The sequence below is a fragment of the Chiloscyllium plagiosum genome, unplaced genomic scaffold (assembly GCF_037043375.1).
Source record: "Chiloscyllium plagiosum isolate Xiang-an unplaced genomic scaffold, Cpla_swu_hap1 HiC_scaffold_35, whole genome shotgun sequence".
Classification (NCBI taxonomy): domain Eukaryota; kingdom Metazoa; phylum Chordata; class Chondrichthyes; order Orectolobiformes; family Hemiscylliidae; genus Chiloscyllium; species Chiloscyllium plagiosum.
Window position 1 is genome coordinate 33,440,596 of NW_028270173.1, and position 288,358 is coordinate 33,728,953.

At 43.1% G+C, this 288,358-nt stretch overlaps 3 protein-coding genes and 1 pseudogene across 4 annotated transcripts; 2 read left to right on the plus strand and 2 right to left on the minus strand.

Annotated features, from left to right (window-relative positions):
* Positions 1-3,113: 3,113 nt before the first annotated feature.
* On the minus strand, positions 3,114-161,140 carry LOC122541325 (complement C4-like). The gene is made up of 41 exons (XM_087979485.1): positions 161,003-161,140; positions 158,941-159,133; positions 158,138-158,318; positions 153,233-153,303; positions 150,536-150,621; positions 148,428-148,510; positions 146,790-146,877; positions 143,513-143,618; positions 140,425-140,554; positions 136,014-136,129; positions 134,762-134,908; positions 122,702-122,890; positions 122,238-122,432; positions 119,077-119,226; positions 117,954-118,080; positions 111,164-111,235; positions 105,720-105,911; positions 103,705-103,819; positions 99,819-99,889; positions 97,694-97,833; positions 85,488-85,700; positions 81,998-82,049; positions 81,822-81,905; positions 77,518-77,721; positions 69,363-69,438; positions 67,244-67,397; positions 63,370-63,480; positions 57,310-57,478; positions 54,241-54,443; positions 48,015-48,173; positions 45,034-45,093; positions 42,417-42,510; positions 38,112-38,262; positions 34,168-34,270; positions 30,841-30,915; positions 26,446-26,548; positions 24,562-24,651; positions 20,376-20,468; positions 9,086-9,169; positions 4,360-4,492; positions 3,114-3,415 (listed from the first exon to the last, which is right to left on the minus strand). The coding sequence occupies exons 1-41, from the start codon at positions 161,065-161,067 to the stop codon at positions 3,274-3,276; spliced, it is 5,070 nt and encodes a 1,689-aa protein (XP_087835611.1). The 5' UTR covers positions 161,068-161,140; the 3' UTR covers positions 3,114-3,273.
* A 47,078-nt stretch (positions 161,141-208,218) lies between these two features.
* LOC122541165 (uncharacterized) lies at positions 208,219-220,477 on the minus strand. Of its 2 annotated transcripts, none has more exons than XM_043677781.2 (7): positions 220,229-220,477; positions 217,187-217,528; positions 214,333-214,458; positions 211,872-211,893; positions 211,744-211,778; positions 211,012-211,052; positions 208,219-208,674 (listed from the first exon to the last, which is right to left on the minus strand). In XM_043677781.2, exons 1-7 carry the CDS (start codon positions 220,269-220,271, stop codon positions 208,507-208,509), a joined length of 777 nt encoding a protein of 258 aa, XP_043533716.1. In that variant the 5' UTR covers positions 220,272-220,477; the 3' UTR covers positions 208,219-208,506. The 2 variants fall into 2 exon arrangements, with proteins under 2 accessions (XP_043533716.1, XP_087835619.1); XM_087979493.1 differs by lacking the exon at positions 208,219-208,674 and adding an exon at positions 209,565-209,687.
* Positions 220,478-230,979: 10,502 nt separating this feature from the next.
* LOC148140624 (uncharacterized) lies at positions 230,980-234,105 on the plus strand. The gene is made up of 2 exons (XM_087978972.1): positions 230,980-231,347; positions 233,201-234,105. The coding sequence occupies exons 1-2, from the start codon at positions 231,224-231,226 to the stop codon at positions 234,103-234,105; spliced, it is 1,029 nt and encodes a 342-aa protein (XP_087835098.1). The 5' UTR covers positions 230,980-231,223.
* A 14,117-nt stretch (positions 234,106-248,222) lies between these two features.
* Positions 248,223-250,954, plus strand: LOC148140625 (uncharacterized; annotated as a pseudogene).
* Positions 250,955-288,358: the final 37,404 nt, after the last annotated feature.

A 288,358-nucleotide genomic window follows, 5' to 3' on the forward strand; every position in this document is an offset into this window, starting at 1 on the left:
AGGAATTGGGAATACGGGATGGCATTTTTGCAAGAGGTAGGGTGGGAAGAGGTGTAATCCAGGTAGCTGTGGGAGTTGGTGGGTTTGTAAAAAATGTCAGTGTCAAGTTGGTCGTCATTAATGGAGATGGAGGGGTCCAGGAAGGAGAGGGAGGTGTTAGAGCTGGTCCAGGTGAATTTAAGGTCAGGGTGGAATGTGTTGGTGAAGTTGATGAATTACTCAACCTCCGCGCGGAACACAAGGTGGTGCCAATGCTGCCATCAATGTAGCAGAGGAAGAGGTGGGGAGTGGTGCCGGTATAATTACGGAAGATCAAATGTTCTACGTAGCCAACAAAGAGACCGGCATAGCTGGGGCCCATACGTGTGCCCATGGCTACCCCTTTGGTCTGGAGGAAGTGGGAGGATTCAAGGAGAAATTGTTAAGGGTGTGGACCAGTTCGGCCAAACGAACTTCAATACAAATTCTGGGCGGCTGTGCCAAGACTGGGGAGTTCCACTTATGGAGAGATTACATTTATGAATAATTACAAAACGCTACATCGGAACTCACTCATTTTTCTTGTTTGGAAGTCAGTGAGAGAGGTTACAGACAGCAGGATATGGGAGGCCAGTCTGGAGATTGACGAAACACTTCAGCACGGTATAAGCACAAGCATGGATAAGGGCTCCAGCTGAAGGCACAGTGAGGCAGGGAAACGGTCAGGTAATGTTACCAAGGTGGAAATAGGTGGTCATGCATTACCAGAATCCCATTTCTGTACAACACAGAGATTGCAATCAGTCAGGTTTAGCCTCCTAGCGCTGACAAGACAAGATACATGTCAATTAGTAAGAAATAAAATTTGTCTCGGCTACTCAAGAGAGTGGCTTTTTGTCTTCCCAATATTACACCAAAGGAAATTGCTGCATATCCAGTGTTGGATGTTGGAGATGCTATCTGGAAACCTGAGGGATGGAGGGAGATGATGATGAAGTAAGGAGACATAAAATTACAAGAAATCAGAATAGGAATAGGCCATTCGCCCCCGTGGGCCTGCTCCACCACTACGAGGATGATGGCCCCTCCAACATACCTCATGTCCACTTTCCTGCCTTTTAAGTCATTGTGCACTATTGTGTGGTATTGTGTGTGTGCTTTTGAGTGGATTGACATTGAATAGACCTTGGAAAGGAAAGCTTTCAATGCAAATCCTGCGTGGCTATGCCAGGACTGAGGAGTTCCACTTATGGGCAGAGATACAAGATTACATTCATGAATAACTACAGAACATTACACCAAGAATCGATCTCAGCCTTCAATATACACAAAGACCCTGCTCCCACAGCTCTCTCTGTGGTAAGGGCTTCTAAAGAACTCACAGGCCTTGGAGAGAAGAAATCCCCCCTCAGCTCAGTCTTAAAGAGACAAGGCCTTTACTCTGAGACCATGCCCTCTCTTCCTCAACAAGGGGAAACATCCTCTCAGCAGTTACCCTGTCAAGCCCTTGAAGAGTCACATATGCTTCAATGAGATCACCTCTCGTTTTTCTAAACTCCAATGAGTCGGTATATCTAGATGTCTTGAGTGTATGTGGGGGGAGGAGGGGGGCACAGAGTTTTTAGGTGATAATGTCCAGGGAGTGGTGTGTAGATACCCACCACTTTCTGCACTTCTCTCTATCTCTTCACTTTTGGCATTTCTCTCCCTCTGGCCTCATTGAGCTTCCAGTTCTGGTCGCCCTGTTATATGAAGAATATTATTAATTTGGTGAAGCTTCAGAAGAGATTTCCCACGACGTTGCTGGAAGTGGAAGGTTTCAGTTCTAAAGAACGGCTGGGACTTTTTTTTTGCTGGGGCGTAGAAAGTCAAGAGATGAGCTGTTGAGGATTCTGGGATTGTATTAGATTAGATTACATTACAGTGTGGAAACAGGCCCTTTGGCCCAACAAGTCCACACCGACCCTCCGAAGAGCAACCCAACCAGACCCATTCCCCAACATTTACCCCTTCACCTAAAACTACAGGCAATTTAGCCTGGCCGATTCACCTAACCTGCACATCTTTGGACTGTGGGAGGAAACCGGAGCACCCGGAGGAAACCCACGCAGACACGGGGAGAACATGCAAACTCTACACAGACAGTTGCCTGAGGCGGACAACTATTCATCAGAGTTTAGAAGGTTGAAGGGAGGTCTAATAGAAACTTACAAGGTAATGCATGGCTTAGAAAGGGTGAATGCTGGGAAATTGTTTCTGTCAGGTGGGAATACTAGGACCCATGGGCACAGCCTTAGATTTAGAGGGGGTCAATTTTAAATGGAAATGAGAAGACATTTCTTCAGCCAGAGAGTGGTGGGCCTGTGGAATTCATTGCCACGGAGTGCAGTGGAGGCCGGGATGTTAAATGTCTTCAAGGCAAAAATTGATAAATTCTTAATCTCGCAAGGAATTAAGGGCTACAGGGAGAGTGCGGGTAAATGGAGTTGAAATGCCCACCAGCCATGATTGAATGGCGGAGTGGACTTGATGGGCCGAATGGCCTTACTTCCACTCCTATGTCTTATGGTCTTATGAACCTTGTAGAAATGTATAAAATAATGACATGGCATGGATAGAGTTAACAGCAGGTGTCTTTTCCCTCAGACATGCGATTTCAAGACTTGGTGAACATTTTTAAGATGAGAGGAGAGAGATTTAAAAAAGACATGAGGGTTTTTTTTCCACATAAGTTGGTTCATGTGTGGATTGGACGTCCTGAGGAAGCGGAGGAAATGGGCACAGTTACAATGTTTAAAAGACATTTGGATAAGTACATCAATAGGAAAGGGACATGGGCCAGGAGCAGGCAGTTGGAACTAGTGTAGTTTAGGGTTACGATCGGCATGGATGAGTTGGGCCGAAGGGTTTTATTCCGTGCTGTTGTCTCTATGATTCCACCTCCCCAGCACCTTTAATAACCTCCTCCCATTGGATGGTGCTTGCATGTCACTCAGTGTTCACTCATTTTAGCAACCTCCGTGCACGGTTGGCATTCTCTGTGCGCAACAGAAACCCCTTCCCAGTATCCCAAGTGATCCGTTGACAATCTCCCTCTGCTGGTTTCTCTTGGTAACACAGATAAGAGGAAGAAGGAATCGCAATCAAGTTTAAGAATTATAACAGGGACATTATTGGTGGAAGCAAGACAGTTCTGTGCCACAAATCATTCGATACACAGGCGAAGCATTTTTTTCCAGAGATAATAAAGCAGTTCAACAGGCTGCATGGTGGACAAGTCCATAACGCTTTTCCTTACAACTGGCATCCGTGTTTTTGAAGATCATCCATGAACTGAACCAATTTCTCACAGATACTTCTGAAATTCGTGCTGTCGCATTTTACTTGCGGCGGCATCTCTTCAACCCAAGACTCTGAATCCAGGATGTACTGGGTGCTGCGTTGTGATTGGTTGGCAGAGCGGAGTGGGGCCAGTGCAATTGGGGGTGGGGGGGAGGGGGTGAACAACAAAGAGAGAGGCAACATTAATTTCAAAGCACCTTGTCTCATCCCAACCCACAGCAAGAACACTTTGCATCAGTTGTACAAGTGTTGGAGGTGGGCACCCAATCAGTGCACAGCAAGATCCCACAAGCAATAAGGTCGGGATACCAGATAATCTGGCTTTCAGCTAACTTGGGGCCACGGTCAAAATGCGCAGCTCTTAGTGGTGTCACCCCTTAGAGAGTTTTGAGAAGTTTTGGAGCTCAGGTTGTGGTTCTGGATGTAGGTTCATTTTCAGACGTTTCGCCACCATACCAGGTAACATCTTCAGTGAGCTTCTGAATGAAGCTTCATTCGTTGGTTCACTGATGATGTTACCTAGTATGGTGGCGAAACATTCAAAAGTGAACCTTCCAGCTCAGTGAGCAAACCTACATCCAGGTGTCACCCAATTTCAGATGCTCGGATCTATTGCAGAGACTCATTGAGCTGTACAGTCAGACACAGACCCTTCGGTCCAGCTCGCCCATGCCGACCCGATATTCTAAGTAAATCTGGTCCAATTATTTTTAAAAGGTATTCATTTGTGGGATGTCACTGGCTGGGCCAGCATTTATTGCCTGTCCCTGGTTGGTGGGGCGAGCTGCCTTCTTGAAGCGCTGCAGTCTATCTGCTGTGGGTTGACCCACCATGCCCTTAGGGAGGGTGTTTCCAGGATTTTGACCCAGTGACAGTGATGGAATGGCGACACATTTCCAAGTCAGGGTGGTGACTGGCTTGGAAGGTGGCATTCCCGTGTACCTGCTGCCCTCGTGCTTCTAGACGGAAGTGGCCGTGGGTTCGGAAGGTGTTTGTTTTGCCTTACGACTCAGTTGAGGCCATCAAAATCTCACGTACTTCTGTTTTTCATCTTTGGTCTTGCCGTCCTTTCCCATGAGGAGGTAGGACCTGTGAGGCACCAGGTTCATGGGGCAGGCCATCTGTTTGAGGAAGTGCCGGACATCGTTCACCTGAATGCTCTCGTCGCTGGCTGTTTGAAAGAGGGGGAAAGAATGCATAATCTTAGTTACCTCAGCCTGGTGGGGTAGGCCCGTGAAATGGAGCCCAATCAGACTGCGGTTTATTGAATGCCTTATTCAAGCTGGGCCGGTTTCAGAATGCAATTGACCAATGCTGATCGCTCTGAAGTCTTCGGCCTACGCAGCTGCTGCCTGTCATTGTGGCTCTCCAGCATTCTCTTTTAAAGCACACACTGTTTTCGCTCAAAGCTGGAGACTTGCAATGGATGCTGGAGAAACGCATCAGGTCTGGCAGCATCTTTGAAGAGAGGGAGAGAGACAGAGAGCGCGATGAGAGAGAGAAAGAGAGGGAGAGAGAGAGAGAGAAAGAAACAGAGGCAATGTTCCAAGTCCAGACCTACTCATCTGCAAATGAGTTCCAAAGAAGAGTTATAGAGAGCTTTATAGCAGAGAAAATGGTACTTCAGCCCACTGATTCTGTGCTGGTCAAAATAAAGCACCGAAGTATTCTAATTCCAGAAACCCAGGTAATGCTCGGGGGACCTGAGTTTGAGTCCCATCATGGCAGTTGGTAGAATTTGAATTCAATGAGAAAAAAACATGGAATTAAGAGTCTAATGAAGCCAAGAATCGATTGCTGGAAAAACCCATCTGGTTCACTAATGTCCTTTAGGGGAGGAAGTTGCCATCCTTATTTAGTCTGGCCTACATCTAACTCCAGACCCACAACAATGTGGTTGACTCTTAACTGCCCCTCTGGTTAATAAGGGATGAGCAATAAATGCTGGGCCTTGGTAGTGACACCCTCATCCTGTGAATGAGTTTTCAAAATTTCCAGTTTCCAGCACTTGGCGTATAGACCTGGCATTGCAAGTGCACATGTAAAGGCTTCTTCAATGAGTTCTCCGTCTCTATTAGACTTACAGGCAGGTGTTCCAGAATCCCACCAGCCCCTGGGTGAAAATGAATTCCTCACATCCCCTTCTGCCTCTTATCTTAAATCTATGGCCCCCGGTCATTGATTCCCACACCAAGGGGAGAGGTTCTTTCCCCATCTACCCTTGACAATTCCCCTAACCATTTTACACACCTCAATTAGGTTCCTTCTCAGTCTCCTCTGCTTTAAGTTGCTGTGGGTCTAGAGTCACATGTAGGCCAGTCCAGGTAAGGATGGCACTTTCCTTCCCTAAAGGACATCCATGATCCAAATGGGTTTTTCCCACAATGGATTCATAGTTTTGTTCGGCTCTCAATTCCAGTTCTTTTTCATTGAATTCAAATTCCACCATCTGCCATGGCGGGATTTGAACCCAGGTCCCTCAAACATGGGTACAGACCCTTCAGCCGATCTCGTCCATGCCGACCAGATATCCTAACCCAATCTAGCCCCACTTGCCAGCACCCGGTCCATATCCCTCCAAACCCTTCCTATTCATATACCCATCCAGATGCCTTTTAAATGCTGTAATTGTACCAGCCTCCACCACTTCCTCTGGCAGCTCATGCCACACACGCATCACCCTCTCCGTGAAAAAGTTGCCCCTTAGGTCTCTTTTATATCTTTCCCCTCTCACCCTAAACCTATACCCTCTAGTTTTGGACTCCCCACCCAAGGGAAAAGACTTTGTCTACTTATCCTATCCATACCCCTCATAATTTTGTAAACCTCTGTAAGGTCACCCCTCAGCTCCAGGGAAAACAGCCCCAGCCTATTCAGCCTCTCCCTATAGTTAAAATCCTGCAATCCCAGCAACATCCTTGTCAATCATTGCTGAACCCTTTCAAGTTTCAAAACATCCTTCCGATAGGAAGGAGGCTAGAAATAGTTAGGTGCTTTATGTTGACCAGCACAGATTCAGTCAGGCTGAAGGGCCTTTTTCTATGCTGTCAAACTCTCTGTGACAGTCTGTCTAATCTCCCTTCATATATAAAACTCTCCAGGCCAGGCAACACCCTGGTCAATCACCTCTGCGCCCTTTCCAGTGCAATCACATCCCTCCTACAATGTGGGTTCAAGAAGCGTACACAATACTGTAGCCTATCCAGCACCTTATCTAGTTGTCACTGGACTCGGAATGTGAACTGTGGTTTTCTGTCTCCACAGGTGCTGCCTGACCTGCTGAGTTTCTCCAGCAATTTCTGCTTCTGTGTTCGGGTGAGCTGGTCTCACATTACATTTTGATGCCACATTAGATTGTAGCTTATGTTTTCCTCCTTCAAAGTAATTCAGAATATATTGTTTATAGTTCTCTATAACCATCATGTATAGACACATCAAGTTGCAAATATTATTGATTTCTTTACAATTTTTCAAATGAGATCTCACATGCAGACTTTATATCGTGCGAGATGGAAGCTTGACCACGAGGGTAAAATGTCCTTGAATAGGACGTACTTTGTGAGTGCCAGCAATATTATAGTCATGTCACTGGATTGTGGTCAATGCTCTGGAAACGCAAGTTCAAATCCCTCCTCCTCCTCAGATGCTGCCTGACCGGTTGTGCTTTTCCAGCACCACACTCTCGACTCTGATATCCAGCATCTGCAGTCTTCACTTTCTCCTAGGTTAGGTGGATTGGTCATGCTAATTACCCATTGTCCTCAGGGATGTGTGTATGTTAGGTGCATTAGTCAGGGGTAAATGTAGAATGATAGGGCAGGGGAATGGGTCTGGGTGGGTTACTTTTCAGGCGGTCGGTGTGGACTTGTTGGGCTGTAGGAGTTTCCAAGCTGTAGGAGTTCTATGAAGAGTCGTGCTGGACTCGAAATGTTAACCCTGGTTCCCTCTCTCCACAGAGGCTGCCAGACATGCTGAGTTCCTCCAGCAGCACCCTGCGTTGTCTCAGATTTCCAGCGTCTGCAGTGTTTTCCATCTTGCAGCCTCTGACCGGGTGGGGGAAGTCCCTCCTGTTTGCAATTTTGTTCTGTCTAATGTTGACCTGCCGCGTTCACGGAATTCAAGTGAGGCTAAGCACGGAGCGTTGGGAGGCAACATCGAATCTGCTGGTGCTAGGCCGGTGTTGGTTCCTTTCTGTTACTTACCGAGTTTAATCCTCTTTGTGATGGAAGCTGTGTAAACTTGGAAACTCCGTACTGTATCGATTCCCAAAAGGTTGCCAACAAATCCTGGAATATGATGGAAGCTCTATAATGGTTACCGTGGTAACCATTACTGCTTGTTGCAAAAGCCCACGTGGTTCACTTTAGGGGAAAGAGATCCACAGGGCCTCCCCAAGTCTGGTGCAGGCAGCACGGTGGTTCAACGGTTAGCACGGCTGCCTCACAGCATCCAGGTTCGATTCCAGCCTCGGGAGACTGTCTGTGTGGAGTTTGCATGTTGTCCGGAGGTGTGCGGGCTACATGGATGGTCTAGGGAAATGCAGGGTTGTGGGGATGGTGTAAGGGTGTTGGTCAGGGTGGACTCAATGGGCTAAATGGCCTGCTTCCGCACTACAGGAATTCTGTGATGCCGCCGCATTGTGACTGTATTTGTGCAGAAATACAGTCAACCCGAGAGCAGTCGCAAACACTGGCATCGCCAATTTGCGCAAAAGAGAAACGCAAACAAGATGAGGTTAACATATCCTCTTGGGTGTTTGAAAATGCGCTGAATGAGATAAGCAGCAAAAGGCAGTGGTTGCTGGGAATCTGAAACAAAATCAGCAAACGATGAGAGGACACAAATATTGAGAATACTGGAGAAACACAGCATCTGTGAAGAGAACGAAACAGAGTTCACATTTCAACTCCAGTATAACCCTTCTTCAGTATTTCAGAGTTATTCTGACTCACATGCCTGAGTGGCATTGGTGGCTCAGTGGTCAGCATCGCCGCCGCACAGCACCAGGGACCTGGGTTCAATTCCAGCATTGAGCGACTGTCTGTACAGAGTTTGTACATTCTCCCCACATCTGTGTGGGTTTCCTCACACAATCCCAAATATGTTCAGGTTAGGTGGATTGGAGCTGCAAGTGTGGTGCTGGAAAAGTGCAGGAGAATTGATGTTTTGGATTTCCTGATGGAGGGTTCATGACCGAAATATCGATTCTCCTGCTCCTCGGATGCTGCCTGACCTGCTGTGCTTTTTCAGCACCACATTCTCGTCTCTGATATCCAGTATCTGCAGTCCTCACTTTCTCCTAGGTTATTGCATATAGTCTTCAACGGTGTGTGTAGATTAGGTGCTTTATCAGGGATAAACGTAAAATAATAGGACAGGGGAATGGGTCTGGGTGTGTTACTCTTCAGAGGGTTGGTGTGGACTTGTTGGGCCGAATGGCCTGTTTCCACACTGTAGGGATTCTATGAAGAGTCGTGCTGGGCTCGAAACGTTACCTCTGTTTCCCTTTCTCCACAGAGGCTGTCAGACCTGCTGAGTTTCTCCAGCAATTCCTTGCATTGTCTCAGATTTCCAGCGTCTGCAGTGTTTTTTATCTCGCAACCTCTGACCATGTGGGGGAAGCCCCTCCTGTTTGCAATTTTGTTCTGTTTTAATGTTGACCTGCCGCTTCCACGGAATTCAAGTGAGGCTAAGCACGGAGCGTTGGAAGGCAACATCGAATCTGCTGGTGCTAGGCCGGTGTTGGTTTCTTTCTGTTACTTACCGAGTTTAATCCTCTTTGTGATGGAAACTTTGTAAACTTGGAAACTCCCTACTGTATCGATTCCCAACAGGTTGACAACAAATGCTGGGACAAATGGAAGAAAAGGATGGTTAGAAAAATGGAAACTTTGAGCGTTTAACCCTAACGTATAGGATAGGATATAGAAGAAAGTGTAACTACTTCTCCTGGAATAAAATACATACAATGTGCTCTGCAGGATAGCAAAATATAAACTAAGATGTAAACAAGGCACTCAATCTCTTCAAGACTGTTCAACCACTCAATATAACTACGGTTGATCTGATAACTCAACATCCCACCTACCTTGATCAACTTCCTCCTCCCCTTTTCGCTGATTAAGAATCTATCTATCTACCATAAATTGAGTCCGATCACATCTCGTGTTCCACCATTGCTTGAGGAGCAGAATTTCAATAGCTTACTGCCCTCTCTATAAGAGAAGTAAACGTCATGCTGTCCTACATGGACAGATCCCCGAATTTGAGCCCGGGACCTCTCGTTCGCGACTCTCCCGTGACAGAAAAGGGTCTTTTCCACAATCCGCCCTGCCGACAGCCTTCAGGATCTTAAACAATTCAATCGAGTCAGCTAAAACTCCAGTGGGTGTAAGCGTTTCAATAAAGGACATTTTTAAGGGCCTAGTTTAGCCACAGACCCAAGGTTGTTATGAGTAAGAAGTAGGAGAACTCTGACCTGACCGTGTTCTGACCTGTTTCAGCAATTGCAGAATTAGAAAGGCAAATGACAAGTTAGTATGAAAAGGTTAGATACTTTCTGTTTTTAGGTAGTAAGGAGGCCCATTGCATTATTAGGGAAGAAAAAAACAACAAATGATGAAACCAGCCAACCTCCATGTGAGCAAAACAGGATGTAAAACATTAAAACAGATTGCAGTTTAAGTGCAGATTCTTACATCCAGGGGAAGAGTGACAGAAACCAATTACAGAGTGAAGATGTGACCAGCGGCTGAGTGGTTAGCACTGCCGCCTCATAGCACCAGGGTTCAATTCCAGCCTCAGGTGACTGTCTGTGGGGAGTTCGCACGTTTGCCCAGTGTCTGCATGGGTTTCCTTCGGGTGCTCCGGTTTTGTCCCACAATCCAAAGATGTGCAGGTTTGGGTGGATTGGCCACGCTAAACTGCCCAAAGTGTTCAGGGATGTGTAGGTTAGGTGCATTGGTCAGGGGTAAATATAGAGTAATGGGTTTGAGTGGATACTCGTCGGAGGGTCGGTGTGGACTAGTTGGGCTGAAGTGCCTGTTTCCACACTGTAGGGTTTCCATGTGGCCATGTCCCCCCAGTTATTTCTGGAATCTAAACAATTTGTCAGTCGTATCACAGAAATGTAGTAACTTCACATTAGAGTTGATTTTAAAGACCTTATAACAATTGGCAGGAATTAATATCTTTCCTAATCCTTCAGAATATTTTCCTCAATTCCAGTGGATACAAGGTTAGCCATCCAAACCTATCCCCATCGGACGATCATTTCACTCTGGGAGAAGGTGTTCCTTTAGGATGGCAGGCTTAATATGCTGGAATTGCTCTCTCAATCAGCACTGCGAGTCTAACTACACCACACAAACTGAGTCAAGAAGGTATCTCATCGTTATCTTCTCATGGACTGTGAACGCTAGTCTTGTGAGCTCGTTCATATGTTTAAATTAAGAAAAGCTCTTAATTTTCCTCTGAATAAATGCTGCTGGAGACATTAGAGAAGATTTCAAATGTTTACGAGGGATATATTCAGAGCAATTCATGTCCAGTTGCCTTATGGCTAAATGGCCACTTACCTTTCCTGCAGCTGTGGGCAAAATATATTAGATTCGATTCAGAAACTGAAAGCTGACTGAGCAAGGTATTAGTGCATCGATGAAAGGCGACAGGCATTTGCCAAAGGAAGTTGGCTTTTCGCTAACTTGATGTTTTGCAATTGAGGAGGCGACAAGACTTGGGTAGTGTGGTGGATGTGGTCTGTATGGCCTTTTAGACAGGGGTAGAGGAAATCGGAGCACCCGGAGAGGTTAAGGCTGCTGCCTCACAGCTCCAGGGACCCGGGTTTGATTCCTACTTGGTAAACCGTTCCAAAAATGCACAGGTTCTTAAATTCCAAGGAAGGGTGACAAACTGGATCCCAAGTTGAGTTAGCGATAGGGAGCAACGGGTAATGGTTCCCAGACATTTTATGCAACTGGAAGGCTGTTTCCAGTAGCGGGCTCAATCCCTTTAGCTTGTCGCATACATTAGCAATTTCAGGGGCCGGTTAGTTTTGTTGGTTCGATGCCTGTCTTGTATTGCAGAATGAACTCAAGAGCCCAGGTTCAATTTCCATTCCAGCTGAGGAAGACTGGAACCTGCCTCCTCACACTGCTGCTTCCACAGGCAAATCACTGCTGACACAAACATCAGCCACAAAGGTGGCTCAGTATGGTGTATTGCCAGACAAGGGGCTAAATACTTGGGCAGAGCACACAAGAATATCTTCATGATTTAGATTCAAATGTCGGCAAGTGTGGTAACAGAGTTAGGAGATACCATAAATATTTACCGCATGGTTGACAATGAGGAGGAAACTTTGGACTGCAGGATACACATGGTTTGATGAGTTGGGCGGCAAAGTGGAAAATGGAATCCAAACTTGGGAAGTTTTGGGAAACTCGACAAGGAGTACGCAATAAAGGGAAGGATAATTAACAGAGTGGAGGATCAGACGGACCTTGAACCCTACAGCCTCATGGGTAATAAGGTAGATCGATAAAGGTGATTAAGAAGGCACAGTATATGCTTTCCTTCATTAGCCAAGATCATTGATATTATGGTACAGCATTAGTCAGCTTGCATACTGTTTGAATCTTTCATTTGTAAGGAAGATGGGACTGCACTGGAGAGGGTGGAGAATAGCTCGTCATGATCATAGAATCCCTTTAGTGTGGAAGCAGGCCATTCGGTCCATCGAGTCCACACCACTCCGGCGAGCATCCCACCCAGACCCACACCATCCTTATAACCCTGCATCCCCATGGCTAATCCATCAACCCTGCACAACCAATGCACATTATGGGCAATTTAGCATGGCCAATTCATCTAACCTGCACATCTTTGGACTGTGGGAAGAAACCAGAACACCCGATGGAAACCCACACAGACACGGGGAGAATGTGAAAACTCCACACAGACAGTCGTGGAATCGAACCCTGGGTCCCTGGCGCTGTGAGGCAGCGGCATTAACCCCTCCGGGTGCTCCGGTTTCCTCCTACAATTTAAAGATGTGCTGGTTAGGTGAACTGGCCATGCTAAATTGCCATAGTGTTCAGGGATGTGCAGGTTAGGTGCATTAGTCAGGGGCAAATGTAGAGTAATGGGGAATAGGTTTGGGTGGGTTACTTTTCGGAGGGTCAGTATGGACTGTTGGGCCAAAGGGACTGTTTCCACACCGTAAGAATTCTGTAACTGTATAATCACCCAGTATTGAACAATGACCTTTGGATGAGAGATCAGATCAATTGTTGCTGCTGCATCTTGAACTGGACAAACTGAGCAATGATTCAATTTAAGTTATTTCAAAGTAGGAGGGGAAGTGTATGCAATGGCACGTTGACCTCAGAAGAGAGGTCAAAAACCAGGGGACGTTAAATTTAAAGTTTTTGCAGATAGGACCAGTGGGGAAACAAGGGAGTATTTTCAGTCAGACGCTGGCCAGGACCTGGAAATCAGTGACTGAAAGGGTGGAAGAGGCGGAAACTGGTACCATGCCTGAAAAAAAAGACTTTTTTTGCTTCGACTTGAGGACATTTGATCCTATCCAGATTCTTCATGTTCTGCTCTGCCCTGGACTGTAAGAAACTACAGAGAGTTGTGAACGCAGCCCAGTCCATCACCCAAACCAACCTTCCATCCACTGGCTCCATCTACACTTCTCACCTAACCCCCCCCCCACCAGATTATAATCTCTTCCAACCTCTTCTCTCGGGCAGAAGATAAAAAAAACTTAAACACACATACCAACAGGTTCAACACCAGCTTCTGCCTTGTTGTTATTAGACTCAGATTTAAAATTTAATGTTGACCTCATTCACTGTGCACCTTCTCTGTTGCCGTAACACTGTATTCCTTGCTCTGTTCTATTTCCCTCACACACTCTGTATGGTATGATCTGCCTGTACTGCATGCAAAACAAAACTTTTCACTGTACGTGTGACGAAAATCAATCAAATTAAAAAAACAACTTTGTATGACCTCTCTGATTTCTAAACAAAGAAATAACCCACCGTGGCCCTTGTGTCTTAGCATATTGTGAAATAAATTCTTTGAAAGTTTCCATCGATTTGGTTTAAGCTACTTCAAGCCCATTAGCCAGGGCAGTTAAAATGTATTCAGATGAGCAATGTAATGTTCCCATACTGCACCTCTGGAAGGTTAAGGCTCCAGGGCACTTGACATAGTTTGTCAGTCATCAGGTTACTGAGCAGTTGTCAGCTTGTCCGCAAAATCAGTCAATTTAACAAGATTTGCTTTGCTGACTAATTTTTTATGCTTTTGCGAAGACAAGTTAGAACTGCAGTGATACAAATACACAGATCATTGAAGGTAGCAGGACAGGCAGAGAATGTGGGTCATAAAATAACTGGGAGGCAATGGCCTAGTGGTATTATCACTAGATTATTAATCCAGAAACTCAGCTAATGTTCTGGGGTCTAGGGTTCAGATCGCCATGGCAGATGGTGGAATTTAAAGTCAATTAAAGAATCTGGAATCAAAAGTCATCATTAGGCAATCCTTTACGGGTGGCTCAGTGGTTAGCACTACTGCCTCACAGCGCCACGGACCAGCGTTCGATTCTTGCCTCAGGCGACTGTCTATGTGGAGTTTGCACATTTTCCCTGTGTCTGCGTGGGTTTCCTCTGGGTGCTCCAGTTTCCTCCCACAGTCCAAAGATGTGCAGACCAGGTGACTGGGCCATGCTAAATTGCCCCATAGTGTTAGATGCATTCGTCAGGGATAAATATAGGTTAGGGGAATGGGTCTGGGTGGGTTACTCTTCGGAGGGTCGGTGTGGATTTGTTCGGCCGAAGGGCCTGTTTCTACACTGAAGGAAACCTAATCTAATCTAAAACCTGCAGTGCTCTTGGCTTTATCAACAGGGGCATAGAAAACAAGAGGAAGGAGGTGATATTAAACTTGGCCAGAAGTCAGACGACACCAGGTTATGGTCTGGCAGGTTTATCTGAAATCATGAGCCTTTGTCGGGTGAAACATTGAATGCTGGAGTACAGTTCTGGCTGCTGCGTTAGATGTGAACGTACTGGAGTGAGTGCAGAAGCGATTTACAGGAACGGTTCCAGGAAAGAGAAACTTCAGTCAGGACGACGGGCTGAAGAAAATGGGCCTGTTCCCCTTGGAGAGAAGGCGGTGACTCGAGATTTAATATGGGTCTTCAAAATCATGATCGGGTGGGTTGGAACAGACCGAGAGAAAGTGCCCCCACTTGTAAAAGATAAAAAAGAGCGATACAGCATAGATTATAATAAACGAAGCAAGGGTGATGTGAGAGGAAACCTTTTCACACAGCCAGTGGTTAGGTTATGGAAAGTACTGCCTGGTAGATTGTGGCAGAGACAGTGCGTAAGATATTCAGGAGAGACATTGGATGCTTACTTGAATAGAAATCGTGTACAGAGGAACCTCGATTAACTGAAAATCAATTATCTGCATTTCAGATTATCTGAAGAAGATCTCAAGGTCTCGAGAGAAACATTACATCAAAGAGGTGTTTTCAACACTGATTGTGCCTTTTGCTTACAGTGATTAAAAATGAACTCGGCTTACTGAAGTGTTGCTGAGTGTTGTACTGGACATTGATGGGAGCTCATTTACAATCTCCAAATGACTAACTGCCAGCCCCTCTCTCTCTCCCCACACTTTTTCAGGAGGACTACACGGAGGTGTACCCTAAACCCTCTTCCCCAGATAATCTCTCCAACATTGTAGTGTACAGGGCAGAGGTGGAACCTGTCAAAAAGTTGCAGTAAAAAGTTGTGTGTGTGGCTGTGTGTGTGTGTGTTTGTGTCTGTCTGTCTGTCTGTCTGTGTGTGTGCTTGAGTCTGTGTGTGTGTGAGAGTGTGTGTGTCTGGGTGTGTGTGTCAGTATGTGTGTGTGAGTATGTATGCCTGTGTGTGTGCTTGTGTGCGAGCGTGTCTATGTGTCTGTGTCTCTGTGTGTTTGTGTGTGTGGGGCTGCGTGCCTGTGTGTGTCTGTGGCTGCGTGTGTATCTATGTGTGTCTGTGTGTGTGGGTGTGGCTGTGTGTGGGCATGTGTCTGCATGTGTGCATGTGAGAGTATGTGTGTATGTCGCTGTGTGTCTGTGTGTGCGTGTGTGTTTACGTGCATGTGTGTGTGTGGGCGTGTGTCTGCATGTGTGCTTGTGCGTGTGAGAGTATGTGTGTGTGTGTGGCTGCGTGTCTGCGTGTGCGTGCATGCGTGTGACTGTGTGTAGGCATGTTTCTGCATGTGTGCATGTGAGAGAATGTGTGTGTGGCTGCGTGTGTGCATGGCTGCGTGTTTTACAAGTGGGGGCACTTTCTCTCGGTCTGTTCCAACCGACCCGTGTGTGCATACTTGTGGCTGTGTTTGGGCATGTGACTGCATGTGTGGGTGTGAGAGTATGTGTGTGCGTGTTTGCGTGGCTGCGTGTGTGTGTGGCTACATATGTGCGTACGTGTGTGTGTGTGTGTATGTGTGTGCGCTATTTTGAGCCTAACCCCCCAACTCTCATCCCCCAAAAGCAGTAGCAGTCATACTATTGGTGTTCAGTCCGGCTGCCTCGGAGAGGGGTCGCGGAATGGGAAGGGCATGGGGGGCAGGCGGAGGGTGGGGCCAGATGGGGGGTGGGGGTGGACGATGTTGGATGGGGTAGGGGAGCAGGCAGGAGGGAGGTGTTAGACAGCGGTGAGATGGGGTCAGACGGGAGGGCGGTGTTAGACAGCGGTGAGGTGGGGTCAGACGGGAGGGCGTATTAGACAGCGGTGAGGTGGGGTCAGACGGGAGGGTGGTGTTAGATAGCAGTGAGGTGGGGTCAGACGGGAGGGCGGTGTTAGACAGCGGTGAGGTGGGGTCAGACGGGGGTATGGTGTTAGACAGCGGTGAGGTGGGGTCAGACGGGGGGATGGTGTTAGACAGCAGTGAGGTGGGGTCAGACTGGAGGGCGGTGTTAGACAGCGGTGAGGTGGGGTCAGACAGGGGGATGGTGTTAGACAGCGGTGAGGTGGGGTCAGACGGGGGGATGGTGTTAGACAGCAGTGAGGTGGGGTCAGACGGGGGGATGGTGTTAGACAGCAGTGAGGTGGGGTCAGACGGGGGTATGGTGTTAGACAGCGGTGAGGTGGGGTCAGACGGGGGGATGGTGTTAGACAGCAGTGAGGTGGGGTCAGACTGGAGGGCGGTGTTAGACAGCGGTGAGGTGGGGTCAGACGGGGGGATGGTGTTAGACAGCGGTGAGGTGGGCTCAGACGGGAGGGCGGTGTTAGACAGCGGTGAGGTGGGGTCAGACGGGGGATGGTGTTAGACAGCGGTGAGGTGGGGTCAGACAGGGGTATGGTGTTAGACAGTGGTGAGGTGGGGTCAGACGGGGGGATGGTGTTAGACAGCGGTGAGGTGGGGTCAGACGGGGGGATGGTATTAGACAGCGGTGAGGTGGGGTCAGACAGGGGGATGGTGTTAGGCAGCGGTGAGGTGGGGTCAGACGGGGGTATGGTGTTAGACAGCGGTGAGGTGGGGTCAGACGGGGGGATGGTGTTAGACAGCGGTGAGGTGGGGTCAGACGGGAGGGTGGTGTTAGACAGCGGTGAGGTGGGGTCAGACGGGGGTATGGTGTTAGACAGCGGTGAGGTGGGGTCAGACGGGGGATGGTGTTAGACAGCAGTGAGGTAGGGTCAGACGGGGGTATGGTGTTAGACAGCGGTGAGGTGGGGTCAGACGGGGGGATGGTGTTAGACAGCAGTGAGGTGGGGTCAGACGGGGGGATGGTGTTAGACAGCAGTGAGGTGGGGTCAGACGGGGGGATAGTGTTAGACAGCGGTGAGGTGGGCTCAGACGGGGGGATGGTGTTAGACAGCGGTGAGGTGGGGTCAGACGGGGGGATAGTGTTAGACAGCGGTGAGGTGGGCTCAGACGGGAGGGCGGTGTTAGACAGCGGTGAGGTGGGGTCAGACGGGGGGATGGTGTTAGACAGCGGTGAGGTGGGCTCAGACGGGAGGGCGGTGTTAGACAGCGGTGAGGTGGGGTCAGACAGGGGGATGGTGTTAGACAGCGGTGAGGTGGGCTCAGACGGGAGGGCGGTGTTAGACAGCGGTGAGGTGGGGTCAGACGGGGGGATGGTGTTAGACAGCGGTGAGGTGGGCTCAGACGGGAGGGCGGTGTTAGACAGCGGTGAGGTGGGGTCAGACAGGGGGATGGTGTTAGACAGCGGTGAGGTGGGGTCAGACGGGGGTATGGTGTTAGACAGTGGTGAGGTGGGGTCAGACGGGGGGATGGTGTTAGACAGCGGTGAGGTGGGGTCAGACGGGGGTATGGTGTTAGACAGTGGTGAGGTGGGGTCAGACGGGGGGATGGTGTTAGACAGCGGTGAGGTGGGGTCAGACGGGGGGATGGTGTTAGACAGCAGTGAGGTGGGGTCAGATGGGAGGGTGGTATTAGACAGCGGTGAGGTGTGGTCAGACGGGAGGGCGGTGTTAGACAGCGGTGAGGTGGGGTCAGACGGGGGGATGGTATTAGACAGTGGTGAGGTGGGGTCAGACGGGGGGATGGTGTTAGACAGCGGTGAGGTGGGGTCAGACGGGAGGATGGTATTAGACAGTGGTGAGGTGGGGTCAGACGGGGGGATGGTGTTAGACAGCGGTGAGGTCGGGTCAGACGGGGGATGGTGTTAGACAGCAGTGAGGTGGGGTCAGACGGGAGGGCGGTGTTAGACAGCGGTGAGGTGGGCTCAGACGGGTGGGAGGTGTTAGACAGCGGTGAGGTGGGGTCAGACGGGGGGATGATGTTAGACAGCGGTGAGGTGGGGTCAGACGGGAGGGCGGTGTTAGACAGCGGTGAGGTGGGCTCAGACGGGAGGGCAGTGAGGTGGGGTCAGACGGGAGGGTGGTGTTAGACAGCGGTGAGGTGGGGTCAGACGGGAGGGCGGTGTTAGACAGCGGTGAGGTGGGGTCAGACGGGAGGGTGGTGTTAGACAGCGGTGAGGTGGGGTCAGACGGGGGGATGGTGTTAGACAGCGGTGAGGTGGGGTCAGACGGGGGATGGTGTTAGACAGCGGTGAGGTGGGGTCAGACGGGAGGGTGGTGTTAGACAGTGCTGAGGTGGGGTAAGACGGGGGGATGGTGTTAGACAGCGGTGAGGTGGGGTCAGACGGGAGGGCGGTGTTAGACAGCGGTGAGGTGGGGTCAGACGGGGGGATGGTGTTAGACAGCGGTGAGGTGGGGTCAGACGGGAGGGTGGTGTTAGACAGTGCTGAGGTGGGGTCAGACGGGGGGATGGTGTTAGACAGCGGTGAGGTGGGGTCAGACGGGAGGGTGGTGTTAGACAGCGGTGAGGTGGGGTCAGACGGGAGGGCGGTGTTAGACAGCGGTGAGGTGGGGTCAGACGGGAGGGTGGTGTTAGACAGCGGTGAGGTGGGGTCAGACGGGGGGATGGTGTTAGACAGCGGTGAGGTGGGGTCAGACGGGGGATGGTGTTAGACAGCGGTGAGGTGGGGTCAGACGGGAGGGTGGTGTTAGACAGTGCTGAGGTGGGGTAAGACGGGGGGATGGTGTTAGACAGCGGTGAGGTGGGGTCAGACGGGAGGGCGGTGTTAGACAGCGGTGAGGTGGGGTCAGACGGGGGGATGGTGTTAGACAGCGGTGAGGTGGGGTCAGACGGGGGATGGTGTTAGACAGCAGTGAGGTGGGGTCAGACGGGGGGATGGTGTTAGACAGCAGTGAGGTGGGGTCAGACAGGGGGATGGTGTTGGACGGGGTTGGGGTTGGGTCAGATGGAGGGATGGTGCTAGATAGCGGTGAGATGGGTTCACACATGGGGATGGTGTTAGACAGCAGTGAGGTCGGGTCAGACGGGGGGATGGTGTTAGACAGCGGTGAGGTGGGGTCAGACGGGAGGGGTGGTATTAGACAGTGGTGAGGTGGGGTCAGACGGGGGGATGGTGTTAGACAGCGGTGAGGTGGGGTCAGACAGGGGGATGGTGTTGGATGGGGGTGGGGTTGGGTCAGATGGAGGGATGGTGCTAGATAGCGGTGAGATGGGTTCACACATGGGGATGGTGTTAGACAGCAGTGAGGTCGGGTCAGACGGGGGGATGGTGTTAGACAGCGGTGAGGTGGGGTCAGACGGGGGGAAGGTGTTAGACAGTGGTGAGGTGGGGTCAGACAGGGGGATGGTGTTAGACAGCGGTGAGGTGGGGTCAGATGGGGGGATAGTGTTAGACAGCGGTGAGGTGGGGTCAGACGGGGGGATGGTGTTAGACAGCGGTGAGGTGGGGTCAGACGGGTGGATGGTGTTAGACAGCGGTGAGGTGGGGTCAGACGGGTGGATGGTGTTGGCCGGGGGTTGAGTTAGGGCAGGTGGGGGGGGGGGGCAGTGTTTGGTGGGGGTGTTGGAGAGATGCGGGGGGCTCACACGGTGTGCTGCTGCCTTGTCTCCTGAACGGCGAGCAGACTTCGCAAATGCTGCCTGTATCAATCCCATTGAACTGATGGGGTGGGGGAGGGGTGGGTACGGGAGGCTTCAGCAATGTAGCAGGTCCCTTCCACACAAGTGTGCGTGTGCTCAGAAACAAATCCTGAGACAGAGAGAGTGGGAGGCAGAACGTGGCAAATAAACAATTTCAGAAAACTCCGATACCCAGAGGAGGGACATTGAATCAATTAATCGAATAATCAATTCTCCGAACGAAATAGTCCCCTCCCATCTCTTTTGGATAATTGAGGTTTCTCTGTATAGGGATATGTGGAAAAAGCAAGGGATAGAACCGGGGTGGGGCATGTTGGGCTGAATGGCTACCCCCTGCAACATAACAGTTGTATGAGCCCGTGTGATTCCGTTTTCACTGAGGATTGCGCGAATGTTCCTCAGTTTACTGAAATGTCTCCACTGGAATCAGTCGTTGCGTGGGTACCTACATTGTTACTGGTGCTTTACAGCAAGGTCTACCTGAGAGGTAATGCAAACACTCACTCAAAAGCCAAGCATTACAAATGGAGCAATCGGCCGCGGTCTTTTTTTACCGTAGTCCACAATGGGTTTGTAACAAGCGAATTGTATCCGGGCATCATCTTCCAATTGTGGAGAAAATGTTTTCTTCATGCGTGGGCAACGGCCTGAAAGTGAGAGAGAGTGTGAGAAATACAGTGAGGGAGTGAGAGAGAGAAATACAGTGTATGATTGTGTGAGAGAGAGAGAGAGACAGAGAGAGAAAGAGAGAGAGACAGTGAGATAGTGGGAGTGAGAGACAGTGAGAGAGAGAAGCAGTGAGAAAGGGAGAATGACAGTGAGAGAGAATGACAGAGAGAGAGTGTGAGCACGTGAAAGAGAGAGAGACATTGAGAAGGAGAAAATCAGAGAGAGATAGTGAAAAAGAGAGAGAAGGGAAGACAATATGAGAGTGTGCGTGTGAGAGAGAGAGACAGTGAGATAGTGATTGTGAGAGATAGTGAGAGAGGTTGAAAGACAGTGAGAGAGACTGAGAGAGAGAGACAGTGAGAAGGAGAAAGACAGTGAGAGAAAGAGAGAGAGAGAGGGAGAGACAGTGAGAGAGACAGTGAGTAAACGAGAGAGACAATGTGTGTGAGAGAGAGACAGTGAGTGTGAGAGAGAGAGACAGTGAGAGAGAGAGAGACAATGAGAGAAAGTGAGAGAGTGTGAGAGACAGTGAGAGAGAGAGAGAGACAGTGAGAGTTAGAGACAGTGAGAGAGTGAGAGAGAGAGACAGTGAGAGAAAGAGAGAGAGAGAGAGATCGTGGAAGAGAGAGAGAGACAATGAGAGAAAGTGAGAGAGTGTGAGAGACAGTGAGAGAGAGAGAGAGAGAGAGAGTAAGAGAAAGAGAGTGAGAGAAAGAGAGTGACCGTGAGATAGTGGAAGCGAGAGAGAGAGACAATGAGAGAAAGTGAGAGAGTGTGAGAGACAGTAAGAGGGAGAGTCAGTGAGAGTTAGAGAGAGAGAGTCAGAGAAAGAGAGAGAGAGGTGGTGAGAGTGAGAGACAGAAAGAGACAGAGAGAGAGAGAGAGAGAGCATCAGAGCAAACAGACTCATGAACACAACCCATAGTGTGTTTTGCAATGAATAAAGAGGCAAAGGTCACTCCACTGCTTTCAAATTCTGCTTGAGTTCATGAAAAGTTTGGGACAGAAATAAATTGGTCGCTGCTCTGAAACAGAAAAGTAAATCAGTCTCGTGGCTGTTGCATGCTGCAGTATTTAGGGAGGTGGGCAGCTAGTCAGCAATGCAGGGTGATACCAACAGAGTGAGCTCGATTCCTGGATTAGCTGAGGTTACCATAACTACCCTGTATTCTGTACCTTTGCTGTTGCCTGAGGTGCAGTGACTCTCAGGTTAATGCAGCACCAATTGTCTCTGTCTAATGAGAAAGCAGCTCTCAGGGATTATGGCAGAATTACTTATTCTTGGTTCATTTCGAACATTCAAGGATGATTGAAGAGTTTCCACACACAACAGCGAAAAGGATTCCACAGCAGCAATGAGACAGCTTCGACTGCGAAGGGGGGACAGAGGTTTTAGAGGTAGTGACAGTTTCTCAAATAGCATGTTCTTTATTTCAATAAACAGAGATGTAGAGCAAATTAATAACATTATACGGGCACAATGTCTAGGAGAATCTGCTCCCATCAGGAAATGGGTTTTACTTTATAGTTAGTTCTGCAGGTCTGCAAGCTGTTCTTTTAAGCTGCATGTTCTAAATGGAAGGTGACAAAGCTTCCTTTCCCATTTGGCAGTGCACGGAATGTAGTAGTTTATGCAGGTTCATGCAACGAGGATGACAATAAAAAAAAATAAAATAAATGCCTGCGTTCTCAACTCTAGCTGAAATGTCGAACAAAGCCAGAGCCCACAGGTAAAGTACAACACCTAGAAACAGGAAAGCCCACCCTTATCATTAGTCTAGACTAGGGTGGTGCTGGAAAAGGTAGCATCCGAGGACCAGGAAAATCGACGTTTTGGGCAGGAACACTTAATCAGGAATAGAGGCAGGGAGCCTCTGGGGTGAAGAGATAAATGGGAGGGGGGGGGGGTGGGGCTGGGGAGAAAGTAGCAAAGAGTACAATAGGTGAATGGGGGTGGTGACGGAGGTGATAGGTCAGAGAGGAGGGTGGGGGAAGGTAGCAAAGAGTACAATAGGTGGATGGGGGTGGGGATGGGAGTGATAGGTCAGAGAAGAGGGTGGAATGGATAGGTGGGAAGGGAGATTGGCAGGTAGGACAGGTCATGGGGATGGTGCTGAGCTGGAAGGTTGGAACTGGGGTGAGGTGGAGGAAGGGGAAATGAGGAAACTGGTGAAATCCACATTGATGCCCTGGGGTTGAAGTGTTCTGAGGCGGAAGATGAGGCGTTCTTCCTCCAGGCATCGGGTGGTGAGGGAGCGATGGTGGAGGAGCTCCAGGACCTGCATGTCCTCGGCAGAGTGGGAGGGGGATTTGAAATGTTGGGCCACAGGGCGGTGTGGTTGATTGGTGCGGGTGTCTCAGAGATGTTCCCTAAAGCGCTCTGCTAGGAGGCACCCAGTCTCCCCAATGTAGAGGAGACCGCATCGGGAGCAACGGATACAATAAATGATATTGATGGATGTGCAAGTAAAACTTTGATGGATGTGGAAGGCTCCTTTAGGGCCTTGGATGGAGGTGAGGGAGGTGGTGTGGGCGCAGGTTTCACAATTCCTGCGGTGGCAGGGGAAGGTGTCAGGATGGAAGGGTGGGTTGTAGGGGGGGTGTGGGCCTGACCAGGTAGTCACGGAGGGAACGGTCTTTGCGGAAGGCGGAAAGGGGTGGGGAGGGAAATATATCCCTGATGGTGGGGTCTGTTTGGAGGTGGCGGAAATGTCGGCGGATGATTTGGTTTATGCGAAGGTTGGGGGGGTGGAAGGTGAGCACCAGGGGAGTTCTGTCCTTGTTGCGGTTGGAGGGGTAAGGTCTGAGGGTGAAGGTGCAGGATGTGGATGAAATGCATTAGAGGGCAGCTTCAACCACGTGGGAAGGGAAATTGCGGCCTCTAAAGAAGGAGGCCATCTGGTGTGTTCTGTGGTGGAACTGGTCCTCCTGGGAGCAGATACAGCGGAGGCGGAGGAATTGGGAATATGGGATGGCATTTTTGCAGGAGGTAGGGTGGGAAGAGGTGTAATCCAGGTAGCTGTGGGAGTCAGTGGGTTTGTAAAAAATGTCGGTGTTAAGTTGGTCGTCATTAATGGAGATGGAGAGGTCCAGGAAGGGGAGGGAGGTGTCAGAGATGGTCCAGGTGAATTTAAGGTCAGGGTGGAATGTGTTAGTGAAGTTGATGAATTGCTCAACCTCTTCACGGGAGCACGAGGTGGCGCCGATGCAGTCATCCATGTAGGAAGAGGTGGGGAGTGGTGCCGGTGTAACTATGGAAGATGGACTGTTCCACATAGCCGACAAAGAGACAGGCATAGCTGGGGCCCATACGGGTGCCCCTTTGGTCTGGAGGTAGTGGGAGGATTCGAAGGAGAAATTGTTAAGGGTGAGGACCAGTTCAGCCAAATGAATGAGAGTGTCAGTGGAAAGTACTGTTGGGGACATCGGGAGAGGAAAAAACGGAGGGCTTGGCAGATGGAGGTGTAGAGGGATTGGATATCCATGGTGAAAATGAGGCGTTGGGGGCCAGGGAAACAGAACTCTTGGAGGAGGTGGAGGGCATTGGTGGTGTCTTGAACGTATGTGGGGAGTTCCTGGACTAGTGGGGATTGGACAATATCGAGGTAGGTAGAGATGAGTTCAGTGGGCAGGAGCAGGCTGAGACAATGGGTCGGCCAGGGTGGTCAGGCTTGTGGATCTTGGGAAGGAGGTAGAACCGGGCAGTGCGGGGTTCCCGGACTAGAAGTTTGGAAGCTGTGGATGGGAGATCTCCTGAGGTGATGAGGTTTTATATGGTCTGGGAGATGATGGTTTGGTGATGGGGGTGGTGGGGTTATAGTTGAGGGGGCGGTAGGGGGAGTGCCTTCGAGTTGGCGTCTGGCTTCAGCGGTGTAGAGGTCAGTGTGCCGAACTACCACTGCACCCACCCTCATCGTTAGTCCAAGTAAGAGCTCAGATGAATGGATAAGCCCCTGTCCTTCCGTCCACAATGCAGGAGCTACAAAAACTTCTGATGAAATAGGCAAGGCTGAGTTAGAAGGCCAGAGAGTGTATGTTTGGACTTTCTCGCACATGTTGCTGTGGACTTACCTTCAGCACATTGGCACACATCATGTTGACAGAACTTCGATACAATGGTGCTTCTTTCTGGAGCGTTATAAAATATATTGCATTTCAAACCTGCAAACCAAGCATTTAATCGTGAGTGGGGCATGCTATGGACAAATGCTAGAGTAAAATTAACTAGACATTGTGGGCTTTCATCTCTGCCTGTATTATACAGATATGCATGCACAGAAAGAGAGAAAGACTGGCATAGATGCTACTGGAGAGAGAGAGAGACGGAGAGACGGAGACACAGAGAGAAAGAGTGAGACACAAGAGACAAAGACAGAAGAAGGAAAGAGAGAAAAGGAAAAGAAAGAGAGATGAGCGAGCGAGAGAAAAAGTAAGAGAGACAAAGGGATATAGGAGAGAAAGGTGGAGAGAACGAAGGAGTGAATTAGAGAGGAGAGAGAGATAAGAACGAGAAAAAGAGGGAGAGAGACATGAGAAGAGAAAGAGAGAAAGATAGATGAGAGAGAGGAAGAAAGAGAGAGAGAGAGAGACAGAGTCACAGCACCAGGGTCCCAGGTTCGACTCCAGTCTCGGGTGACTGACTGTGTGGAGTTTGCACGTTCTCGCCATGTCTGTGTGGGTTTCCTCCGGGTGCTCCGGTTTCCTCCCACAGTCCAAAGATGTGCAGGCCAGGGTGGATTGGCTGTGGATGGGAAATGTGGGGTTACCGAGAAGGGTGGGATGTTGTTTGGAGGGTTGGTTTGGACGTGATGGGTCACACTGTAGAGATTCCATGAAATTTGGCCTCTCAATCAAGGAACTAATCATACTGAAAGTAAAATACTTCTTTATTTAATATTGAGGTGACCTGGCTCCCTGTGTCTTGGTGTTAGCACCTGTAATGAATAACATACGGTTGGGTAATAATATTCACTCTCAGCCACTATCCATGTGCATTTCATGTGAGCTCCTGTAACAACAGTGTGCAAAAGGGATATAGGATACTCCCTGAACCACTGCTTCAGCAAACTGAGCCAATGGTAAAGGTAAGTTTTGACAAATGGTCAGTTAGACTTGAAATGTCAACTCTTTTCTCTCCTTTCAGATGCTGCCAGACCTGCTGAGATTTTCCAGCATTTTCTCTTTTGGTAATGGTAAGATTCTTGATACTCTAAATGAACATGTCCATGTACATAGATCCCTGAAAGTTGCCACTCAGGTTGATAGGGTTGTTAAGAGGGCATACGGTCTGTTAGCTTATATTAGTCGAGGGATTGAGTTTCGGAGTCACGAGGTCATGTTGCAGCTGTACAGCTAGTGCAGCTACACTTGAAGTATTGTGTACAGTTCTAGTCACTGCATTATAGGAAGGATGTGGAAGCGATGAAAAGGGTTCAGAGGAGATTTACTAGGATGTTGCCTGGTATGGAGGGAAGGTCTTACAAGGAAAAGTTGAGGGACTTGAGGCTGTTTTTGTTAGAGAGAAGAAGGTTGAGAGGTGACTTAATTCTTTCACACAAGATAATCCGAGGGTTAGATTGGGTGCACAGTGAGAGCCTTTTTCCTTGGATGGTGACGGTTAGCACGAGGGGACATAGCTTTAAATTGAGGGGCAATAGATATAGGAGGTAGTCTCTTTACTCAGTGAGTAGTAGGGGCATGGAACACACTGCCTGCAAAAGTAGTAGACACGCCAACGTTATGGGAATTGAAATGGTCACTGGATAGACATATGGATGAGAATGGAATAGTGTAGGTTAGATGGGCTTCAGATTGGTTCCACAGGTTGGCGCAACATCGAAGGCCAAAGGGCCTGTACTGTGCTGTAATTGTTCTATGTTCTATGCCCTATGAAACCTGCAACCCATCTGGATTAAAACCCAGCAGCCACTGCTTTGCAGCAGAGTCTCTACTCACTTGGATTGTAATAGTCGTAGAGTGTCGCGCTTGCTGGCTGTATTAATCCAATGGGGATGGTTTGTTTGGCAGCAAATATGACACATTCTCTGTAGTCAGTAACCTACAGGGTGGAGCAGTCACCATTAGCAGTGGTCGCAAACAGATAACGCGTAAAATGCCCAGCGAACAAATAGTGCAAGCACACCACGGAATAATGCAGGACCTGTATTGCAGTGCTGGTGTCATGCTAGGAATGTAGCGTGTTCATCTCAAAGTTCATACCCATTCAGCTGTTTACAGCGGGCAAGGCACTGACGACACCCAGCTACCCTGTACACAATACTCACAGCAGCGTTCAACACGGTTCTGGGATTGGGAAGCAATTGCTGAATAATTCTGAATGTGCCCAGAATTGTGTTCACATGCAACGTCGGATTGTCTGTTGGGCTCACAGTGAGCAGCACTTCCATGTACTGGACGTTACATGTATTAACATCTTGATGCGATCACTTTATTTGGCCCTGGTGTTTTGTTTCAAAGAGAGGTTGTAAGGCAGAAGTACCAAGCTGGCTAGTTAAGATCCCTGGAGTGAACAGCCTGGGAGGCCTTGGGTTCTTGTTAAACAGCCTGAATGGCTGTGGCCAGCTCTCTCATATTAGGATTTCTGGGTTTTGGTTTCTCAGTAACATCAGAAGCTAGTGGAGTCTTAACAGAGTTGGAAGGTTCAGTGAAAGTCTTCTCGCTGCTGTTCTCTCCAAATTTCATCTTGGTGTCTTTTCCTCCTGGATTGGAAAACTGCGTGTGAGAATCTGTGTCTGAATTTGCTTTTTCTGCCAAGCAATATGCTTATGGGACATCACTATATTCGAACAGTTATAGAGTCATAGAGCTTTGAGATGTACAGCATGGAAACAGACCCTTTGGTCCAACCTGTCCATGCCGTCCAGATATCCCAATCTAATCTAGTCCCACCTGCCAGCACCTGGCCCATATCCTTCCAAACCCTTCCTATTCACTGCTCACTGTGAGCCCAACAGACAATCCGACGTTGCATGTGAACACAATTCTGGGCACATTCAGAATTATTCAGCAATTGCTTCCCAATCCCAGAACCGTGTTGATTCCTGAAGAAGGGCTTATGCCCGAAACGTCGATTCTCCTGTTCCCTGGATGCTGCCTGACCTGCTGCGCTTTTCCAGCAACACATTTTCAGCTCTGATCTCCAGCATCTGCAGACCTCACTTTCTCCTTCCTATTCATATACCCATCCAAATGCCTCTTAAATGTTACAATTGTGCCAGTTTCCACCACTTCCTCTGGCAGCTCATTTCATATACATACCACCCTCTGTGTGAAAAAGTTGACCGTGAGGTCTCTTTTATATCTTTCCCCTCTCACCCTAAACCTATGCCCTCTAGTTCTTGACTCCCCAACCCCAGGGAAAAGACTTTGTCTATTTACTCTATCCATGTCCCTCATAATTTTGTAAACCTCTATAATGTCACCCCTCAGCCTCTGACGCTCCAGGGAAAACAGCTCCAGTCAGTTCAGCCTCTCCCTGTAGCTCAGATCCTCCAACCCTGGCAACATCCTTGTAAATCTTTTCCGAACCCTTTCAAGTTTCACAACATCTTTCCGATAGGAAGGAGACCAGAATTACACGCAATATTCCTACAGTGGCCTAATCAACATCTTATACAGCCACAACATGACCTCCTAATCCCCGTACTCAATACTCTGACCAATAAACAAAAGCATACCAAACGCCCACTTCACTATCCTATCTACTTGCGACTCCACTTTCAAGGAGTTACGAACCTGCACTCCAAGGTCTCTTTGTTCAGCAACACTCCCTAGGACCTTACCATTAAGTGTATAAGTCCTACTAAGATTTGCTTTCCCAAAATGCAGCACCTCCCATTTATCTCAATTAAACTCCAAATGCCACAACTCTGCCCGTTGGCCCATCTGATCAAGATCCTGTTGTAATCTGAGGTAACCCTCTTCGCTGTCCACTACACCTCCAATTTTGGTGTCATCTGCAAACTTACCAACTGTACCTCTTATGCTCGCATCCAAATCATTTATGTAAATGACAAAAAGTAGAGGACCCAGCACCAATCCTTGTGGCACTCCACTGGTCACAGGCCTCCAGTCTGAGAAACTATCCGCCGCCACCACCACCCTCTGTCTTCTACCTTTGAGCCAGTTCAGGGCTTATGCCCGAAACGTCGATTCTCCTGTTCCCTGGATGCTGCCTGACCTGCTGCGCTTTTCCAGCAACACATTTTCAGCCCAGTTCAATATCAAAATGGCTCGTATTCCCTGTATCCCATAAGATATAACCTTGCTAATCAGTCTCCCTTGGGGAACTTTGTCGAATGCCTTACTGAAATCCATATAGATCGCATCTACCGCTCTGCCCTCATCCATCCTCTTTGTTACTTCCTCAAAAAACTCAGTCAAGTTTGTGAGACATGATTTCCCACGAACAAAGCCATGTTGACTATCCCTAATCAATTTCCAAATACATGTACATTCTGTCCCTCAGGATTCCCTCCAACAACGTGCCCACCATTGACGTCAGGCTCACTGGTCTATATTTCCCTGGCTTGTCCTTACCACCCTTCTTAAACAGTGGCACCACGTTAGCCAACCTCCAGTCTTCCGCAGCCTCACCTGTGACTATTAATGATACAAATTAATAATGTTAATTAATAGTGTATCTGTACTGTGTCTATAATTCAGTTAAGTTTTCCAATAGTGTTAATTTGATCAAAATTCCCCTTTCTTTGGTTATATTTTAACTACAGTGTTTAAATAAATTGTGTTTTGATTAACATCGAGTAGTTTGACCAGGCACATTGCCTCTGGAACAGACATTTTCCATTTCCATTTAAAATAAGAAAATGCTGGGTCTTAGCTACCATCTTAAAATATTTTGAGGGGGTTCTGCCCTGTATATAATAAGACACAATGCCCTATTATTGCAAACATCCACATGCATGCACACACAATGCACTCCCCCCCCCCCCACACACACACACATACACACACAGACACACACACACACACACATACACATGCACACACAGACAATGCTGCAGTTTCTATTCAACACAAGAGGTGATGACCATTCACTGGGTCATTTTGCAGGGCAATGCATTGATCAAGCACAGTCAACCTGCCTGGCTTAAAATGTAAATGATGTGTGGCAGTTATCTGTCAGACATCATTATCTGGTGAATTCTACATGGCATCACCTCTATGAATCAGAATCCACTTGCTGACCAATCAGCACCCTCCTCTCATAGTGTCTAAATAATGTTTTCCGTTCAATTGATATTTCTTGTGAAGTGTTTTGAAGAGTGCAAAATAGACCGTTTGATGAAATGACTTTTCCAGGAATACTCAAATAAATCAATTCGTAACATGAAATTATGAATTTCGCTGTGAAAATAGAGAATAGTTCCTGAACAGTGCAATCTGCTGTTTATTATTCGATCGCTAACATATAAAATGTTTTGGATTTGAGACTGCCTCTACAGAGTCAATATTTCACCCAGCTGAAACCTGGTGTTAGAAGGAGGCACAGAGTGGTTTCAGGGAACTGCAATCACCTCTTCGTTTTCAGAGTATTGAATAGACGAGAGGGATTTTGTTTTTCCACAGTGACCATTTGGCAAATCCCTACAGTGAAGGAGCAGGCCATTCAGCCCATTGGGTCTGCATCAACTCTCTGAAGGACATCTCACCCAGACCCAGCCCGCATCTCCCATGGCCAATCCACCCTAACCTGCACATCTTTGGACTGCGGGAGGAAACCGGAGCACCCCCACACAGACAATGTGCAAACTCCACACAGACAGTCACCTGAGGCTGGAATCGAACCCGGGTCCCCGGCACTGGGAGGCAGCAGCGCTAACCACTGAGCCACCGTGCCACCCCATGGAGCTTGGTGAGCATATCCAGCCCATGTCTGAGCACAGGGCAGGAGGTGGCAAGGAAATGTCAGGAAAGCCTTACCCCACCTTCTCAAGCCCAGTGCTTTGACAGGATTTGATCTTGGCTTTGATTATTCCTTTATTCAGGACTTGTGATGCTATGTCAGCAAAAAAGGTGGCATTGCAGCTCAGTGGTTAGCATTGCTGCCTCACAGTGCCAGCGACCCTGGTTTGAACCCACTGTCCGCGGCAAAGTTTGCAGGTTTCCCCTGTTTCCTCTGGGTACTCCAATTTCCTCCCACAGTCCAAAGATGTGCAGGTTAGGCGGATTATACACATTAAATGGGAGAATGGTTAAGGTGCCCTTTGGACAGACTCGGTGGGCCAAATGGCCTCTATGCGCTGTAGGGTATCTATGATATGCAAAATAAAATCCAAAAGCAAACACACATGCATACAGTGCCATTACCTTATCAAGATAGAGCAGCACTCTCCCATCCTTGAACTCGTATTTATCGATGTATCTATCGGCTAGGTTTTTTAACTGGAAAGGAAACATTTTTAATTAGCATCATATTGATCTCACCCACTCTTTCCTGAAAGAGGCTGAAATATATGCTCGAGGTGCCCTGGTTCAATAATAATAATCCAGAGTGTTACACTCTTCCTTATCGAAGACCATACAACACAGGAGCAAACGTAGATAAAGGTTATGGCAGTGAATTGTGAATGGGCTCATTATGACCACAGATGTAGGAGCAACAGTAGGCCGTTCATCTCATCGACTCTGCTGCACTATTCAATGAGATCAAGATTGATCTGATAGCCCTCAACTCCATTTTCCTGTGTTTTTCTTCTCCTGCCATAGCCCTTGATTCCTTCACTGACCAAAGGTCTGTCTAAGCCAACCGTGAACATATTTAGGGCAGCACAGTGGCTCAGTGGTTAGCACTGTTGCCTCGCAGTGCCAGGGATTTGGGTTCAATTCCACTCTTGGGGCGACTGCCTATGTGAAGTTTGCACAGTCTCCTTGTGCTTGTGTGTGCGTATTTCCTTTGGGTGCCCCAGTTTCTTCCCACAGTCCAAAAATGCACAGGTTAGGGTGGATTAGCCATAGAAAATGTAGTGGGGTAGGTTTAGGTGGGATGCTCGTTGGAGGGTTGTTGTGGAGCTGAGAGACCAAATGGTCTATTTCCACATTGTGGGGATTCTATGATTTACCAATCCAGTCCTGACAACCCGTTATGGTAAAGAATTCCACAGATTAGCCACCCTCAGAGAGAATTAATTCTGTCTAATCTCTGTCTTAAATGGGTGACTTCTTATGCTGAGAATATGTCCCCTGGCTCTACACTCTGCGACCAAGCTACTCACCAAGTTAAACTCCATAAGAATCACACATATTTCAATAAGGTCACCTCTCACTCTTTGGAACTCCAATCAGTACTGAATCAGTCTACTCAATCTCTCCTCGTAAGAAAATCCTTCTAGAACACAGAACATCTAGAAGATTTGGCCCAACAAGTCCACACTGACTCTCCAAAGAGTCACTCACCCAAATCCATCTCCTTAATCTATAACCCTACATTTTCCATTGCTATTGCACCTAACCTACACATCCCTGAACACTATGGGGCAACTTAGCATGGCCAATCCACCCTAACCTACACATCCTTGAACACTATGGTGCAACTTAGCATGGCCAATCCACCCTAACCTACACATCCTTGAACACTATGGTGCAACTTAGCATGGCCAATCCACCCTAACCTGCACAACTGTGGGAGGAAACCGGAGCACCCGGAGGAAACGCACGCAGACACGGGGAGAATGTGCAAACACCACACAGACAGTCGCCCGAGGATGGAATTGAACCGGGGTCAATGGCGCTGTGAGCCTACAGTGCTAACCTGGTCTGCTTCCAACACCAGTATATATTCCCTTAGAGAAGGAAAACAGCTTATAGTATTCTAGCTGGGGTCTGGTCTATATAGTTTTAGCAAGATCTCCTGATTTTTACACTTTTTAAATAAAAGCTATCATTCCATTGTCCTTCTCTATTAGCTACTGAAACTAATTGCTTATATTTTATGATTTATTCAAGAGCACTCCCAACTCCCAGTTTTTGGCAGTCTGTCCCAGTTTAAATAATATTCCGATCTTCTATTCTTCTGGCCAAATGCCTCCAAATGCATTATTCATGGGCTGGAAGGATATTGATCTGAATCCATAATATCACAAGGTCATGTTACTACAAGCCACTCAGTTTAAGATATGATGGTGGGGAAATACATGGAAGCAATATTTAGGGATAAAATCAAAATTCATCTAGACAAATGTAGATTAATTATAAAAACATCAGCATGCACTCCTCAAGGCAAAATCAAAACTAATGAACTTGCTGCAGATTTTTCAATAGATGATGGAAGCAGTTCCAATCAAATTTATTGACATGTGAATTCAGTGCAGAATTACACTTTTCAACCCCCTTGAGCCTGATTAATCTGTGTTCCTGTCTAGCCCTGATAACCGTTCACTCCTTTACTTATCAATAATACATTCCTCACTGCTTTAAACAAATTGAAGGACTCTGTTCTTGGCACATTTCGGGGAAGAGAGGTTCAAAGGCTCTCAATACTCCAAGCGGAAAAGAAACATTTCCCTCCACTTTAAATGTGTGAACCCCGATTTTGAAAGAATGATTCTTCATCCTGGCTTCTCCCAGGAAGGAAAACATCCTCTCCACATCTACACTGTCAAGATCCATCAGGATATCATGTCATTAAATCAAGCCAGATCTTCCAGCAGACAGAAGCTTTGTCTGTACAATCTTTCCCCATAAGACAAGCCTCTTAATTTCTTTCCCATTCTTTCATGGGATGAGGGCTTCGCTGGCTAGGCCCAGCATTTATTGCCCATCCCTAATTGCCCAGAGGGCAGTTAAGAGTCAAACGCATCACTGTGGGCCTGGAGTCACATGTAGGCCAGTCCAGGTAAGGGTGCCAGTTTCCTTCCCTAAAGGACGTTAGTGAACCAGATGGATTTTTCCCGACAATTAACAATGGTCATCATTAGATTCTTAATTCCAGATTTTGTTTTTTATCGAATTCAAACTCCATCAGGGGAGGGTTCGAACCTGGGTCCCCATAACATTATCTGGGTCTCCAGATTAACAGTCCGGCAATAATACCACTAATCCATTGCCTCCCCACCAGGGAGATTCAATTTTGATTCAATCTAGGTAAATTGCTTCCAGTGAGTAATGTGGAGTACATGGGCTTTGAAATAATTTTTAACAAGGTCAAAATCAAGAACAGATTTTCAGACACTGCAGGAAACAAAGTCATTCTCTCTGGTCTTTCGCCTCAAATACCTGGAGCAAATGTACCCTGCGCTTGCACAGAAACCTGTTCTGGTTTTGTTCAATGTACTTCTCACGGAAGAGTGTTGGGGCTATTAGGCCTCGCAAAGTATTTGTTGTTTTAACCTGGTGTGTGCTAATGATGGTATGCAGAGCAGAAACTTTACCTTTCAGGACTCTGAACCCTGGTTGTTCACACTGACTGATTAAAGTAAATCAGGTAGCAACCTGATGAAGGAGCAGCACTCTGAAAGCTCGTGCTTACGAATAAACATGTTGGACTATAATTTGGTGTTGCATGACTTTTAACTTTGTCCATTCCAGTCCAGCGGCAGCTCCTCCGCAGGATGGGTGCTTGCGTTTTTTTTGCAGGAAGCAAGCGAGGATGCAGGAAATCTCAAAATAGCACAGCCCGGCCAGGCAAGTTGGTCTGACCTTATTCAAATCGGCGGTTTCGGGCTCGAATCCACTGAGCAGCGAGATGTCCACGATGGCCATTCCAGAGGCTTTTCGGGTCTTGTTGCCGTCCGGCTCATGCCTTTGTGAAATAAAGGACCACATTCTGAATCAGTTTGGGTGCTGGTTGCTGCACTGTGAAATCCGCGTGCCCCCCCAGGTGTCACAGGCACGAGGAGAACAACATACACAAAGGTTACCTTAGGAAAGGCAGCCATAGCCATTCAGTCATAGAGTCAGAAAGATGGACAGCATGGAAACAGACCCTTCAGTCCAACCCGTCCATGCTGACCAGATATCCCAACCCAATCTCATCCCACCTGCAGGGACCTGGCCCATATCCCTCTGAACCCTTCGTATTCATATACCCATCCAAATGCCTTTTAAATGTTGGAATTGTCCCAGCCTCCACCACTTCCTCTGGCAGTTCATTCCACACACATACCACCCTCTGTGTGAAAAAGTTGCCCCGTAGATCCCTTTTAAATCTTTCCCCTCTCACCCTAAACCTATGCCCTCTAGTTCTGGACTCCCCCACCACAGGGAAAAGATCTTGTCTATTTACCCTATCCATGCCCCTCATGATTTTATAAACCTCCATAAGGTCACCCCTCAGCCTCGACACTCCAGGGAAAACAGCCCCAGCCTGTTCAGCCTCTCCCTGTAGCTCAAACCCTCCAACCCCGGCAATATCCTTGTACATCTCTTCTGAACCCTTTCAAGTTTCACAACATCTTTCCGATAGGAAGGAGACGTTTTATATCTTCCCCCTCTCACCCTAAACCAATGCCCTCTCGTTCTGGACTTCCCCACCACAGGGAAAAAGACCTTATCTATTTTTGGATGCGAACATAAGAGGTACAGTTAGTAAGTTTGCAGATGACACCAAAATTGGAGGTGTAGTGGACAGCGAAGAGGGTTACCTCAGATTACAACAGGATCTAGACCAGATGGGCCAATGGGTTGAGAAGTGGCAGGAGGAGTTTAATTCAGATAAATGCGAGGTCTGTATTTTGGGAAAACAAATCTTAGCAGGACTTATACACTTAATGGTAAGGTCCGAGGGAGTGTTGCTGAACAAAGAGACCTTGGAGTGCAGGTTCATAGCTCCTTGAAAGTGGAGTCGCAGGTAGATAGGATAGTGAAGAAGGCATTTGGTATGCTTTCCTTTATTGGTCAGAGTATTGAGTACAGGAGTTGGGAGGTCATGTTGTGGCTGTACAGGACGTTGGTTAGGCCACTGTGGGAATATTGCGTGCAATTCTGGTCTCCTTCCCATCGGAAAGATGTTGTGAAATTGAAAGGGTTTGGAAAAGATTTACAAGGATGTTGCCAGGGTTGGAGGATCTGAGCTACAGGGAGAGGCTGAACAGCTTGGGGCTGTTTTCCCTGGAGCATCGGAGGCTGAAGGGTGACCTTATAAAGGTTTACAGAATTATGAGGGGCATGGATAGGATAAATAGGCAAAGTCTTTTCCCTGGGGTGGGGAGTCCAGAATTAGAGGGCATAGGTATAGGGTGAGAGGGGAAAGATATAAAAGAGACCAAAGGGGCAACCTTTTCACATAGAGGCTGGTGTGTGTGTATATGGAATGAGCTGCTAGAGGATGTGGTGGAGGCTGGTAGAATTGCAACATTTAAGAGGCATTGGATGGGTATATGAATAGGAAGGGTTTGGAGGGATATGGGCCGGGTTCTGGCAGGCGGGACTAGATTGCATTGGGATATCTGGTCGGCATGGACGGGTTGGATCGAAGGGTCTGTTTCCATGCTGTACATCTCTATAACTCTATGATTCTATTTATCCTATGCATGCCCCTCATAATATTATAAGCCTCTACAAGGTCGACCCCTCAGCCTCCGACGTTCCAGGGAAAACAGCTGCAGCCAGTTCAGCCTCTCCCTATAGCTCAGATCCTCCAAGGAGAAAGTGAGGACTGCAGATGCTGGAGACCAGAGTTGAAAAGTGTGGTGCTGGAAAAACACAGCAGGCCAGGCAGCATCTGAGGAGAAGGAGAATAGACATTTCAGGCATAAGTCCTTCTTCAGGATTCTCCTGATCCTCGGAAGCTGCCTGGCCTGCTGCGTTTTTCCAGCACCACACTTTTCAACGCAAATCCTCCAACCCTGGCAACATCCTTGGAAATCTTTTCTGAACCCTTTCCGGTTTCACAACATCTTTCCGATAGGAAGGAGACCAGAATTGCACCACTCAGTTATCACTTTCTAAACCGAGGTCCAGCACAGTGCGAGGGGAGTGGGTCCTGAAGCAGCAAGCAGGCAGCGAGTTCCTAGGCAGGGGGAGACAGTCCTGGACCTTACCCTTAGAGCAGCTGAGTGCTGGGACCAAGCTGACTGGAACTTCGGAGTGGAGCGGGGATGGCTGTTGGACTGGGGTCTAGCCCGGGTGGTCAGACCAGGTGTGGAGACCCCGTGTTGAGCTGCTACATTGCAAAGGTTCTTTGAAATTTTTTAACCTGACTGTAATGACAATCCTTTAATGTTGTCATATTTCTAACTTTTTTTTTAAACTCTGCAAAGTAATGCAGCTACCTCTCATTCCTCTGTTGTATCCAAGATTTGAATTTAGGACCTTGTACCTGAGATGATACCACAAAAGAAGCTCAATAGACAAATTTCCCGACAACACAAAAATAGGCAAATTACAATGAGGAAATAATAACGTTACATAGGGATATAGATAAATTAGGAGAGTCGGCCAGAATGTGGCAGATGGAGTTTAACGTGGATAAGTGTGAAGTCATGCATTTTGATCAGAAAAATGGGATGGAGACCTATTACCTAAATGGGAAGAGGCTTTGGGATTCTCCTATACAGGGGAATCTGGGTAACCTTGTTCATGAGTCACGGAAAACTAGCATGCAGATACAGCAGATAATAAAGCAAGTGAATGGGATGTTGGCTTTTATAGCGAAAGGAATAGAATATAAAGGTAGGGAAGTATTGTTGCAACTATACAAGACAGTGGTCTGCACCTGGAGTATTGGTGCACTTCTTGGTCTCCTTATTTGAGGAAAGATGAATAGAAGGCAGTTCAGAGGAGGTTCGTGATATCAATCCCAGAGATGAGGGGTTTGTTTTGTGTGAATACAGACTGTACAGTATAGGCTTTACTCTCTGGAGTTTAGAAGAATGAGGGGAGATCAAATTGAGGTATTCAAGATGTTAAAGTATGTGGATAAGATACATGTGGAGCAGATGTTTCCACTTGTGGGGCATTCTGGGATGAGAGGTCACAGGATAAAGGTACAACAAATTTAAAACAGAGTTGAGGAGAAACTATTTCTCCCAAAAGGTTGTGAATTTGTGGAATTTGCTACCCCAAAGTGAAGTGGATGTTGGGGCAGTGAATAGATTTAAGGAGGAGTTAGACAGATTTTGAATTAATAATGTGTTGAAACATTATGAGGAGCAGGCAGGAAAATGAGGGTGAAGAACATATCAGCCATGATCGAATGGCTGCGCAGACTCGATGGACCGAATGGCCTAATTCTGTCCCTATACCTGATGAACTTATTGCAAAAGCTTTTCACTGCACTCCTACAATGGATTACATGTGACAATAAAGGCTATTCCGTTTTAAACCCTGGGCAGATAGGATTGGCACCGAGCTGTCCATCTAAGTGACACGTGTATCACTATTTGTTGATTCTGCAGTTTATTTCAATGAACAAAGATCAAAATACTATTAACAATCATTTATTAGCTCCATTGTCAACGCAACAATTAAATGGATTGACAAAATATATAGCGGGATTCTGCAGAATACATGACAGCTCATTGCTCATATCATATTGTTGAAATTCAGTTTTTTAACCACCCTGTTTCAATTTAATGTCAGAGCGAGTATGATTTTTATTTCAAATGGTACACATTATGCTCTGCGTTGTATGAGTCACTCACCATGCACACACTTCATAATATATTGTTGTGTCTTTCTCAGGATCTAGGACCTGTCTTCTTGCCCGGGATCGAAGATCAAACCAGTCAATTTCGCTCAGGGGTTGATCGGCTGGGACAAGTTCTTCATAGTCTTCATAGTTGTAATCTGGAGCTTTGGTGACAATAGTAAAATAATTCTAAAATTGGAGAATGATTCAACAGAGAAGAATTGCTTTTGTAAATCTATCTGCTCTGCTGCTCTTTCTAATAATTCCTTTCATGATCTTTCTGTCAAGTATTAATGAGTTCCCTTTGAAATTTGCTTCACATACTCTTCCAGGCAGTGCACACCAGATCACAATAAAGTACCAAAAATACAATAAATTCTTGCTCCACTTTGATTTCTTTTCTGAAAATTGCCTGAAAACTATCTCCGTTCGACATCAATCCCTTTTACACTGCCAAAGAAACATTTCTTCTAACGTACAGTACAGGTAATTCTTCTATAACATAATGGTTGCGTTCTTGTGCAATCCCGCGTTGTAGAAAAATCTTACTTTCGAAACAGTGCTTAAAGTGTTGGTGATGTAATCGTGTTTCAGTCAAGACACGTTTTAAACATTCCTGCTTTAGAAAGTGTCCTCAATTTGTCCATCGTGTTACAGCGGATTCACGTGAATGAAAAGCACATTATAGCAGAATGACCTGTACAGTAACCATTCATAGTGCTGAGCAACACAATATGACTTCCCTCTAGTCACTGCCATTCTCAAGAGATTTGACCTCCATTTTTACAGTCTATGCAAACATCCCTCTACTGTGCGAACATTTCAGTTGTTCTGTCCTGCACTTCCTGTATGGCCTGTGAATATTCCTAAAACATGGTGCTCATATTGGATAAAATATTTCAACTAAGGCCTAACCAATGCTTAACCAAAGGTTTGATGGAAGATCCTTGCCTTGTGCTCACTTCCTCTTTCACTACTTGTTCTGCCACTGTCAAACAATTGCAATGCCTGAGCTCCCTTGTTTTGCATCTATTTAGATTAGATTCCCTACGGTATGGAAACAGGCCCTTTGGCCCAACAAGTCCACACCAACCCTCCGAAGAATAACCTACCCAGACCCATTACCCTACCTCATATTTAGCCTTGTCTTGGCAAATTAGCATGGCCACTTCACCTGACCCTACACATCTTTGGATTGTGGGAGGAAACCCACGCAGACACAGGGAGAATGTGCAAACTCCACAAAGACAGTTGCCCGAGGTGGGAATTGAACCAGGTCCTTGGCCTATGATGCAGCAGTGCTAACCATTGTGCCCAATTTCAACTCTATTGTCTTCCTTAATTCTATCCAGTAAATGTCGCACCTCTCTTGGCATATTTCATTTCCATTCTGCTACTCAGTCTGCCATGATGTCTATGTCTTGCTGAGGTCTGTTACTGCCCCCCCTCACTATTTCGTGCCCTCCTGAATATCCATCTATTCATTCAATGCTTGTAAGCCAGGAAAACATTACATTTCCTGTGACCAGTTTGTGAATTCCTGGCCTGACTCTTCCAGCTTCCCAGCCAAATTCAACCCTACAGCTGTGATGTGAAACTATAGGTGTTGTTTCAACGATATTGAATCCAACCTTAGTTACAGCAATGAGCACTTGGGAAATCTGCAAGATCCGATGGGTAAAATCACATGAGAAAATGAACATCAGAGATGGTTTTGTCTAATTGCTCTACTGTTATTATTTAAGGTAGGCACAGATATGATGGGCCAAATGATCACTTTCTATATGGGTGGCATGGTGGCTCAGTGGTTAGCACTACTGCCTCACAGCACCAGGGTCCCAGGTTCAATTCCAGCCTTGAGCGACGTCTGTATGGAGGTTGCACATTCTCCCTGTGTCTGCATGAGTTTCCTCTGGGTGATCTGGTTTCCACTCACAGTCCAAAGATGTGCAGTTCAGGGGAACTGGCCATGCTCATTTGCCCACAGTGTTAGGTGCATTAGCAGAGGGAAATGGGTCTGAGTGGTGACTCTTCAGAGGCTCAGTGTGGATTTGTTGGGCTGAAGGGCTTGTTTCCACACTGTAGAGAATCTAATCATACTGTAGCCTTTTCTCGATACATGCCTTACTATCGTGCTTTAGTATTTGAATCCATTGTGATAAATATAATTTCTTTTCAGCATTAAAGTTTCTAACTGTGTTTTTTAATTGCTGAGAAAGGAAAGGACATTAGCCAGTTAGAAAATTCACTGGAAATTAAAAATTTAGAAGTGTAAGGTTAGAAATGCTCACTGAAACATTTACTACAAATAGATATTTGACTGACTTATGCTTCTCTGTGTGAGATTAAAACTGTCCAGATCGTGTGTGTAGATCTGAACTGATGGTCACTTCCCACAAACTGACTGTGAACAGAAATGATCAGCTCCCTCTGAAACAATGTAGCACCTTTCAAAACCAAATGGAAAAGGATGAAATCTATAATTGCATTGATCAATGGTTATTATTATTTAGGACAAATGATGACACATGTGATTCAGGAGTTGGAAAAAGGAAGCTTGAAGTAATTTTATGAAGAGCAAGGCATGTGCTAACAATGAGTAAATTCAAACTTGCTAACAGGAATAGAACATAGAACATTACAGCGCAGTACAGGCTCTTCAGTGCTGACCTGTCATACCAATCTGAAGCCCATCTAACCTACACTATTCCATGTACGTCCATATGCTTACCCACTCATCATACATTTGCTCCATTTCATTGTATACCTAAGTATGGGCAGAGAGGAAAGATCTATGGAAGAAAATAGAAATGTGGATCCTAAGACGCATGCTAAAAACAATCCAAATGCAGTAAGACAAATGAAGAGGTCTTCGTAGGAGAAGAGGCAAAATTAACTCTTAAAACGTGATACAGTGTTGTGTCTATTTGATTAGAGCTGAAAAGCTGTAGATAATTCTTTCTAAAGAACAACATGGAAGTCAGCAGAAAGAGACGTTATAGAGTCATGGAGTCAGAAATCGTGGAAACAGACCTTTCAATCCGTGCTGATTATAATCCCAAACTAAACTAGTCCCTGCTGCCTGCACTTGGCCCATATCCCTCCAAACATTTCTTCTTTACTCATTGTTAGCACATGCCTTGCTCTTCATAAAATTACTTCAAGCTTCCTTTTTCCAACTCCTGAATCACGTGTCATCATTTGTCCTAAGTAATAATAACCATTGATCAATGCAATTTTGGATTTCATCCTTTTCAATTTGGTTTTGAAAGGTGCTACATTGTTTCAGAGGGAGCTGATCATTTCTGTTCACAGTCAGTTTGTGGGAAGTGACCATCAGTTCAGATCTACACACACGATCTGGACAGTTTTAATCTCACACAGAGAAGCATAAGTCAGTCAAATATCTATTTGTAGTAAATGCTTCAGTGAGCATTTCTAACCTTGCACTTCTAAATGTTTAATTTCCAGTGAATTTTCTAACTGGCTAATGTCCTTTCCTATCTCAGCAATTATTTATGTACTTATCGAAATGTCTTTGAAATGTTGTAACTGTATCCATATTCACCACTTCCTCTGAATGTTCATTCCACCTACGAATCACTCTTTGTAAAAAAATTGACCAGGCCTTCTTGAAATCTTTCTCCCCCCACCTTAAAAATACCCCTCAAGTCTTGAAATCCCCCACCCTTGGGAAAAGACACCAGCCATTCACCTTATCTACACCCTTCATGATTTTATAAACCTCTATAAGGTCATCCCTCAACCTCCTACACTCCAGTGAAAAAGGTCCCAGCCTATCCAGCCTCTCCTTAGAACTCAAACCTTTCATTCCCGGACAATCCTGGTAAATCTCTTCTAAATCCTCTCCAGCTTGATAATATCCTTCCCATAACAGGGCGACCTGAACCGGACCCAATACTCCAGAAGGGACCTCACAATCTCAGCATGACGTTCCAACTCCTGTACTCAAAGGTCTGAGCCATAGAGGCAAGTGTGCTAAATGCTGTCTTAACCACTCTGTCAATGTGATGCGAATTTCAAAGAATTATGTACTTAAACCCCGAGGTCTCTCTGTCAGATGTGGGATGTCACAGATGAGCTACCGTAGACGCGTGAAGATGGAGAAAGACAGATGATAGTGACACTCTGTAACAGCAGATCTCTGGGAAGCAGCAGCTACACATGACAGCAGTACAGCAAACAACCATAAAAATGCAAACATGTATCTCCAATAACTGGTCCATGCCTCCTCAACATTGTAAGATCCCAGCGCATTTGATGCAGTGAGAACAATGTGGGGTGAACCAATACTCACCCTCGTATTCCACCTTCCCTTTCACTGTAACCTCAAGCCTGAAATAATCACATGTATTCTTGGGCTCGGAGATCAGCAGGTAGGATTTCAGAAACTGCAAGTCACAGAAAGAAACACGGGAGTTGTTAATTATCGCATTTTGCAAAAGGAAGTGGGCAATAGTGATGTGTACAGGACCTTGGCTGCCATTTTCAGTCTGTGTACTCAATTTTCAATGGGTTAAAATTTTCCCCACGGTGTGTGTGTGTGCGCGTGTGTGATTGTGTGTGCGTGTGTCTATGTGTGTGTATGTATGTGTGTGTGCATGACTGTGAGAGTGTGTGTGTGTCTATGTGTGTATGTATGTGTGTGTGTGTCTGTGAGAGTGTGTGTATGTGTGATTGTGTGTGTGTCTATGTGTGTGTATGTATGTGTGTGTCTGTGAGAGTGTGTGTATGGTGTGGTTGTGTGTGTCTATGTGTGTGTATGTATGCGTGTGTGTGTGTCTGTGAGAGTGTGTGTATGTGTGATTGTGTGTGTGTCTATGTGTGTGTATGTATGTGTGTGTCTGTGAGAGTGTGTGTATGGTGTGGTTGTATGTGTCTATGTGTGTGCATGTATATGTGTGTGTGTGTCTGTGAGAGTGTGTGTGTATGTGTGTGTGCGCTTCTAAGGGAAGATTTTTTTCTGATTGCAATGTGTCGGGGTATTGTTAAACTGGGACGGAAATTGGCCTGATTAATAAAACAAAATACATCCTTAATCAAACAACAACAAAAAAACCTATGAGGTGATGGAAACTCCTTTCAAAGTTTTATTCCTTGTTGGAATGTCAAATTTGTCTTTTTTTAACCAGCTTATGTTTAAGGTGAGTCAAAAAGTGTGATGCTGGAAAAGCACAGCCGGTCAGGCAGCATTGGAGAGCAGGAGAGTCGACGTTTCGAGCACAAGCTCTTCATCTGGAATGATAAAGGGCTTATGCTCGAAATGTCGATACACCTGCTCCTCAGATGCTGCCTGACCGGCTGTGCTATTCCAGCATCACACTTTTTGACTCTGCTCTCCAGCATCCACAGTCCTCACTTTCTCCTTATGATTAAGGTGATACCTTTTTCCTCCTTTATTCAATCATGGGATGAGGGTGTCACTGGCTAGGTAGCATTTATTGCCCATCCCTAATAACCCAGAGGGCAGTTAAAAGTCTACCACATTGCTGCGGGTTTGGAGTCACAGGCCAGATTCCCTCCCTCAAGATAATTAGTGAACTAAATCAGCTTTTCCGACAATGGACTCATTGTCATCATTAAACTCTTAATTCCAGATTATTTAAAAATCTAATTCAAATTCCACCATCTGCAACGATGGGATTCTAACCTGGGACCCCAGAACCTGGGTCACTGGATTAACAGTGGCCATTTCCTCCCCTTCTTTGTGAATGTTTTGAGCCAAGTGTTCCTGATTTTTCCCTCCCTAACATAATTACGGATTAAAAGAAACGGAAAATACATTCTGAGAAAATGAGAAGCAGAAAGGAAATAGACAATAGTCAAATGCAGCTCCTGTGAGTAGAGAGGAATATTGAGCGATGTCCCATAGGTCTCTGTACTGGATACTCTCCAGAATAAATGATTTAAAAATTAATATCAGTCTTTGTTGCATCCAGTTCATCACTAAGGAGGAGGCAGCGAGGAAGCTGAAAGGTCTGAAGATGGATAAATCACCCAGACCAGATGGACTATACCCGAGGGCTCTGACAGAGATTGCTGAGGAGATTATTGAAGCATTGTCGGTGATCTTTCAGGAATCACTGGAGTCAGGGAGGGTGCCAGAGGGCTGGAAAATGGTGAAAGTAACATCCCTGTTTAAGAAGGGAGGGAGGCAGAAGATGGGAAATTATAGGCTGGTTAGCCTGACCACAGCCGTTGGTAAGATGTTAGAGCCCATTATTAAGGATGAGATTGCAGAGTGCTTGGAAGTGTGCGGTAAAGTAGGGCTGAGTCAGCACAGCTTTGAGTCAGCACAGCTTTGTCAAGGGGAGATTATGCCTGACAAATCTGTTAGAATTCTTTGAGGACGTAACAAACAAGTTAGACAAAGGAGAGTAATGGATGTGATCTATTTGGATTTCAGAATGAAAGGACAACCTTTGGAACTGAGATGAGGAGGACTTTCTTTAGCCAGGGGGTGGTGAATCTGTGGAACTCATTGCCGCAGAAGGTTGTGGCAGCCAAGTCACTGAGTGTCTTTAAGACGAAGATAGATAGGTTCTTGATATGTGAGGGGATCAAGGGTTACAGGGAGAAGGCAGGAGAATGGCATTCAGAAATGCATCAGCCATGACCAAAAGGCAGAACAGATTCAATGGGCCGAATGGCCTAATTCCACTTCTATACCTTATGGTCTTATGGAATAGATTGTAATGTAGTGAACGGGGAGCTGATTGCTTACTTATATCATGCCTTATGTTTTGTGCTATCCTGTATTATATTGGGCATGCAAAATCAAAATGCTCCTGGCCAAGCTGAAAACCCCATTGTTTGATCATGATATTTGGCAATAAATCAAATGATGGCCAGTGTGTCAGAACACCCTGAGACAAGACAGAGGTGCCATTGACAGACTAAACACATTTACTCACACTCAGCGTTCCAGTTCCTCTACCCTTAACTTCGATGGTGATGTTGTACCCAAGTGGGAACTAATGAGACAAAATACGTTACATCTTCTGTTAGATCATTTATCATTCAAAAGACATTGTCTTCGACTTGGTGTTATTATGAGCGCAATACACATGAAATAAACTATGCTACCATTCAGTATCTGCACTGTTTTAAACACTTGTTGAATGGCCTTTGCTAAAATTTAACCATAGCCAGACTCTTTTTCACACAGACAGTGGCTCATGTGTGGAACGAACTGCCAGAGAATTCGAATTAGAATTAACTTTATTGTCACAGATACTCAAATGAGTATGTGCTGCCTCTTACAGTGATACCTTCGGTAGAAAGGTACCCAGGTATAACTTCTTCAGTTACAAAATCTTAGAAAATAGAGAAATAAGATGCAGAAATAAAAGTTCAAAACAGCGGTCTTCCAACCCATACTAAACTGGCCCCTAGCTTCACTGTGGGTGCAGGTACAGTTGCAGCATTTAAGTGATGCGGAATGAATCATAGAATCCCTATAGTGTGGAAAAAGGTTCTATAGCCCAACAAGTCCACACCGACCCTCCAAAGAGTAACCCACCCAGACCCATTCCCCTCCCCTATTACTCTACATTTACCCCTAACTAGTGCACCTGACCTACAGATCCCTGAACACTATGGGCAATTTAGCACAGCCAATCCACCCTAACCTGCATAACTTTGGACTGTTGGAGGAAACCCACACAGACACGGGGAGAATGTGCAAACTCCACACAGACAGTCGCCCGGGGCTGAAATTGAACCCTGATGCCTAGCGCTGTGAGGTAACAGTGCTAACTGCTGAGCCACCACGTGTATAGGAAAGGTTTGGAGGAATATGAGGAATACAGGAAAGTGGGATTAGTTTGGTTTGGAAACATGGTCGACGTTGATTAGTTAAACCGATGGGTTTGTTTCCTTGCTGTTTGATCCTGTGACTCTATTTCATTCATTGCTTGAATCGATTTTTTTTTAACTGTGCATTAATTTCTCATATAGTACAATATTGACTACATTTCAAAAACGTCCTGGCTGTGGAGAGCCTATGGATGACTTGAGGATGTAAAGTATGTTATATGAATGCAGGCAAAAGTGAGGACTGCAGATGCTGGAGATTGGAGTCAAGAGTGTGGTGCTGGAAAAGCACAGCAAGTCAGACAGCATCTGAGGGACAGGAAAATCAACGTTTCGGGCTAAAGCCCTTCATCAGGCCCTTCCATATGAATACAGGCCAGAGGTGGTAGTTGAGTCACTGAGGTGTGTGGTCTGGAAGTATGGTGGGTATTCATGGAGTGGGGTGTTGTGGTTAGGGGTGTGTGGTCCCAGTGCCAGGGACCCGGTTTCAATTCCAGCCTCGGGCGACTGACTGGTGTGGAGTTTGCACGTTCTCCTGTGTCTGCCTCAGGTGCTCCGGCTTTCTCCCACAATCCAAAGATGTGCAGGTCAGGTGGATTGGCCGTGTGAAATGCAGGGTCACAGTGATAGGGTAGGGATGTTGGTCTGGGTGGGACATTCTTCAGAGGATCGGTGTGGACTCAATTGACTGAATGGCCTGCTTCCACACTGTAGGGATTCTGTGGTTGAGAGGGTGGCAGGGTTGGTTTCTGCTGTTAGTCTCTGAGCCGCACCAGAAATTAACAGCAAGACAATACTACAAGTACTCGAAGAGAGTGGTGCTGGGAAAGCACAGCAGGTCAGTGGAATGCCACAAGGATCAATGCAGATCCTTTTGTCATTTACATAAATGATTTGACATAAGAATAAGAGGTGTAGTTGGTAAGTTTGAAGATGACACCAAAATTGGAGGTGTAGTGAACAGCAAAGAAGGTTACCTCAAGATTACAATGGGATCTCGATTAGACGGGCCAATGGGCTGAGAAGTGACAGATGGAGTTTAATTCAGATAAATGCGAGGTGCTGCATTTTAGGAAAGCAAATCTTAGCAGGACTTATACACTTAATGGTAAGGTCCCAGGGAGTGTTGCTAAACAAAGAGACCTTGGAGTGCAGGTTCATAGCTCCTTGAAAGTGGAGTCACAGGTAGATAGGATAGTGAAGAAGGTGTTTGGTATGCTTTCCTTTATTGGTCAGAGTATTGAGTACAGGAGTTGGGAGGTCATGTTGCGGTTGTACAGGATATTGGTTAGGCCATTGTTGGAATATTGTGTGCAATTCTGGTCTCCTTCCCATTGGAAATATGTTGTGAAACTTGAAAGGGTTCAGAAAAGATTTACAAGGATGTTGCCAGGGTTGGAAGATCTGAGCTATAGGGAGAGGCTGAACAGGCTGGGGCTGTTTTCCCTGGAGTGTTGGAGGCTGAGGGGTGACCTTATAGAGGTTTACAAAATTATGAGGGGCATGGATAGGATAAATAGGCAAAGTCTTTTTCCTGGGGTGGGGAGTCCAGAACTAGAGGACATAGGTTTAGGGTGAGAGGGGAAAGATATAAAAGAGACCAAAGGAGCAACTTTTTCACACAGAGGGTGGTACATGTATGGTATGAGCTGCCAGAGGAAGTGGTGGAGGCTAGTACAATTGCAACATTTAAGAGGCATTTGGATGTGTATATGAATAGGAAGGGTTTGGAGGGATATGGGCTGGGTGCTGGCAGGTGGGTGTGGATTGGGTTGGGATATCTGGTCAGCATGGATGACTTGGACCGAAGGGTCTGTTTCCGTGCTGTACATCTCTATGACTCGACGAGGTCAGGCAGCATCTAAGGAGTAGGAGAGTCGACGTTTCGATTATAAGCCCTTCATCAGGAATGGAGCTCGCGCTCGAAACGTCAACTGTCCTGCTCTTCGGAGTGCTTCTCCAGCGACGCACTCATCAACTCCGATCTCCAGCATCTGCAGTCCTTACATTCTCCTAATACTACAAGTATTGTCCACAGGTCCAACTCTCTGAAGCTGAGGTCTTTTGATTGAATCTTCACCTTTAACTCGTCCTGTAGCAACGCGTTGTCCTGCTGTATGTTGAGAACTTGTTTCGTCATCTGAATTGGATGGCTGAATGTGAAATGCAGGTTCAACGGCTCTGGCTGAAAAGTAACGATACTGTACTCGGACAGAGCTTCCAGGGCGACCACTGTATCCTTCCGGGAGAGCAGAGACAAATGCATCAATTATTTGTAATCGACCTGTTCATTTAGATACAGTCTACACTTCATTTCGATGCAGTCCCTTGGCTTCACACCCTGACATGGACCCAGACTTGCTGTCTCAGAGATAGGGACATTGCCACTGCATCATGAGACCCTTAAAAAGAGAACATCTGACATCATCTGTCCAGCATTAAGCAATGGATAATTTATCCTGTTCCAGATATGAGTAGCATTCTCTAAACTCCGTGCAGGAAGCACTCATTAGACAGGGTCCACAGAATGCCTGTAATTACCCACGTGTTAGTGAATCCTTATTGGTATGAACAACCACGGGCTCAGTGGTTAGCACTGCTGCCTCATGGCACCAGGGACCCAGGTTCGATTCCAGCCTCAGGTGACTGTCTGTGTGGAGTTTGCACATTCTCCCCATGTCCAGGTGCTCTCGTTTCCTCCCACAGTCCAAAGGTGTGTCAGTTCGGGTGAAATGGCCATGCTAGGTTGCCCATAGTGTCTAGGGGTGCATTAGTCAAGGGTAAATATAGAGTAATAGGGGAATGGCTCTGGGTGGGATACTCTTCGGAGGATCAGTGTGGACTTGTTGGGCCAAAGGGCCTGTCCCCACACTGTAGGGATTCGATGGATTCCAGTTGAAAGCTAATTTGGTGTTTTTAAATTCATTCACAGGGTGTGGATGTTATGAGCCAGGGTGGCATTTATTTATTAACCAAGGGTGACCCAAAGGGCATTGAAACATTGCTGTGGGTCTGTAGTCACATGTAGGCCAGACCAGGTAACAACTGCAGTTTCCTTCCCTCAAGGATATGAGTGAACCAGATGGGGTTTTTCCTGACATCATAGTCATCATTCAAATTTCAATTCCAAATTTTTTATTGAATTCAAATTCCACCACCTACCAGGGTGGGGTTTGAATACTGGAGCCCCCTGGAACTTTACTTGGATGTCTTTCTCTCTCTCTGTCTGGATTGATAGTCAAAACAGAATACCATGGGACCATTCCTTCCCTGTAACCATGTTGTTTATTTTCCGAATTCTTAGGTTTTTCTCTGCCAGCACTGAAAAAGCTGCATTGAGGTTTTGGGCAAGTGTAAAGCTCTAGTGTATCAGATATCACTGTGACTTCAGTGTCCCCCGTGTTCTTCATTTGTGGTTGTAACTGCAATGATTAAGCCGAAAGTTCCAATTGGTGAGGCTGGTCAACATTAGTGCATCCTAGGGGGTACAGAGAAGGTACCAAAACCGACATGTGAATTGTAGAGGGGGACCCACACTAAATGGGCTGCAGTATTTACAAGAAGGTAGCTCACCACCACCTTTCGCAAGGCATCTTGAGAAGGGCAATAAATGGTAACCCAGTCAGCACACACAGAGGAGCATGGACAGGATAAATAGACAAAGTCTTTTCCCTGGGGTCGGGGAGTCCAGAACTAGAGGGCATAGGTTTAGGGTGAGAGGGGAAAGATATAAATGAAACCTAAGAGGCAACTTTTTTTTACACAAAGGGTAGTGTGTGTATGGAATAAACTGCCAGAAGGAGTGGTGGAGGCTGGTACAATTGTAACATTTAAAAGGCATTTGGATGGGTATATCAATAGGAAGGGTTTGGAGGGATATGGGCCAGGTGCTGGCAGGTGGAACTAGATTGTTAAAAATCACACAACACCAGGTTATAGTCCAACAGGTTTAATTGGAAGCACACTAGTTTTCGGAGCGACGCTCCTTCATCGATCGTAACACAGAACTTATAGCAAAAATTTGCAGTGTGATGTAACTGAAATTACACATTGAAGAATTGATTGTCTGTTAAGCCTTTCATCTGTTAGAATACAGTGATAGTTTCACTTTCATGTGTAAATCACAAAACCCTTTTTTTAAAGTTGCATTCTCGGGTTGGCTATTAACAATGGTGATAGCTAGACAATGTGTTGAAGGTGTTAGCCCCTTGTGTTCTCTGTCTATGACCTGATGTTTAGATTGATTCTAATCTAAAAAGTGAGATAACAGAGATTTACATAAATTCATGCAGTTTTTGAGCTCAGAGTTCTACATGAATGTATGCAGTTTTTGAGCAAAGTGCAATGTAACTCTGCAAGTACAAAGAAATTCACCACACAAAATAGATGTGTGCATGTGGGTCTTTGTCTGTCTGTGTGTGTGTCTGTCTGGGGTGGGGGTTGTGAGTGTGAGAAAGTGTGTGTGTGTATGTGTATGTGTGTAGTGAGTGCAGAGTGTCTTAACTCTGTGAGGGGGTGCATGTGTGGGAGTGTGCGCGTCTATAATGGTGTGTGTGGGTGTCTGTGTGTGCATATGTGTGTACCTGTGACCGTGTGTATGTGAGAGTGTGTGTGTGTGTAGGAATATCTGTGTGTGTGTGTGTGTAGTGCAATGGTGATCACCTGTAATGTGACATGAACCCAAGGTCCCGGTTGAGGCCCTCCCTATGGGTACCGAACTTAGCTATCAGCCTCTGCTCGGCCACTTTCCTATGCTGCCTGTCCCGAAGTCCACCTTGAAGGATGGTGACCCGAAGGTCCGAGGCTGAATGTCCTGGACCACTGAATTGTTCCCTAAGTGGGCGGCATGGTGGCACAGTGGTTAGCACTGCTGCCTCACAGCGCCTGAGACCCGGGTTCAGTTCCCGCCTCAGGCGACTGACTGTGTGGAGTTTGCACGTTCTCCCCGTGTCTGCGTGGGTTTCCTCCGGGTGCTCCGGTTTCCTCCCACAGTCCAAAGATGTGCAGGTTAGGTGAATTGGCCATGCTAAATTGTCCGTAGCCTTAGGTAAGGGGTGAATGCAGGGGTATGGGTGGGTTGCGCTTTGGCGGGTCGGTGTGGACCTGTTTCCACACTGTAATGTAATCTAAAAAAAAACTAAACTGGGAGGGAACCCTCCTGTCTGTTGATTGTTGTGCGGTGCCCATTCATCCGTTGTCGTAGCCTTTGCTCGGTTTCCCCAATGTACCATGCCTCCGGGCATCCTTGCCTGCAACGTATAAGGTAGACAACGTTGGCTGAGTCACATGAGTACCTGCCATGTACAAGGTGGGAGGTGTCCTCATGTGTAATGGTGGTATCTCTGTCCACACTCTGACACGTCTTGCAGCGTCCACCGTGACAGGGTTGTATGGAGTTGTCCTGAGAGCCGGGCAGCTTGCTACACACAATGATCTGTTTGAGGTTTGGCGGTTGGTTAAAGGCAAGTAGTGGAGGTGTGGGGAAGGTCTTGGTGAGGTGCTCATCCTCATTGATAATGTGTTGCAGGTCACGAAGAACATGGCATGATTTTTCAGCCCCTGGGAAGTACTGAACAACAAAGGGTACCCTGTCAGTTGCAGCCTGTGTCTGTCTCCTGAGGAGGTCATTACAGTTCCTTGCTGTGGCACGTCGGAACCGGCGGTCGATGTTCCGACGTGCCACAGCAAGGAACTGTAATGACCTCCTCAGGAGACAGACACGGGCTGTAACTGACAGGGTACCCTTTGTTGTTCAGTACTTCCCAGGGGCTGAAAAATCACGCCATGTTCTTCGTGACCTGCAACACATTATCAATGAGGATGAGCACCTCACCAAGACCTTTCCCACACCTCCACTACTTGCCTTTAACCAACCGCCAAACCTCAAACAGATCATTGTGCGTAGCAAGCTGCTCTCAGGACAACTCCATACAACCCTGTCACGGTGGACGCTGCAAGACGTGTCAGATTGTGGACATAGATACCACTATTACGTGTGGGAACACCTCCCAACTTGTACATGGCAGGTACTCATGTGACTCAGCCAACGTTGTCTATCTTATACGTTGCAGGCAAGGATGCCCGGAGGCATGGTACATTGGGGAAACTGAGCAAAGGCTACGGCAACGGATGAATGGGCACCGCACAACAATCAACAGACAGGAGGGTTCCCTCCCAGTTAGGGAACACTTCAGTGGTCCAGGACATTCAGCCTCGGACCTTCGGGTGACCATCCTCCAAGGTGGACTTCGGGACAGGCAGCAGAGGAAAGTGGCTGAGCAGAGGCTGATAGCTAAGTTTGGTACCCATAGGGAGGGCCTCAACCGGGACCTTGGGTTCATGTCACATTACAGGTGATCACCATTGCACTACACACACACACACAGATATTCCTACACACACACACACTCACATATACACGGACACAGGTACACACATATGCGCACACAGACACCCACACACACCCTTATAGACACACACACTCCCACACATGCACCCCCTCACAGACTTCAGACACTCTGCACTCACTACACACACACACACTCTCACACTCACAACCCCCTCCCCAGACAGACATACACACACAGACAGACAAAGACCCACATGTACACATATATTTTGTGTGGTGAATTTTTTTGTATTTACAGAGTTACATTGCACTTTGCTCAAAAACCACACACATTCATGTAGAACTCTGAGCTCAAAAACTGCATGAATTTATGTAAAACTCTGTTATCTCACTTTTTAGATTAGAATCAATCTAAACATCAGGTCATAGACAGAGAACACAGCGGGCTAACAGCTTCAACATATTGTCTAGCTATCATCATTGTTAACAGCTAACCTGAGAATGCAACTTTAAAAAAAGGGTTTTGTGATTTACACATGAAAGAAGTGAAACTATCACTGTATTCTAACAGATGAAAGACTTAACAGACAATCAATTCTTCAATGTATAATTTCAGTTACATCACACTGTAAATTTTTGCTATAAATTCTGTGTTACGATCGAGCCCTCCACAATCACCTGATGAAGGAGCGTCGCTCCAAAAGCTAGTGTGCTTCCAATTAAACCTGTTGGACTATAACCTGGTGTTGTGTGATTTTTAACTTTGTACACCCCAGTCCAACACTGGCATCTCCGAATCGGGACTAGATTGGGTTGAGATATCTAGTCGGCATGGATGAGTTGGACTGAAGGGTCTGTTTCTATGTTGTACATCTCTATGACTCTGTGACTCTATGACTCTATAACTCTAAGGGAGAATGAATGAAGACTTCCCCCACAATATTTGTTATTTGTTCCATTCAAGAATATTCAACATGTAATATGATGTAAAAGATCAAGTGCTGTCTAAATTACATGCTTAACACAACTATTGGAAAGTGTGAAATGGCAGGAGAATGCCTGATTTCAATGAAGTCAAGTTACAGATTGTGCTTCTGTGGAAAGTATTCTGGAGTAAAAGCAAACCATCTAATTCCAGTGCTCTTAACTTAAACGTAACATCAACCCCTGTTGCAATGGTATCTAAAACAAAAATCCACGATTTTGCCTGGTTTGCATGTCTCATCCCCAAATTACTTTCACCGCAAGTTGAGGTGAAACAAAATAAGTAAACCAATGGCCCAAAATCCCCATGACATACAGCTGATCGACAGTGATGAATTAAGAGAAAGGAAATGACAAGGAGAAACTGGCAACTTCATAAAAACCCTACAGGGTTGGAAGCAGGCCATTCAGTCCATATTGACCCGCTAAGGAATGTCCCACCCAGACCCTCCTCACCCTATAACCCTGCATTTCGCATGGCCAATCCAATTAACCTGCACATCCTTGGGCTGTGGGAGGAAACCAGAGCACCTGGGGGAAATCCACACAGACACAGGAATAATGTACAAATTTCACACAGACAGTCACCTGAGGGTGGAATCGAACCCGGGTCCCCATGAAGCAGCAGTGCTAACCACGGAGCCACCAATCTGCCCTAATTCCAAGGGAGCTGAGGGCCAACCTTTTCATGCAGAGAGTGGTGCGTGTATGTAACGAGCTGCCAGAGGAAGTGGTAGAGACGGGTACAGTTAGAAAATTCAATAGACATTTGGACAGGTATCTTGGAGAGGGCAGGGTAGAGGGATATGGGCTAAGTGTAGGCAAATGGGATTAGTTCAGATTACGAAATCTGGCCAGCACAGACGAGTTGGAGCGAAGGGCCTGTTTCCGTGCTGTGAGACTCTATCAGTTCCTCCTGCTCTGGCCTCAATGTGAAATAAATCACCACAATTAGTGACAATACTCAACATACCTGAGTTGAACGGTATCCTCCACCATAGCTCCGTTGCTCCGTTAGCCATTTGACGATGGGCTTGGCGTACTGGAGATCTTTCATAGCCAGCGTCTGAAGCAAGGCGTAAGCGGTGGTCTCCACGTTCCCAGCTGAAGCTTGCCCTCCTCCGGCTCCTCCACCGCGTGAGGTTCCATCATCATCCCAAAAGCGGACATCGTCCTCTATTTCCATGCGGAAAACGTGAGAGAGATCATGTGACTCAACGTTACCGCGCAAAAGCAGGTTGTCTCCCGCTGCTTTTGGACGACGAGAGTTAAACTTCGAAAGTAACTGGCCACGCGGCAAAGTTTCTGTCCTGGGTCTTTGCAATAGGTTCGCGGACTCATGGTTTTTGCTAAGTCTGGGTCACAATGCTACACAGAATCGACAGTTTCTCGTTAAACCTTTATGGGGACGGGAGCGACACAGGACAAGGGTAGCTTTGCCTACCCCATGCTCAACTGCCTTTGAATTGAGTGGATTGCTAGGCCTTTCCCATATGGGTAGCCACTTCCCAGATGGAGTCAAATGTAGGCCAGACCAGGTTAAAAATGGAAGATTTCCCTCACTGGAGGGACCTCCTGCAATCCGGCTGAACTGTGACTGACAACTTGAATTTATATAGCGCCGTGCTAAGGTATCACTTGGAAGTGAACTCGCTGGAGGGGAAGGGAAATGAAATCTCAGGAGGCTACATGGTACACCATTGATGGGTGGAGGTGGGGAGGAGGTGTGCGATGGGGATTGTGGTTGGGGCTGGTCATTTAGAGGCAGCAGTCGTCTGAGGGAGGGCTCTCTGCATTGCCTGTCCTGAACGAAATGGCTTGACTAATCCCAGTGCTCCGGGACTCCACTTTTCCAAGTTAAAGTTACACATGTCTCAGTAAGACCTTCTCCTCCAGTACAGCCCCGGCAGCAGCGGGTCCAGTCTGCCCCACGCTGTTGCTAAGGGTATTGCACTGCCAGCCCTCACGATAGGCTTGACCAGCTCCTGAGGGAGAGGAGAAGGGCGGCCAATCTGCAAGGTGATAGCAGCCTCAGCCATCGCCAATGACTGGACATGGTGCTGAGCACTTATCCTCAATCCAGCTCACCATCACACCCCACACTCTTCTTTCCCCCAGGTACCCACTTGGAAATGGGGCCTTGGTCAAGATCATCAACTCCTTAGGCACTCACCTTGTGCGATACCACAGCAAGTGTAGTATCCACTGGCCAAAACTCAATTCTATTGCCGGTGATGGAGTGTAAGGGGTGGCCTATTTTATCATGGTCATTTTACGCTTGCAGCCGGAAATCACTCTCTGTCTCATCAATGTTGAGCAATCATGGTCAAACATTATGTTTCATAATGCCAATGTGCTTCAATAAAGTCTTCTAAACATGCTTCTCTGTCTGCGTCCTCACTCAAGCTCACACTTATTGACACATTGGAGGTGAGTGGTCTGCACAGTGATACAAGAACATTCAACCACACTGGCGAGCGTGAGGACTGTAGATGCTGGAGAGTATAGTCTAGATTAGGGTGGTGCTGGAAAAGCACAGCAGGTCAGGCAGCATCCGAGGAGCAGGAAGATCGATGTTTCAGGCAGGAGCCCTTCATCAGGAGATCTTCTTGCCTGAATCGTCGATGTTCCTGCTCCTCGGATGTTGCCTGCCCTGCTGTGCTTTTCCAGCACCACTCTAATCTTGACGTTCAACCACACCCTGAGCTCTGAAGAGAATACACATTTCATGCTCTCCTCTGCTGACAATTAGCAGCAGTCAACTGTGTGGCCTCTTCCTGACAAGCTGTAAGCTTTTACCTCTGCTATGGTCTTTTTACCTCACAGTGAGCCAATGACAGGTAGAAATCTACAATGTAAGTGAAATACTGCACTATGCCACCAAATCAATGAGCTGAAAGTGTGGTGCTGGAAAAGCACAGCAGATCAGGCAGCATCCGAGGAGCAGGAGAATCCATGTTCGGGCATAAGCACTTCACCGCCAAATCAATGTGCCTCATAAATGAGCATCCATCCTTCAATACTGTACTCCACCCGTGCCCTGTATAACTGGAGCATAACCTCCCTCCTTCCATGCAGGTAGACAGGATTGTGAAGAAAGCATTTAGTAGGCTTGTCTTTATTGGTCAGTGCATTGAGTTTAGGAGTTGGGAGGTCATTTTGAGGCGGTACAGGACATTGGTTAGGCTGCTTTTGGAATACGACATCCAATTCTGGTCTCCCTGCCGTAGAAAGGATGTTGTGAAACTTGAAAGGGTTCAGAAAAGATTTATAAGGATGTTGCCAGGATTGGAGGGCTTGAGCTATAGGGAGCGGCTGAATAGGCTGGGGCTGTTTTCCCTGGAGGCTGGGGGTGACCTTTTAAGAAGTTTATAAATTCATGAGGGGCACAGATAGGATAAATAGTCAAGGTCTTTTCCCCAGGGTAAGGTAGTCCAAAACTAGACGGCACAGGTTTAGGGTGAGAGGGGAAAGATATAAGAGGGATCTAAGGGAAACCTTTTCACATAGAGGGTGGTGCGTGTATGGAATGAGCTGCCAGAGGAAGTGGTGGAAGCTGGTACAATTACAACTTTTAAAAGGCATCTGAATGGGTACATGAATAAGAAGGGTTTGGAGGGATATGGGCCAAGTGTTGGCAAATTGGACAAGATTAATTTAGGATACCTGGTTGGTACGGATGAGTTGGACCAAAAGGTCTGTCTCTGTGCTGTACATTTCTTTGACTCACAAATTTTAAATATTTAAGGAAAACCTGGTAGTGTCATAGCCATCATTTCTGACCCTGTTTTAAAGGTTTCTGAAATTCCCAGCTGCCATGTTGGGAACTGAACTCACGTCAATGAAAAGTGAACAAAATTGATTCATTGCTAGCGTCACCAAGGATGCCAGTGTCCTCTGTATCCTAGAATATTTTGCATTATCCCATGCGCCAGCCAAAAAAACTAAATTGCATAAAGTGCTTGAGACATTGTTTAGACGCTGTTAGCCGTGAATCCAAGCATACCTTATTTACGACACTCTCTGCTAGTTCTGCCATTACCTTGAATGTAAATGGCCATCTCTTTCAATTTTTCATCAGCCAGACGAGCAGCTGAGCTTTCAGGGTCATACAATGCAAGTGCGTAGGCGGTGATCATTAATGAGTATGGGCGCTTGATATTGTCAAGCTCCTTAGAAAGGTAGCTAATTGCTTTTGAAATGCTTGTGTTCTGTAAGAGATTGAGACACAAGAATAGGAGAAATTCACAGAAAAGTAACGGGAAATGATTTTCTTCTGACTGAAAATCAGCACTGTTGAAAAAAAATACATTCACGTAACACTCCCCCTCATGTGTAGATTTTCGTTTTTGCTTTGATCTGACCTGTCAAGACTTTTGACTCGGAAACTTGCCCTAACTCAGTTTAACGCTGAAAATGTGTTGCTGGAAAAGCGCAGCAGGTCAGGCAGCATCCAAGGAACAGGAGAATCGACGTTTCGGGCATAACCCCTTCTTCAGGAACTCAGTTTAACTCCAATACTTTATACAACCAGTAGTATGTAGCTTAAAAATACAGGCTTTGGGAGCTGAAGTGAAGGTGCCTCTACCTCAGTGCATTAATTCAATGCTGCTCGTTTGTTGACCCGTGTGTTCCTGTGCTGAGGGAACAGTGCACTCTCACTGTTGCAATGGGCAATGTACAGTGAATCTTCTCATTTACATCAATGGGTGGCACACATAGGAGGGCACTCAAGTCACATTGCAGCAAGGCTGCTATAGTTCTGGGGGAGTGAATAGCTGCTCCCTCATTAGAGAGATTGTGGTTTTACCTGAGGGTCAGGCGAGGTTGGGAAGATGGGAGCTTCACGGTGATGTTAGCCAATGTGGGAACTGGAACCCACCTTGCTGGCAGTCACAACTGAGCCAACTGAGTGAAATGAGAGCAGTGCCCACTTTCGTTCGGAATGTGAGACAAGTGGCAGAGCCTGTGAAGGGTGAGGCGTGCTAACAGTTCAGCGCAACAACCTTCAGCTGTCACATCCTGTTGACCTCATGTCTTGCAGTGACAGCGCCAATGATAGGAACCGAGGGAATTATTCCCTTCCCCCAGGTCTGGAAGGATATAGTTGGCACTTTGTTGAAGAATATCAAGAAAAGAATGGACCACCAACCTGGCAGAGATCCCACATCCCACCCCACCCCAATAAGGGATGAGTCAATCTCATTTGTGCTTGAATGAGAGGAATCAGCATTAATTGCCAGGCCATTGCCCGGTCCTGGCAGTGGGCTGCACAGATGAAAAGACGAAAAGACCAAGGAACTGGAGAATGGATTCTTTTCCTTCCAAATCTCCTTGGGATACATAGATGCAATAAGAATGACTTGAGTATAGGAGTTGGGATTCATGTTGCGGCTGCACAGGACAAAGGTGCGGCCATTTTTGGAATATTGTGTGCAGTTCTGGCCTCCTTCCTATCGGAAAGATGTTGTGAAACTTAGAAGGGTTCAGAAAAGAATTATGAGGATGTTGCCAGGGTTGGAGGATTGGAGTTACAGGAAGAGGTTGAATAGGCTGGGGCTGTTTTCCCTGGAGCGTCGGAGGCTAAGGGGTGAACTTACAGAGGTTTATAAAATCATGAGGAGCAATGGATAGGGTAAATAGACAAGGTCTTTACCTTGGAGTGGGTGTGTCCAGACTAGCGAGCATAGGTTTAGGGTGAGAGGGGAATGATCTAAGGAGCAACTTTTTCATGCAGAACATGGTGCATTTATGGAATAAGCTGCCAATGGAAGTGGTGGAGGCTGGTATAATTACAACATTTAATAGGCATCTGGGTATGTATATGAATAGGAAGGGTTTAAAGAGATATGGGCCAGTGCTGGCAAAAAGGGACTAGATTAGGTTAGGATATCTGGTCAGCATGGACGAGTTGGACCCTGAAGGGTCCGTTTCCATGCTGTACATCTCTACAATTCTTTGACTGACATGAGGGACTGCAATATGGATAAAACATTGGCTGAGGGATAGGAAACTGCGGGTGATAGTGAATGGATTTTTTTTCAAGCTGGAAGATGGTTTGTAGCAGATTTCTCTCAGCGTCAGTATTGGGATCTCAGCTTTACCCCTGATGTATATTAATGATGAAGGCGTTCATGGGATGGGTAATTCCAATGATTGCAGATGACACAAAACTTGGGAAGGATTGTAAACTGTGAGCTCGACAGTGTAGAACTTCAGTGGTGCATGTCAGTGGAGTGGCCAGACATGTGGCAGATGTAGTTTAACGTGGTGAAATGAGGAGATGCATGCTGACATTTGAGAGACATTTCAAAATAGGGGGTACTATTCCAATGGAAACCTGGTGTTTAATAAGCAAAGGTCATTAAAGAGTGCAGGACAGGACAAGAGAGTTGTTGATCAAGCTGAGAGTGTTCTGGGCATAGAGTGCAAGAGCATGGAGGTTATGCTGAACTTGACAAAGACACTGGCAAGTCCTGAGCTGGACTATACAGTGCTGGCCGCAATATGAGAAGGATGTAAATGCATTGGAGAGGATGCAGGAGTCGTTCAGGAGAATGAGATACACCAGTTATGAGGAAAGGCTAAACAGGTTGGGAACTGCTTTCTTCAGAGAGGTGAGGCTAAAAGGAGATTTGATGGTAGCTTTCGAAATCGTGAAAAATTTGCACAAAGAGGATTAGAATAAACCATTCCCACTCATAAATGGATTGAGAATCAGAGGGCGTAATAAAGTGTTTTGCAAAAGAGGTGAACACATGGTGAAAGAAACAAAGCCGTACAGCGAGTCGTTAGGATCTGGAATATACTCTCTGGAAGTGTGCTCCAGGGATGTTCAACTGAGGCACCTTACATGCATTGTCTGAGCTGAGATGTCACCATTCGTTCATAAAACCTTAAATTATCTCATGACTGTGACTTGAAAGCAGTTCTGGGATTTACATATTAATCACTAGAAACCGACATCCCCATTCTAAGTGATTGAAGACTTAACAGCAATCTAGGTTTGTTCGATACTCTGCATCAGTTGTTTGGCACTTTGACCTTTTACTTTTGTATTCTGTGTCCTATGATCCCACTTCACCAGCTACCTGACAAAGGAGCGACGCTCTAAAGCTCGTGCTTCCAAATAAACCTGTTGGACTATAACCTGGTGTCGTGTGATTTTTGACTTTGTCCGCCCCAGTCCAACACTGGCACCTCCACATCATCTAAAAAAGATGTTGATTGATTATTTAAATAGAAGCAATGTGTGGGGTTATAGAGAAAAGGCAGGAGATTGGCACCAAATTAATATGTTTAGAGAGGCAGGGCCAATTGGAATCTTACAGCATTATAACAATTCCGTGATTCTTGTGTCAAGTATCACTGTTCAATAAAAACATATGAACATTTATTGTATACAAGTCCCACAAAGAAATCATCATTTGTGACAAGGTGCGGCATACAAATTATATACGCTTCTATTGCAGTAATTGGGAAATGTTCAGATAATGCAATAATGTGGAGATTTCCTCTCCAGTCCTTTATATTTCTACATAGCTCCCAGGTGGACAATGAGAAACAAGATGCGTTGTGACTTCTGTAGGAAGTTTCATTTCATTTCTACCCTTTTCTAATTGCTATTTAGAAGGAGACTTCATATTCAGATTTGGATTAATACCTGTTATTGTGGAGAATTAGCTGCTGAGAATTGATGTAATTAATAAAGGGGTTACATGAGTTTCTGTAAAAATATTGATGTATCTTTGTATAAGACCATAAGATGACAGGAGCACAAATTAGGCCACTCAGCCCATCCAGTCTGCTCTGCCATTTAATCATGGCTTATAGATTTTTCAACCTCATTTTCCCGCTTTCTCCCTGTAACCATTGATCCCCTTGGCAATCAAGAACTTCTCTATCTCTGTTTTAAATGTACTCAGTGACCTGGCTTCTACAGCCTTCTGTGGCAATGAATCCCACAGATTCATCACTTTCAGGTCCTAATCTCTCCTACTCATGGAAACATCTTCCCAACATCCACTCCGTCCAGGCCACCCTGTATTCTGTAAATGCCAATCAGATCCCAGCCCAGCCTTCTAAATTTCGTCGAGTATCATCCCAGAGTCTTCAAATGTTCCTCATATGTTAAGCCTGTCATTCCTGGAATCATTCTCGTGAACCTTCTTTGGACCTGCTCTTGAGATACGGGACACAAAATTGCCCACAATATTCTAAATATGGTCTGACCAGTGCCTTATAAAGCCTCAGAAATCCATCACCACTTTTATATTCTAGTCCTCTAGAGATGAATGACAACATTGTATTTACCTTCCTAACTACCAACTCAACTTGCAAGTTTACCTTAAGAGGATCCTGGACTTGGACTCCCAAGTCCCTTTGCACTTCAGATTTTTGAATTTTCTCCCCATTTTAAAAAATAGTCCATGACTTTATTCTTCCTACCAAAGTGCATAACCTCACACGTTGTATTTCATCCGCCACTTCTTTGCCTGATCTCCTAACCTCTCTCAATTTTTCTCCAGACTCCCCACCTTCTCAATATCTGCTCCACCTATCTTTGTATCATCTGCATATCTAGCCAGAATTCCCTCATTTCCTTCATCCAGTTCATGTACAAAGTGAAAAGTTGTGGTTCCAATTCTGACCCTTGTGGAACACCACTTGTCCCCGGCTGCCATTCTGAGAAGGACCCTTTTATCCCCACTCTCTGCTTTCTGCCAGACAGCCAAGCTTCTATTCATGCTAGCACCTTGCCTCTAACACCATGGGCTCTTATCTTACTCAGTAGCCTCCTGTGCAGTATCTTGTCAAAGGCCTTTTGGAAGTCGAGATAGATAATATCCATTGGCTTTTCCTGGTCTAACCTGCTTGTTACCTCCTCAAAGAATTTTAACAGATTTGTCAGGCATGACCTCCCTTTGATGAAACCATGCCGACTTTGCCCTATTTTACTGTGCGCTTCCAAGTATTCAGAAATCTCATCTTGCACAATTGACTCCAAAACTTTACCAAAAACTGAAGTCAGGCTAATCGGCCTCAAATTTCCCATCTTTTGTGTTGCTCTGTTGTCAAATGGTGGGGTAATGTTAGTGATTTTCCAGTTCTCTGGACCCTCCATGACTAGAGTGATACCTGAAAGATCACCACTAAAGCCTCCACTATCTCTTCAGCTGTCTCCTTCAGAGTTCTGGGATGTACTCCATCTGGTCCAAATTATTTATCAATTTCCAGACCTCTCCGTTCTTCTAGCACCTTCTCCTCAGCTCTGCACCCCTCCTCTCCACTGACTCTGTTGAATTTTTGGGATATTACTCATGTCTTCCATCGTGAAGACTGATGCAAAGTATTGCATTCCAAATAGCAGTGTTTATACTGAATCCAAATTCCCCAATGCATTGGGTGCAAGTTCCTTAAATATCAAGATGTTTCACTGAGATTGTTTGAACATAAGAACTGGAAGCAGGAGTAGGTCATTAAGGCCCTCCAGCCCACTCTGCCATTTAATATAATAATGGATGATCTCACCTTGACCTCACTTCCACTTTCCCGCCTACTCCCCATAACCCTTCAACCCATCACCTATTAAAAATCTGCCCATCTCCTCCCTAAGTGTACTCAACATCCAGCACACTCTGGGACAGGGTAATCCATAGCTTCACGCGCTTTTGAGAGAAGTGATTCCTCCTCATCTCTGTTTTCAATCTGCCACCTCTTCACCTAAAACTGTGCCCTCTCGTTCTAGATTGTCACATGTGAGGAAACATCCTTTCTCAATCTACTTTGTCAATCCCCTTTGAGCATCTTATGCTTCTCAGTCAGATCTCCTCTTGAATTGAAGATCTGAAGTCAATGCACAGAGAACAATGGGAGATGATTCCGTCAGACTGCAGTGCCACTCCCACACGTTATGGACCAGTCAGGGATGAAGTTAGTTCTTTATCTCTGAAGTTTCTTAATACTTTTGGTGGTTGGTGCAAAACCGGTGGTGGTGAGTCCATCAATGATTTTGAGCCTGTCTTTCCAGTTTGTTATGTACGTTCACTTCATTGGCACAAAGCCACAAACTCTCGGGTGAATAGTTAACACTGAGCCTTACCACTCGTTGTTGGGTTGCAAGATCTTCGTGAAAGAAAGTCCAGGATCTCATCAGTGCTATTGTGACAAAGGCTGTGGTCGGAATTTTTGCGTCTCCTTTTATAATTCCACCCTTCAAAAAAAATGAAAACACCAGCAGGCACTTTATTTTTAAAAAGTCACAGATTAGGCTCAGATTCACGTTGTCACTAATTTGAGTTATTCATAGAATCCCGACCATGTGGGAGTAAGCCATTCGGCCCATCGATTCCACTCGATCACAACCAAGTTCACCCTACCCCTGTTTTGAAGGTAGAGTGGAGTGGCAGATTATCCATTGGAAAGGCTGAATGAAGTTAGAGTGTGAAATGTTCTCTACTGTTCTGAAATTAATATCAATGCCAGCGATTGTGCATAAATATCAACAATATCTCCATTAATCAAAGAACCCCTACAGTGTGGAAGCAGGCCATTCAGCCCATCGAGTCCACACTGACCCACTTAAGTACATCCCACCCAGACCCTCCCCTTTTCCCTGTATGGTTGCACTTTCCCCATGGCTAATCCATCAAACCTGCACATGCCCTGGACACAATAAAGCAATTTAGCAAGGCCAATCCATCCTAACCTGTACATCTTTGGACCGTGGAAGGAAACCTGCACAGACACGTGGAGAAGATGCAAGCTGTACACAGACAGTCACTCAAGGCTAGAATCGCACCCAGATCCCTGACGCTGTGAGGCAGCAGTGCTAACCACTCAGCCACTGTGGTACTTTGTTGTTGGCACTTTCTTATGATGAGCAATACCTGGCGACTGAACATTTAAAAAAAATCTTTTTTCATATTCAATGCGATATTCTGTTTCAGGAAGGTTACAGTTGTCTAAGGAAGTATCCATTGAGTGAACATGATAAAAGATTCAACCAAGTTATTCTTACAATTAAGAACCTGAGCTAGATTTGTGAGAACATTCCTGTAGAGAGATTTAGGATGCGTTGTTAGAGTGGCTAATAATTTGAAACGTGAATGGGAGGGGGAGGCAGCCAGAAATAGCATTATTCAAATGTCAGAGACTCAGGGAAGCACTGGCTGCGCAGGAAGTGGAAAACCAAGTGGAGGGAAATAGCCAATCTACCTGTCATCAGCATTCTGTCCTTCTGTTAATAACTTTTAATCAGAACTTTTGGTGCTATTGGAACGCTATCCATCAGTCAGGGAAATTGCCAGTGTTAAGCAAAAAGCTATTTTCGCACATCTTCCAACTGAAGTCAATAGACAGGAGTTGTATTGATACAACTATCATTGCATCTAACCGAGTGTTAATCTTATGTAGGGTGTTAGATCATAATTAAGAGTTATTGCATGGGAAACCACACACCACCTGAATTGGAAATATATTGCCGTTCCTTCAATGTCGCTGGAGTGAAGTGTTTTAGCTCTCTTCCTGACAGTATTATTGATGAACCTAGTCAAAACTGAATGCTACAGTTCAAAAAGGCATGTCACCAGCATCTTCTCAAAGGTAAACAGCATTGGGCAAAAAAGTGCTGGCCCAGCCTGCAGTGCCCACATTTCATGAATGAATGAGAAACAAAAGGCCCTCTGAAATGGCCTGGTAAGCCATTCAGTTGTCTGGCCTTAGCCACCTGCTGTTCACTATGAAGGTACAACCTCTCTGTGTACATCTGGATAGTCTGACAGTACTCCACTACTTTAGTGAAAAGACACCTGCACAGACTCCACCCTCCTTCGTCTGGCCGAGCTTGCCCTCACTTTCATGAGCTTCTCCTTTAACCTTCTTCATGTTGAAGATGTGGATATGGGAACCCACATGGGTTCTAGCTCTACCTGTCTTTTTGCGGCAGTGTTAAACATTCCTTCTTCCAGTCCTCATCAGGCCTCCCTCACCCATAACCCTTTCCCTGTTCCATCCATCTACTTATCAGTGCCGCTTCCCTCTCTCATCCGGAATTGGGAACACCATCAGTTTCCATCCTACTCCAAGTCTGATTCTTCCCTTTCCTTTCCTGACTTCTCTGTTTCTACCGAGAGTGTAGTGCTCGAAAAGCACAACAGGTCAGGCAGTATCCGAGGCGAGGAAAAATCGACGTTTCGGGAAAAAGCCCTTCATCAGGAATGAGGACTATGTTTTTATGTCTGGGGATGGGCTGTCCGCCAATATCCATGATAAGCCTCACCCATTCCCCCAGTTACCTCAACCATACGTCCTCACTCACTGCTTCCTGCAAAGATTCCCTTCCATTCTCCCAGTCTCTTGTTCCCCCTGTCGCATCTGCTCTGATGATACCACCGTCCAATGGGATGCCTCTGACATGATCCCTCTCTTTTCCTCATTCCAGGATTCCCAGCACCCATGGTTGACAGACCCCTCAGCCTCAGCCTTGTCCAATCCATCTTCTAACGTTACCCCTGCCTCCCAGAACCACATGATAGGGACCCACCCCCTTCTCCTCAATTTCCACTCCTATTAAGTTCCACAAGCAAAGGATGACCATTCCATTCCCTCCAGGAAGATGGCGCCACCACCATTCCCATTCCTTCACTGTCAGCATTCCATGGGGATCATTCCTTTCCCCCCCACCATTATGACACTCCCACTCCACTCCTGATACTTCCTCACCGACACCTTCCCATGCAATCATGGATGGTGTAACACTTGTCTGTTCACCTCAACCTCTCCCCACATTCCACTCCTTTCAAAAATGGCAACTTCCTTCCCTAAAGAGAATAAGTGAACCAGTTGAGGAATTCCCTCTTCCCCCCAATAATCATTAGATTGTCAATTCCAGATTCCAAATTCAAAGATCAGCCATGACGTGATTTGAACTCAGGGCCCCAGAGCATTACCTGGGTCTCTCTTGATTAACAGTCCAGCGATAATACCACTAGGCCATCAACCCTCCCCACCTGGGTTTACCCAGCATACTTTTGTGTGTTTCTGTATATAAATGGAATACATTCCTTGAATCAAAGGAATCAAACTACTTTTTGGGCAGTATCTGACTTGTGGTTCATTTTATGGTCTACCTGACATTCAGTTCCCTTGACTTCAGGTGATCTATACATCGTAAATATCAAAAAGTAAATAACCATGGACTTATCATACCATAAGACTGGTCTCTCATTAAAGAAGCTGGTGGTGGTTTAACCTGAAGACCAACACGCCTCAGATGGGGGGAGAGGTTGAGTAGATTAGATTCCCTACACTACGGAAACAGGCCCTTCAGCCCAGCAAGTCCAAACAAACCCTCTGAAGAGTAACCCACCCAGACTCATTCCCCTACCCTATATTTACCCCTCACGAATGCAGCTAACACTGTGGGCAATTTAGCATGGCCAATTCACCTAACCTGCACATCATTTGGATTGTGGGAGGAAACCGGAGCAAATCAGGGCAGATGTGGGGAAAACGTACAAACTCCACAGAGACAGTTGCCCGAGGCTGGAATCAAGCCCAGGTCCCTGGCACTGTGAGGCAGCAGTGTTAACGACTGAGTTACCATGCTGCCTAAGTAGAGAGCGTGGGCATCAATCACACTATCTCTCACATGCAAAGCGAGCGCTCTACTAGTTGAGCTAATTCCCCAAAGGCTAATTCCACAAGGTTGAGAAGGAGAGTCTTTCACAGTAATAGTGTGGGAACTGAACCTGTGCTGTTAGCGGTCACCCTGCATTGCAGGCCAGCAACCCAATCAAACGCACTAACCAACCCTCCTGGTGCCATTAGTCTAACAGAAGCTAAGGTGACTTTGCTCATTTTAATTCACAATCCACGACAGGTCCCTCTCTCCTAGTGGAAAGGCTAATTGTGTCAACAAGGACAGCAGTGCATGTAATAAAAGGCATGTGAGATATGAAGGAATGAGAAACAACCTGTAAATTTGGAAACATGGGATAGGGATCGTAAAACTCTCCAGCTGCAGTCTGATGCTCCAGCAAATACAAGACGGATTGTTGAACTTGGTCATCGTCAACCTGGACCTGAGTATTAGCTATTGACAGTATCTTAACAATAAATGCGGTTAACCTGAAATGAAAAGCAGATATTAAAATCACAGAATCCCTACAATGTGGAAAGAATCCATTCGGCCCATTCACTCCTTAGATTGTCAGAAATGATTTGAAATGTCAGTGCACCCTGCACACCCCACATGGGCATTGAAAGAAAACTTGGAAATGTTCCTTCAGTGTCGCTGGGTCAAAATTCTGGAATTCCTTCGCTGAAGGTCAATCTGGACCGCAGCAGTTCAAGGAGGCAGCTTTTAGAGGGGGGCAGTTAGGGATGGGCAATAAAATGCTGGAGTCAGCCAGAAACGCCCACGTCTCACGAGAGAATAAATAAATGAGGTCTTGACTTAGCATCACTCAAAGGGTGCTAACTTTGTAAGTGCAGCACCCCTCAGTGTCCTCAGTACTGTCCCATGCTTTGAAGCAGTGTCTCCAACACAGCCACATGGCCTTTTTTCTGCTTCTTACCTTCTTGGCATTTTGACTTTTAAACTGACCTTAGTGACGTTGGCCACGCCATTATGCCCAGCAGCGGGCTCTGTCGAACTCAGTGAAAGCAGATATCAGGCAGAGTGAAGGTTGGGTGATTGAGTCTCGTTTAAGCCCAGGCCTAAATTCAGTTGCACCCGCCCAAGACCTTCCATTGAATATTGCAAACATTTTCAATTTGATCTCCGATACTGTTTGAATTGCATTATTAAAGAACCAGTGCTCGTGAAACAGCCTCTGAACAGATATGCACTGAAACAAAGAGAATAAGAGCAGCAAAAGCCCATTCGGCCCATCAAGTCTGGACTACCATTCAACGAGCTCATAGCTGATCTCGTGCTATGGCCCTGCTCCCTTCCCATGCCACTCAACATCTTTAGCTTCCAGAAAGCTATCTATTTCTTTCTGATGAATTCACCTCCATGTTCTTCTGTAGTGCAGAATTCCATGGGTCATAAAGTCACAGGGCAATGCAGCATGGCACAGTTGGTGGGCCTTTGAATTATTAACTTAATGTTAACTCAATTCAGTTATTTTCTCAATTCTGTGACCAGCCACCCATGTAATTTAAGTAACTGTGTAAATTGGATTTGAAATGGCATTAATTCTGGTCACTTGGACTGTGATGGATACAGTCATAGAGTCAAACAGCACGGAAACAGACTCTTCCGTCCAATTCGTCCATGCTGACCAAACTTCCTAAAATGAACTGATGCCATTTGTCTGTGCTTTTCCCTGTTTCCCACTCAATCTTTTCTATTTATGTACTTGTCCAAACGCCTTTTAAATGTTGCAACTGGACCTTCATGTACTACTTCCTCTGGCAGCATATTTCACATGTGAACCACCCTCTGTGCAAAAACATAGCCTCTCAACTCCCTTTTCAATCTTTCTCCTCTCACTTCAAACCTATGCCCTCTAGTTTTGAACTCCCCTATCCTGAAGAAAAGACCTTGGCTATTCTCCTTTTGTACACCCCTCATGATTTTATAAACCACAATAAGGGTACCCCTCCGCCTCCTACATTTCATAGAAAAAAGGTCCCAGTCTATCCAGCCTCTCCTTATGAGTCGAATATTGCAGTCCTTGGAGCCCTCTAAGTGAAGATGCCTCCAATGTCTCCTCAATGCACTATTTACCCTGAGACTCTGAGCCGTTGTTCTGTGCTCTCTGGCCAATGAAACATTATCGCTATGACTAGTCTGCCCTGACAGAAATATAAACTTTTCAATGAGATCCTCTCACATTCTTCTAAATTCCAACGAAGATAGGCCCAATTGATCAAATCTCTGGCCATATGACAAACCTGCCAAACCAGGAGTCAAATGCATTGTCTCTATGCCTTTGTTAAGAAAGAGACCAAATCTGTACGCAAAGAGTCTACATGGCTAAGACCCAATATCTAAAATGGAACATATTTAATTCTGAACCACGAGTGAATGGAGAGAATACAAACCGAAAGGAGTGAGAAGAGGAAAAGACTTCACCAACTCACCATGTACTGCCAGGGTAGTTGCTGAATTTTCCATATGCTCCATTGGCATTTTTATGTTCCAGTATCCTTTTGTACCCTGCGAAGTACAGCAGTTAATTGGTTGCTCAGTCATGAAGGGGGGAGGGGGGAGGGGAGCAGCCCTAAGTTGTAATCCACATAGGCACCAACGATATAGGTAGGAAGAGAGATGGGGATTTAAAGCAGAAATTCGTGGAGCTAGGGTGGAAGCTTAGAGCTAGAACAAACAGAGTTGCTCGTGAAGCGAGGAATGTAGAGCGAGAGAAGCTGAACATGTGGCTACAGGGATGGTGCAGGAGGGAGGGTTTTGGATTGCTGGATAATTGGGGCTCTTTCTGGGATAGGTGGGACCTCTACAGACACAATGGTCTACATCTGAACCAGTGGGGTACCAATATCCTGGGGAGAAATTTGTTAATGCTCTTTGGGTGGATTTAAACGAATTCAGCAGGGGGATGGGGACCAAAGTTGTAGTTCGAGTATATGGAAGGATAAAAGTAATGAAGTCAGAATTAAGGTTTCAAGATTGCAAGAAGGCACTGGCAGGCAAGAAGTTGGCTTGAAGTGTGTCTACTTCAACACCATGAGAATCCAGAATAAGGTGGGTGAACTTGCAGCATGGGTTGGTACCTGGGATATCCATGTTGTGACCATTTCAGAAACATGGGTAGAGCAGGGACAGGAATGGTTGTTGCAGATTCTGGAATTTAGATGTTTCAGTAAGAACAGAGAAAATGGTAAAAGAGGGGGTGGTGTGGCACTGTTAGTCAAGGACAGTAGTACAGTTGCAGAAAGGACATTTAAGGACTCCTCTATTGAGGTAGAATGCGCTGAGATTAGAACCACGAAAGGAGAGGTTACACTGTTGGGAGTTTTCTATCAACCTCTGAATAGTTCCAGAGATGTAGAGGAAAGCATAGCAAAGATGATCCTCGATAGGAGCGAGAGTGACAGGGGAGTTGTTTTGGGGGCTTTAACTTTCCAAATATTGACTGGGAATACGATAGTTCAAGTACTTTAGATGGGTCAGTTTTTGTCCAATGTGTGCAGGAAGGTTTCCTGACACAATATGTAGACAGCCCAAGAAGGGGCAGGGTCACATTTGATTTGGTACTGTGGAATGAACACAGCCAGGTGTTAGATTTGGAGGTAGGTGAGCACATTGGTGATTGTGACTACAATTGGGTTATTTTTACCTTGGTGATAGAAATGGATAGGTATATATGGCAGGGCAAGAGTTATAGCTGGGGAAAGGCAATTACGATGCAATTAGGCATGATTACGATGCATAGGATGGGGGAGGAAACTGCAGGGGATGGGCACAACTGAAATGTGGAGTTTATTCGAGGAACAGCTACTACTGATCCTTGATAAGTATGTACCGGTCAGGCAGGAAGGAAGTTGTTAAGCGCAGGAGCTGTGGTTTACTAGGGAAGTTGAATCTCTTGCCAAGAGGAAGAGGAGGCTTATGTTAAGATGGGATTTGATGGCTCAGTTAGGGAGCTTGAGAGTTAGAAGTCATCCAGGAAAGACCTAAAGAGAAAGCTAAGAAGAGCCAGGAGGGGGTCATGAGAAGTCATTGGCAGATAGAATCAAGGAAAGTCTTAAGGCTTTCTATAGGTATATCAGGAATGATAGAATGAGAGTAAGATTAGGGCCAATCAAGCACAGTAGTGGGAAGTTGTGCGTGGAGTCTGAGGAGATAAGGGAAGCACTAAATGAGTACTTTTCTTCAGTATTCATACTAGAAAAAGACAATATGGTCAAAGAGAATCCTGAGAAACAGGCTACGAGACTGGATGGGATTGAGGTGCATAAAGAGGACATGTTAGCAATTCTGGAAAATGTAAAAATAGATAAGTTCCCTGGACCAGATGGGATTTATTCTAGGATCATCTGGGAAGCCAGGGAGGAGATTGCCGAGCCTTAGGTGTTGATCTTTATGTCATCATTGTCTACAGGAATAGTGCCAGAAGACTGGAGGATAGTAAATGTTGTTCCCTTGTTCAACAAGGAGGGTAGAGACAACCCTGGAAATTATAGACCCGTGAGCTTTACTTCTTGTGGGTAAAGTGTTGGAAAGGGTTATAAGAGATAGGATTTATAATCATTTAGGGATGAATAAGTTGATTAGGGATAGTCAACATGGTTTTGTGAAGAGTAGGTCGTGCCTCACAAATCTTCTTGAGTCCTTTTAGAAGGTGACTAAACAGGTGGATGATGTGGTGTATATGGATTTCAGTAAGGCATTTGATAAGGTTCCTCACAGTAGGCTATTGAGCAAAATACAGAGGCATGGGATTGAGGGTGATTTAGTGGCTTGAATCAGAAATTGGCTAGCTGAAGGAAGACAGAGGGTGGTGGTTGATGGGAAATAGTCATCCTCGAGTTCAATTACTAGTGGAGTATGGCAAGGATCTGCTTTGGGTCCACTGTTGTTTGTAATTTATATCAATGACCTGGATGAAGGGATAGAAGGATGGGTTAGTAAATTTGCAGATGACATTATGGTTGGTAGAATTGTGGATAATGTTACAGTTTACAGAGAGAAATAGATAAGCTGCAGAGCTGGGCTGGGAGGTGGCAAATGGGGTTTACTGTGGAAAAATGTGAGGTGATTCAGTTTGGAAGGAGGAACAAGAATGCAGATTACTGGGCTCATGCTAAGATTCTTGGTGTAGATGAGCAGAGAGATCTTAGTGTCCAGGTATATAGATCCTTGAAAGTTGCCACCCAGGTTGATAGGGCTGCTAAGAATGCATATGGTGTGTTAGCTTTTATTGGTTGAGGGATTGAGTTTCGGAGCCATGAGATCATGCTGCAGCTGTACAAAATGCTGGTGCGGCCACATTTGGAGTATTGCATACAGTTCTGGTCGCCAATTTATAGGATGGGTGTGGAAGCTTTGGAATAGGTTCAGAGGAGACTTAGTAGGATGTTGCCTGGTATGAAGGGAAGGTCTTACAAGGAAAGGCTGAGGGACTTGTGGCTGTTTTCGTTAGAGATAAGAAGATTGAGAGGTGACTTAATTAAGACTTATAAGATAATCAGAGAGTTAGAGGGGTTGGACAGGGAGAGCCTTTTACCTCAGATGCTGATGGCTAGCAGCAGGGGACATAACTTTAAATTGAGGGGTGATAGATACAGGACAGATGTTAGAGGTAGTTTCTTTACTCAGAGAGTAGTAGAGGTGTGGAATGCACTGCCTGCAACAGTAGTAGTCTCGCCAACTTTCAGGGCATTTAAATGGTCATTGGATAGACATATGGATGAGAATGGAATAGTGTAGGTTAGATGGGCTTCAGATTGGTTTCACAGGTCAGCGCAACATCGAGGGACAAGGGGCCTGTACTGCGCTGGAATGTTCTATGTTCCATGTTCTATGTTCCATGTTACTTCTGCCATGAACTCTCAATATTATTGATCACCAAACTGGCCATCATTTACACACATGCTCACCATTAGGGGCAAGTAGGGATGGTGTGAGAGGGCAAATGCAGTCCCCAGCCAGTCATGCTCCACGTCGCATGACCAAATCGAAAATTGTGTGAATGAAGGTTAGAAGGACGTGTTGGGGCGACTGAACCAACTTTGGGGTTGACCTTTAAAGGCACTGACTGGGTTCACGTGCACATTCACCTTCATCACTTGGAGGTAAGATTCTGTCTGGGAGATTATATGGTACAATAAGGTAAGTGGTAACTATAAGGAAATGCCCCAAGATGTCACAAAGGATCTGTGGAGAGGAAAGCAGATTTGGCAACATATGACGTTGTCCTGAAATGCTAATTTATTATTTTTTCCCCGACCCACTAACGTTTCCTGACCTGCTGAGTGTTCCCAGACTGCTTTGCTTTCTAGCATCCTCACTATCTGGTAGCAGGCCATTCAGCCCAGACCAGCCCATCCCTCTATCCTATCACTGCATTTACCACACTAATCAGTACATTGCTGGATGCTCTGGGGCAATTTAATATGGCCAATCCACCTAACCTACACATCATTGGACTGTGGGAGGAAACACATGCAGAATATGCGAACTCCACACAGACAGTCACCCAAGGGTGGAATCAAACCCAGGTCCCGCACACTGTGAGGTAGCAGTGTTAACCATTGAGCCACTGTTGCATTGGTGTGCTAGGTTGTTTTCAATTAAAACTGGTGGAAGACAACTTGAGCATGAACTAAAAATGACAGACATGAGAAACAGAAAAACTTAAGCACAGCTTAAAAACAATTAGAAAAGTGAGGAGAAGAATGAGGTGCCCCATAAATTGGAGGAGGGATTGAGCAGTGCATCACAGCAACGGGTGCGGAGTTTCTAAATAAACTAGAAACATTATAATCTGTAATTTTCAAGAATTGAGGCTGTGTGAAGAAGCTGAGTGCAAAGGAGTGTGCAAAATCTGATGTAAGATATTGGGAGTATTAGTAGACAGGTACGGAGTGGAGCAGTGCTGCAGGTAAAGGAGGTTGGAAGAGCCCAAGATTGGCTTAGAGTCAAACAAGCCTGTGGTCTTGGGTCACAGAGAAACAAAGAGAAATGGGGGAAATGAGGCTGTGCAGGTGGAGTCTGGGGAGCAAAGAAAGAGTTTAGCAAGCAGAACCTCGAATATATCAATCTCTAAACTTAGCATAAAACGTCACAGTTCAAACAGATGAATCCCAACTTTTGCTATTCATATCTGGCCTGGCCAAACGTGACTCTAGAGCCACAGCAATGTCGTTGACTCTCAACTGCCCTCTGAGCCATTAGGGATGGGCAATAGATATTGGCCTAGGTAACAATGCCCACACCCCGTGAATATGTTTTTAAAAACTCCAACAAAATGGTGACGAGCTGAGTTGTTCTTGTGGTGAGATGGATTGGGAGGTTCTGCTGCCGTGTCGGTACTTGCACATGCTTCTGTTACGATCCGGGGTAAACCATTCTGCTAATTTAAACCAGCAACAAAGAATGGATTCACTCCGTGCTGTAATCTCTTAAAATTCGAGAGGCAAAGAACTATCCCTGAGGTTACTATTTAAAGTAAAAATTAACAATTTTACTCTTTAGGTCTAACAGAGAACATTAAAACCGGCAACTACTTACAACTCCTTCCTCTTAAACCTATCTTTTACCTCCCAATCTCCAACATTAGTCTGATAAAAAAAATCCCAATTAAGATTTACAAAAAAAAACTAATAATGCTTCAAAACCAGTCAGCTTTGCCAATTTCCCTTTGTAGATTTTCCTCTGTAGATTCTCTCCACGTCAGCTTTGATGTTCTCCTGCGTGCACTCCCCACAGACGGGTACCTTTCAGAGAGCTCTTCAGCTAGAAATATACATTTGCTGATCTTTGGCAGTTCTCCTCCTAACTTCAAAATGTCTAATTTTATACCCCAAAACATTGGGTCATTTCATCAGCTTTAATATTATCAAAATATTAAATAAAAATTTGATTGGGTTTTGGTATTTTGCAGCATCATTTAAACTGATTGGCCAGATTTGAATTTGTTTGTGTTTCATGGCAACCCAGTCGCTGCTATTTGTTTTGACCAAGTTTTACGCTGTTATCTTGTTCAGGACTCTCTGTGCTTTGTCGGTCCTTGTGAGCTTTTTAACTCTCTTAAAGGTACAGCACACCTCTACACCTTCATAACACTTACACAATTAGTGATTCTGAAGCGATTGATCATACCAACCCAAAACACCCTGAGGCTCACTTCCCAGTTTTTAATGTTGTTGGATGCTATAAAGACACCACGCATTACTGAGGGATGGTTTCACCAAGCAAACTGAGTACTAGGAAAATTGTGGAATGATGCTAATTGGGAAATGACAGCCTGATTGGAATGGTGGACAGAGATTGGTCTTTCTGCAACTGTGCTGGCCGGTCAACTGCCAGTCTGAATTCAAGAAATACTAAGAGGTGACTTTTTTTTTATTCATTCACAGGAATGAAGGCTGTGCCAGCATTAACTGCCCATCCCTAGTTGCCCAGAAGGCAGTTAAGAGTCAACCCCATTGCTGTGGGTCTGGAGTCATGTATAGGTCAGACCAGGTAAGGACAGCAGTTTTTATCCTTGAAGGACATCAGAGAACCAGATGGGGTTTTCTAACCATTAACAATAGATTTGTGGTCATTGTCAAACTCTTAGTTTCAGTTTTTCTTCCAATTGAATTTTATTGACTATTTTCACAGGGTTGCGAGATAGAAGTAAATCAAAGGGAACACAACTTATGTGGTCTCTTAAAGGGATAAAAATAACCATCAGCAAATGCTTTGGTATGTTGCAGTCCATGTCTAAGGATCGCTCTTGCATCAATGCTTTTCATAAAAATATTTTCTAAACAACCTGTTATTACACACTTCTGGAGCAGGTGGGCTTGAACCCAAATTGAATCATAGAATCCCTACATTGTGGAAGCAGGCCATTCAGCCCATCAAGTCCACACAAAGTCTCTGAAGAGCATTCCACTCAAACTTATCCCCCGACCCTATCCCATATTTCCCATGGCTAACCCACCCAGCTGACATGTCCCTGAACATTATGGGATAATTTAGCATGGCCAATCCTTTCAACTTGCACACCTTTGGACAAATTCCACACAGACGGTTGCCCAAGGGTGGAATCAAACCCTGGTCTCTGCTGTTATGAGGCACTGTGCTAACCACTGAACCACTATGCCACCCTGTAAGTACTCCTGGCTTAGAGGCAGGGATGGTATAACTGTGCCAGAAAAGCACCAACTCTAGTTATTCATATTTTCCCAGTCAATCTGCTCAAGTACGTTATTTCACAGTGTCATTGTAGGTGGAACTTGAGACTGGGTCTAGTGGTAGGGACACTACCATTGCAACCACAAGAACATAAGGGCCTAAGAATTGGGAGCAGGAGTAGGTCAATCAGTCCTTCGTGCATGCTCTGCTATTTAACATGATCATGGTTGATCTTATCCTGGCCTCAACCCGACTCTCCTGCCTGCTCTTCATAGCTCTATATCATGCTTTTCATCAGAAACATATCTGTTGCATTCTTGAATCTGCTAATGGATTCTACCTCCACTCTGGGGCGGTGAGTTCCACAGAATCCCAACCCTCCGAGAGGAATCGGTTCTCCCCATCTCAGTTTTGAACGTATCTTCCCTCACTCTACACCTACGAACTCTTGCTCGAGACTGTTCAACAAGGAGGAGCATTTGTGCAACGTCCGCCTAACAATCCCTTTTCGTATTTTACATACTGTACCACAGTGAGATCTCCCCTCATCCCTCTGAACTCCAGCAAGTACAAGCCCAAGCTGTTCAGCACCCCCTCATACGACTGCCCCTTCATCCCTGGAATTGACCTGGTGAACCTCCTCTGAACTACCTATGAGGACACCACATCCTTCCTCCAAGGACGGTGGCCAGAACTGGACTCAATACTCCAGGTGTGGCCTCACCAATGCCTGATGAGACTGTAACAACACTTCTTGACTTTTAAAATCTAGTCCCTTTTGCAATAAGCAATCCAATCTGTAGTAATATTTAAGAAACGTTTGAAAACGATTTGCAGCTCAACTTGATGATATGGATGTAGGTTAGCTTGCTGAGCTAGAAGGTTTGCTTTCAGACATTTTGTCACCATGACTAGGTAACATCATCAATGAGAATCTCCGCTGAAGCATTGGTGATATGTCCCACCTCTCTACTTTTTGGTCTTGATTTCTTAAGGTGGGTAATGTCATTTCCGGTTCTTTTTTTCACGGGTAGGTAAAGGGGATCTAAATTGATGTGTTTATTGATGGAGTTCCGGTTAGAATGCCATGCTTCAAGGAATCTCATACGTGCTTTTGTTTCACTTGTCCTAGGATGTGTGTGTGTTGTCCCAGTCAAAGTGGTGCCCTTCTTTCTCTCTATGTATGGAAAAGTCTACCTTCCCTTGAATAAAGGAACTGGAAATATCATCACCCACCTTCAGAAACCAAAACCTATAACTAGAGAGGCGGGACATACCACCAGCGCTTCACTGAAGACTCTCACTGATGATGTTACCTCATCATGGTGATGAAACGTCTGAAAACAAGCCTTCCAGCTCAGCGAGCTAACTTCCGTATATATTTAAGAAATGTTTCAGTGTGTTTTAAATGATTTCCAGGCAGATCCCTACCTGCTCTAATGTGACTGAGTGCTTCGTCCTTCAGCTCTGCCTTTAGATGCAACCATTGGTCACTTTTGTCGAGGTAATTGGCAGCAAAGACTGTTGGGGCCAATGCGGTCGTCGTTTGCTCAGTGCACCCTGTCGGTAATCGAATGAGCTTCTCGATCCCCTCAGGCGACAGGCTGTTTTCCACAATTTCTCCCATCACGTGACCTAAAAAAAAAGGGCACCAAAAAGGAGTCACTGAATGGGATGCAGCTCGGGGGGAGATGGGAACACTCAAATAAATCTGAAGCGCCTAAAAACCGAATGGAACAGAAATGACCAAAATAGTTTAAAAAAAACAAAGAACTGCAGATGCTGGAGACCGGAAATGATCAAAAGTGGAAATCGCTGGAGAAATTCAGCAGATCCCGGCAGTGCATGTGGAGCGAAACAAGCGACTGTCTGTGTGGAGTTTGCACATTCTCCCCATATCTGCGTGGATTTCCTTCGGGTGCTCCGGTTTCCTCCCACAGGATCGATTTGGGTGCGAGCATAAGAGGTACAGTTTGTAAGTTTGCAGATGACACCAAAATTGGAGGTGTAGTGGACAGCGAAGAGGGTTACCTCAGATTACAACAGGATCTGGACCAGATGGGCCAATGGGCTGAGAAGTGGCAGATGGAGTTTAATTCAGATAAATGTGAGGTGCTGCTTTTTGGGAAAGCAAATCTTAGCAGGACTTATACACTTAATGGTAAGGGCCAAGGGAGTGTTGCTGAACAAAAGACCTTGGAGTGCAGGTTCATAGCTCTTTGAAAGTGGAGTCGCAGGTAGATAGGATAGTGAAGAGGGCGTTTGGTATGCTTTCCTTTATTGGTCAGAGTATTGAGTACGGGAGTTGGGAGGTCATGTTGCGGCTGTACACAACATTGGTTAGGCCACTGTGGGAATATTGCATGCAATTCTGGTCTTCTTCCTATCGGAAAGATGTTGTGAAACTTGAAAGGTTCGGAAAAGATTTACAAGGATGTTGCCAGGGTTGGAGGATCTGAGCTACAGAGAGAGTCTGAACAGGCTGGGGCTGTTTTCTCTGGAGCATCGGAGGCTGGGGGGGGTGACCTTATAGAGGTTTACAAAATTATGAGGGGCATGGATAGCATAAATAGAGAAAGTCTTCTCCCTGGGGTTGGGGAGTCCAGAACTAGAGGACATAGGTTTAGGGTGAGAGGGGAAAGATATAAAAGAGACTTAAGGGGCAACTTTTTCAGGCAGAGGGTAGCACATGTATGGAATGAGCTGCCAGAGGATGTGGTGAAGGCTGGTACAATTGCAACATTTAAAAGGCATTTGGATGTGTATATGAATAGGAAGGGTTTGGAGGGATATGGGCTGGGTGCTGGCAGGTGGGACTAGATTGGGTTGTGATATCTGATCGGCATGGACGGGTTGGACCGAAGGGTCTGTTTCCATGCTGTACATCTCTACGACTCTATAACTCTATGTGCAGGTCAGGTCACAGTGTTCAGGGATGTGGTTAGGTGCATTAGTCAGGGGTAAATGTAGAGTAATAGATAGGGGAATAGGTCTGGGTGGGTTACTCTGCAGAGGGTTGGTGTGGACTTGTTGGGCCGAAGGGTCTGTTTCCTCGCTGTCGGGATTCTATGAAGAAAGTAAGCGTTTCAGGTCCTGTGACCCTTTCTCGTATTTTGTTTGTGGTCTTTAGTACGTGCGTATGCATCTGCAGATCATGCTTGACAGTCCATTCTTGGCTGACACAGGGATTTTTGAAGTAAGGACCACAGCCGGCTGACAAGATGTAAAGTGTGTGACCTTGTGACTGCTGGGCAAAGTTTCGAAATGCGTTGCTTCTGTTTTTGCTTAACGAAAAGGTGGTCTATCTGAACTTGTGTGCAAGGGAGGAACTGGGTGTCCGGGCCTGACCAGATATAAACTGAATGAAACTGAGGACTGCAGGTGTTGGAGAGTCAGAGTCAAAAAGGTGTGGCGCTGGTAAAGCACAGCAGATCAGGCCGCATCTGAGGAGCAGGAGAGCCAACGTGGCGCTTACGTTCGAAATGTCGACTCTCCTGCTTCTTGGATGCTGCCTGACCTGCTGTGCTTTTCCAGTGCCACACTTTTTGACTCAAATAAGAACTGACACAGTGTGCCTTTCAGAAAGCCTTGGATAGTAAGTTGAAGCTCCAGTTGCAGGTGGACTTTGCACATACTGCCTTTAGGCTGGGGGAAAGCCACAGGGAGAGAGTTGGGGACTCAGGCAGATGAAACTGGAAGGCAACAACCCCAACTGAGAGTTTTCCCCCTCGCGTGTGAGTGTTAGCATGAATGACATACTTCACCATAGAAACATTAAGAGTTCAATAGGGTTAGGCCAATCGCCGGATGTGAAGTGGTCTGGCCAACCACTTGAGTGGTCAAAAAGCCTTATTCAGTCACCTCACTATGGAGTCTTGCACGTGGAAAAACCACTTGCTGGTCTCAGGAGTATACTTGTAATGAATATATACTCACAATACAGAAGATGCATGATAGGAAAGATTTCTCATATAATAAAACTAAAGAACTGCAGATGCTGAAGATCTGAAAACAAGACCCTGGTTTCTCCAGCCGTATCGTAAAAGACGTGTCAAGTTTACTTGGAATCCAATTACCAATTGTCTGAAGTTGGTGTTCTGTATTTGTTCTGCTTCTGTACTCATTTCTCTCTGTTTAGATTTCTCATGAGTGTGCGAACACCTCTATCAAATAACCTCTCTACTGTCCTTATAAACCAGAAAATTGAAGTCTCTCATCTTCGGAAACATTCTCATGAATCCTTTCTGAAACCTCACAAGGGCTAGTTTCTCATTGATCTATTTGCCCAGGGAAGACTAGCAATTCCAAGTGGGCGTGTGGAAAAACTCTCCTCACTCTATACTGGAATCACCAGCTCTCTTCAAAGCAGGGTAAGAGGCACAGTTCGATTTGATTAGATTCCCTACTGTATGGAAACAGGCCATTTCCCCCCCAACAAGTCCATATCGAAGAGTAACCCACCCAGACCTATTCCCCTACATTTACCCCTGACTCATGTACCTTACCCTATGGGCAATTTAGTCTGGCCAATTCACCTGACCTGCACACCTTTGGATTGTGGGAGGAAACTGGAGCACCCGGAGGAAACCCACGCAGACACGGGGAGAATGTGCAAACTGCACACAGACTGTCACCCAAGGCTGGAATCGAACCGGGTCCCTGGTGCTGTGTGGCAGCGTTGCTAACCACTGAGCCATCCTGCCACCCCCATTGTATATTGTGTATGTTTGGTAATGCAAGTAGTCAATGGACATCCTGAGCATCTCTGTGATATCGAGCAAGCTTGGTTTACTGAGGTGATATCTTATATTCCTACACCAGGCTGTATTTTCTCTGAAATATTCTCCACTGTCTGGAGCTGGTCATTGCCTTGGCTCTTGTGTGGTCCAAGTAACTTAACAGCCCAAGCCTTGCCCTGACCTCTCCATACACAGACATAGACAGCTTCAGCATCTAAAGAGATGTGGAAAGGATTGAAAACTTAATCGGTAAACCTCCATCCTTCTCATGTTAGGATCAGGAAGTAAGTCATACGAACATAAGAACGTAAGAAATAGGAGCAGGAGTAGGCCAACTGGCCCCTTAAGCCCGGTCAGCCATTCAGTAAGATCATGGCTGGTCTTTTTGTGGACTCTGCTCCACTTACCCACCCACTCATCATAATCCTTAATCCCTTTACTGTTTAAAAATCTAACTTTGCCTTAAAAAGTTCAATGAGGCAGCTTAAACTGCTTCACAGGGCAGGGAATTCCACAGATTCGCAACGTCCCTCCTGTAGCAGGGAGACCAGACTTACCTGCAATATTTCAAAAGTGGCCTGTACAGCTGCAACAGGACCTCCCAACTCTTATACTCTATGCACTGACCAATAAAGGCAAGTGTACCAAACACCTTCTCTACTGTCCTACCTACCTTAATGAACAGTAAGTCCAATGAAGATATCTGACACAGGACGTTACAATGACGCACTGCCAGTCATCTCCTGGGCCTGACTTACGACAGCATCAACACTTTGTGTCTGGCCTGACACTGAAGGCCCTTTCTCCTCTCATTTCCAATGAGTTTGTGTCAGCTCCTCAACGGCTCAGCTCCCTGTGCAGTTTCTCGAATCTCAACTACAATTACGAACCAAAATTTAAGGAAAGACAGTCCCATTTTTCCTGGTGATACAAGGTTAACCTCCCAATTGATAACTGAACTCAGAATCCCTCTTCCAGCTGTGAAGTTTTGTTTACCTCTTGCGCGGATGTACAGGTAGGACTTGGTGTCTGGAACCATGTTGGAAGGTTTTGGTTCATACACCTGATAGGAACTCTTCACTAATAACAAAACAGAGAAAAGAAAATGATCATGAAGAAGTTCTGTTGCCTTTTGACATGAAATTGATTTCTAAATGGAATGCAATACTTGCCACGTGGATCAATGGGAATACTTTGTTCTTCTGTCTTCAAGACACCCTCCCCCTGGAACAAAAGTCAAGACATTCACAATTCCAGTGAGGAAAACTAGACTAGATTCCCTACAGAGTGGAAACAGGCCCTTCAGCCCAACATGTCCACACTGACCCTCCAAAGAGTAACCCACCCAGACCCATTTCCCTCTTACTAATGCACCTAGCACTATAGGCAATTTAGCACGACCAATTCACCTCACCTGCACATCTTTGGGCTGTGGGAGGAAATCAGAGCACCTGGAGGAAACCCACACAGACACAGGGAGAATGTGCAAACTCCACACAGACAGTCTCCCAAGGTTGGAATCGAACCTGGGACTCTGGTGCTGTGAGGCAGCAGTGCTAACCACTGAGCCACCTACTTGTGGGACAGACAGTTCTGACTCAGAGAGGTCTCACTGCACTGAGGGAAGCAATTTGGATCACCATTGTGCTATTTCCTGTTAAATCAATGGGTGGCACGGTGGCTCAGTGGTTAGTACTGCTGCCTCACAGCGTCAGAGACCTAGGTTCAATTCCTGCCTCAGGTAACTGTCTGTGCGTAGTTTGCACATTCTCCCCGTGTCTGCGTGGGTTTCCTCCGGGTGCTCTGGTTTCCTCCCACAGTCCAAAAATGTGCAGGTTAGGTGAATTGGCTATGCTAAATTGCCTGTAGTGTTAGGTGAAGGGGTAAATATAGAGGAATGGATCTGGGTGGGTTGCCCTTCGGAGAGTCGGTGTGGACTTGTTGGGCCGAAGGGCCTGTTTGCACACTGTAAGTAATCTAATCACCCATAAAAGAGTAGTACTGCAGTCTTTGAGAATGAAGTGTACTGCAAACTGGATGCTCAATTAGTCACATCAATGATTTATAATCCACTTGATCCTTGTGTTGACAGTCACCTACTTTGCAAACGTTAAGAGGTAAGGTTGTACGTGGTCACTTGAAGGAGAGGCAGCTCACTCATTTCGTGCACCAGCTCACAATTATTTCCACCAAATGTAACAGAGCTGAGCAATGGTTGTTTTTTTATGCATTCACAGGATGATGGCATTGCTGGCCAGTCCTGTATTTATTGCCCATCCCAAATTGTTAAGAGTCAACACTTTGCAGTGGGTCTGGAGTCACATGTAGGCCAGACCAGGTAAGGTTGGCAATTTCCTGCCTTAAAGGACATTAGTATCAATGCATTAGGACAAAGTGCCATCATGTGTCCGATTTCACCCATTTTGAATTTAATGAAACAGATATTTTTCGAACTTATATTCTCAGAAAAAAAAATAATGTAAGGTTTTTGCTCCATTAATTTCAACATTTTCCAGTTACCTTTAACTTGAGATGATGTCTGCAGTAAGTAAATGGGGAGATGATGGCCTAGTGGTAAGATCACTGGACTGTTCATCCAGAGACCCAAGTAATGGCGTAGGGACCTTGGTTGTAATCCTGTCACAATAGATGGAGTAATTTGAATTCTATTAAAAAAAACTCTGGAAAAAAACCCACCTGGTTCAGTAATGTCCTTTAGGGAAGGAAACTGCCAACCTTACCTAGTCTGGCCTACATGTGATTCCAGACCCACAACAATGTGGTTAACTCTTAACTATCCCTCTGGGCAATTTGGGATGGGTAATAAATGCTGGGCCTAGCCACAGGATGTTGCCTCATCCTGTGAGTGAATAAAGGAAACAAAACTCAGGTTGTAAGTTTGCTTGCTGAGCTGGTAGGTTTGTTCTCAGACATTTCATCACCATGCTAGGGAACATCATCAGTGAGCTTCCCTTGAAGCTAAGTGTTCTGTCCTAGCGCACAGGACATGCACGGAAATTCCTAGAGGCCTGGCGTTCAAACCGGAACTCAATAAACACATCGATTTGGATGCCACTTACCAAACTCTGAGGAAAAGAACTGGAAATAACATCACTCACCCTTAACAGACAAAGAGACACAAATAGAAAGCAGGACAGAACACCAGCACTTCACCAGAGGCTCACTAATGATGTTACCTAACATGGTGACGAAACGTCTGAGAACAAACGTACCAGATCAGTGAGCAAACCACCAACCTGAACCTCAACCTGAGCTGCAAATCTTCTCAAAAATCACAGGGAAAAAACTTCAAAAAAGAAAACATGCATATTAGGAAAACATTATTTAAATAGAGATGACAAACAGGTAATATTAGCCCTGTTTCTTTTATGAGTGGAGTAGGTGGTGACAGATAGGGATAGGAAAGGCATGGAGGGGGTGGCTCAGGGCATGATTGGTGGGTACTCAGTGGGTCCAGAAAAAAACACGGTGGCTCAGTGGTTAGATCTGCTGCCTCAGAGGGACCCAGGTTTGATTCCAGCCTCGGGTGACCGACTGTGCGGATTTTGCACATTCTTCCCTGTCTGCATGGATTTTGTCCGGGTGCTCCGGTTTCCTCCCACAGTCCGAAGATGTGCAGGGTAGGGTGGATTGGCTGTGGGAAATTACCCACAGTGTTTAGGGATGTGCATTAGTCAGGGTTAAATGTAGGGTAGGGGAATGGGTTTGGGTGGGATACTGTCCCGTGTGGACCTGTTGGGCTGAAGTGCCTGTTTCCACTCTGTAGGGATTCTATGATACCAGACCTTCCATCACTTTTTCTGATTTCGGATTTCCAACAAGAGTAGCATTTTGCTCTGTCATGTTTTTTTTAACTTGCTAACATTTTTTGACAGTTAAGACCTGCTTAAGTGCATCACAAACTAAAGCTGGAGTGCATTGTAAGTACTGTAAATGTTCAGCTATCGAGAATCTGAATTGGGTTTTTATTCACAGTAATCGTGCATTCCAGCATACTCCGACAAAAAGGTAGGGTGAGTCCAATTCTTAAGTCCAAGTATTTCAGAAGACAGTTCAGACACTTGCTGGTTTAGCTGCCAGATGGTGGTACAGTGGCTCAGTGGTTAGCACTGCTGCCTCACAGCACCAGGGACCTGTGTTCGATTCCAGCCTCGGCCAACTGTCTGTGTGGGTTTCCTCCGGGTGCTCCGGTTTCCTCCTGCAATCTAAACGATGTGCAGGCCAGGTGAATTGGCCAAGCTCAATTGCCCCATAGTGTTAGGTACATTAGTCAGGGGTAAATGTAGGGGAATGGGTCTGGGTGGGTTACTCTTCAGAGGGTCAGTTTGGGCTGAAGGGCCTGCTTCCATACTGTAGGGAATCTAGTCTACAGATCAGGACAGTCAACAGAAGCAAGCACATTATTTTTACACCAGTCTGGGAATTCAATGTTAACTTCACTGATGCCAGTAAAACGTGATTTCAAATATCATTTAGTTAATCCAAATTATATTCCTTGGCCATTGAAAGGAGATTTGACTCCATAGTCCAACATCATTAAGATACACCTACTATTTCAGTAACACTGCATAAATTGCACTCATGCCAAAGAACTCTTATTGGTAAGTATTTATAATATAGAGCAAAGAAACATTCACTCACCAGCACTTTCAGTTTCTTCATAACAGCGTCACTTATTTGGATATCACCCACGCTGTATACGATTACTGTGATGGGCATATCGCCAATGGTTAGAGGAACCACAGAGAAATATACGGGAACGGCTGAGTATGCTTGAACTGTCACAGTTCTTTCATGATTCCCGCCTGTGGCAGGACTGCAAAGGTTATCCACGGGCTTCATATATACCTTCACCTGGTTGCATTGCAAAAGGTGTGAGGTTAACACAAATGACATTGAAACAAAATAGAGCATTGTTGAACAAAAGATACATTTTACTGAATGTTTACATGTTGCATACATCAGGACAATTCTCAAGACTACCAGTTCGTCTGGGAAATTGACTTTTATATCTTCTGAGAAGACAGTGCAGGCTGGTTAGTTAGTGGATTTCTTAATGTTGAAATAGGGCACATCTAGCCATCCTGAGGGATAATGACCATCATGAGAAGATTGATTCTTGCTGTATGCCACACAGGGACTCTTGTTCCTGAGGAGTACCCAGTTTACCTCAGATTACCCTATAAAGATACAGTACCTCAATGATTTAAGCTGCAACTAAAGCTAACTAGAAACTCAAATGGTGCTCATCACTAACATGATGCTGTTGCAAAGCTGAAAAGGTAATTTGCCTTTAACACTAAAGCCAGACTAATGTGGTATGCGAATTTCAGTGCCAGTGTGATGCCAGGTAGGAAGGCTGGACATTCCAAATATCGCTGTATTGAATCAAACAGTAAATCCCTTTGGTTGTTTGCACCAAACAAGTTATTGGCCATTCCCAAACTACTCACGATTGCATAGCTCGCAGCGCAGAGTCCAACTTTAGACATGATTCTGCAATTGGACAGCATTTGCTTAATAATTCTGAGTGTGTGGGGGATTACACTGATAGCCAATTTAGAATTGGCAGTCAGGCTTGCAGTGCACACAATGCACACGTGCACATACTGGAAGCTACATATAGCACCACACAAGGCCCTATCTTTACAAGCAGAAAAAACATTTGCATGCACTGCGTCCATTTCAATGCAACAAAGTAGGTCATAGCCATTCAAAATAGGTCATAATTGGCTCATTTCTCAAAAATAATTACAGGGCATGCGTATTAATGATGGAAAAGAAACAAAGAAATTCATGGTGAAATATCTATCACACCAGTCTGACCTACAGGAGGTGATGTCTTATTTCTTTCAGTCTCTTCCAATTCCTTCCAGTTTTCATTTTGCTGTTGTTAACATGTTGTTTGCACATCTCTTTCCTTCCCTAGTTGAGAATTTGCCCTTTTACTGTCTTTGTTTTCTTCCTTCTTTCATGGGGATTCACAGGAAAATGTGAGAGGTGACAACTAGTTACTGGAGAATTTCTGATTTCACCATCCAGGTAACAGAAACACACAGAGAGAGAGAGAGAGAGAGATGGTTTGATTCAATTTCTTGCAGTGTGGGGGCTTTTCCACTGCACTAAACCCACAATTTGATGGCATAAATTTACATATCCTTAAATATATATTTTGTCAGTGAGCTGTTTCACCGACTGAAGTGGAAGGTGGTATTTTCCCTATAATGGGGGAGATGTGGTAGAGTCCTTTCCTACCAGATAAGGAAGGAATGACTAAAATTTACATTGCACCTTTATTCACCTTGCTTCGCCTCGATGCACATTTCAGCCAACAAAGTACTTTTAAAGTGTAGATGACATTGCAATTTGGGTAGCAACACTCAGTTGTGATCAATGATCTCCCACAAACCTAGACAATTGCTTTTAGCGATATTCCCTGGACACATTATCTCTACTCTTCTTAGCAATATTCATTCACCTGGGAGGGCAAATAGCTTATCCATTTCATTTATGTATTAACATAAGCATATCTGACTGGGTGGAATGGTGGCTCAGTGTGTAGCATGGTTGCCTCCCAGCACCAGGGACACAGATACGATTCTAGCCTCTGGCGACTGTCTGTGTGGTGCTTGCATGTTCACCCTGTGTCTGTGTGGAGTTCCTCCTGCAGTTCAAAGTTGTGGAGGTTAAGTATTTTGGTCATGCTAAATTGCCCCATAGTTTTCCAGGGATGTCAAGGATAGGTGCGTTAGCCATGGTAAGGGAGGGAGTGGTCTGGGTAGGATATTCTTCAGAGGGTCATTGAAGAATTAATGGGCTGAATAGCCTCTTTCTGCACTATCTATCTGCAGCGCCCCCAATATACTATTCCCTTCCAAGGTACATTTAACAAACTGATCAATAGCTGAGAGGATCGGTTTGGCAATCAGCTTCAGACCCTCCCACATGACATGAATTATATCAGGTCAGATGTAAAATAAATGGCCAACTTTTCCTGCATCCTGATTAATCTCCAACTGAGGTAAATAACAATATAAAGGATGAAAATTTCGAAAGGGGAATTTTGCACAAAAAAAAGTCTTTTAATCTAATTGAAATAAATAACTCTGACAGGAGCCAAAGAATGATTTGCTTTCCTGGTCATGACATCATTTCTTGGAAGTGCACATGTGACCCATCTCCCTATGTAGATGACAGCTTGAGCCTGAGGTGAGAATTAAAGCCAACTGAGTTGTCAAGTTTTTAGAATCTTGCAAGCCTATATACGCCTATCAACAGATTCAAGAACAGCTCCTTCCCCGCTGTTATTAGATTTCTGAATGGACCTCTCAAATTTCAAATTGAAGTGTTGATCTCGCTGTTTGTGCACCTTCTCTACAACCATAACATTGCATTCCTTGCTCTGTTCTATTACCCTGAGAACTTTGTATGTATGATCTGCCTGTACTGCATACAAAACAAAGCCTTTCACTGTATCGAGGTACGTGTGACAATAATAAGTCAAGCCAAATTAAAAATCAGAGACTTGTGATGGTCCGAGGAAAACATTTTGCTTTTTAGGAAGAGGTTGGTGCCTGCTAATGCGCAACGGATGTGTAAAGGGGTGCTGCAAAAAGAAAATCTGAGACCTGGAAGTTTTTGTCAACAGTTTAGAGTGAAATGGTCCTGACCAGAAGCAATGAGGCCTGGGGGCTCTTAGCTGGTTGGGTGAAAAAGGAACACTGACATGACCCAAAGAAGAGAAGGTTCGCAGAAATGTCCCTTTCTGATGACAGCAAAACTCATGTGCGCAAGGGCAAAGACAGTGACAGTGGTAATGTCACTGTGCCAGCAAAAGTTGGCCAAATTTCTGGGATTTGAGTTTGAATCCCGCCTTGGTGAAATTTGAATTCAGGCTTGAAATCTGGAATCAAGAGCTGGCCTAAAGGTAACCAGTGTTGATTGCCACAAAAGCCCATCTGGTCCACTTGAGAGAGGGAAATCTGCCATCCTTACCTCGCCAGGCCTGTAGGTGAATCCAGGCCCATGATCCTGTAGTTGACACTTAAAAGCCCTCCGGGCAATCAGGGATGGGTATTAAATGCTAGCCTAGCCAGTGACGCTCACATTTCCATGATTAAATTAAAACAAAATGATTTTGTAGAATTTGACTCATGTCTCACGCAACGTGACAAAGGAATCAAGAGACTATTTGGAAAAGAATATCTTGGACTTTGCAGACTTTTAGACCATATCTGATGGAAGGTTTGTGGGATCTATTGTGTTGTACTGTCTACTTAATGTGAAGTCTATCATTGCTTTTGAAGCAGCATTTCCCCTGTTAATCAATTGAATTATGTCGATTTCAGTTTGAGGAGCAATTCTTGTTCCCCTTGATTCTTCCCATTCCAACTAATATCTTCTGCCACACCAGCCTTTATTTCTTTTGCAACGTAAGGTTACATTTGATTTACACCTCCAAAGGATTCTAACTGGTTTGAAAGTTGATGCAAAGTTGTCATTTTTTGTTTGCATGGGAATTTCTTCCCTCAGAGGGTGTGAGTCCATGGAATTCTCTGTTGCAGAGGGCTGTTGAGGTTGGGTCATGATTATTTTCATAGCTGAGAGAGGCAGATTCTAAAAGACGGGAAAGTAGGGTTGAGGATTATCAGATCGGCCATGATCTCATTGAATGGTGGAGCTGGCTCAATGGGCTGAATAGCCTTCAACTGCTCCTATGTCTAAGGTCTTCAGGGCTTTGGGCTCAAGTTTGTTTGTTTATTTACCGACTGCAGACCTTCAATACATTGCTTGCACATGTCTCATGAGAGACATAATACAGAATCATAACTTTAGTGATTGGAACAAAGTGGATCCTGTTGACTAGGAGATCCTTGATTGGGGTTATTAACTTGGGCCAATCAGGAGGCATTAGCTGACCCAATATAAACAGGGGAACTGCCCTTTGATGTGAAGGGCAGTGTTTGTCACTGGCCACCTGGGTGTTTTCCTATCTTTCTGGTGGTGGAAATTGAATACAGATTGGTGCACTTTGTGTCTTTCACTGTGTCTCACACCTGCACACACACACCATGGGTGCTGGGGATAAAATAAGCACTACCGCACTTAGGTGGTAGTAAGTAAAAAAAAATTATAAACAGGGGAACTGCCCTTTGATGTGAAGGGCAGTGTTTGTCACTGGCCACTCGGGTGTTTTCCTATCTTCCTGGTGGTGGAATTTGAATAAAGATTCGTGCACTTTGTGTCTTCCACTGTGTCTCACACCTGCACACACACACACACCATGGGTGCTGGGGATAAAATAAGCACAACCGCAGTTAGGTGGTAGTGTGGGGAAAGAAAAAAAAAGAAAAAAATATATAAACAGGGGATCACCGCAGGGAGTGGAGTGCATCATTTCTCCCTCCAATTCTATTTTGATTTAGTCCCTAGCCTCCCCTTCACTGTTTTGATCACATAGCACTGCCCTTTGATGTGAAGGGCAGTGCTTGTCACTGGCCACCCGGGTGTTTTCCTATCTTCCTGGTGGTGGAAATTGAATAAAGGTTCGTGCACTTTGTCTTTCACTGTGTCTCACACCTGCACACACACACACCATGGGTGCTGGGGATAAAATAAGCACAACCGCAGTTAGGTGGTAGTGTGGGGAAAGAAAAAAAAAGAAAAAAATATATAAACAGGGGATCACCGCAGGGAGTGGAGTGCATCATTTCTCCCTCCAATTCTATTTTGATTTAGTCCCTAGCCTCCCCTTCACTGTTTTGATCACACAGCACTGTCCCTTGATGTGAAGGGCAGTGCTTGTCACTGGCCACCCGGGTGTTTTCCTATCTTCCTGGTGGTGGAAATTGAATAAAGGTTCGTGCACTTTGTCTTTCACTGTGTCTCACACCTGCACACACACACCATGGGTTCTGGGGATAAAATAAGCACTACCGCACTTAGGTGGTAGTGTGGGGGTTAAAATAAAAAAAAAGAAAAAAAATATATAAACAGGGGATCGCCGCAGGGAGTGGAGTGCATCATTTCTCCCTCCAATTCTATTTTGATTTAGCCCTACCCTCCCCTTCACTGTTTTGATCACATAGCACTGCCCTTTGATGTGAAGGGCAGTGTTTGTCACTGGCCACCCGGGTGTTTTCCTATCTTCCTGGTGGTGGAAATTGAATAAAGATTCGTGCACTTTGTCTTCCACTGTGTCTCACACCTGCACACACACACCATGGGTGCTGGGGATAAAATAAGCACTACCGCACTTAGGTGGTAGTGTGGGGGTTAAAATAAAAAAAAAAGAAAAAGAAAAAAGATAGAAAAAGACAGGGGATCATCCGCAGAAAAAAACTATATAAACAGGGGATCGCCGCAGGGAGTGGAGTGCATCATTTCTCCCTCCAATTCTATTTTGATTTAGTCCCTACCCTCCCCTTCACTGTTTTGATCACATAGCACTGCGCTTTGATGTGAAGGGCAGTGTTTGTCACTGGCCACTCGGGTGTTTTCCTATCTTCCTGGTGGTGGAATTTGAATAAAGATTCGTGCACTTTGTGTCTTCCACTGTGTCTCACACCTGCACACACACACACCATGGGTGCTGGGGATAAAATAAGCACAACCGCAGTTAGGTGGTAGTGTGGGGAAAGAAAAAAAAAGAAAAAAAAATATAAACAGGGGATCGCCGCAGGGAGTGGAGTGCATCATTTCTCCCTCCAATTCTATTTTGATTTAGTCCCTAGCCTCCCCTTCACTGTTTTGATCACATAGCACTGCGCTTTGATGTGAAGGGCAGTGCTTGTCACTGGCCACCCGGGTGTTTTCCTATCTTCCTGGTGGTGGAAATTGAATAAAGGTTCGTGCACTTTGTCTTTCACTGTGTCTCACACCTGCACACACACACCATGGGCTCTGGGGATAAAATAAGCACTACCGCACTTAGGTGGTAGTGTGGGGGTTAAAATAAAAAAAAAAGAAAAAAAAATATATAAACAGGGGATCGCCGCAGGGAGTGGAGTGCATCATTTCTCCCTCCAATTCTATTTTGATTTAGCCCTACCCTCCCCTTCACTGTTTTGATCACATAGCACTGCCCTTTGATGTGAAGGGCAGTGTTTGTCACTGGCCACCCGGGTGTTTTCCTATCTTCCTGGTGGTGGAAATTGAATAAAGATTCGTGCACTTTGTCTTCCACTGTGTCTCACACCTGCACACACACACCATGGGTGCTGGGGATAAAATAAGCACTACCGCACTTAGGTGGTAGTGTGGGGGTTAAAATAAAAAAAAAAGAAAAAGAAAAAAGATAGAAAAAGACAGGGGATCATCCGCAGAAAAAAACTATATAAACAGGGGATCGCCGCAGGGAGTGGAGTGCATCATTTCTCCCTCCAATTCTATTTTGATTTAGTCCCTACCCTCCCCTTCACTGTTTTGATCACATAGCACTGCGCTTTGATGTGAAGGGCAGTGTTTGTCACTGGCCACCCGGGTGTTTTCCTATCTTCCTGGTGGTGGAAATTGAATAAAGATTGGTGCACTTTGTGTCTTTCACTGTGTCTTTCACTGTGTCTCACACCTGCGCACACACACACACCATGGGTGCTAAAAAAAAAAATATAAACAGGGGATCGCCGCAGGGAGTGGAGTGCATCATTTCTCCCTCCAACTCTATTTTGATTTAGTCCCTACCCTCCCCTTCACTGTTTTGATCACACAGCACTGCCCTTTGATGTGAAGGGCACTGCTTGTCACTGGTCACTTGGGTGTTTCTTTTCTTCCTGGTGGTGGAATTTGAATAAAGATTCGTGCACTTTGTGTCTTTCACTGTGTCTCACACGTATACACACACACCATGGGTGTTGGGGATAAAATAAGCACTACCGCACTTAGGTGGTAGTGCGGGAAAAAAGAAAGAAAAATAAGAAATAAAAACACTAAGAGCACACACACCATGGGTGCTGGGAAAAAAAAGCAGTACCGCACTTAGGCGGTAGTGTGGGGGTTAAAAAAATATATATAAACAGGGGATGCACTCCCTTTTTGACTTTCTTAAAAACCTCCTCTGTTTTTGGTTGCACTTCAGTCCCACGCTCCTGATCTTTGGGCACCCGGTATGGAGGAGGGAGGGCAGGTGTGAAGACCTCCTCGTGGGTCTGCTCCTGGGCCTGGCCAAACTGGCCATCAACAGGTCCAGGCAGCGGGCCGTGGAGGGGGTCGTTAGGGCCGACTGCCTGCCCCTCTTCCGGGGTTACGTTAGAGCCCGGGTGTCCTTGGAGAAGGAGCACGCGGTCTCCACCAACCCCCTGGAGTTGTTCAGGGAGAGGTGGGCGCCGCAGGGAGTGGAGTGCATCATTTCTCCCTCCAACTCTATTTTGATTTAGTCCCTCCCCTCCCCTTCACTGTTTGATCACACAGCATTGCCCTTTGATGTGAAGGGCACTGCTTGTCACTGGCCACTTGGGTATTTCTTTTCTTCCTGGTGGTGGAAACGGAATAAAGATTTGTACACCTTGTGTCTTTCACTGTGTCTCACACTTGCACACACACAGCATGGATGCTGGGGAATAAAGAAGCACTACCGCAGTTAGGCGGTAGTGTGGGGGTAAATAGAAGAAAAAGGAAAAAAGAAGAAGAAAAAAAACAAAAAATATATAAACAGGGGATGTCAGTACACACAGGGCAGCTGGAGAATGGAAGACTGACAACCAGCTTGCAGGAAAGTGTCCTGTCAGTACGCGAGGTGACTGGGAGCTGGGTGGCCAATGACCAGCCTGGAGGAAAGCCGGCCTGGGGAGAGTCAGTCAGTATGCCGGGCGACCTGAGACCAGAAGGTCGATGATTGTCCTGCAGGAAGGTTAGCCAAGGGCAGTCTGGTTAGTATGTCTTGTGGATGGGTATCAGGTCTCTTTTTAATAGCTATATTGGGTCTGGGTTCTATGCACTGTTTCTTATTTGATTGGATTGTCTTGTTTGTGATTGTTTGACTGAAAGTGGGATTTGGGGATTGTCCTAATCTCCCTGGTAACTGGTTGAACGGTGGGATTTTGGGTTTGGCTTTACTGCCCCTTCCCCTATATATTGTGTTTTTATTTGTGAACTGCTGCTTTCGGTTTATTGTTAACTGTATTTTGTACTGTTTCATAAAATAAAAAAAATATAAACAGAGGATTTAAAATCTCATTAAAAAAATCATAAACGAGGATTAGAGGTGGGCACCTTCTTGATAGAGCGTTTGGAAAACAAAAAATAAACAGTGGATTAAGAATCTCCTCAGTTCTGGGGACTGACTCCAGTGCAGTGTGCACAAGTAAATAAATGGTGACTTGGTGACAGCCTCTGTGCAGTTATTTCAGGAACTATTCCACGTGATTCAATTGCAAATATTATATCATTGGAGAATGTATTTTGGTTTCTGCAAACTATTTTTCTCTCTCATTGTCCGTCATGTATATACCAGTAGGAATGGCTTGTGAGGCTACCATTTTTATGGCTGACCAGCAGAGAGGCTGTGGACATGATCTCTTTGGATTTCCAGAAGGCCTTTGGCAAGGTGCTACACAGGAGGCTGCTCAATAGAATAAGAGCCCCTGATGTGAGGGACAAGGTGCTGGCATAGATTCTGGATTAGTGGTGCTGGAACAGCACAGCAGTTCAGGCAGCATCCGAGGAGCAGTAAAATCGACGTTTCGGACAAAAGCCCTTCATCAGGAATACAGGCAGAGAGCCTGAAGGGTGGAGAGATAAATGAGAGGAGGGTGGGGGTAGGGAAGAAGTAGCATAGAGTACAATGGGGAGGGGATGAAGGTGATAGGTCGGGGGGGGGGGAGGATGGAGTGGATAGGTGGAAAAGAAGATAGGCAGTTAGGACAAGTCATGGGGACAGTGCTGAGCTGGAAGTTTGGAACTGGGGTGAGGTGGGGGAAGGGGAAATAAGGAAACTGTTGAAGTCCACATTGATGCCCTGGGGTTGAAGTGTTCCGAGGCGGAAGATGAGGCGTTCTTCCTCCAGGCTTCTGGTGGTGAGGGAGCGGCGGTGAAGGAGGCCCAGGACCTCCATGTCCTCGGCAGAGTGGGAGGGAGAGTTGAAATGTTGGGCCACGGGGCGGTGTGGTTGATTGGTGCGGGTGTCCCAGAGATGTTCCCTAAAGCGCTCTGCTAGGAGACGTCCAGTCTCCCCAGTGTAGAGGAGACCATTGGGAGCAATGGATACAAGAAATTATATTGGTGGATGTGCAGGTAAAACTTTGATGGATGTGGAAAGCTCCTTTAGGGCCTTGGATGGAGGTGAGGGAGGAGGTGTGGGCGCAGGTTTTGCAATTCCTGCGGTGGCAGGGGAGGGTGCCAGGATGGGAGGGTGGGTTGAAGGGGAGCGTGGACCTGACCAGGTAGTCACGGAGGGAACGGTCTTTGCGGAAGGCGGAAAGGGGTGGGGAGGGAAATATATCCCTGATGGTGGGGTCTGTTTGGAGGTGGTGGAAATGTCGGCGGATGATTTGGTTTATGCGAAGGTTGGTAGGGTGGAAGGTGAGCACCAGAGTCGTTCTGTCCTTGTTACGGTTGAAGGGGTGGGTTTTGAGGGCGGAGGGGTGGGATGTGGACGAGATGCGTTGGAGGGCATCTTCAACCACGTGGGAAGGGAAATTGCAGTCTCTAAAGAAGGAGGCCATCTGGTGTGTTCTGTGGTGGAACCGCTCCTCCTGGGAGCAGATACGGCGGAGGCAGAGGAATTGGAAATGTGGGATGGCATTTTTGCAGGAGGTAGGGTGGGGAGAGGTGTAATCCAGGTAGCTGTGGGAGTCGGTGGGTTTGTAAAAAATGTCGGTATCAAGTCGGTCGTCATTAATGGAGATGGAGAAGTCCAGGAAGAGGAGGGAGGTGTCAGAGATGGTCCAGGTAAATTTAAGGTCAGGGTGGAATGTGTTGGTGAAGTTTATGAATTGCTCAACCTCCTCGCGGGAGCACGAGGTGGCGCCAATGCAGTCATCGATGTAGCGGAGGAAGAGGTGGGGAGTGGTGCCGGTGCAACTACGGAAGATGGACTGCTCTACGTAGCCAACAAAGAGACAGGCATAGCTGGGGCCCTTACGGGTGCCCATGGCTACCCCTTTGGTCTTGAGGAAGTGGGAGAATTCGAAGAAGAAATTATTAAGGGTAAGGACCAGTTCGGCCAAACGAATGAGAGTGTCGGTGGAAGGGTCCTGTTGGGGACGTCGGGAGAGGAAGAAATGGAGGGCTTGGAGTCCCTGGTCATGGCGGTTGGAGGTGTAGAGGGATTGAATATCACCACCGCTCCCTCACCATCAGACACCTGGAGGAAGAACGCCTCATCTTCCACCTCGGAACACTTCAACCCCAGGGCATCCCCTTCCCTCACCTCACTCCAGTTCCAAACTTCCAGCTCAGCACTGTCCCCATGACTTGTCCTACCTGCCTATCTTCTTTTCCACCTATCCACTCCACCCTCCCCCCTGACCTATCACCTTCATCCCCTCCCTCACTCACCTATTGTACTCTATGCTACTTTCTCCCCACCCCCACCCTCCTCTCACTTATCTCTCCACCCTTCAGGCTCTCTGCCTGTATTCCTGATGAAGGGCTTTTGCCCGAAACGTCGATTTTACTGCTCCTCGGATGCTGCCTGAACTGCTGTGCTCTTCCAGCACCACTAATCCAGAATCTGGTTTCCAGCATCTGCAGACATTTTTTTTACCTTGCTGGCATAGATTGGCTGACTGGCCGAAGGCAGAGAATAGGGTTGAATGGATCTTTTTCAGGATGGCAGCTGGTGATTTGCGTGGGGGTCAGTGCGGGGACCACAACTATTCACATTATACATGCAGAAGGACTTGGACAGGCTAGGAGAGTGGGCAAAGCAGTGGCAGATGGAATACAATTAGGGAAAGTGTGAGATTATTCACTTTGGTCAGCAGAGTAGAGGTGCATGCTATTTTCAAAATGGGGAAAGGCTTAGGAAATCAAAAGCACAAAGGGACCTGGGAGTCCTCGTTCTTAATTCTCTTCAGGTTAACATGCAGGTTCAGTTGGCACGTAGGAAATGTAATATTAACATTCATTTCAAAAGAACTGGAATATAAGAGCAGGGATGTACTGCTGAGGCTGTATAAGGCTCTGGTCAGAGTGCATTTGGAATATTGTGAGCAGTTTTGGGTGCTGTATCTTAGGAACAATGCTCTGACCTTGGAGGGGGCTGAGAGGAAGTTTACAAGAATAATCCCAGGGATGAAGGGCTTGTCAAATGAGGAGTGGTTGAAGAATCTGGATCTGTAATCAGTAGGATGAGGGGGGAATCTAATTGAAACTTACAAAATACTGAGAAATAGGAAAAAGTAGGAATGCATGTGCTAGAGCTCTGACTCAAGACTGTAGTGCTGGAAAAGCACAGCAAGTCAGGCAGCATCCAAGGAACAGAAGACTTGACGTTTCTGGACATTTCCTGATAAAGGGCTATGCCCGAAACGTCAATTCTCCTGTTCCTCAGATGTTGCCTGACCTGCCGTGCTTTTCCAGCACCACTCGGATAGAGTGGATGTGGAGAAGATGTTTCCACCTGTAGAAGAGACTATAACCCAAGGGCACAGCCTCAGAGTAAAGGGATGAGATGAGGAAGATATTCTTCAACAGAGAGTGGTGAATCTGTGGAAATCATTGCTGCCGTGCACTGCAGAGGTCAAGTCATTGAGTTTAAGTCAGAGATAGATAAGTTCTTGATCATCAAGGGCATCAAGGGTAACAGGGAGAAGGCAGGAAAATGGGGTTGAGAAACATATCAGCTGTGATTGAATGGTCTAATTCTGCTCCTATATCTTAGAGTCTTAATTAGTTTAAAATGGTACCTTAATTTTTTCATAGTGGTAATTGTACAATACCGCCCTCACTTCCAGTTGCTCATTTCTTTTGACTGAATACGGTAGCCGCAAAGATATGAAGAAAGGTTTGAAAACCTTTATTGTCTTCGGCTCCGCAACACAAAAACCTGAAGGTAACAATAAGAAGTTACATGAATTATTGAATATGCATGTATGTCTCATGGCCTCAAAACCACAAGTTCCTAAAATAACATTACTAGAATTACATTGTTCTTAACCAAACACCATTTGAAATTTTTGCTTTGCAAGGAGTAAGAATCTCTCAATGCATTTAATTGATGTTTAAATTTTGCAGCACCTTAATTTTGTCTATCAATATTTTGTGCATTCCAAAAAACAGAGGATTGATATCATGCTCCTTTTGTATCAAGGATGGGGCTGCAAACACATAATCTAGAGGTGAGAGCATTCAGCCTCAGTATAAACTAACTGCAGATAGACTGAAGAGAAGGTAAAAGGAAGATAAAATCCCTACAGTGTGGAACCAGGCCATTCAGCCTATCAAGCCCACACCCACCCCTCCAAACAGCATCTCACTCAGAGCCTATCCCTGTAACCCTGCATTTCTCATGGCCAATCCATCAAGCCTGCACATCCTTGGACACTACAGTGCACCGACTGTGCACAGTATTGGACTGTGGGAGGAAACCAGAGCACTCAGAGGGAACCCATGTGGATACGGGGAGAATATGCAAACTCCGCACTGACAATCACCAGACGGTGTGGAAATGAACCCAGGTCCCTGGCTCTGTGAGGCAGTAGTGCTAACCACTGAGCCATCATGCAACGTTGAATCACCCATATCTCTTACCTTATCATGCAGGATTAATCTATACTCCAAAATGTTGTATCTCATACTACTTTCTCATGTTATACAATATTAACTTATATTTTAGCTATTTTTATTTCAAATATATACTTTATTCATTAAAAAAATCTTCCTATACAGGGGCAGCTCAGTTTTCGAGCACTGCTGCCTCACAAAATCAGGGTCCCGGGTTCGATTCCACACTCAGGTCACTGTCTGTGTGGAGGGTTGCACATTCTCCCCGTGTCTGTGTGGGTTTCCTCCGGGTGCTCCAGTTTCCCTCCCACAGTCCAATGATGTGCAGGTGAGGGTGGATTGGCCATGGGAAAAGGAGGATTAAAGGGAGTGTGGATCTGGGTGGGATGCTTTTCAGAGGATCGGTGTGGACTTGATAGGCCGAATGGCCTATTTCCACATGATAGGATTCCATGATGCATGCATATTCACGAAAACAATTTGGTTCTGTGCAGTAGCCTACAGAGAAACAAACATTGGAGTTTGATTTTATCCAACAAACAAACCAAAGACATTTCTTACTTGCACAAGACTATATTTGCAGATATTTGAGGCACCAGGAAGGTCTGATAATTGAACAGACCCCCATTTAACTTCAGCAGGAAGACCCCAGATGGTGGTCTTTCCCCACTGCCCCTCGGCAGCAGCTGCCCCAAGCTTTAATGTGTCCCTCAGCGCATAGTTCTGGACCTTGGAATGTGCCGGTCTACAACACTCGGTCAGGGTCAACTCCTTCCTCTGGAAGGCCAATAAGTTTCGGACAGACCAAAGTGCACCATTCACCGAGGTGATGGTCTTCCATGCGCAGTCGACGTTTGTCTCGGTGTGTGTCCCGGGGAACAGCCTGTACAGCACGGAGTCACGGAGCTGCTCAGGATGAACCTCGACACAAACCACTGCATCTCCCTCCAGACTCCCTTTACAAAGGCACACTCCGAGGGAGATGTGTGACAGTCTCCACCCACTCTTCCACAGTGAGGCCAGGGTGTGATGGCACAGAGAGTCCAGGTATACGTGAAGTATCGAATGGGTAGTGCCCTTCTCACCACCAGCCAAGTGATGTCTTGGTGCTTGTTAGAAAGGTCTGGTGATGAGGCATTCTGTCAAATGACTTTGACAGTCTGTTTATAATTAACAACTGGTTCACAGAAGATGCAAAAGTATTGTTGTACTATACACTGAGAGTAGTTGTAAACACTAACAGTAAGAAATTTAATTAAATGCCACTATCATCTCACAAATTAATGTCAGTGCGGGAAAGTGTCTCACCTTTATTGTTAAACATGCCAACTGCCTGAACTTCCCACGTTGTTATTGAATCGGGGAGGACAACAGTAAACCTGGAACCAATGAGAATAAGGCTGAGGAGATGAACTCATCCAAAAGAAACCACAACCCCTTCCTTTCTGTAAGTCACCATTCCAATGACAATCAGCACTTTTCATTTCCAAACCTTTCAGCCTGTTGGTACCTTCCACATCTATGAACTCCTTCCAAGCGGGACACCCCAGCCCTACTAAAGTTGTGAAACCTCCCTTGAAATTGATATAATGTTGCACATGTTTGACCTTTTCAACTTATCTTCAGCTTTTGGGACATTTCCTCATACCATCCACTGTCTCAATTGAGTGGGGACTGCACTCATCTCTCTGCATTCTTACCTCTTCAATTGATTCAATGGGAGGTGGTGGTGTAGTGGCGATGTGCCTGGGCTAATCCTTCAGAACTACAGGGACATGAGTTTGAATCCCACCATGAAAATGGTGAAATGTTGGTGGCAAAACGGTTAGCATTGCTGCCTCACAGTTCCAGGGTCACGGGATCAATTCCACTCTTGGTTGACAGTCTGTGTGGTGTTTGCACATTCTCCCTGCATCTGTGTGGGTTTCCTCTGGGTGCTCAGGTTTCCTCCCACAGTTGAAAAGTGTGCTGCAGGAAAAACACAGCAGGCCAGGCAGCATCTGAGGAGCAGGAGAATTGACGTTTCGGGCATAAGCCCTTCTTCAGGAATCACTTATGCCCGAAACGTCGATTCTCCTGCTCCTTGGATGCTGCCTGACCTGCTGTGTTTTTCCAGCACCACACTTTTCAACTCTGGTCTCCAGCATCTGCAGTCCTCACTTTCTCCTGGTTTCCCCCCACAGTCCACAGTTGTGCCAGCGGTTAGGTGGGTTGGCCATGGGAAATATTGCCCAGTAGTGTTCGGGGATGTGCAGGCTAGGTAGGTTAGCCATTGTTAATGAGGAGTTATGGAAATGGAATAGGTTCTCTTTGGAGGATCAGTGCAGGCTTGATGGGCTAAATAGTCTCTATTTGCACTGTAGGGATTCAGTGAACTGAAACTGTATCATGACTTGTTTCACTTCCAGCACCATCACTGTTATTCTGCTGCCTTCCAAGGATATAACCTTGGTCATCTCCCATTTGACATCCGCCCAAAACAGAACATCAGTTTTACAGTTAATCTGACAATGAAGGCACCACTGAGACACTTTAGTAGCACTGTGTACAATGCAAGAGATGCTCTACAGCAACTCACCACAGCTCTTTGGACAGCGTCTTCCAAAATCGCTACCTCCACCATCTAGAAGGACAAATGCAAGCAGGGACATTGGAAGACCACCCCTGCAAGTTCCGCTCAGAGCCACTCACCATCCCAACTTGGAAATATACTGTCTCTCCTTCGTTGTCGCTAGGTCAAAATTCCACAACTGTCAAGGTAATAGCACTGTGGGCCTTTTTTATCCCCCAGGTACCACAGAGATTCAGAAAGGCAGCTCACTGCCACCTTCTGAGGAACTGTTCAGGATGGGCAATATATACTGGCTGAGCCAGCAATGTTGAGGGGCTGTCAGTGAGTAATAAACTGAAAGGCCTCAAGCTCACACATGTGCGGTGGCAGCTGGTATGAAGAGGCAAGGATAGAGCAGGGAAACTGTTTGTCAGACGGGAGTCAACTGCAATTGATGAATCAAATATATAGTTGAGAGCTCATCTCAGGGTTACTTGCAACCATGGTCAAAACAGAACATAGGAGCAAGAGAAGGCCATTTCGCTCTTCAAGCATTCTCCACCATTCTTTATGACCATGGCTGAACATCCAACTCAACAGCCTGTTTCCTTTTACAGCCCCTATCATATCCTATATCAGGTAATCCTGATAACCCTTTAGCCCCAGCTGCTATATTGAACTCCCTCAAGAAATTAGACATTTTGGCCTTAACTGCTCTCTGTGGTAGTGAATTCTAAACATCATGTCAGTCTAAATAGTCTACACCATAGGCTTAAACTGTGTCCCCTGCTTGATCTAAAACTGTTGCTACTGAGATTGATGAGCTAGGTGGTTATAAAGGGATATGTTTCGGAGCTGAAAGTAGTAACTTCTGTTTGATCCCTCCTTTCCTTTTCCCTCAGTGTACTGAGGGCATCATGTGCTGACCACTTCCTGATGGACTTGCGGTCAAAGGTGCTTTTCTTTGCAAATTTCTCCACGAAGGTCAGGAGATACAGAACGGTTCAACTACTTGGCGTTTGCGTGTCGAGGGTCTGTGCACAACTTGATGCAGCCACACACAAAGATGGCCGTCAGATAGAGGGGTGGCATTCGGTACTTCTGTTCACCACTCCCTCATCCATCCCCCACCACACGCCCCCCCCCCCCCACCCATCAACCACCTTATCCAGAAGTTTGTACACGTCCATTTTAGACCTACAAATGAAATGGAAGAGGTTCAAGTGTTTGGGTCAGACCTACAACACATGATGACAACTGAGAGAGTGCCTCCCATCTGATGACCAGGTTTTTACCTGCAGTGGAGAAGGAGCAGTGTTCCCAAAAGGACCGGTTTTTCCATCAGCTTGGCGATGAACATCTCCCAAGATTTTGGACACACCCCCAGCCCCTCTGAACCATATTCCTAGCACCTTCAGGTAATCTGTCCTGACAGTGAGGGGGATAAAGGATTGTTTGGCCCAGTTCCCACAGAGCACGGCTTCACCCTTGCCTCAATTCACCCTGGCTCCCAAGGCCAGTTTGAACTGGTCACAGATGCTCATGATGGCAAATCTGGACAGAGAACAGCGTCATCATCCACGTACAGGTAGGCTTTGACCTGCTGGCCTCCACTGCCTGGAATAGTCACCCCTCTCAGGCTCATATCCTTTCTGATGGACTCAGCAAAAAGTTCTACACAGCACGCACACAAAAGTCAAGAGAGAATGGACAGCCCTGGCCAGTGCATCAGTGGTCAAGCATCTGGGTGAGTGGGAGATGGTAGGAGGATGAGGATATTGAGGCAAAAGGATGTCTTAACCTCCTTTTAAAATAATCTTTGACTGCCTTTTGGTAATATAACTGAGGAGGATGTCTTTTATACAACATGTTCGTTAGCAAGGCACATTGCAGTGGGAAAAGTCAGTACTCATAAAAACATTTCCACTGTATAAAGAATCATACAGTCCCTACGGTGTGGAAACAGGCCATTAGGCCCAACAAATCCACATTGACCCTCCGAATAGTATCCCACCCAGATCCATTTCTCTACCCTACTAATTTACATTTCTGCTGACTAATGCAGAGTTGAGGAGTGTGGTGCTGGAAAAGCACAGCCAATCTGGCAGCATCCGAGGAGCAGGAGAGTCGGCATTTCAGGTATTAGCCCTTTACCAGGAATGCTTTTGCCCGAAATGTCGACTCTCCTGCTCCTTGGATGCTGCCTGACCTGCTGTGCTTTACCAGCACCACACTCTCAACTCTGATCGCCAGCATCTGCAGTCCCCACTTTCCCTGACTAATGCACCTCGCCTACAGATCCCTGAACACTATGGGCAATTTAGCATGGCCAATTCACCTAACTTACATTGAAGCAAGTCAAAACATGGGATGCATGACGCAATTAGAAACTTGCAAAGACCTAAATAAACAGCCACCCAAATCGCATGATGTATTTTACCAGCAGCTCAGTGGATAAATTGTCCACTGTGGGACAATATTAAAATGAGCCTAGTTGAATTTAGTTATGACAACAGTCATGCTCATGTGCACAATGGGTTATTCAGTTGAAATCTCTTGTGATGAACCAACTTCAAAAAACAACACACCGCCATTGTTTCGGAGAAGTCTCGTATATCTTGCTGGAGATTATGTTACACTTACTGGTTCTCTCCTGCAGGTCTATTATAATATGTTTTCCAGTGCCAACTCTTTGGAAAAGAGCTGCGAATATGGACATTGTACTCATCAAAGACGTCATCCTCATCATCTCCCCACTCTAAAGAAGAACAGACAGTTTAGTGGGAACAGGAACTCAGGACAGACTTCAAATGTGCTGACTGTTACACTGCATGTCTGATGTCCGGGTTCACCGAAATTGAGAACATAACTCATGACATGCAAACAACATTGTGCCACTTTTACCTTGAGCCATTCCTGTCTCCTGCAACTGCAATATTTCCATTGACCAGTTTTCAGAACCAGTGAGCTTGTTCAGAGGTAATTATGATTTTAGTAAGGAATCCCCACTAAATCAAATGGTTAAACCTCCTGTACCGTATTTCCCACACTTGCAGCGGTTTCCCCACAAAGATTCTTTTGGTTCCCACTGATTAGAGACTTGGGAGAGTGCCTCACCACCATAACTTGGATGAAGCGAGTAATCACTGAAGACAATGCAATGGACAGAGCAGCTGGTCATGTTCGAGTCTGTGGCAGATGCTGACGGAACCAACAGGAAGAACACATCACTTGACCAAGTGATGGCATCATTATGAGCGTGCCCATTGCCCAGTTCTTATAGAGAAGTTCCCTATTCACTTTGAGGGTCATTGCCATCATGCTGTGTTTGGTTAACCACTGTGCCAAATGGAACTTATACCAGGTAGATCCAACAATTCCAAACTGGGCTCCCATGTGAGCCATCAGCTACCATTGGAACTACATTCAACAACAGTCTCTAATCTCATGGTCAACGTAGCCCTCACTCTAACATTTCCATCAAGCCCGAAGACCTGTTCTGGTTCAATGAACTGTGTGGGAAGACATACCTGAGACAAGCACAAGGCATGCTGAAAAGTGAGATGTCAAGCTGGGAAAACAACAGCACGGGATTACTACTTGGTGGAAGCAGCACGCAGTGGTGGAAAGGAGTAAATTGTCCCACAACCATGGGATCAGATCAAAGCTCTGCAGTCCTGTCACCGCCATTGCTGAATACCCCACTATCGTGAGGGATTCCCAAATCTTTGAATAGTTGGTGGAGAATATAGAAAGACTGGTCAGTTCAATGCTACCTGGTTTGTGCAACTGACAAGATGAAGGTGAGAGGTTTACTCATCTCCCATGCCCCTCCCCTAACCCCGCTCCGTACTCTTGACTCATTCACCACAACACACTGCATTCCTCTGTGATTATCCTGGAATTTGCAAAATGTTCATCGAGTGAGAGAGATGCACAGCATGGAAGCTTGTCCAGGCTGTCCAGATATCCCAACCTAATCAAGTCCCATTTTCCAGCACTTGGCCCCATATTCCTCTAAACCCTTCATAATCATATATCCATCCAGATGCCTTTTAAATGCTTTAATTGTACCAGCCTCCACCATTTCCTCTGGCAGCTCACGCACTACCCTCTGTATGAAAATGTTGCCCCTTCAACCCCTTTAAATCTTACCCCTCTCACCTTAAACCCTCTAGTTTTGGACTCTTCCACCCTGGGGAAAAGACCTTGCTGATTTACCCTGTCCATACCCTTTATTATTTTCTAAATCTTTATAAGGTCACCCCTCAGCCACCGATGCTCTGAGAAAACAGCCCCAGTCTATTCAGCCTCTCTCTATAGCTCAAAACCTCCAAACTCAGCATTTGGTCATTGATCAGCTCCATTGATGTTTCTATTTCAGAGGATTACACAGTGATCAGTTCTCTGAGCTGAGGATAGGTTGGTTATATGGGATGAGCCTGCCAGAGGAAGTGGTGGAGACGAGTACAATTGCAACATCTAAAAGGCATTGGCTAGGTATATGAATAGGAAGGATTTGAAGGGATATTGGCCTGGTGCTGGAAGATGGGACTAGATTGGATTGGGATATCTGGTCAGCATGGACGGGTTGGATCGAAGGGTCTGTTTCCATGCAGTACATCTCTATGACTCTGTGACTCTAAGTGAACACTTACGTCTTCCGATTGTATCGAGCTTCTGCGATTGGTTCTTCCTCGCTTCCATGCCAAAGTCACAGCAAGTGAGGAAAACCTTTCGGCATTCATCGTCCTTGATACGAAATGCCCGATCTTTACAGCTACGTTTCATTGGAAGTACTGTTAATCCATCCATGCAGCATTTCCTTAGATTGTCGGTGTAGTGGCTTACTGGAATATAAATCACAGCAAACAAGATGGTCAATTAGGCATCATTCAGTAACATGTTCTGTATTTTGAATTGCAGACAATATGAGGTTACAATTTGTTATGATCCCAGCTGATGGGTAAACCTGGACAAGCCAAATCCCGGAATGAAGCCTGGGTTGATAGATCAAATATTTCGTCCATGGTAAGTCTGTTACCGTGATGGTTAGTCACAGAAAGTACCTACATGAGGCTGTTGCTTAACAATAGAACAATGCAATAAGCTTATTGCACACAAGGAGAAAAGCACATGCAAAGTTATGTACATGTGTGCACTATACGTATACCAAAGTTTTAAAAAAACTAACTCAAACAGCAAAACAAAATTGGAATCTGTTTCCCAGCATCATCTGTTACAGATACTCAATCCTACAAAATTATTTTTCCTCTCTCGATTTCTTAAAAACTTTGCAGTTTCTTTTTCTAGTTTAATGGCCTAAGCTTTCTCGCTTTGAACAACTCGACATTTTGTAACCACACTCTCTTGACTTGGAATCATCACAGAATGGACCAAAATGGATTTGCCCCATACTTTTTAATTCAAATTCCAAAAACGACACTGGTGTATTATTTCATCACAAATTAGAATGCAACAGAAATTTGGGGGTTGTGGGGATAGGGAGTGAGTCGGGTTGGTTCAGGCTTGATTAGTCAGCTGACCTCGCCTTGCACTGTAGTGATCCTGTGATCATATCCAATTAGAGATCTGACTCGGTGTTGCTCAGGAGGTCTTAATCTATCTAACAAACAAACAGTGGTCTCATGAGCTTTGAAACACTTCTTTAATGTATTGGACAGTAATGTCACACACGTTTAAGACTCTGGAAACATTTAAGTGTGTTGTGCCATGACACCAGTGTGTGCAAGGATACTTGGATGAAAATACTTTGATTGTCATTTTGGTGAAATCAACCTCAAGATTTTTCAATATCCTGAGTGCTGAGTGAAGTCTATTGGTATCAGGATGAAGCGGAAATGTAGGCTTTCATTCATCCAAGGTGCATAGTTGTTTGAAGGTGGAGTCACAGGTATACAGACAAAGAAGGTGTTTGGCACGCTTAATTGAGGGCAGAAGTTGGGAATGTTATGCCTGCACAGGATGTTGGTGAGAATACTTTTGGAATACTGCATTCAATTCTGTTCACCCTGCTATAGGAAGGAGGTTGTGAAACTTGAAACGGTTCTGAAAAGATTTACAAGGATGTTGCCAGGATTTGAGGGATTGAGCTACAGGGAGAGACTGAATTGGCTGGGGCTGTTTTCCTTGGAGCATTGGAGGCTGAGGTGTAATCTTATGGACGTTTATAAAATCATGAGGGGCATGGATAGGGTGAATAGCCAAGGTCATTTTTTCCCAGAGTAAGGGAGTCCAGGACTAAAAAGCACAGGTTTAAAGTGAGAGGGGAAAGATTTAAAAGGGACCTAAGGGGCAACTTTTTCACACAGAGGGTGGTACGTGTATGGAATGAGCTGCCACAGGAAGTGGTGGAGGCTGGTACAATTACAACATTTAAAAGGCATCTGGGTGAGTATATGAATAGGAAGGGTTTGGAGGGATATGGGCTTGGTGCTGGCAAATGAGACTAGATTAGGTTAGGTATCTGGTCAGCATGGGCAAGTTGGACCCAAGAGTCTGTTTCCCTGCTGTACAGCTCTTTGATTCTATAACTTTACAAGTGCTAATCGAAGGGGATATCCTTGAAATTTCCAATGATCATGTGGAGGAGAGCAGTTCAGCTGGTTCTAGCTCAGTTTCACTTTGTCTGTCTGAATAACACTGGAACTGAAACTTTCAGCCTCTTCTCTGATGTAAATCGCAAGAGACAGAGTTGGCAAGTTGATAGTGCCTGATTTGCGCTGTCACTGAAAGTCAAACATATTATCCCGCTTGCTGTCATTGTGCAATATTTACAAAGTATTTCAACTGGAAGGTTCCATAAAATACAAATAGGGAGAATGTGAGGGCTCCAGATGCTGGAGATCAGAGTCGAGAGTGTGGTGCTGGAAAAACACAGCCGGTCAGGCAGCATCCCAGGAGCAGGGGAATCAGGCGTAAGCTCTTCATCAAGAATGAGGCTTGTGGGACAAGGGTGTGGAGAGATAAATAGGAGGAGGGAGGGGGGGCTATGGGGAGGGGAAGGTAGCTAGGAATGTGATAGGTAGATGAAGGTGGGGGCAATGTTGATAGGTTGGAGAGGAAGGTGGAGCGGATAGGTAGGGAGGAAGATGAACAGGTTTGAGAGGATGGTGTCGAGTTGTGAGGTTGCGGCAGGGATAAGTTGGGGGGAGCGGAAATGAGGAAACTGGTGAAATCCATATTGATTCTGTGTGGTTGGAGGTTCCCAAGGTGGAAGATGAGGCGTTCATCTCCAGGCGTCGGGTGTTAAGGGCGTGGTGATGGAGGAGGCCCAAGACCTGCATGTCCTTGGCAGAATGGGAGAGGGAGCTAAAGTGTTCAGCTACAGGGCGGTGGGGTTTGTTGGTACGTGTGTCCCAGAGATGTTCTCTAAAACAATCTGCAAGTTGGCATCCTGTCTCCCCAATGTAGAGGAGACCACATTGGGTGCAATGGATGCAGAAGATGATGTGTATGCAAGTGCAGGTAAATCTCTGACTCGATATGGAAGGATACTTTGGGGCCTTTGACAGAGGTAAGCGAGTAGGTGTGGGTGCAGGTTTTGCAATTCTGTGGTGGCTGGGGAAGGTGCCAGGAGGGGACGGTGGGTTGGTGTGGGGCATAGACCTGACAAGGGAATGGCAGAGGGAATGGTCTCTCTGAAATGCAGATAGAGGTAGGGAGAGAAATATAGCTCTGGCTTGGAGTGGTTTGTAGGTGGCGGAAATGTCGGAGGACGATGCAATGTATATGGGAGTTGGTTGGGTGGAAGGTGAGGATCGGGGATGGTGGATTGTTGCAGTTTGAGGAGTGGGGTTCATACGCAGAGGTGTGGGAAGTGGATGAGATGCGCTGGAGGGCAGTGTCGACCACGTGTAGGAGAAATGGCGGTTTTTGAAGAAGGAGACTATCTGGTGCATTCTGTAGTGGAACTGGTCCTCCTGGGAGCAGATGTGGCAGAGGCTGAGGATTTGGAAATAAAGGATAGCATTTTTACAGGAGGAACAGGGGGAGGAGGAGTAGTCCAGGCAGCTGTGGGAGTTGTTGGGTTTGCAGAAGATGTCAGTGTTGAGTTGGTCACCATTGATGGAGATGGAGAGGTCCAGGAAGGGGAGGGAGGTGTCTGAGATGGTCCGGATGAACTGGAGGTCAGGGTGGAAGATGTTCGTGAAGTTGATGAACTGTTCAACCTCCTCGTGCGAGCACGAGGTGGCGCCAACACAGTCATAAATGTAGTGGAGGAAAATGGGAAATGGTGCCAGTGTAGTTGCGGAAGATGGACTGTTCCATGTACCCGACGAAGAGACAGGCATAGCTGGTGCCCATGCGGGTGCCCATGGCTACCCCTTTGGTCTGGAGGAAATGGATGGATTGGAAGGAGAAATTGTTGAGGGTGAGGACCAGTTTAGCCAATCAATGATTGTGTCAGTGGAGAGGTACTGATTCAGTCAGCATGAGAGGAAGAAACGGAGGGCTTGGAGGCCTTCGGCATGGTGGATTGATGTGTACAGGGACTGGTGAAGATAAGGCAATAGGGGTCAGGGAAACGAAAGTCCTGGAGGAGGTGAAGGGCATGTGTGGTGTCCTGAAATTAGGTGAGGAGTTCCTGGACTAAGGGGGACAGGATGGTGTCAAGGTATGCGGAGATACATTCGGTGGGGCAGGAGCAGGCTGAGTCAGTGCGTCGACCGGGGAAGTCAGGTTTGTGGATATTGGATAGGAGGTAGAATTTGGTGGTGCGGGGGTTCATGGATGATGACATTGGAGGCTGTGCATGGGAGATCCCTAGAGGTGATGAGGTTGTGCACCACAGTCTCAGAGATGATGGTTTGGTGATGGGAGGTGAGGTAATGGTCGAGGGGGTAGTAGGAGGAGGTGTGTGTGAGTTGGCACTTGGCTTCAGCAGCGTAGAGGTCAGTGCACCAAACTATCCCTGCATTCCCCCTTGTCTGCAGGTTCACTGGTGAGGTTGGGGCTGGAGCAGAGGGAGTGGAGGGCTGCAATTTGCAAGGGTGAGAGGTTGGAATGGGTGAGGGAGGTGGACAGGTTGATGTGGTCAATGTCATGGCGACAGTTGGAAATGAAGAGATTGGAGGCAGGAGAAGGGGTACTCGGACAGTAAAATACAAACAGTCTGTTAAATGTTTATGTGTTAAGATTGCTGCAGATTCATCTGAATATTGATCTGGGGCAAACTGACTGGTATCAAACTGGTCACCCGTTATGCACCATCTTACCATTATACTTCTCACAAATTAATGGAAGGGGATATACAAACTTCGAGCCTGCTCCATCATTCAACATGAGCATGGCTGACAATCCAATTCAGTACCCCGTTCCCACTTTCACCCCATATCCTTTGATCCCTTATCCGTAAGATTAGATTCCCTGCAGCATGGAAAAAGGTCCTTCGGCCGAACAAAGCCACACCAACCCTCCGAGGAGTAACCCACCCAGACACATTTCCCTACATTTATCCATGACTAATGCACTTCACACTCTGGACAATTTAGCATGGCCAATTCACCTGGCCTGCACATCTTTGGACAGTGGGAGGAAACTGGAGCAGCCGGAGGAAACCCACGCAGATACAAGGAGAACGTGCAAACTCCACACAGACAGTCACCCGAGGCTGAGATTAACCCCAGCTCCCTGGCGCTGTGAGGAAGCAATGCTAACCAGTGAGCCACTGAGCTCCAGGAACTATAAGGACTACATCTAACTCCTTCTTGAAAGCATTTAATGTTTTGGACTCAACCACTTTCTATAGTAGCAAACGCCACTGGGTCAACACTCTCTGAGCGAACTAATTTCTCCTGATCTCAGTTGTAAATGGTCTGCCCCACAATCCTAGACTGTGATGCCTGGTTCTGGAGTCCTCGGTCATTGGGAACGTACATAATGTGTAGCAATTCACCAAGAGTTGCTTTTCATCTGTTTTGCCATCTGTTGTTAAAACAAATCCATCTCCAATGATGTTTCACTCAAAGGTTCAGTGTGCTTCAGCTTCTAAGCTATAACCTACATACATTCCATAGCAAACCTGCTCTTAAATGTTTCTTTTAAATTTCATATGTTGAAAATATAAGTGCATTCTTACATTTTCCCATGTACTGTTGTTGAATGTCCAATGATCTTTTCTTCCTTTCGTTATCTTTTTTGCAGGAATACCCTGGAAGGATTAATGAAAAAATAAAGGAGACATCATCTGAATTGCTTATGTTGGTAGTGACCACAGATGCGACATTAAAAAGAAATATTAATATTTGTAACTCAGTTGTGAAATAAGACACCTTTTCGACTCATGGTGCATATGAGTATCTCTCGTATCAGCTTATCAATTCCAGTCAGCACCTGGAGAAAGATAATGGTTACCTGCTTTGTTCCTCAGCTACATTCACCGAGAATGAAATGAAAATATAGTTCTTAGACTGAAGGGTTTTGGGGGGAGCGGGGAGGTGGGTGGGAAGTGGGAAGAGGGTGCTGAGTAGGATGATCAGCCATGATTGTATTGAATGGTGGAGCAGGTTCAAAGGGCAGTGGATTCCTCCCCAAATAGGTCAGCCGGAAAGGTTACATCAACTAAGAGTTGCTCAAATTCCTTCATCTCTGACACTCCAGTCTCGTCTGGCTGTCTCGTCTCCTCTTCACTGACCCCTGACCCTGTGAACCACTCAAACCTGAGGTTGACAACCATCAGTTTCCTCCCTGAGGCAAGGCAGCCCACTCATCCCTATGACAGATTCTTCTATGGACCATATCCCAGCCAATTCCACCCCGATCTGATATCACCCCTTGCCCTGCCAGACCCCTCTGCTCCTACTCCACCCTCAGCTGACTCCTCCTATCATCTTTATGCCCAACCTGACCCCTCCTGACATTAATCCTCTACACCTGATTCAATGTGATCAGCCTCCACCCCTTCCCTGCCCGCTTACCCCAAGTTAATCTCCCTGCTGCTATCCACTCTACCCTCCCCCCCACCCCGCTCCTCCAGCAAGCTGCCCTATCTACTCTGCCAGCTCGCATCCTATCCAATTTGCCTCCTTATGTATCCTGTTGTCCTATCTACCTTTTCCAGCCTCCCCATCTTGCTACCTCACCCACCATGCCATCCAACTGGCATTACCACACTCTCTGGCATGTCATCATCCCACCCTTTCCTGCAGTACCCCACCCAACAAACCAGACACTGACACCCACCTGGCCACACTTGCCCCTTTGTCACCCTGTTCCCTTACCAACTTGCTCTCCCTCCCCGTTCCTTGCATCCATACCCACTTGTCTGAATCACGTCTGCTCACCAACACATTGAACACAGTAGGCAGATGTTTGGCCAAGCCAGCCCATGCGTCTCCTTAAAAGAATGATCTATTTGTCCTGAGACCATAGGAACAGGAAGAGGCCATTCAGCCCCTCGGGCCTATTCCACTATTTAAGGGGATCATGGTTAATGCAATATTCCTTCCCTGTCCCTTTGCCCCTAACCCTTGATTACCTCCTGGTCAAGAATCTATGTAACTTGGCCTTAAATACACACAAGGACTCTGTCCCCACTGCTCTCTGTGGCAAGGAGTTCCAAATACTCACAGCGCTCTGTTTGCTTTCTTCCCTGCAAGTTGTCTTTTATCACAGATATGTGTGCACTTCCCATTTAAAATTTAAATGCAATAAATATACAATACCCTTTCAGTCAATGCATCTGAAATCGTGAAAACTCATGATTATCAGAAAATTCTCTCCATACCAGTGCTCTCACATTGTGCTACTAATCCTTTAGCAAACTTCTCAAACCTGCACCTTTTGGTTCCCAGGCAAAAAACCTTCTGTTATTGCTTAGTTTCTCACCATCTAGGGAGGCATGGTGGCTCAGTGGTCAGCACTGCTGCCTCCCAGTGCCAGGGACCTGGGTTCGATTCCAGCCTCGAGCCGCTGTCTGTGTGGAGTTTGCACATTCTCCCTGTGTTTCCTCTGGGTATTCCGGTTTCCCCCACATAGTCCAAACATATGCTGATTAGGGTGGATTGGCGATGCTAAATTGCCCATAGTGTCCAGGGACGTGTAAGCAGAGTGGATTGGCCATAGGAAATATGAGGATGGGGTAGTTCTGAACAGAATGCTCTTTTGAGGGTCAGTGTAGACTCAACGGGCTGAATAACCTCCATCTATTCAATGGGGATTCTGTGATCTACTACGAACATAGCCTTTATTAGAAAATGCATACTTTGTAAAGATTGGAGGGGAAGACTGGTCCTATTGGCGGCAGTGTCAAGAATTGGAAGGGAAATAGCAGAAGAGCCCATCTATGGTTGCCAATAAATAAGAAAATAAAACATCTTGGTGTGGTAAGTGGCTTCAATTGGAAGATATCCCCTGCGAGTGGGGTTAAGGCAGAGACAACCTTTGCTGGAGAATCCCTGACTACATGTTGGAACACTGGAAGGCCGTTCAGACCATTGAGTCTGCTTCACCATTCAATGGTTGATATGATCATCCTTAGCTCTGCTTGCCCAGCGTTTCTCCAAAGGCCTCAATTTCCCTAGAAATCTATCTCAGGCTTCAATCTACTTCATGTCCCAGCCTCAATAACTCTCTGCATTAAAGAATTCCACAGGTCCACCACCCTTACCTCTGTCTTAACATCAAAGAATCCTGCCAGCCCAGATATAATCTGTACCGACTTCTTCTGTCAGGCAGAAGATACAGAAGCTTAAATACATGCATCAACAGGTTCAAGAACAGCTTCTTCCCTGCTGTCATTAGGCTTCTGAATGGACCTCTCAAATTTCAAATGTAATATTGATATTGCACTATCTCTGCGGCCATAACTTTATATTCCTCGCTGTGTTCAATCAGAGAATCCCCAGTGTGGGGGCAAGCCATTTGGCCTAATGAGTCCAAACCAACCCTCCGAACAGCATTCCACTCAGACCCACCTCCCCCAGTCTAGCCCTGTAACCCTGTCTTCTGCATGGCTAACCCACCTAGCCTGGACACTATGGGACAATTTAGCATGGCCAGTCCACCCAGTCTGCCCATCTTTGGACTGTGGGAGGAAACCAGAGCAAATTGGCATGTGGAGAATGGACAAACTCCTCTCAGACAATTGTCATAGGGTGGAACCGAATGTGGGTTCTTGGTGCTCTGATGTAGTGGTGCTTATCACTGAGCCACTGTGCCACCCAGAGTTGTATCAGCTGTGCTATTGTATATTATTCCTGCAGTTTCATAACTTTTTTCCAACTGGGGGGATAGGGTGACAGAAACAAATGGGAAGGGAGGGACTGCAGACTTTTGGATGATTTCCAGTCTCTCAAATGTCAAGGTCTCATCGCATGGTGGAGACTTTGAGTCGAAGCAATTGGAGTCCCTCAAAGGACTGGGTGTGTCCTTATGAACTGGAGTTATGGTTGGTGAAATTTCACTTAAAGGAGCAGAAGCGGGTGCAAAGAAGATTTTATGGATTCTAAAGTCAGCAATCAAGAGGTCATCGTTATTCCCAAGGGGTGATCAAACATAGACTTAATGTGGGAATCCAGTATGAATGGCCTTCTGTCCAAGGTGCTCCCATGTATAAAGACAAAACAATTTGTATGGCCATTGCTTTTACTTACAGGACAGCATGGGGAATTGTAATATTCTCACGGCGTTGGCGCTGACCACCCCTCGATTCAGGAGCAGACCATTCAGCCCTTCAAGCCTGCTCCACCATTCAATAAAGTCACAACTGAGCCAGTTCTGTTTCAACGTTTCAATTTGATTACCGCTCATTCTTCTGAACTCTAATGGATGCAGACTCAATTTGTTCAACCCTTCATCACCAGATAAGCCCTTTAACCCAGAAGTGAGTTGAATCCCCTCGTTCAACTAAGAAGACTTAGACTGTACACTGTATTCTCCTGTCAGTACTGCCCTGTAAAAGCACAGTAAAGCTTATTCACTGGAACATTGCATTCCCCATACAGCAAACAATGTGCCATTTCCCTTTCTAAGCACTTGCATAATAATACACGTTCCAGGACACACAGATCAGTCTATTACCAACCCTCTGAAGTTCTGCAACCCTTCTCCACTTAAATATGATTTGGAGATTCTGATGTTGGACTGGGGTGGACAAAGTTAAAAATCACACAACACCAGGTTATCGTCTAACACCTGATGAAGGAGCAGTGCTCCGAAAGCTAGTGCTTCCAATTAAAACCGGTTGGACTATAACTTGGTGTTGTGTGATTTTTAACTCCATTTAAGTAAGCTACTTTTGTAGTTTTCTCACCAAACTATGGTTAAGTTTGTACGCTCCCACAGTACTTTCCATCCATCAAATGTTTGACCACTCACTCACTTAATTTATCTATATCTCTTTGTAGATTCTCTACCTGCTTTCACAACTTAGTTTCATAAAAGGTTTTATGTCATTACATGGCATCATACATTGATTTGCTTCTTACAATTTATTAACGTAGGTTATGAAGATAGGAAATAGAAACTGAAATAGACCCTTTGGTTCATCAAATCTACTCCACCATTCAATAAGATCATGGCTCTTCTGTTTCTGTTTCAAATTCCACATTTCCAACTGCCCCAGGTACTTTCAATTCCTTTTAGTGAGGGAATCGTTTTTACTTCACTCTTACCTTGTCTTATGAAGAAAGGGAGCTAGGGCTTTTCTCATTGGAGCGAAGACGAGTGAGAATTGACCTGATAGAAGTTTACAAGATGATGAAATGCATAGACAGAGTAGATCACCAAAGACTTTTTTCCAGGGTGGAAATGGTTATCACGAGGGGGCATAATTTTAAGGTGACTGGAGGAAGGTTTAGGGTAGATGTCAGAGGTAGATTCTTTACACAGAGTGTGGTGGGTGCATGGAATGCACTGCCAGCGGTGATAGTAGAGTCAGAGACATTAGGGACATTTAAGTGACTCTTGGATAGGCACATGGAAGATAGTACAATGAAAAGCGTGTAGGTTAGTTTGACATTAGAGTCGGATAAAAGGTCAGCACAACATCAAGGGACGAAGGGCCTGTACTGTGGTGTACTGTTCTATGTTTTATGTTTGAAATCACGGTATGATCTTTGCGTGTTTTGATCTGCCTGCACTGCACACAAAACAAAACTCTTCATTGCACTTCATCATGTTTGACAATAATAAATCAAGTCAAATCAAAAGGGTGACGCCTTATACTGAGATTCCACCCTCTGGTCTGAAACTGACCCATAAGAGGTAAAAACCTCTCCAAATCTACCCTGTCAAACTCCCTAATCATCTCAAACATTTCAATAAGATCTTCCCTCAATCTTCTAAACATCTAAGAGTACAATCCTAAACTAGGTAAAAAACATGTGTTGTGACTTAGATAGTAAGGAGACGAGGGGGGAATAGGGGATGAGCCGGGATGATCTGGCAGTGGGCTGACATGGAGGCAATGGGTGAAATGGCCTCCTTCTACGCTACAACCTGCATCTATTCCATGACTCATAAATAATCCTGGTAAATCTGATCCTGAAAGGGACAATCTCAGTTTCTTTATGCACTTGGAACATTTGGTCTTGAGAATTCTTGTACTAGTGTCCAAGGTCTCCTCAGTATTCTCTCTAACACCTTAGCATCTTTGCAAGTGTGTAGTGACCAGAATTCTAGCTGAGACTTTCAGAATCGCTTTGTCACTGATTCTGAGGCATATGAGCCAACCTGGGGTTTCTCCTCCAGGCGTCCACTTGCATAGCAAGGATTTAAATAATCAATTTTGTTTTACAATGACAGATCATGACAGATCAAGTTGTCTTGCTCCATGCCACACCCGCAAATGTTTGCGTAATGAGTCTTAAATCTTCAACCATGGATTTCCAAGCAAAGTAAATCTGTGGGAACATTAGAACATAGAACATAGAACAATACAGTGCAGAACAAGCCCTTTGGCACTTGATGTTGCATCGACCTGTGAACTATTCTCAGCTCATTCCCCCTACACTACCCCATCATGGTCCTTGTGCTTATCCAAAGATTGTTTAAAACTGACTAGGTGGCTGAGTTAACTTCATTGGCAGGTAGGACATTCCATGCCCTTACCACTGTCTGAGTGAAGAACCTGCCTCTGACATCTGTCTTAAATCTATCACCCCTCAATTTGTAGTCCTGCCCCCTCATACAAGCTGACGTCATCATTCTAGGAAAAAGACTCTCACTGTCTACCTTATCTAATCCTCTGATCATCTTGTATGTCTATATCAAATCCCCTCTTAGCCTTCTTTTTTCCAATGAGAACAGACCCAAGTCTCTCAGCCTTTCCTCATAAGACCTTCTCTCCAGATCAGGCAACATCCTGGTCAATCTCCTCTGCACCTTTTCCAATGCTTCCACATCCTTCCCGAAATATGGCGACCAGAACGGCACACAGTATTCCAAGTGTGGCCGTACTAGCGTTTTGTATAGTTGCAGCATGATATTGCTGTTCCGGAACTCAATCCCTCTACCAATGAAACCTAACACACCATATGCTTTCTTAACAACACTATCAGCCTGGGTGGCAACTTTCAGGGATCTATGCACATGGACTCCAAGATCCCTCTGCACATTCACACTACCAAGAATCTTTCCATTGACCCAGTACTCTGCCATCCTGTTGTTCTTCCCAAAGTGCATCACCTCAAATTGAGCTGCATTGAACTCAATTTGCCATCTTTCAGCTCAATTCTGCAGTTTATCTATGTCCCCCCTGCATCCTGTGGCATTCTTCCCAACTGTCCACTACATGTTTACCTGATAACTTGGATCAGTTTTCAAGACTGTTGCTGACCACCATGTTGTGCTGTAGTTTGTTATTTTCACATGCGATGACAATGTATCGCGAGCTGGAATTTCACATTTTTTCTGCTTTGTTAGCTTACCATTCCGAATTACCGATGTTCCAGCATTGGAAATAAATGTCAGCCCGGCATCCATGAAAACACCAACACTATCAGCACCACCTCCAAAAGTGCATCCAAGGTCATAAGAATTCATCTCTTCAAAGACCTGTTCAGAAAAATAAAATGCTAATTTTGGACATTATAAGTCAGAAATCTTACCAATGCTGGGCTTTGGCTCACCTCATTAATAACTTGTGATTGCTGGATGTAAGATGAAGGTAAAACTGCCACCATCATTAGAGACAACTGCCAGTCAGTTAACTTAAGGGTCACCGTACTTGAGATGAGGAGAGAGGTTGAGAAAGAGACCCCTTCATGATAACCTCAGCCATCATAGGAATTGAACCCACACTGTTGGCACTTTCCTGTATTATGGACCAGCAACCCAGCCAACTGAGCTAACCAGTACTTTAAAAGCAGCTCACTTAACATTGCACCTTATGACTATCAAGATGTTAGAAGACACAACAGATGCACCTTTGTATTATTGCCTTGAGCAGCACATGCTCCAATGGTCAGTTTCAATGCTGGCAATTTCAGGTTGAGACTTTGAGGAGAAAGTGAGGTCTGCAGATGCTGGAGAAGGGCTTATACCCAAAATGTCGATTCTCCTGTTCCTTGGATGCTGACTGACCTGCTGTGCTTTACCAGCAACACATTTTCAGCTCAGGTTGAGACTTTCCCAATTACCATGCCAAAAGAGTCAATTGGCATTTATGAAGATGCTCCATAGCCATTTTATGGGCATGGCATCTGTGTGGGTGACACTGGAAGGCGAATCGTCTCAAAAGCCACCAGCATGCACAAAAATAACATCTTGGACAAATTCACTCTCTGGGATCGCTAATCGTTCATCTCAGCACAATGTAACAATACTGCTGTTTCCTAAACGTACCATTCTGTCACAGTGCTGTTCAGTAAAACAAAACTGAAACACAAAGAAAAGGCTGATGCACCCCAGAAATAATGCATTGTTATCATCTGCACACTGGAGGGTATTTTAACTGGATACAATGAGGGTTGAGGTTTCTCTTGTTCAATGACAAGGTTTTCAGGAACAAAAATCCAAATGCTGCAGAACCACCGAGTGCATCTCACTTACTTTGGCAGGTTTGAGTTTATTCTTGCTGTTGAGAATATAGACTGCTTTATCCACGATGCCCAGGGAAAGTTCTCCTCTGTCTTCAGTTTTAAGGTGCAGTTTGACCATTGATCCTGGACCGTATTGTTTGGGCATATCTTTTATTGTAATCTGGGGTAAAACAACAGGATAACACTGGATTATCGGGGAATGAACAGCGCAATTTTCTGGAATTCTCCACATTCCCCCAACCCCCCCCACGCCAAATCCAGCTCAACTGCTCGACACCATCTCCACTGTCCACTTCCTCTCCCTTCAGATTTGAGCCTCAAAACTTTGCAGGGTGAAATCATTGCTTTTTGCGAAGTCTCCTCAGCTAATCTGGATACTGGCTGAGAAAAGAAACCAAGAAGACGCTCTTGTGACTTATGCCCATTTAATGGAACTTTCATTATCGAGTCATAGAGTTGTACAGCATGGAAGCAGACCTTTCAGTCCAACTCATCCATGCCGACGAGATATCCTAAACTAATCTAGTCCCATTTGCTAGCACTTGGCCCATATCCCTCTAAATCCTTCCTATCATACGATGCCCTTTCTATACTGTCATTATATCAGCCTCCACCAGTTTCTCTGGCAGCTCATTCCGTACATGTATCTCCTGCTGCGTGAAAAAACTGCCCCTTTTGTCCCATTTAAATCCTTCCCATCTCACCTTAACCCTATGCCTTTTAGTTTTGGACTTGCCTACCTTCGCTATTCACCTTCTCCATGCCCCTCACGAGCTCTATAAGGTCACCCTTCAGCCTCTAACACTCCAGTGATTATAGCCCCAGCCTATTCAGCCTCTCCTTATAGCTCAAACCCTCCAAACCTGGCAACATCCTTGTAAATCTTTTCAGAACCCTTTCAAGTCTCACAACATCCCTCCTATAGCAGGGAGAGCAGAACTGAATGCAGCATTCGAAAAGTGGTCCAACCAACGTCCTGTACAGCGCAACATGGCCTCCCAATCCCTGTACCGAATACACGTGTAGGCAAGGATCTCTGTCTACTATCTCTGTCTGCATTGCGTGTAGGTATTTTCTATTTGTTCTATTCAGAGATACACACCTCTGGAGCAGGTAGGACTTCAACCTAAACCCCCTGAGGGTAGAACTGATGATTGAACCCATCCTACCTATTCTGTGATCTACTCCTCTCACAGCATTGCCCCTTGCAACTAATGTCCACTGCAAAGCCCAACACAAGGCTGGTATGTTGCAAAATCTCTTTGGACTCTCCAACTGCGGTGGAAGAGACGCCAAAACAAACATGGTAACGTCTACATGAATGATTTTGTCATTTCTGAAGGGTTTTCAATGAAGTTGAAAGTGTAGCAAGTCACTAGAACCACTATGTCCCAGATGCAAAGAAGAAAAGTATTTGGAAACAGCAATAACGAGCCCACATCAAAAGTATATTGGTAGCATTCCTAACTCTGAGTCAGGAAGCCCAGATTCAATTCCCACCTGCTCCAAAGTGCTGTAATCTAAACCGATGCATCATATAATATCTGCTGCTGGGAGTTTGTGTGGCACAGTGGTAAAGTCTCTGCCTCTGAGTTGGGAGGCCCAAAGCCCACCTGCCCTGGTGGTGTATTATAACATCCCTGAACAGGTCAGTTAGGAAAATGTCCACGGGAGAACCATGAAATCATACTAGCGCGCATTCCCCACGTTCAGTCACTATTCTTCCCTGGCTCGTTTAAACTCGAGGAAATATAGTTTCTATGCAAGCAGCAGTCTAACAAAAGCAATGGAAAAACGGAAAGGCATGTGCTACCAAAGTTCAGCAACATTGATACAATTGGTGTTCGTGGTCCGTGTTAAACCAATGGTGAGCTCGCTTCCTATGCATTCTATCAAATAAACAAATATCAAAACAAATTGAAGCAAACAGGGATTATAAACACCATTATTGCCACCTCCAGCAGGACGTCACCATCAGACACATATTCCCCTCCCACCCTTGTCAGTCTGCTGCAGGGACCATTCCCTCTGGGATAGCCTGGTCCGTACCTCCCCCATTCCCAAGACCTCCCCACAGATCTATACCACCTTCCCCTGCAATTGCAGAAGATGGAGCACTTGTCGTTTTCCTTCCTCCCACCTCAACATCCAAGGCCTCAGATATACCCTCCAGGTGGAGCAGCAATTTCGCTGCACTTTGCTCAATCTAGTCTTTCGCTGCTCCCCTACAGCGGGGAGACAAAATGCGGTCTGGGTGACTGATTTGCGGGTCACCCACATAAAAGATCCTCAGCTTCCAGTTGGCTGCCACTCCAACACACTGCCCTGTTCCCTGGCCAACATGTCCATCTCAGGTTCGCTGCAGTGCTCCAGCGAAACTGGAAGGACAACACCTCATTCTCCGCTTGAGATCATTGCAGCACTTGATGTCAAGTTCAATAATTTTCGAGCCTTAGGCACCTTCTTCCATGTTCTTTACCCATCTTGCTTCTCCAGACCCTGTAAATAACATGGGCTGCTTTCAGCATAGCCAACCTATTCTCATCCATCAACGGTCCTCATTATCAGCTTTTTTCTCTCCCAGACTTGCTATCATTTACCTCTTTGTCTGCCTATCTGCTGTTCTCTCTCTCTCTCTCTCTCTCTCTCTCGGCACTGTCTTGGCCTATCCACTCATTTCCTTTTCTTCCCCCATCCCCTTATCTATGGCACACACACTAACCATTTCCTAGTTACAATCAGTTCTGAGGAAGGGTCACTGGACCCAAAATATTAACTCTTCTTTCCTTCGCAGATGCTGACTTTCTGCAACAATTTTGGCAAAGTTACATACAATGGGGATGGGGGACTTTAAAAGTGCTTCCCTATCAATTAAAAAATGCAGAATAACATAGATATGGCTTTTCTTTTCCTGTTAGTATGTAAGTGACAATTTCTTCCTCAACGTTTGGATTTGTCCTTCTTAAACAGTAGTTGTCCTGTCATTTAATCTTGCACTATAGTATTGCTGTATGCAGGCAATGTTGCTAAAATCTATTGAGATATTTTGGGGATGAACATACAATATTGGTCACTTTCACTACTGTCCATTAGAGTAAATGGAATAAGGTTGAGGTCTCCTCCTCCACCCCTTATTCAGATCAGGTCACACATTATTGTCAATACTCCCACCTTGCCTTCACAGACATCCTGCACATCGATCCAGGCTGAATTGGCCACTATCTCTGGACTGCCCCCGATATTGGCATAATAGTAGAAGACCAGCCGGAATGCGGGAACCATGGTGGTACTCAGATCAATTGGGAGTTTTACGAAATCCGCTTTCTGAATTCTATCCATCTTAAGAACTTTGCCCTTGCTGATGACCTGCGGGGGCGTGAACACATTGTCAGAGCATGCAGAGGCAATGATCTTACAATCTATCTGTGCACATGGATGGTGACTATGTATATGTAAATTCATGTCTGATTCCATTTCGCAACTGCAGACATTGGATCTGTGATGGCCAATACCTTCATTATCAAGAAAGGAGTGATTAAAAATATAAGTTAATTAGTTTGCTCATAATCGTGACAATGTTTATATTACCATGCCACCTGAATTCTTGTGAAATCACTGTGTTGGAATGTACTCACCATGTAGTAGTAATATTTGCCATCGAGATCACCATGAAAACTGTCCGTTCTTACTTCTGCAAAAATTGAGCGACTCGGATCTATCACACCTCGTGGCACACTGACGTAGAGATATCTCTTGCTAGTGGAACGGTAAATGCTCACAGTTTTGTTTGCTTCAACGGCTTCTGTTCCATGCCCAGCTATTACCTGGCAGAACAAGACACACATTGTGTTATTCAAGCCTTAGTCACTCAGTAGCTGCTGACGTGATCAGACAAATGAGCATTTCTCTTTGAAGATCTTGTTGATCAGCATCTTATATATATCGGCTGAAAAGGTCAAAGTGTTTCGATTGGGGTGGGGGGGGTCTCCGTTAGCCGGTTGGCTGGACATCTGGTTTTGGATGCAGGACCATGCGAACAGCATGGGCTTCAGTCCACACACCAGTTGAGGTTACCAGGAAAGACTCTCCTCCTCAACTGATTCTTAACTGCCTTGTTGGTAATTAGGAATGGGCAATAGATGAATGAATGGGAACAGCTACACTCAGTTACACAGGCTGTTCACAATGGCGGATTTTGGCTGGATAGACTGATGCAACGGAGGCTGAGGGCTGACCTTCTGAAGCTTTATAAGATCACGAGGGGCATAGGTAAGGTGATTAGCCAAATTCTTTTCTCTGGGGGTGGGTTCAAGACTAGGGGCATATTTTTGAGGTGAGAGATTAGATTAGATTAGATTCCCTACAGTGTGGAAACAGGCCCTTTGACCCAACAGTCCATACCAACCCTCCGTAGAGTAACCCACCCAGACCCATTTCCCTCTGACGAATGCACCAAACACTATGGGGCAATTTAGCGTGGCCAATTCACCTGACCTGCACATCTTTGGACTGTGGGCGGAAACCGGAGCACCCGGAGGAAACTCACGCAGACATGGGGAGAACGTACAAACTCCACACAGACAGTCACCTGAGGCTGGAATCGAAGCCTTGACCTCTCATTTCAAAATGACATGAAAGGCAACCTTTTTTAAACAGGCGGTAGTTCATGCATGCAATGAGCTTCCTCTGGAAGTGGTGGATGCGGGTACAGGTACAACGTTTAAAAGACATTTGGATAAGTTTGTGAATAAGAAATGTTTGGAGGGACATGGATCAAGCGCAGGCAGGTGGGACTAGTTCAGTTTGGGTGCATGGTTGGCTTGGATTAGTTGGACCGAAGGGTCTGTTTATATGGTGTATGACTCTTTGACACCATGACTGTGACTGTCCCTTCACCTGTGGGATGGTGACTCTCAGGTTAAAGTTACTTCCAGTCCAAAGATAGAGCAGCCCTATGGTGTGGTAGGACTTTGGTGATCAATATATTGCAAACATCACATGCAGTAATGATGCACAGAATTTAATGTACTCCTATGATAGACAATGTTCCAGACTTTACCTGCCTATTGATAGTTGGACCTGAATAGTGAGCAATGCAGTATGAGATCAAGCCATTAGGAATCTCCACTCGGAGCAAAGCAAGCACAAAACTCTGCTCCGTATTTGACAAAAAATGCACTTCCCAGAAAGGTTACACTATCACATGTATGCTTCAAAACATGACCCCAACCCCAATAATGTTCGAATCTTAACACCTTTTTCCATCAACTTTACCCAGCCCAGCTCTCTAGGCCCTGTAAATAACATGGGCTGCTTTCAGCACAGCCAACTCCTTTTCACCCATGAATGATCCCCATTATCAGAAGATAGGAATTAGGAACAGGAGTAGGCCATTCTGTCCATTGAGCTGTCTGTGTCATTAAATTAAAATGAAGTGTTCACCTGCTGAAGTGACAGCACATGACCATGTCCTAGCAAAACAGCAAAGGAAATGGTGACCATGATCCCACAAACAATGGATCAGATCGAAGCTCTGCAACCCTGCCACATCTAATCATGATTGGCTGGGAAATGTTAAATAAGTACGTCTGTATTCAATGATGGGGGAGTTCAGAATATCAGGGTAATAGGCATGGCTGAAACATTCGGAATCCATCTCCGACCAGAAGCGCCGAGTGGATGATCCATCTCGGTATCCTCCTGAGGTCCACAGCTGTGTCTTCGGCCAGTTTGATTGACTCCACATGATGTGGGTACACATGGTCACAGCAAAGACCAAGATCCCTGATAAATTCTTCGAGGAGAAAGTGAGGACTGCAGATGCTGGAGATCAGAGCTGAAAATGTGTTGCTGGAACAGCGCAGGTCAGGCAGCATCCAAGGAACAGGAGAATCGACATTTCGGGCATAAACCCTTCTTCAGGAATGAGGAAAGTGTGCCCAGCAGGCTAAGATAAAAGGTAGGGAGGAGGGACATGGGGGAGGGGCGTTGGAAATGCGATAGGTGGAAGGAGGTCAAGGTGAGGGTGATAGGCCGGAGTGGGGTGGGGGCGGAGAGGTCAGGAAGAAGATTGCAGGTTAGGAAGGCGGTACTGAGTTCAAGGGATTTGACTGAGACAAGGTGGGGGGAGGGGAAATGAGGAAACTGGAGAAATCTGAGTTCATCCCTTGTGGTTAGAGGGTTCCTAGGCGGAAGATGAGGCGCTCTTCCTCCAACCGTTGTGTTGCTATGGTCTGGCGATGGAGGAGTCCAAGGACCTGCATGCCCTTGGTGGAGTGGGAGGGGGAGTTGAAGTGTTGAACCACGGGGTGGTTGGGTTGGTTGGTTCGGGTGTCCCAGAGGTGTTCTCTGAACCGTTCTGCAAGTAGGCGGCCATTCTCCCCAATATAGAGGAGGCCACATCGGGTGCAGCGGATGCAATTCTGACAACATAACTAAAGATTTGTTTTCCACACCTATCCCCATGCATGGACAGTCTCATCCAGAACAGCTACAACATTGGCATCTTCCCATCAATGTTTACAATTGGCCAAAGAAACCAAAAGCGAGACAAATCCAACCTGGCCAAGGTCCACCCCATCAGTGATCATTGTGGTAGACATAAACTCAGAAGCATGCTTGACAAGAAGGACTGTAAAGTTGAACACAACTTTTTATTTTTCTGTCTTTATAATTTTCTGTCGATTGAACCTCAAATGAAGCTCTATTTAAGTAATTTTTTTCTTATTCAGTTTGTAATCCAAAATGGCAGCAGATTGTGGCAACAAATACTTTTCACTGTATTTTCCCAAATACATGCAGCAATAAAATCATTCATTCATTCATTCATTCATTACTATCAATCTGCTCACTGATATCTAGTCTGGGTTCTATCAGGACCACTCAACTCTTGACCTCATTACAGACTTGATGGGAACATGGGGAACAGACTAGAACATACCAAAGCTGGACTCAGTGGGAATCATGGAGGAAAGTCTGCACTGGTTGGCTTCATACCTAAAGCAGAGGAGGTGAGTTGTGTTTGTTGGGAGTCAATCATCTCCATCCCGATACATCACTGTTGGTATTTCTCAGTCTCGTACCCCAGGCCCAATCATCCTGAATTGATTCATTGATGGCTGCCTTCTAAGATAACAGAGGGTGTTCACTGATATTTGTGCAATGTTCACCATCAATCACCACTCCTCAATTACTATAGCAGCTCCCATCCATAAGCAGCAAGACCCAGGCCAACATTCATTTGTGACAACTAAAGTGCGAGTCAATGACTGCATCCAACAAGGAAGAATCTAACCATCTCCTCTTGACACTCAGCAGCACTACCATCATTGTATCATCCACTAGTAACATCCTGGATATTACCATTGACCAGAAACTGAACCTGATCAGCCATAGAAACCCTAGAGATTATGGGAGCAGGTTCAAGACCTGCATTTCTGAGGTATCTGTTTCTCCAGTGCATGTGCACCATCTAACATCTAAATTCCATCAACAATGTGATGAAATACTCTCCATTTGTCTGCATACATGAAGCTCAAATAGCACTCAAGAATCTCAGCACCATCCAGAACACAGAGGTGACAGCCTAGTGGCATTATCACTGGACTATTAATGCAAAGACCCAGGAACATGCTGCAGTCAATGGCGGAATTTGAATTCAACTGTAAGAAAGTTTAGATTAGATTACTTACAGTGTGGAAACAGGCCCTTCGGCCCAACAAGTCCACATCGACCCTCCGAAGAGCAACCCATCCAGATCCATTCTCCCTACACCTAACACTACGGGCAATTTCGCATGACAAATTCACCTAACCTGCACATCTTTGGACTGTGGGAGGAAACCAGAGTACCCAGAGGAAACCCACACAGACACAGGGAGAATGTACAAACTCCACACAGAGAGTTGCCCAAGGTGGGAATTGAACCCGGGTCCCTGGTGCTGTGAGCCAGCAGTGCTAACCACTGAACCACTCTGCCGCCCACAGATGAATCTGGATGAAGAGTTTATTAATGACCATGATCCATTGTTGATTGTTCAGAAAAACCATCTGGCTTACTAGTGTCTTTTAGGAAAGGATATTGCGATCCTTATGTGATCTCGCACCTGACTCCAAACCCACAGCAATGTGGTTGACTCTTAAGTACCCTCTGGCCAGTAAATGCTGCCCTCATCCCATGAATAAACTAAAAAAAAGAAAGTAGTCTGCTTGACTGGTACACCTTTCACACCTTCAATGTACACTTCTTTAGACACCAATCCACAGGACAGCAGTGGACTCGATGAGCAGAAGGACCTGCTTCCACACCGTAGGGCTTCTATGAGAATAAGGGCATTTATGACAGCAACACACCAATGCTGCTTTGGCAGCACCTTCCAAACCTAGGAATATAGATAGTGTCACAAAGTTAGTCCCCTTTTTTTGCCGAAAAGCTGTTCTTTGGCTCAAGGAGACTCTGTCGCTGATTTTTTTCAGAGGGCAATAAACTCTACCGGACTCCGATCAATCTGGTTTGGTACAAAGATTTTGAGAGGCATTTTGTTTATATGTAAACAGATGCAACTTCAGGCCAAAGTGGTCATGCTTCAGAAGTGACCTGTATAACAAAAGGGGAGTAGTCAGCTCTTTAGCTGAGCTGAGCTGAGCTGTTTTTAGTTGAGTCCTGAACTGGGATGTTCAACAGGGAGCTATGTGGAAACCCTCCCTCTTTTCTGTCCTTCAGCTTCAACCTGAAAGCATGTGTTCCATTTATAGTGTGTTTTAAATGGAGTTTGCTTATTGGTACTGTTGTTATTTGGAACAGCATAATTAAGTCTAGTTGGATTGGCTGAGTTCTGTAAGAGTTCTGTTCTTCGTGTTTCATGATGTAATTTTGTGAATAATTTTTGTCTGTTCCAAAATCTAGTAGTGAACCTAGCTATCTCACTCCAGGTAATCTACACTGTGCACTTAGAGTCATAGAGATGTACAGCATGGAAACAGACCCTTCGGTCCAACCTGTCCATGCCGACCCAATCTAGCCCCACCTTCCAGCACCCAGTCCATATCCCTCCAAACCCTTCCTATTCATATACCCATCCAAATGCCTCTTTAATGTTACAAATGTACCAGCCTCCACCACTTCCTCTGGCAGCTCATTCCATACATGTACCACCCTCTGTGTGAAAAGGTTGCCCCTTAAGTCTCTTTTATATCTTTCTCCTCTCACCATAAACCTATGCCCTCTAGTGCTGGACTCCCCAACTCCAGGGAAAAGACTTTGTCTATTTACCCTATCCATGTCCCTCATAAGTTTGTAAACCTCTTTAAGATCATCCCTCAGCCTCCGACGCTCCAGGGAAAACAGCCCCTGCCTGTTCAGCCTCTCCCTATAGTTCAAATCTTCCAAACATGGCAACATCCTTGTATATCTTTTCTGAATCCTTTCAAGTTTCACAACATCTTTCTGATAGGAAGGAGACCAGAATTGCACACAATATTCCAACAGTAGCCTAACCAATGTCCTGTACAGCCGCAACATGACCTCCCAACTCCTGTACTCAATACTCTAACCAATAAAGGAAAGTATACCAAACACCTTCTTCACTTTCCTATCTACCTGCAACTCCATTTTGAAGGAGCTATGAACTTGCACTCCAAAGTCTCTTCGCTCTGAAACACTCCCTGGGACCTTACCATTAAATGTATAAGTTCTGCTAAAGTTTGCTTTCCTAAAATGCAAATTCCTCACATATATCTGAATTAGACTTCATCTGCCACCTCTCTGCCCATTGGCCCATCTGGTCCAGATCCTGTTGTAATCTGAGGTAATCCTCTTCGCTGTCCACTTCACCTCCAATTTTGGTATCATCGGTAAACTTACTAACTGTACCTCTTATGCTCACATCCAAATCATTTATGTAAATGACAAAAAGTAGAGGACCCAGAACCGGTCCTTATGGCACTCCACTGGTCACAGGCCTCTAGTCTGAAAAACGACCCTCCACCACCACCCTCTGTCTTCTACCTTTGAGCCAGTTCTGTATCAAATTGCTAGTTCTCCCTGAATTCCGTGAGATCTAACCTTGCTAATCAATCTCCCATGTGGAATCTTGTCGAACGCTTTACTGAAATCCGTATAAATCACACCTACTGCTCTGCCCTCATCAATCCTCTTTGTTACGTCTTCAAAGAACTCAATCAAGTTTGTGAGACATGATTTCCCACGCACATAGCCTTGTTGACTATCCCTAATCAATCCTTGCCTTTCCAAATACATGTACATCCTGTCCCTCAGGATTTCCTCCAACAACTTGCCCACCACCAACAACAGGCTCACTGGTCTATAGTTCCCTGGCTTGTCTTTACCACCCTTCTTAAACAGTGGCACCACGTTAGCCAACCTCCAGTCTTCCGGCATCTCACCTGTGACTATCAATGATACAAATATCTCAGCAAGAGTACCAGCAATCACTTCACTAGCTTCCCACAGAGTCCTAGGGACACCGGATCAGGTCCTGGGGATTTATCCACCTTTATGTGTTTCAAAACATCCAGCACTTCCTCCTCTGTAATCTGGATATTTTGCAAGGTGTCATCATCTATTTCCCTACAGTCTATATCTTCCATATCCTTTTCCACAGTAAATACTGATGCAAGATACTCGTTTAGTATCTCCCCCATTTTCTGCAGCTCCATACAAAGGCCGCCTTGTTGAACTGTGAGGGGCCCTATTCTCTCTAGTTACCCTGTTGTCCTTAATGTATTTATAAAAACACTTTTCATTCTCCTTAACTCTATTTGCCAAAGCTATCTCATGTCCCCTTTTTGCCCTCCTGATTTCTCTCTTAAGTATATTCCTACTGCCTTTATACTCTTCTAAGGATTCACTCAATCTATCCCGTCTATAACTTACATACGCTTCCTTCTTTTTCTTAACCAAACTCTCAATTTCTTTAGTCATCCAGCATTCCCTACACTTACCAGCCTTTCCTTTCACCCTAACAGGAATATACTTTCTCTGGATTCTCGTTATCTCATTTCTGAAGGCTTCTCATTTTCCAGCCATCCCTTTTCCTGTGAACATCTGCCCCCAATCAGCTTTCAAAAGTTCTTGCCTAATACCGTCAAAATTGGCCTTTCTCCAATTTAGAACTTCAACTTTTAGATCTGGTCTATCCTTTTCCATCACTATTTTAATCTAATGGAATTATGGTCGCTGGCCCCAAAGTGCTCCCCCATTGACACCTCAGTCATCTGCCCTGCCTTATTTCCCAACAGTAGGTCAAGTTTTGCACCTTCTCTAGTTGGTACATCCACATACTGAATCAGAAAATTTTTTCTTGTACACCCTTAAAAAGTTCCTCTCTGTCTAAACCCTTAACACTATGGCAGTCCCAGTATATGTTTGGAAAGTTAACATCCCCTACCATAATCACCCTATTATTTTTACAGATAACTGAGATCTCCTTACAAATTTGTTTCTCAATTCCTGACTATTAGAAGGTCTATAATACAATCCCAATAAGGTGATCCTCCCTTTCTTATTTCTCAGTTCCACCCAAATAACTTCCCTGGATATATTTCTAGCAATATCTTCCCTCAGTATAGCTGTAATGCTATCCCTTATCAAAGATACCACTCCCCCTCCTCTCTTTCCTCTCTTTCTTTCTTTCCTGTAGCATTTGTATCAAGCTGTCAGTCCTGCCCATCCCTGAGCCATGTTTCTATAATTGCTATGATATCCCAGTCCCATGTTCCTAACCATGCCTTGAGTTCATCTACCTTCCCTGTTAGGCCCCTTGCATTGAAATATATGCAGTTTAATTTATTAGTCCTACCTTGTCCCTGCCTGCCCTGACTGTTTGACTCACTTCTGTTTTCAACTGTACCAGTCTCAGATTGATCTCTTTCCTCACTATCTCCCGGATCCCACACCACCCTCCCACCTTACTAGTTTAAATCCTCCTGAGCAGCTCCAGCAAATTTCCCTGCCAGTTTATTAGTCTCCTTCCAATTTAGGTGCAATCCGTCCTTCTTGTACAGGTCACTTCTACCCTGAAAGAGATCCACTGATCCAAAAATGTGAATCCTTCTCCCATACACCAGCTCCTCAGCCAAGCATTCTTCTGCTCTATCCTCCTATTCTTGCCCTCACTAGCTAGTAGCACCGGGAGTAATCCAGATATTACTACTCTCGAGGACCTCGTTTTTAAATTCCTGCTTAGCTCTCTGTAATCTCCATTTAGACTCTTATTCTTTTCCCTTCCTATGTAGTTGGTTCCAATGTGGATAATGACCTCTTGCTGGCCCCTCTCCCCCGTGAGAACATTCTGCACTCTCTCTGAGGCATCCTTGATCCTGGCACCAGGGAAACAACATACCATTCTGCTTTATCGCTGCTGGCCACAGAAACGTCTATCAGTACCTCGGACTACAGAATCCCCTAACACAATTGATCTCTTGGAACCCGACGTACTCCTCGTTGCAGTAGAGCCAGTCTCAATACCAGAAACTTGGCTGCTCGTGCTACATTCCCCAGAGAATCTATCCCCCCCTACATTTTCCAAAACAGCATACCTATTTGAAATGGGTATAGCCACAAATGGACTCCTGCATTAGCTGCCTACCTCTCTTACTCTTCCTGGAGTTAACCCATCTCTGTGACTGTATCTGAGACTTTCCTCCCTTCCTATAACTGACATCCATCACATACTGTTGCTGTTGCAAATTCTTCATCGCCTCTAAGTGTCTCTCCAACCGATCCATTCGATCTGATAAGATCCATATCCAACAGCATTTACGGCAGATATAACCCACAGTAACCCTTAAACTCTCTTTAAACTCCCACATCTGACAAGAAACACATTTCACTCTACTAAAGGCCATTTTTGCTTCTTCACAATCTACAGACCCAGAAAATAACATCGTCTTATTCCTCTACAAACACTGCCCCAGGTTAAATTAATAGTTATGGCTTATATTTTAAGTTTAATCATGAGACATAACTCCAAAAACATATAATCAAGAAATAACCCACTCTACTCAACTCACTACTGCAGACTTTCTGTAGGTCACACTTAAAATAACAATACACCTATCTGCTTCTGCGCTGTGAACCTCGCCCAACACTTGCTACAAGATCAATTGTGAATTTCACTGTTTGTTACTTTTCCCAGATGAACTCCGATGTTCCAGCGATCCATGAATTCAAACAGCAAAGGCAGTGTCAGGTTCTTTCTTTCTCTCTCTCTTGCAATGACCTCACCATGTAACATCTGCTCTTTCACTGTGAAAATCAGGGTCAAAATTCTCGAAGTCCTTTTCTAACCGCAAGTGGGTATGTCTTGTTCACATCATTCACAGTATTCAGTCGCTCACATCATCTCAAAAGCAATTAGCATTCAGAAAATAAAAACTGTCCTACTCCTCAATACATTCCCTCCCATGAACAAGTCAGAAATGCGATTATAAACTCCAAACTTAACTTTAGATCCTTTCTAAACATGTCCAGTTCAGACCTGAACTCAGGAATTCAGAACTGGAGTAGGCAATTCAGCCCTTCAAACCTACCCCACCATTCATTATGACCACGGCTGATCTCATCTCAGTCTCAATTCCACTCTCCACCCTGCTCTCCATAACTTTTCAGCACGTTACTAATTTCAAATCTATCTCCTCCTCAAACGTACTGAATGTCCCAGGATCCACCACATTCTGAGGTTGTGCAGTCACAATTTCTCCTCATTTCTCTTTTAAATCTGCCATTCCTTCACCTGAAACACTGACGTTTCATTTCAGATAGGCCCACAAGGGAAAACATCCAAATGCTTTGCTGACTCCCTTTAGCATCTTGTGCACCTCAACTGGTTTTGTTCTCATTCTTCTAAACGGCAGTGAGTATAGATTTAAACTTCTCAATCTCTCCTTACAAAACAGGTCTTCCATCTCTGGAATTAATGTTATGAATTAATCTTCTCTAAAGTGCACTTTTCTAATCTCAATCACTAATCCAATACTTTTTAAGAAGTAACAAAATAGGTGGTGTAGTGGACCTTGAAGAAAGTAATCTCAGAGTACAATGGGACCTTGATCAAATGGATTAACAGGCCAAGAAGTAGCAAGTGGAGTTTAATTTATATAAATGTGAGGTGTTACAGTTTGGTAAGGCAAACCAATGGTGCAATTAATGGTAAGGCCCTGGGGTGTAATGCTGAACAAAGAGACCCAAGAGTGCAGGTTCATAGTTCCTTGAAAGTGGAGTCATAGGTAGACAGGGTAGTGAAGGAAGCATTTCGCACATTTGCCTTCATCAGTCAGTGCATTGAGTATAGGTGTTGGGAGGTCATATTGCAGCTCTAGTAGACATTGGTGCAGCCACTTTTAGAATGTTGCATTCAGTTCTGGTCTCCTTGCTATAGAAAAGGAGGTGTTAAGTTTCAAAGGATTCAGAAAAGATTTATAAGGATGCTGCCAGCATTGAAGGGTTTGAGCTACAGAGAAATTCATAGGGTCATAGAGATTAACAGTACAGAAACAGATTCTTTGGTCCAACTCAGCCATGCTGACCAGATTTCCTAAATTAATCTCGTGGCTGAATAAGTTAGAACAAGCTTTTCCTTGGGGCATTGACGGCTTAGGGGTGGCCTTATAGATGTTTATAAAGTCATGACGAGCACGGATAGGGTCAATAGCCAAGGTCTTTAAGGCAGGGTCACGGAGTACAAGACTAGAGGGCAGAGGTTTAAGGTGAGAGGGGAAATATTTTAAAAAAACCTGAGGGGTAACTTTTCACGCAGGGGGTGGTACATGTATGGAATGAGCTGCTAGAGGAAGTGGTGGAGGTTGGTACAATTACAACACTTAAAAGACATCTGGATGGGTAGATGAATAGGAAGGGTTTAGAGGGATATGGGCCAAATGCTGCCAATTGGGACTGGATCAGTTTAGGACATCTGTGTATTGGACAGAGTGTCTGTTTCTGTGTTGTGTAGCTCTATGACTCTTTACTTTTAAGGGAAAGAATGGCTAGCGCTTGATACACCGGGGCAAAATTGCCCAGATGTGGCATTGACTGGAGGGCGTGAGGCATGTTTAGCTGCTGACAGTTGCTGGTGTTGGTGGCAGTGACAGCCTTCCAGTCCTTTAGAGGTTGTAAAGGCAGCTAGCTTGGGGCAGGGACAGAGATGGTACAAAAGGTTTACCATGGGAATAACACGAGAATGAAAGCACTGAGTTTATCCAATGTTCTGGATAGTGGTTTCAAGATGTAATGTTGAATAGCAGACGTGAATCTCATCTTACCACTGCGTGGACAGCTAAGTGAGAAGAGAATAATAATAAAGTAACTTATATTTGGCAAGGTGAGGTAAAAGGGGGTGGGTGATAGCATTGATAGCGGACTGAGTGCCATTCGAAGGGAGTACTGTGAAGATCCTGAACTATCTACTCGCCATCTAGCTAAGTGAATTAACTTTTCCCACCTGTGAAGAAACAATTTGACAACAAAGTTATAAGTTTCACCATAACTCCGTTTTTGATGCAAATAAGCCACATTGCCGATCTATGATGAAGAGCTAAGTATTCTTTGGAAATGCCAGCCTGAACATTTTTGTTGGTGGCAGGTTCATTCGGAATACGTTTTCCCACCACACAGTGACACATTTCACTGAATGAATGCAAACATTGTGAGGATAAAGTAGAGACATTCACTCTCACCTTAATGTTAAAAGAATCTGCATTGTAACTTAGGCTTTGTTTGATAAACTCGATCTGGCCGTTTTCCATTGTAATACTTGATGTTTCTCCTTCCAGCTTAACAGGAACACCCGAGGCAGGAGATCCATCAGGATATGTAACCTTGGCCTGCAACAATGAAACAACCACCAGGACAGCATCACTCAGCTGCTCAGTAACTGATTTAGGAATTTGTCTTCACTGACTACTGACCCAGCTTGATTTATTTCCCTCTCCTGATGTTCCATTAAGTTGCTGTCACACCCTGGAACGGGGCCCGCATCAACTGTGGGAGAAAGTGAGGACTGCAGATGCTGGAGATCAGAGTCGAACGTGTGGTGCTGGAAAAGCACAGCAGGTCAGGCAGCATCCGAGGAGAAGGAGAATCGTTATTTCGGGCACAAGCCCTTCATATTAATTCTGATGATGGGCTTATGCCTGAAACATCGATTGTCCTGCTCCTCAGACGCTGCCTGACCCGCAGTGCTTTTCCAGCACCACACTCTTGACCTCCATCAATTGTGCAAGTTACTGATAAAATGCTGAGTGCGGCATCTGGAGGAGCTAAACTTTGAGACACCTGCTGTGACATCTGCTGGAAACATACAAAAACTGAAAACTGGTGCCAATCCTTGTCTCGGCCAGGCGTAATTGCTGGAAATGTATTTTCAACTCGAGTACGCAGGTCCAGAGAGAGGAATAACACTGACCGATTGCCAATTTGGTTGATTTGTCTCCTTCCCTAGGTCATGCCAGACTTTGTTCTTCCCATTAACAGTCATGAACATCCACTACCTGCACACTTGACAGTCAAAATACTATCTCCTTTCAAGTCTAATTGTGTTTAATCAGAATAGGCCCTTAATAAATGTGCTCCTTTGTTCTCTAATAATGTATAAAAAGGTGGTGAAAGCCCATCCTTGCTCTACTCATGATATTCATGTTTAATTTAATGCCTAAAAGTAAATTGACAAACTATTTGCAGTCGGTGAATAGCAAATAATAATTTTATAGTACATTATATGTTATGCACGTAACATTCAAATTGTCATGAACTGTGCATTACACATAGAGATATGATCCATGTTGATTTTAGTTGTGGCAGGTTTCCACATGTTTGGTTTCTACCTGTTATTTTGATTACATTATTGCCTAAGAATTGCAGATGTGAATAAAGAGTTCCATTGTACAAGGCCAGTTCTGAGCAGTTTCATGCCACCATGTCCATACTTACCAGCACATAGAATGGAAACCGTGGTATAAAGTAGTTGCTTGTTCTTGATAAATCAATTACGTATGGTGAGGAAACAATCTTGATGTTTTTGAGTTCAGTCTCTTCCATTTCCCCACCTGAAAGGATGTATTAAATATATCTTGTTTTACTATGTTCTAATTATTATTCAATTACACACTCTGCAACTTTTGATGGGGGAGTATAATTGATGCAGTGTTAATAATTAATATGATTCAAAGGGAAACTTCATAGGATTCTTTCTCTCTCTGTGTGAATGGAGTGGGCAATACAGAATAACATCGAGTCATGATTCTGCTGAATTTTTACAGTCTTCCCTTCCAGTAGCACACAGTCTACCGGTACATCTATTGTTCTATCTATCCATCTGTGGCAGATGGCAGAACTTAAATTTAATTAATAAAATCTGAAAAAAATAAAGCTAGACTGATTATGACTGTTAACTGTTTTAAAACCAATCTCAGGACAGACAATGTTGTCAGATGGGGACCAAACTTAGTCCTGGGATGCTGGAACTGTCCTATGAACAGACATTGGGCAATTTGGGCCTGTATTCTTTTAAGAATTAAAGGTGCTCTCATGGAAACTTTCGAAGTACTTAAATGGATAGGCAGGGTAGTTACAGGTAAGACTTTTCCCATGGTTTGGGAGTCTGGAAACAAGGAGTCACAATTTTAAAATTAAGGCAATACCATAAGAAATGGGGTGTTTTTTTAAACTCAGAATCTTTGGAAAATATGAGCCGAAATGAAGTCTCAGTCAGTCAGTGTAACATTATGAAAGGTTAACAATTTTGTTTGATGTAAAGGTTTAATGGGATGGTGCTGGGGATCCTAAAGCTGTTGGAGTGTTCTGTCAACCATGATTGTTTGTTGGCTGAATGGCCTACATCTGTTCCAACGTTGCTACCGGCTGTATCTTCCTGATGGATCTTGGAAAGAAGATCCTTTTTTTTTGGAAACATACTGATCCCAAAAGTTCTCTTGTACACATTTCTGGAGCTGCTCCCCATCTCCACTTTGTCATTTGCACTGCTACTTTCCCTGTCTGCTCTAGAAGAACTGGAGTTATTAACACCGTGATAAATGCACTTGCATTTTGCAGTGACTTTCCTGAAAAGTTGATCTTCCTAATTCTGCTCACTCTTTAGTGGCCTATTGGTTACATGCAAAAGTGCAACATTGATCTGTCATTCAATATCTGTCAGCCAAATACATACCTTTAAAGCTCTTACATCAGTGCTGTAGCAATACTTCTGAGAAATATTGACAGCACCTCCTTGATTTGTTTCCCTATTTGTCCTGAATATAGTCTCACAAGTGATATTAAATATGCCTTTGTCCTCTTGCTTGAAGCCAAGAATTGGTGCCACTCCATCATCATTGCATTAACTTGAGTTCATATCATGGCAAATTTAATGTACTGCCCATCAACTCACATGCTCTGCAAATCTGTCTTTGTGGACATTAGATTTCTTCCCTGTCTGCCGCCTACTATTCCTTCTCTGACCTCTATGCTTATGTGCGAGTCTATGATTCTAGTGAATCACAGCGCAAACTGGAGGAACGACATCTTACCTTCAGATTAAGCACTTGACAGCCTTCTGGACTTAAGACACAATGTGAACCAACTCCAATTTCTTCCCTTTCTTTTAGGTTGTTACGTTCTGTTATCACGTCCTCTCTCCTTATCCCCACCCCAGTGGCTGTAGGCCATTGAGCCAGAGATTTATGCAGAACGGAGGCAAAAATTAAGGCATACCATGCCGACCAAAACGTCCACCCATGCAATCCCCATTTCCCTGCACTTGGCTCATATCCTTCTAAACCTTATCTATCCAAGTTTTTGTCCAACTGCCTTTTAAATGTTAACATACCTGCCTCAACCACTTCCTTTGGCAGCTCATTCCATATGTGTACCACCTTCTATTTAAAAGAATTGCTCCCCAGCTTCCCTTTTCTTCTTTCCCCTTGAACCTTAAACTGATGCCCTCTAGTCCTCAATTCCCCAATGACTGAGTGCATTCACCTAACCCATGCCTTTCATGATCTTAAACACTCCTATAAGATTCCCCCCCCACCCCACCCCCAGTCTCCTACGCTCTAAAGAAAAAGTCCTAGCTTGTCCAACCTCTCCCAATAACTCAGACACTCGAGTTCTGACAATGTGCTTGCAAATTTCTTCTGCACTCTTTCCAGTTTAATAACATCCTTCATATAACAAGGTGACTAAAACTGAACACAATGCTCCAAGTGCAGCCTCACCAATGTCCTGTACAACTGTAACATAACTTCTCAATTTCTATACTCAATGTCATGACTGATGAAGGCCAGTGTGCTAAAAGCTGCCTTCACTGCCCTGTCTACCTGTGACTCCACTTTCAGATAACCGTGCACCTGAAATCCAAGGTCCCACTGTTACACTACACTCCTTACACACTACCACTCACCATGAAACCCCGACCTTGATTTGACTTTCCAAAATGCAAGCCCTCTCATTTATCTATATTAAGCCCCATTTCCCATTTCTCGGACAACTTCAATATTATGTCATTTCAAGTGCCCATCCATGTGCTTTATAAAGTTCCCTCTCCCAGAAACATATGAATCCCTATTGTCAACCTGATTATTGAGTCTTCCTGAATGCTGCACTTCCAAAACTTAGCATTCAAACGAATTAGCCAAATATACAGGATGTTGGAATGTCATAGAGTCATAGTGATGTACAGCATGGAAATAGACCCTTCGGTCCAACCCATCCATGCCGACCAGATATCCCAACCCAATCTAGTCCCACCTGCCAGCAGTCAGTCCATATACCTCCAAACCCTTCCTATTCATATACCCATCCAATTGCCTTTTAAATGTTGCAATTGTACCAGCCTCCACCACTTCCTGTGGCAGCTCATTCCATACACGTACCACCGTCTGTGTGAAAACATTGCCCCTTAGGTCTCTTATATATCTTTCCCCTCTCACCCAAAACCTATGCCCTCTAGTTCTGGACTCCCCCAACCCCAGGGAAAAGACTTTGTCTATTTATCCTATCCATACATCTCATAATTTTGTAAACTACTATAAGGTCACCCCTCAGCCTCCGACACTCCAGGGAAAGCAGCCCCAGCTGTTCAGCCTCTCCTTATAGCTCAAATCCTCCAACCCTGGCAACATCCTTACAAATCTTTTCTGAACCCTTTCAAGTTTCACAACATCTTTCTGATAGGAAGGAGACCAGAAATGCACACAATATTCCAACACTGGCCTAACCAATATCCTGTACAGCTGCAACATGACCTTCCAACTCCTGTACTCGGTACTCTGACCAATAAAGGAAAGCATACCAAACGCCTTCTTCACTATCCTATCTGCTTGAGACTCCACTTTCAAGGAGCTATGAACCTGCACTCCAAGGTTCCAAAGTCTCTTTGTTCAGCAACACTCCCTAGGACCTTGCCATTAAGTGTATAAGTCCTGCTATGATTTGCTTTCCCTCACATTTAACTGAATTAGACTTCATCTGCCACTTCTCAGCCCATTGGCCCATCTGATCAAGATCCTGATGTAATCTGAGGTAAACTTCTTCGCTGTCCACTAAACCTCCAATTTTGGTATCATCTGCAAACTTACTAACCATACCCCTTGTGCTCACATCCAAATCATTAATGTAAATGACAAAAAAGTAGAGGACCCAGCACCGATCCTTGTGGCACTCCATTGGTCACAGGCCTCCAGTCTGAAAAACAACCCTCTGTCTTCTATCTTTGAGCCAGTTCTGTATCCAAATGGCTAGTTCTCCCTGTATTCCATGAGATCTAACCTTGCTCACCAGTGCCCCATGGGGAACCTTGTCAAACACCTTACTGAAGTCCATATAGATCACATCTACTGCTCTGCCCTCATCAATCCTCTTTGTTACCTCTTTAAAAAACCCAACCAAGTTGGTGCAACATGATTTCCCATGCACAAAGCCATGTTGACTCACCCTAATCAGTCCTTGCCTTTCCAAATACATGTACGTCCTGTCTCTCAGGATTCCCTCCAACAACTTGCCCACCACTGACATCAGGCTCACTGGTCTACAGTTCCCTCGCTTGTCCTTACCATCCTCCTTCATCAATGGCACCACGTTAGCCAACCTCCAGTCTTCCGACAGCTCATCTGTGATTATTGATGATACAAATATCTCAACAAGAGGCCCAGCAATCACTTTCCTAACTTCCCACAGAGTTCTAGGGTACACCTGATCTGGTCCTGGGGATTTATCCACCTTTATGAGTGACAGAACATCGACTAGTAATCAGTGGATAAGTATGATATAATATGGTGTGCATTATCTTTGTCCATAACTGGAAAATGATGATGAAAACAGATAGAGCTATGATGAGCTAACTTACTGGCTGTTTCTAAAACTGTTACTGCCATATAGAGATGGTACCCAACAAAGTCATTCATTTTTCCCAATGTTTTGAGTTTTGTTTCCAGATCTGCAGTTGTCAGTGAAGATGCGGCTGATCCACGTTTGATCTAGAAATGAGCAACAATATTCATGTTTTCAGTTTATGCTTCAGAGCATTCATTTTACCTCACCTTCCCCTTTTATGCCTTTGACTAACTGATTTATGTTGCAATTTCTACAGTGTATAACTGAGGATATGAAGCCACACTGGTTACTAATGCACATTATGTGGAGGTGCTGGCATTGAACTGGGGTAAAAATCACACTGCACCAGGTTATAGTCCAACAGGTTTACAGTATTTGGAAGCACTAGCTTTCCAAGCACTGGTTCTTCATTAGGTAGCTGTGGAGCAGGACCATAAGACACAGAATTTAGAGCAAAAAAAGTTAAAGTGGTCATGCAACTGAAACGATATATTGAACAAACCTAGATTGCTGTTAAACCTTTCATCTTTTAGAATGAGTTGCATGTTTCAGTTCATTAATATGTAAATCCCAGGACTTCTTTCAAGTCACATTCTCGAGATAACTTAAGGTTTTATAAAAAAAGGTGACATCTCAGCTCAGATGATGTCGCATTGTATGAGGTTTGAGTCTGTCTGTATCCCAATCTTAAACCAGACTCATTCTGTTTACAATTGCAATTGTAATTGCAGATACAGTACATTTTATTTTGTTCAGAAATCACACAATCTGCAGGCAGTCAATCCTTGTAACATTTTATAAATTCCTACTTTGGAAATAGAACTAGTCTGACTCAAGACTGGGATACAGACTCTAACTTCACACTTTTAACACATTATCTGACCTAAGATGTCACCTTTTTGTTATAAAACCTTAAGTTATCTTGAGAATGTGACTTGAAAGATGTTCTGGGATTTACATATTAGAGAACTAAAACCTGGAAACCATTCTAAAAGATGAAAGACTTAACAGCAATCTAGGTTTGTTCAATATATTCTTTCAGTTGCATGACACTGTGATCTTTTGCGATAAATTTTGTTTCTTATGATCCTACTTCACAGCTGCTTGATGAAGGAGCAGTGCTCCAAAATTAGTGCTTCTAAATAAACCTGTTGAACTGTAACCTGGTGTTGTGTGATTACTCATACACAATAATGCACTAAATCATGTGTTGGGTATGAAATAGCACCGAGTTTGCAAGGGAAAGGGAACACATTACTTACTTTCATTGAAGTCAACTGAATGAAGCATCTGTCAGTGTCTATAATGGGTGTTCAGTCATTTATCTTTTGTCACAACCTTGCACACATGTCCAAACCATTGTATTTATAGAGTCATAGAGATGTAGAGCATGGAAACAGAGCACATGCCACCCTTTCTGTGAAAACCTTGCCCCTTAGGTCTCTTTCTCCTCTCACTCTAAAACCTATGCCCTCTAGTTCTGGGTTCCCCCAACCCCAGGGAAAAGACTTTGCCTATTTACCCTATCCATTCCCCTCATAATTTTGTAAACCTCTAACCCAATAGAAGCATTTCTGATTTGGTGTATTATTGTCGTATGTCCCGAAGTACAGTGAAATGTTTTGTTTTGTGTGCAGTGCAGGCTGACCATACCACACAAAGTACAGTAGGGTAATAGAACAGAGTGTGTAAAAAAATGTTACAGCGCAGAGAAGGTGAACAAACAGCAAGCTCAATATTAAATTTACATTTATTGGGTTCCATTCAGAAATCAAATAACGGCAGGGAAGAAGCTGTTCTTGAATCTGTTGCTGTGTGTGTTTCAGCTTTTGTATCTTCTGCCTGATGTAAGAGGCTGGAAGAGATTATAACCGTGGGTGGGAGGGGTCTTTGATGATGCTGGATGCCTTCCCGAGGCAGGGGGCTGTATAGATGGAGTCAATGGATGAAAGGTTGACTTGTGTGATGGACTGAGCTGTGTTCACAACTCCTTGTAGTTCCTTACAGCCATGGCTTTCCAAGCCATGATGAATCCAGAGAATATTTTCTATGGTAAATCTATAAAACTCTCAAATTACTTCTCTGGAGCATCTTAAAGCGAAGCATGTAACAGAGCCAAATAGGCCAAAGTTAGGTGAGAGTCGAGACACTGCGGAAGAGGAATCAGCTCAGAGATCCCAGTGTTGTGGAGTTGGAAGTGGTGACAGAATGATGGTGGCTTCAGGTGATGGAGGGGTTTGCAAACAAGGGTCTGGATTTTACTAGCACTCGCTCGAGCAAGAGCCAGCATAGGTGAGAACCCACAGGGATGAGATGAGCTGAGAGAAATTTAGACGTGGGCTTAGGATGTCTTCAAACTTATGCAAAGTGGGATGGTGCAGACTGCAATAAGACAAATGGATTTTCAGGTAACAAAGGCAGAAATGAAGGAGTTTGGTAGTTGAAAAGCTGACGCAGGGTTGAAGTGACAACAAACATTGTGTCATGAAACTGACTGCCGCTTCAATGGGAACAATGAGCAGAGTCATAGAGATGTACAGCACAGAAACAGACCCTTTGGTCCAACTCGTCCATGCCAACCAGATGTCCCAACCCAATCTAGTCCCACCTGCCAGCATCCAAACCATATCACTCCAAACCCTTCCTATTCATATACCCATCCAGATCCCTTTTAAATGTTGCAATCGTACTAGCCTCCACCACTTCCTGTGGCAGCTCATTCCATACATGTAGCACCATCTGCGTGAAAACATTGCCCCTTAGGTCTCTTATATATCTTTCCCCTCTCACCCAAAACCTCTGCCCTCTAGTTCTGGACTACCTCATCCCAGGGAAGAGACTTTGTCTATTTATCCTATCCATGCCCCTCGTGATTTTCTAAACATATAGAAGGTCACCCCTCAGCCTCCAATGCTCCAGGGAAAACAGCCCCAGCCTGTTCAGCCTCTCCCTATAGCTCAAATCCTCCAACCCTGGCAACATCCTTGTAAATATTTTCTGAACCCTTTCAAGTTTCACAACATCTTAATTTGGGATTTCTGCTGTTTATGCAAAGCTTCTCATTGGTCAGTGACATTCTTTGAAGGTGGGAACTTTCTCACCTGCAATTGCTGTTCTAGGCCCCGAATATAGGTGTGATTCTTCATGTTGTCAATAATTCCGAATCTCACATAAGCCATTCCTTCCACCGCCTTGCCATATGTATGTCTTTAATAAATAATCAACAGGGAGATGTACTGAGTGAAAATAAAAACTCTATTCCTATGGAGAAAAAGACGATCACAGGAACAGGAGTAGGCCATTCAGCCCTTTGAGCCTGTTCCACGACCTGACTCCATATGGAGTCTTTGGCCCATATCCCTTCATACCTGTTCTTGTTATAAAAATTATCCATAACCATTTTGAAATTAAGAACTGATCCAAGAGCAACTGCTGTTTGTGGAAGAGAGTTCCAAACCTCTACCACCTTTGGTGTATAGAAGTGCTTCTTCTGAACAGTCTGGCCCTAGTTCTCAGAATATGTACCTTAGTTGTAGAATCCCCAACCAGTGGAAACATTTTATCTTTGTCTACCTGTTTTTTCCAGTTAATATCTTGAAAACATCTTTCCGACCACCTTTAACCTTCTAAATTCTAAAGAAAATAGGCTTAATTTGTATCATATCTTCTCACAACTTAACTTCTGAAGACCGAGTATCATTCTTGTAAATCCATGCTATACTCCCTCCAAGACCAATATATGCTCCCTCAGGATTCTAACAACTCAGTTGTTTTAGATCAGACTGTTGCCTCCGCCTCCGTCTCGCCTAACTCCCGAGTAGGAGAGGAATAAGCAATATGAATCAGTTTCCAAATAACTCAACATTTCATTGATCAGTTATACGAGGGAACAATGCAACATTAAAATATCATTATATAGAATTTAGAGTCCTCTCAAAATCCATCAGCTGGGAGTAGGACCACTGCACTTATTAAATGCTTCAAACTGATCAATACTTTATATTTGGCCACCAAAACATGTGGACCCAAATCTCTTATCGAGTCCTAGAGATGTACATCACGGAAACAGACCCATCAGTCTAACTTGTTCATGCCTACCAGATATTCTAAATTAATCTCATCCCATTTCCCAGCATTTGGCCCATAACCCTCTGAACGCTTCCAATTCATATACCCATCCAGATGCCTTTTAAAAGATGGAAATGTGCCAGCCTCCATCACTTCCTCTAGTAGTTCATTCCATAGACGCATCACCCTCTGCATGAAAATGTTGCCCCGTAGGTCCCTTTTAAATTTTTCCCCTCTCACCCTAAACCTATGCCCTCTAGTTTTGGACTCCCCCACCCCAGGGAAAAGACTTTGCCTATTGCCCCCATCCATGCCCCTCAAGATTTGATGAATCTCTATAAGGTCACCCCTCAGCCTCCGACGCTCCAGGGAAAACAGCCCCAGCCTGTTCAGCTTCTCCCTGTAGCTCAAACCCTCCAATCCTGGCAACATCCTTGTAAATCTTTTCTGAACCCTTTCAAGTTTCACAACATCCTTTCTTTTGGAAGGAGACCAGAATTGCATGCAGTATTCAAAAAGTGGCTGAACCAATGTCCTGTACAGACACAACATGACCTCCCAACTCCTATACTCAGTGCTCTGACCAATTAAGAAAAGCATACCAAATACCTTCTTCACTATCCTGTCTACCTGGGACTCCACTTTCAAGGAACTATGAACTATGAACCTGCACTCCCCAGGACCTTACCATTAAGTGTATAAGTCATGCCCTGATTTGCTTTTCCAAAATGCAGCACCTCGCATGTATCTAAACTAAAGTCCGTCTGCCACTCCTCACCCCATTGGCTCATTGGATCAAGATCCCATTGTAATCTGAGGTAACCTTCTTCGCTGTCGACTAGACCTCCAACTTCGGTGTCATCTGCAAAATTACTGCTGGCACGTTCCGTATTCACATCCAAATCATTTATATAAATGATGAAAAGCAGTGGATCCAGCACAGATTCTTGTGGTACTTCACTGATCACAGGCCTACAGTCTGAAATGGAACCATCCGCCACCACCACCCTCTGTCTTCTACCTTTGAGCCAGTTCTGTACCTAAATGGTTCGTTCTCCCTGTATTCCATGAGATCTAAGCTTGCTAACCAGTCTCCCAAGGGGAACCTTGTCGAATGTCTTACTTCTTCAAAAAGCTCAACTAAGTTGAAGTGAAAATACAGAAAAAAAATGTTTGCAGCTTTTCATTAATCATTATTAAAATTAATTGAAGTGAAGTCATGTTGGCATATTCCTGGATTGTTACTCCACAGTTTTGATGTTTAAGGCTGGCTGATAGTCTATGACAAATATAAAACCAACAGAAGACATTTTTCATGTTTTCCACAGGAGTAGACACAGGTATGTGATTAAACTCACTGCAGAATATTATTTGAACCACAGACATTTGTAACCATTTGAAAATTAACTATAACTATAATATTCAGTGTCTTGAGAGTACATTAAATTGGTTGTTGGATATTAATAGATCCAACAAAAACATCTGGATAAATACTTAAAATGCCAGGGCACGTTAGACCATGGCCCAACTGCTGGTAAATGGGATTAGTATGGTTTGGTGTTTGTTGGTTGGAATAGATATGGTGGGCTGAATTGCCTATTTCTATGTTTTATGAGATCACGAGCAGCACAGTGGCTCAGTGGTTAGCACTACTGTCTCACAGCTCCAGGGATCTAGGCTCGGTTCCAGCCTCAGGTGACTGTCTGTGTGGGGTTTGCATATTCTCCCCATGTCTGCGTGGGTTTCCTCCTACAGTCCAAAAATGTGCAGCTATCAGTGAATTGACCATGCTAAATTGCCCCATAGTGTTCAGGTGCATTAGTCAGGGGTAAACATAGGGCAATGTGTCTGGATGGGTTACTCTTCAGGGTAAAAACAATGACTGCAGATGCTGGAAACCAGATTTTTGATTAATGGTGCTGGAAGAGCGCAGCAGTTCAGGCAGCATCCGAGGAGCTCTTTAGAGGGTTGGTTTGGACTTGTTGGGCTGAATGGCCTGTTTTCACACTTTTAGGGATTTTATGACTCCAACTCTATGACTTCAAAACTTCATTGATTGGCTATGCAATTCAATAGGACATCGACAAGTTAAACTCAGTTAGTTTTTTTCTCTAAGATTTAAAATAGAACTGAATTTCATAAAGTGTGAGGAAAGCGGTTCAGCACACATCAAATAATAACCATAAATAATCTTAAAGCTTAATGTTTTCAATAATCATGGAGATGAAAGCCCTACAGTACACAAACTATGCTGGAGGTGCTTGGTCATTTTAACAGGACTATTTAATTCGATCTTCATATTTGACTTACCGTGCCGAGATTTCAAATTTGAATTTATCGTTTGTTATCAGATAAAACGTATGTTCCAACGTCACCACGACCTCGAAACTGGGGAGAACTAAGAAACGTTTTTTTCTCTTTACTGAAAAATAACTTAGGAAATCCATAGCAAACAAGCATAATGGAAAAACACAGAGCTTCAGAAATGTTCACCCCAAAACTCAGAGAACACTCCAATAGTTTACATGCTTCAGTTAATATATTGCTAACACAATTATTAAGGGGTTATTGTAATATTTTGCGACCTTTCTAACTGGTCTATATATTATTAGTCATTCCAATTTGCTTCCTATTTGGTCAGTAGTCTCTGCCATGGTGGTAAATATGAAAGGTGAGTTTATTGCTAGATCCACATACGTGGGCACAATATGTTAAATTACCCTCTTTATATTATGGAATTCTATGTAATTCCCAACTTAGAACACCCAATTGTATTTCACATAAAGGTGTTTCCCTCAGCAAAAGAAAAACATATTGAAATCAATGCTACTTGCTTTTGAGCATTACATTCACAATATAAATCATACTGATCAGTTAACATTGTTCTGTAAGTTAGTCTTTATGAAACTTGACATATATAGCGTGTTCGAAATAGATTGCTAAATTTACTTTTGATCATTCATTTTTCTTGTAGTGACATCCTGCTCAAATTTCAAAGACAATAATGTTGACGCTGCTAGAGAGAGCCATACAACATGGAAACAGACCCTTCGCAATCCCAAACTGAACTAGTCCCACCTGCCTACTCCTGGCCCTTATCCCTCCAAACCTTTCCTATTCATATACCATGTCTTTTAAACATTATAACTGTGCCCATGTCCATCATTTCCTCAGTAAGTTCATTCCAAATGCAAACGACCCTCTGCACAAAAAATGTTGCCCCTCCTGTCTTTTTTTAAAATCTCTCTTCTCTGTACCTTAAAAATGTACCCCCTAGTCTTGAAATCATCTATAGTTAATTCTACATATGCCCCTCATTGCATAAGCTTCTGTAAGGTCCCTTGTGAACCTCCTAAACTCCAGTGAAAACAGTCCCAGCCTATCTAACCTTTCCTTATAACTCAAAGCTTCCCTACCTGATAATATCCTGAGAAGAGTCTTTTGAACCCTCTCCAGGGCAATAATATTCTACCTATTGTTTCAGACTATAAACTGTATGTATTGTTCTTCAACATACAATAAAAAAGGTACAGAATTACCTGGCAAAGTGGAAAGCACTAAGCCTTATTTATTTTTAAAAATCTTCATTAATTTCATGTAATTTGCGTAGTTTCAAAGGTTTGATTACAGATACCAACCCAACCTCTGAATATTGATCTTATATTTCTTGTTAAGATGTGAAATGTTTCCATGCATTTATAACCAGCTGTTGTTTGTCTCAAATCCTGTGGGCTTTATTCCATAAGAACTCACTGTGGGAGTCAGTACCGTGCAAAAGGTATGTAGCTTTATGGATTTAGTATATAATTGGCAAAAACAAATGCCTCAGTTAACAACCCAAGGTAATTTTATGCACATTTGAATCATTCTCTTCTCCCTGCCCACATTTACTGGAACACATGATAAATGATACATGTGTCTTAAATACAAATTGTTAATGAGGGTTACCGAATTCCTTGACCTCAAATTGTGCAGATACCATGGACATCGGTGAATCCACAAACTGCGCTTCAATGCGCCAGTTGCCAGGCCTGTTGATGAAAGAACAGTATTTAGCATTTGTTTTTGTTTTATCCTCAATGATAAAACCATGAGAGAACTGTACAATATGGAAGTTCCTGGTTATACACTACTTCTGATGCCTGATTCCATTGAAGTCGAATAGACAGTGCTTATAGAATCTCTACAGTACAGAAAGGAGCCATTTGGCCAATTGGGTTTGCACTGACCCTCTGAAGAGCATCTCACCCAAACCCAGACACATGTCCCCCTACTCTATCCCTGCATTTCCCATAGCCAATCCACCTGTACACTATGGGGCAATTTAGCACAGACAATGACCTAACCTGCACACCTTTGGACTGTGGGAGGAAACTAGAGCTCCCTGTGGAAGCCCAGTAGACATGGAAAGAATGGGCGAACTCCACACAGACAGCCGCCCGATGCTGGAATTGAACCTGGGTCTCTAATGCTGTGAGTCAGCAGTGCTAACCACAGAGCAGCCGTGCCACTTTATGGGTGGAGCCATTCTCTGCTAATACCCAAACCAATTTTCCATCTATTACACTCTTGGCTGTCTTCCCCTATAGGATGTCTAACTCTTTTTAGTGATTGGAGAGCAGGTTTTCATGAACTGAAAGGTAGCTTCATAGTGCATGAACCTGTCTCCAACTGTAAAAATTAACAAAAGCTGGGGCACAAGTCAAGATTGTGATGGATGACTGCTGAGGAATGTGCTGACAATCAAGCAAACTGCTTTGTCAATATAGTAGGTCAAACCTTGCTTTTTTTTCAATTCATGGGATGTTGACATCACTGGCTGAGCTAACACTTCCTTATTTGCCCTTGGAACTGAATGGATTTCTAGGACTATGTCAAAGGGCAGTTAATAAAAAAACACATTGATGTGAGTCACATGATTGCCAGATTTGTTGAGGATGACAGATTTCCTTCCTGAAAAGAACATTAGTGAACCAGATGGATTTTTATCACAATCGTTAATGGTTTTATGGTTGCCTTTGGACTAGCTTTTTTTAAAACTTCCAAATTAGATTGAATTTAGAATTCACTATCTCTCTTGGTAGGATTAACACTAATATGTCTCAATCATGTCTCTGGGGTGGCACAGTGGTTGGCACTGCTGCCTCACAGCACCAGAGTTCCAGGTTCAATTCTAGCCTCGGGTGACTGTATGGAGATTGCACATTCTCCCCGTGTCTGCGTCGGGTGCTCCGATTTCCTCCGACAGTCCAAAGATGTGCAGCTCAGGCAAATGGCTATGCTAAAGTGCCGATAGGTGCATTAGTCAGAGGGTAGTGGGTCTGGGTGGGTTACTCTTCGGAGGGTCGGTGTGGACTGATTGGGCTGAAGGGCTTGTTTCCACACTGTAGGGAATCTAATCTAGTGAATTCCTTGTGTATTGTTGGAGCTGCAATCATCCAGGAAGTTGGACCTGATGCATCACTCGCCTGGCTTATACCTTGTAAGTGATGGACAGCTTATGGGGAAATATATGGATTTTAGTGGAGTGTTAGGTAATGGTCATTCCACTGAATGTTAAGGAATGATGTATAGATTGCCACTTGTTGGAGAGTGTCATTGCCTGGCATTTGTGAGGTATGTGCATTGCTTATCACCTGAAATGTAACCAGGTCTTGCTGCATGCAGACAAATGATCCTGCAGTATCATGAAATAACGCTGAACATTGTGAAATAATCATGAAGAGCCCAACTCTGAATTATGATGTGAGAAAGATTATTGATGATGCAGTTGAAGGTGATTGGATCTGGATTCCCTTTTCATTATTTAGATTTGGTTCTTAGCTTTCACAATTTGGTATTGAAAATGTATACGTAGTAACATTAGAATCAGTTGTTAATGTTTTCATTGATTTGCAGCCGAGGATAGCAGCTTGTTCTTTTACCTTTATCTAGCCTATTAGTCCATAATGGGCATATCATTACCAAAAACTGGCATGTGCATGTTAAAGAATTATAAAAAATAAGTAGAAAAGTTGAACAAATACAGGCACTATTGAAATATTCTTGCAACTCACTTTGCGATATCTGGAATCTTTAGCTTCTGGGTCAATCCGTATTTTGACTTCAATAAATAGCTGGGAAACTGCATACCTCTGGAGTTCTAACAGGGGAAGGTGATACATTTAATTTTAGATGTGATTACAGCTCTGGCTCTCAACATGACTCAAACTCGACAATGTTATATGGAAGTCTCTCACAGAATTGTTACAGCACAGAATGAGGTCATTCAGCCCATCGTGCCTGCACTGGTTCCGTTGCCCAAACCCCGACCTTTCCCCACATCCCTGCGGACTATTATTATCCAAATAACCATCCAATGCGCTCTTGAATCCCTCAGTCAAACCTCCTTTCTCCACAATTTCCCCGCAGTGTATTCCATGTCCGAATATCTCATTGCATGAAATATTTTTCTATTTCACAAGAACCTTTCTTTATTTGTACACTTTAAGGTGTGCTTTCTTGATTTTGTTTCTTTTATGAGCTGAAACAGTTTCTCTGTCCAACCACCTTATAATTTTGTTATTACTTATTTGGCCTCAGAGTCTGCTTCTCTGTGGTAGAATTTGCTGTCATTTCAAAGATTTCATTTTCTGACCTCAGGACATTCCTCACTGTTTACAGTTTCATCCCCTGCTCCCCTTGCTGCCAAGAATCTAGTGCATGAATCAGGAGAAACACTTCAAAACTTTCCTGAGAAGATCAAAGAGGCATGTTGTCATTCAGATCTGATGAAGAAGACTTTTTTTCAAATACCTACAGTGTGGAAACAGGCCATTCGGCCCATCAAGTCTACAACGACCTCTGAAGACAGGTTACTTTTTGAAAAATAATCTTCATGGGATCTGGACACCACTGGTAAAGCTAAATCCAGACCCATTCCCCTACATTTACTCCTGAGTAACATACCTAATCTACACACATTCCTGAGCACAATGGGCAATTTAGCATGGCCAATCTACCTACCCTGCACATCCTTAGATTGAGGGAGGAAACCCACACAGACACAAGGAGAATGAGCAGACTCCACACAGACAGTCACCTGAGGCTAGAATCGAGCCCAGGTCCCTGGTGCTGTGAGGTAGCAATGCTAACCACTGAGCCACCATGCTGCCCAACACAATACAATGTTGGCACATTAGCTGGATAGCTGGCTAGTGTCACTTAACAGAATATGCTGAGTTCCACATTGGTTGAGGTTGCTTTGATGGTTTACTCTTCTCAATCTTTCCCCTCACCTGAGTTGGTGACCCTTGGGTTAAACTTTTACCAGTGCCCCATATCAAGCACTCTATCCAGATGAATAACAGCCTGGTACAGCAACTACTCTGCCCAGGATTGTAAGAAATCACAGAAAGTTCTGTGCATAGCCCAGAGAATCACAGAAGCCAACCTCCCATCCACAGAGCCCACCTTTACTTCTCATTGCTGCAGAAAGTTTGTCAACATCATCAAAGACTCCTCTCACCCAGGTGATATTCTCTTCCAACCTCTTTCCTCAGGCAGAGGTACAGAAGCTTGAAGCACACACACTGACAAGTTCAGTCGACTGTTAAATCAACCTCTCTAATTTCAAACTGAATGTTGATCTTGCTTTGCAGCCATAGCCTTGTGTACCTCACTTTGTCAAAGCAGCCTCCGATCTGTACCTCCTTGTTTGCTATGACCTTCCTCTACTGCTCGCAAAACAAAACTTTTCACTGTACTTTGGTACATGTGACAACAATAAATCAAATCAAATTACCACCTCTCTGTAACGGAAGAATAGTCCCATTGGACCTTTGTGACTTGACATTTTTCAGTACTAATCAAAGTCTCCTACCTGAAGACACGAACATTTTGATTCAAATATTCATTCATAGACATCATGTTCACAAAACCCTAGAATGCAAACTTAGGTTCATAATGGCAGTCATGAAACTTATCAGGGCTTTTGTGAAAGCTCATCCAAAATGGTGACCATGCAACGGTTTTTTATACTTGTACAAAAGCAAACTTTGGTTCACTAATGTCCTTTAGGGATGGAAATCTGCTCTCCTTGCCCGGTCATGTCGAGATGTGACTGCAGACCCAGAGGAGCGTGCCTGACTCTTAACTGCCCTCTGACATGGCATGGCATCACATCAGTTCAAGAGCGATCAAGGATAGGCAATAAATGTTAGCTTTACCATTGCTGTCTAGATCTCATGAAGATGAGTTTTCAAAATGTGACCTGTCACATTTGCAATTCTTTCTGTCTGTTAATGCATCATAAACTGGAAATGGGTACATAACAAAACCGCATGATTGCACTTCAGCGGTATCATGTTAAATCATTACAGAATCCCTACAGTGTGGAAGCAGGCCCTTCAGCTCACATCAACCCTCCAAAGTGTTTCCCACCCCATATTTGTCATGGCCAACCCACACTTACTTGGATTATGGAGGTGAAGCCACACAGACACAGGAAAAACATGCAAACTCCACATAGACACTCTCCTGAGGTTGGAATTGAACCAAGGTCTCTTGTGTACTGAGGGAGCAGCGCTAACCACTAAACCACTGTGCCACCCTAAACCCTTAGCACCATACAAACTCTGGGCATCATTGATTAGGAATGAATGAATGCAGCAAAGCAAATCACTGATCAAATTTACATCATCTGTTCTACTGGAGTCATGAAATATATTTAAGAAGCACGAGGTTGCTGCCATATCATATCCAAATGTACTTACGTATGTAGTTATTCTGATGGTCTCATCTACTGGTCGCATGTAATTGTCAAGGGCAAAGATCCTGAACTGAACTGTAACATAAAACAAAACAAATGGACTCTAGTCAACACATTGGTTTGTAAGGTTAAGGGAAGTGTAAATGGAATTTTATGGAATTTGTGGAATCATAGAATCACAGATCTGTTACAGCTCAGGAGGGGGCTATCCTGTCCATCATATCTGCACTGCTGGTTAAATGAACATCATTATCTAGTGCCAATCTCCTGTGTCTTTCTCACATCCTTTCACATTATTGTTACTGAAATGATTATCCAATGCCTTCTGGAGTGTCACACACCCTCTTGAAAGTCTTAAGTTTTCAATGGTGCCTGAAAGAGCATTATGTATGTATTTGGACTCAGAAATGTCATTTTACATTTGAACATAAAACCTATCTTGTTCATATGAGTAGGGAGAGGGTAGAATCCATTATCTGCACCATGACTTACAGCACTCATTTCCCTACTGTTAGCAACACTGCTGCTGCCTGAAATTCCCTAACCTTTAGGATCTCTGCCCTCCAGCAATTTTGACCTGTTTACAATTCCGTGTTTCATTATTTCTCCATTGATGTTGTGCATCCAGCTGTTTAGGCACAAGGGTCTGGAATGAATATCTTCAGTACCTCTTCCTTTTTAATTCTCGTTGCTCTTGTTATTGTTGTTTGAAACCTACGATGTTACTCACGTTTATGGTCATTTGACCTGATATCCACTGTCTCAGTGTCAATGTCCTCTGCAGTGTCTGGGGACGTTTCAATACACATTACAGGTGTTATTGAAAAAACTGCAGTCGATAACCTGTTATGGAAAGGATAGAAACCCACTTGGTTTCTATCCTTTTGGGCTTTTGGAAATCATAAAAAGTAACCGATATAAGTCTTTTTACCTTCATAGACTTCTTCCAAACTTTGTTTCAATGGGTTTCACTAGAATAGTCATTGAGTCATACAGCATGGAAACAGATCATTCAGTGCATTTTGTCCATGCTGACCTTAATCCTAAACTAAGTTGGTCCCATTTGCCTGCATTTGGCCCATATCCCTCTAAACCTTTCCTGTCCATGTACACATCCAAATGTCTTTTAAATGTTGTAACTGTACCTGCATCAATCACTTCCTCTTGCATTTCATCCCACATACAAACCAGCCTCTGTGTGAGAAAATTGCCCCTCCGGTCCCTATTAAATCTTTCTCCTCTCACCTTAAAAATATGCCTGATGAAGGGCTTATGCCTGACTCGTCGATTCTCCTGTTCCTTGGATGCTGCCTGACCTGCTGTGCTTTACCAGCAACACATTTTCAGCTCTGATCTCCAGCATCTGCAGACCTCACTTTCTCCTTAAAAATATGCCCCCTACTTTTCAACTCTCCTACACTAGGGAAAAGGGATTTGCTATTCACCTTACTTATGCCCAGCACAAACCTCGAAAAGGTCACCCCTCAACATCCTACACTCCAGGGAAAGAGATCCCAGCCTATTCAACCTCTCCGTAGAACCCAAACCCTTGACGGTGCAACCTTGATTATCTGAACATCAATTATCTGAATGTTGGATTATCCAAACAAGTTCTCAATGTGCTGTTCAGTCAACTTGTTAACCAATGAGAGAGGAGAGATCGCGAGAGGACATGGCGGAGAGATAGCAAGATGACATAGTGGAGAGATCGCGAGAGGCCATCTGTGAGGAGTCGGGGTGACAAGGGCCTCACTGGCCTAAGAAACGACCGTCCGTCCCTTCCATGGCTGTGGTTGTTGGGGGAACCTCAGGAAGAGTTTGTCCCTCCTGCTCTTCATCACAACACAGCTTGCCCACAAACCACTGACCACCGATCGACAGCAGGCACCCCAACCGAGAGCCTGATCTTTAAACCGCCACCGACAGCCTACAAACACACAAAGGTCCTGGTGGAGATGGGCGAGTGACATGCTGAAAGGAGTAGGAACCTTGTTGCAGCAGGGGTGAGGGAATCCAAATGATCAGTTATCCGAACAAATTACTCCCCGCCTGTTGGATAATCGAGGCTGCTCTGTAGTTCGCAACACCATTCATGTAAATCTTTTCTGCACCCTCTCCAGTTTAATAACAACCCTCCTATAGCAGCTGGCTGGCAGAGGAAGCTGATTGGGTTGGGGAGTGTGGTTGCTGGTCGCTGAAAGGAACTGGAGCGGTGTTTGAAAAGGGCAACCTAAGTTGACTAAGTTGAATGCAGAGATGTGTCAAGTGATCTATGGAAAGAAGAATAGTGCCAGGCTATCCAAATAAAATGCTGGAAATGGAAAGAGCCTGTGGAAACAGACAAACATCGGGGAGTACCTCTTGCTCAAATGCTGCTGGAGAAGCTAACATATGCGTGCTTTCCTTCTTGCACTCAATAGAACAGAATCACAAGAATACAAAGTCTCAATGGAAATAGCCATTTATAGTGCTTGTAAAACTGGTGCTGATTGGTCGGCAAGTGAATTCTGTCGGCAAGTGGAAATGTTGTCTGCAGTTGCACCCAGGAGCAGTTGAGTCTCCATGTCAAAAATATGGTTGCAGGTGTGGTTGCAGTTTTGAAAGCATGTAGCCTGACAGACACAGTGCAAACAACTGGTTGAACTAACAATATTTGAAAGCTGAATTGCAGAAAATGTGGATCTGCTGGGGTTCACCAATGCAGCTTTTGCTGGTAACAAGAAGTTGGTTGATTTTTGGACCAGTGGACGGCCATCTTTAAAACTGACCACCTTGCCTGCCAAAATTGGTGATTGGTTCAAAGATTCTCCCACAAAAGAAAGTACTCTCCTCACCAACCCTGTCACAGTTCCTCAGGATCTCATATTTTACATCTTATCAAGCTGAACCAATTTATTTGAGTTGTTTTGAAACAGTAATATGTGCTGTGGATAAAGAGGAGTCTGTCAGGCTACCATACCTGGATTTCCAAATGAACTTAACAGAGCGCCACATAAATGATTAATACGCAAAGTAGGAGCGCATGGTGTTGGATGTAACATCTGAATACGGATAGAAGATTGGCTGTGATGGAAGAGAACTGAGCAAAGTCCTAAATGTGTCCCTTTCTAATTGGCAGAATATGACGTGGATTCTGTTCCGACTCTTAGCTTCTTACAGTCATTGAGATGGATAAGGGGAGTGAAGTCATGATTACCTTTTTTTTTTCAAACAATAGAAAGATACACAGAGATGTGTATCAGAAGAACACATAGGAAATGGCAGATGCATATAGATAAGTTGAGCAACTGGGCAAAAATCTATAGATGGAGTATAACCTGGGAAATGATGTTACCAAAGCATTGTCAAAATAGTGAAGGCCTGTAGGATTCAGAGGTGCAGGAAGAACAATGTATTCTCATGTATGTGTCACAAATGTTAGTACTATATTAAATGTGTATAATATATAATTATCACGTGGATTTTAAAGTATAGTGAATTAGTTTTCACATTCAGTTCTATGAATGTATTCTTTTTAATAAAAGAGGTCAGAAAATTGCTTGGAGTGGTGAACTGAATACATCATGGACAAGATAGCATGTCACTAATGCTAAATACATAGTCAGGCACTGGTAAAAATAATTGATGAAATGCTTACTATACTGAGAATTAGTTCATACAGAAAAACAAATGGTCAGAAATCATGGCTAGGTTTAGTTCTGAAAATAAGAAGTTTTCACTTTGCAGAAGAACAGTTTTCCCTTATCAGGGCAGAATATAATGATCTTCAAAGGTAAGAAATCAGGTTCTAGAATCCCCAGGTTATGGGTCTGTAGGAGTGTCGTATCAGTACTGAAAAGAAATTTGGACTCTCAAAACTGGAAAGAAGTTGTAGGTCCATCCAATGTGGAAAGATTCTGTGAAGTAAGAAAATAATTAGTTCAGATAGAACGTACTTCACTGGTATTGAATATCTGCAAAGGGTGTTGTTGAGAAAGGATTGGTTCCTTGTTTTTGCGACTTTCATTAATTACATTCTTTTTATGTTTTAGTTAAAAGGGCATTTACAATCTTTTTGAATATTTTCAGCAACTAAGCTCCAGGATAACCAAAGTGCTAAATTAAAACTTATGGTACCTAAACTGGTATCATAGGAGAACACAGGTACATCAAATTATTCAGAATGCTAATTAAATGTCATCCTTTATTATAAGAGGAATTGACCACGCTCTAAACACTATGCATCATTTTGACCTCCCTATTAAAGGAAGGATGAAAACACATTGGGGGCAGTTCAGAAGAGGTTCACGAGATTGCTACTTGCACTGAATGTGTTTTATGTGAGGGAAGGTTGGACTTTTTTCCATAGGAGTTTGGAAAAATGTCGACTTGATTGAAATGTAAACTTTTGGAGCAATCTTGACAATATTGATTTGACAATGTTGATGTTTTCTTTTGTAGGTGAATCAAGAATTAGTGGGCACTGTTTAAAGAGTAGGTGTCATCATTTAAGTGAAGATGACAGGAGATTGTTTTTCCTTCTCTCGGAGGATGCTACAACTTTGAAAGCATCTACCTCAGGTGGTGGTCACAGTGGAGCAATTAAATACTAAGGCAAAGGTAGGTACATTACTTATAGACAAGGACATTGCAGTATATTAGAGGAAGATGGAACTGTGAAATTTGACATGCAAACACATTAGCCAAGATGTCCATATGTCCCCAATCTGTGCCACCCTGCAGCTACATCTCTGAAAGGTTAAAGAAAAGTTTTCAATCCTGGATGAATGAAGGGAAGTGCTCACATTTATTTCAGAATCTATTCTGTATGAATTCAGTCAGTCAGCAGTGAAAACAACTCTTGGTTCTTATTTTGGATATTATTAAGTGAACGTAAATATTGAAATGTATACATTGTTGTCACACTCACCATTTTCATTGGGTGTGTATATTGGTTTGTCCGTCTGAATGAATATGTAACCTTTTTTTGATGACAGCAGGATTGGAACCATTCTCCTTTTTGTAAACAGCTCTGGACATTCAGCAACAAGAGAAATGTATTTGGTTCGACGTGACCAAATGTTAGCCTCCTTGATGGGATGAGGAAGAGCCTGTGGGATTTCATATCGTGGAGGTTAACAATGGTAAAACTAGTTAATTCATTCAAATATTTCACTGAGTCACACCATGACCCATTTGCAATGTGATATGGTCACTGAAAATAATTTTCAGTGTCAGCGGACAGACAGTGTCAGCAGAGTTGCACACCTGGCCAATGGAAACCATAAAAAGGACAGTTTCCATCTATTATCTATTTCCAATAGAGTAAATTTACCGTATTCTAAAACATGAAATGGTCCAGGTTCTAAGGCTTGGCACATCATACTGTTTAAGTTACTTTGATAAAAATGCCATTCTTCACCTCTGAATGGGAAAGCTTTCTTTAAACTATTGTTCACTCAATAATTATAGAAGTGATTTGACGCATGACTTCCTGTGTGCATCTTGGTGGGTAGATGCCTGCCAAAGTTGTCAAATTTCCCATGGATATATTTCTTTTTAATCCTTCAGTTGTTTTCACATTATTATATTGAATCATTCTCTAAGTAAAGGATAATATTAGCATAGTAATGACTTTTTAAGGCAGTGTGTCCTTTGAAAACAGAAAACATGAGAGAATCCAGATAGAACATACAGGTACAGTTTCATTTTCACAAACTGATTGTAACTTACAGTCACAGTTTTAATTTCCTGATAGTTGTTCCCAGCATTTAGTTCAAAGTCAACTTCTTCTGAACAACGCGTGTATGTCAAAGTGTCCAATAAATAAACTTTGATTTTGACAGACTTTTCTATTCTGTCCAATTGAATGGTGATAGTCTCTGGCACCCCAGCATGAATAATATTGGGGGCAGTGATTAAGTATCTAGGGAAATAGAAATGAGAAAACACGCTGTAGTCAATGTGCTAAATGGACACCTTCACTGAAGGATACACACATCCGAATAGAACAATGGGTGGTGGATTTCCTCCAGCGTTGGCCACTTGATCCACCTTTTTTAGTGTTTCTCTGAGCTTATGATAGCACATACAACTAGCATGGGAGGAGCATGGGAACTTAAATGTGTATTTACCAAGCCTTCCGCTCTAAGTTCAACCTTTGCAAAACTTGGAGCTGAGACTAGCTAGTTGTCTTTTACCTTGTACAAATTGACACATAATAGCAGCATCAAGTATAACTTAACAATTGGTATTAATGACTGGTTGAACTTAACTACATTAAACGCGTCTTTGAGGGATCACTTTGTCTTCATCAGATTAGATCGAAATTGGCTTGTCATCATCCTAGCTTGCAACTGACCCAGTTCAATAGAGCAATTGTGGCAATTGCACTGTAGGAAGACTGGCAAATTTAAATAGTTGGCTGGCTTTGCGCCCTGGCCAGTTTTATCATGCTGTTGTCACAAAGATAATCATCTTCTCTGATGCACAACAGGAGGCAATTAAGCTAAAAACTCTCTTGAATGCTATTGGATATCAAGAACTGCCAAGTCCACTAATAAAATGAAAATAAGCCCTTGCATATTGCTGATGTTACAAAGACGTCTGAAATTCATAACGAGCCAACTTTTTTAAAAAAAGGTTGCTCCTTCGTTGCAGAAAGTTTAAGTGGGCAATTTTGGAGGTGGAGGGTAATGTGAATGGATTGATAAAATGACTGATTGTAACCTAGAATCCCAGGTGAATGCTTTGCGGATCTGGATTTGACTTCCGTCATGGCAGATAGTGACATTGGTCTTTGTTCCAGTCAAAAATTGAATTCGATCAAAATCTGGAATTAAAAGCTAGCCTTATGGTGACCATTTTTATTTGTTGTTAAAAAAAAATGTACACACCTACTTCATTGATATCCAACAAGGGGAGAAAATCTGCCATTTTTCCACGGTCTGGCAAATACATGACTCCAAACCCACAGCAATGTGATTGACTTGAAATTGAGTTTTAGTCAATTCGGATTAGACAATAAATGCTGGCTTAGGCAACGGCACCCATATCCCATGAATTACACAGATAAAGATTTCACCAAAGTGGAATGCAATAACTCTCACACGTTTTAATGCTGTTAACTGAGGTGGGGTATGTCAGTAGAAAGTGAGGACTGCAGATGCTGGAGAGCAGAGTTTAGAGTGTGGTGCTGGAAAAGCATAGCAGGTTAACATCCGAGGAGCAGGGGAATCGATGTTTCGGTCATAAGCCGGAATGATTCCCGATGAAGGGCTTATGCCCGAATCGTTAATTGTCCTGTTTCTTGGATGTTGCCTGACCTGCCGTACTTTTCCAGCACCACACTCCCAACTCTGAGGGGGTATATCAGGCCACCCTGTTGGACTTAGCTGGTTCAATGCTATCTAAAATCATTTGCATCCCAGTCCCTGGGCACACCACATCTCCATGTAAACTTTCACTTGAAACCCTCTTGAATCTTAGACTTGAAAACCTCACTGTCTTGTACTTAGTTGATAAGTCAGGGAGCAACTGGGTAACAAACGAGCAAGTGGACCTGAAACTACAATTTAAAAGGCCATGATCTTCAAGAATGGTGCATCCAACAGAAAGGATCCAATAACCTGCTGTGATGTTCCCATAGTCTTAAAACATAAATTAGACCATGCCCTCGTGAGGAGAATGCATAAGCACTTTTGTAACCTCCCGAGACAGGGGATCAAACCATATTTATGTTACCCATTATGTTGATTACTTAGAAGGGGCTCTAAAGAATCCATAAAATACTTACAACGGTGAAAGGACTGTTGGAGTTAAAAACACAGAACAGCACAGAAGGAAGAGCAATAGATCCATTGTTGCAAAACAGTCAATGTCAGCAGGTTGGAGAAGTCTTGGGAAATGATCTTTCTGTGTCAAGCTGACTGCGTTGAAAACAATCTTTCACAACTTTTTATATGTACGGTTCTGCAATAGTGTTGACTTATAGTTACTTATTTATCTCGATGTCTACTCCAGCCGCAGTGAGAGAGCAAAAACAATCTTGTTTATTTAGTTTTCTTTCAGATCTTCTTTCACATTCACACTCTGCGATTGTCCTTTGATCTTGCACCTCGGCCTGTAGAGGACAATTGAGAGATTCGACCTCAACACAATTTCAAGATTGTCAGCAAGAGAGCTCGGAGGGAGATGAGGAGAAACTTACTTGCTTGGAGTTGTCAGGGAAAGTGGTGGAGGATACCATAGGCAGTCCCTAAAGAGAACTGGATATTTGAAAGTAATGACTTTAGCGGGCTACGGAGAATGGGACTGGAAAGTGGGACTGGCTGGGTAGCTCCTTCAGTACAGACACAGCAGGTCAAATAGCCTCCTTCTGTACTGTAAGATTATTTGATTCTAACAGTTCACAGTAGTTCACAATATTTGCAAGTTCAACTCCATAAATTTCATTTTTTGTGTTTAATAAAACTGCATCTTCTGAATAGATCTTTAGAATAATAGAATTCCTAGTATGCAAACAGGCCACTCAGCCCATCAAGTCCACACTGACCCTCTGAAGGGAATCCCTCCTAAACTCAGCCCCTGTAACCCTGCATTTGCTATGGCTAATCCACCCAGCCTGCACATTGTTTGGACTGTGAAAGGAAAACACAGCACCCGGAGGAAACCCACATAGACAATATGCAAACTCCACACAAGGGTGGAATCAAACCCAGGTCTTTGACGCTGCTTGGTAGCAGTGCTAACCACTGTGCCACCTCGTTATTGCTTAATAAACAGCAGATTAACTTGATTGCTGGTTCGTTTTGACTTTGGGCGCCAAATGGCTTTTCATTGCTATTAACAAAAAAAGGTCTGCAGATGCTGGAATTCAGAAACAAAAAAAATGGAAACAGTTAGAAAGAAAAACTCAGCAGGTCTGGCAGATTCTGTGGAGAGAGAAAGTAGAGTTAACATTTCGGGTCCAGTGACCCCTCTTCAAAACTGATGGTAGTGAGGAAAAGATTGATATAGAGGAGGCGTTGGTGCAAATTATAGGTGGAGATAGAGATCAGAGAGAGAGAGAGAGAGAGAGAGAGAGAGAGAAAGAGAGAGAGAGAGAGAAGGAGGCGTTGGTGCAAATTATAGGTGGAGATAGAGATCAGAGAGAGAGAGAGAGAGAGAGAGAGAGAGAGAGAGAGAGAGAGAGAGAGAGAATGAATAAGAGAACAGTGGGTGGCATGATAGCACAGTGGCTCACAGCGCCAGAGACCCGGGTTCAATTCCCGCCTCAGGCGACTGACTGTGTGGAGTTTGCACGTTCTCCCCGTGTCTGCGTGGGTTTCCTCCGGGTGCTCCGGTTTCCTCCCACAGCCCAAAGATGTGCAGGTCAGGTGAATTAGCCATGCTAAATTGCCCGTAGTGTTAGGTAAGGGGTAAATGTATGGGTGGGTTGCGCTTCGGCGGTGTGGTGTGGACTTGTTGGGCCGAAGGGCCTGTTTCCACACTGTAAGTAATCTAATCTAATCTAAGCTTTCAGAGTAAAGCATTATGTGGAGTTTGCACATTCTCCTCGTTTCAGTGTGGGTTTCCTCTTGGTGCTGCAGTTTCCTCCCACAATCCAAAGATCTGCAGGTTAGATGAATTGACCATGCTAAATTGCCCATAGTGTTCAGGGATGCGCAGATTAGGTGCATTGGTCATGGATAAATACAGGATAGAGGAATGGGTCTGGGTTACTCTTTGGAGGGTCAGTGTGGAGTTGTTGGACCGAAGGGCCTGTTTCCGCATTGTATGGATTCTATATTTCTGATTTGCAACACATGCAATTCTTTTGCTTTTTTTGTAAGAGAACAGCAGTTTGACAGACAAAGGCATGGGTAAAGGTCAGCCTGGGAGAATGAATAGCTGCTATTGGGGACTGTTAGTGACTGACAATGGATTATTTATGATAACACCCCTTTTGATCATCTGGCCTTGTGTGTGGGGATTGGAATAAGGACATGGGAGAGGGTGGTCAGACCCTAAAACTATTGAACTCGTTTTGAATCCTGAAGATTGCAGAGTCTCCAAATGGAAAATGAGATGCAGTTGTTCCAGTTTGTGCAGTGATCTGCTTTCTCTCCACAAATGCTGGTAGCTATACAGAAAACAATACTCTGTCCCACAGTATCTATGCTCATCCTGTGAAAGAGAGAGAAAAAAAAATCTATTTAAATCCCTTCCTCTTCTACTGACTCAAAACATTTTTCAGGTATGCATGGGCATCTGATTTTTTTGTTAAAAGTTACTAAGTGTACCTGAGCCACGCTCTCAGGCTGCACATTCCAACTCCTATAACACAAACCACATTCAAAAGAAATCCATGTCACATTTGATCCTTTTTTGCAATCCATCTCAACCACTGCTTATGGGAACAGAGCCTGTACACCCCCTCTCTAATGGTTTCAAACATTTTAACACCTCTCAGCAATTGTTTTTTTCAAGATGAATTACAACCCCATGGAACAAGCTCTCTCATCATTGAGGTATTTTGGTAAATGCACTTTCTCTGCAGCCTTCACATCCTCCCTCACTCTCGATGCCAGAATTAGATATTCTGTTAAGTTCATGCTAGCATTTTGCAATTGAATTCAGCAAAGCCTTTTTTTATTTTTGGACTTTATTCATCCATTTATAAATCACAAGTTCCTGTGTGCATTTCAAACAGATTCTCAACCTGCCATGCCACCTTCGAACAACGTGCACAAAGATCCCACTTCTTGATCCACTATAGAACTGACCTCATAATTTTCTGCTAGGTTTCTTAGAAGGATGGAATCCTTACAGTGTGGGAACAGGCCACTCAGCCGATCAAATTTGCAATGACCCTTCAAAAAGCATCCCACCCAGACCCACTCCCCTCACCATATCCCTACATTTCCCGTGGCCACCTAAAGTGCACATTGCTGGACCTTCGGAGGAAACTGGAACACCAAGAGGAAACCCACGCAGACACGGGGAGAGCATGCAAACTCCACACGGGCAGGCATCCGAGTCTGGAATGGAATCCGGGTCCCTGGCACAGTGAGGCAGCAGTGCTAACCACTGAACTACTGTGCTCTGGCCATGCTGTACTTCCTTCAAATATGGAACATATCACACTTTTCTTCAATTCCTCCAGTCTGCCCTTGGCCTTTTGAAATCGTCCCTCTTACAGTCCACAATATTTGCAAGTTTGTGACACCCGCAATTCTAAAACAAAATATCTCCTGTTATCTAAATGTAGGTGAGAAATAAATAATAAGATAAGTATTTGTCCTGGGACAGACCTCTGGGGAAATTCCATTCTAAACTTCTGCAACTCCCAAGAATGACTACTCTCCATTATGTTCTGTTTCTCCTAAAACTCAATGAATTCACAGCGTCAATTTTATTTTCACAGTCTTTGAATTTCCTGCCAAGCCTATAAGCCGATGAGCAATTGTTGTATTTTCTTCGTTATCTGACCATTTTTGATTGATCAGGCTGCATTAATTTGTCTAAATTAATGACAGCTGAACAATTTTCAAAGTTTATAAGTGTGTAATTATCTTCAAACTTTACAACGTGCTGAAGTTGGTATAAGTGCTTGAAAATTCTTAACATTTCTCCAGTCTTTATGCAGCTAAAATTAACTAATCTGTCCAATATTTTTCCTTCACAATTGAACTGCAGTTTTCATTATTGATGCTGGACATCTGAAAAATCTGGAGAAACTCAGAATGTCTGTTGTATCTGAAGAGAGAGAAACAGTCAATGTTTCAAGTTCTTTGGAATTAAACAGAGTTTAATATTTTGGTGCTGTTGACAGAGGGAGAGCAGGAGCAAATGGAATAGATGGTGTGAGACGCGAGAGGAAAAGACAAAAAGGAGGGATAATGATAGTAGAAGAGTGATATTGATGTGCAAAAAGTGTTAATGCTAGGTGTGAATCATAGAAAATAGGTCAGCTCAACTGAGAGTGAAATAATGCAACCCAACACCTAGTGGGGAAATGAGAGGGAAGTGATCATCAAAACAGAGGAAGGTGCTTTTGGTATGAAATTACTGACCTCAATACTGAGTCCTGAAGCTGTAATGAGCCTTGGACGAAATTAAGATGCCTTCCTTCACTGGAGCTTTGCAACAGACCCGATTTATATGTGGAAAGGTAGAAAATAGGAGGAGGAGCATGCAATGCAATATGATCATGGCTAATCATCCAATTCAATAGCCTGTTCCCACTTTGACCCCACTTCTGTTGAACCCATTAGTGCAAAGAATTACACCTAACTCCTTCTTGAAAGCATGTAATGTTTTGGCCTTAATCACTTTCTGTAGCAGAGAATTCCACAGACTCATCACTCTCTGAGTGAAGACATGTCTCTTCATCTCAGTCCTTGTATATTTAGATTATGGTCCTTGGTTCTAGACTCCCTGGTGATCGGGAACATCCTTCATGTACTTTCAAAATTTTGAAGTGCTTTCAAAATTTGATATTTTATGAAATCTCCCTTCATTTTTCGAAACACCAGTGAAAATAGTCCCAGCGCATCCAATCTCTCTTCATATGTCAGTTTTGACATCCAGGAAACTAGTCTTCATTTATCTCTCTCCTTAGCTAGAACATCCTTCCTCAGTTAAGGAGACCAAATCAGTGTACAATTTTACCAACTGTAATTTCACCAAAGTAAAATTGCAGCAAGACATCTCCTCCCATGCCTTCTTCACTAGATGCTGTACCTATCTTTACATTCAGCAACAAGAATATTCAGGCCTCATTGCATCATCCCATTTCCTGATCCATAAAGTTTCAGATAATAATCCGTCCACCAAAGTTGATACCCTCCCTTTTCTCCACATTACACATCATTTGCCATGCTTTTTTCCCTTGCCCTCAACTTATCCAAATCGTACCTCACCCTCCTCTCAGCTCACCCTCCCATCTAGTTTTGTGTCATCTTCAAAACTGGAGATATTACATTCAGCTCTCTCGTTTAAATCATGAAAATATATTGTGAATAGCTAGGGTTCTAACAATAATCCCTGTAGCACTCCATTAGTCACAGCCTGCCATTCAGAAAAGAGTTCCAGTCCTTCTGAAGAAGATTCACTAGACTGCTGAGATTTTCCATAATTGCTGTTTCTCACCCAGAAAAGACCTGTCTACTACCCTTTTCTTCCTGTCTGCCAACTAGCTCTCTATCCATGTCAGTACACTTCTGCACTTTAATTTTAATTCCTAAGATCTGATGTGGGATCCTATGAAAAACTTCTAAGAATCCCACTATTTCACATTATACTTCACCTATCACGCATTTATCCATTATTCACATTATTCCCGGTCCAACTTTGTTGATCAGAAGTCTATTTTATTTTAAGTTTAAAATTTAAAATATCAGTAATGTATTTTCATCATTTTTACTTTGAGACCAACCTCTGTGTGATCAGAGGAAATGCAACTGAAATGATCCTTGCGCTCACCTGAATGTGGCTAAGAATTCGAGACGATTGTAATGAGTTGCACATTGCAATGACATCACTGGGCCAAACAATTTCGAGAGTTCAAGGTTGAGTGACATTAATCAGTAACAAGATATTTAACTTCAACCACTGTCAGTTTGCAAGGCAGTTACAAACAACACCACCACGACATTGGGCTGAAAATGAGCACAGAAATGTTAACAACCAATTATAACTTGATTCAAAATACAGATTTGTTGCATAAAATTTGAGGTCATAGCACTATACTTGACAAAGAAACTACTGCAATCTCTCAAAGCTCATATCACCGAATGTATCTGTTATCATGCTGTATAAAACACAGAAATACCACAACAGTACAGCTTAATTTAGTGGAATACCAAGTGCATTTTGAAACGGAATAAGTTATATAATATTCCACTTGATAGATTTTTTTTGCTTTCAAGTGCAGGGATATAAATTCCTATGCTTGTCTTGGATTGTGTTTGCATGGTAAATATCTCCAAATTGTCAGTGGCAGTTGAAAATTATTTTTACTTTTGGGAACAGTGCCCTTCTTGTCATTTCTTTCCAGACTATGCATCTGACTTACTGGAAATTTGACACGGCGTCATTTTGCAATATTTACCATTGACCTCTGCCCGAAGTGCCACAGAAATAAATAACATTACTAACTAGAGCCAATGATAGGATTTCATTACATGCCCTCTGAGAAGATCTGGCTGATAGACAGCAATCAGCAGAATGAGTTAAAATGGACACAAACAAAACTCCATTTATAAGCATCTATTCGGAGTGTTGGATTATTTGTAATTTTGGGGATTACCGTAGGATGGTGCCATGTTATAAGTGCCATCCAGTTCCCTATTCTCTTGGCTTCAACTGAGCTTGACAGTCCTGCTGGTCCAATTGTGTCTTTATGTATCCTTCATTGTTCACTGATCCCTGGGCATTCCCCAGCATCTTTCTATATATTGTTCCAGATAAACAAGTCATCTTCTTCCCTTTTGGCACGTAGTACCATCCAGATACCTTATTGGCAAATCATCCTCACATGAACTGAAGTGAACAGAATGCGTTGTGAAACCGCAAGGCCTTGTTGATTCACTGGTGTTTCTGAAGCAAGTCCTTATTCGAGCCTCTTTAAAACTCTAGCTCACCAGAAGATGCGTAAGAGCTGAAACCAGCGTGAACGCTGACCACTCAGTGTTACAGGGGACAAACAGTTTGTGTGATGTCTTCAGTTTACCCCGTCGGTATCATCATCACAAAAAACAATGGTCATCATTTAATCTGCAGGTTGTGAATCAATATGAGGCCTGGTACAGTTACGGTGGAGAGAATGCGCTCCAGCTTCCTACTCTGGATACTGACTCAAGTCTTTGGTAAGCTGCTTCAGCAAGCCCCATATCGAGTGGATTGAATGTGCTTTTAGTTCGATGTGGATACACATGAAAATTCAGGTCAGTGCCCCCAGGCAAAATGAAGATTTTTTTAGGGATCCATAGGCACCAAGGGGCCGAGGTATATCACCACCCCCCTGGTAATGATGCAATTTTGATCAGTTGCAATTGTGTGAGCTTCCATTAAACCTTTGACTTTCGTGTTTGCTACAGTAGCTCAGCAGTCCAAGTTGTCAAATTAAAGTCTGATTGCAAGTCAAGATGCTGGAAATCTGGAACAAGCACAGAGAATGCCGAGGAAACTCAGCAGGCCTGTGCGGAGAGAAAAACAGAGTTAAAGTTTCGCGTCCTCTCGTTAGCTCTCTCTTACGCTACAAATTAGCTCAGATTGTCGGGCGGGTGGTCCACAGCGTAGAGTAATATCGACTGTATGGAGGCCCTTCCTTCACTGGTTGAGGTTGCCATGATGGAGTCTCATTCTCAACCTCTCCCCTCACCTGAGGTATGGTGATCCTTGTGTTAAACCACCACCATGCATCTCTCTGCAAGAAAGCAGCCCTATGGTCTGTTAGGACTGTGTTGAACTTACTGTTTACCCTTAAATCCATTGAATCTTTCAGCAAACAATGCGTTTAAATTTCATTTTGAAAAAAAAATAGGAGATATCAGCACAACCCAATTATTTGTTAGAGGGAGACTTTATCTTTTTTTCTAACACACGCAGAAGCTTAGCAAGATTCCTCATTGTTGACTGGTTAGCAAGATTAGATCACATGGAATCCAAGGAGAACTAGCCATTTGGATACAGAACTGGCATGAAAGTAGGAGACAGAGAGTGGTGGTGAGGATTGTCTTTCAGACTGGAAGCCTGTGAACAGCAGTGTGCCAAAAGATCGCTGCTAGGCTCACCGCCTTTTTTCATTTATATAAATGATTTTGTTCTCAGCAAGAGTAGAGAAGATGGTAAAAGAGGCAGGAGTGTGGTATTGTTAAGAGGTATGGTTAGTAAGTTTGCAGATGTCACCAAAATTGATGGTGCAGTGGTGAGTGAAGAAGAATATCTCAGAGTGCAACTGGACCCTGATCAGATAGGCCAAGGAGTGGCAGATAGAGTTTAGTTTAGATAAATGTGAGATGTTGCATTTTGAGAAGGCAAATCAAATCAGGACTTGGATTTACAATGATGTTGCCGGAGTTGGAGGGTTTGAGCTTTAGGAAGAGGCTGAATAGGCTGGAGCTGTTTTTCCTGGAGTGTCGGAGGCTGAGGGTTGACCTTATAGAGGTCTATAAAATCATGAGAGGCCTGGATAGGTCAAATAGACAAGGTTTTTTTCTGGGGTGGGGAAGTTCAGAACTAGAGGGCATAGGTTTAGGGTGAGAGAGGAAAAATTTAAAAGGACCTAATGGGTAACTTTTTCACAAAGACTGTAGTGCACATAAGGAATGAACTGCCAGAGGAAGTGGTGGAGGCTGGTACAATTACAACATTTAAAAGGCATCTGGATGGGTGTATGAATAGGAAGGGTTTAGAGGTATTTGGGCCATGTGTTGGCAAGTAAGACTAGATTAGGTTAATGGAGCTGAACACGTGGCTGCAGGGATGGTGCATGAGGAAGGGTTTTGAATTATTGGATAATTGGAGCTTTTTCTGGGGAAGGTGGGACCTCCACAATCAGGGTGGTCTTCACCTGAACCAGAAGGGTCCCAATATCCTGGGGGGGATGTTTGCTAATGCTCTTCGGGTGGGTTGAAACTAAAGCGGCAGGGGATGGGAACCTGAATTGTAGTTCTGACACACAGGAGGTTGAGGGCAATGTGGTCAGGGATAGGTTTACAAGTTTGCACGGCAATCATGATGTTAGTTTGAAATGCATGTACTTAAATGCCAGGACCATCTGGAATAAGGTGTGTGAACTTGCAGTGTGAGGTGGTCACTGGGATTTTAATGTGTGGCCATTTCAGAGACATAGGTAGAGGAGGGACGGGAGTGGTTGTTGCAGATTCCGGGTTTTAGATGTTTCAGCAAGAACAGAGAAGATGGTAAAAGAGGCGGGAGTGTGGCATTGTTAATCAAGGTTAGTATTGCAGCAGCTGAGATAATGTTTGAGGACTCATCCATTGAAGTAACTTTGGCTGTGGTTAAAAACAGGAAAGGAGAGGTCACCCTGTTGGGAGTTTTCCATAGGCCTCCAAATTGTTCCAGGGATGTAGAGGAAAGGATAGCAAAGATAATTCTCAACAGGAGTGAGAGTAACAAGGTAGTTTTAGATTAGATTACTTACAGTGTGGAAACAGGCCCTTCAGCTCAACAAGTCCACACTGACCCACCAAAGCACATACCAACCAGACCCATACTCCTACATTTACCCCTTCACCTAACACTACGGACAACTTAGCATGGTCAATTCACCTAACCTGCACATTTTTGGATTGTGGGAGGAAACCAGAGCACCCGGAGGAAACCCACACTGACACGGGAGAATGTGTAAACTCCACACAGAGAGTCGCCTGAGGCGGGAATTGAACCCAGGTCTCTGGCACTGTGAGGCAGCAGTGCTAACCACCGTGCCACCGTGCCACCCACTAGTTGTTATGGGGGACTGGGAATGCTATAGTTCAAGTAGTTTAGATGTGTCAGTTTTTGTTCAATGTGTGCAGGAGAGTTTTCTGACTTAGTATGTAGATAGGCCAACAAAGAGTGATGTCATATTGGGTTTGGTACTGGAGAATTAACTCAGCCAACTGTTCGATTTGGAGGTAGATGAGCACTTTCGCGATAGTGACCATAATTCGTTTATGTTTACCATAGCAATGGGCATGGATATATGTATACACTGCAGGGAAAGAGGGATAACTGGGGAAAAGGCAATAATGATGTGATTAAGCAAGATTTAAGATGCATAGGATGGGGAAGGAAACTGTAGGGGATAGATACTCTTGAAATGTGCAGCTTACTCAAGGAACAGCTACTGCGGGTCCTTGATAAGTATATATCTATCAAGCATGGATGTAGTTATCAAGAGAGGGAGCCATGGTTTCCTAAAGATGTTGAAGCTCTTGTCAAGAAGAAGAAGAAGGCTTATTTGAGGATGAGGTGTGACAGGCTGTTAGGGCACTTGAAAGTTATAAGTTAGCCAGAAACGATCTAAAGAGAGTGCAAAGAAGAGCCAGGAGGGGACATGAGAAGTTGTTGGTGGATAAGATCAAGGAAAACCCTAAGGCCTTCTATAGGTATATCAGGAATAAAAGAATGGCTAGAGTAAGATTTGGGCCAATCAAAGACAGTAGTGGAAAGTTTTGTGTGGAATCTGAGGGCATAGGGGAAGCGCTTAATGATTACTTTTCATCAGTATTCACATGGGAAGAGGGAAATGATAGTGAGAATACGGAGATACAGGCTACACGATTAGATGGGATTGAGGTTGAAAAAGAGGTTTTAGCAATTTTTGAAGGTCGGAAAATAGATAAGAGCCATGGGCCGGATGAGATTTATCCTCAGATTTTCTGGGAAACCAGGGAGGAGATTGCAGAGCCTTTTGCTTCAACCTTAATGTCACAATTGTCGACAGGAATAGTGCCAGAAAACTGGAGGTTAGCAAACGCTGTTCCCTTGTTTAAGAAGGGGAGTCAGGACAATCCTGGTAATTATAGGCCAGTGAGCCTTACTTCAGTTATGGATAAGATGTTGGAAATGGTTATAAGAGATAGGATTTATAATCATCTGGAAAGGAATAACTTTGATTAGGGATAGTCAACATGATTTTGTGAAGGGTAGGTCATGCCTCACTAACCTTATTGAGTTCTTTGAGAATGTGACAAAACAGGGGGATGAAGGTAAGGTGGTTGATGTAGTGAATATGAACTTCAGTAAGGCATTTGATAAGGTTCCACACGGTAGGCGATTGCACAGAATACAGAGTTTCAGAATTGAAGGTGATTTAGTGGTTTGGATCAGAAATTGGCTAGCTGAAAGAAAACAGAGGGTGGTGGTTGATGGGAAATTTTCATCGTGGAGCTCAGTTACCAGTGGTGTGCCACAAGGATCTGTTTTGGGGCCACTGCTGTTTGTAATTTTTATAATTGATCTGGAGGTGGGCATAGAAGGATGAGTTAGTAACTTTGTAGATGACACTAAGGTAGGCACAGTTGCGGATAATGCCAAAGGATGTTATGGGTTACAGAGGGAACAGGGATAAGATGCAGAGCTGGGCTGAAAAGTGGAAAATGGGGTTTAATGCAGAAAAGTGTGAGATAGTTCACTTTGGAAGAAGTAACAGGAAGGAATGCAGAGTACTGGGCTAAAGAAAACTTCTTGGCAGTGTAGATGAACAGAGAGCTCTCGGTGTCCAGGTTCATAAATCCCTGAAAGTTGCCACCCAGGTTGATATGGTTGTTAAGAAGGCGCATGGTGTATTGGCATTTATTGTGAGGGGGACTGAGTTTTGGAGCTACAAGGCCATACCTCAGCTGTACAAGACACTGGTAAGGCTGCATGTAGAGTATTGCATACAGTTCTGTCACCGCATTCTAGGTGTGGAAGCTTTGGAAATGGTTCAGAGGAGATTTACTAGGATAATGCTTGGTATGGAAGGAAGGTCTTATGAGGAAAGACTGAGGAAACTGAGGGTGTTTTCGTTGGAGAGAGGAAGATTGAGAGGTGGCTTAATCGAGATTTATAAAATAATCAGAAGGTTAGATAGGGTGGACAATAAGAGCCTTTTTCCTCGAATGGTGAAGGCTAACATGAGGGGACATAGCTTTAAACTGAGGGGTGATAGATTTAGGACCGATAGTAGGGGTAGTTTCTTTACTCAGAGAGTAGTCGGGGCATGTAACTGCCTGCCTGCAACAGTAGTAGACTCGCCGACATTAACAGCATTTAAATGGGCATTGGACATGCATATGGATGATAATGGAATGGTGTAGGTTAGATGGGCATCAGATTAATTTCACAAGTCAGTGCAATATCGAGGGGTGAAGGACCTGTTCAGCACTGTAACATTCTATGTTCTGTGATATCTGGTCGGCATGGACTAATTGAAGTGAAGGGTCTGTTTCTTTGCTGTACAACTCTATGATTTATACACTTAATGGTGAGGTCCTGAGGAGGATTGTCGAACAAAGAGATCTTGGGGTGAAGGTTCATAGTTATGTGAAAGTGGAGTCACAGGTGGACAAGTTGGTGAAGAAGGCATTGGTCAGTGTATGGAATTTGGAAGTTGGTATGTCATCTTATGCTATACAGAGTATTGATTAGGCTACTTTTAGACTACTGCATTCAGTTCTGGTCTCTCTGCTATAGGTTCAGAAAATATTCACAGGGATGTTGCTGAGGTTGGAGGATTTGAGCTATGCAGAGAGGCTGAATAGACTGGGGCTGTTTTCCCTGCAACATCAGAGGCTGACGGATGATCGATCTGCCTCACAGTTAATAAAATCATGAGGGGCATGGATAGGGTGAATAGCCAAGGTATTTGCCTAGAGTCCAAAACTAGAGGGTGTAGACTTAGGGTAAGAGGGGAAAGATTTAAAAGGGACCTAAATAGCAATGTTTTCACACAGAGGGTCCTGCATGTATGGAATGAGAAGAAGTGGCGTAGGCTGGTACAAATACAGCATTTAAAAGGCATCGAGATGGATATATGAATAGGAAGGGTCTGGGCCAAGTGCTGGCAAATGGGACTGGATTAATTAAGAATATCTGGTCAGCACAGACAAATCAGACCAAAGGCTCGGTTTTGATGCTGCACAACTCTATGACTCAAAGTGTTGTTGTGCTGCCATATTCTTACCAGACCATAGTGGCTGCTCTCATTTTGAGAGAAGCAACTGGTGGTGATTTAACCTGATGGTCACCAGATCTCAGGCAAGGGAAAAGGTTGCGAAGGAGACTCCATCACAGTAACCTCAAATCAGTGATGGGAATTGAATCCATGCCATTGGCATCACATAGCTCTGTAAACCAACAACTCAACCAACTGAGTTAAACCAATTCCTTCTAAGTGCCATCGTGCAACTAAGCAACATTCCAACCACCATGGATTTTTTTTTAAAAAGCCAAGCTCTTCAGAAATGTTCTGACACATCTCTGGAGTTGGTGGGACTCGAACCCAGCTGAGAGGCGGGAATACTACCACTGTGCCACAAGAACCAGCCATTGCACTTGCATTAAGTGTGGATCTGGCTCTGTTACTCAAGTGCCCACTAGTATTTTCTTTTCACAGCACAGGCGATTCCACAAGCCAGCCAGGTTAACACTAACTAGTGGGATCCACAATAACGTGTCCCGATTATGAGTGATAGAAGACCCACTTCCCTCCCTAATTCCACGGCTTCCAAGGTCTGTTAGATTTAACTGACAACAAGCTGGGGAAGAATATTCACCTCAATCAAGATAGTAGGTCAAATGAGAAAGTTACATCTTAAGAGAAAGGTATCCCTCATGATTCTATAACACCGTGACTCACTCCATAGAGGTTATATTAAACATGCAGTACATGTGCACAATACAAAATGAGCTATACAGGCACACTCTTGACTGGATGATCTCTTCTGGCTTGGTTGTTACTGCCAAGATTTTTAAAACAAACTTTATTTTTCAAAACAAAATACATCTTAGCTTTCTTTAAGGAAAGAAAGTAAGTTTGCTCGAGCTAATTCTCAGTTGAAATGTTGCAGTTTTACCTCTCAGAACAATGTATTAAACAACAAAAAAACAATAAATGAAGAGATTTGCTACAGCACATTTAAGGCAGTAGTTTAACGAGGGGACGGGAATAAGAAACTCTGATTAATCCTATCATACAGTCTTATATCCTACATTGGTTCTGCTGAGTGCACACAAATGGAATGACCAAAATAATGCAATTCTGCCAAAAATAAGCTACTGCCTTTAATATGCCATATCAAAGCTCATTCACTTGTTGATTTTTTTTTGTTATTTTTGCTTCTGGAGAATAATAGGCTTGGGGGAATGGGCCTGCATGCGTTACTCTTCATAGGGTTGGTGTGAACCTGTTGGACCAAATAGCCTGTTTCCACACTGTAGGGATGCTAGGATTCCTTTCTGTGATAAATCGATTATCGTGTTTCCTGGAAAGTGGGATTGGAATGGGCAGCTTGTTCATGGTAAAGACACGATGGGCTGAAAAGTGTTTTTTTTTAAACATGCCTGTTATTTCTGGAATATTCCCGACTTTAATTTCAAACTCCTTTTGGAGGGAGGCCAGAGGGGCTTTACAAGAATGATCCTTGGGATGGAGGGTTTACCATATGAGGAGTATTGGTGATTCTGTACTGATGGATGGGGGTGGCTATTATTGAAACTAATACTGATATGCCTGGAGAGAATAGAAGTGGAAGCGATGTTGTCACTAGTGAGAGAGACTAGAATCCAGGGCACAACTTTCTAGTGAAGGGATGGCCCTTTAGAATGGCGACAAGGAGGAATTTCTTCAGCCAGAAAGAATCTATTGAACTTAGAAGGGCTTTGGTGGCCAAGTCATTGAGTGTCTTCAAGATAGAGATAGGTAGGTTCTTTATTAGTAAGGGAATCAAGTGTTACAAGGAGAAGGTAGGAGAATAGGGTTGAGAAACATATCAGGAATGATGGAATGATGGAGTTGCTTAGGGATGGGCTGAATGGCCTGAATCTGATCTTCGACCTCACGGTCTTAACATGTGATGAAATATCATGTTTATTTAAAGATTAAGCAACTAATTTTGAAAGCGTGGCATTTCCTTGACAGATATTAGAGCGGGAGATTTATTTGCTTATTTAAGCTGTTACTGTCTGTTAAAACGAACAAAGCAATTTGGGGAGCTCACATTATGATGTTGGTGTTTCAATGTGGAACTTGAGGAGTGGATGTTTGAACATACTTTACCACACAGAGAGACTTCACTTTAACAGTGTTTGCTCTTTTACAGCAATGAGTACTGGGAACATCAAAGTTCTTCAAAGCCCGGCATTTATGAATGTAACCGAGGGGAGCACAGCCGCTATGCACTGTATGTACAAAGGATCCAATGAACCGAGTGTCTTCAGGTGGTTCAGGGACAGGAAAGGAGGAACCGAACTTTGCAACAGCACAGCACAATACAGAGGCCGGGTCATTGGGCCAGACAGGGAGAAAATCGAGGGAATGACGGGCGCCTGGATTCAACTAACAAAGGTGACAATGAACGATCAGGCGACTTATTATTGTAAAGTGGAATTTGTCTCAAACAGTGAATATTATGGACAAGGAACAACACTCATTGTGAAAGGTGAGCATGCTGCACGCTGTAAGTTTGAAAGGTGAATAGTGGGGTTCTTGTGGGGCAGTAGTATGGTCCCTACCTCCCGGCGAAGATGACAGGGCTCAAGTTAATAGCCTCTCTGAATGAGTTGGCATCAAAATAAAGATGAATTGGTCATCATAAAAGAATGGCCTCTTATGTCTATATGTTGAATTATATGCAGCATATAACAAAAAACTAAGAACAAGGGTCGCCATGACAGTTCAAATTGTTTCAAATCGTTGTTGGGTGCTTAGAATTTGCCACCCCAGTTTGTTGATTGTAGCAGACCCTCAACCCCTATAAAAAGATTGTAGATGTGGTGGAATCAGTACAGCTCCAGAGCAGGTCCTGGAAACTGGGATTGGAATAGGAGGTTTGTTCATGGTGAAGACACAATGGGCTGAATGGCCTTTTCTGTGTGTAACATTTCCAGAGTTCAATCAAAATCTGTAACGTAATCTGTAAGTAGTGTTAGGTAAGGGGTAAATATAGGGGTATGGGTGGGTTGCGCTTCAGCGGGTCGGTGTGGACTTGTTGGGGCGAAGGGCCTGTTTCCACACTGTAACATAATCTGTAAAAAAAACTGTAAAAAACAGGAATAACATTTCAATGTGACCATATGCTTCCTCTATGTCTTCCCCACACCCAATTTTATCAATGTGGAAATGTTTGCAGAAACTACATTTCATCTTATGCCCCAGATCCTTTGATTAGTGCCTCCATACCTCCAATCTACATGGATTGTAGAGAAAAGCAATTAAGCAACTTGTTCTGAGATGTCATTACCTACTTCTGGAACAGGTAGGAAATGAACCCAAGCCTCCTGGCTTAAAAGTAGGGACACTATCACTGCACCACAAGACCTCTATGCATGCTAGCTCTCTCATTCTCAATTGGATCTCATCCACAGCCGTTCCCTCATGTAGAATTGAGACTATTCACAAATGAAGTGAGAAAATTGTCTTAATTGAAGCCTTGAATGGTCAGCCCCTTCTGATATTCTGATGCCTAAAGATGCTCTCTAGTACCATCCTGTGACTTTTGACAGTGTAAAATTTCAAAGAATTCAAAATCTTTCAAAGTAACTGCCTCTGATTCTTCCAAAGTCGACTTGCAATCTGCTCAGGATCTCCTAATCCTAAACTCAGGTTAACAGTGCTTTCAAATTAACCTTTTTAAAGACTACATTTAAAAAAAGAATTGGGAGGTGGCCAGCTCTGACAAGGTCAACGTTGTGTGTTAATTGAAGTAGGAAATCAAGCTTCATATGGAATGTTCAAACCTTAAGAGAAACAGCAATGTGGTCGGTTGGTCTGGGGCTGCTATAATCTGTAAACTTCAGCAGAAGAATATCATTTTCAATTGATTCACGCCACTACATGATGTTCGTAAATAACGAACTGCAGTGCTTCATTGTGCTAGCATCAAGCAAACAGTAAGCAGGGAAGACCGTTGCGGTGTTTTCCAGGCAAAAGTGGAGTGGGTTACGCTTAAACCTCGTGAGGAAGATGTGTCTTCTGGCAATAATATATACAGGAGGATAGTGGATGGAATCTGTTTTACAGCCAAACTCAATGTCCCCTGTTAAAACAGAAAGGCAACGAATTAAGTCAAGCTGTGGAACTGTGCCAGATCTGATATCGCCTGTTTTAAGCAGTGACAGAAAGTTAACATATCACCTAGTTTACATACTGTTAAAGGTCCGGAGGAAACACTATAATCGCTTTACAAAAGCCAAAATAACCAATATAAAGAAAATCAACAAATGAATGAAAGTTGCTGCAACACACTTAAAGCAGTCGCTTACCCAGAGACTGAGAAAAAAAAACTCAGATCAATTCTATCTTTGAGTCTCACCATCTACTTTTTCTCTGTTGAATGCATGCTGCAATTGACATTATCATGAAGCGATCAATATAGTGCATTTCCTCTCAATTTGTAGAGTTTTTTTTAACATGCCTGTTATTTCCAGAATATACCCGATTTTAATTTCAAATTCCCTTTGGATGGGGTCCAGAGGACGTTTACCAGAACGGTCCTTAGGATGAAGGGTTTGTCATATGAGGAGCAGTCCAGGTGACTCTGTACTGACAGAGTTAAGAAGGACGATGAGATGTGGATAGGAATCTGATTGAAGCCAATAGAATACTGATAGGCCTGAATAGAGTAGACGTGGAGACAATTTTGAAGAGTGCTTTTCTATACGTCCGTTACTTCCGGAATGTGGATGTAAGCTATATATTCCCGACTTTAATTTTAAATTCGCTTTGGATGGGGTCCAGAGGATGTTTACAAGAATGATCCCTGGAATGTAGGGTTTGTCAAATGGTGTGCCGTTGAGCTCTCTGGGTTTGGAGTCCATGGAGTTCAGAAGGATGAATGGGGGTGCTGATTGAAACTTACACAATGCTGATAGATTGAATTGAGGTGGAGAAGTTGTTTTCACGAGTCGTAGAGACCAGGACTCTAGGGCACAGACTCGCTGTGAAGGGATGGTCCTGTTGAATTGAAGTGAGGAGGAATTTCTTCAGCTGCAGGATAGTGAATCTGGAACTCAGAAGGCTTTGGTGGCCAATTCATTGAGCACCGTGAAGACAGAGATAGGTAAGTTCTATATCAGTAAGGGGATCAATGGTTATGGGTAGAAGGGAGGAGAATGGGGTTGAGAAACACATCAGCCATCTTAAAATGGTGGAGTAGCTTCGAGATGGGCAGAATAGCCCAAATCTGCTTCTAAATCTCATGTGATAATGTGTTTTGTATATTTTCGAGCTAACAAATTTATTTAAATATTAAATAGCTAATTTTGAAAACATGGCATATCCTTGACAGATATTAGAGCAGGAGATCTATTTGCTTATTTAAGCTGTTACTGTCTGTTAAAACAAACAAATGAATTTGGGGAGCTCACATCGTGACGTTGGTGTTTCAATGCGGAACTTGAGGAGTGGAAGTTTGAACATGTCTAACCACACAGAGAGATTTCACTTTAACAGTGTTTATTCTTTTACAGCAATGAGCGCTGCGAACACCAAAGTTCTTCAAAGCCCGGCATCTATGAATATAACCGAGGGGAACACAGCCGCTATGCACTGTTTTTATGAAGGGTCTAATGGGCCAAGTGTCTTCAGGTGGTTCAGGGACAGTAAAGGAGGAACCGAGCTTTGCAACCGCTCAGCACAATACAGAGGCCGGGTCATTGGGCCAGACAGGCAGAAAATCGATGGAAAGATGGGCGCCTGGATTGAACTAACAAAGGTGACATTGAGCGACCAGGCGACCTATTACTGTAAAGTGGAATTTGTCTCAAACAGTGAATATTATGGAGAAGGAACAACACTTACTGTGACAGGTGAGCATGCTGCACACAGTAAGTTTGAAATCTGAAGAGTGGGGTTCTTGTGGGGCAGTGGTATCGCCCTTATCTCTGGACCAGGGAGACAGGGCTCAAGTTAATAGCCTCTCGGAATGAGCTGATATCAAAATATCTTCAAGATTAATTGGTCATCATGAAAGAATGGTCTGTCAAGTCTATGTGTTAAATTCTATGCAGGACATAAGCACCTCTGGGCAACAAAAACAAAACCTAAGAAATAGAGTCTCCGTGAAAACTCAGCATGTTTCAAATCGTTGTTGGGTGCTTGAAATTCGCCGCCTCAGTTTTTTGATTGTAGCAGACCCTCAACCCCTTTAAAAGATTGTGGATGTGGTGTAATCTGTTACAGCTCCACAGCAGATCCTGGAAGTGGGATTGGAATAGGCGACTTGTTCATGGTGAAGACACGACGGGCTGAATGGTCTTTTCCGTGTGTAACATTTCCAGAACAAGAATAACATTTTGAGTTGACCATATGCGTCCTCTGTGTCTTCCCCACATTCAATTTTATCAATGTAGAAATGTTTACAGAAACTACACTTCATCTTATTCCCAAGATCCTTTGATTAGTACCTCCACGTCTACTGATTGTAGGGAAAAGCGATTAAGCAACCTGTTCAGAGATGTCATTACATACTTCTGGAACAGATGGGACATGAACCCTGCCCCCCAGCTCAAATGTAGGGACACCACCACTGCACTACAAGACCCTTATCCATTCTCGCTCTCTCATTCTCAATGGGACCTCATCCATACCCAGCCCTCATGTAGAATTGAGAATGTTCACATAAAATGAAGTGAGAAAATTATCTTCATTGCAGCCTTGAATGATCAACCTCTTCTGATATTCTGACATCTATTGATACTCTCTAGTACCATCCTGTTACTTTTGACAGTGTAAAATTCCCAAGAATTCAAAACCTTTCAATGTGATGTTTTTCGATTCATTCAAATATCTACTTCCATTCTGCTCCGGTTAAACTCAGGTAAACAGTGGATCCAAATTAGCCTTTTTAAAGTTTACATTTTAAATACAAATTGAGGGGTGGGCAGCTCTGACAAGGTCAAGGCTGTGTGTTAATGTAAGTAAAAAATCAAGATACATATGGAATGTTCAAGTCTTTAAAAATTGGTAATGACATACCTTTCTCATGGATCGTGGATGTCACTTCCAAGGTCAGTATTTGTGTCCCATCACTAATTATGGTGGAAAAGATGTCGCTGCTGTCCATTTTAAAGATGATGTGGAGATGCCAGTGTTGGACTGGGGTGGAAAAAGTTAAAAATCACACAACACCAGGTTCTCGTCCAACAGGTTTATTTGGAAGAACTAGCTTTCAGAGTGCTGTTCCTCCGTCAGGGAGTCAGCTTGTGCTTTCAAAATAAACCTGTTGAACTACAACCTATCATTTTGTGATTTTTGACATTTTAAGGACAAGTTGGTCATCATGAAAGAATGGCCTTTCAAAGCTATGTATTGATTCCTAAGCAACATCTAAGCGCCATTGGGGAAAAAAATAAGTGGTACAGGGAGACCCACAGTGCTGTTAGGGAGGGAGCGCTAGCATTTTCACTCAGAGACAGTAAAGACGTGGTGATATATTTCCAAATCATGATGGCTTGTGGCTTGGAGGGGAACTTGCTGATGGTTGTGTTCCCATGTATCTGGTGCCCTTATCATTCCAATTAATAGAAGTCACAGGAAAATAAAAATGCAGGACGTTTCATTGTTAGGTCCCATCAGAGTTCAGAGACAGAGAGTTTCTCACCTGTATCGACTTGATCCTATCATTCTAACATATTAACCACATTACCTTCCTGCAGTGTATTTAAACTGATCAATTCTTATTGATTCCAGCATCATGCCACCCATTTTGTTTTTGAATACGTGATGCTCTGCACTAATCAAGGCCTCCTGATATCTGCCCTAATCTTTTCCTGCACCTCACTAAATGTGTTAATCCAAATGTGATATTCTCTGTCTACTGAATCCTCTTCAGATCTGGTGCAGCGCTGAGGCCCATTCCATTATATTCCCTTGAGAAAGGACAATAGAGTAAAGGACAGTTACATCACTCATTTTGTTTCCAGCAGTTTAGGTTAAATTTACTTCGAAAACATACTAATTTGGAGTGCATGGTATTTTTCATATATATAGCCAATATAGAGACGACCCTAGAGTCATAGTGTCATAGAGATGTACAGTACGGAAACAGACCCTTCAGGCCAGCTCACCTGGGCATGGCAGATGTCGTAAATCTAATTCCATTTTGCAGCACTTGACCCATACCCTCTAAACCCTTGCTAGTCATATAGTGAGCCAGATATGTTTTAATTGTTGTAATTTTACCAGTCTCTACCACGTCCTCTGGCAGCTCATTCCATATGTGCACCACCCTCTGCATGAAAAAGTTGCCACTTAGGTCCCTGTTAAATTTTTTCACTCTCACCTTTAACCTATGTCCTCTAGTTTTGGAATCTCCCACCCCAGGGAAAAAAAAAACCCTGTCTATTTACTCTTTCCATGCCCTTCATGATTTTGTAGACCTCTATAAGGTCACCCTTTAGCTTCCGATGCTCCAGAGAAAACAGCCCCAGCCTATTCAGCCTCTCCCTGTATCTCAATCCTCCAACCAGGCCACATCCTTGTAAATCTTTTCTGAACCTTTCAAGTTTCATAACATCTTTCCAAAATGAGCGAGAATTGCACACAATACTCCAAATGTGGCCTAACCAATTTCCTGTACAGCCGCAACATGACCTCCCTACTCATGTACCCAATGCTCTGACCAATAAAGAAAGGCATACCAAATGCCTTCTTCACTAACCTATCTTCCTGTGACTACTTTGAAGGAGCTATGAACCTGCATTCCAAGGCCTCTTTATTCAACGATACTCCCCAGGATGTTACCATTAAATGTATAAGTCCTGCTCTGGCTTGTCTTCCCAAAATGTAGCACCTCACATTTATCTAAACTAAACTCCATCTGCCACTCCTCAGCCCGTTGGTCCATCTGATCAAGATTCAGTTGTAATCTTAGGCAACCTTCTTTGCTGTCCACTGCACCTCTAATTTTGGTATCATCTGCAAACGTACTAACTATACTTCCTATATTTACATCCGAATCATTTATATAAATGATGAAAAGCAGTAGTCCAGTACCGATCTTTGTGGCACACTACTAGTCACAGGCCTCCAGTCTGAAAGTCAAACCTCCACCACCACCCTCTATCTTCCACCCTCTAGCCAGTTCTGTATCCAAATGGCTAGTTTGTCTTGTACTCCATCAGATCTAACCTTGCTAACCTGTCTTCCATGAGGAACCTCATCGAATGCCTTACTGAAGTCCATGTAGATCACATCCACCACTCGGCCCTCATGAATCCTCTGTTATTTCTTCAAAAAACACGATTTCCCACATACAAAGCCATGTTAATTATCCCAAATCACTACTTGCTGTTCCAAATACATGTAATTCCGGTCCCTCAAGATTCCCTCCAACAACTTGCCCACCATCAATGTCAGGCTCACTGGTCTATTGTTCCCTGGCTTTTCCTTACCATTTTTCTTAAATAGTGGCACCACATTAGCCAACATCTAGTCTTCTGGCAGCTTACCTGTGACTATCAATGATACAAACATCTCAGCAAGGCACCCTAACTTTTGGCAGAGTTCTAGGGTACACCTGATCGGGTCCAGGGGGTTTATCCACCTTTATGTGTTTTAAGACATCCAGAACCTCCTCCTCAGTAATCTGGACAATTTTCAAGATGTCACCATCTTTCCCCACATTCTATATTTCCATGCCCTTCTAAATACTGATGCAAAATACTCATTTAGTATCTTCCCCATCTCCTGCAGTTCCACACAAAGGCTGCTTTGCTGATCTTTGAGGGGCCCTATTATCTCCCTCGTTACCCTTTTGGCCTTAATGTATTTACAAAATCTCTTTGAATTCTCCTTAACCCTATTTTCCAAAGCTATCTCATGTCCCCTGTTTGCTCTCCTGATTTCCTTCTTCTGTGTACTCCTACTTCCTTTGATTAGATTACAATGTGGAAACAGGCCCTTCAGCCCAACAAGTCCACACCGAAGCAGATCAGAGGCTAGGAATTTTGTATTAACTAACTCACCTCCCGTTTTGCCAAAATGTGTCTATCATCTCCAATGAATGAAACAGGAACATAATGCAATACTTTCAACTTGCCAGGATGGGTGCAGACCCAATAACATTCAATAAGCTGGGTGCCATCCAAACAAAACATCTCACTTGATCAGCACCATATCCACTGCCAATAATTTATCCCCCCATACAGTTGCACAATGACTGCATTTTATATCATCTACTGGATACATTAAAGCTCCTTACCCTGCTTCTTTTAAACCTGGGACTTTTACCACTGAGAAGGACAAGGCGTTGGATGCATGGGTACATCACTACTTACAAATTCTCCTCCAACCCACTTACATTTCCCATGGAATTGTATTCCTCCTCTTTTGCTAGATCAACATCTTGGACCTTGCTGCCCAGCAGTATCATGGATGCCTATGCTGCAATGTCTGTAGCGGTTCAAAACAGCAGCTCTCCACCACCTTTTCCAGGGCAATAAGCGATGGACCACAAATGTTAGCCAAGCCAGCATCCTCTTAATCCATGTTGTTGAGCAGGAGACTGGTTTGTTTTACACCAATATTATTTCTTAATAGATGCAACAGCAAGTGAAATGGGTTACAATTGAGAAGCATTGTTGCATCAGTCATTAATTTCTAGGTAGACATGACAAGTTTCCAATGTCACATTTTAGTGAGATGCATTTTTAACTCAAACTTTGGAGGGCAAAAGGATTCAATAATTGTCATAGCTGTGGTGATAGTGGAAGTGAGGAGAAGAGGGACAATGACAATAACCTTGGCTTCCTTCCAGCAGCGAGGAACCAAACACAACCATCGAATTCTCTGGGCCCACTGCATATCGCCATAAGGGTGATTGTGCTGGCACTGTTTTCCTTCACAGTCACTGTCATCTTCCTACAACATAAAGCTTCAGGTAGGTGTTGTTTATATAATCTCAAATCCTTCACTGTGTGACTGAGAACAATTGCTTTGTTATAAAACCTTACTCTAACTCAGCATTTACACTAGAATCACAGAATTCCTACAGTGGGGAAACAGGACATTTGGCCCAACAGGTTCACACTGACCCTCTGAAAAGTGACCAACCCACACCCATTCCCCTACCCTATTACTCTACATTTACCCCTGACTAATGCACCTAACCGATACACCCCTGAACACTATGGGCAGTTTAGCATGGCCAGTTCATTTCACCCATATTGTACAATCCCAAGTTTAAAGTATGATTTTTATGCAGATATCTTTTTTTTCTTTTCAGGACCATCATTGTTGATGCTGCGAAATAATAAGGAGTAAAATATTTTTATTTCTTGAAAAAAACTGAGATAAATAATTCATGGTTTCTTCATATTGAATATCAAATATATGGCAGTGGTACTAGATATGAAATTGAAATAAAGTTATAAATTGTCTGTGCGATTTGCTCACAGCAGTTAAAGAAAAAATTTATTGCTTGCATGACAGAAACTGAGTAGCTGGTTACTGAGTCCTTTTCTGCATTTATTTATTGTTTAAAATGAATATTGATAGGAAACATGAACCTTTAAAAAAGGTTTAGACAGGAAATATGCATACAAAATAAATAACTTTCGTGTGAGATGTTAATGGCTGACAAATATTTATCCATTTTTGTGGCAGCGCATGACTTTCTTATAGAATGGATAAAAATGAGATTGAGTTTGTACAGAAACCGCAGCAGACAAATGCATTGCTATTCTATCAAGTGTACTATAAGCATGTTCACTAACTGGCTGTGAATAATGCTGTGGACCATTTACTAACTTAGAGTCATACAGTGAAGAAAAAAGACGTAAGACCCACCAAGTCTATGCTGACCAGCAAACATCACACTACATCAAACATCCATTTAACTGCACTTGGTACATAGCCCACTATGATCTGGCATTTTAATTACTAATCCAGATGCTTCTTAAATGTTTTGATTGTAACCGCCTTCGTCACTTTCACAGGTAGCACGTTCCATATTTCAACGAACTGTGTGTGATTTTTTTTTTCTGTCAGATCATCTCTGAACCATTTGGCTTCACCCTAAACTTACACCCTCCAGTCTTACATGCATCTGTGATAGGGAAGTGATTATCACAATCTACTCTGTCTATGCCTCTCATCATTTTGTACCTCAATCAGGAACACCCCCCCTCCCCCAACACTCAGCCTCCTCCACTCCAAGGAAGACAAACCCAGCCGACCTTATAACTGAAACCTTTCATCCCAGCAACATCCTGGTGAACCTCCTCTGCACTCTATTGCAATCACGTCCTTCTGATAGTGCAGCGAACAGAACTTCTGAAAGTACTCCATCAATGTTAGATAAAGTTGTTACAAGACTTATTCGCACCTATATACTACATCTTGACTAATGAAGACAAATGTCCTGTATGCTTTCTTTCACACCATATTTACCTGTGTTGGCATTTTCAGGGATCTTGTACATCAAGCTTGATTTGTTCCTGGGTTATCTGAAGGGACCTATTATTCATTGTACATGTCCTTCCCTTCTAAGGCCGTCCAGAATGCATCACATTGCACATATCAGGATTAAACATCAATTCCATTTTATAGTGTTGTCAAAGTATAAAGTGCCACCATAGCCTATTTGGCATTACATGAATAATTCAGGAATAAAAAAAAAATCAGCATATATAAGTACGAATAGTATTTTACCATCAATGATCTTGCCATGTTTCCAAGGATAATACTGAAAGGAGAAATGGTACTGAATAAATATTACATTTTAAATTTGGGTTTGCACGACATTGAATTTAAATGCATTAAAAAGTTACAAACTAGAAAAATGTTGTAATTAACTGTTTGGCTGTACTATTATAGGTAGCACATTGTAGATTAATTACTTAACTTTCACTCCAACGAACTTCATTCACAATGTTGGCATGAACTTTGGAGAAAATTACAATAAGTTGAACGGAAATTTCCCCTGCTCAAAATAAACCTTAATATATACATTCCAATATATACCAAATTTAGTTTGATTCATACTTTAAACTTAAACAATTATTCATTTATTTAACATCAACCAATGAATGAATTAGCTAGGAGGATGTATTGTGCAGTGAACACCAGTGAATGAAAAAGTACACCCCATTGTTCGGGTGGATAACAATGTTGCATTTTTAAATGGAATTATAGCCTTGAACTTTTTAGGCACCGACTTTATAAAACTTTCAGTGGCATAATTAATCCTCTATTGCTTCTGGCAACTGTTGGTCAGTGGCTGTTTTCAAATGCATCTGAAACATTTCATACAGATAATACCATTAAAATAAATATATATTTAGATGGCAACAAATTGCTGCAAATGTGAAGAGATTGAGTGGGAATGCCAAATAAAGCATAAGGGTTTAAACTGGAAGTTTTCCTTGTTCTCGTGCCTGGAACAATTTCATTCCCTGATGTCATCTAATGCCTGGAAATCTGATGGAAAGGGTGAAAAAACCCAGGTAACCTCATCCTGTTTCAGCTGGTGGTATCACTACTCCAATGGCTTCCAATAGAACCATAGACACAAACAGAATATCTTTCTTCCTCTAAATAACCTGTTCAGAAATGTTATGATAAATCTCTAAAGCAGTTGGGACGTGAGCCCAAGTCACCTGGCTCAGAGATAAGGACAAAACTACACCACCATAAATTCTCTAAACAAGTTGGGAATATCCAGGAGAAATATGGAAGTCACTGACCTTGTGGTATTATGGCCAGATTATAATGCAAAGATCCAAGAAATGTAGCAATGGATATGATGCATCTGGGCTTTCAGAATACCTTTGATAAAGTCTCACAAGGGTTAAAACTTAATGTACATAGGATTGAGGATAATATATTTATATGGATTGAGGATTGGTTCACAGGCAGAAAACAGGAGGAAAGGTGTAATAGTCACATTTGATGTAGTCACTCAATGTAACATTCCCAAAATTTGAGATGATATAAAACTTCATGGCTATGTGAGTTGTAAGAAAGACCTAAAGATGTTTCAAGCTGATTTAAAGAGGGGGAGGGTAAGTGATTGGGGGATGGAATATAATTGTGGGTAATTGTGAGATTAGCCACATTGTTAGGATGACAGAAGATGCAAAGTATTTCTCAAATGGTGAAAGATTGGAAAGCATTGGTGTCCAAAGGGACCCGGGTGCCCTTGTTCATAAGTCTCTGTAAGGTGAACAACTTACTAGCTTTTTTCACATGAGGATTTGAGTATAGGAGCAAAGATGCCTTGTGTCAAACACTGGTCTGCCTGCAAATGGGGTAATGTGTACAGTCCCCATCCTCCCCACCCCACCTCCTCAACCTATGGAAATACACACTTGCCATACAGGGAGCACAGTGGAGATTCACCAGACTAATTCCTAGAATGGTGGAACTATCCTATGAGGAGTGAATTGGAAGACTGGGCCTGTATTCTCAAGTTAGAAGAATGAAAACTCATAGAACATTGCACAATTCTAAAACAGATAGTCCGAATAAATACAGAAAAGGCATTTCCTCTGGCTGTGAAGTCTAGAAACATGGGGCACAATCTCAGAATAGAAGATAAGCCATTTAGAGGTAATAACTAGGATTTTCCTCACTCAGAGGGTGGTGAATCTTAGTTATTTTCTATCCTAGAGTGTTATAGAACCTCAGTCATTCTGTATATCTAAGAGAGTGATTGATGGCTTTTTAATTATTAATGGAATCAATAGATATAGAGATAATGTTTGAGGCAGGCCCATCAGCCTTGCAGACTTAAAGGGCTAAATGATCTTTTCCTACTCCTATGTTCTACACAAAGATGTCAGTATACGTACTTACTACAGACATATGACAAATCACAAACAAATTGAACCTGGATGTTTCCTTTCTCATTCTACAATCCCCACCACAGAATTAGCTGCACACTTCCCTTCTTGTTTCTGCGATGAAACTGTGGAGTGATAGTTTGCTCTCTGATGGCCAATTCTGTGACAAATACTTACCACATGAAACAGATACTGCTGCAGAAATTGCACCATACCTTTAGTGATCTCCGGAGATGCAAATGTCATTTTCGCATCTATTTCATTCAGCGGATGTGGCTCGGCCAGGACTTGTTGCCCACCCCTAATTGCCAATGAGAAGCTGATGGTAAATTTCCTCCTTCAACTCTTGTGATCTCCTAGGCGCACCTACACCCATAATGCTGTGAGAGAAGGAGTTCCGGAATTTTGAGAGCATCACAGTAAAGGAATGGTGATATATTTCCAGGTCAGGATGGTGTAGGATTGGACGAGTACTTGAGGGTGGCGCCTTTTCTACAATAAACATTGTGGGCTCTTGTGATCATGGAAATCTGTAATAAGTGTACAGAGGCCAGTACCCCATCACCAAGGCACCCATTATTTACGTGTGTATTGTACACTGACTGTCGCTCCGATTCAGTCCCTGATTGGCCCAGGTTAACAACCCCATCAAGGATGTCATAGCCAATAAGATTCACTTAGTTGCAATCACTACAGCGTCTCATCAATTGCGAGTTGCCTTTTTTTTACTTGTAAGGTTATAACTTTCAATTGGAACCATTCTGCCAAATATAGTTTGGTGCACTTTTGATATTTTAAGCATTGAAGGCAATATTCGCCCGTCTTCATACCATGTTGCGAAACATATTTGTTATCAGCACTGAATCTTGTATGACAGCTTTATTGCATTGCGGTGGATTGTACCATAATTAACACGAATTTAGACATAGTGCGTCTGCTGAAAGACAAGGTCCCCTGCCCGTGAGGCACATACCGTAAGTGCTGAACTCAATGAGTTACATGCAATGCAGCATATCTGACATGACTTGCAGTAACCTGCAGATGAGAGCCACTGATAACAAAACAATAAAGACATTCAGAAAATAAACTCAACTATCAATATTAACAGTTTTGTAAAGGAAATAAAAACAGACAGAATCATGGATCTTTAGAGCATGTCAATTTATTTCTGCTGAGAGAGAGAAATACTCTCCGGAAATTGTTTCTATAATTATTTCCCTAATGCTGCTGTCGCAGTCTATCTGCAGCTCAATGTCGTGTGCGGCTGTTAAATGCGTCACTAGGGCCCTACTCCATTTATAAGTCCAATGAACGACTGGCGATGAGAAATTCAATTTCAAGAAGGCGCCTCCTGCTGGATGTTTCTTCTCTGTTAAAAATGCCCTAACGAACCTGCAATCATATACCGGGAGAAGAAGATAGGATTCAAACGTCCGCGCCCAGCTCATGAGGATTACCACTGTGCCACATATCTGCATTGGCTGGTGTTACCAGACCACTGATTAAACCCACTGATTCATTCATAGAATTACAGAATCCCCTACAGTGTGGAAACAGGCCATTTGGCCCAACAAGTCCACACCGACTCTCCAAAGAGTAACCCATCCTATCTAACTACTCTACATTTACCCCTAACTAACGTATCTAACCTACACACCCCTGAACACCATTGGCAATTTAGCATGGACAATTCATTTAACCTGCACGTCTTTGGACTGTGGGAGGAAACCCGGGCAGAGACGGGGGGGGGGGGGGGAATGTGCAAAATCCGCACAGACATTCGCCCGCAGCCGGAATCAAGCCCGGATACCTGGCGCTGTCTGCTCAGGTATTCCATGATTGAGTCTTAAATACCGAACCTCAGCGAAATGGTGGTCTTGCAGCCCTTGTAATTGCCACGACATGACTTCATTTTATGTCCGAGAGAACATGATCATTAATTATTTATTGGTCAATTTAAAAAATAACAGGGTCTGTCTCAGTTCAGATGAAAAGTGAACCAATCGCGTGCTTGCCTTAGGCTTCATAGCTCAGTGGGTAGAGCACTGGTCTTGTAAACCAGCGGTCGTGAGTTCGAGTCACACTGAAGCCTACCTATATCTATTTGAACATAGTAGTCTTAAGTTTGCACTTCGAATTCCGAAAGAACGTCGTTGATGTTTATCCCTCTGCCAAAGCGAATTTTGCTCCCAGTTTATCGCATAACACGATGAGGCCACTCAATCTCCCAATAGCATTAAGTCATTACTGTAAATGACTGATCCAGATCCTATCTTCATTGACATGCAGTGCTAGGGATCTGTATGTTGTTTCTTAACCCAGGATAGAAAATCTGTTTTGATTTCTGTCTAAAATTCAATATTATCTTTTTATGTATGATATGACCGTCCCCTGTGCCATTTCTGTAAGAGAAACCTTTTGAAAGATCAAACAATTTTTTTAAAAACATAGACCACTGTACCGTACTCTAGACATTGTTATACGAGAAAAAAATGCCTTCCCTTTAATTTCTAGTGTACAAAACACCAAAACACAAATATTAACACTCCATTTGTCTCCTTTAATCTGTTTGCAATTGACCCATTACAGCTTAATGCTTTGGGTGTATAAGGTCGTTAAATGTGTTTGGAATTCTATAGTCTCTATTATTCTCCATTTGGTCATACTCTAATCTATCCATTTTTAAAAATCTAAGATGGATACTCATATACTTGACTGCATTAAGTCATTTACCACAATTTTGACAACTAATCCATCCAGCCTTTTTATTTTATCTCCCGTTTACATGATTTACTGTGCCTCATATCTTTGACTTTTTGTTAAATTGGATATATTTTACTATACTACCTGTTCATTAAAATTTACAGTTTATTGATAGGGATTCAATGGCAACCATATGTGATGCTATAGGTTATTTCATTCTATTTTTGAATATTACTATCCCTACTCTCTGTATGCAATAGCCAAAGTAAATGTCGAATGATGTTTATATATTTCCATTCTGTTATCTTTATTTTATGAAATAGTCTTTTACATAGGCCATTGTGGAATGGCTAATTGAAATCCACACCAATTACATGCAAGGAAAGTTCAGATCTACTGTTTTAGTTACCCACACCAACAAATCAATAAGGTTTCTTTGGCCTGATGGATTTTATCTTTCATATCCCGACATTTGTCCTTTTTTGACGGCTCAATTTTTAAAGGCTGTTTTAAACTATCCCAATTTTAAGTACATTTAAGTCGTCATTTGGACAAGCATATGGACGTACATGGAATAGTGTAGGTTAGATGGGCTTCAGATTGGCATGACAGGTCAGCGCAACATCGAGGGTTGAAGGTCCTGTACTGCGCTGTAATGTTCTATGTTCGATGTTCTATAAGACACTGATTCTAATATGCCCCCATAACAGTATCACTTGTTGGCCCTCCTGAGAGGAGTTATAAGGCAGATAATCCATGCTACAAGTCAGTATTCATTACAGGAGACTGCAAGCCAGGGTATCATTAGGGGTTTACTAGCATGTTCCTTATTCAGTACCTTGGAAGACTCAAAAGATAAAATAAAGCCCAATTAGTAATATGTTAAGTTTAATAGGAAGTTACCTCTGATAATAAGATTGAAAATCAATCTATGAACAAATCATATTTGCCACCAAGTGATGAATATACCAGGGGTTTTTACAAACAGTCCCTTAGTAGCACAGACGGTGAACATGTTTGGAAAATGAGAGAAATGTTCTCAAGCCTCTTAATCATGTACTGATCAGAACAAATGAAAGAATGCTAAATTTTAAATGACAGACACGACAGGTGAAGTAGAGATTCATTAGTTGAAAGGTCTTTAATAGACAAAGGCATTGCCTTTCAATAATTTTCTTTTTTTTGTTGTCAATACCTGTGCGATCGACGCTTTTACTAAAACATCATTGCAATTTTAACAACTTGTTGTTTACACCATTTGTGTTTGGCGATGCAAGCTACATTGCCTGTTGCACCATCTTAATCTTCCCAAAGCAGAATTGAATCATTCAATAATTTGCAGAAGTCAGGAAGAACAACATGATGCTCACACTTAACGATGGTAGTGCTGTTCAAGCAAAATCCTGTGTCTAATCCATTACAACCACCGAACAATTACCTTTTGTCAGGGTTCCTTCATTGCTGCTGACGATTCAAATATCACTTCATTCTGTTGATGCTAAAGTGATGCAGCATGTTGGAAAATTCATCATAGAACAAAATTATTATTCCTGCTTTATTTTGTCATGGCACGTGTGAGTCACTGGCTGGGCCAGCATTAAATACTCTTCCATAAGGGGAAGGTCAACTCTCCTGCTCCTTGAATGCTGCTTGACCTGCTGTGCTTTTCCAGCACCATGGTTTTTGAGTATGATCTCCAGCAACTGTGGTCCTCACTTTTCTCCCTCCTGAGAAGATGGTGGTGATCTGCCTCCTTGAGTTGCTGCAGTAATGAAGAAGAATGTTTAAAAGGTAGAAGACTGTGAGACGTATTTGCATAGCTTGGAAATTTCTTAGCAACACTTTGATTAAAGCATTTGAATACAAACTTAGTATATTTTTGATGAAATTCAAATCTTCTTCAATGTCCAGAAATTTGGACATGATTTCTTAAAGGATCCTCAGTGATACTGCCATTTCTGCGTTTGGTACTTTAGAGAATTATGAAAAAAATCTTAAAAATGTTGCTTAGATTTCTCTTTAAGATATTTTATATGGAAGTTTTAAGTGTTGGAACTTTAGTAAACGCATATAATTTCTATCCTCTTAATATGTTTGCTTCCTATCTTCCAGCATTTTGTCTTTCCTTCGTAAATAATGGAGAATCGTGGGACCCATTGGCAAGCTGATGATTAAACCTTTGAGACTGCTCTTGAATGCTTTCTCTGTAACTGACGAAGCCAGGAGTGGGACAAGGGCAAGAACTGAGAAGATCTTCCACTTCATGCATAAATTGAACTTAAAAATTAGGTTAAAATGAGCTTTAATAGTCAAATACACGCTTTTGTTCAGGCAAATATTCGTTAAATAATCAGAATAATATGTATCGTCACTGTATCACATGACACTTAACGTCATACAGGGAGGTGGCATGAAAGCAAGAGAGCTTTAAGATGAGGTAGTGATTTCCCACAGGCAGCGGCACGATGGAAGCAGTCTAGCACGGGTCCTCTGTTTTGTACTTGGCCCGATGTTCAAATCCGTAGAAAAGAATATTAACCCTATCACAGAAAGATCAGCAAATGCGTTAGGGCCTGTTCTGAGGCTCCGCAAAACGTTCAAAGTCAACCATAATGAACTAAATCAGAAATAATACAAGAAAATAAGGCCTACAGCAATTGGAAAGTTTCTTGTAGAGTTACAAGTTGAACATGAATTGAGCAGGTGAAATCGACGAAATGAAATAAGCAGGAAAAGGTCATTACATTTTGTGATTTACATCCGACTGATCGGGGACATCAAAGTCCTTACAAAGAAATAACAAGCGATGGAGGAGCGTCGCTCCGGAAGCTAGTGTGCTTCCAATTAAACCTGTTGGACTATAACCTGGTGTTATGTGATTTTCATGGTTTGAAAATGCCTGCCAATTAAAGGTGAAATTATTGCAGTCTTAACCGATCACTAATGGTGGTTCAATCTCAGGATCACCACGTCTCAGGCGAGGTATAGGAAAACGCATCGCAGTAACTGCGTGGTGAATGGATTGAACTCGAAATTGAGATCACACCGTAGTATAAGCTCGCCATCTAAGCTAACAGATCCCTAGCTGCTCAAAGCGTGGAGGAGAACGTATTAAATTGTTCACTATGCCTGTGTGCTCATAGGAGGGGAGTTGAAAAGATTAGAATCATAGACTCACTATAGTATGGAGAGAGGCCACTCGGCCCATCAAGCATACACCGACCCTCCTAAGAGTAACCAACCGAGACCCATTCCGCTATCCTATATTTACCCCTGACTAATGCACCTAACCTGCACACCTTTGGATTGTGGGAGGAAACTTGAGCACCCGGAAGAAACCCATGCAGATACGGGGAGAATGTGCAAATGGCACACAGAATGTCACCTGAGGCTAGAATCGAACTGTGAGGCAGCAGTGCTGACCAATGAGCCACCATGCCACCCCACGTTATGAGATAGAGAATGACAAGAGGTAGCACACGATAACATTTGACAGGCCTGTGAATAAAAATCAAAGCTGTGTTCTTCTGGTATTCTCTGGGAGATGCATTCCTTTTGCAAGCTCTTCCCCTGTCTTTACACGTGATGAATCTGCTGTGAAGTTGCTCACGCTACAAGTAATCTGAGGCCCTTAATCAATGCACAACTGGTAAAATACTTAAAAAAAAACAAAGCTAGACAGAACAGTGGGGGTCGGGGTGGGGGATGTTGAAATTCAGCTGCCTGACCCAGGAAATGAACTGCTGACTCTCACATCGTTATAACCCCTACTGCTCTGTCGCAGTACCGAGGTGTTTAGTTCGCCTCTTGTGGATTTTTAAAAATCAATCTGCTCCGGTGTGAAGCCAGACCTGATAGCTTACAGATAGGGACACTACCACAGCACCAACGTGCCCTCAGTCCGCCTCTTATATAGTTAGTGATTGGCCCGCACAATGAGCTTAAATTACAGCCAACTTAGTTAAAACTGGTTCATTGCCCACAGCTTCTCCGAAATCCCATTAAATCCACTTTGCAGTAAAAACATCCCTGAATAGTAACTCCCCAAGTCTGGTATAGTAATGGAAGCTTCATTGTTTTCAGGATTGGCCACTACCTGCAACACCCGCCCGCTGGCCCCTTGGATGGTCACTTCTCTGCCGTTGGGAAGTCTTAGTGCCATCTGAAGACTCCTCATAACGTGCAGTTCAACAGCACCGTCCACTTCTCGGCGGCCTTAATGTGGAATGGGGTTTCATTTATGGATTTCGTCCGTAAGGCATGACAGTTTGGAAAGGTAGAATGGAACATTGGCAGTGCCTTTACTTCTGGGTTGGCTTCCCCACATCCGGTGCCCTGGGCTCGGGGGGCGCTGTACAGACTCCAACAGGACCTTCTGGAATCCACTGGAGTTCCTTACATGAGTATGACTGAAAGAATTGTTCGCTTAAACTTCCCTTCTCTGCCTACCATTCAAATGGTTGAGGTCGTACAGGGTGTTGGTGAGGCGTCTTCTGGAGTACTGTGTGCAGTTCTACTCGCCTACATCCTTATAGAAAAGACATTACGAAAGTGGAGAGGGTTCAGAGAAGACTCACTAGGATGTTGCCGAGACTGCAAGATTTGAGATGCAAAAGTAGACTGAAAAGGTTTGGAGTTTTGTCACTGGAGTGTAGGAGGTTGAAGGGCGACCGTATTGAGGTTTATAATATCATGAGGGGCAGAGATAAGGTGAATGAAAATGGTCTTTTTCCCGAGAAGAGATCAAAACTATGGGCCATATTTTAAAAGTGAGAAGGGAACTATTTAAAAGGGACCTAAAGAGGAACGTTTTCACACAGAGGGTGGTTCATATGTGGAATGAGCTGCCAGAGAAGGTGAAGGATGCAGGCGCAGTTACAACGTTTAACAGACAGTTGGATAAGTTCATGAATAAAGGTTTGCACCATCTTGGTTTGTGATGTATTATTGTACTGCTTTGTGGACTGCCCGTTTATATTTAATCAATGACCTGATCAATATTTGAGATAATCCAACTACAATGTTCAATATATTTTGGAACTGTCACCACTACCATTACATTAGCTGAACCGAACACTAATTATGTGGTCGTGCTCACTCCATATCCCTTGTAACAGGGCAAGTTCATTCTCCAGAGGATCTCTCTCTCTCTCGGCGGGAGATTGAGTGAACCAACTCTCGCAGGACTAGTGCCATAGTCACCCTATGCAATTACCTGCAAATTTGCGCTGTTATTCTAAAACACTTCCATGGCTGTATGCTCCACACTACTTTGGAAACACGAGACGCTATTTCAAGCTTTAGCGTTAGTGCAGAGGCAACTAAATTTAAAAGGCCATGACTACAGAACAGCACAGAATCTCTACCGTTTTCCCCTGCTGCCGTTTGTGTGGAGATTATGAGTGGAGCATTATATGGTCGAATGTGAAACCAAGACAGTTTAAACGTCATGTATGCAGACTGCTGAGCTTAATAGAAGGACTGCCGAGTTGATTTGGAAATACTCGACCTTCTACAATATAAGTATATATATGTGAGGAATAAAAGTATGATTAGGGTAGTAATAGGGTCAGTCAAAGACACAAGTGGGAAGTTGAGTGTGGACCCTGCAGAGATCGGAGAGGTACTAAATGAACATTTCTCATCGGTGTTCACTCAAGAAAAGGAGAATATTGTCGAGGAGAAGAATGAGGTGCGAGATATTAGACGGGAAAGGATCAAGGTTAGTTACGCACAGGTGTTATCAATTATAGAAGGAGTGAAAGTAGACAAGTCCCCTGGGCCAGATGGGATTTATCTGAGGTTTCTCTGGGAAGCCAGGGAGGAGATAGCAGAGCGGTTGGCTTTGATACTTGAGTCGTCATTGTCTACAGGTTTTGTAGCAGAGGATTGGAGGATTGCAAATGTTGTGCCCTTATTCAAAAAGGGCAGTAGAGATGACCCAAGTAATTATAGATCAGTGAACCTTACTTCTGTTGTAGAAAAGGTTTTGGAAAGGATTATAAGAGATAAGATTTATAATCATCTAGCAAGCAACAATTTGATTTCAGATAGTCAACATGGTTTCACCAAGGGCAGGTCGTGTCTCACAAACCTCATTCAGTTTTTTTTGAGAAGGTGACCAAGCATGTAGATGAGGGTAGGGCAGTTGGCATGGTATACATGGACTTCAGTAAAGCCTTTGATAAGGTTCCACATGGTAGGCTGATGGAGAAAATGCAGAGGCATGGAATTGAGGGTGATTTAGCAGTTTGGATTAGAAACTGGCTTTCTGGAAGAAGGCAGCAAATGGTGGTTGATGGAAAATATTCAGTCTGGAGTCCAGTTACTAGTGGTGTGCCAAAAGGATCTGCTTTGGGACCACTGCTGTTTGTCATTTTTATAAATGACTTAGACACAGGCATAGGTGGATGGATTAGTAAATTTGCAGAGGACACTAAAGTCGGTGGAGTAGTGGACAGATTGGAAGAATGTTACAAGTTACAGGGGGACTTGTATAAACTGCAGAATTGGGCTGAGAGGTGGCAAATGGAGTTCAATGCAACTAAATGTGAGGTGATGCACATTGGGAAGAATAACAGGAAGGCGGAATACTGGGTCAAAGGAAAGATTCTTGGTAGTCTGGATGTGCAGAGTGATCTTGGAGTCCGTGTGCTTAGATCCCCTGAAAGTTGCCACCCAGGTGGATAGTGTTGTGAAGAAGGTATATGGTGTGTTAGGTTCCATTGGTAGAGGAATTGAGTTCTGGAACCGCAATATCATGCTGCAATGATGCAAAACGTTGGTGTGGCCACACTTGGAATGTTGTGTACAGTCCTGGTCTCCCCATTACAGTTGGATGTGGAAGCATTGGAAAACGTGCAGAGGAGATTTACCAGGATGTTGCCTGGTCTGGAGGGACGGTCTTATGGGGAAAGGCTGAGAGAATTTGGTCTGTTCTCACCGGAAAGAAGAAGGTTAAGATTTGATAGAGACATACAAGATGATCAGAGGATCAGATAGGGTAGACAGTGAAATGTTTTTTTCTCGGATGATGATGGCAGCTTGTACGAGAGGGCATAACTACAAATTGAGGGGTGATAGATGTAAGACAGATGTCAGAGGCAAGTTCTTTATGCAGAGAGTGGTAAGGACGTGTAATGTCCTAACTGGTAATGTAGTCAACTCAGCCACATTAGGGAGATTTAAACAATCCTTGGATAAACACATGGATGATTTTGGGGTAGTGTAGGGGGACAAGCTGAGAATAGTTCACAGGTCGGCGCAGCATTGAGGGCCGAAGGGCCTGTTCTGAGCTGTATTGTTCCAAGGTCTATTTTCTACGTTCTATAATTCGGGAGCAAGAAATAATGAAAACATTGAATCAGAAAAGGTTATTAAATACTTTTCAATGGGGTCGACAACCCAGCAATATCACAGATCTGACATTGCACAGCACAGGTAGTGAAGGAAGCTAATATAATACTGGCCTTCATAACCAGAGGGATTGAGTATAGAAGCAAAGAGGTTCTTCTGCAGCTGTACAGAGTCCTGGAATATCCTGTGCAGTTCTCGTCTCCAAATTTGAGAAAATACATTCTGTCTATTGAGGGAGTGGAGCGTAGGTTCACGAGGTCAATTCCTGGAATGGCGGGACTATCTTTTGTTGAAAGATTGGAGCGAATAGGCTTGTATACCCTTGAGTTTAGAAGACTGAGAGGGGATATGATTGAGACGAATAAGATTATTAAAGGATTGGACACTCTGGAGGCAGGAAACATGTTTCCGCTGATGGGTGAGTCCCAAACCAGAGGACACAGCTAAAAAATAAGGGGTAGGCCATTTAGGACAGAGATGAGGAGAAACCTCTTCACCTACAGAGTGGTGGGTATGTGGAATGTTCTGCCCCAGAAGGCAGTGGAGGCCCAGTCTCTGGATCCGTTTAAGAAAGAGTTGGATAGAACTCTCAAGATAGTGGAATCAATGGTTATGGAGATAAGGCAGGAACAAGATACTGAGGATGATCAGCCATGACCATAATGAATGGTGGTGCAGGCTCGAAGGGCAGAAAGGCCTACTTCTGCACCTATTGTCTTGTCTATTTCCAAAGCTGTGCTCCTTTTGGGTGAACATTTTAAATCGTTCATGTCAGCACGAATGTCATAGAGCTTAAAATCATTAATCTCTGCTCTTCTGCTCGGTTTGATAAAACCATGCTCCATCCTGCAGAAATGTAAATATCTGTTGAAACTGTTCAAGGTCACTCAGTAATTCTATCTGATGATATTGAACGAATTGAAATTGATATTGATATAGACATCTGCAGTTGAATTAAAGCTGTTGATTACACAGCTCCATTTATACTCCAGACAACGAGCTCATGAATCAAATTAAAAGTTTTGAGTAACCCTTACAAATCTTTGGTCCAAAACGGCCCTTCAGCCACCGTGTCTGCGCCGGTCACAAATAAGGACCGAATAATTCCAACTCTATTTTCCATCACTTGACCCATAGCCTCATCTGTCTTGATGTCGCAAGCGTATATCTGAACACTTCTTCATTGTTTTGAGGTTTTCTTACAGGCTGTGGTTCTCACCACTGTCCGGGTGAAAAGTTTTCCCTTACATTGCCTCTAAACCTCCTGCCCCTTAACTTAAACTTATGCCTCTTGGTCTTTGATTCTTTCATCAAAAGGGAAAACGTTTTTTGCTGTCTAACCTGTCTATATCTCTCATAATTTGATACTTCTCAATCATGTCTCCTCTCAATCTCCTCTGCTCTAAGGGAAATAATTACAGTATGTCCAATGTCTCTTTATATTTAAAAAACATTTCAGCCGAGGCAATATTCTGGTAAATCCCCTCTGTGCCTTCTCTGTGCTAACATATCCCTCCTATGACGTGGATTCCAGAACACAGTACTCCAGCGGTGTACTCCAACATATAACCAATACACAGTTTGGGAATAACCTCATTGCACTTAATCTCCCTGGTTCGGCTAAGACAGGCCATACCACTGTTTTCTTTCCTCACCTTTTATCCACCTGTCTTGATACCTTAAGGGTCCGCTGGACATATACACTAGACAGGAGTTTATATAACAGAAGCGGGGTCGGTGCAGCTGTACTGCACTATTGGGGGTGAGTGATGCCACAAACTGAGTTATATTTTTCAAGGTCGCCTCATAGAAAAGTATGATCATAATTCCTTCCAACCAGAGCTGGATGCTAAAGTCAGGGTCAAAGTCATTTCTCTCGCCAAGTGAGTTGTTTTTTTTTATCGAAAATGATCTGTTTCAAGAGAAAGGAAATGTCTTGGATTACGCAGATACTGCTGCGATGGAGGTGGAAATCTAAGGAACAAGGAATGGAAAAGGGCAAGTAACAAAACACCCTATGATGACAGTGAGGAGAACAGGGAGAACACATTTTAAGAATTTTTTCACGGTTCACACTGGGTCATTACTGTGGAACTTTGCACGGCTTCTCCTTCCACAGATGCTGTTAGTGCTGCGGCGTTTCTGTTTGGATTTCAGATTTCCAGCATTCACAATACTTTGCTTTTAATTATGTTTATCTCATGTCTTTAACGCAGGAACATGTCCCAAGTGCTTCACATGTAGCAATAACGAGGGGACATTTGTCTGTGAGTGCAGCTAGCTCAGGGTCACCTGTGTGCTATCACTGACAGGTGGACACTTGCTTAACACCTGATTCTGTGAATGACTGCCAGGTTATAATGGGGAACCTCCTTTATGAGGAGAACTGGGACAGTTTTTTTTCATGTTATTCGCACATGAAATGCGGATGCCACTCACTAGGCCAGCATATACCATCTGAAGCTCATTGCCCTTGAGATGGTCCTGTGGGCTGCCTCCTTGTATCGCTGCAGTCGGTCTGTTGAAGGTTGAACCACAATAACATTAGGGAGAGAATTTCTGGATGTTGACCCAGCGACACTGAAGGAAGGGCAACATATGTCCAAATTGAGATGATGGGTGGCTTGGAGCAAAACTTGCAGGCAGAGGTCAGCATTGCAAAAATGCAGATTGTCGCTGTGAAAGCTAACAAACCCTTTTTTTTTGGTTGAATTCGTCTGAAAATACAGCAACAAAAGAAAATAAAATTCAGAATTGGAGGGTCTAGTGGATGCCTGGGAAAGACCAGCGATTGAATCAATTGCCAGGAGTGGGAGTTGGGTTTATCTGACTTTTAATTCCTTTTGTATTATCTGTTCATTATGGGGAGGATATTGCTGGCAGGAGAGTCATCAAATCACCCTGAGGGCTATTCGCAAACAACGCAGAGAAACCAGAAAACTGTACAAGAGCATGTTTTCAGAGATGCGTTGATATTAAAATGGCGAATTAATTCAGTAAAGGCGGAGTGATCTCGATCCCTCTGCTTTCTGTTCGTGGCATTATTGGAAATCTGTGCTTCTTGTGTTCCCTGCGAATTTCAAGTACAATGCTGAAATGTTTCGGATTTCAGGGAAGCAGCTCAATCATCCGTACTACGTTTACAGAACAAGATGGATCGAAACATGACAGGAATGTGCTGAATGGTAGTTAGTTAGATAGGTGGAAATTGCAAAATGGAGAAAAGCTTTAATGTTAGTTACTTAGAGCTGAGCAGCACAATTTTAATCATTAAGTGTCTGTATGTGTCTAATAAGTTCACCTGCAAACGCAGTTAGAAGGAAGTTCAAAGCCATTGTAAATTCAATTGAAATGCTTTTATTTCAACAAAAATTAAGGGCAAAGTCGATGTTTTTATCTTCATCAATTTTTAAAAGCTTTGACTAACAAACCCAACTGAGTTCGTCCTTCATTCTTCTGTCAAAAACCTTAACATTGCAAAGGCCACAATTATTGTGATAAAATTTGAAGAATGGTCCTGAGACGTGAAACTTTAATTCTATCTCTGTTTCTGTTTCCCTCTCTCCACAGATGATGCCATACCAGTTGAATTTCTCAAACGTTTCCTGTTTTGAGTGGTGAATGAGACCCTTCCCAAACACTTTGCAGTTAACGATGCCTTTTTCCCCCGAAGTGTAGCAACTTTAGATACAGAGGAAACACGTTCGCCAATTTGTGCACAGCAAGCTCTCACAACATAAGAACAGATGGAGACCGTTCAGCCCTTCCAGCCAGTTCTGCCATTCAATGAGATCACAGCTGATCTGTGGCCTAACTCCTTGTACCTGCCCACACTCAAATGCACTGGTGTGCAGACTCCTTGGGATGGGGCTCATTTCTTTTATGGGATTCTGGTATAGGTGGCAGGGCCAGCATTTGTTGCCCTTTCCTAATTTGGTCAGCCAAGACATTTTGAGAGGGCACTTCAGGGACACCCACTTTATTGCAGGAACTAGAGTCATATATTGGGCAGACCAGATAAGGACTGCATGTTTCTGACTTGAATGACTGCTGTGAACACAACTATCAAAATTAATGTTTGATGGGGTCCAATGTTGAGAACGGCATGACACTTCAGATTTACAAAGTATATTCTCAGTCCACAAGCTGAGGTAATGGGACGTGAACCTCTGATTTCTGGACATTTTACTCAGCACCAGATGACAATTGAATGTTGGGACATCGGAATAGGATTAGGCCATTCAGTCAGAGAACCTACTTTTACCCCACTGGCTCCTTCTTTATCCCTACAACGGTTGACACTCTCTACCACATTGATGACGACCCTTACATCATCTAGGTGTGGATGCTCCTGGCACCTGCATCATCACTGACATCACGGCAACAATTGACATCACCACCCAGTCCTCACAGGGACCTCTGCATTCATGGGGCACAGTGGTATTGCCTCTATCTCTCAGCCAGGACATCTGGGTTCAATCCCCACGTACTCGAGAGGTATGTGGTCTCTGAACAGGTTGATTGGAACGGGGGTCTGAGATACTGAGGGCCGTAAGGCCAGTGGTGCGAGGGAAGGAATGGACTGAGGGGGGTTGGAAATGATCGATTTGAAAATCTTAAAGAATTTGCAGCCACAGTCACTAGTTATCCTGGTGTTGGGATCGCCAAGCTCTCTCTCTATCTCTCTCTCTCTCTCTCTCTCTCTCTCTCTCTGAGTCTTTCCTTACCAGACAAAGAGAGGCATAGAGGCATATTGCTGTTGGATAGCAGGAAAGTGACAAATAAAATACTTACAATGTGTGATGGTACTATGCCTTTTTAGCGAGAGGTTTACTGTGCTGCTTCACTTGCGGAGTGTTGGTGCCAGAATGTCTTATTCTGACAGGCAGCTACAGTCATAGTTGGCAAACAGCTTGTGTGTTGCCCACTTTTTAAAAAAATAAATAGACAAAAGAAGCATGAGTAGGCCCCACAGGACCAAAAACTTTGGATTTTGATTTCAGTTTAATTTCGAGTTAGTTGGTTGCTGAAGTTAATAGGTAGAACACTTTCTCTCTGCTGCGCATTAAGATTTAGACACAGCTTGCCTCCTTTAAAATAGAAGAGGCAGCTTTTTTTCAGCATTTCTTACTGCAGGACTGGAGAAAGACAACACATAATAAAACTATTTTCCTAAATGTGCTTATGGGATGCTGTCTATATTGGAACAGCTGATGATTAGTGGTTAAAATCATATATTATCTTGTCAAGTATTTCAATAGATTTAAAGTTATGCAAATTTTTCTCATCATTTTTATTTTTACTGCGAACCTTCCTATCTCAGTGATCTCCTCAAGCCTCACAAATCTCCGCAAAATGTACTTTCCCCTAATTCCATCTTGATGAGGATTCTCCACTTTTATTTCTCTTTATAGTGCCTCCCTTACATTCCTGGACCCCGGGCTCCAAAATTTTCTCCTAAATTGCCCCATGTCTGCACCTCACTTTCCTCTCCCCAAAAAGCCTGACCAATCTAAGAGTCATCTATTCTAACATCACCTTCTCATGACCTGGTTTCAAATGTGGCTTGTTATGTTCCTATATTCAGTGTCTCAAAGGTCAATATTACTGAAAAATACTCTGTGGTCATCGGGCTTGTGCCAGTACTGAGCATTCTAATGATATTTTGCACTTGGCCCATAGATTTGTCTGCATTGGCATCACAAGTGTGCATCTAAATGCATCTTATCAGGATTTCTGTGTCTCCCACCCTTATGGACATTGAGGGTCAGTGTAATTGTTACCGTGTAATGAGCGCAGAGCATCTTGGTCTGTGCGAACCAGAGATAACCCACACATTGGGAAGGATGGCAGGATCCCTGAGAGGGGGCTCAGGAGATTTACCAGAACAGTACAAAAAAAGGGGGAATTCAGTTGCAGGCTTAGGGTTTGTTTTTACATTATTCATTCATGTGAAATGGGTGGTGCTCTTATACATCCAGGATATCCATATTCAATTCTCCTTCTCAATCTCTCCCCTTGCCAGTGCTGTAGTAACCTTCAGTTTAAACTACCATCAGTTATATCTCCCCAGAGAGTGCAGTCCTATGCTCTGGTAGGGCAACGGTGACTTTACCTTTTACGCAGTGATGCCACTTTGGTGATGGAAAGAGGGGATGCTGAAGGTAGTGGTTGGGACACCACTCAGTCACAGTCCTTTGACCTGTAGGAAATTCACTTTCTTTAACATTGTTGGTGGCTGCACTGATGCAGGCAAGTGGAGAATGTTCCAACACAATCCTGATGTGTACTTTTTAGACAGCAAACAGACGTTGGGGAATCAGGGGTTTGGAGAAACTAAGATTATTCTCCTTGTAGGAAATCGAGGGGAGCTGTGGAATATTTGTTCACAACAATTATACATTAGGGTGCTAAAACATACATTCATCTCACTGGTGGTCTTGGGATGTGGGCAACACGTTGGCAATTAGAGTAGAACTTGGGAAAATGTGAACCTGTTCATTTCGGCGGAGATAATACAAGAAGAGAACTATTTAAACAGTGAGAACTGTAGAAAGTTGCACCACAAAAGGACCGGGGGTAGTTGGGCCAGAAACACAGAAAACTAGCACACAATTACAACAGGTAATTAGGAAGGCTAATGAAATGCTGTTCCTTATTTCAAGATGTTTGTAGTAGAACATTTTGGAGTCTGTGTCTTAGTGGAACTGTATAAAGCACTGGTGAGACCTCATCTGGAGTATTGTGAGCAGTTTTGATCCCCTAATTTCAGGAAATATGTCACTTCATTGGAGACATTTCAGAGATGATTCACTGGGATGATCCCTGGTATGCAGGGATGATTGGTTAAGCAAACGATGAACAGATTGTGAATCTGCTCACTGGATTTTGGAGGACTGAAATGTAATCTCATTTAAACGTACAAAATTCTTAAGCAGTTTAGCATGATAAATACTGGGAAAGTGTTTCCCATCCTGGTAGAGTTTATGATCAAATTCTTGGTCAGTCGTGGAATCAAGGGTTTTGGATGTAGGTTTGCTCGCTGAGTTGGATGGTTCATTTTCAGACATTTTGTAATGATACTGGGTAACATCTACAGTGAGCCTCTGGATGAAGCACTGCGGATGATTACTGCTTTCTGTTTATACATTTTGGTTTCTTTGGGTCATTTCCTGTGGAGATGTCATTTCCTACGGTGATGTCATTTCCTGTTCTTTTTCTCAGGGGGTGGTAAATGGATTCCAAGTCAATGTGTTTGTTGACAGCGTACTGGTTGGAATGCCATGTTTCTAGGAATTCTCTGTTTGGCTTGTTCTAGGATGGATGAGCTGTCCCAGTCGAAGTGGTGTCCTTCCTCATCAGTATGTAAGGATACTAGTGAGAGAGGGTCATGTCGTTTTGTGACTAGCTCATGTTCGTGTATCCTGGTGACTGGTTTTCTGCATGTTCGTCCAATGTAGTGTTTGTTACAGTTCTTGCACGGTATTTTGTAAACTACATTAGCTTTGCTTGTTGTCAGTCTAGGGTCTTTCAAGTTCATTAGCTACTGTTTTAGTGATTTGGTGTGTTTGTGGGCTACCATGATGCCAAAGGGGTCTGAGTAATCTGGCAGTCATTTTCGAGATGTCGTTGATGTAGGGGAGAGTGGTTAGGGTTTCTGGACGCGTTTTATCTGCTCGTTGGGGTTTGTTGCTAAGAAATCAGCGGACTGTGTTCTTTGGGTTCACATTCTTTGTGAATACTCTGTATTGGTGATTTTCCTAATCTCTGCGTAGTTCCTCTATGCTGCAGTGTGTGGTGGCTTGTTGAAATAATGTTCTGAAGCAGTTTCGTTTGTGGATGTTGGGGTGATTGGTTCAATATTTGGTCTGTATGTGTTGTTTTCTTATAGATGCTGGTTTCAAACTGTGACATCTAGGATTGGCAGTTTGTTGTTGTTTTCCTCCTCTTTAGTGATGAAACATCTGAAAATGAACCTTCCAACTCAGTGAGCAAACCTACATCGAGAACCTCAACTTGAGGTACAAATCTTCTCAAAGCTCGCTGATCAAGGGTTCTGTTTCGGAATTGTCAGGTTTAAGGCAAGATGGACATGGGTAAGGGGTTTCAGTAGCAATTGAGCTGGGGTGAGGTGGAGACAAGAGTATTTTTAAGATTGACATTCCTGATGTGTGTTATCTGTAGCCATAATGTCAGGTATTCATCTTGGGGGCAGATATGAGAGCAATATTGTGAAGAGTGTAATTCAGCCTCAGGCAGTTCCCAGTGAGAGGGATGGACTCAGTAAAAAGAGAATATAATTTGTAATATCAACTGAAAGTGGCAGGTTTAACCATCACAACGTTTTATTGTAGGTAATTTCAGCTAATTGTGTTGTGGAAGCATGATAACTAGTTTGATAATTGAGTAACAGTGGAGTAATGGATAGGGATGATGGTACCTCCTGGCAGTATGTAAGTGAGAAACAGGTGGGTTAGTGTCTTGCTGTTAAATATTAGGATTGTAGTTAGGATTTCAGATTTTGGTGTTGACCACTTGCATTAGAGTTAAAAGGTGATATGATTATGACTGAGACATGACCGCCTGAATCTACTTGGGTTCTGGATGCTGTCAGAGTACTTGTGACTCCAGGAATTGGCTTCAGAGACTATGAAAATGCTGGATTATATCAGGTAGGGTGAAGTGCTTCCTGGATTTGGTTTCTCTGCATTATGATTGGTCTCACAATGGACATGGTCTATTTGGCCTGTTAGTGCAAGTGGCCACTGATTTTGGTCACTATGATTTATAAACTTTTTTAATAAAAATCAATCTGCCCAGAGATATTATGGAACGTCTCTGGAGGAACTGAAACTTGCACGTGGACCTTCTGGCTCAGGACGAGGGATGATATGGGTGCTCTACAAGAGCCCTCTTAATATCCTTTTTTATATCTAAAAATTTTTTCATCAAATTGTTCAGAAATGTTATTACAGTGCTCTGGGGCAGGGGGGACTGGATAATGGGCCTCCAGTTCCTGAGGTAGGGCACTATCACTGCGCCACAACAGGGCCCCAACAGTATCCTTGACATCTTTTCTGACAATGATGTGGCACCTGGATTTGTTTGCTTGTTTAGAAGGTTCCTCAATGAGAGTTCAGGGAGGAAGCCTTTATGACACTTCACGGATTTCACATATTGGGGTTCCATAATGTCAACAATGGCGGAGGGAGCAGCTGCTAGATGTGTTACACTCTCCCCAGGAAATTCCACTATATTTCAGTCTCTTTGCAGGCTCCCCTTTCATTAAAGAGACATATTCCATTGCAGATAGAATTTATCTGTCGGGTTAAATATCATACTGCTCAGACATAGCGTCAGAGTTACAGAAGGATTCGCTCAAAAGGGAGCATCAGTTCGATATGCTGATTGGATTATGTAAAGAAACTGAGCGCATTTGGAGAGCGACGAGCGACTCAAGATGTTGACTGCGGGTTTAACATCTGCTTCAACCTATTTATTCATGTGGTCAAATACCGCACAAAAGAGAGGACGAATACATTTCATGCAAAGGCAGGAAGAGTTGATAACGGAACAGTCTAAACGTGAAGAATTTGGAGAGCTCAAGTCCTCGCAACATATGGGCGTAAACGGATGGAAGGCAGCGAGGCAGATGACACGTGAGCAACTATTTGTCACCAGCACCCTAGTTCCTGTCGCTTCCCAGAGTTACCCTCGAAATTAAAGTCCAGAGACCGGTGTGATGGTGAACGGGAGAGGTCAGGGGGTATCTTCGGGCATGACATCTATCGCCCTCTGGCGGTCCTTCGCTGGGATGAATGGCTCGTTCTTCACTTTGGCGTACACCATCGTCTGCTTATCCACCGGGCGCTTCCATCGAGTACCCTCCTGCACATTGATCTCGGCGTATTGAACCCCATCATCACCCTATTAAGGTTAAAGTTTTGGCAATGAGCTGGTGCAAATCGAGTATATAGCCGCGAGTCAGGAACAGTGCAGCGTCTAAAACACAACCTGAGACATGCTGTTCGGAGAGACCATTGTTCAAAAAAAACCACCAATCTCCAGAGAAGGTGAGGCCGGCAGTGCTGGAGATCAGAGTCGCAGAGTGTGTGAGGACTCTAAACACCAACCTCCGTCCAGCAAATACATTTAAAGTGACTGAAGACGTCAATTACTCGTTAAACGACCAACAAAACCGAGATCAATGGAATGCAATCATTCCGAACCGCTGCCACAAAAGAGTCATCACTTTAAAACTTATCTTGCAAAAAGCAGCAGGGAAAAAGAAATAACATTACACTTGAAGCAGAGATTGGTGGAACGCAGTGCGGATGTAGAGTAGCAACGGGAGACAATATTTTCTAGATATCTTGAAATAAATAAAAGCGTTTGTAGTATCTTCATCAGGTATGAAAAAGAGATTGATCGCTCAATAGCTAATAGACATGATTTGGAGACGCCGGTGTTGGGCTGGGGTGTACAAAGCTAAATATCACACAACACCAGGTTATAGTCCAACAGGTTCATTTGGAAGCAGTAGCTTTCGAGTGCTGCTCCTTCATCAGGTGGTTGTGGAGTATAAAATTGTATTTACAATCTCCACAACCACCTGATGAAGGAGCAGCGGTCGGAAAGCTCATGCTTCCAAATAAACCTGTTTGGCTAATAGACGTGTTAACTAAAAAAAAACTGTTAAAAGTAACAGCATACTTTTGAAATGTGACAGCAAAGATAGACGTTTCAACCAGAGTTTATACTGAGCCCAAATAGCGAGAACAAAACATGGAAGAAGTACAACCAGACACGCTTCAAATGGAGACAGGAGTATATTGTTCATAGATTAAAAAAGATCACAGGCACACACATCCCGTACACCGAACAAATACTGAGAGACTGCAGCAGAAATGTGTGCAAACTATCAGCAGGTCAGGCAGCATCTGTGGAGAGAAATTAGACTTAACGTTTTGGCTCCATTCTGAGAGAAATACATGCACTTCCAAGGCAGCTAACGAGATTTGTGCCCGTGGCACATTGGCAGTGTCCAAGGCTTTGAGCCAGGCGACCCATTTCAAAACCCATCGAATCCCAGACTTGTGAAATAGCATATCTGAACAGGTTGGTTAAAACGATCAACCCTAAGTACATCAACTCGATATGTCCGTTGCATCCGCAATTGCTGACTAATCTACCGATCTCAGTCTCTGGTTAATTCATTGACAAACAGTACTGTTTGTGAAGAGCTCTCTCCTCATCTCAAACCTGCATGCCCATATTTTTAACCTTTGAATTACGGATCCTTCCGTTTCCACTTTTCCCAGACTGCCCAACGTTGAATTCGATATTTCTGTTCCGGGCCAAATTACCACAGCTCTACCTAAAACATGCCTCTGGAAGGCACACCAACTAAAAAATCTCACGCACACCCTCAAGAAGACCAATTTACATCCCCAAATCTCGTTTCTTTATCCGGATATATTTGAATCAGTCTGTTTAGAGGTGCTGTAACACACCTCTAGAGCGGTCGAACTTGAACCCAGACTTTCTAACTCAGATGAATTCTATGATTGCTGTAGAAGAAAGAACACAGAACATAGAACAATACAGCACAGAACAGGCCCTTTGGCCGTCGATGTTGCGCCGACCTGTAAACTAAGCTAGGCCTATCACCCTGCACTATCCTATCATCATCCATGAGTTTATCCAAGGACTGCTTAAATGCCCCTTCCGTGGCTGTTAACTACATTGGTAGGCAGGGCATTCAACTCCCTTACCACTCTCTGAGTAAAGAAACTGCCTGTGACAGCTGTCTTAAATCTATGACCCCTCAATTTGCAGCTATGTCTCCTCGTACAAGGAGATGTCATCATCCTAGGAAAAAAACTCTCACTGTCCACCCTATCTAATGCTCTGGTCATATTGTATGTCTCTATTAAATCCCCTCTTAGCCTTCTTCTCTCCAATGAGAACAGATCCAAATCCCTCAGCCTTCCCTCACAAGACCTTCACCCCAGACCAGGCAACATCCAGTCAAATCTCCTCTGCACATTTTCCAATGCTTCCACATCCTTCCTGTAATGGGGCCACCAGAACTGTACACAATACTCCAAGTGAGGCCGCACTAGCGTTTTGTACAGAGGTCTCTACGAGAATCCTGGCTTCTTTATCTAAATCTGCACAGTCAATGACGATAATTAAAATCTAGTTGGAGATATTAACAACTAGGTCACCGAGTTTAGCCATTACATAATTAGCGTTACATACCCGATTGGTTCTTCTGCATTCAGAGCGGACATAATTGGTCTCTAGAAAACAGACGTAGGTATTAGCATCGAGAATGTGGTACGGGAAAATCACAGCAGGTCAGGCAGCATCCGAGGAGCAGGAGAATCGACGTTTCGGGCAAACGTCTTTCACCGGGAATTAGCATCGTAGGGAATAGCAAAGTTTAATTTAATTAACTTGATTAAAGTTATAGATTTAAACACAGTATCCGGCATTATAATGTTACGGAATGCAACATGGCTTAGTTGTAAACAGCATGTTTGCAAACAGCAATAGCTGATATGTCTCAAAGAATGAATGTCGAAGAAAATGGAATGCGTACTCAGTTACGGCCCATGGAGGTAATTCGGCTCGACCTATAAGGGCTAACTTTTGGAAGTGCAGCCAGCACACCTTCCCAAATTATCCTGAAAGTCGTCTTATTTTAAATAAATACACATTTTTTAGCGAAAGTTTCTCTTAATCTCTTCCACAAGCGTACCCATCTGCCAATGTTTTCCAGATCACGCTGATTCGCCGAACTAAACCAAGAAAATTCACATGCCCCCTTTGCTTTTTCTAAGTCATCGTTAATCTTGACGTTCTAGTTTCTGACAGATCTTCAGATTATAATTGACAGATAACACAATTAACCACACCATCAATTAGAAGTCGAACTCGCTCGATTGAAAGTGTTTTAATGACATATGCATACTTATCTCTGTTACTCACCTCCTTCGTGCATCTCTGCATACAGTGGATCCGAGCTGCAGCAATACAGAAAGGGCAGTAAGGAAAATTAGATATTGAAGAAAACATTGACAACGCCTGTCTTGACATCAAAAAGTGCAGACGCTTACCTTTCGGGTTGCTGAAGAGTGGCTGTGGAGAAAGGAAGGTGATAACAGCATCATTACATTTCTGAGTCCATGACTTAGTTTACTTCTTATGGATATAATGCATTGTCTATGTTAACTCTCCTTGAGCGACTGGCCTGGTGCGAAGGGGACAGCACCGCTTTCACTCACTAAAAATCCCAATGCTACTTTCAACCAATGGCTAAGCGGAATCGGGTGGTTTACAGGCGGCATTCCAACTCAGCCTGGCTGACTTCTAAGGTTAAAACTTTAAAAAGTTATTGCCTTTCGGATATCGATATGCAAGGCGGACCAGGGCAAGACTTAGACAATTTATGCTAGAGCCACGGGAAGCATTGTGGAACAGAAAGACCTAGGGATTCAGGCGCATAATTCCTTGAGATTGGCATCCCCGACAGAGAGGGTGGCGAAGAAGGAATTTGGCATGCTTGCCTTCATTGATCAGAGCCTTGAGTATCCGAGCAGGGATGTCACGTTGTGGTTGTGCAGGACATTGGTGAGGCCTCTGCTTGTATATAAACAATTCAGGGCAATTTAACCCGCAAGCCTGCTTTACAATTAACGTTTAATCAAATAGTATTTATGGGCTTTTATCCAATATCCCGAAATACCTGTGACCAACGGAGGTTGCCACTTAGCTCGGTGGCTAGCGCTGCTGTCTCACGGCGATAGGGACCCGGGTGTGATTCCCACCTCGGGTAACTGTCTGTGTGCAGCTTACATATTTTCCCCGTCTCTCTGTGGGTTTCCTCCCACAGCTGAATGAAGTGCAGGTTACAGTGGATATGCTTTTGACTTTAACCCCTGCGGCCCTTAATAGGGGCCGGGGCCGGGGGTATCATAGGGTAGTGGAAACAACACCACCTCCAAATTCCCTGCCGATTTGGAAATACGGTGCATCGACCACTCTCTCACTGTCACTTAGTCACAGTCCTGGACTCGCCCTTTTCCAGCCCCACACTGTGAGCGGGAGCACAGGAAGAATATCCAGTTTCCCATGGCGCAACTAAGGATTAGCAACAAACATTTCACCCGAGTCATAGAGTCATACAGCACAGAGACAGACCCTTCAGTCCAAGTCGTCCGTGCTGACCAGATATCCCAAGCTAATCTAGTCCCATTTGCCAGCACTTGGCCCATATCCCTCTAAACCCTTCCTATTCAGGATACACATCCAGATGCCTTTTAAGTGCTGTAATTGTACCAGCCTCCCCCACTTCCTTTGGCAGCTCATTCCATACACGTACCACCCTCTGCATGAAAACGTTCCCCCTTAGGACCCTTTTATATCTTTCCTCTCTCTTCCTAAATCTCTAGTTCTGGCATGCACACCTCAGGACACTATGGGCAATTTCGCATGGCCAATCAACCCAGGGATGAGAACTTGTCTATTTACCTTACCTATGCCCCTCATGATTTTATAAACCTCTATAAGGTCACCCCTCAGCCTCTGACACTCCAGGGAAAACAGCACCAGCCTATTCAGCCTCTCCCTTTGGCCTGCCCAATCTCAAGGATGAACAAAAGAAAAGTTAAAACTAAAACACGGAACATGGTCAAATGTGTAAGGCCAAGGAGATGCATTCCTACTAATGAGTAAATGTAACAAAGGACTATTTTACATAGGATACTGTTACAATATTGTAAGAAAGGATGCAGAGTTTGGCAAGTCACTACAGTTCCCCCTCAGAGCGTTATAACTAGCAGCAACTGTAATTAAACAGGGTCCTCAAAGCAACCGGACCCAGTATGGGAGCTGAACTTGTGCTTTTAGAAACTCTTCCTATTGTTAACTGGTCACCCAGCCAACTGAGCTAACCAGCAGGTAGACGCAAGGTGCAAAATTAACAAAGACAGCTGCAGAGTGGAGAACTTACACCAAGCAGGGAGACAGAGCTGTGTATTTTTGAACAATACCAGTGAGTTGACACCGTGTAATAATCACCAGGCAGGAGTGTTCTTTCCCAGTCGGGGGACACTTCAGCGGTCCAGGACATTCGGCTTCGGATCTTCAGGTGACCATCCTACAAGACAGACTTCGGGACTAGCAACAATGCCGAGTAGCCAAGCAGAGGCTGATAGTCAAGTTCGGTACCCATGGGGATGGCTTCATCTGGGACCTTGGGTTCACCCTTCTGTTAGAAGGACATTTAAATGTAGTAGAGTTCACAATGAGGGGGCATAAGTTTAGGTTGAGAGGAACCATAGGGCAACTCCTTCACACAGAGAGTGCAACGAATGTGGAATAAACTACCAGATGGAGTATTCGGTGCAGGTACATTTGGAAATGTACATAAATAGGAATAATTTAGATAGTTTGCGCCAAACGCAGGGAATTGAGACTAGTTCAGTTTGGTCAGCAAGGATGGGTGGATCAAAGGTCTGTTTTCAATGCTGTATGACTCTGTCTCTATGACATGAACAGGTAAATTAATATTGTTACCAGTCTTTCGGCAGGATTTGACAACAATCATCACGATGATGATCAGGAGAGGCACCATCACCGTTACTGCAATGACAAATGTTGAGGTAGTTGACTTGGACTCCGCTTTGCTGCTCCCGTTGTTACCTGGGAGAAAGTGTACAGAAAGAACAGTCAAGGGCAGAAAGATGGTCAGTGAATTGGGCACAAGGCTTCAATTCACTAAGATGTGTGGCTCTTGACTAATATTTTTAACTGGTCTTGACCAAACCCAGTCATCAATTGAAAACACAAACTGAGCTAATGGCCAATTGGAGTGATTCCTATTCTTTAAGTTCCACTATCGGGATGTTGATTCAGGGACGCTAAGGCACTGGTGTCAATTTTATGTCGTTGGACACCGGGTATCATTTCTCCCAAACTGAGACACTAAGCAGTCGCCCTCATTGGGACTCTAATTCCCCAAAGCCTGACTTTTTTTGAAGGTTTATCTATAACTATACTGAATGCAATTTTAATAATATCTATCAAGTCTTCTGGGAAATTCAGCCATTGTTTACAAAGCCAGCATCCATTGTCGGCTTCTTTCTGAACATAGAAACTGGATCACAGAACATTACAGTGCCATCGATGTTGTGCTGACCTGTGAAAACAATCTGAAGCCCATCTAACCTACACTATTCCATTCTCGTCCATATGCCTATCAAATGACCACTTATAACCGCTTAAAGTTGGCAAGTATCCTACTGTTGCAGACAATGCGTTCCATGCGTCGACTACTCTCAGAGTAAAGAAATTACCTCTGACATCTGTCCTATATCTATCACCCCCCAAGTTAAAGCTATATGCTTTCATGCTAGCCATAGCCATCCGAGGAAAAAGGGTCCCACTGTCCAACCTATTAAACCCTCTAATTATCTTATGTGTCTCAATTAAATCACCTGTCAACCTTCTTCTCTCTAACGAAAATAACCTCAAATCCCTCAGCTTTTTCTCATACCTTCCCTCCATACCAGGCAACATCCTAGCAAATGTCCTCTGAACCCTTTCCAAAGCTTCCACATCCTTCCTATAATGCGGTGGCCAGAACTATTTGCAATACTCCAAGTGTGGCTGCACCAGAATTCTTTACAACTGCAAAATGATCTTTTGGTTCCAAAACTCAATCCCCCTACCAATAAAAGCTAACACAGCGTATGCCTTCTTAACAACCCTGCCCACCTGGGTGGCAACTTTCAAGGATATATATACCTGGACACCGAGATCTCTCTGCTCATCTTTACTACCAAGAATCTTACAATTAGCCCAGTATTCTGCATTCTGTTACTCCTTCCAAAGTGAATCACCTCGCACTTTTCGGCATTAAACCCAATTTTCCACCTCTGAGCCCAGCTCTGCAGCTTATCTATGTCCCTCTATAACCTACAATCATCCTTCACCACTATCCACAACCCTACCAACCTTTGTGACATCAGCAAATTTACTAATACATCCTTCTATGCCCTCATCCAGGTCATTTATAAAAATGACAAACAGTGGCCCCAGAACAGATCCTTGTGGTACTCCACTAGTAACTGAAATCCAGGATAAATATTTCCCATTAGCCACCACCTTTTGTCTTCCTTCAGCTAGCCAATTTATGATCCAAGCCGCTAAATCACCCTCAATCACATGCCTCTGTATTTTGTGCAATAGCTTACAGTGGGGAACCTTACTGAAATCTATATACACCACATTAACCACTTTACCCTCATCCAACTGTTTGGTCACCATCTCAAATAACTCTATAAGGTTTGTGAGGTACGACCTACCCTTCTCAAAACGGTTTTGACTATGCCTAAATCAACTTATTCCTTTCTAGATGACAATAAATCCTATCTCTTATAACCTCTTCCAACACTTTACCCACAACCGAAGTCAGGCTCACTGGTCTATAATTACTTCGGTTGTCTCTGCTCTCCTTCTTGAACAAGGGAACAACATTTGCTATCCTCCAGTCTTCTGGCATTATTCCTGTAGACAATGACTACGATGAAGATGATAAGTTGCCTGATTGAAACTATATCATCTGAAGGAGGATTTTGGAATTGAGGGGTATACTTTGAGAATTAAGGCCAGCCTGTTCAGGAGAGATGTTAGGAAATATATATGCACACAAAGGGTGGTAGATATTTGGAAATCCCTTCCACAATCGGTAGTGAATGCTGGATCCATTGTTAATTTAAATCGTAGATAGATATTCTTTTTTTGTTAATCAAATGTATTAGGGTTAAAGGCCAAAGACAGGTATATGGAGCTAGTTTATGGGTCAGCTCTAATCTCATTAAATAGTGAAACAGACTGGAGCGCCTGATGGCCTACTTCTGGTTCCTTGTCCTATATAGAACTGTGGTCTGTCTGGTCTCACACACCGACAGTGCTGTAAGGGACGGCATAACAGGAAGTTGAACTAGGTGCTGCAAGCTAATAATCATTCCAAGCCAGGATGGCGTAGCAATTGGAGGGGTAACTGCCGCTGATGTCCTTGTGGTGCAGATCGCAGCATCGGTCTATTTAGTGAATAGAGATGGAAATGTGTTGCTGGAAAAGCGCAGCAGGTCAGGCAGCATCTAGGGAACAGGAGAATCGACGTTTCGGGCATTAGCCCTTCTTCAGGAAGGGCTAATGCCCGAAACGTCGATTCTCCTGTTCCCTAGATGCTGCCTGACCTGCTGCGCTTTTCCAGCAACACATTTCCATCTCTGATCTCCAGCATCTGCAGACCTCACTTTCTCCTATTTAGTGAATAGATCGCCTAATGAAAAAAAAACACACATTACTGCAATATTCCCCCAGGTTTGTTCTGTTAGGAATAACTCTGTTACGCCGCACTTACCCCGTGTAACAATCACTGTGGTCCCTGCTCCATAGGCTTCCCCCATCCCCATGAAAGCCACTTTGCAAACATAGAACCCGGTATCCTCTGGTTTCAGATCGATGATGCAGATCGAGGCGTCTCTCCTGACTCTGAAATCCTCTTGACTGGCCGCAAGCACGCGGTCTCGGAACTCCGGTGTGCTGTTGGAGACTTCATTCCCTCGTGTGTTGCCTCGGTGCCACGTGTAACCGCCGATAGCACTAGGCCCCTGATAAGTACAGCTCAGGCGTGCTGTCTGACCCGGCATTTTGATGAGAGATTCCGGACTCTGAATTACCGTGATATTTCCAAGAACAACTGCTGCAGGTGGATAAAACAAACTTCATAAAAGTGCAGTCCAGATTTTTTAAAGCATGTTATATCATTCCAGTTTCAAATTAAAATTAGAGCTGAAAATGTGTTGCTGGAAAAGCGCAGCAGGTGAGGCAGCATCCAAGGAGTAGGAGAATCGACGTTTCGGGCATGAGCCCTTCTTCAGGAGTCCTGAAGAAGGGCTCATGCCCGAAACGTCGATTCGCCCGTTCCTAGGATGCTGCCTGACCAGCTGCGCTTTTCCAGCAACACATTTTCAGCTCTGATCTCCAGCATCTGCAGTCCTCACTTTCTCCTCAAATTAAAATTATGCTTATAATACATCACGGCGCATTCAAGATCTATCAGCTGCGCTATGTTATGGTTCTGGGGACATTATTTTAGTTAAGGAGCCCCTTTCTCTGTTGCAGTTTTATGTTCGTCCGAAGGTGCTAAACCAGACCAAGTTCCAGATTGGCCCACACAAGTTATCATTGCCTTTTTTCATATTATCACGAAGCGTGAATTAATACCACATACAAAATAAAGCCATCTGTTTTCACCAGCTTGATACATGCGCCTTTCAGGTGGGACAGATTTCCATTTAGATGGATAGGTACTGTCACGGTGCTAGTCACATCACATTGGAATCTGTGCTGAGTCGGTTGAATGCCTCACTGTGAAACATTAATGACTGGAAAAGGACTAAACCAGAAAGGGTTTGCATTTCGGCAAATTTCCTACCCTTTTTGCAGTGACATTACCAAACAGTGAACGGTTTACCGCTGTATATACGCTAAATAACCAGCCAACATCTCTTTAAGAACTCTTTAATTACTGATCAAGGAAATGTTTAATCCGTCAGACACAGAGGCGTAGCAATTACCCCACAATAAGGACTAGACAAGGGTTGTGTTAAGGTTATATACATTGGAGCTCATAGAGATGGGCCGACATAGGTAGGGTAAATGCAGGAAGGATATTTCCAATGGTCGGTGAGGCCAGAACCAGGGGTCCCGGACTAAGAAAATGTGGTAGCTCATTTGGGACTGAGATGAGGGCAATGTCTTTACCCAGAGAGTGGTGAGCCTGTGGAATTTTCTGCCTCAGAAAACATTCGGAGCCAAACATTGACAGTTTTCAAGAAGGATTTGGATAAACACTTGGGTCTAAAAGAAGAGAAACTTGGGGTTTAGAAGAAGCAGGCTATTGAATTGGATGATCGGTCATGATCATAATGAATGGTGAAGCAGGCGAGAAGCGACGAATTGCCGACACCTCCTCCAGTTTTCCGTAGTCCTACGTTTTCTGTGAAAGGGCTAGAATTGATTGGGTTATACAAAAAAAAAACTAGGAGCGTGGCATTTGGCTAGATCCAGCCGACACTGCAAGACGCTCATCCGACATTCTCAGGGATAGGGAATATTTGTAAAATGTTGAATGAAAAATAAAATCCTGGAATCCTACAGCAGAGAATGAAGCTATTCACTCTGCGGAGATTGTTTTCATTCTATTGGAAGTGAATCCGCTCGCACCTGCCTCTTTTTTCCTTATATCGATGCACCTATGTGACTTTTAAGGATTTTGCCATTCCATTTCGAACGCTGATGTTAAGCATGTATCCATTGTCCTATGAGGCAGAAGCAAATGGCAAAGTGTCTTTCTGAAATCAAAAGCATTTTATAATCATACCAAAACGCTCTCGGAGACAGGACCCACTTCTTTTGATCCGCCTCTAATTTCCATCCATTTCAGCTCTGTCTTTCCCCTTCTTTCTTTCTATTTGCCTGCCTGCCTGCCCGTCTGTCTGTCTATCTGTCTATCTGTCTATCTATCTGTCTGTCTGTCTGTCTATCTATCTATCTATCTATCTATCTATCTATCTATCTATCTATCTATCTATCTATCTATCTATCTATCTATCTATCTATCTATCTATCTATCTATCTATCTATCTATCTATCTATCTATCTATCTATCTATCTATCTATCTATCTATCTATCTATCTATCTATCTATCTATCTATCTATCTATCTATCTATCTATCTATCTATCTATCTATCTATCTATCTATCTATCTATCTATCTATCTACCTGTTTTTCTCTCCGTCTGTCTGTTTAGTCATCTGGCTATTGGGATTTCGTTCTGCATGTCTGTCTATCAACCTTTTTTTTTTCTGTACAGTTATGCCCATTTATCTGTGTATTGATTTGCCTCTCCAAAAATCTAATTATTTATGTATGCCTGTCTATCGCAATATCCATCCAATGATCTGTATGCCTATCTTTCCTTCACCTGCCTGTGTTTGTCTATCTACTATTCCATCGATCTGGCTATCTATCCATATTTCTCAGCCGCATTCTGACTACTTAGATAGGAGTTATCTTCAACTCTCCTTATCTTAACCAATGCTTTTTCATTTATCTTATCAGTGTTATCATTTCTAATGTCGACCCCCCTGTATTTTCCTTCGGATTATTAGCCGTTCAACTCAATGCTTTAGTTCACGACCAGTAACTACGAAGCATCATCTTCTGGACGACAGTTCTCTCATTCATGTATAAATGGGTTCGGATTGCTCAGAGGTCATGCATTACCACAGTGTTGAGATATTAAGGTGTCCCCACTCTAAAAAGGCAAATAACATGACAAAAAATTATGCTTGCTTGTGCGAACCTGGTGTGAATTCATGTCAAAACCTGCTTACCTGAGAGCACAGCGGTGATCCAGGTAACTGCAATCCAATGCATTCTCCCAGAAGTCAGTCGATTGATAATCCAGGTTGCATTTGAATTGGAACATTTGAGTCATTCAACGAGCGAGTGAACTTGAGTTCAGTTTCCGGATATGAGGGAGTGGAAACAAAGAAGAAGAAAAAAACTGCAGGCCGTTTGTAAGTTTTGTTTTCGCTCTCTATATCACAGGCAAATATCCCCAGCTTATGTGAACACATGCAACCAGACAAGGGAGTATTCAATGAATGGTATACATTAAGAACCTAAAAGGACAGAGTGATCCTGGGGTGCTTGTCTGCAATTCCCTGTAGGTGGTAGGAAAGATAAATCGGGTAGTTCAGAAGACATATACGACGCTTGTTTTCATCAGTCAAGGTATAGATTGCAAGAGCAGGGAGGCTATTTTGGAGCTATACAGAATTTTGGTCAGACCACAGCTGCAATACTGCGTGTAGTTCTAGTAACCACACTCCAGAAAGGAGTGATTGCACTCGAGGGGGTGCAGAGCAGATTGACCAATACGTTATCATGGCTGCCATGAGACTCGATAAGCTCGGGTTGTTTTGTTAGAGCAGAGATGGTTGAGGTGGGAGGGGGGTCCTAATAGAAGTGCCTGAGATTATGAGGAGATGGACAGAAAGAATGTAAAGCAGCTGTTCCCTTTAGTTGAAGAGTCAATAATAAGACAACACAATTTTAAAATTAAAAGTGGGAAGGTCGAAGGGGATTTGAGTAAAAATCCTTACATTCAGCCGGAGGTGAGGGGTGGGTTTTAGGTGTGGGTGATCGAGAATGGAAGATTAGTTGAGGCAGGAAAGCTCACATCTTTTAAAAGGTATTTGGATTAGCATCTGGAGTACCCCACCAAGGCAATGTGCCCAGTAAGGGAAAATGGGACAGATATATGAACTTGTGTATATTTATAAGTACATACTTCTTGCTAAAAAGGGCTTTTAATGTTCTATATAATTCCTTTGTACCACTGCACAGCTGTGATTGTGTGTGTGTGTGTGCACTGACTGATGAAAAAGGCACCATTGCACAAGAACTTTATTGTACACTTCAACCACAAGGAAAAACGCCCATATCGGTAAGCGAACCATTAACAAGCCAAAGACTGATGAGGACAATGATTATGTGGAAAAAGATGAAAGGAAAGGGTGTTAATTGAATCAAAATAAAGTTGGAGGGGCAAATAAAGCAATACACATCCCATGGTGTCCACCTGTCCTTGATGGCATCCCGTGTATGATTCAATGTTTCAACACGTTTTCACAAAGGTGTTTCATGGTAGGCATGCATAAACTCAGGATAGATCACTATATTCCACCTGGACGGCTAAGCAGTCGAGGATGAAGTGTAAAGATGCCTCGATGTTTTACCTTCTCCTCTGTTGGTGAAAAGATTTCAATAATGTCTCCTAATGTCAGAGCACCAATAGATTTCTTACTATATTTAAATTACCCGATTTGTCTACAGGGAGTATAACATCAAATCGTTGCAGATTGGTCAAGTATCTCTTTTCCCTTGTGGGATAGGCAGATTGCTGGCAAGGCAATATTTATGGCTCAATTCTAAAGGCCCTGCAAATCGAATAGATTCTTAGACTATTCAGCAGGCAGAGAAGCATCACAGACAATTGTTTTTGCAGTCACCATCACTGGCACGAGTTTTGTGCTCCAGGTTTGCTCACCAAATTCGAATTCCACCTAGTGCTTTAACCCTGTCACATTGGCCTTTTGATTTACTCGTTCAGTGACATTACCTCTGTGCCAGGTCTTCTCTATTAAGGAGGTGCTGTAACTGACTTCAGTACAACAGAAACAGATTGTTGAAATTGGCAGACGTGGGGCAGATTCAATCCACGACAGGTACAGAACTGAGCTTTGTCATGGGCCACGTGGACAGTATGCCACTGTGTTAATGGGGAGCGAACAGGGAAGTGGAGTTGAGACCCAGATGATATCAACAATGATTGCACTGAGTGGCAGTGCAGGTCGGAGGGGCTGAATGGCCTAGCATCAGTTTTTTTATGATCTTAATTAGTGACCTCTTAATGATTGTACAAGTGTCAAAGCTCTTGTGGGGTGCAAACTCCCATTCGTTTTGGAAGCAGTAAAGCAGGTTGATAAAGTAGTTGAGAAGATGTGTGGCATTTGTAATTAAAGGCCCAAACGTTTTTTTAAAAAAACGTGCCACATGTCTCGTGCATATTTAAAGCTGGGACAGAGAGATTCCTGAACAGTTGTGGAACCAAATGCTTTGAAGAAATTTAGACCCGATGAGTGTTGACTCAGCCATGATCTGAAAGGGTGGCAAAGCTTCCTGCAGGGGCAGGATGGCCTAGTCCTATTTCTGATGTTTTATTCATTCACAGGACGAGGGTGTCGCTGGCCAGACCAGCATTTATTGCCCATGCTTATTTGTCCAGACAGCAGGTAAAAGTCAATCACATTGCTGTGCGCCCGCAGTCACATGTAGGCCAGCCGGTAGAAAGGGCAGTTTAAATCTTTAAAGGACATTTGTGAACCAGATGGGTTTTTTTTTTGACAATTGACTTTGATTCATGGTCATCATTAGATTTTTAGTTGCAGATTTTCATTGGATTCAAATTCCATCTCGGCTAAGCAGAATTAGAACCTAGGTACGCAGAGCGTAACTAAAGATTTACAGTTTATTAATGCCACAAGCTTTACACATCCCCTGTTTCGGGCCTGGCTAGGGTGTTTTTTTCTAACTGAGAAAGAAAAAAGTTTGGCAGGATGTTTAAGCCACCAGGTCAATTGAAAGGAACTTTACCAGAATTATGTCAGGGATTAGGATTTTCTGTTGTGTGGGAGATTGGAAACACTGGGCTTGTCCTCTGTAGAGCAGGGAAGGTGAAGGGTAGGACCAGAAAAATGATCTAAATGAAAAAACTGACTCGTAGATAGACCAGGCAGTTGTGGCTCCATGTAACGAGAGGCTAAACGAGGAGGTATTATTTCACTCAGAGTGTTGATACGTTTGTGAACACTCACCGAAAGCACGGCTGTTTCAAATTTGATAATAATTTGTTTCCAACATATCCTTGAACCGACGTTATTTCTAGAAGTATGTGGAAAACCTTCAGGTAGTTGTTGCTGAAGGGGACAGTCAGCACCTAAATGGGCCGAATGGTTTGCTTCCACCCTGTAAGCGTGTATAATTTACTCGCTTCAGCCTGAGGACCCTGCAGAGACCACAAAATAAACCGCGCAGATTTCACATCCCTTTGGAGCACCCGATGGATTTTCCTATCTGCACTCAGGCTGGGTAATGACCGACGGAATTGTACCTCGCTCACTATCTCTTTGGCTGATGGGAAATGCAGTTTCACGGGCATGCTGCATTCTACGGGGCAGAGGGGCACCCTCCTGTTGATATCAGCAAGGAAAATGTTCCCGAGAAACTGGAAAAGACCGATATTCCGCGAATCCCCAGGACTTAATCCCTGGGGAAGGCAGGAGTGAACTGCAGTGATACTGGAGAGGTTGGTGGTGAGTTTGAAAAATGCGTTCATTTCTGGAGCGGCAAAGAGAAAGAGCGAGAGCAAGAGAGAGAGAGAGAGAGGGAGAGCAGGGAACTACAGGCAAGGCAGAGTAATTATCAGTCCTTGAAGAAACATAGAAAGGAAAACTTGACAATGCACTGAAAAAAAAGGGGTCAGTAAAGGTCAAAATGTTTTCTTGTTATGAATTGAAAATCTTGTTTGAAACGTGAGTTTTTGTTGGGGTAGAAAGTGTACAGTAAAAGTGAGGAGGTAGTGGGGGTGGTGTGAAGGTGAATGAGAGGCGGAGGTGTACATTTCCAACATGACAAATTGTAACCAGTAAGGTACTCAATTATGAGAGCTGGAGCCTCAGTAATGTACATTGTACATTACTGACGGAAATGAATATAACAACGGAGTAGGCCATTCGCCCCCTCAAGCCTATTACACTATTCAAGGCGATCGTGACTGTTTCCACGTGTCTACAATAATTGTTTCGATCAGTCCATCTCAAGTAAGTCAGAATCTGATTCTAAAAGAGAACAATTATAAGTTCGTGCAGGAGCCGAATAACTTAAAACCACACAAGGAGAGCAGTTATCAATATTTCCTCCCTGTACCTTTTAAAGTAGATAAGATCTGTCTGCTGTATTTTTATTCATGCAGGACTCAGGAAACAACTATTCTCATCGTTTTCTCGACTCCAGACTGATAGCGCATGTGATTAACTCAGAAATCAGTTAGATAAATAGCTCAATGAATCAGTGAGGGAATTCACAAAGCTTTCCTTTCTGTGAATCTATCAGAACCATCGTGAACAGTGAGCAGGACAATGATACACTTCAGAATTACATATACAGCCGAACAGAAGGGTAAGTGGTGGATGCAAGCGTGTAAATGGGATTAATTTAGCGCAATGTGAATAGATTCACGCAGACACGAGAAGATCACATCTGAAGTAGAGCTGCAAGTTTAAAGTGAGTGCAGGAAGAGTGGAGCCTTCGGCTACTTGTGGACTAAAGCATTACCAGAGGCAGAGAACAATGAGAAATCGATGAAAAACACAAATGGAATGGAACGTATTCATCAAAACGTTCTTTTTTTTCTGCTTGTCTTGTCCGCAAATCGTTAATAAATGCAGCTGGAGGAAACTTTTCCTTATGGACGCTGTCCACTAATCAATCGATCAATCTGTCTGACTATCTATCTGTCTGCCCGTCTGTCCATCTGTCTATCTGTCTATCTATCTATCTCTGTCTGTCTGTCTGTCTGTCTGTCTATCTGTCTGTCTGTCTGTCTATCTATCTATCTATCTATCTATCTATCTATCTATCTATCTATCTATCTATCTATCTATCTATCTATCTATCTATCTATCTGTCTGTCTGTCTGTCTGTCTATCTTTCTATCTATCTATCTATCTATCTATCTATCTATCTATCTATCTATCTATCTATCTATCTATCTATCTATCTATCTATCTATCTATCTATCTATCTATCTATCTATCTATCTATCTATCTATCTATCTATCTATCTATCTATCTATCTATCTATCTATCTATCTATCTATCTATCTATCTATCTATCTATCTATCCAACTGCACGTCCAATACCTGTGCACCTAGCTTTTCGAGAGCTATTTCTTCAAAACAGTCATCTCTGCTTTCTTTGAGCAGGCACTGCCAGACCTGTCGCGTTTCTCCAGCAATTCCTGTTATGTACCATCCCCTTCTTAATTTCCTTTAGTTCCTTCACCTCACTCTAACTCCCAAGAACTCTAACTGCATGGCAAGTACAACTGGGAGACCGGACTGTGCAGAGTCTGAATCAGGAACTCAAGGCAGCCGTTTTATAACAGAGGAGGTGAAAATTTGCTCGATTCAGCAGTCGACGGCAGCGTGTTCAGCTGTCGGACAGAACATCGGCCCTGTACTCCGGTTCTTGCAGGTTTGACGTGGATGCTGAAGCTTCCTCCGCGCTGGTAGGCTTTGCTGTCCCTGAGTGCAACTTCTTAAACTCAGTAAATGTTTTTTTCTAAAAATACGTTTGTATATGATACTCTATAAATATTCTTGCGGGAGATAAATAGGTCGAGTTGACAAGTAGCAGAAATGTGTGCAAAAGGTATCAAACCAGACCGAGAGGTGGTTACATGCGGATTGTAAGACATGGCCGAGTCTCAGGCACCAATAGTATTTTCCACTGAATGTTAATGTTTGGGGTCATTTTGTTTTGTTTTATCTTATTTTTCAATCCTGGACTTGAGGAGCAGCTTGATGGAGTAAAAGTAAACGTTGCCACAGCACTAATGGACTAATGGGCTGCTCTTTAACGAAGGAGATGCCGCACCCCAGCACCGCTGCACTTCAAGTGAGGGGGAAACTTTGAAATGGCGAATCAATTGGCCATTGAGGGAGCATAACATAATCTGCATCGCAAACCAACCATCAAAACAACTCAGTCCAGCCCAAATCACCAAGCCACAGGTGAAGAGACCAGGTAGGAAGAGCTGGGAAGCAGAGGAAGAACCTTGAAAGTGAAGGAATGCTCTTTGTCATGTCCCATTGGAGCATCACTAGTCTCCGAGTTGTCCCTAAAGTTAAATATTTAATCAAAGCATCAAACATCTCATATTCACAAGTCAGATGGATTCACGTTAACGGAAAATATGGACCAGAATTCGATATTTACCAAATATTATTGTTTGTTACAGATGAGTAGATTCTAACATTAGGGACACAAATATGAACTCTGGTGATGAACTCTGATCGTAAAAACGTTCACTGTCTTCTAAAATCAAAACCCTTAAAGTGCATGCGTGCGAGCATGCGTGGATACACACACACAGACGCGCGCGCGCACACACACACACAGACAGACGGAGAGACAGAGAGAGAAACTGGTGTAATGCATGGATGGAAACGAGTCTGGAGAGCAACACAATGCACATGGATAAATGTTTTCATGCCAAGTTGGTAAATGACTTGGAGGGAATCGCACATGTGACAGAGTTTCCGTGAATAGAACATAGAACAGTACAGCACAGTCTCGGCCCTTTGGCCCTCGATGTTGTGTCGACCTTTTACTCTGCTCTAAGATCAAACAAACCTATCCTCCATGTGCCAGTCCAAGAGTCACTTAAATGTCCCTAATCTATCTGACTCTACTAGCAAGCTGGTGGTGCATTCCATGCAACCATCACTCTCTATGTAAACAACCTACCTCTGACATCTCCACTAAACCTTTAACCATTCACCTTAAAATTATGCCCCCTTGTGATAGCCATTTCTGCCCTGGGAAAAAGTCTCTAGCCAGCTACTCTATCTATGCTTCTCCTCTGCTTCCCTTTCCTTCTAGATAGAATTGGTAACTGGTTTGGAAAATATTATGTAAAGATCTGTGGTGAATTCTGCGTGTATCTTGTAGATTGTACACACCTGCTGCTGCTGAGTGTCAGTGGTGGAAGGAAATGGATGCTTCTGGATGTGGTGACAATCAAGCGGGCTGTTTTAGGCTGGATGGTGTCAAGCTTCTTCAGTGTTGCTGGAGTGGCATACCACCAGGTAAGTGGGAGTATTCCATCACATTCCTGACTTATACCTTGCAGATGAGACAGGCTTTGGGGAGTCAGTAATTGAGTCCAATATTTTCCTAGCCGCTGGCCTGCTCTTGTAGCCATTGTGCTTATGTGGCGAGTCCATTTGAATTTCTGTCAAAGGCAAACCGCAGGCTGTTAATAGAGGAGAATTCAGTAACGACAATGTCACTGATTATCTAAAAGTGATGGTTAGATTGTCTCTCAACGCAGATTGTTACTGCTTGGTGTGTGTAGCATGAGTGTTACTTTACCCTTGTCAGTCTAAGCCCGGATATTGTCCAAATCTTGTTGCAATTTACCATGGAATGTCTTAGTACCTGAGGAGTTGTGAATGGTGCTGAAAATTTTACAATCATCAGTAAACATCCTCACTTCAACCTTTTGAGGGAGGGAGGGAGGCCCGTTGATTAAGTAGTTGAAGATGGTTGGGAAACCATTCTGATGAACACTTGCAGAAATGTCCCACTGCTGAGATCACTGAACTCCAACATTCACAACCATCTTCCTTTGTACTAGGTATGACTTCAACCAGTAGAAAGCCTCCCATGATTCTCATTGACTCCAGTTCTGTGAGGACCTCTTGATGCCACAAAAATTAAATGTCACCTTAATGTCAAGAGCAGTTACCTCACCTCACTACTGCAGTTCGGTTCTTTTGTAAAACAGAAATAGTTTATCCTTCCGATAAAACTATAAGACCATAAAGAATTAGAAGCAAGATTAGATTGTTCAGTTCTTTGAGCTATTCAATATGATAATAGATGGACTAATATTCTTCATACCCACTTTTCTGCCATAATCCTAAACCATAATAATCCTGCCATAATTCAGCTCCTAATAAGGAATCTACGTATGTTAGTCTTAAATATACATAATGGTGCAACCCTAAACTCTCTGTGAAATGGAGATCCCAAGACTCACAATGTTCTGAGAAAACAAATTCATTCTCATCTTAGTCTTAAATATCTGCAACCCTACTTATATAATTGGATTCTGGTCCCAGCATTCTTCAAATGAAGCCCATTCCAATGGACCCATTTGAATTCCAAGTACACGGACCAGTAACCCATGAATTGTAACCCATCCCATTGACACCAATCATTGAACTACACATTTATCTTTCTACTGATATCTAACTTCTGTCAATTTTCAATTGGCCTAGGCTATTGTAGAGGAAACCCTGCAATTATTGTCTTCGTGGATGTGCTTTTTTATTTCAGTCGCATGTTCTGCACAAGCCCTTAATAGAACCTCTGTCCGAGCCCAACCTTTGAAGTTATTTCATACACTGACAACGCTAACTGTATCTTTCCCCTCTCATTACAAAATTCTGTTTAGCTCAGAAGAGATATCCTTAATTTTGGCATCAAAAGGGCAAGGTAACATGTGGATCCTTTTATTTTTTCTACTGAGAGCAGTAAATATTACCCCAGTGATGCGTTCATACATTAGTATTACATTTCTGTTTCTCCACCTACTTGTCTGTATCATGGTGCTTTGGTTATTTCGCTCATCCTTTCTGCACTCTGTGCCCCGCCTCCACACAAGAAGCAATAACCTCATATCTATTGCACAGGGACACTTGTTGGGTCTCTTCCAATGCTAAATTCTGGATTCTAATACCTCTCTCATTCACAGTCATATCCTCTTATCCCTGACTACTGCACAAATTTGATCTAATTAATCTAAGGTCTGTGCCTGAATATAAAACAGTATTCAGGTAACTCACTACTCCCTGACCATCTGAGCTGAAGCTACGCTAGCACCTAACATTTCGCGATGGTGGTGGTGAAATTGGATCAACCCAGTATCCACTAGCTTCAATATAGTACAGCTGCAACACATCACCTGCCCAGAAACCCCAATTCCATAAAATGTATTAATTTGGATGTCAAACATTTTAAATCTGAATTTCCTAACTGTACCCTTCAGATGTACTGACATCACCTGAACTAAAACCCATGACCTACCAAAAGAACGTGGACAAAATCACACACATAACCTACGTGTTTTCCTGTGACATCATGCTTTGGCTATGGCACGGAAGGACAGGTTGAAGGGCGTCCTTTCTGCAATTATTATTTCTCGCCTTTGTTGTGCTTCTCATACATGTCCACTCCACCAGGCTGTTCCTTGTGATGCTGATTTGCTGCACAACTCTCCCAGCCTGCTTCACTGTGTTGCTAACTTGCTACAGTGATGCTGACTTGCCACACACTACTCCTGGTCTGCTTCACTGTGATACTGATTTGTTGCACACTCTTCCCAGTGTGCTCTACAGTGATGCTCATTTGCTGCATACCCCTCTTAGTCTGTGGACATGTAAGAAGCAGATAGTATGCATGACTGATGCATTTTCAACTTGATCAGCTGCTCCTAGTGAAATGTCATGAGGATCAGTGCTGGAGCCTCAGCTATATCTGTTTGTACCTTAGATGATATTAAAGTCAGCAAGTATGTTGGTGATATAAAACTAGGCAAGAGTGTAAGATATGAATAGGAAACAATACGCTGTAAAAAGATGTAGGCGGGTTTAAGTGTATGGGTAAAAAATATCACACCAAACTGCGACGTGAGGAGATGGCGTAATATTATTGGCTGTCATCTGAAGATTGGAAAAGCTGTGTACTCAGATATTGAGTAGAAAAGACGAGTGTGCAGAAATAACAATGTATTAAGAGGCCTAGTGGAATCCAATCCTTTTATTGGAAAGTGATTGCAGTAGTGGAACAAGGAAGTCTTGTTTTAATTGTTATGGCTTTGATGTTTCGGCCTAGACTCAGTTTATAAGAATAATAGGTAATCTGACTGGCAAAGAAGATTCTGTTGTGAATAACACCAATATTTTTGACGGAAATACTCAGCATATCATGCAGCATCAGTGGATATGAACATAGTTAACGGATTAACACGATAGGCAAAATCTCACTTCTTTCCTCAGTACATCAGAAGATACTTCAAATGCTAGAAATTCAGAGGCTGAGTTCCATCTCATAACAAGCAGTCGATCATTTTAGAGTGAGATGAGGAGAGATCTGTCTACTTCCATGGTTGTGAATATTTGGAATTCTCTGCTGAAGAGTGTTTGGTGCTGTATTATTGAAATTTATTAAGATGGAAAAAAAATATTTTTTGAAATCTCATAAGTAATCATGGAATACCAAGAATGATGAGGAGTGCAGAGCTGTACCGAAGAAAAGAACCATGATCTCGTTTGTTAGCACTACAAGTTGTAGGCCTATACCTTGAATTCTATTCCATTTTTCTTATTCCTTGCATTCTTATCATACACTGAGTACGTCCATCAATTCCCTTTCATGCTGTATGAGGTAAAGATCAGTCTGGAGTAAAGAATGTAAAGAAAAGGAAGAAAAATCATGGGGTCATGACAAACTAGGATAAAAGTCACTGACACCTACCATTTGTCACAATGGGAGAGTTAGAGTGATAGAGTTACAAAAAAAAACACTAACTGGGTTTGTGGGAGACAGGTGAAATGATATAGACATAAACAATACGGAAGAAAGGTTTCCAGACATTAAATACAATGATCACAATTAATTGCAGAATTTAAAAAATAATTGCCATTTGCTCAGGTTGAAGTCAGAATGCATTGCATTATTATTTCGACATCTTGCTCTTGTTCCCAAAGGTGCTGATGAAATTTTGGCTTTGCTTAATGATTTCTACAGGGAAAACCTAGGTGCAATAACAATCTTATATATTCCACATGCTGGATCAAATTTCCTTGCGGCTCCTGATTCACTTTACAGTATAAAACCTCCAAATTTTCTCTTTATTCTCTAAACTACATCAATTGTCTCCGCTACATCGGGATTTTACAGTACATTGGGAATGTTTCAAACACAAATGACTCCAGTTACATCAAAATACTATCCTATTCTCGCTGTAGTTGGAGTGCCTGGTAAGTTCAAACTCCGTGCGAACGTTATTCCCAGCAGATCTATTATTATAATATCCAAGTCTGTGAGCCTTATTCTCATTTAGACATCTCCAGAACTAAAGTTTCGTTCACTTTCAGAAAATGTTGTCATCTGTCAAACATTCTGTTTTTATTTGTGTTGCCTTCTCTCCAATATATTGCACTCTTTACATTGTCAACAAGATTGCATTACCTTATCATTCACCATTACCCCTCCCTTTATTCTCTTTTAATCTCTGTTGTTCACATCCACTTTTGTTGTTGTCTGCTTTCTTAGGTAGTTTTAGTCTTGGTGTTCATTTACTTTCTATTCGTGCATCATTTCAATCTTGGCTTGTGTGTTATTCTGATATCCCGAATCATGATTTAATCTCGAGATCACACTTTTATATGAGAGACCTCAACAATCCTCTCCTGCTCCCTTTTATTGTTGTTGTTGTTGTTGTCTTACTTCTTATTTTATGTATTACACGCATTGTGTTTGTTTTTAATTCTGCTTCATTTTAATCTGACCCTTAAAAGCCCCAAAAAATAAGCTCTCCTTCAATGTCCTGTAGCTGTTGTCTTTGTCTTGTGTAGATTTATGTTCAGTGACATCCAATTTTATCTTTCCACCTAGATTGTTGCTGGCTAATGAAGGCCCAGAAGGCTCAAGCAAAAAGGAAAGGTTCAGGTGCCCACAGTGATTCTTCAGTTTGTAAAGACTGTGGGGATCAAGAGCCATGAGGAAAAGATGAGAATATGGGGTTGAAGATTATCAGACCAGCTCAGACCTCATTGAATCACAGAGCAGACTTGATTGACTAAATGGCCTGCATCTACTTCATAGTCCGAGGGTTTCAAAAAAATCAAGGACTGCTGCATGTAGGCAAATAATTTGATATTCATTGTGAACAAAATTTACAGTACTGTTTGTTGCATCAGTGTTCGGAGATGAACTGGAGCCAAAGATTTGGATACAAACAGAAATTGGTTGGCCAAAGCAGCAGATTAAATTGTGGTTTATTGAGTAGTTACCAGTGGCAAATATCTTCAGCCATGTGATTTATTCTCAGGTAACGGAAGAGACTGGGGTGGGAGCAATACCATGGGAAGTCATTAAGCGTCCTCCAGCCAGCAGCCCTCTCTCTCCCTCCCTCTTTCTCCTGCCATTGTGTGCAGTGAGTGACTTTAAGCCTGAACAAAACTAGTTATTTTTAATTCAGTAGTTGCTATGAATTTTCATTGATAAGTTAGTGACGTTGGTAAGTGGACCAAAGACACGTTGCCTCTTGGAAAGCAGTGGCACAGAAGGGAAGGATGACTGAAAAACAGCATTATGATCAGCACAGGAATGACAAGAATCATTTTGTAAACTCAAAACACTGACGTACTTTCCCAGTAATCCTTCCACCCAGAACTCTATGTGTGTATGCGTATATACGTGTGGGTGCATGTATGTGTGCGTGTCTATGACTTTGTGCACCTGTACATGAACGTAATGGTAAGTTATATTTGGATTGAAGTTTTATGTAGCAGCATTACACGCCCATGATTTGTAATTACGTGTTTGTGGCTTAGTTTTATTTAATTTTTATTAGCAGTAATTATTGTTAAGTACAAAGCCTAGTCTATGGCTTTCTGTAAAACTGGATAAAAAAAGTCAGATAAATTGGGGAATCCTTGTGGACTTTATAAAAGTTGTAATGTTTGTAAAGACGTCTGTAATAATGGGTTGATTTGTGCACTACCCCAAAAAAGTCATAACAAATTTGTTTCACCAGGATAATTAGAATCTTCATTAGAGAAGATTATAACACAAAAAGAAAATATGATGCCAGTGCCATGGCAGTTGCGTTATTGTTGGCAACAACGTGTTATCTTACTATAATCATTTCTCCTTCTCATAGTTAACTTGGTGACGATTTTGATACTGTGTCGGGGGAAATGCGGTGTCTCTCCCTGCATCACTCACTACCTGGTGGCCATGGCGACAGCAGATTTCATGGTGATTGTCTTCAATGTGACATTGCATAAGATTGCTAAAATTTATTGGTGGGACTCTCTGCTGCTGTACACTCCAATCTGTAGGTTTATTCTCTTCCTGTCTCCGACTGCCATAGACATTTCTGTCTGGTTCACGGTTGCATTTACCTTTGATCGTTTTGTAGCCATTTGTTGTCAGAATTTGAAATTAAAATATTGTACAGTGAAAACTGCTACTGTGGTAACCATCATACTGACCTTAGTTTTCTGTTTGAAAAACATTCCCTGGGCCTTTTTGTACATTCCTTATGCCCTCGTGAACAATAGACCATGGGGTTGCTTTACATCACCAGTCATTTACTTTCAATCTGCGGCGATGGCATTTTCTTGGATTGAACAGCTGTTAACTCCAATTCTTCCCTTCATATTGATTTTATTTTTGAATGCTCTCACTGTTAGGCACATATTAATGGTCAGTCAGGCCCGAAGGAACCTCTGGCTCCACAGTAACAATGGTGAAAATGACAAGGACCCTGAGATGAAGAATCGCAGAAGGTCCATTATTCTACTCTTCACAATATCGAGCAGTTTTATCATACTCTGGATAACGTCAGTCACATATTTCCTACATTATCGAATTACAAGTGTCTTTACTCTCTCATCTCTACTTAGCCCTTTTGAAACTTATGAAAAGACTGGAACTATGCTTCAGCTTCTGAGCTGCTGCACTAACACAGCTATTTATACAGTGACCCAGAGTAAGTTCAGACATGAGTTGCTGTGTGCTCTCAAATATCCCTTTACTCTCATTTGTAAACGAGCTCAATGAGGAAAAGTACTGCAACGACATGTTGCCCTTAATATCTCACCACAGTTCCATTTCAAAATGTCATTCGATTTTATGGATGTGTTAGCTCACTGAGCTGCAAGGTTTGTTTTCAGACGTTTTGTCACCATAACTAGGCAACATCGTCAGTGAGAGTCCCCGTGAAGTGCTGGTAGTATGTCCCACCTCTCTGTTTAAAGGTTGGTTTCTTAAGGTGGGTGATGTCATTTCCGATTATTTTTTTTCAAGCAAATGTCGATGGGGTCTAAATTGATGTGTTTATTGATGGAGTTCCGGTTAGAATGTCTCTCGGAATTATCGTGCAAGTCTTTGTTTTGCTTGTTGTAAGATGTGTGTGCTGTCCCAGTCAAAGTAGTGCCCTTCTTTGTCTGCATGTACGGAATCTAGTGACAGTGGGTCGTGTTTTTTGGAGGCTAGTTGGTGTTCGTGTATCCTGGTGGCATGTTTCTTGTTTGTTTGTCCGATGTAGTATTTTTCACAGTACTTGCATTGTATTTTGTAAATTACATTAGTTTTGCTGATAATATCTAATGGATCCTTTCGATTCATTAGTCACTGTTTCAGTGTGTTGGTAGGTGTGTGGGCTACCAGGATGCCAAGCGGTCTGAGTAATCTGGATCTCATTTCTGAAATGTGTTTGATGTATGGTAATGTGGCTGTAGCTTTTGGTTGTGTTGTGTCTGGTTGTTTGGATTTGATTCTGGAACTCTATCAAAAAACACATCGATTTAGACGCCATCTACTTTCCCTTGAAAAAAGATCTGGAAATGAAATCACCCACTTTAAGAAACCAAGACGATAAATAAAGATATGGGACATACGACCAGTGCTTCACTGGAGACTCTCACTGATGATATCACCTAGTCACCGTGCTGAAACATCCGAAAGTAAACCTTCCAGCTCAGCGAGCTAACTTGCATAAACATCATCAACCTGAGCTCCAAATCTTTTCAAACATCGGCAATGACAATCAACTGTTATCAAAGGTGATTCAACCTCGTGACAAACAATGTTTTGCTCAAGTTTATTTACCGACAAAGTTAAATCAAATTCAAATTTAGTCCCACATTTCAGACATTGTAACAGTTTCCAGGGAATGAAACTCTAATTTCCTTTATCTCCTTCATGGGCTTCGTTTTTATCATTCGAAGCATCTTTCTTGTAAACAGTATCGGCATTATCTCCAACTCCAATATCTGCTTGCTGAGGTGTGGTGTCAGAGTTGCTCAAACTATTTCAGATGTGGTCCAGTCAGGGTTTTGTAAAGTTAAAATATGTCTACTGCCTTCTTGTATTCTAATCCTCCAAATAAACAACCCATTGTTCCATTTGGTTTCCATGATATATTCAATACATACTCATTGCATTTGAATGATGATTTATATTCCCAGACTCCAATTTACTTCGGGCTTACACTGTTATCTGATTTTTCACTGTTTAGAAAGCACCTTGTTTTCACCTTCTTTGGTCAAAAATAAATAACATCCTATTTAAATCAACTTACCAAAAATTCAGACATTTACTGAACTGAATAATATCTTATTGTCATTTCATGTTTTCATCTTTATCACCTATAATATTGCTTGTCACATTGTCATCTGCAAATCTGTAAAAATTTTTCATCTGTTTATCATGTTAATAATAAATGTGAATAGTCCAGTCCCAAAACCGATCCTCACATGGTTATTTACATCCTGACAGTTGGAATACTTGCCAGTGTTTCTACTCTCTCACAAGCAAAAACAGCAACTGTTGGAGAAACTCAGCAGTTCTGGCATCATCTGCAAAGAGAAAATAGGATCAAGGTCTTCTTGAGTCGAATGAGTCTTCTTCATAACAGACTTTATACTTGTTACTCTTTTGCTTCCTGCAAATTTAATTTTCCAAACAACTCAATGACTTGCCTTTGGCTCGATGATTTTGAGCTTTACATAACAATCACTAATGGTGAAAGCATTCACATTATTCTGTAAGTCCATAAGCTACATCTTTGCACATGCCTGCAACTACTATCCATGCCTTTCTTCTGAAATATATTGCAGTTTAGCTCCCTTTGTGATAAAGTGGTAGAATGTGCATCATTATCATTTGGGAATGTGAACTTTAGAACAAAGGAAGATAGGAAATAGTTGCAATTCTGTAAAGGGTAACTTTTTAAAAGCAGTCAGAAAGCAATTTGGAAATAGATACATCAGCTCCAAGCAGTTACTGGTTATAACTAAGCATCTACTAGGTGTTCGGCTAAGTAGCAGTAATGTAATAGGGCTGGTATTTCAAAGGTCCAAGGCAAAACCTTGGGGATTTGCATTCAAGATTCACGATAGCAATTAGGGGAGAATGGGAATTTAGTTAATGAAATCTGTCACTGAAAGCTGGTGTCAGTACTGAACTATTTTAGTTTAATAAAAGCATTAAACTATTTAAATTACTGTTAAAAAAACCTATCTGTTTCATTTTTTTCAAATGTCGCTGATGGAAAGTAATCTGCCATATTTTGAAGTCATGCTAGACAAACTTGTTCTACTTCTTTGAGGAGATGACAGGTATACAGGTCAAAAGAGAGCCATTAGGTGTGATCTGTTTGGATTTTCAGAAGTCCCTTGATAAGGTGCCGCACAGGAGGCTGTTAAATAAGATTAGACCTCATGGTTTTAGGGCAAGGTACTGGCATGGATAGAGGATGGCTGACTGGCGCAAGTTAGACAATCAGGATAAAGTGGTATTTCTCAGGAAAGCAGTCGGTTGCTGGAACCGCAACTAATGACATTATATATAAATAATTTGGACAAAGGAACTGAGAGCATGTTTGCTGAATTTGCAGATAATATAGAGATAGGTTGAAAGGAAGGTAATGTTGAGGAAGCAGGGAGGCTTCTGAAAGATCTGGATGGGCTAGGCGAGTTAGCAAAAAGTGGAAGATGTAATAAAATGTGGGAAAATGTGGCATTACGCACTTTGTTCTGATTAGTATGGGTCTGGAATATTTTCGTTATGGAAATCTGAAGCACAAAGGGACGTGGAGTTCCAGTTTAGGACTCTCTTATAGTTAGCATGTAAGTTTAGTTGGCGTTTAGGAAGGCAATTATTCCCAGAGGATTAGACTACAAGAGCAGAGATGTACCCCTGAGGCTATATAAGGCTCTAGTCAGACTGCATTTGAAACATTATGAGTTGTTTTGGGCCCAGTTTCTAAAGGGAGTTGTGCTAGTTTTGGATGGGGTGCAAAGGAAGCTTACAAACGTGATCCAGAGGATGACAGGTATATTGTATGAGGAGCCATTAATGACTCCGGATCAATTCCCAATGGAGATTAGAAAGATGAGAGTGATATCTCATTGAAATTTACAGAATACTGCAATTCCTGGATAGAAGGGGTGTGAAGAAACTGTTTCCGCTGGTTTGAGTCGCTGAGACTGGAGGGCGTAGATTCAGAGTGCAGGGACGACCTTTTAGAACTGCATTGAAGCATTTCTTCACTCAAAGGTTGGCGAATCTGTGGAACTCACTGCCGTAGGCAGCAGTGGATGCCAAGTCATAGAGTATATTTAAGACAGAGATAGACAGGGTTCTTGATTAAGGTCAAGAGTTATTGGGAGAAGGCAGGGGAGTGGGGTTCAGAAATGTATCAGCCATGAGTGAACGGCAGAGCAGACATGATTGGTCGAATGAACTAATTCAGCTCCTATTCATTATGGCCATATACAATTTGCCTGCACTGCCCCCCAGACCTATAGTACTGTATTGATTTTTATCAACCCCTTGGAAGTGAAAGCCAATTAGCTTGAGGGAAATTAGAGAACAGCAATTCCCTTGCCAGTGATGCCTAAATCCTAATAAATAAACCCCAAACTGAATGCCCATATTGTTAATTGATGGAATATTTATAAAGTATGCATAAATCAGAGAAAACAAACGGGGGCCATTAATCTTATTTTGACAACTATTCCTTTCTACCCCAGCTAAAGCACATCCATTAGTGAAGTATCCAGTCTGCCAGATTTTGTTTGGAAATCATCGTGTTGTCAGATCTGAAAGGAATTTCAAGCCATCAGAACCAAAACAAGATCCAAAAAATATTTCAGCTGTCCTGGAAGGAAAACTTGAAAGAATGAGTTAACTCAGAGCGACGATGCTGTCACTTTAAGAGGTGTGTACTTCTCTGGTGTTTTTTTTTAGAAATAGATTGGGAACAGTTGTCCAGTAGTCTCTGAAAAAAATAAACAACTTGTGAGGCCTCGGAATTTGTTTTAAATGGTGGAAAAATAGAAGTAGCCTGAGTGGGTGTGACCAAGCTCTCACAGAGCAAGGGTTTTTCTATTTGCTTGCAGCATTTACCATTGTGGGATTGAAGAAGTGGAAGCCATTTTCCCCTCTCTCGATTACGAACAAAACCTGGGGACTCTCTTCTTAGGCTGATGGATTGCATATAAGTCAAAATCTGTTTACTGAATTTACTTTTTTGACACTGAGAGTGTTTAGGGCATGTTATTATTTTGGAACAGTTAAATAGTAATAGGTCCTGCAGTTATTGTTCTGTTCAATCTTCCAATAGATTTAATTAATTCTAAGTTCTTCTTTCTTTTGTTGTATTTTAACGACAGGGTTTGAATAAATTGTGTTTTGCTTTACGTCGAGTAGTTTGACCAGACGAATTTACCTTTCCCTTTAAATAAGAAAACACTTCGGTCTAGCCTACCTTTTTAAAATATTTTCCGGGGTTCTGGTCTGGTCCATAACAAACTAGGGGCCCTTTTCCACGATCAGGATCATTAATTACTGGTTAAGCATAAGATTATTGACTCAATAGTAGCAAAAAAGTAAGTGTCAGTGTGCTTTCATTTCAGGTGTTGAATTCGGCTGGATTTAAACAGTGTGTACCTTGTGTAGTAATGGCTTATTACGAAGTTTGTCTGGTTGGAAGAAGGCATTTCGGGAGTTTTACAGATACTGTGCAAGGCAAGGATTTTGGAATTGGCAGACCAACTGTAGTTGGGGTTGCCTTTGTCCGTGCACAAATGGGAGACAATTGTAGCAATAGCTTGACATTTATGATTGTGAGAAATGCCATTTGACTCTTTAGAAATGGCCAAAACTTCAATTACAAATGAAGTAACTTGAATTATAGGCAAAGGAAATGGAAGCAATGGCATGTAAAAATAAAACTAAAGGGAAAGAATAGCCCTAAAAGGAGAAAAAGGAAAACATAGCTCTGGCAGAAGAAAAGCAGAGAGCGAGAGAGAGAGGTTTAACTTCAGAAGTTGGCAATCAGAGAGGAAAGTCGACTTAAATGGGCAGAGGTGAAGTTCGAAGGTGGGCTGACTAGGAAGAGCCGTGATGACAAGCAAGCCCATCGTAGCTAAAACCTGATGGGGATCTATTTACATTTGTCCAAGCTTTGCTTACATTTGATGAGAATGATGTGGAAGCTTTTTAAATTTCATTTGAAAAAGTGGCTAAATAAATTAAATGGCTGGTGACCATGCGCTATTGTGAACATATCAATTTTAGTGTTGAAAGATGATGGGATATGTAAATTGGAAGGAGTATTGACAGTAAAAAGTGGTAGTGTGTGGACTTCACGGTGAGTGAAGAAGTGCTCCATTATACAAAGTGAAGTTGGAGAGTCTGGTGACAAGTGCAGAACTGATGATAAGAATACTAGAGAAACTTTCCTTTCCAGGATTAGAATTTTTCCGTGGTAATCGGCTTTAAATTAATAAGAGTGAACATGAGTTTAGCTTAAAGGGAAATGCATAAATCTGACAAGAGAAAGACTGAGGCAACAGATGCGAGATGGAGAAAGGACCAACATAGTGCAACAGGAAGGGGCAGAGTTTAATAATGCGTGTTGTATAGCGTATCTGTTCAGACAATAGTCAAAAAATGAAATTAAAATTGAAGGTGCAAAGTACCACAAAGGCAAGCGAACTGCTGTCACAAATGATATTTCACTGTTGCTGTCACAAGTTCAAAACAACACCAAGAAATAAACAACACAGGGGAGAGAACATTCTGAAAACGTAGACAGAATGACAAAGAACTGTGGGGGGGGGGGGGGGGGGGGGGGGGGGGGGGGGGAATGGTCCTAATAGATAAGGACAAATAAATAATTTAATGAGGGAGCATCGCAGATGACGTCGAATAATAATGGGTGGCGGGTAGGAACACTAAGAGTCAAAAATAAATACAAACGTGAATTGTCTGGCAGTATCTGTGGAGAAAATGCACTGTTAACGTTTGAGTACAGTGACCCTTCTTCAGAACCGAATGAAACTAGGAAAAGGTTATGATATGCTGAAGATGGAGTGCAGAAAGATGGGAGGAGTATAAGGTGCTGCAGTTTGAGAAAGCAAATTAGAGCAGAACCCACACACTTAACGATAAGTTCATAGGGAGTGTTGCTGAACAAAGATATCTTGGAATGCAGGTTCATAGTTCCTTGAAAGTGGAGTCGCAGGTAGATAGGAGACTGAAGAGGGCATTCGGTTTGCTTTCCTTTACTGGTTAGAGTATTGAGTGTAGGAGTTGGGAGGTCATGTTGCGGCTGTACAGGATGTTGGTTAGGCCACTTTCGGAATGTTGCGTGCAATTCTGGTCTCCTTCCTATCGGAAGGATGTTGTGAAACTTGAAATGATTCAGAAGAAAAAATACAAGGATGTTGCCAGGGTTGGAGGATTTGAGTTTTAGGGAGAGGATGAATGGGCTGGGGCTGCTTTCTCTGGAACATCAAAGGCTGAGGGGTGACCTTATAGAGGTTGACAACGTTTTGAGCCTTTTCCCTCAGGTGGGGGAGTCCAGAATGAGAAAGCAGAGGTCCAGGGTGAAAGGGGAAAGATATAAAAGAGACCTAAGGGGCAACGTTTTCACATAGAGAGTGGCACATGTATGGAATGAGCATCAAGACGAAGTGGTACAATTGCAACATTTATAAGTCATGTGGATGGGTATATGAATAGGATGGGTTTAGAGGGATATGGGCCAAATACTGGCACCTTGGAGTATCCTAGGATGGGATATCTGGTCAGCATGAACGAGTTGGACCAAAGGTCTGTTTCTATGTTGTCCATCTCTATGACTCTATGAGTGAACAATATTTTGAGATGGAACCCAAAGAACGAGAACAGCAGTTAAATAGATCATGTGAGTGGTAATACGTACTCTCATCCTTTCTTCAATGGTTGTGGAGCCTGAATAGAGAACATCAGGAGAGTTGGCTTCCATTGGATTTGAGAAACAAAGGACACTCGTTTAAGCTCATTGTCTTAGAATCAAAGGCCACACGATTAAGTAGACATGCACTCACTGGTTAGTATCTGTAATTGACTGCTGAGGAAAGTGCCGTATGATTAGACTCAATTGTAGTTTTCAAAAGGGAGATGGTGAATGATGGGAAGACAAAGATGTGCACTGTTACAGGCAACAGAGAGAGGCGGCACGGTGGCACAGTGGCACAGTGGTTAGCACTGCTGCCTCACAGCGCCAGAGATCCGGGTTCAATTCCTGCCTCAGGCGACTGACTGTGTGGAGTTTTCATGTTCTCCCCGTGTCTGCGTGGGTTTCCCCCGGGTGGTCCGGTTTCCTCCCACAGTCCAAAGATGTGCAGGTCAGGTGAATTGGCCATGCTAAATTGCCCGAAGTGTTAGGTAAGGGGTAAATGTAGGGGTATGGGTGGGTTGCGCTTCGGCAGGGCGGTGTGGACTTGTTGGCCCGAAGGGCCTGTTTCCACACTGTAAGTAATCTAATCTAATCTAAAGTTCAGCAGCCTCAGTTCACATGAGCTCTCCCCTCTGTCCAGACACACAACGGACAGCATGGCCTCTAGCTGAGATTTAGCTATTCTACTGTTCCTTAGTTAAATATTCAAAACCTTCTCGAAACCAACTGGATGGAGAAAGCAAGTCCAGCTCGAAGGAGTAAAGAAAAAAGTTGTGGTAGACTGACCAACCAATAGGACTGTTCTCTCATTAAAGCAAGACTTCGGGTGCTGGTATTCCCATGTATCTGCTGTCCTTGTCCTTCTACATCGAAGAGACCATTTGAAAACTGCTGTCTAAGGATATTTGTGAATTTCTGCCATGCACATTGCAGAGAGTACACACTGCTGCTACTGAGTGTCAGTGTGGAGGGAATGGATGTTTTTGGATTTGGTGCCAATAGGAACGCTTGCAGAGTAGGCAAAGAGCTGAGGTGACTGATTTCCGATATTCATAACTGTCTTCCTTTGCACGACGTATGAGTTGAAACATCAAAGAGCTTCACTTCTGATTCTCATTAACTCCAGTTTTGTGAAGGATACCTAACGACACACTCAATTAAATGTTGCCTTGATGTCAAGCGAGGTCACGCTCAATTTACCACTATAGTTCAGTTATCTTATAAAGCAGAGTTCGTCTATCTCATAAAGGCATAGACCATCAAGAAATCAGAACACGAGCAGGCCCTTTTTAACTGTTCTACCAAATCAATGGGACAATGGCTGATCTGATCATGTTCTCATCCATTTCCTGCTCTTTCCTTAAAATCATTGGTTCCCTTCCTGATCAAGAAACTAGCTATCTCAGTCTTAAACAAACCGTGGCTATGCACAGCTGCCTGTTTCAGATACTATAAGAAGACTAGAGCGATAGAGAAGGATAGAGAGCAAGACTCAAAAGAGGCTGGGTATGTGAGTTTTTGAATAAGAAAAAAAATTACTGCTGCAACCAGAGAAGATATTTGGGAAAATCGTTCAGTGAAAATATGGGTTGAATTTAGAGACAAGAAAAGGTTGATCATCTTGATGTGCTTGTACTATAGACCCCTAAATAGTCAGAGAGAAATTGAGGACCGGTTACGTTGTGAGATTTCAATCATATGTAAGAATAGTACGGTTGTAACATTGTGTGATTTTAAATTTCCAAACATTGACTGGGACTGGCATAATGATAAAGGTTTGGATAATGAAAATTTATGAAATGTGTTCAAGAAAACTTTTAATATGTGTATGTTCCTAATCGAGAAGGAGTAACATTCGACATTTCTTAGGTAATAAGACAACTCAAGTGTCTGAAGTGATAGGAGGGCAACACTTGGGTCGAGTGTTTGTAATTCCATTTATTTTATAATCGTTATGGAACAGACCAAGTCTTACAGAAAAGTTGATTTTTTAACCGTAATGCAAATTTCAATAGTGTAGACAAGAATTTTTTAAAAATGACTGGAATAGACTGTTCAACAGGACAGGGCTATCTGATAAGTGGAAGGTTTTTAAAAGTGTGATGACGAAGTTTCAGAATCATTATGTTCCTGTTAGAGTGAAAGGTAGGGCGGGTGGGATTAGAGAACAAGGTATGAACCTTGACGTTCTAGTCAAGAAAAAAACAACATATGTTAGATACAGTCAACTGAATTCAAATGTATTTCTTGAGCTATCGAATTAGTGTCGAGCCATTCTTAAAAGGGTGATCAGAAAGGCAAAGAGACACAATGAGGCAAACAGGGTTAACGAAAATTCAAAGCGATTGTGCAAGTACATTAAGAGCAAGCGAACAACTAGAGATAGAGGGCACCTGAAAGATCAAATAAATCATAATTTTGTTGAATATCTGGAGATGGGAGAGAGATTAAATGTGTACTTCGCACCTGTGGAGAAACAAATAGAGGCTAGAGAACGCAGGGACATAAACACTGACGTTTTGAAAACAGTTAACTTTACAGAGGAAGAAGTGATGGAAGTCTTAGAAAATATAAAGATGGACAAATCTCCCGGAGCATGATCCAGTGTATCCTGGGATGTTGTGGGAAGTTAGGAAGGTAATTACAGGGCCATTTGCAGAAATATTTGTGTCATCTATAAGTAAACATAAGGCGCCAGATGTCCAGGGAGTGGCTGACATTTTACCTTTTTCTCAGAGGGGATGTATGGAGAAACCTGACAACTATAGACCTGTGAGTTTGACTTTGGTGGTGGGTAAGTTGTGGGAGGCGATTCTGAAATATAGGTTTTATATGCATGTGGAGAGGCAAGGAATGATTAGGGGCTTCCAACATGATTTATTTTCCGAGGGAAACCATGCCTCACGAACTTGATTGAGTTTTTTTGTGGAAGTATGCAAGAACAATGATGAGAACTGTCTGGTAGACATTATTTATCTGGATTCTCAGAACGCCTTTGACCAGGTGCTACCTAGTAGACTAATTAATAAAGTTAGGTCATGTGGGATTCAGAGTGGATTTGCCAATTGTATACAGAATTTATTTAATGACAGGAGGCAGAGAGTAATGGTCGAGGTTTTTTTGGACTAGAGGCCTGTAATCAGCAATGTTCCACCGGGATTGGTGCTGGGTCTACTTTTGTTTGTCATTCATGCAAATGAATTAGCTGAGCATATAGAAGGTCATAGCTAGTAAGTTTGTGGATGATAACAACATTAGTAGTACAGCAAAAAAGCGAAGAAGGTGGTATAAAATTATAAACGGGATCTTGATTAATTGGGTCTGTGGGCTGACAAGTGGCAGATGAAGTTTAATTTGGATAAAATGTAGTATTGCATTTTGTTAAAACAAGCAAGGGCAAGACTTACAAAATTAAAAGTCAGGCCTTGGGGAGTGTTTTTCGAACAGAGAAACATAAGGATTCAGGTACATAATTTCGTGAAGTTTGTATCATATACAGATATGATGGTTAATAAGGTGTTTAGCACGCTTTCCTTCATTGCTCAGATCTTTTGAGTATCGGAGTTATGCTAAGGTTGTTCTAGGCTATGGTGAGGCTTCTTTTGGAGTACTGAGTGCAGTTCTGCTCGGCTATTTATAGGAAGGATATGATTCAGCTAGAGAGGATTCAGAAAAGATATTCCAGGATGTTTCCAGGAATGGAGGGTTGCAATTATAAAGAGAAGCTGGATAGGTTTCTTTCACTACAGCGTAGAAAGCTGAAGGGCGATCTTATAATAGTTTATAAAATCATGAGGGGTGTAGATAAGGTGACTGTCAGGTATCTTGCTCTAGGATGGGGATTTCAAGAAGACGGGGCATATTTTAAGGTAAGAGAAAAAATATTTAAAAACACATGGGGGCAATTAGTTTTTTAAAAGAAGAGTGGTTCCTTTGTGGAATGAACCTCCAGAGGAAGTGGAGACACTTGTATAAATATGTGAATGAAAAATGCTTATAGGTTATGGGCCAAGTTCAGGCAACTGGGATTAGTTTAGTTTGACATTACGGTCGCCATTGACTGGTTGGACCGAAGGGTCTGTTTTCATGCTGTGTGAATCAATGACTCTATAATCCTATATTTTTTTTTCGGTGGGATCCCTTCTCATTCATCTAAATTTCAAGTGTAGGGAGCCATCCTGTTGAATCTTTGCATATAAGACAATCTATCCATTCTGGGGATCATCCGACTGAAACTACTTCATCAAACCATACCTTTTCAATGGAATAAATTTTCCTGACTACTCTGATATGTCTTGAAATATCGGTCACTACTTATTCATTGACTTTCTGCTTTATCTATTTATCCAGCCTGATTGAGACAACTCTTTCTTCATACCTCTGTAATTGTCTTATTTTAGTTAGGGACATTGGCTTGAGACTGGGGTTGGAGTCTCTGAAACTGAATTTCAAATTCTACGAACCTGTGATCATGACTCATAACAGGATCCTTAACAACAAGCCTTCTCATTAATCTATCATTTTACACATTACTGTATCTAACAAAATCTGTTTCTGGCTAGATATTGTAGCATACTGCTTCAAGAAACCATCCCTGATGTAAGCTGACAATATTGTCTTCGATCTAATACTTGTCCAGCTGAATTGCTGCGTTGATATACAGAACAAAACCACTCATGAAAGTTGTAGGGTTCTATTTTCACACCTCCACCATTTCCAGGTTTATACAGTGAAGCAACTCTCTGGAAGCCTATAGGTGACTTCCACCTATAACATATTGACTTTGCTTTATATTGCCTCTAGCCAAACTGGTTCCACATCATGAACACTTATATCATTATTTTTGTGCACGCTGACACATTCCTTTCTTATTAATGCTACCCCACCGAATTGCCTATTTGCCTGCTTTTCAGGAAGGGTGAACACTCTGCTATATTCAGTTCACAGTCTTGATCAGCCGGTCACCACGTCTCTGTAATGGCTGACACTTACTTCCATTTGTGCCATCATGGAGTCATAATGTCATAGAATTATACAGCAGAGCAGCAGAATCTTCAGATTATATTGTGCACGCCTACCAGATATTCTTTTAAATGTAATTGTACCAGTCTCCAAAATGTCCTCTGACAGTTCATTCAATATATGCTCCACTTTTCTGCATGAAAGCGCTGCCCCCAAGGTCTCTTTTAAATATTTACCCTCTCATCTTAAATCTATACCCTCTAGTTATGGACTCGCCCATCCTGAGAAAAAGACTTTGACTATGCACCGTATTCATGTGCCTCATGATTTTATAAACCATTTGAAATAACTGCATGGGAGTCGATATTGCGATACCAAGTCCACTTTATTGACTTGTACATATTTCACTGGATGTGACCAAGCAGCTTGGTGTTAGTCCCCTGAACTGAGGAGATTCTAAATTCCCTGTTTATATTAGTCAGCCAGGGCTTCCTGATTGCCCCATTCAAGGATCTCATAGACAATGAGATCCTACTGGTTCCAATCACTACACTTCTTCACCACCCTGTCTACCTGATACTTCACTTTCAAGGAACTTTGAACCTACATCCCAAGGTCTGTTTGTTTGACAACTCTCCCCAGACTTTAACATTAATATTATAAGTCCAGCCCTGACTTACTGTACCAAAATGTAACACTTTACATTTATCTAAATTAAATTCCACATGCCACTCGTACTCTTATCGGTCCACCTCATCATGTTCCCGTTGTACTCTGAGATAACCTTGAATGTCCACTACATCACAAATTCTGGTGTCATCTGCAAACTTGCAAGCGATATCTCTTATACTCACATCTAAATATTTACGACTGATCATAGGCATCCCGTCTGGAAAGCAATGCTTCACTACCCACAGCTTCATCTATCTTGTTTCAAATGTTCCATGTTTACAAGTGAAGAAGACTAAGCTTTGATATTTTCCTATTTAATTACTCTGAGTCTACTTTATACTGTAATCATATATTGTGGTTAGAGCTTTGAAGAAACTGGAACTACACAGAAGGTTATGCAACATCAGTGAAGATAAACAGAGTGACTATGAATTCAATAACCAAAGCCTCAGATGTTTCCACAAAAGATGAGAAGCTGACTCAAAGGGGAGACATCAAAAGATTGAGACCCTTGACCGGGGAATTTGGAGATACATTCTAAAAATGAACAGTACTGAGATGAGGAGAGATTATTACTTAGATGATTATGAATCTTTTGAATTGTCTACCAGAAAAGTGTTGAGTGCACTTTTATTGAATGCATTTAAGATGGAAGAAGACAGATTTTCTTTTGTCTTGTTGGGAGAATGGAGACAATGCATAAAAACAATCAAGATGCAGGCTCCAACATTTTACATTGTTATAATATACTGAGTACATCTAGCATTTGCTGTAAGGAAAATATCATTCCTGAGTAAACGATATAACAGGAAGGAAAAGGGACATATTAACACACAGAATGGGGATAGCTGTTTGCGAACTACTATTTGTTACAATGAGAGAAGTATTTGTGAAATAATTATCATAATATTGTGGATTGGTGGAAGACAGGTAAATTATGATAGAGGTAAAGAACATGGAAGAACGTTTTCAATATGTCAAATAAAATGGTCAATATCGATTGTCAACTTTTGCAATAATATTCATCATTTACTTGGGTTAACATCAGAATGTAATACATTATTATTTCGACGCCTTGCTCTTGTTCACAAAGGTTTAGATGAAAGTGTACTCTACATAATGACGTCTACATGAAAAATCCAAGTGCAACGAGCCTTATCTGTCCCAGCTGGATCAAATCGATTCTGAGATGCAGTCTAGATGTAACATTATGGACTCACTTCATTATAAAATGATTTCAATATTTGCTTTTATTCTCCCAGTTACACTAATCACCTCTACAAGAGCAGGATTTCACAGTACATTGAAAATGTTGTGGACAGAAAAGTCTCTGACTGTATCAACATACTATCCTCTGCTCACTGGAGTTGGCGTGCCTGGTAAGTATTAGGTGCCTGTGAAATTTGTTCCTGGTAGACGTATTGTATTGATCTCTAATTCTGTAAAAATTGCTCTCACTTAGGCATCTCCGTTACTAAGCTAATTTCACGTTCAGAACGTGCTGCTCTTTCTCTAACACTATTTTTATTGGTGTTGCCTTCTCTCCAATATATTAAATCCTTCATATTGCAAACAGGATTACATTCCTTGTCATTGGTCATGATTCCTCTTCTATTGTCTTTTAATTTCAGTATTGACATCTCTCTTGTTCAATTCCACTCATGCTATTGTCTAATCTCTTATTCATTTGACTTTCGATACTGTCTCATTTACTATGCATGCACAGTTTTACTATTAGATTGCATGTCCTTCTGTGTCTCTCACCTTAAGTTCTTCTTTATCTGAAGTATCTCATCCCTCCTCTTTTACTGCCTTTTATTTTTGTTGTTGCCTTCTTTCTTTTTTTTTATTGTATCAATTGTTTTTGTTTTCTTCTGCTTCCCTTTAATCAAGCGTTCATAATAAGCTTTACTTACTCCTTCTGTGGTTGTTATCTCTCTCTTGGTCAGATTTATGCTCAGTGGTATTCGTGCTGGCTAGAAAAGTAAAACTTAAAGGCTCAAAAAAAGTCTAAATTCGTTAAATTGAAAAGTCTGTGGACATCAAGGCTCATGTGGACAAAACGGGAATATAGATTTGAAGATAATCAGATCAGCTGTGACCTCAGTGAACGCGGAGCAGACTTGATCAAGCAAATTGCCTCCTTCTCTTCCTTCGCCTTAGGGTTCTAATGACCAAGGATTGCCACATTTATTGAAATCAAATAATTTGACACTGATTGTGAATGTTATTTGCACGACTGCCAATTGCAGCAGTATTTGTATATGAACAGGATCTAAAGAGTTTCATACGAATGGAGCTTTGGTTGGCAAACGAGCAGAGTAGATTGTGGATTACTGACCAGATACTCAAAGACAACCATGCAAACAAACATGCGATTATTTTCTCATGTAACTGAACAGCTGGGAGATGGGATAAAATTCCACAGAAGTCTTTTGGTCTCCACCAGCTAACAAGTGTCTCTCTCTTTCTCTATCTCCATTCTGTCAACTTTAAAATTAGAAGTCGTTTATTTTTCCTTCGTATGTTGTTCTAACTTTCAACTGAGACGCTAGTGATAATTTTGGAAGCAAACCAGCCATAGAAATGGATGACTCAGAAACAGAATTTTGACCTGCATCAGATTCATTTAGATTATCCAGAAACCTTTTCGAACAGAAACCACTGCGATCATTATATGTAGTAGCATAGTTAGCCTGAGCTCTAAGCATGTGGTGGGAGAGGAGGGTATGTGCACGTGTATTTGTGTGTGTGTATGTGTGTATGGGGGGGGGGGGCGGGGAGAACTATGATGTAATTAGAGTTTTAGTTAGTAGTATTATCTGCCAATGGTTTATAACTATTTACTTTTAGCTAGGCTGGAATTATTTCTACTATATAATAATTATTCTTAAAATTGGTCTGCTTTATTTGTGAAGTTGGTTCTAGATATCACAGAAATTGAGGAATCTTTGTGAACCTTATAAAGTTTGTAACATTTGTAAAGACTTCACGAATTTGAGCAGTGCCCATGTGAGTCATGAGAATTTTATTCTACTAAAATGACTAGCACCTTCAGCAGAGAAGATGAGAACACAAAGAGAAAATATGGTTTCAATGCCATGAATTTGACAGATTATCTTTCACTCCAGCCTGTTATGTTACTTTCTTCTTTTCTATTTCTCACAGTGAATCTGGTTACGATTTAATCCTGAGATGAGGGAAATGCAGTCTCTCTAAATGCATCACACATTACTTGGTGGCCATGGCAACAGCAGATTTCATGGTGATTGTCTTCAAAGTGACGTTATAGCACATTGCTGCAATTTATTGGTGGGACTCACTGCTGCTGTACACTTGTGTTTGTAGATTTATTTTGTTCCTGCCTCTGACTGCCATCAATATTTCTGTCTGGTTCATAGCTGCTTTTACCTTTGATCGCTTTGCAGCCATTTGCTGTCAGAAGCTAAAATCAAAGCATTGCATATTGAAAACCGCTGCTGTGGTGACCATCACATTGAGATTGTTCTTCTGTTTAAAGAAGATTCCCTGGGCCTTCTTGTGCATTTCTTATTAGTGAATGAACAATATACCACGGAGTTGCTTTGTATCACCAGTGATTTATTTTCGACCTGCTGCAATGGCATTTTCTTGATTGAAAAGCGTTTAACTCCGATTCTTCCATTCATGTTGATTTTGTCTTTGAACATCCTCACTGTCAAGCAAATTTAAGCGACCAGTCACACCCGGAGGAGCAAAGGTGAAAATGACAAGGACCCTGAGATGAAGAATCATAGAAGATCCATTATTTTACTTTTCACAATATCCGGCAGCTTTATCAATTTCTGAATCTCAGATATCACATACTTCCTAAATTATCGAATTACCAGTGTTTTCATTCTCTCATCTCTATTTAGCCCTTATGAAATTTATGAAAAGATCGGAAATACGCTTCAGCTTCGGAGTTGCTGCACTAACACGACCATTTATACAGTGACCTAGAGTAGGTTCAGACAGGAGTTGCTGCGTCCTCTCAAAGAACCCTTTACTCGCATTCGTTAGTGAGCTCAGTGAAGGTTTAGACAAAGTTGCATTAAATCCAAATGTGTTCCTGCAAATGAAACATGTTGTAATATTATCTAATCAGGGTCCTTCTTTCAGATCATTTTGCAACGACAGCCGAAAAGTAATGACTCCAATTGAAAGGCTGCGAGTCAATCACTGGATATTCATTTTCGCTGGATCGATGGAAATTGAGCTCTGTCTCCCATATCTTTGGAAAAAAATCTGATTTCGTATCATATCTAAGTCCTCTTCTGTCATTCTTCGAATTCTCTGTGCATGTTAATGTTACGTTGGCTCTTGCTCAATAATCTGATAATGGGTGATTTTTAAAACCGTGCAGAAATCTTTCAGTTTTCAGAAAACATTCTGGTGCGTTTTTTTCAACAGTCTAAGTTATGACCATTCTCATGACTTCAGTAAGATAGTAGAGTTCGGCAGGAAAGGATTAATGGACATGTTCCAGTGCTTGTTTATTTCCTTCAAAAGAGTGGAGAGTGGTTGTCTGGGATGTCACAGGAGGGGTGGGAGCGGAATACGATGGAATTCTTTGTGCACATTGCTTTGTTAAGAGCTTTTCCAGCAATTTCAGTTTTCGTTTCATGTTGCTGCAGAAAGTGGATTTTTGGAATGGGAGAGGGACCGCATGGTCTAAGAGTGTAATTGTGTTTTCAACCAAATCATTCAATGATCAAAGGGCTTAACTCCATGTTAATCACTTTTGACTTGTTGTCTTTAGACACTGTAATTCAGAAAGGTTAGCACACGAGTTGTTAAAATCAATAATTGATCTGGAATTAATTGCCATGGACAGGGAATGTCTAATTTGTGCTTTGTTGTAAAGAAGAAATCTCTGTTAAGATTTGAATTCATTTTTTAAAATTGTTGCCTTGTTGTAGATTCCAAATAATAAGAACATTTCTCTTGATCTGCACACTGCCTGTTTACTTTGACACTAACATAATCAATGATAATACCACTAGTGTTCCAAATTCCAGAGAATGCAGTCCTTTTCTGTTTCACTTCCTTCCACAGGCATGAATTTTAAAGTTCAAGTATCTGCACTGCCTCCATGTCCAAAGCTCCCTGCTTTGGTGTGGTATCGAGATATGCTCACATCACCTCTGGTGTGTTCCAACCAAGGTTCTGTCAAAGTGACATATATCTACTGCCTCCTTGCATTCTGGTTTTCTGAATGTACACGCAGGTGCTCCATTTATTTTTCACAATTAGCTTCAATACACGTCCATAACATTTTAAGGATTTATATGCCTGCACTTCAAGTTATTTTGGACCGCCAAATCTGCTTTCAGATTTTTCCACTGTTCAGAAAGCGCATTGTTTTAATCTTGTTTGGTCCTAAATAAGTGACCTCCTAGTTGTCAATTTACTAAAGGTTAAGACACTAACTGAATTTATTAATGTCTCTGTCATTCCATGTTTCCATCTGTACTAAATACAAATTTGCTCTTCACTTTGACATCTGCAAACCTGCATATGTTTTTCCATTCATTTTCCTCATAAGTGTGGTATCTAATCCAGTCCCAGGATGGGTCCTGACATGGCTGTTCACATCCTGACGGCTTGAATACTTGCCCAGTATCTCTACTCTGTTTTCAAGTGGAAATTGTAACTTGTGGAGAAACTTAACAGATCTGGCAGCATCAGTGCAGAGAAAGCAGGCTCAACGTTTTGAGTGCAGTTACTCTAATTTAGAACAGATCCTCTCTTCCTTTTTTTGCTTTTTCTGTTTATGTAATTTCCTATCCAACTCAGCAACTTGCGTTTGGCTCCATGAATTTGAACTTCAACTAACGATGGAAACTTTCAAGTATTTCTAAGTCTATATAGCTACATGTTTAGACATGTATACAACCAACATTTAAGCCTACTCTTCGAAAGTATTTTGCAATTTATCTCCCTTTGTGATAAAGGATATAATATGTATTATTATTTGGTAATTTCAGTTTTAACACAGAGGCAGGTGGATTCTTATTGCAGTTCTGTGAAAGATAGCCGTTGGAAAGTTATCTGAATTAGTTTCATAGCTACATCATTTCTAAGAAAGCATGTGATATATTTCAATATCTGGTGGGGATGGAATCGGCATAACAGTAATGTAAGAAGACAATAAAACCAGAGGTCCAGGCTAATACGTTGGTGTTTTGTACTTCACATGCACTACAGCAGCTGGGCAGCGTATAAGTACAGTTAATTAAACCTGTAATTGAAAGCTAGTCTCTGTAATAGTGGACATGAGGCTATCAGAAATTGTTGCGAGTACCCATCTGTTTCTGTTTCACTAAAGTCCTGAACAGAAGGAAAAATGCTATCTTTTGGGTGTCGTGTCTTACAAATGTTATAGAATTCTTTAAGGACATAACGTAATGGCATGGTGGCTCAGTGGTTAGCACTGATTCCTCACAGTGCCAGGCACCCGGGTTCAATTCCTGCCTCTGGCATCTGCCTGTGTGGAGTTTTCACATTCTCCATAAATGTAGGGAAATGAGTCTGGATAGGTTGCTGTTCAGAGGATCAGTGTGGACTTGTTGGGCTGAAGGGACTGTTTCCTCACTGTACGGAGTCTAATCTGAAGAAACATGATACTTAACTCTAAAATTCAACTTATGGCCTATCAAATCAGGTTTCAGTCTGGTATCTAACTTGTCCAATATAACCATCAAATTGGGTAATGACATCATGCTGACAACAGCAATAGGCGTGGAAATTCGGTTCAGTTATGGAGTGTCTTTGAGACAAAGACACAGAAACCTGTATGTGAAAGATAAAGTTCAGTCGCAATTTATGAAACAGTGTGACATGTATATATCTCCTATTCTATTCTGATGTCAGAGTGTACTCATTTCCTCATCATTACTATCTTTTTTGTTTAGGCTCCAGCTTCCTTTTCTTTATTGTTACTTACTTGACTTCTTTCCTTTGTTCCCTTCAAAACCCAGGAGATGGATGCTATTATTTTGATGATCTGTAAACTAACAAGGATTAGTAGACATCGATTTACTGTTTAGGCCAAGAGCTGCAGGATGATGTGAAGCAAAACATTATCAATCATAGAGTAGTAATGGCTACAACTCACTGCCTGGGATGATGATATAAGTGGAAACGTCTGGGCCTATCATGGGTGTGCTGGTGTGAACAATATTTGCCAGTTCATAAATTCAGATTAAAATCTCTTGGTGATTATGCACTTCTGCAGTGCCACTAATTCAACGTTGAAAATTGACACAAGTGTGGTTAAAAATTCTGTATTCTACCCTTTAGATCAATGAATGTTTCTGATGTAGAATCATAGAGTCATACAGGATGGAAACTGACCTTTCGGTCCAACCAATCCATGCAGAACATTATCCCAAACTAAACTAGTCCCACCAGCCTGCTCCTGGCCCAAATCCCTCCAAACCTTCTCTGTTCATATCATTATACAAATGTATTTTAAATGTTGTAATTATACTCGCAGCCACCATCTCCTCATGACGTCAATTTCATGCCAGAATCACCCTCTGTGTAAAAGCAAATTGTCCCCGCAGTTTGTTTAAAATCTCTCTCCTCTCAAATTATAAAGATTCCCTCTCGTCTTGAAGTCCACAATCCTAGGGAAAGATAACAACCATTGAGCGTATTTATACATCTCAGTATTGCATAAATCTTTATAAGGTCACCTCTCAAACTTCTACGCTCAAGTCAAAAAGTCCCAGCCTGTCCCGTCTTTCATTATAACTCAGACCCTCTATTCTGGCATCATCCTAGTAAATCTCTTCTGACGCCCCTCCAGCTTCATAACATCCTTCCGATAAATGGGCTACCAGAACTGGACACCATAATCCAGAAGAGATCTCGCAAATAATCTGTTCAATAACATATTTATGCAATGTTCTTCAGGGAAGAAACCTGTATTTCTGACCTGGTCTAGCCTATACCTGACTCCATACACTGGACAATGTTACTGACTCTTAATTCCACACTGGACAATCAGGGATGGGCAAAGAATATTGCTCTAGCTGGTGACACACATACAGAGAAACAGACACACACAAACTTTGTGAATGAAAAATAAAAATGAGAATCCACTGTGCTACCTGAGAAATATCTACTTTTTCTATGACCACTATCACTCCCATTGCGTTTTTTAACTATGATACATGTGATCTCTATCATACTCAGCCTCTAACCTCTCTAAAATTCCGTTTGGATCTGAATGCAGCCCAGTCCATCAGGCAAGCTAACTTTCCATTCATTGACGGCATTGGCACTTGGTTGCCTTGGAAAAGCAACTACATTATCAAAATCCCTCCCCACATCGGTTATGATCACTTCCAAAATACTCGGTCAAGCAGAAAATACAAAAGCATAAATACACATACCAATAAGTTTGAGAACAGCTTTTTCTCCACTGTCATTCGACTTGTGAATGAACCTCTCAAACTTTCAAATCTAATGCTAATGTTGTATTTTGTGGAGCTTCTTTGCAGCCATAACTTTGTAGTGCTCACTCTGTTCAATCACTCCCTGATCTTTGTATGTTATTACATATCTATATGGCATGCAAAACAAAAAAGTTTCAGTGTGCCTAGATACATGTGACAATAGCAAATCAAATCATATCAAATTAATCATCTTTTTCAACATTTTCTAGATGACATTGCTTCTCAGTTTTGATGAACAGTCATATTAGAAAGGAAACTCTGACTCTATTCTTATATTCACAGATGGTGCCAGATCTGTTGCGTTTCTTCAGCATTTGTTTTGTATTTGGCACAGAATTTCATTTAAAGTCACAGCCAAGACGCTGATCTATGTGATAAAAAAAATCACTTTGGTTCTCCAATGGATGTTGCAAGCTTCAAAACTAGAGAACGGTACAACGCCCTTTGGCACATTGTGACTGCATTGACACATAATGTCTTTCTCAAATTAAAACCTTTTAACTGTATGCCTAACATATCCCTCTGCGTCCTGCCTATTCATGTAAAAGTCAAAATGCATTTTAAACGTTGCTATTATATTTACTGCTACTACCTCCACTGGCAGAGCATACCAGGCACCTACCACCCTCTGTATAAAGAACTTGCTTTCACATCTTTGCAGTTTCCTTCATTTACCTTAAAACTATGCCTTCTCATAATTGACACTTCTCCCCTGAGAGAAAGGGTCCAACTGTCCATTCTAGCCACGCCACCCATACTTTTGTAAATATTATGTTACTCAGCCTCTGACATTCAAGTGAAAATAAAACTATGTGTCTAATATCCACTCAATACACTCCAAATCCAGCAACATCCTGTATACCTTTAATGTACCCTCTCCAAAGTCTGGTAGTGTGGCAACCAGAAGTGTCTACAATATTCCAAACGTGACACCATTGGAGCAAGGTGGCAATACAGTGGGGCTCTTGCTCAGACAGCTTTTCTTTCTTTTTTCCCCAGATTATTTGGTTTTGTTTGCTTTCTTTTTCTTACATTCGCGTGGAAGCTTGCTCGTGGAGGCAGCGACAGCAACAGTAGCAGCTGGGGCCCCAGAGTAGAGCCTTGGCGTTCAGTCACGAGGAGATTGGTGTGCTTGGGCAGTCAGCAACGTGAGAGCAACTTGGGGCCTGGAGCAGAACCAGAGTAGACACTAGTGGCCTATGGTAAGGCGAGCCCAATGGCAATCTCAGGTGAGGCGGCGTCACAGAGGAGTAGGGATTGAAAGATAGAGGGAGATTGAGCTCAATGGAAGAGAGAGAGAGCGATCAAAGCTAGCGCTAGGAGAGATAAGGTCCACGTGGGAAAGCCCAGCATGGAGCTATGCATTCTAAAGAAGGACTATAATTTGGGATTTATGACTTATTTCTTATCTACTATTTTGCACTGAGAAGGACAGTAATGTTGAATTTTTAGCCTATTTCATTATTTTTCTATGTGTCTGACAGAAACGTTTGGAAGAGATTATAAACCGGCTGGGTTGCATCTTTGATTATGTTGGCTGCTTTCCTGGGGAAGTGAGAATGGTCATTGGAAGGGTGGCTTGCATGATGGATTGGACTGTGTTCAGGACTCTCTGTAGTTTATTTTCGACCTGGATCCAGTAGTTGCCGTACAAAGCCGGGATCCATCCGGATAAAAAATATTTTCTATGTTGCATTTATTAAAAAAAATTGTGAGGGTGTTTATAGACATGCGGTATTTTCTTCACCTCCAGAGGAATTAGAGGTGTTGTTGCGCCTTCTTCATTGGATTGTCAACGTGAATGGACCAGGACAGATTATGGTAATCATCACTCCTAGGAATTTTACGATTTCGACCATCCCCAACTCAGCACCATTGATGTAGAAAGGGGTATTCCGTGCATGTTGAGGGAGAGATCGTCATCCTTATACCTGGTCACCAAAACTCTAACTTTTTTTCTACATTCTGTCATTTCGTTGTTTGTGATCTGGCATACAATGGTTTTGTTATCAAAAAACCTTTCCATGAAGTTGTGTTGAAATTTTTCCAAACAGTAATGAGTGTATAGGAACTTTAGTAAGAACCACGGTTCGCTCCCTAGCGGGGAGCCAGTGTTGACGAGTATACCAGAGGAGATATTTTGAATTACTGTCGAAGTTTGACTTTTGCATGCCCATTTTGACAGGAAGTGCCTGGAACCCACGCACTGGAACTTCGGAAACTGATGTGAAGTGTCAGAAAATCGTGGATGCAAGTGGGAATTGCTTGGACATATGTGAAAAAATTCGAGTCAAGTTTGGAAGAAATGGTTTACTTTGGGTAGGAGCTTGCAGATGGAGTATTTGTGCACGAGTAGTTTTATTTACGGATTTTATGAATAAGGTAGAATTGGGTGCTGGAAGTTGCGGGTCTGCAAGCTTCGAGTGTTTTTGGGGTTGGAGTGTGACGGAAGATCATCAGCAGAAATGACATTAGTCACAGTTGTGGACTCAGTAACTTGGTGTTCAATGTACGGGTCATGATCAAAGAAGAAATATGACGAGATTCCTAAGAGCTGGAGCTTTGACTCTGTAAGCTCGAGGTCTATTCACAAGACCGTAATAGCACCACTCTGGTCAGTAGACCTGATCACAAAGGCAGTGTTAAATGCTGTCATTTCCATTACCATTTCAGAGGGAGCTATATTCAATTTGGTACTGTGGGGGCGGGGGTACTTAAGAGATAATAAGGCGACCAATGTCATGTTGCCATTTCTCAATGAGGGGGTCAAGTGAAGATTAAAGGCCGTAGGGAAGGATCCAGATGAATGGAAAATGTTGGAGGCAGATGGACGGGGAAAGACCTCTGTACAAAGGAATGGACACAAAGGTGAAGGAGGCAGAAGAAAACTTCAGTGTCACGTTGTGCCCAAAATTAATTGACGTGGGTCGCAGGGAGATAAAAATAAAACTCTTTGCTGACTGAAGAGTGCCTAGCAAAATTGAATGGAATGGCAGAATGGATAGTAAATAAATGGCAAAGGTTTTGATAGGAGAAGGGTGAGCCAGATGGAAGGTTTTGAGGAACGCGGTTTAGTTTAGCTAAAGGTATCTCTTAGTTGTTGCATCTTCTATTCTGCCATGATTTAGATTACTTACTTACAGTGTGGAAACAGGCCCTTCGGCCCAACAAGTCCACACTAACCTTCCGAAGAGCAACCCACCCAGACCCATTCCCCTACATTTATCACTTCACCTAACACTACGGGCAATTTAGCGTGGCCAATCCACCTAACCTGCGCATTTTTGGACCGTGGGAAGAAACCGGAGCACCTTGGAGGAAACCCACGCAGACACCGGGAGAATGTGCAAACTCCACACAGACGGTTGCCTGAGACAGGAATTGAACCCGGGTCTTCTGGCGCTGTGAGGCAGCAGTACAAACCATCGTGCCACCCCATGGTGCATTCATGTTTGAAAGGCAAGGGGAAAAGCTTTCTTTTTGTTAGGACTTCGGAAATGGCAGAGGAAGAGGTGGAACTGGTGTGCAAGGCAGCTCTGAGATGACGTGAGGAGGATCCTGCTGGAGGAACACATCGAGACTGTGCATATGGCAATGTGTGGCACTGAATATCCATCTTAGAATGCGGTGGAACAGCTGTCTGAGTAGCCTGTTCAGCATAGAGATATCTGCTATCCTTGATGTTTTCAAAATACGGAAGCTGAAAATCCAGTTGAAATCCATGAGATGGGAGTCCAATCCAGTGGCAGTCATTGAGGAGGGAGTTTTGGCTGTACAAGTGTGTTTTGGCAAATACCTTCTCAAACGCCAGGAGAGAAAAGAACTGCCACTGTGAAAAAGGAAAAACAAAGGATTACAACTACAATACTGTTAGAGGGAGGAGCTAAACTATTCTGGCAACAGCACTATGGCGCATTCTCATACAGAAGGTCTGTAAGTCATTTACTTTCCATCTCCTCATATCCAAGGTCCTGGACACACCTTCTACTAATGCAATGATTTTCTTGCGCCTCATTCTGTAGTCGCTGCACAGAACGTAGTGTTAGCTACATTTAGTCATCGAAATTCAAATAGGCATCTGCTTTTGAGTACACCTTTGTTCGGTCCACAGAAATTACCCTGAACGTCCTGTTGCATACACAAGACAGGTAGAGGGTACACCTGGTAGGCCAATGGGAGGAATGAATCCGCTTGGTGTCGGATCAATGGAAGGAAGGGGTAGGGGCTGGGAAAGGGATGGGGGAAGGGAAATGAGTTTATTTGAAACTGGAGAAGTTAAGTGTGAGTCCTATGGGCTTTAGGTTACCCAGGCAGAAGATAAGATGCTGTTCCTCCCAAAGGAGCTGTGCATTTGGCAATCAAAGAGGCCAAGAATGGTCATGTTAAAAAGGGAGTGGTTTGGTGAATTGAAATGGGCGGTGACTGGGAGGTATGGTCTGCCCCTGTGGACCCGGCTATGATGCTTGGTGAACAATTCCCTAATTTCTCCAACGTAGAGAAGAACACATCGTGATCACCTGATGCAGTAAACTAGGTTGGAAGAGAGGCAGGTGAACCTCTTTCTCACCTGAAAGGACTGTTTGGGGCCCTGGACAGAGATGAGGGGGGGGGGGGGGGGTGGTGTGCCAGCAGGTTTTTCATCTTTTCTGGTTGCAGAGATAAGTAACTGTGGTTTGTTGGTAGGTTTGGCGTGAAACAAGGACTGTTGGAGGGACCCGTCCTTGCATTGGGGGTGGGGGATGGGGGGAAGACGTTCTTGGTAGTGGGGTGTATTTGGAGTTGGCAGAAGTGTTTGATGAAGATGCATTGAATGTTGAGACTGGTGTGGTGGTAGGTGAGGACAAGAAACACTATCTTTTTTGCTTTGGGAAGGGGGTTTAGAGTGGTGGAATAGGGAATGAAGGTGGTCCGGCGGAGGGCTGTCTTGATGACAGAGGGAGGAAAAGCAGATTGTCCAAGATAGGTGTACATCTGGAATGCTTATGAGTGGAATGTCCCCTTATCCAAACATGCTGCGGAGGCAGAGGAATTGGGAGAATGGGATTAAGTTGTTGCAGAATACTGGGTGGGAGGAGGTGTAGTCTAGGTAGTTATAGAAGTCTGTAGGTTTGTAGGAAAAGTCCATCTGGAGCCTGTCGCCAGAGTTGGAAATGGTGAGTCCAAGAATGGGAAGGGCCATGTCCAAGGTGGACCATGTAAATTTGAGAGCTGTTGGGAACTTTTGGGTGAAGTCAATGAACAGCACCAGAGCAGACTGCAGGACGCTGCACTAATATAATTATTGATATATTGGCGGAAGAATTGGGGTACCATGCTTATGTAGTTACTGAAGAGGGACTGTTTGATATAGTCGACCAAAAGGTAGGCGTAGCTGGGGCCCATCTGGGTACGCATGGCCACTGCCCTGATTTGGAGGAAATGGGAGGAATTTTAGGAAAAATTATTGAGGGTTTGGACCAGTCTGGCTAGCTGGTGGAAGGTATTGTTGGAGATGGACTGGATAGGTCTCTTGGAGAGGAAGCAGTGGAGGGCCTGGAGACCGTCCTTGTGGAGTATAGACATGCACCTATCCCCACTTCACTACCCTACTCCCACCTTCCCTTTATTTGCAGCTCTCACAACACCCACCCCCAGTCCAGATGGAGGGTCACGAAGGTCCACTTCTGCACCTCCTGTGTTCTTCCAGCCTCCTGCCTGTCTACATTGGATTGCAGCACCTGCGGGTTTTCTTCGTCTCTGATACCACAACCAGACATTTGACAGCTACTTATGACCTCAAATAACAGCCAGTGATTCCCGAGGCAGATGCTTACCTTTGCATTAGTCTAAACAACTGTTATTCTCTCTCTCTCTTTCGGGGATTCGTTCTCACCTATCATTTACCCATACTTCCCCAATTTCAGCACAACTACTCACCATTTCTAGGTTCCAGTCAACTCTGGACCCGAGACCTTAACTTTGCTTTCTCTCCAACGATGTTGCACAGCTGCGTAGTTTTCCCAGCAAGTCCCTTTTCAGATAAATCAAAATGTGGGTTTTATGCAAAGTGTATTTCTCCTAAGCACTGAGCGAGAGGTAATTCGACTTTGGTAGAACAAAACATTTAATTCAATTCTTGAATTTTACGCAGAAAGTTTGTAACCAATCCCTGGAGATCCGATTAAACAGACAGAAGGAAATGCATGCCAATACTTGGTAAACAAGAGAAAGCCGGGAAACACACAGATGTAGACTATTTGTTATTCTATTTTAGCAATTGTTGGCGTAACTGAAACGATCCTTACACAAAGTTCTTATCTGTTACGATTTACGGATAATGCATCACTGCTCCTATTTTGATAAAGTTTCTCTATGTTGACACGTTTGAAATAGAGGTAAATGTAATCTTTATCAGGAATTTAACAAAAATGCTCCGTATCTTGGCTGCATTTTCAATAGAATAATTTGACGGGCAGTGCAAAATATTTTAAGATATGAATTGAAGCTGCATACCATATTTGTATTGGTTCTAAGCTTTCATCCTAGCTCCCTGAATTTCTGCCTTAGATCCCTACCTTTCTTCCTACCCATGTCTTGGTGCTTATGTGGACCATGGCTTGGGGCTGCTCCCCCTCCCCAAAAAGGATCCCAAAAACCCTATCAGAGACAACATGAACCTTGGCACCTCGGAGGCAACACAGCAAATGACTCTCGCTCGTTCCCACCAAGCCTCCTATCTGTCCCCCTAACCAGGGAGACCCCAATGACTAAAGCTGAGCTACCCTTCCCCTTCCCCTTTGATCAACAGTGACAGACTCTGCTCCAGAGACCTGTGTCACATTGCTTATCCCTGATAAGTCATCCACCCCTCCCCAACAATATCCAAACGGTATACTTGTTGTTGCAGAAAACCACCATAGGAGATCCCTGCACTGCCTGCCAATTTCCTTTTCTACCACTGATGGTAACCCATCTACCATCTTCACGTCGCTACAGAGTAACTACCTCCCTATAACTCCTCTCAATAACACTCCGCCTCTCTAATGATCCGAAGTTCATCCAGCTCCAGTTCCTGTTCCCTAACATGGTCGCCGAGGAGCTGGAGTTGGGTTCACTTCCCAAAACTGAAGTTAGCAGGAACACTAGAGGCATAATATGACGAAAGATTGGGCACTATAATGACATAAAGGTGATAACTGAACTGTTTGCAATTTACAAATTGTTGAATTTTATTGACAGGGCTAATGGGACATGAATCTTTCTTATGTCGGCAGAATCTCGGTTGCTGTGTCACTTTCATAAATTCACACTTGCAAATTTAAAAGAGAGTTTGGCGCTTTCTTTTTTTTTCTCAGAATATCATTAGTTTTCGGAACACTCCATCTGAGATTTAGGTGAAAACATAGTCTTATAAAAAGCATGCACATATAAGTGAGGAAGAAGGATTGTAGTAGGACACTGAAACTAGCATGGTCAACGGAGAAAATTAGGGATCGTAGCAATTTGAAAGGAGAAAAAAGTCCGCAGTGTGTCAATCTTCAGACAGAACTGGAATAATGTTTTAACACGAACACCCCGACAAAGTTGATTTTTAAAAGTATTTACGTCGAATTTAATGATTTTCTTCGACTGCAGAGCTCTGGCTTGTTAAAGTGTTGCCGTTGGAATATATGGGATCCAGTGGGCTTGTCATTGGTAAAGGATGATTACATCTGCAATAAGTCTTGGTGGTCTCTTGTAATATCAGCGCAGATTTGATGTGTTGCATTCAGCGCTGAAACACATTCTCAGATAGCCTGGGGGCGGGGGGCGGGGGGTGGGGAAGGTGCGGAAGGGGTGGGGGGGAAGGGGAGTGGTGAAGAAATACTTAGATTTGCAGTTTCAGGAAAAAAAACACAGCCCTTAGATAATGTATTACATTTATTTTGTGATCAGAGGCATTTGCTTGTGATTGTGTTTGGCAGCTATTGGTATCAGAATTCGTCTTTAGAGGGGCCTGTGCCAATGCCTCTTTTTTCAATATAGTTACTTGGTGTTGCTTTGCAGTATTGCTTCCCAGTAATACTTTGGAACAGACTGCATCGGGGATAAGTAAATTGCATACATGCCGTCAGTCAAGTGAAAAAGCATGAGTGTTGAATGAAAATATACTATTTTCTTCAACAAACACAGGTTCTGTCGCCTACCTGCTGCAGATTGATGATAGCTCTTCTAAACTGAAAAACTATTGCAGTTAGTTGATAGTGACACAAGTCTTCCATCCACTGACTCCATCTATAATTTTGGCTGCCTCATGAAAACCACCAGCTTAATCAAAGACCCGTCTCACCCGATTATTCTCTCTTCCACACACTTTTTTCGGGTGGTTACGTAAAATATTGAATACATTTGCGATCAGATTCAAGAACAGCTTCTTCCATGCTGTCACGGACTTGATAATGGATTCCTCAAATGTTAATGTTGTCTCTCTCTCTCTCTCTTTCTTTCTCTCTGTACATCCTCTGCAGCTGTATTCTGTATCTATTCTCCTATCTAATGCTCTTTGTTTAGTACGATCTATCTATGTAGCATGCAAAACAGTTCTTCGCACTGTATGTCGGTATTCCAAAGGCTTTTTCCAAGAAGCAACAGCTTTGTTTTGATAATGTAAAGCTTTTGTTTTGTTGTAGTCTCATCTACATCAAATGGGCAGCTATGAAAAGTTTTGTCTTTGTGAAAATGAAAGCGTTTTGTTAAACAATTGCCAGTTGAACATCAAGACAATTCTGAAGTATATGAGTATGAAGTGGAAGGAGCAGTACTGCTTGAAAAGCAAGATTTTGAATTGTTTCGCAAATACATTTTGATGGTTAAAGATTTCAGCATTGAGAATCCTCGAGGCAATGATCACTGTTAGTCCACTGCCAAACTTTATTGCAATTAGCAGATCATTTATTGGTCAAAGCTTTGCCCTATGCAATCGATTGCTTATCATATGCTGAGCTGATTTCAATACGGCATTTTTTGTGCATGTGCTGGCGCTATCTATAAACAGAAAGGAAATTTTATTTCTATATCCAGCAAAAGTGTCTATCAGCGTTAGCCGACCTGGCAAGAATTGTTTGTCTGTGTAATATCACACACACTCGCAGTCTGCATCTCACTTGTAGAATCAAGTTTAATGCTGCATATGACGTTGTATCTTCTTTAAAATGTGGGCTGGTTGAGTATACAGTAGTCGGTAGTTTCATTGTTTTGATCAGCTGACTGAATCTATTGTTTGATAATATAAATCAGCGTTTGTGTTGCTTGCATCCATAATGGCAACAAAACTCATTCATTGCAATATTAATGTTTTTACGTGTGAAAAACACTACACCAAATTCCAGCCTCATTATTGCAGGTAAAAACAAATAACGTATTCCCTTGATTAAAAAAAAGTCCGTGGCAGCTTACACTGCGCGTGCACAATGAATTAAACGGGGAACTCTTCAAGACCAGAACTGACTGATTAGGCACAATCAATATGTTAAGAATAATCCGGCGTTGCAATGTTTCAGAAATGTCTAACCTTTGAAGAGAATTTGCACTGATGCTATATGGTAGAAAAAATGTAAACGGTTGCGTTTTTGCTGCTCTACTCAGTGATAAAGGCACATTCTCGGAGGAAATTCAGAACGGTAACGTAAAAACCAATTAATTGCTGTTTTAGACGCTTGACTGTCCTGATTATGAGGTTGATTAACTCATAGGAATATAAATTGTAAAGGGCATTCAGATAATCAAGTCTGCTCTGCCATTCGAAGTAAAAGCTGACAACATATCTTGCCTTCCTAATTTTGTGGTATCCCTCTATCCATCGATGTCATTAAAAATTAAAAATCTGTCAATCTCATTGAATTGCTTAATGAACTAATGTGTAGGTCAGAGGAATCACAAAAAATCACACTTAAAAATTCCTTGTTTTCTCTGGACTAAATGGCTTGCCTTTTTTAAAGAAATCTTGACATATTTATCCACATCCCACGGTGAGGAAAAGTATCCTATTTGCATCTGTTTTTTGCATTCCTTCATGAAAGAGTGTTTATTTTCAAGGTAATTTGTTTAAGTAGTCTACACCTGAGAGAAGACAGGCGCGATGTTCTGAATCTTCTTATCACACAGTTTGAGCTAATGAGTAGTCATACTGCTGCATATTTGCTGCATGTCGTGTATAGCAAGTATCTAATTCCCTTGGCCATGGTCTGAAAAACAAAAAAGTATGTCAGAGGGCGATTCTTCTAAATAGCACGTTATTATTTAATAGAAAATTAACAAATACAATGCAATTTAGTTCATTCAATAAGTTTTAGTCCATTAGTCAGAGCGAAATCCCCATGAATAAATGGGTGTTTTGAATAATTGAAGCAAGACTCTAAGTTTGACATTCGCTTGCAACATCTTTTAGGTATGTTTGGTTTGACTGAAGTCTGAATCGTTGATGTTGTGGAAACCAAGATATTATTTGGTGTTTTCCTTGCAAACACAGAAAAAAACGTGTTGAGAGTCAGTTGTCACCATATCATCAGAACATTAAGTGAAAGAAAAATCATAATACAGTGAAATGGCATAGATATGTTCGAAGCTAAAACTGTAATTAATACAACCCATGGTCATTAATATTTTGAGATTTCATTTTAGGTCAAAACCTTCGAGTTGTTTTGTTAAAATTTATCGTTCAATCCACACAAATAAACAACACTTGGGCAGATGAAGACTGAGTTGTAACAGACGTTTTGACAACAACATGTGATTAAAAATGAATGTTGTTCATGGGCAGAATGCTTTCAAATGCAAAAGGCATTTGACAGCATAAACGATTGCGTTAACCATTGCCCCAGTATTAGCCACCAGTGATTACACGAAACCTTTCAAGGTCGCTATCGATGTCAGTGATGTGGGTATTGTTGAGATGCTCCTGCAGAATGATAACAGGGAAATAGAATGACCCATTGCACATTTTTTGCGGGAAGTTGAACGTTCATCAAAATAAATATTCAATGGTGGGGAAAGAGACTTTGAGCTTTGTGTTGTCATTTCAATATTTCAGTGTTTATATTACCAGCAATGCATCTGAGACAATCGTATACACTGATCATAACCCCTTGACATTTGTGGAAGCATTTAACGACAAAAATGCCAGTGTTTAGATGGAGCTTGTTGTTGCAGCCATTTAATTTGACAATTCTGCATGTGGCAGGTCTCGAAAATATGATATCTGATGCGTTATCGAATCTGCAATGTGATATAGGAGCATTTGGCGGCGGATGTGCAGTGGACTAAATTTGCACGTGCTTCTGAATGTTTGCATATTTATAGTTCGAATAATGTGAATATGTGTTTAGACTACTAACCAGGTTTTTGATGGGTTTTAAAATGAAGATATGTTTCGTTATTGATGGTTGTTTTTTAAAGGGGATGAGGTGTCACAAAGCCAGTTTCTTTTTCTGAAAGATGTTCCTTTTCTCAAGGATACCATGTCCTTGGTGTTTTTCAGAGAGGTTGTAAACCGCTCCCAGTGCTGATTAGGCTGGTTTGGTACAGAGGTAAACGAGTATTGAGAGGCTTTTTGTTTACATGCAAACAGATGAGACTTTAAGCAAAAGTAGTCATGTTATATACGTGACCTGTATAATGAAAGGAGAGTGGTCAGATTTTTAGCCGAGCAGTTTAGTTCAGTCCAGTACCAGTTGGGATTGGACAGTGAGCTATTTTGAAAATCTCTGTCTCCTCTTCTGATCTTCCACCTTCAACCTGTAAGCATCTGTTCCAGTTGTTAACATTGTTTCAAGAGGGTTTGCTTGTTGAGACTGTTGTGTATATTCAGAACAGCATAATTATGTCTTGGTTGGATAGCCTGAGTTCTGTAGTAGTTCTTTATTCTCATCTTTGTGTTTCGTTGTGTAATTTTGCGTTTTGTTTTGTCTGTTTTAAAAGCTGGTAGTCAACTTTACTCACTTAATCTGGGTATTTTTCACAGTACATTTACCGAAGCAAATTGCAAAGTTATGTCCTGGGCTGCCTGCTTAAGAATTTTTTTTTGGTCAGGCCTAGTCCATAACAATATCAACTCTACAGCATTATCCAATTTCTTTCGAGGCTTGCTCTCATAAACAAATGTATGCTTGCTCTTGCCTTTCTTAAAAAAAACACGCTACTTCTCTTTGTACACTACTGATTGCGTCAAACGAAAAAGGTAATTAAAATGCAAAAGATCTCAAAGACATACTTGGCAATATTGCTTTTGGAATATGAAGATTAAGCAAAGAGAGATTGGTGTTTGTTACATTAGAACCGAGTTGCCATTTTCTCTTAAGTAAAAGATTTGTCTTCTAAAACCTCAAATATGTGAATGCCTTCTCGTGGAACAAAACCGAACTGAAGAAGATTTGCTTCGGCCGAAGTTTCGAAGTATCTACTGTTAGCAACAAGTGTTTCTAAATCAATGCAAACGGCAACAAGTTTAAGAATGAATCAGTGCAGGTTACTGACTTAGACAGTTTGCTGGGCAGTTCAGGAAATAGGTCAAGTGAACAAAAGGATTGAGATCATGTGATCTTCAAACAAGAAGTGACGAAATCTGCTGCATGTAAAAGCAGAGGACACTAACGTACTGAAATTTGTGGATATATCTTACTGGCAGACTCTGCTAGACCACATTGATTTTCCTCCACTGTGCATGGCCAAGAATCAGGAAGAATTTAGTTAGTTTGCAAATTAATGCGTTTATGTGCTGATAAAAGTTTTTTTTTAAGAAATGGTTTTATCTACTTGGTAACATCGTGAAACATGCCAAAACATTATTTTGCTACTCGTTATCCGTGGACTCAGCGAATATGTTTCTGATACAAGCACAATATTGTAAAGAATTAAAGAAAAACACCCTAAGTTTCCTCCTGAGGTGTGGTTTTCAGTTATGTTAGAACCAATGAATACAATGATTAGAGGTCTGCTTATTGTTTTAAAGTACATTTTTGCAGTTTATAGTCATTGTCTCGTTGTAAAGACAGCGTAAAGTTTTGTTTTGTTAACTGTTTCTATTAATGCATTGACACTAAATATTTGTTTCCGAATTTACCTTATCATATCTAACCATGTAAATCTAAACTCAAAATAAATGCATTGGTCTCAGCATCATAGAGCTTTAAAGTCTTGTAAATTTTACTTGATGGAAAACTAGTTCTACTTTTGATATTAAAGAATTTGTAGCATTGCCATTTGAAATCAAACCCAAGACACGTGGGTCATTTTGCTATTGAAAATATGGCAACTACATTTGCAAAATTGATGACTGACTGTGTGAAAAAATATTGACCTCATGGATTGGGCGTTTTCCAGATTTGCCTTTTTGTGGACGGTTCTTCTACACATCATTATTTTAATTGATCACTGACTGAAAACTGGTAGAAAGTGAGGACTGCACATGCTGGAGATCAGAGTGGACAGTGTGGTGCTGGCGAAGCATAGCAGATCAGTCAGCATCCAAGGAGCAGGAGAATTGACATTTCAGGCATAAGTCCTTCATCAGGGTTTCCTGATGAAGGACTTATGCCTGAAACGTCAGTTCTCCAGGTCCTCAGATGCTGACTGACTGGCTGTGCTTCGGCATCACCACACTCTCGACACTGACTGAAAACGTCAATTTACGCAGCTGCATAGCTTTCCTGTTACCATCTTATCGCTGCAGTTTTTCCCCCCATGAAATGTTAGATAATTTAACATTGTCAAAAGACTGTCTAAAAATCGCACAAACATGTAATTGCATTAAGGACTCAATGCTAAATGTAGTGACATCTGAACAGTTGATCTCAACTTCAACAGTACAATAATATTCTGGTCATTGTACAGTATCATCAATGAATTTCTAAAAACTGTTTGTCTTCCTGTTTGACATCAAGAAACACAAGCTATGATTCTGCCGTATTTTGTTGTATGGTTATTCTCTAAATAATCATGCAAATATTGAATAATGGTCACACTTATAATTTCGGAACTTGAGTAGACTTTATTGTCTATCGATGTATTCAGGCACGCATAGATAAATGTCAACAGCAAAAACAGAAATACTGATAAAAAGCACGGACAGCCATGGCACATCTGTGGAGAAATAGCTGAGTTCACGTTTCTCGTCCAGCAATCCTTCTTCATAACGGACAACTTCAGAGTGTTCTGTAGAGTGAACTGGAATTGTTAGCTCTGTTTTCTCTGTAAAGATGCTGCCAGATCTGTTGTAATTTTCTTCCGCCAGCTATTGCTGCTGTTGTTTCTTATTTCTTGTATTCACCGTTTTTAAAATTCAAATTCAAAAACTGGATGAACCACTTTTCTACATGTCTTAATATATGATTTCAAGAGTTAGACATGTGTCATTGTTTTTCATATTCAGGTAGAAAACGTATTTTTGGAAACGAAAAGACCACAGTTCTATTACACAGTTCCTTAATTTTCAAACCGCACACTGTTGTTCCTTTGTCATTCAACATTGTTTCAGTTTGTCAAATGTTTTAATGAGAGAATGCAACATTTATCTTGATTGTCACTGAGGATGTTTCAAGCATGAAAGAGAGCTTACGCTGAAAGCAGAAGATCACGTGGTGCAGACCAGCTCGACTTGAGTACTGCGAAAAATGAGGCAGCTGATAATCTTAGGTAGTATCCACTATCGTATTGTGGAAATTATTTGTGTGTCCTGGTAAGATGTTTATGATCAGTTTTTACTAATTTTTATTCGTGATAAAACATTGCACTGTTCCACTATGTGTTATATCGCTTGCTAATATTGATGTGTTTGATGTACACAAACGCTACATTATCAAATAAATAATAATAATGCTCCATATTGTGGATATTTTCTTCATTCTATAGTTTGGGAGGCAGTGCAATTTTGTTTTGAAGCACGACTTGAAGCAGGATTTAATTTCATTCGTACAGAATTATCTGTTTTCTGAAAGTAATTTCGATGATGTTCCAACGTTTGGAATAAAGTTGAAAAACGCTGGAATCATTACAGTCAAACTATGTGGATATAGGTTGAGTGTTGATTGAGTATTGTTTTAATATTCAATTTTTATGATTGCACAGAAATGCATCATTGCAGCTGAATCTATCTTGGACTTCAAATATTTTAAAAGATTTATCTATGCCTGCCGATTGATATGACTATCTCAGTTCGGTTTTGGTTCATTTCAATGTCCTCTCGAAAGACCATCCTGTATATTTCATGTACACAGATCTTTGAAAGTTGCCACCCAGGTAAATAGTGCGGTGAAGAAGGCATATGGCGTACTGGCTTTTATTGGTAGAGGAATTGAGTTCCGGATCCTGGGATCATGTTGCAGTTGTATAAGACTCTGGTGCGGCCGCACCTGGAGTATTGTGTGCAGTTTTGGTCGCCATACTATAGGAAGGATGTGGAGGCACTGGAACGGGTGCAGAGGAGGTTTACCAGGATGTTGCCTGGTATGGTAGGAAGATCGTATGAGGAAAGGCTGAGGCACTTGGGGTTGTTTTCATTGGAGAAAAAAAGGTTTAGGGGTGACTTGATAGAGGTGTACAAGATGATTAGGGGTTTAGATAGGGTTGACCGTGAGAACCTTTTTCCACGTATGGAGTCAGCTATTACGAGGGGGCATAGCTTTAAATTAAGGGGTGGTAGGTATAGGACAGATGTTAGGAGTAGGTTCTTTACTCAGCGAGTTGTGAGTTCATGGAATGCCCTGCTAGTAGCAGTGGTGGACTCTCCCTCTTTATGGGCATTTAAGCGGGCATTGGATAGGGATATGGAGGATAGTGGGCTAGTGTAGGTTAGGTGGGCTTGGATCGGGGCAACATCGAGGGCCAAAGGGCCTGACTGCGCTGTATTCTTCTATGTTCTATATTCTTTTGCCATTTCGTTTTGTAAATGTTCTATTCATTCAATGACTAAAAAATGGTTTCTGATGCAAAGCATTGAATTTCACAGTAATATCATATTGTTTGTGCAACGAGGGTTTACCACTTAAAATTAACATTTATTTACAAACACCTTGACGGAATTCTGATACCTATCTTTTTGTACACAACATCGATCGCAATTATTTTACCATCTCAAAATCATTGAACACGTGCTTCTGAGAGGATATTAGGAGCATTGTCTTTCTCTCTAAACCTACTGTGTAGAAGTGAACCACTACAGTAGTACTTTTGGTTCTTGAACGACTTATATTCCCGGGTGACTAGACGCAGGTATTTGTCTGTGCTGCACGGATTTCTACATTCTAAGCAACATATATTGTTGAGTTCTTCCTAAATACGCACTACGCCATACATAATGGATTGGAGCTTTACTTCGAACTGAAATCTCTAACTCTGAAGCAGATACAAAACAATACTTAGCTAAAATTGATCATTATGGGAACCAGGATGGATCCCATTTCGACATTATGATTAAAAATGTCTTATCACATTCTGTTGTGCACAAGGTAGCTTTAACGTAACGTTCAAACAGAAAAGGAAATGAAGGTAAGGATATGCTCCCTCTGCGCTCCCCCTACCATCCCAACGCCGACATTTTCAGAGAATTCAATGATCTTATCTCTGCTTTACATCTTGGTGACATTGATCGATCGAATTGAAGATCCATCCTATCATCGTTTGCATCTCTTCAAACATGACCATAAGTTCAGTGGTGCACAGATTTACTCACAAAATTAAGGCAGAAAGTAGTTTTTCTATAATGTACAAAACTGCTCAGTTTTATTTTTCTCTTCTTTGCAGCCAAAGCAGTGACACATCTGATCCTATCTTATGCACATGGTGAAATTTTCAACTGCATCCCTCAATACCTGTTGGCCAAGGCTACATGGATCTTTTTTCCTGCCATTTGATGCAATATCTTCATGTGGTTAATGATTTCTACTTTCCATACTCGATCCTCAAATCTCATGAAATATGTCGCCGTATTCTCACCATCAGATTCGCTTTTGTTAACTATTCAATGTGGTTAAAAATGACATTCAATGTCGACACATTTATGGCTATTTGCCATCAGACACTACATACAAAATATTAGACGCAAAATGTGTGACTGTGGTAATTTACAGTCGTGTGATATTTGGGGTGGGGGATGTGTTGAAGTTGCTCTTATTTTATCTATAAAGCCAGTTGTTATACATTACTGATATGGGTGGCATTTTTGTGTTTGGAAACAAATTTAACCCAATTGAGTCTATTTATTTGAATACCACTGTTCAATGTACTAACAACATGCACAATATTTTATCAAATAGAGTGTGATTCAATAGTATAATTTAGAAGAATAATCGTTCAAATGCAGTCAATCAAAGAAAATAAAAGATTTTATGTTTAGCCAAGTCAGGGAATTTTGCATTTTTTTAAATACTTTGTTTGTATTATTTATGAACAATTTACAGACATATTTTTGGATGTAAATTTCCATGATCCGATGATATTTCACAAATAACCTTTACACGTCCCTCATACTTTGAATGGAAGCGTTAAAACTTTCATCTACACAACTTATCTGCGAACATTTTTGAGGAGATTAGAAATATGATTAAAATTCTTCTGAATTACAACCAAAACGTATTTATGCTAGTAAATGATATTACATTAAGTAAGCTGCTTCAATAATAAAAGTGTAAAAAAAGTCATTTTAGTTACTGTGTGGGGAAGATTTCAAGAGGTGTATTTTGCCCCGTCGTTTTGTTTTGTTCTCATCAAGAAATGTTGAGACAGAGTTACTGGGCAGTCTGCTCACAGTCAACACAGTTAACAAGCTTTGAGTTTTTGGGAATTTTTAAAAAATGTTCGAACGATATAGCAGACTGCATAATTGAGACCAAGCCCTCACCGAATGAAGACTTTTATTTTCAGCCTTCTGCATTTGTTAGTCCTTTGAGGATGGATGTGGACCTTTAATCCCTCTCTTCGATACAGCTGAAAGTTAGCGTTCTCTTCATGCTGCTGGAATTGCATGAGAGACAGTCTATTTTGATAAATTTAATTTTACCAAGATTATGTTTATGAGATGTCATTATTTGAATCGTTGATACATAGTTTTACCACTATAATATAGTTTGGGGATGGAGGATGGAGGTTGGGAGGGGCGGGGGATGTGCAGGTGGGGTTAGTTAAGCCTATTCTTTTGTTTCAATTTTGAGTGCATTTTCCTGTAGTGTATAAATAACATGTGTTTCCTTAAACGACGAGTTTAACATTCAAAATGCACCTATAAAGCAACGTCTCCCACTTTCTTCTAAAGTAAGAAAATACTTAAGGAAGTAAGACATCTTTCTAATGTATTTTGAGGGAGTTTGATGTGGTTTAAAACAAATTGGTGTCTCTTGTTGGGATCAAAATCTCGGTTTCCAGATTTGAACTAGGATTATTCAACCCAGAGGCAGTAAGTGGTGAGTGTTTTTATTTTTTAAAACATATTTCGGGTATTAGAAATGAAAGCTGCTAAAATAAACAAAAAATATGTTTTTATAAAAAATAAAATTCCTATGTTACAATCTCCTGGCTGTAGGGATGGGCCCTTCAATTATTCTCCAAGTGTATCCTGGGGGTAGAAGAAGTTTATTTGAGAGTTTTAGAGAATGTGAGCAATACAATTTTTTGAAATAGTTGACAATTTTGAGTTCGATTTACATTCGTATGTACTAAAATGAATTGTTACTGCTCCAACATCTCGACATTTCTGGTTGCCAGAAATGCCACTGAAATCCCTGGAAATGTCTAACATTCAATTCTAAATGAGGCAGTTTGAACATGCAACGGATGCTAAGCAATTTAAATTACAAGTCAAAGTAAAATAAAACATAAAAAAGAGAATAGCTGTAGCAGAAGATAACAAAACTAAAGGGTGGGTGAAGCAGAAAATAAAGAGAATGCATAATGGTAGTGGAAGAAAAGCAAAAATGTTTTTTTTTAAACTTTCGATGTTAGGTTTGAAAATTCAAAGTCGACTTATTATGCAGAGGTAGAGGTGAAATGGGCAACAATTCCATCATAGCGAAAGGCCAATATGGATCTGTTCAAGTATATGCAAGCTTATCCAAAATTTTATGGCAAGGATGTAGAATCCCTTTCTATTTATTTTGAGAAACTTGTAATAAAAATGAAATGGATGGTGACCAGGGGTCGTTATTGTTTGCTTCGTTTGTTGATTGAGTAATTGTCTCGTGTACCAATGTAGAGTTTATGAGCAGTACGGGAAGTTCACAGCGAGAAAAGATGCACAGATCAAAAAGACTTAGTCAAAAAATATGTATGATCCAATGCACAGGGTGTGCACTCGGCAAGAAAAAGAAAATCAGCAAAATTAGCGTTATTTGAGGCTAGAGAGTCCATTCATCAATCCACTAATGGCCTGGAAGAAGCTGTTCCTGAACCAGCTGCTGCACGTGTTCATACTTCCATATCATTACCAGAGGAAGTATCTCGGAGTATTATGGGTGAAAAAAATATTGAAATGCATAGTACTAGAAGACTGCAGACAACGTTTTAAGAATATAAGAGGGTACTTGGTCAATGTTTCATAGATTTTGAAAGGATCACAGAGGAATTTTGATCGGTGGATAATAGCATTGAAAATAAATCAATAAAATGTTACCGTCTGACACAATTATTTTGGATGAGTTCAAAACTTCACTACCTGAAGTAGTCAGAGTTCATGTGGAAGAGCAGAGAGTGTGGAAGGAAGATTAGCAGAAGTGGCAGATGATTTTGAGTTGGATCATAAATTAAAACTTGCATTCCGATACTAACTTCCATCTGCGAGGGGTAGAAATTGGGGAATAAAAGTCTCAGGTTGTTGGAAAAGATCTCATTGAAGGCAACAAAAATAGTTTAGCAAATGTTTAAAATGAAATCCACGGTGATGTAAGAAGCATAAAATGTTAAGTGTTTTCATTGTAATAAACTAGGCCATACGAAATCGCCTATTGGTAATTTAGGAAAAACACTGGGGAGATGGATGTGTGAGAACAGGATAAGCCAGTAAGTCTTTTCGAAGTGATAATTGAAAGTAACGTGATAGGTCAAAACCTGCAAAAGATTATACAAACTGCTCAGGAGTTGGTTGACACGCAAGTTTAACACCTCTTTAAAGAATTTACTTTCACACACATAGTTTAGTCATGTATGCCAAGAGAATGGGACAATGGAAATAGGATTTAAAAGGCATTTGAGCAAGTCAATCTCTGATGTTTAGAGATGGGTATATATCTAACTCAGAAGGAAGATTGACAGATAAAATGGGTTCACTTGAGGAATTATTGGTAAGAAGAACAGTATTCTATTACATAAAGTGAGGTTGGAAAGTCTGGAAATATGTTGAAGTGGTGGTAGAATTAATAAAGAAATCTCAGTTCCAAAATACAACGTATCCATAATATTGATATAACCAGATCACAGGTAAGACTTGAACCCACAAGATTGGTTTAAGAATCAGTAGAAAATCAGGCAATTAAGATGTTACAGTTAATACCATTCTGGGATTTTACTTGACCGTATGGTAACCAGGTCAAAACAGCACACGTGGAAACAGGAGAAAGAATAAAAAAAAGTGATGTCATGACGTGGAAACAGTGACCATGACACATTGAAGCGGATGGAAAATTGAGAGAAGTTCATCAAATTGTATTACCAGTGTGTTATAGAAAGATGTTGCTGCTGGTAACACATTAATCACCAATAGCCGGTCACTTGGAAATAAGGGAAACTCAAGCCAAAATAAATACCATTTTATTAGACTGGAACTACAGAAGGAGGTGGTAGAACGTTCTTGGACATGTCATCGGAATCAGGTAATTAAACATTCTCAGACAATATAAAAACCAATACAATTAATGCCCATGACACAGTTTGTGAACCTTTTAGAAGAGTTTTAGTTAATTCTAATGGCCAAAAATAAAATTTAAAAAACAAGAATCAGTAATTGTTGAGCAGAATATATTTGTCTAATAGATTTCCAGAGGCCAATCCATTACACAACATCATGGCTAAAATGAAATTATTGAAAGCTTACGAATAAAACAATTCAAATGCACTGCATATCATCTAGAATTGCAGGGAGCATTAGAAATTTCGCATCAAACTTTAAAGAACGTGTGCAGACTTATGGTGAAGACTATCCAGAGAATCGTGATGAAGTAATTCTGTTTGTACTTTTTTTTAAAATTAGGGATGCACCTAATCATTCAAATAAATTCAGTTTATGTAAATTAGCTTTTGGTCAAGAGTCAAGAGGACCACGGAAATTAATTAAGGAAAGTCTGCTGAGTCTGAGTTCAAGACCAAACATTTGGAAAATATGTCAAGTTTTAGCAAATAGTTAAGTAGAGTGGTGAGCTCACCAGACAGCATATAAAAAGAAAACATCATGCGTTGAAACGGGTTTTAGGGAAGAGCTAAAGATTTTTTTTTTCCTAGTCGTCATAAGTGTGTTGAGTTACGCACACTGATAGGTCAGGCTTTAGAGATAGATTTATTTTGGTCATATGAAATCGAAAGAAATTTGAATGATAGACAGAAAGAAGTCTCACTGTTTGTGCCATGTGGATATGCTCATGTGGATATAGACAATAGACAATAGGTGCAGGAGTAGGCCATTCTGCCCTTCGAGCCTGCACCGCCATTCAACATGATCATGGCTGATCATTCCTAATCAGTATCCTGTTCCTGCCTTATCTCCATAACCCTTGATTCCACTATCTTTGAGAGCTCTATCCAACTCTTTCTTAAATGAATCCAGAGACTGGGCCTCCACTGCCCTCAGGGGTAGAGCATTCCACACAGCCACCACTCTCTGGGTGAAGAAGTTTCTCCTCACCTCTGTCCTAAATGGTCTACCCCGTATTTTTAAGCTGTGTCCTCTGGTTCGGCACTCACCCATCAGCGGAAACATGTTTCCTGCTGCCAGAGTGTCCAATCCTTTCATAATCTTATACGTCTCAATCAGATCCCCTCTCAGTCTTCTAAACTCAAGGGTATACAAGCCCAGTCGCTTCTGTCTTTCAGTTTAAGGTAATCCCGCCATTCCAGGAATTGACCTCGTGAACCTACGCTGCACTCCCTCAATAGCCAGAATGTCTTTCCTCAAATTTGTAGACCAGAACTGCACACAATATTCCAGGTGTGGTCTCACCAGGGCCCCTGTGCAGCTGGAGAAGCACCTCTTTGCTTCTAGACTCAATCCCTCTTGTTATGAAGGCCAGCATGCTATTAGCCTTCTTCACTACCTGCTGTACCTGCATGCTTGCCTTCATTGACTGGTGTACAAGAACATTCAGATCTCTCTGTACTGCCCCTTTAACTAAACTGATTCCATTGAGGTAGTAATCTGCCTTCCTGTTCTTGCCACCAATTTGGATAACCATACATTTATCCACATTAAACTGCATCTGCCATGCATCTGCCCACTAGCCTAACTTGTCCAGGTCACCCTGTAATCTGCTAACATCCTCATCACATTTCACCCTGCCAACCAGCTTTGTATCATCAGCAAATTTGCTAATGGTATTGCTGATACCATCTTCTCTATCATTAACATATATTGTAAAAAGCTGCAGTCCCAGCACAGATCCCTGCAGTACCCCACTCGTCACTGCCTGCCATTCTGAAATGGAGCCATTTATTACTACCCTTTGTTTCCTATCAGCCAACCAATTTTCAATCCAATCTAGTACTTTGCCCCCAATACCATGCGCCCTAATTTTACTCACTAACCTCCTCTGTGGGATTTTATCAAAAGCTTTCTGAAAGTCCAGGTACACTACATCTACTGGATCTCCCTCGTCCATCTTCAGAGTTACATCCTCAAAAAATTCAAGAAGATTAGTCAAGCATGATTTCCCCTTCACAGATCTGAAGTACCCATTCAATTCCTCTCACATTTCTTTGTTCCCCGTAATATATTCCCCTGTTTCTGTCTTCAAGGGCCCAATTTTAGAACTCACCCACTCTAATAGCAATCACTTACCTTCCCGACCGTCTTTGCGCTCCGCGTGAACTTCCGCCCAGCTCCCGCCGCGCTCTGCTGCGGAAAGACCGTTGGCGTTGAGGTAAGTTCTTTACATAGCAATCACTTACCTTCCCGATCGGCTTTGTGCTCCGCCTGAACTTCCGCCCAGCTCCCGCCGCTCTCTGCTGCGAAAGGTTTTTATAGGGCAAGAAAATAAAAGGAGTATATGTTACTGGTTACCACACAGAATAAATAAAAAATATTTCTGGTGATTATGAATTGGACATTCCTCAGAATAAATTGAACAATATGGAATTTCTTAAATATAAGGGTAATTTATTGAGTTGAATTCCAGACATTAAACGTTTTTACAATCACATGAGAGGATATGTAAGAATAAGATGTGTAATGCTAATCAATTAGAAATGATGTAGAAATAGAAAGTGCTATTTCCACTAAGCTTTGTCCTTTCAGACTTAACAGTTTAAGTTTGGTACAATTTTGAAAAATAGATGGAACGCATGCTCGATTACAATATGTTTGGAGAGCTGCTGCGGGTGGAGGTGACCAATAACAGTGTTGCAAAAATCAGCTGATGCCCAACGATCATTTGTGTATTATCACAAAGTCAATTCACAAAAAAAAAAGATTCATACCGTGTTCTACGTTTGGAATTGAGAAGGTGGGACAGAATGAAAGAACTTTCTCTCAGTTAAAAACAAAAACCTCTATTAAAAAAAAAGAATAGCCGTGTTGACCAAACATGAACAGACTTTTTGCCCCATTCTGACATTCTTAGAATAATTGGAATTCCTGATAAGTGATAAGCGATTATAAGCAGCAAATGTTACAATTTTAATAAAAAAAGCTTCACAGTTCCTTCTGTCGGTGAAATGTCTCATTTCTTTCATTGGGATTGATGTGGGGACAATCAGTATCATCAACAACCTAAGTAAGCTTGTTTTGTTGTATTATTCTCAAGTATTCTTGTTAGTGGTGGATGAATTTCAGTGGAAGCATAGCTCGTTCCGACAATATTATCCAAAATATTTTGTTATACCGGGAGTTTTTCCTTTGCAAAAAAAAAATGCAACTTATGTTTGATTTGTGGATTAAGGTTCTGCATGTTTCATGCACTCTTTTAGCAAGCATGCAACTGCAAACAGCGAAAAAAAGTAATATTCAACACAAGGATTATTCTTTATAAACAGTTAACATTGTAACGTGACAAAAATCTGTTCCACTCTCTAAAGATGCAGCTTGACCTGCATTGCTTACTTCAAAGTCTGGATCACTGATATGTTACACTTTCAGGACAAAAAAAAACATTAACCCCTTCCTTTCTTGGTTGCTTCGAATGCAGTGACGACTTTGCTTCAGATAACTCTTTCAGCTTGCAGTTCCATATCCTGATTGCTGTCTGAATGACAGAGCTTCAGTAGGAAATCTACCGAATTTATTAATGGCACACTGAGAATTAGGTTACTTCGACATTTCGCCCGCTAAGCATAATTGTATATATTCTCATACTTCTACAAATCAGGTAATTCCATTAAATTCTGCTGTATCATAAAACTGCGATTTTTCCCTTTGAGCTTCACTCAGTGTTTATTAATTTCATAAATGATCTGCTTGTCGTCCTAGCTACATATTGTTGACTGCACCAGGCATGTCTTAACTCCCTTAGCTATGAAATGTCTATTGCATCCATCATTTACGAAGTTACACACGCAGCCTTCATTTCCTCTGGAAAAAAAAACATGCAAAGTGGACAGTCAACCGAGAAAGCAATCTTAAGTCTTTTCTGTCTTCAAAAGATTTTATTATTCTCGAACTTTAAATCATAGTATTAACTGTGGCAAAATAACTGTGCCAAGATCTTTTTATTCTTGCAATAAAACAAAATCCAATTTTATATTTTAATCTTTTCCTGGTCATGCATTCGTACTAACCTTAACTCATTAAAAATAATGACAACTGAACTCCAAACCATCAATACATTGTATAATTCTTCCCATTTACAATGCGCACTATGTTTCAATATAATCTGGAACATTGTGTATCTATACCTTTAACCACGTAACACTCTGCATTTTGATCCACTTATTTGTTTGTTTAAATTTCTTTGTACACATTCTACATCCTCCTGAAAACATATTTTCAAGCTACCACCATGCATTCGCGAAATTGCATCGCATAAGTTCAAAACCTTGCTAAAATTTGCAAATAGTTTAGATTGGAGTACTGATTGACGTATCAAACCATTAGTGGCATTGATTTTATATCAGAAATACTCATGGCCATTTATTCCTATTCCGTCTTCCTCTTCGGAATACATCCTCTTAGCCAGCTAACATTACACTCCTCTCTGTTTCACAGTGCTACATACTTTTTTCTCCTGCACAATGTAACCACTTATAGTTTAACGTTTCTGGTAGATGCAGTGTCACAGTTATATCATTATTTAAGATTTACGCTTAAAAACGGTTTTACACCTTCATATGTTATAGCAATACCAGTGTTCACAGACCTCCAAGATTTTCAAGCAACCGTGCAATGGAAATCCTATTTTACAATTCTATTCTTATAAATATGAAAAGTTGGTTGTGTGGAATCATGACGTTATGCATTTGAAACACTTCTTCAGTGAACATTTTAGCAGTTCTGCCATATGTCCCTCCACCGTCCCTTGTGCCTTCCCCAGAATGTTGTTTGAACATATTTATCCTGATACTGTGTGACTATTGTATACAAATATACTTTGACACACAATTAGTATTCTGAGATACTTCTTCCTTCTCCTTACAGTTTTCTGACAGATTTTTCAGTCTTTCTGGTAGAAAGTTGACCCCTATCGAATATGTGATTTGCGAATTTCATTTTTTTTTTGTAATTGTACATTGTACAGATTATTTTAATCCATTTTTATCATTGAACGTCTTCAAATTATTTGCAGTTTACTGTGTTTTTGACATCATAAACCAAAATTAGACAATCTACCACATTAGATTGCATTTAATTTCTGAAAACTTTCTTATGGCCAGTTGTTCCCTTTGTGATTAAACTACAGTTTAATGTCTAGTGCAAGTTAGTGGAATGAGAAAGGAGCTCATTCGAAAAAAATTATTAGAGACATCACTATCCAGGTATGTAAAGCCAGAGAAAATCTGTGCATCTGGAGCTCTTCATACATGGCCGTTTTTAGTTTCATAGCTTAAAAATGTGTTGCTGGAAAAGCGCAGCAGGTCAGTCAGCATCAAAGGAACAGGAGAATCGACGTTTTGGGCATAAGCCCTTCTTCAGGAATGAGGAGGGTGTGCCAAGCAAGCTAAGATAAAAGGTAGGGAGGAGGGACTTGGGGGAGGGGCTTTGGAAATACGATAGGTGGAAGGAGGTTAAGGTGAGGGTGATAGGTCGGAGAGGGGTTGGGGGTGGAGAGGTTGGGAAGAAGATTGCAGGTCAAGAAGGTGGTGCTGAGTCTGAGGATTGTGACTGATAAAAGGTGGGGGGAGGGGAAATGAGAAAGCTGGAGAAATCTGCATTCATCCCTTGTGGTTGGAGGGTTCCTAGGCAGAAGATGAGGCGCCTTTCCTCCAGACGTTGTGTTGCCATGGTCTGGTGATGGAGGAGGCCAAGGACCTGCATGTCCTTGGCGGAGTGGGAGGGGGAGTTAAAGTGTTCAGCCACGGGGCGGTTGGGTTGGTAGGTACGGGTGTCCCAGAGTGTTCTCTAAAACGTTCCGCAAGTAGGTGGCCTGTCACCCCAATGTATAGGAGGCCACATCGGGTGCAGCAGATGCAGTAAATGATGTGTGTGGAGGTGCACGTAAATTTTTGATGGATATGGAAGGATCCCTTGGGGCCTTGGAGGGAAGTGACGGGGGAGGTGTGGGCACACGTTTTGCATTTCTTGCGGTTACAGGGGAAGGTGCAGGGAGTGGAGGTTGGGTTGGTGGGGGGTGATGTGGATCTGACGAGGGAGTGGCGGTGGGAGTGGTCTTTCTGGAACGCTGATAGGGGTGGGGAGGGAAATATATCCTTGGTGGTGGGGTCTGTTTGGATGTGGCAGAAATGACGAAGGATGATACGATGTATCTGGAGGTTGGTGGGGTGTAGGTGAGGACCAGTGGGGTTCTGTCCTGGTGGCGATTGGAGGGGTGGAATTAAAGGGCAGAGCAGCGGGAAGTGGAGGAGATGCAGTGGAGAGCATCGTCAACCAGGATTAATGGGAAATTGCGGTCTTTGAAGAAGGACGCCATCTGGGTTGTTTGGTATTGGAATTCGTCTTCCTGGGAGCAGATGCAGTGAAGGTGAAGGAATTGGGAATATGGGATGGCGTTTTTACAGGGGGCAGGGTGGGAGGAGGTGTAATCTAGGTAGCTATGGAAGTCATCTACCTAGATTACACAGTTATATAGTAAACATCTGTGTTGAGTCGGTCATCCGAGATAGAAATGGAGAGGTCTAGTAAGGGGAGGACGGAGTCTGACACGATCCAGGTAAATTTGAGATCGGGGTGGAAGGTGTTAGTAAAGTGGATGACTGTTCAACCTTCTCATGGGAGCAAGAGGTAGTGCCGATACAGTCATCGATGTAGCGTAGGAAAAGGTGGGGGTTGGTGCCAGTGTAGCTGCGGAAGATGGACTGTTCCACATATCCAACGAAGAGGCAGGCATAGCTGGGGCCCATGTGGGTGCCCATGGCTACTCCTTTCGTTTGGAGGAAGTGGGAGGATTGGAAAGAGAAGATGTTCAGAATGAGGACCAGTTCAATCAGTTGACTAAACCGACTGACTCCCACAGCTACCTAGGTTACACCTCCTCCCACTCTGACCCTGTAAAAACGCCATCCCATATTCCCAATTCCTTCACCTTAACCGCATCTGCTCCCAGGAGGACCAATCCCAATACCAAACAACCCAGATGGCCTCCTTCTTCAAATACCTCAATTTCCCCTCAGACGTGGTTGACGATGCTCTCCACTGCATCTCCTCCACTTCCCGCTCCTCCGCCCTTGAACTCCGCCCCTCCAATTGCCACCAAGACAGAACCCCACTGGTCCTCACCTACCACCCCACCAACCTCCAGATACATCGTATCATCCTTCGTCATTTCTGCCACATCCAAACAGACCCCACCACCAAGGATATATTTCCCTCCCCATCCCTATCAGCGTTCTGGAAAGATCACTCCCTCGACTCCCTCTTCAGATCCGCCACCCCCACCAACTGAACCTCTACTCCCAGCACCTTCCCCTGCAACCGCAAGAAATGCAAAACTTGCGCCCACACCTCCCCCCTCACTTCCCTCCAAGGTCCCAAGGGATCCTTCCATATCTGTCAGAAATTTACCTGCACCTCCACACACATCATTTACTGCATCTGCTGCACCCGATGTGGCCTCCTATACATTGGGGAGACAGGCCACCTACTTGCGGAACGTTTCAGAGAATACCCTGGGACACCCGCACCAACCAACCCAACCGCCCCGTGGCTGAACACTTTAACTCCCCCTCCCACTCCGCCAAGGACATGCAGGTCCTTGGCCCCCTCCATCGCCAGACCATGGCAACACAACGTCTGGAGGAAGAGCGCCTCATCTTTCGCCTAGGAACCCTCCACCCACAAGAGAAGAATGCAGATTTCTCCAGCTTTCTTATTTCCCCTCCCCCCACCTTTTCTCAGTCACAACCCTCAGACTCAGCACCAACCTCTTGACCTGAAATCTTCTTCCAGACCTCTCCACCCCCAACCCTTCTCCGGCCTATCACCCTTACCTTAACCTCCTTCCACCTATCGTATTCCCAACGCCCCTTCCCAATCCCTCCTCCCTACCTTTTATCTTAGCCTACTTTGCACACCCTCCTCAAACCTGAAGAAGGACTTATGCCTGAAACGTCGATTCTCCTGTTCCTTTGATGCTGCCTGACCTGCTGCGCTTTTCCAGCAACACATTTTTCAGCTCTGATCTCCAGCATCTGCAGTCTTCACTTTCTCCTCATCCGTTTTTAGTTTCATGGGAAGTTTCATTAATTTTTCACCTTCGTGTGCTATTTATTGCTCTGCAATTATTAGTTACGAACTATGAAGACTCAGTTACGATTTGTAAATAATCTGGATATATTTTTCATTTTTCAGATGTTGCATGAACGCTTTTATTTATGCAGTTTACGAATTAAAATTCAGGAATGAGCTGAAATATTGTAGATGCAATCCAGGAGTGATGCAGCTAGTCATATCACTTCGTTTTACACAAAAACAGAATTTATTTACAAGATTACGAAAGAAAACATTTAGAAACAATAGCAGAATATCGAATAATTTAATCTATGCAAAAACTCAACAGACTATCACCAAATAATGATGCTGTTCCAAATGCTTGCGACAATCCCCATAAACATCCTTTTATTCACCACGTCATACCCAAACCTGAATCTGTTTGAATGGAGGTAGACACGATGCAACATTGTGATAGACGGTAACATTATTGTCCAATGGGCTAATCCATTTTATGCAGCAAAAATCTGAAGTCTGAGTTCTGCATTCTTGTCTGATGCCACTTCTACAGGCATCATCTCATAGCTGAAGAAGAAAATGCTGGTGAAAAAGAAGGATCCAGTTGACGTATGATATATTTTAATCAATAGCAAGCTCGGCAATAGGTGGGTTTTGGCATAGATGAATAAGGACATAAGCACAGAATCAAGAACCATTAACTCTAAAATCATAATCTATGCATTATTACTGAGGTAAAGTCAGATTACACGTACGAATGCATAACTCAAAGACTTTTGCAACAGAACCGTGTTCAAGCATCTAAAGCCCTGGCACGACTACTGGAAAAATTGGGATTTTCATCAGTAAGACAGTGTTCATCTTAATGCAATAGGATTGATAGATTACTTGATAGTGAAGACTTATGTATGTTGCTTCTCTCTTCTTGAGAAACTAAACATGCTTTGGCAGGAGCCATACAATGAGATAACATAAACTGAAAGCAGTAAGAGGAGCAATGTATATAACGAAAGATGCAGCATCTTCTAATTTTCAAATGCGCAGCCCAGGAAGTCTGCACATTTTCGATAAAGGCTTTTCAGTCAGAATTGAACTTATATCCAAGGGAGGGCAAGCATTATGTGACTTTTCAACGAGTAACTTCTTAAGTGTAGCGTAAATTATGAAATTCTGAACAACTTTACATGGATGCTGGCTGCTCATTATTTCGAAAGTAATATTGAACTAGAATAATCATGCAGGCAAATATTATTTTACACAAATTCTTGAAGGATTAAAATGTAAAGTTTAACAATTGCAATTCATTTGACTGTGGACCCTTGCTAAAATAACACAGAATATGCAGAGATAAACTTGTTCAAGGAAATATACACATAACGACATTATTGTAATGATAATTCACATTTCTCCTGTGTGTTTCATATAGTTTTCTTCTTTTTTGGCATAAATAAATCAATTGCAGTTATCTACTTGTGAAATATTGTCATTTTGACTTTAATACCTCCAGTTTACACATTGTTAATCCAGTCTAATGGATTCTTAGTACGAGAAAACAGCCATTTAAATTAGCGATTCTGCAAGTGAGAATATATATTCATACACTTATTCCTTTCCACTCTCTTGTGAGCCTTATACAAGAACCATACTCGCTGGGAAACATTTGTAGTCCCCATCCCAAAGCCATCCATAACCTTGCAGCCTGTTCTCAATGCAATTGTAGAAAATGTAACACCTAACATTCACTTCGTACCTCGTCAATATCCAAGCCCCCCGACATAATTTTCAGGTACAGCAGCGATTTGCCTGCATTTCACTGAACCTAGTCGAATCTATTCTCTGCTCATAATGTGGTCACCTCTACATTTAGGGGACGAAATGTAGTCTGGGCGACCATTTTGCAGAGCATCTATACTCTGTTACAAAAATGTCACTGAGCTTCCAGTTGTCAGCAATTTCAGCATAACAACAATTTTACTGGCCAACGTGTCTTTCTTGGAATTGCTACCGTACTCTAGCGAGATTTAGTGCAAGTTGGAAAAACACCATCTCATTTCCTACTTGGTGCTGCAGCATTCAGGATCAAAATCGAATTGAATGAATTTGGACCCGAGCACCTTCTCCTATATCATTCCCTAAATCCAATTGTGTAAAATAATATTTTGCCTGCATGATTATTCCAGTTCAATATTACTTTGTCACAACCATTGCTGCTACAGCAACGAGCCCAAATCAGATGCTAATATATTCATTAGCATTTACTGATTCTCCCACTTGACCATTAACCATCTTGTTATCTTCCCAATTACTTTGCTCTTTCACCAAGCTCAATCTTTACACACTGTATTCTACTCAGCAGACCCGTCCTCCCACTTTCCCCAACTTTTCCGCATAGAATATTCTGCATATGAACCAACCATTTGTGTGCTGTAATCAATTACATCTAGTGTTCCAATATAGTGGTAGGAGAGCAGACTTCTGTGCCTGAAACTCGTCCACTCATTCACTTTTCACTTTTCTTACTTCTTTTCCTGTTTACCATTGACTGTAGGTTGAAGGAAGGCTGCTTCATCGTGGTCTAGTCAGAAGTGATGTCAGATCAGGATGCTGGCAGTGGTATGTAAGAGGCAGCTAGCGGACAACACATCCCAAGCAGCCGGCATTGACTGCACCATCAGCAGGTGCAACTTCTGCGTGGTGGTAGAGGGATGCTTTATGCCATTGTTGTGGTGGTGATGGCCGTTCCTCATGGCCATTGCGGTCGCATCTGGTGTTGATCTGCTTCGATGTCTTCAGTGGCATGTCCCGCGATTCCATTGGACAGTTTGATGGCCTGGATGGATGGTTCACTGATGAGATTGGACCTTGGGGAGAATTTGGCGGCGCTATCCGGCTTCACATTGAAGCAGGCCAGCGTGACGTTCTTCAGACGGTATTTTGAAAGCCAGGAGCGATCGCATGGACGAGGATCATAGAATCATAGAAGTCCTACAGTGTTGAAATAGACCCTTCAGCCCAACAAATCCACACCGAACCTCCAAAGTGTAATTCACCCAGATCCATTCCACTGCATTTACCCTAACGACTGTACCTAACCTTCACATCCCTAATCACTATGTGCAAATTAACATGGTCAATTTACCTAATCTGCATATTTTTGGATTGTGGTAGGAAACCGGAGCATCCGGAAGAAACACACAGACAGGAAGAATATGTAAACTCCACACAGACATTCGCTTGAGCTTAGAATTGAAACTGGGTCCCTGGCGTTGTGATCAGCAGTGCTAACCACTGAGTCACAGTGCCACTCTGACGATGGATTTTGCCTCTCTTTTTCATTTTTTAAAACTTATTTTTATCTATGTCTTCTGTAATTAAAATAGTTTCGGTGGTATGGCGACATACGAACTTTTTTTGTATAAAAAAAAAGGTAGGTGGTCACAAATGACTATTTTATTCCACTCTGAAGAAGGATCAATGGAACTCAACATATAACTGCTTTTTCTCCACATATGCTGCTGAACCTGTTGAGATTCTCCAATCGTTTTTGCTTTTTTTTATTTTCTCAGAATTATTTACATTTTCAGCTTTTACTTATTCTTATTTGCGTCACATATTATCAAAATATTTAGACCTGAATATATTGATAACTCTTACTATTGGCTACGTATGCAAAAGCTATATATCTAACACTTCTCGAAATTAATTGGGTTATAAACAAGAAATGATTAAGCAACTGTTAACATGACACACGAGAAAAAAATAAGTGCATGTGAGATTGCGCTCAATCCATGCCCTTCTGAAGTTGATGACAGTAACAAATGTGTTTTCCTGAACTGGAAATGGAATATCCATTAATTGTCACGTGGAGCAATTATGCAAGTAAAGGAGTAAAGAGAAAAACGTCTAATGCGTCACATATAGTGACATATTAGGCATAAAGAACCTAGATACAGATCTTGAACACTAGATCCGCGCAGTGTCCTT

What these genes read in the sequence shown, in the direction of transcription:
- LOC122541325 (XM_087979485.1), bottom strand. Translation starts at nt 161,067, where the DNA reads ATGGATCTATTGCTCTTCCTTCTGTGCTGTTCTGTGTTTTTAACTCCA. An exon ending in CAGATTCTTTTAACATTAAG is followed by an intron (nt 122,891 to 134,761) that starts GTGAGAGTGAAT and finishes TTGTTCTGCCAG; the next exon opens with GTAATAGCTGGGCATGGAAC. An exon ending in TGGCATGTTTAACAATAAAG is followed by an intron (nt 97,834 to 99,818) that starts GTGAGACACTTT and finishes TGTTACCTTCAG; the next exon opens with GTTTTTGTGTTGCGGAGCCG.
- LOC122541165 (XM_043677781.2), bottom strand. Translation starts at nt 220,271, where the DNA reads ATGCATTGGATTGCAGTTACCTGGATCACCGCTGTGCTCTCAG. An exon ending in GATCACCGCTGTGCTCTCAG is followed by an intron (nt 217,529 to 220,228) that starts GTAAGCAGGTTT and finishes ATCCACCTGCAG; the next exon opens with CAGTTGTTCTTGGAAATATC. An exon ending in CAAATCCTGCCGAAAGACTG is followed by an intron (nt 211,894 to 214,332) that starts GTAACAATATTA and finishes CTTTCTCCACAG; the next exon opens with CCACTCTTCAGCAACCCGAA.
- LOC148140624 (XM_087978972.1), top strand. Translation starts at nt 231,224, where the DNA reads ATGTTTCAAACACAAATGACTCCAGTTACATCAAAATACTATCCTATT. An exon ending in CAGATCTATTATTATAATAT is followed by an intron (nt 231,348 to 233,200) that starts CCAAGTCTGTGA and finishes TCCTTCTCATAG; the next exon opens with TTAACTTGGTGACGATTTTG.